At 35.5% G+C, this 251284-nt stretch overlaps 1 long non-coding RNA gene and 1 pseudogene across 3 annotated transcripts; one reads left to right on the top strand and one right to left on the bottom strand.

The window, feature by feature from the left end:
- The first annotated feature begins 16336 nt into the window (after nt 1-16336).
- LOC113254034 (uncharacterized) lies at nt 16337-221512 on the top strand. 3 transcript variants are annotated; one of them, XR_007189179.2, is made up of 8 exons: nt 16337-16422; nt 25980-26109; nt 42451-42557; nt 42958-43153; nt 45107-45231; nt 48795-48892; nt 114187-114238; nt 221047-221512. It is a non-coding gene; the product is annotated as an uncharacterized LOC113254034 (long non-coding RNA). The 3 variants fall into 3 exon arrangements; XR_003315630.4 differs by lacking the exon at nt 42958-43153; XR_006409329.3 differs by lacking the exon at nt 42958-43153 and having other exon boundaries at nt 48795-48896.
- A 26568-nt stretch (nt 221513-248080) lies between these two features.
- On the bottom strand, nt 248081-249524 carry LOC113253685 (tubulin alpha-1A chain-like; annotated as a pseudogene).
- Between the last annotated feature and the right edge of the window lie 1760 nt (nt 249525-251284).

Genomic DNA, 251284 nt, shown 5'->3' with positions numbered 1-251284 from the left:
GCAACCTGGCCGCATTCAAAGACCTATCACTTCTCTGAAGTAACTGTTTCCAAGGTAACACGTGACCCTCTGGTTTCCAAACCTAAAAATGCTTTGAAATTTACTCGTTTGACCTCTCTTGGCATTTGACTAGGTCAACAACTCCCTTGTTTCAAAACACTTTCCTTCTTTGACTTATTGGACCTTATGTCCTCCTGGTTTTGTTTTTTACATTTCTGGGGATTTCCTGTATTTACTTATCTTTTTTTTTTTAATAATAATTTTAATTTTGTTATATTTACTTATCTTTTAATTTTAGTGTTACCTATGCTCCATCCTATCCTTGATCTCTCTCTTCTTTTTCTCACCCTATACTGTCTCCCTGAACAATCTTATCCACACAGTGGTTTTAGTCTCTATCAACTCCACATCCACATTAGTTCATACCTCTCTTCTGGTCTTTAGATTTGTATAACAAATTTTATAAAAGTATATTGATCAGTCAGAAAGCTCTGATGTTCCATAAATTGTACACACACACCATCACCACCACCTCAATGAACAAATCAGATTTTCAACACAAAATCTCCATTATATGGTGCTCTATTGGCCAGTCTTCATGCTGGACATAAGACTTAGAATCCAGTAAAATACATGGGCGCCTGGGTGGCTCAGGGCGTGATCTGGGAGTCCTGGGATCGAGCCACACATCAGGCTCCTCTGCTGGGAGCCTGCTTCTTCCTTTCCCACTCCCCCTGCTTGTGTTCTGTCTCTCGCTGGCTGTCTCTCTCTCTGTCAAATAAATAAATAAAATCTTAAAAAAAAAAAAAAAATCCAGTAAAATACAAACATGGCCTCCAGGAGCTTAGGTCCAGAGACCCCCAAACTCTCTCTTGGGTTTACCTCTTAAGGGTTACTGTGCCATCTTGTCCTTCCACATCATGGCTTATACCACATTGTGCCATATCTGCGTGTTTCCTCACGTACATCTCTCACACATAGTGGCAAAAGGACAGGAACTCCTTCCATCCTGTCTATGTCTCTTTCTAATTTAATATAGATTTATTGACTTAAATGAATGGATTTTTCCAAGTGCTGTATATGCAACTAAGTATATAAATTTAATGTAAGAAGAAAATTCTTATTTGTCTTCCAGAGTTTCATTTTCATACTTGTGTAATTATTTTTCTAGCAGGTCAAAAACATTCTATTTTTTTTTTTTTATCAACCTTAAAAATAAAATAGTTATTTTACTAGCAAAAGGAGTTTACTTAGGAACAGCAGAAGAGTTGCTATTTGGAACAAGCAAGCTATGACAAACCATAGTCAAGTCCGAAGAGACAAAGGGAAAGACAGGTTTTATTAGATTTTAGGAGGAAATGGGGAGGGTTATTTTGAAGAAAAATTCAATGGAGAAGAACAAGAGTTTGAGGTTGTGGAGGTTTCTCATTGGCTGTAAGCGGTGGTTAATGCGTTGTTCCCGGGTCTGGGAGAGATCATTCTTTTTCTTAAAAGCGGGAGATAAAATTGCTGTGTGGAGAGTGTCCTTCCTTGTCAAGATACGGATCATCTTCCCTCTTGCTGGTTATGCAGGCTGCAACTAGTCATCTGTGCATGAGAGCGCCCCCTTCAGGCCTTCTCTGCTGCATTTTAAATGACGTTTCCTTTGCTCATTTTCCCACTTTCAAAGTATTCATTGATATTTATGAACAAAATGGACTCATGTAAAATACAGGTAACTTTTAGTGAATATATGGCCTCGGGGACCAAAGAAATATATTTAGAGAGATATAACCTCAGATGTTAAAGGACTACCGACTTAAGAAACCATCTAGAACTTTTTTTGTACCATTCCATGTATGAAAGAAGTCACAATTTTATTGAATCTGTAAAAAATTCTTACCATGTATTTTTATCGGGCCAGTTTTTGTAATGAAAAAACTTCTTTACTGATATTAGCCTATGCATTACAGTGAAAAATCTCGCTCATAATTTCTAAGATTTTTACTTGTATTAAGGCAACCGTATTCTGTAAAGCCTTTGACATTGTATACAAATGTTGGTATATGTACATAACTTAATTATATGGGGTAGGCTCTGTAGCTTTTGTTAGATTCTCAGAGAGGTCTGTTTTTCTCAAAATGTTAAGAACCGCAATGACATACTCTTTGTTCTATATTATAACTGGAAAATTATTAGTAGGAAAGAAGAATTTTTCAGAAAAAATATCAAATGAATACCTTAAGCCAAAAAAATCCATCTTTTTGTTTTTGAAATTTACACTACACAGAAATGCAAGCTCTCTTGATGCTGACCCTGCAAGGGCATTTCTATTTGTATCTGAATAGATTCATTTCCAAAATTGGAGAGTAGCCCATGTTCCATTACCATGTAGCCCACAACATGCTTGAGATTGCTAATTAGGGTGCAAATTGTGGTGGTATTTCTGGTGACCTGGACATGTGTTCAATAGAAACAGAAATGAGCCCCTCAACTCATTTCACATAGGCCAGAAAACATCTGCCAGATGGTTATAGCTTTCAGTAACTATTAAACTGGATCACATTTGAACAAATGACTTAGATATATAGTGTTTGAAAGCTTATTCTGAATTTTCTAACATACCCATGGAGATTAGTCTTAATGAAAAACTACATTAATCTACCTCATGTATTGTGATTAGCCTAAAATGGATAATTCCCTCTCATTTTTGCCAAAGTCAGCCCAAAAATGCCTTTATCCACTTTCATATAATGTTAACAAAACATCTGGGAGATTTATTGAGATAAGGATATCTATTAGGACATAAAAATTAATTTCAATTCCCTGAGGTATCTTATTTTAATTAACAAAACCATGATCCTGTTCTATTAATTAGCATGCTGAAGGAAGAAGTTTGAGATGAATTTAATTCTAGCAAAGCATTTATCTTATAAAATAATAAAAAGAGCATTAACCATCTCAATATAATTTGTTTTATACTTTTAATAACAGTCTTGAAATTCATCCAGAAGAGTAATATAACTAATATTCATTATTTTTAATTTAAAGCTTCATTTTGGGTGTGCATATTTCTTACAAGCCTTATTATTAGTGGTACCATAGTTCTAATATTGTATCATTTAAAGATTATTAATGTGAGCCCAAGTATATTTAATATGTTATATTATTAAACTCTCTGTTGAGTGTAAACCTCACATTTATTTCACTCCTAGTGTTTTTCCTCACTAACTTATGAAAGTATCTGAGTATGCCAGAGTACAGCTAGGAACAAGGCACATAGAATTTGTAAATAACTCCCTGTTCTGCCCAAACATATAATTTCTGTATAATCATATATTTTATTCTAGATTCCTATTATTGATATATCCTTGTATTTTAAATACAGCTAAAACATTTTAGGCAAAATTAAATTAATTCAGATTAGATTAATAGTGCATATGGTACCCTATTAAGATTACTAGTATGATGGAGCATGCTGAACAATTTAAACTTTGTCTCATGTCAAGCCACAAATGATGGCTTCAGGTGGTATGAGATTAGGGGGACTGAATTGTAGAACCCTAAATGGCATCCTTCTGAAACTCCTCCTAGAACTTTTTCACTTACATATCCATTTTGTTGCAAACAGGCTTGTGTTTGAAGGCATCATGGAATGGTTTTCAAATAGAACCCTGGGAAATAAAGTGTATGTACTTAATATCAGAATACAAGGAAAAAACCCCTAGTATTTTGTATATGGTTGCTGTTTTTCAATCTTTCATACTTATAACGTAAACCATAAAGAATCAGATAATAAATATTTTAGGCTGTGTGGGCCAAGAGATAAAATTGAGAATATTATGGAAGTCAGTATATAGCAAGCAAGGAAACAGAATCACACAAAGCTTGTTGATGACATTCACAACATAGTAATTGAAGACAGGTTTTGACAATACAAATCTACTAATGAGAAGAATGGAATTCTTCTTTAGAAATAGTACTTTGCTTAATTGGGATTCAAATTAGTGTTTCCTATCATTAAAATTAATTGCAAGTGTTTATCTGTCAATGCTGATCCGTAATGAGATATTATGTATTTCATCTTTGAAAATGTCTTTTCACAGAGATGGATCTGCCAAATATTGATATTAACCCATGAACATCTGGAAGACACTTCCAGAATCCTGTTAGATTCTTCTCTAAATATTTGCCTCTTAGCATGTTATTGCATTTCAGATTCTTCATTTCCAGTTGAAGGTTGAGGGGAAGCTCCTCACTTACACAGTTAAGTGAACTTTGAGATGTGGAAATTTCCTTTGAACTTGGACTATTGGAACTTAGTTTGAGCTTGAAATGTGTATCTCCTGCAAAACTGTGGTAATGAAGGTATTTCTTTTTATCTTAACTTCTGGCCATCTATGAAGTGTATAAAGCAGCTTGACTTTACTTATGATTCAAACAATATTAGTGGTCATCAAAATGACTTCCTTGCAGTATAGGTTCTAAATGTAAGTACTGTTATTAGTACTTATAATTCTGCCTTGTAATTTTAGGTCAATGAAGTATTATCAGGTCTATAGCAGAAAGTTATTTCCAGCTCCATTCAGCATTCAAAAGTAGTGGTTGAGGGTGGTTCTTCTTGTTTTAAAAGATTTTATTTACTTATTTATTTGAGAGAGAATGTGCAAGCAGAGGAAAGAGCAGAGGGGGAGGGAGAGGGGCAAGCAGACTCCACACTGAGCACAGAGTAGTCACGGGGTTCGATTTCTGCACCCTGAGATCATGACCTGAGCCAGAATCAAGAGTCGGATGCTTAACCAACTGAGCCATCCAGGCACTGTGAGGGTGGTTCCTCTTGATCACAAAAGTTTTAATCTTGGCTCTAAGCTCAAGAAAATCACGATAAAATTTCACTGCCAACCTACATAAGTGCCCTGTGGTAGAGCAAGTCAAGGTAGTCAGTTTCTATTTTTGACACACACTCACAGAACTGATGCTGATCACATCCATGAAAGCCAATGAAGATCACTGTTGACATTGCTGGTAGTGGCCTACCTAATATAACTTATTATTTTATTATCATTTATTCTTTATGTACTTATTCACAATGTCATTGTGTTAGTTTGGGTCCTCTAAAAGGCATCACCAACATGGGATTAGATGTGCAAGAAATGTACTGGAGAACACATCTGAGAGGCACAAATAGGAAGGGGCTGGCGAAGGTGGGGAGAGCCTTCAGACTCCTGTCAGGGAGGAAAGGAATGAAGGAGGTTTTAGACTGCATTTTGAAGAAAGTTTCAGCCAAACTCACCCATCCGAGGAGGAGTCCCTTCTGTGTTCCGTCTCTGGCTGGAAGCATCCTGCCACAGTCTACCACTGGTTTCACACAGATTTATTTCTTCATACTTATTTGGGAAGAATGTCTTCCATGGTTCCCCTGGGGTCCGTCTTCCTGAGGGGAAACTTGAAAGAGTGAAATTTGTGTGATGAACTACAGCCCCAGACACTGCAGATGGTCTTAGGCTGCAACTGGTACTCACTTACCCCTTTCCTCCTACACAATCCGTTCTAAATCTCCCTGCCCTTCCCTATCACTTTGGCATATTTTGATTACGTATATGGTGGTGTGACCCAAATCTTCATTCCTGAGAGTGTGAATGCTCAATGATCATACCTTCCTCAGGCTTGTGTTGCCGCATATATCTGGTCAACGGGGCAAGGGAGTATCAAGAAGTGCCCAACGGGAAAACTTGGGTTCCACATGTGTTCCTCTCTTCCCCATTGTGTAAAAGCAGCCCTACCTTCTTCTGCCACTCAGAGTCACTTACCCTGTTAGTATGGTAGCTTCCATTCTTCTCTGTTGGTCTCTAGACACAAGGGGTTCTGGTAGACAACGTGCCTTGGTGACAGACATAGCTTATGATATAATGGTATTGCCAATTCCACTGGTAAAAGTATATTAGTTTTGAGTTTCAGGATCTCCACTCCTGCACAGCCCAATTGCAGGATGGAACTCAAATTCCCATTGGATCCCTGGAAGTAAGAGTACATAGGGTCACTCTTGCTTTTGCCTTTTGGTTCTTGAGTCTATTTTTATTATTGAAAACACATGTTGAGACCTCTAATTTAATGCATATAATACATACAAAAGGATGGTGTTCTATTCTTTCAGAGAATTGCCTCTGAACTGTATTGAATTTAAACTTTTAAGAAACTGTTCCAGCATTCTGTGAGGTTGGCTGCTTCTAGATGGTTTGGTATATGATATGATTATTGGATTCTATGGTAATGGGCTCATCCCATATCTCTTTCACTGCAAAGTAGGTCCCCTGGTCTGATGTCATGCCATATGAAATCCATAAACCCCAAGATACTGTGCTTACTGAAACCATGCAGGTAAAAATGGCAAACCCATACCCAGAACACGCATCTCTCTCTCTAAGAGGGATGGACTGCTGGCCATCCAGCATGGAAGGACCAACGTATTCAACATGCTTGCAAGTGGTCCATTGGTCTCTTCAAGTAGGAGAGTTGTATTGTTGTCAAGAACTGTGAAGAATCTGAGATTTTACTCTATTTGCAAGCTAAGTTAGCCTGCTATAGTTTCATAGATGTTGGTAGAAGACATGAGACTCTTGGATTAGGGACAATGGATAGTTTAATATGTACAGCACTAGCAGTAGTCAGAGTATCATCATTTTTGTGTTGGCTTCCCCAGTCCTAATTCCAAAAGGGGTTTGAAAGAATTCACAGGCAGTGAGTTGAACTACAGGACAGAAACTCCAAACTTAGGGAGCTCAGATATTTTATAATGAGAAGCAAATGATAGATATATCACAGAGTTATTTTAAGAATAAAATATGATTATTGAAAGCTTTTTGAACAGTGATTTAATGGCACTTAGCATATGGTCAGGACTCGAAATAGAGACTATTAGTAGTAGTAGTATAAAAGTTTACTTCATATACCAAGAATCCCAGTAAGATTTATTATTTGTAGGGGCGCCTGGGTGGCACAGCGGTTAAGCGTCTGCCTTCGGCTCAGAGCGTGATCCCGGCGTTCTGGGATCGAGCCCCACATCAGGCTCCTCCGCTATGAGCCTGCTTCTTCCTCTCCCACTCCCCCTGCTTGTGTTCCCTCTCTCGCTGGCTGTCTCTATCTCTGTCGAAAAAATAAATAAAAATCTTAAAAAAAAAAAAAAAGATTTATTATTTGTAGCTAGAATATCAAAACGTAACTGTTACATTTTTTGGAGAAAGTGAATTTACACATTTTCACAAGGCAAAAGAAGGCAAACAAAAAAAAAAAAAACCAAAAAGAAAACAAAACGTCCTCTATAGATTATTCTTTATTATTCTAGATTAGTCAAGATTAAGCCACTTGAATAAAAAAAAGAAAGAAAAGAACCTGAGTTTTTGCTTAGAAACAGTATACATTTTCTTTTAAAATGTGTTAGAGCTTTTTATGTGAAGTTCGGTATTTGGTAACTGATGGTAAATCTGGCAAATATTTACTATGACAGAGAACCTGTATTTATTGATAGTTTTACTTTGGATGCTGTAATGTAAATCCATACAACTGCACAATGAAGATGACTATATAAGTCTAAAAAGAAGAACTTCTGAGGAAAAAATCACTGTTTAATTATGTAAGTTACAATTGCATAATTTGTTCTAATGTGTGGTACCATAGAAGAGCAAATGACATGGTTTCAAAAAAGCTTTATAGATTCTGAAAAAGTTAAATGACCTTCAGGATTCTCATTGACCACAAAACTGTTTCAGATTTCAGTCTTTGTTTACATATAGAAATTACTCTGCATTTTTCTTAAATAATTTATAATGTATATGGGATTTTTAAATATACTCTAAATATGATAAGTAAATATAAGCACTGGGGCCAGGCAATATAATATCAAAATTTTATTCTTGGAAACCTATTTTGAAGTATCTTGCAAAATTTAGTTTGCTACGTCAATCTGCTCTCCTAGGAAATAATCTCAAATTGTAGGCTTCAGGGTAAGCAAAGGCCATACTTCATAAATAGAAATGATTTCCTAACAGGGCATTACTTTTGCAATTCATGCAATAGTTATCTTTCTGGGCCCCTCTTCTTCAGTTCACGCAGTCCTAGGTAAAACAAAACCCATTTCATGCCAGTCTTCTGCTTGATACTTTTTATTAGCTTATGGACACCCTTAAAATAAACTCCAAAATTCTTACAAAGGTCTTCAAAGCCTTTCAAGTTCTGTTTTTTGCCAGAGGATCCTCTAAAACCCAGCTACTATTTGTGATGGAAAAAATAATGGCTGGAAATAACCAAATACCTGTCAATCAGAAATTGGTATATTCACATAAATACTATGGAGCTGTAGAATCTCTGTCCCTCTCTCTCTGCATGTGTATGTGTGTGTATTATTTATGCATATATCATGTATATCACGTAAATGTATGTGTACATCTATAGGTCTATTCATCTGTCTATCTATGTATCTAATCAGGATACAGCAGAGCAGAAGGGATAGGATGGCAACTAGACTTCACTGAGTATGCTTTGTTTACTATAGATCTGAATTTTCTACTACTTATATTATTTCAATAATTATCAAGCTAACTTAAATTGAAAAATTTAATCTCTAAAAAGTCAAATTCAAAAGCAATAAATGAATCTGTGTATTTTTTGGTAGCATAACCACAGAATAGAAAGGTCATCCTTTCCTGATGATTTAGATTCTCCTTTAACCTCTACATCCTAGAATAGTTCAAAGTTTTCTACTGGATCCTTTCGAAATCAGTTCATGTTCCACCCCCTGGATATCTCCCTGGGTCAGTGTGGCCTATAGGAACACACATGTGCTTGCTCATGCCCAAAATTCGTATGCTCAGATGACTCCTGCTTGATTTCTTACTTTCACTGATCTCCAGTTGAGAGCTGGGCACTGGCTCCAGGGCTGGGTGAACTCAGATCAAGTTCTCCAGGTGTTGGGGTCAATCCCTCCCACTTGTTCTGTGGGTAAGAAACATATTTTTCCCCTCCTCACAGGGCTGAGAGATTGCATAGTCCTCTGCCATTCTCCGCCAAAATCTATTCTCTCCCAGTCATTCTTGAATGTTCTCACCGTATCTTGTACACCCTTGTATGGGTGATGGGCTAAGGTGTCTGACTATTTTGGGGATGTTGCTTAGCAAGTTCAGCATAGCTTCTCTGATCCCTATTTTAAACATGGGCAGAATTATCCTCTTTTGTTGACCGTATTGGAGCTTCAACTGAAAGTAAAATTTTATTTTATTTTATTATTTTTAAAGATTTTATTTATTTATTTGACAGAGATAGAGACAGCCAGTGTGAGAGGGAACACAAGCAGGGGGAGTGGGAGAGGAAGAAGCAGGCTTCCAACGGAGGAGCCTGATGTGGGGCTCGATCCCATAACGCCGGGATCACGCCCTGAGCCGAAGGCAGACGCTTAACGACTGAGCCACCCAGGCGCCCCGAAAGTAAAATTTTAGATCATATAGGCATAATGCTTGAATGGCTCTGGACAAATTTCTGTAATAGTCACTGAGACTAGACCACAGAACTTTGACAAACTACCAGACTGCCAGCTTTGGGTTACTCAGCTACCCTTAAGTATAAATACTTAAGTATAAATACCTAATAAAGTACATATGTTCTTTTGGCAAAGTATCAGTGAAAGGTAAATATAAATTTTATCAGAATGGCATGAAGAATTTACTTATTGCTTGTGAAGTTCCCACACACCCTAGGGTCAAGAAAATAGGAAGAGGTAGAAAATGCCAGATCTTGAATTAAACTGTTATGAGAAATAAATAGATAATGTCTATAATGTTAACAAAAAGTCAAGAAATAGATGTAAAAGCATGCAAATTAAAGGTACAAGTAAATTACCAAAAAGAAAAAAAAGGAGGTAAAAAATTGGAATTGATTCTCATGGGATTAGGAAATGGTAATAGGAGAGTTCTCTGATAATATAGAGAAGAAAGTAATTTAACTGTTAGTATAAGTTTCCTCCTCTCTTTCTAATAATCTGTATAGTTTTTTTTCCATTATGAAATGCTAAGCATTAGCATCATCTTACTCTTAAATTTACATAATGAAATAAACTTAAAACAATTAGGAAAAATAAATTAGTCTATGAATCTGCTCTAAGTATAATCATGATTGTGTAATAGGTAAATATTTGGGTTAGAAACTCTAGTTAACTATTTATGAGCAAATATTATATGAAGAAATAGTAGATGCAATGGAAGAATAAAAAGGAGCTAAAAAAATATGACCAGTGTTCAGTACATTCAAATACCTGAACTAGCTGGACCTCAGAAACTTTATGGTCCCTTCTAAAACTCATGTTTACCACAAGTAGACTCTTTTTTTTTTCTTTAGAGAGAGAGAGTAAGCTCAAGCAGGGGCTAGGAATGGGGCAGGGCAGAGGGAGAGGGAGAGAGAGAATCATAAGCAGCCTCCACACCCAGAGCAGAGCCTAACACAGGGCTTCATTTCACAACCCTGAGATCATGACCTGAGCCAAAATCAAGAATCTGACGCTTAATCAACTGAGCTGCCCTGGCACCCCCAAGTAGACTATTATCTTCATATATCCTCTTAATTACTAACCTTGTTTGACACAATTTATAGTGATGCACAATTAAGTTTAACTAGAAAGGATAATTAATTTAACATCTAGGAGCGCCTGGGTGGCTCAGTCCGTTAAGTGTCTGGTATTGAGCCCTGCACTGGGCTCCTGAACAGGGAGCTTGCTTCTCCCTCTCTCTCTGCCACTCCTCCTGCTTGTGTGCTCTATCTCTTTCTTAAATAAATAAATAAATAAATAAATAAATAAATAAATAAAACCTTAACAAAAATCTTAAAAAAACATTTAAATTATTGGGAAAACACTTGCATACCAATAAATACATACATATGTGTATATAGAGTAAAATTAAATATATTTGCTACTTTGAAAGTTTAATATTTCCTTCATGTGTACTCATCAAATCGGGTGCATGTTTTTCTCTATTCTCTATTTCTATTTCTCTGTTTCTACGTTATAAAAGCATATGCTCAGGGGTCGAAGGCAACTTTTTATTGAGAAGAAAATCCTTCAAAGGGGAATCCTTTTCTAAACAAAAACATATTAAAAGGTATTAACTCAGAATTGATGAGATAGTAGATATTAGGTAATTTAAGCTAGATGGCGTATTTTTTTAATGGGGGAGTTGAAATTGCAGTCAACCTCCCAACATCTGTGCATCCCTCACACTCAGCTACTATGTAGTTTATCCAATGGTCTAAATTCAAGACGTCTAAGGCAATTATGAAAATCCAGCTTCTCTTGTCAGTGTTCAGGAACTTGGGCATATGCCAGCCAGTGCATTGCATTCCCTTGGTGACAGTGATTAGTTTAGGAACAGACTGTAACCTAAGTGGTCCAATGAGTCCAATACAATGGAATTTTGTTGTGCTGTTAGGGCAGTGGTGTTTTTCTTCCTCTTGAACTGGTCATGGAAAAGGAAACATTTGGCTTTGATGGGTAATGCTAACCATCCTAAAACCACAAGGTTAGAAGCTGCCTTAGGTTACGGCTGTTCATGGCAGAATGTAGAGACCAAAGAGTTGGTCCTTAATGACATAATAGAACAGACAGATTATGCAACCCTGGGCTGCTTGTCACGTAGGCCGATACATATCCTTTTTGTTTGGGCCACTATAAATTGACTTTTGGGATCTGTAATTAGGGTCAAAGTTTGGTTCTCTAATATAAAATAGCTGACACAGAACACTTAGCTAATATTGTTTTCCTGTTTCTTCCTTTCTGCTTTTTCATATAATACATTGAAAAGAATTATAAATATTCATAATTTAAAAATTAAGGGGGACCTTTCATAATAGAGCCACCTAGTGGTTAGAAGCATGTGTTATGGAGACAAAAATTATTACGGATTTTGAGATTTCACAGCAATTTTATGAAATAACATTGAAAAGAAAATTTTATTTTTAGGAGATATAAGTAATATAAAACACAAATTATAACTTGTATAATTAAAATTATTTCAAAGTGCATATGTAATACTAGAAAAATAATGATCAATAAGTACCAATATTTATGTGTGTATGCTTCTCACTCTCAAATGAACAAAATTCCCTGTACAAATTTTTTATGATCCTTTCCCCACCTTCTCCCTACAACAGACCATATAAAAACGGAACCTTAACTTCTTTACATCTTATTTATCCTGCATGTAGATTAGGGTTATTGATATTTCCACAGATCACTGATCTATGGAACAATGCTAGCCAAGCATCCTAAAATTCTTGGTTTGCCTATGAATTAAAAGAAAATTACTAATAACACAAATTTTCTTCATGAAATGTTTCTTTTTAGGAATATTTTGCAACATCAGTGGTAACTAGAAAATATACTATTATTTCACAAATATAAATATTGATGCTCTGTTATGTTTGAATCACTGTACCATATTTGTTCGATCGGTTTTTCTGGGAGTACAGATTTTGGGATCATGAGCATAAGTAGGCTCAGAGCACAAAAATTTTTATAAATAATTCAGCGTGTCTTTTATCTTTGCTCTATAATTTCAACTATGTGTGTGTGTGTATACGTATTACACATATATATTTATATATGTATATTTCACTGTGATGTTCACAGTAGCCTAAATTACTTGTTATGTGGCAAATCGTAACTATTTCATGTCTAATGACTTCCTTGAAATGCATTACTACACTCTTTAACAGTTATTAACTTGTTATATAAATTGTCACTTAATCTTAATTATACTTATTTTTTACATTCATTGTTTCCACTTCATGTTTGAGTGATAAAAAATATACGTTTTTAAGGTCGGTTTTGGTCAGTTTTGGGAATGTGGTGGTTGGACTGCTTTTCTCATAGAAATGTTAATTTTGTAAAAAGACATTGCTATTTTTTTGCCTCTTTCTAATGACTCAGGGGAGCCATCTGTGAGAGGATTGGGTTTCTACTCTCTGAGAACAGAGTACAAGAATGTTAGTTAATTTCTAAGAGTATTATATCTTTGATTTGGTTTATATGTTAGGGGACGGGGAAGTTAGCACCCATTATCATCTCATAGATCAGTGCATGAATGACTCGTATATATATTAGGGCACTTCAGAATATGGGTTAACTTCCCTTGCATATAAAAAGTTAAATGTGGGACTGGAAGGTATCTCCTTAGTAGAAAAGTATATTACTTCCTTTTATCCTTATCACAGTATTTAATAAAATATTACCTCATGGTTCTTTTAGATGTTGTGGACCTAATTATTTCTCAATAATATCATAGAAAATTGAAGATTCTCTTAGAAACCACTTTGGGCCCAGCTGTCAGGAGAACTGGAACGTCTTATTTCCCCCACTCTAGGTGTTTCCACTAAAGCATAATCAGATTCCCTCCAACCCTAGGGCTATTTGCAGTCTGGATGCTAGGAACAGCTGTGGAGTCCAGAAGGCTTTTGTAGGATTCTCCCACCAGGGAGGGGTTTCAGGGAGTAGTGGAGCATGGATACAGATTTGGAATAGATTAGGGAGATAGGGCTGCTCTAAAATAGTCTTCTATAATATGTAACTTTTTCAAGGGAAAAAAAATCAACAAATCCTTCGAACATTGAAATTTTAAATTTAATAGAATATTTTAAAAGTTTGAAATAAAGTATGCATTGCATATAAACTAGATTATATGTGGGAATTGACACACTCTGCCACAAAATAAAATTAGTATCTCCATACTGAAATGGAGATAGTGGGTAGGATTTTAGATAATATTTCCTTTACTACAGAGACAGTAAAGTAGTACTAGAAAAGTAATAAAGTGCTATAGAGGAAGCAGGCCTTTATTTACTCCCTATTTTAAGCACTTTCTTTAAATCAAGGGGATTTCCACTGTCAAAGGCTGGCTTATTTGCATTTATATGGTGAAATGTTGCCATCATGTGGCCAGTCCATCTATCACATCTTTCTCTTTCGTCTGGGTTAGCCTGAATTTTTGGCTATTTTTATACGATGCTTGAGTATTTGGAGGTAGGTATGGTGTCTGTTAGGTTCATTATTATAATTAAACGACAAGTATTTAAGCATATTAATTTAAAATAGACATTAAAAGAAGTTTACTGTTATTCTCACATGATGGGATTTTAATGTGTATCTTCTGAAGCTCTTAGAACTCCCCCTTTGGTGGGCAGATTATTCAAGTTATGAATCTTAAACTGTTTGGAAGTTCTCTCTTAAGAGTCCAGGTGACTTTTTCCCCCATGTTTGTAGTTGCTCTGAATGTCAACACAAGTTACCAAAATGTCCATTTATTTGTATATAATTTGGGAACTATTTCTAATGCATATCCCATTTTAAACAATAGGGGGCATTATGATGTCATGTTTTTGGTTTTCTCTACAATGGCAAATATTTTATTTCACAGTAAAAATTCTGGATTTTCTTCTTGATAAGAATACTTTTCCAAATCCAAAAGCGTATTTGTTTTATTTTGACAGTACTGGCAATGAATATGAGCCTCATTATATATCCCTAGGGGACCTAATTTCTTAAAAGAAAATACTATACCAATTTATCACCATTTTAGTAAATGCATACATTTCTAAATTGATATAAAAATCCAAACCAACTTACATTTAATCCAGATGGAATAGTTTTTAAAACATAAGTTTGCTTGCTTCCTTATTAAATTGAGAAATGTTGGCATTTTCAAGTGTTCCTAAATCAATCTGTTTCATTACATATTACCATAAATGCAAACTTTTCTTTAGTTAAGCTCTAAGTTTAAAAATCATGAAACTGTGGGGGCGCCTGGTTGGTTCAGTCGGTTAAGTGTCTGCTTTTGGCTCAAGTCGTGATTCCAGGACCCTGGGATTGAGCCCCAAGTCCGCTCCCTGCTCAGCAAGGAATCTGCTTCTCCCTCTCCCACTGCCCCTTCCCTCTGCTCGTGCTCTCTTTCTTTCTCAAATAAATAAATAAATAAAATCTTTTAAAAAAATTCATGAAACTATGTTCTTAGCATTATAGAAGTTTGAAATCCTTAGACAACTAGCGTGAAAATTGTTAAAACACAAATATTTTCAAAATTATTAAGTTTATGAAGTTAATTAAGGAGTTCTTTAAATGTATAGCACTTCGGTATTTTATCTTTTCAAGCTTTACATGGATTTAAGTTTCAGATAGGATATAGAGAAAACCAGGACTTAGTAAATTAAATATTTAAGCTTAAAACTGAAAGTTTTAGATGGAAGAAAATATATTTCTCAATGGGAAGCATCTCTTTCATGTTTCATGAAGCAGAGAGAAGAAAACTGAAGATAAGACAACTTCAAAGATCATTTCTGTCTTCATCCCAAATTGTATAACAGTTGTCAATGCTTTTTTAAAAGTTTTATTGAAATTATATATATGCATATATATTTGTGTGTGTATATGTATATACATCTACACATACAAGTATTGCATTACTACATTCTCTTTATCTCTTTATAAAGACTTAAAACATTAAATAATAGTCTAATGTCAACTTTTAATTTGCTTTCCCAATCTCAGTCTACTACATCAGATAAATGTAATCATCATTATGAATTTGCTGTATATACTGAATTTTAAATTATTCTGGTAAAGGTCACTATGATACATTTATTTTTGCATATTTCTAGGCATTAGAACCCATATTCAACAAAATCTTTATAACTCTTTTTTTTTATCACATTCTCATAACTTGAATTTAGCAATTGTGGGAGTATTTACTCCATGGAAATCAGCAAATTCAACAAATTCCTGCCCCTCAAAGAGCCTGTCACCAGTACACCAATGAGTGTTTCTTACTTGGGACCACTATCTGTAACTATTGATTAGAATACTATTCTTCTGCAGGGTTTTTCAACCCATTGCAGAATGTTTAGCATCCTTGGGCCTGGCCTATTAAACACTGTAATAGAAAACCCTAGTCACTGAAACCACTAAAAATGCCCCCACATGTTTCCAAATGTTCCCTAGAACATTTAACCCCTTGCAAATGACACCCACCCCTGCGGGGATGACGAAGCAATATGTGGCAGTAGGTAATGAAAACTCTTAGGCTGGGGAAACTTAGACACAGAAACAATGTAACAAGTTAGGTTTAGAAAAAAATAATAAATTGGGACTGATCTATATGCAGATTTAAATTATAGTCTACATTGTTTCACTTCTCTGTCATCTTGTTGGTCTGCTTATTGATAGTACCAGAATGTGGGGAGACCAAAACCAAGAAAACTAATTAAGGAAGCTATAGTATATATCTGTTGCTTTACCAACCAATGGCATTCATTTTTATTTTGATAACAGAATTTCAAGTGCCCTCTAGACTTCAGAGGGATGGTGCACAATATGGTGGTCACTGGCCGTGTATGACATTGAACACTCAAACTGAGGTTAGTGCAAAGGAGGAAATGAATTTTTAATTGAATTATGTTGGAAGTGTAAAATATGCACTGGATTTTGAAAATGTACTCTAAATTTAAAAAAGAATGGAAAATATTTTAGTAATATTTAAATTTTGGTAAGGTGGTGAAATAATGTTTTGGATATATTGGATTAAAGTATTTTATATCTTATAATTAGTATATTAACTTCATCTATTTCTTTTTACTTTTTTAAATGTGGCTACTAGAAGATTTATAATTATATATGTAGTTTACATTATATTCCTGTTAGTGCTGTTCCACATTGTGGGCCCATGCAATTTTGACATTTTTTTTAAAAGTTTATTTATTTTTAGTAATCTCTACACCCAAGTGGGGCTCAAACTCACCACCCCAGAAATTAATAGTTGCATGCTCTTCCAACTGAACCAGCCAAGCACCATAGTTCTGACATTTTTGATTCCTTCGCAGCTTTGGAGGTAGGTTATGATTTAGCCCTGGCCAATCAAAAGACACTGTGTCTTCTTTCATTGGGGATGGTTACATGACCTAATTTTAACCAAAGAGAATGATTTTACAGGATTTAAGCTCAAACTTCTGGGAAAGAAGAGTTCTCTTTTTATGAACTTGGAACTGTTTATTTGAAGCCTAGAGTTGGTAGAGGCCATATTACCACCTTGAAAAAACTGCCAGGTTGGACATGAAGCCAACATTGGAGTGCAGAGCCAAGAAGTAGAGAGAGAAGGACTCCTAAAATGAGATCTACCTCAGGACTTTTTAGTTACTTTGGGCAGGAGAGACCTTTTCGGCTCAAGCCTGTTTGGATTTTCTGCTACTTAAAAAAAAAAAATATTTATTTGAGAAAGAGAGAGAGAGTGCGTGTGTGGGGGCAGTGGGGGCAGAAGGAGAGGGAGAGAGAGTGGGGGCAGAAGGAGAGGGAGAGAGAGAGAATCTCAAGCAGATTCTACTCTGAGCTCGAGGCCAACATGGGGCTCAATCTCATGATCTGGAGCCAAAACCAAGAGTTGGGTGCTTAACCAATTGAGCCACACAGGTGTTCCAGGTTTTCTGCTACTTTAAAAACAAAAATTCCTTATGAGTAAGAGGCAGAAGATATTTAAGGGCTAGTGCTTAGGCAGTGGCAGCAGGAATGGAGAACAGTAAATCTATGACACATTGCAGTGAATGTGGCCCTGATTTGACTTAAAGAATTCAAGGAGTAGAGATAGCGAAGAGTTAAGAACATCATAACCAGCCTCATCAACTGATTGTATCAAGTGGTAAATGCAAGTTTTATTAGCATGTGATATTGAGCTTACTTTGAAACTTAGTCTTATTTGGTGGTATACTAAATTCAAATCCTCACTAACCTGGTTGGCAGCATTGAGAAATGACTTAGTTCACTATGTAAACTTCTATTTGGTCTTTATTTAAAATGTTAGTGTTTAATTAGTGAGATTAGGAATTATAAAATCTGTATTTTTAGGCTCCAACATAGAAATAGATGGATAGCAATTAATACACATGCAAGTGTTACAGCTTTATATAATCAACCAACCACCCAATTCTGCTTCTCTTGTAAAAGAGACTCATAAATTCATAGCTTAGTCACTGTGTACAACTACTACTGATTAGCTCTGAGTCAAGTGAAAACATTTCTCTTTTTAGTCAAGTGCCTTCTGAGATTCAAAAACTTTTAGAAAGTGGTGTACTTTTATTTTTGGTAAATCATAATTTTTTTGATATTCTAAGTTTCAATTAAATCTCCATTCCTCAGTAACTTTGAAATATTTCAGATCTTAAAGGTTTATTAAACTCTAGATTTTTAAAATCTAATTTTTTAGATCATAAATGTGACATGAAAAAAATACTGAATGATTGTGCTTTAGTTTTTACTTCTGTCCTCCAATTTACTTGTGATACTGAAAGACTTTTCCAAAGGGTTTGATTCCCTACCTGCCACCTTGATAGGCTGTAATAGAGCTGATCACTGGAAAAAAGGTAGAAAAAGCTGACAAATTTTTTATTTAATGAAAGTTAACTAGAATAAAATAAGCTTTCTTACTAGATAGAAATTTCTCAGAGGGCCCCCCCCCCCACCAAAAAAAAGTTCCCAGTGATATATTGGTTATATTCAATTCGGAGGTAAGTGATTGAACAAGTAAAGATAGTTCAGTGCTCTTGACACCAACAAAAACATTACCTTGTGGGAGAGAGATGGGTCTTTCTAATTGTAAAATAGTGGAAAGATAGTTGCATAATTACAGGGCTACAGTGACAGCTGCTTACCACGTCTGCTATCATGCACTGCAGGTGGTAATTTACCCATGTGCTTTCCATTCATTTGAATGGAAAACAGTAGGGGGTGGCCCTTGTGAATCCCATATAATTGTAGACATTTTAAGCAACTATCATTGAAGTTTTTTTCATTTTAATATTGTGTAAAAATATGACTTATTACTTTTAACTAGACTTTCCTATTCAACAGTCTTTTAAATACTATGCCTACAATTTTTGTCTCCTTACTTTTTCTCTGAAACTGTTACTTTATTATTTTCATATACCAAGACATAAGTGAAAGGTAACAACAACAGGAACAAAATCTTGGTTAAGATATGGGTCTAATGAAAATGTTGGATAAAATCTTGCCTTTTCATTAACATTCCTAAACGTAGTAATTACGGTAGCATAAAAAAACTACCTATCAAATATACTCTGAGTTCAGAGGGCTTGATTTTATGAAATTGCCTTTAATAATCTTTTTATTTGCAATCTTTTTCAAAAGCCATTTAATAATATCCAGGTACATAGAAGTTCCTGGCTCTAATCTCCACCAGCTAGAAGAGACCAGGATCAGGAAATAAAAGAAACGGTTCCTGTACAACTATAGTTGCTGGCTTAAGACTTCAAGGTCAGACTCACACACGGTCTTCAGGAGAGGTCCTTCACTTTATTTTATTTATTTATTTATTTTTAAGATTTTACTTTTTTGAGGGGCGCCTGGGTGGCTCAATTGTTAAGCGTCTGCCTTTGGCTCAAGGCATGATCCCAGGGTCCTGGCATCGATCCCCACATCTGGCTCCCTGCTCTGCTGGGAGCCTGCTTCTTCCTCTTCCACACCCCCTGCTTGTGTTCCCTTTCTTGCTGGCTGTCTCTCTCTCTCTGTCAAATAAATAAATAAAATCTTAAAAAAAAAAAGATTTTACTGATTTGAGAGAGAGAGATGTGCACTTGTGCATGTGAGGTGGGCGGGTGGGACACGGAGAAGAGGGGGAGGGAGAAGCACGAGCAGACACACCACTGAGCCCGGAGCCTCACTGGGGCTGCATTCCAGGACCCCGAGACTATGACCTGAGCCGAAGCCCAGAGGCGGACACTCAACAAACCCAGCCACCCAGGTGCCCCCAGGTCCTTCACTTTTGATCAAAGGTTCATTCTTATTTAGCACAACGTTCTTACAAACAAACATAAGCAAACAAATGATACCGCTTTATTTCCTAATACAGAGGCACTTAAAAACATGAAAGGAGAAAATATTAGATAGGAGAAGGAAGGTATATTTTGGTCACTTACAGACTCAAATTACATTTCAACTGCTTTCTTTTGGCTTCCTTAAATTGCCAGGTTTGGAGTTAATCACCTTATTCTCTCATCTCCCAGACACCTTTTTTTATTACAGAGAGAAAGCGCAACTGTGCGCCCGTGCGTGGGGGTGGGGAGGGGCAGAGGAAGAGGGAGAGAGAGAATCTCAAGCATGGACTCTAACAGAGGTCTCTACTCCAGGACCTGTGATCATGACCTGAGCAGAAATCCAGAGTCAGCCACTTAGTCAGAGACTGAGCCACCCAGGCGGCCTGCTCCCAGAACACTTTTAAAAGTAAATTGACGTCATGATCAGGGTTGATAGTAAAAATATTTAATGACTGGTACAGAGAAGGGGTTCCTCTCCCTTTGCCCCACCCTGCTCACACTGTCTAAAATAAATAAATCTTTAAAAACAAACAAACATGCTGGCCAAGTGCTGAAGTCTGGAGCTTATCTATGCTGGCCATTAATCTTTTAGCTCTTGGACCCTGTAGAATTCCAAGGTATCCCAGAGCCCTGGTGCTGAGGTGACTGGGAACCACTCAGGAGCAATGGCAGTGGTTATTTGCCAAGCGATATGGAATTATATATAACTTGAAAAACCAAAGGCCGAATGGGTGCAGAGCCTGTTTCTAATTCATTTTAACAACCAACTGGCAGAGAACAGCACAAGATGTTAGTAACTCAAATAAGTAGCCATTGGATTCAATGTGTTTTAAAACATTTTATAAGAAAATTCAATAACAATTTAGATTCATATCGGTGTGTATTTTACTAAAGTTCTGCCTCTGTAATTCCCTTAAAGTAGGAGACAATGAGTGTTGCCAACATCCATAGAGTGGAGAGACAAGAACATTGTATATGCCAGAGAACTTGGCACAGCCAAGCAAACTTTGGATTACCAGTTCCACTGACTAGGCACTTGTTCTTGCAGATAAACAGAGATGACAAAGAGATGGAAGTGTGCTGATTAAAGTAAAAAACAACATCAGAATTTTAACAGATGTGGTGTCCTGTTAGGAATTAAATAAAACAAAGACATTTTGGAATTTGGGGGGTTTTATTCTTTGCTCTTTGGATAATGCTTATATTTTCTTTTTGTCAAAATTCAGTTTTCTTTTCATTTACCTCTTGTCTTCCTTCCTGTTTGTGTCCTATTCAGCAGAAGAGATGAATGAAAGTATTTGAAAGAAATTAAGATGTGAGTGAAGGAAAAAACCCAGTTACATGAAAGCCTACAGAATACCCAAATTATGGGTTTATTTTTACCTATTATTTATGATCAGTATGGATAGTAGCATCCAAATAGTAACAGGACACAAGTAATATCATGCAATGAGTTAGAATTATTTTGCATAATTTTGCAAGAAACTGAATTGTACCATGAGACATGTTTTTAGGTACTTAGAATTGGGTGTGAGATGGATATACTGAACATTTAAACTTTAATTATAATCATGGTAGGTAAGGTCCTTTTCATTGTCTATTACTTTAAGTTAATGAACTCGGTGAGCAGAACTTGAACAAATCATCAGTTTCACTCCAATTCATTATAAAAGGTAGGTTTCATTAATGCGATTTCCATTTTCCTTTATTTAAAGGAAGAGCAAAAAAGTTTACTTCTATCAGCTCAACTTTTTTCTTTACCACATTAGCAGTATTCTCTAAGTTACCAACCACAGTAAGCATGCAGTTTGGCATTTTATTATTTCCATTTCTGATCTAATTCAGACCTGATTGCCCTTTAGGAAATTATGAGAAGTTTCGGTCTGTCTTTTTCTCTCTTTCCCTGTTTCTTTCTCTTTGCTTCTTTCCTTACATAGTCTTATTGGGGTATAATTGATATTTAACGTGCACAACTTGATGTTTTGACATACACACATACATGCGTGTGCACACACACGTATATACACACCTCCAGGAAACTATCAGCAAAATCAAGACAGTGAACATATGCATCACCCAATAAAATTTTCTTGTATCCCTTTGTCACCCTTCCCTCACACCCTTCCCCAACTCCCATCCCCAAGCAACCACTGATCTACTATGAAATTGTTCTTTATCCTGAGAGTTTAGTGTTGTGGATTCTGATTTTTATAAAGAAATCTGAATGTTGAGTTTAACATGTTTAGTGTACAGGTGGATTGACTTTATACAGTAAGCAGAACAGCATGAGTACATTTCAACCAAGTGCACATAAGCTAAACAAATCCAAAATAAAATAAATATACTCCTTTCGTATTGATAGTAGCCATTCTACAATGGAAAACTAATGTTTTACATTGACTGTTTTTAAGTACTCAAAAACAGATTCTGGCACTTTGTATTCCCCAAAGTAAATAGTCCAGTAAGTAAACCAAAATTCCCACCCTTACATGAAGACATATATTTGTGGATCAGTGCATAATGGATATAAAAGCTAAAGTAAATATTTAGCCTCTGAAATCTGGGTGTGAAATTTGTTGTTATTAAATGCTAAGGAATTTCCATTAGGTGGTATGAACTAGTCTTTATTTCTTAACTTTTTTTTTTCTTTTCTTCTCCTTACTCTGATTTTGGCCAGGAGGTGAAAAACCAGTACTTTATGGTGATATTATAGTCACTGCATGCTTTCTAGTGAAGAGACAAAGGGCTGAGCAGCCTGTTTCTGTCCTAGGTATGAGAGTGAGGAATAAAGGTTTGTGTGGGTCTCTGTGTGTGTGTTTCTGAAGAAATATAATTAGTATAGAAATACAATTCCGTTGTTGGTGGTCTTATGTTTCTATATCAGTAGAATAGTGATAATAGTTACAAAGTTGTGTGGAGGCCGGAAGGACGTGCATAGAAGAATCCTGGCTCATAATATGTAGTACTCAAAGTATGTTAGATCTCATAATTAGTTAAAAACCTTTATATTTTAAGGCTATATGAATCAAAATGTATACGTATCTCCCATCCCCAACCTACTTGCCCTTTAGAAAATGGTTATTGATTTTTGAACTCTGGAAGCCACGGCTGGATCTGGTCAAGAAAATCTCCTGGATTGGCAGGCTATTGAGTGAGCTGCCTGGAAACAGCCATGAGAGGGTCACTTCTGATTAGAACTGACATCTAAGACTTTAAAAATGAGTTCCTTCCCAGCCTGCTCATGTACTCCACTTTATTGTTTATAGAATAGCAAGCCCTGTTGCTTAAAATAGCACAGACACTACATTTACTTTCTGCTGACAATTAATACAATTAAGAATAATTAAAAGTTCAGGCACTTCTAATTCCCTTATAAAGTGTCCTCAGTGTCCTGATACATCTATGAGGATTTAAAATGATGCCAATCCCACACGATGTGGTGGCAGTGACCTGTCCTTGAATTGTTTGTCCTTCACGAGGAGGTAAGGACAGAAATTAAGAGTGCTAAGACAGGCAAGTACATGATTTAGGATTTGACAAAAGTACGTTCTGGTGGGGACGGGGAGGGGGAGCCTCTGGTCCTTCACTACAGTAATTCACAAAGCACTGATTTAAGATGAAATCTTTGTGTATAACCAGGTAACAGCTTACGTGGTCTGACTTGTGGAGACGGAGGCTGCCCCCAAATCTGTCTCCAAGTACCTGTCATGAAATCCTATTTTATAATGAGAATTTTATCTCTTAGAATCATCAGATTTAAAGATCAGAGTTTAAGATTCTTTGTAATAGTACAGATATTTCCGAGAAGAGATAGGAACTCACATTTATTAAACAACTACTATCTGAGTATTCTTATACATTCATTATTGCAATTCTGCAAATGCTAGCTCAATGCCCTAAAAGAGTTTAGTTACCATGAAGGCTGACTTAGTGTCATGGTGAGCAAATGTCAGCAGAGGATAGTAATGTCCTGTGTGTGTATGTGTGTGTGTGTGTGTGTGTGTGTGTGTGTGTGTGGCAGGGGGCCCTTAGAGAATTCAAAATCAAACTCAGAGTGGCTTTCTGTTTTTGCCCTGGATGTAACTCCTCAGAGGTTCTGTTTATTTGACCACTTTGAGGTCACATGGGGTAGCATAACTTTGGACATAATCTTGCTGATATGGACATGTCCACCAGCCTGATGGAGAAGGTGAGAATTGAGGGGAGGCTGTGTATTTAATCTAATGTTTGTGCAGAGTTTGCCTCGCCCTCCACTAACGTTCACCGGTCTTCATTCGGTAAAACTTCACATCATGGCTTACTCTGTGATCCTCTCATTTCCTGTATGTTTTAGGGAGAGAAGTCTGTGTGGAAACGTCCTGATATCAGACTAAAAGGAAATCATGTATTCTGAACTAACTATTTTAGATCAAATATTACATATTTCCTATTTTCTCTTGAGAATGTTTTCTTGACTTTCTGGCAGAATTTCAAGATGAATAGAGAAAACAAACAAACCCTCAGGATTCTCTAAACAAGGGTTTCTCCTACTAGGATTTTAAAATATTTTCAAATTTCTTCTCATCTAATTTATGAACTTAGATGTTCTAGCCAGGTCAGAACATGCTATTAAATTTTCTTTTCCATTAACTTGTGATTACAGTATTCACTATTATGTTGGCTTGGTGGGAATATTTTAATAAATTAATATTGAATCTTAATAGAATTTCTGGTACAAAGGTCATGGCATCTGACCCTAAATCAGAATGAAGGTAACCTGGTCATAAGTGTTTACATTGACCGTAGGAGCCGCTCATGTATCCTCTGTTACTGAGATGTTCAGTGACTGGCACAGGCCAAGTGGCATATTCTTAGTATGATGACTGAATATTCTATTTATTCCCTTCTAATCCATGCAAAGTTAAAATTCATTCCAGAAATCTGTTCAGAAAAGTGTCCTTTAATGAAAGATTCTGCTCTGGAATAAAAATATTTATTAAGGAGAGTAAATCACTGAATTACATAAAGCACAACAGCTTTTTAAAACAGCTTTCTTGTGAAAGTAAGTTGGATTTTTAAAAATTTTTTATTATGTTCAGTCAGCCAGCATATAAGGTTTCTTGCATGGCACCTGGCTGACTCAGTTGGTAAAACATGCAACTATTGATCTCTGGGTTGTGAGTTTGAGCCCCACGTTGGGTATAGAGATTACTTGAGGAAATTTTTTTTAAAAGTTATTAAAGTGGGTTTTTTGCAAACAAACAAACAAACAAACAAAAAACAAAAAGAGAGTAGGTTGGACCAGTACTGATATTTGGGTCAGTGCATCCTAAGTTCACTCCCATTTGGAAATAAAGAAGCACTCTTTGAGGTACAGGCCTTTTGGTCATGAACTCATGGGCTCTAAAGCCATATATAACTTCTAAACTAGAGAAATTAAAACTGCACTAAGTTGGAATGGAATTTTCTCTAATTAAAAGACTAATTAGCTCTAATGGTATAGAATGACTTAAGAAAGAAAAGCTTACGAGAGCTCATAATTACAATGATTATCTAAAAAATTCTGATAAATATTAAAATCTCCAACCTTGTTTTTTGCTTTCAGTTCTTGAACTCAGACACTATTTGCTTTCCTTACGCGACCTCCAGGACTGTTTTTCCAGATATGTTCATGTATGAAGTGTGTTGACCTCTTATTATGGAGATAGTAGGCTAAAATAAAATAACAGGCATTCTCATTTAATCCTGATGGTGTTCCTATAATGTATGAGAGGGCTTTGCTCCTTATTTTATTGGATGAAGACTTGTGAGCAGATTTACCTCCGCAAATGAGGAACAAAAAATTCAAATTGTTCAAATTGTCATGTCTAAATTTATCAATTTTGCATCACCTATGTGATGGTACATCTGGCATCAGGCAAGTGAATGTAGCATGGCTGCCTGTAGTGAGTGCACAGCTAAGCTGTATAGTCCAGTCTCTCTGTAGTCAGGTGTGACCAGATGACCGAGTTCTGCTGGAGGAAGTATGAGAGGACAGATGGTGTGCCATTTTTAGGCCAAGGCTTTTAGGAAGTGGGTAATGTACAATCCATGTTCTTTTCTACTTTTTCCAACAGGGTGAGGATTACAACAAAGCCTTTCAAGATACTGGAACCACAAGGTAGAAGAGAAGCGTTTGTTGCCAAAGAGAAAATCTGCCCACAGACCATGGAGCTCCTGCAACGCTTCCTCTCATGTGTGACTCTGGTACCGTTTGAGTTTATTTGTTAAAGCCGTAATAGTATAGTAATGCATGCTAATTTTTATTGTTTCCTTGCTTCCTTTCCTCAAACTTTATAACATATTCTGTTAGGGCCACTTAAGTCTCTTCCTTTTGATGTAACAGGTTTGTATTTGTTATTAGAGTAGATGCTGCTCTTATTATCTTCCTTCCACAAACCTTTCCATAAGTTTTGACACATGCTAATTATACTGATTATGAAATAACGCTAATTTATGGTTTTCACTCCCCTGAGAAAAAGGATGAAAAGCTTACTATGTCTTAACCACTTTGGTGAAAGTTTGCTGATAGCTTTTTCAGTACAAATCATTAAAAATGCAAAATGAAGGTTCAGACTAAGACACATATTTTGTAAAGATACTGTATGTGTAAATGGTTAGTTTACTACTTGGTCATTTAGAGAAAATGTGGTGATTTTCACCAGTTCCAAGGTATGAAATAAACACTATGTCTGAGTAGAGAAAATTGGGATTTTATTCCTTAAGTGACACTAGCTGTATGACCTTGACCAAGTCACTTACTTTCAGTAGAATTTAGCTTCAAAAATACAGAAACAATTGATAACATTTATTGAGTGTTATCTCTGTATCCAAAAATGGCCTAGGTGCTCTCCATGTATTAATTCACTTAATCTTTACTACAACACTATGAGATAATACTACTTTGGCCCCATTTTACAAGAGGGAAACAGAACAATGTATTAGAATTATTTGACAATAATCACTCAGCTAATTGGTAGCAAATTGGAGATTTGAACTGTCAGCCTGTCTCCAGAGTAAATACTATTAATCAGTTTACTAGTGCTTCTCAAGCGGGAGTGCATCAGAATCATCTGGAAAGCTGTTATAAAACACACATTTCGGGGTCTCACCCAGAGAGTTTCTGATGTGGTAGGTCTAGGGTAGTGCCTGAGAATTCACACTCTGACCAGTTCCCAAGTGATGCTGCTGCTGGGGCCCAGGTGCCACAGGGTGAGAATTTTATATTTCAAAAACATAACCTCAGGTTGGGGTTCCTGGGTGACTCAGTTAGTTAAGTATCCCACTCTTGATTTCGGCTCAGGTCATGATCTCAGGTCATGGGATCGAGCTCTGCATTGGGCTCTGCGCTGGGTATGGAGTCTGCTTAAGATTCTCTCTCTCCCTCTCCCTCTATGGCCCCCCTTTCTCTTAAAAATCCCCAAAACATAGTTGAAGGTCTATCAAAATAATTTTTTGTCTTTTTCTTTAGAGTCTTGAAATACTAAATGAATTATAAATGAAAGAATTGTCTAATTTGAGCCAAAAGACACAATAATTATGTGATAATTCATTTTCTTAGCTGTCTGATTACCATTTGAATCACACTAGTACTTTTACATTTTATGTTCATCTTTGGAAACACTTTAATTCAAGTTTGTATGCTGATTTATGTGGTCAGGTTTTAATACTTGCCACCTTTTTCTATTTTTTAAAGTTTTCTTGGGGAAAAAAATCACTTTTTCCCCCACAGCTTATACTGTACAGCTATCTGACAAGAAATTCTATTTACAGTCTTTGAATTGCATTTTGAATATTATGTTTAGTTTTCCTTGGATGTTCATTATAAAATCAAAGATGAATTTTTGAATAGTTTAAAAGAAGAGGAAAGTAAAGATAGCAGTACCACAAAAGTGTGAGAAAAAACACGAAAAATAAATTAAGAAAATCTATAGAGTATAGAGGAACATATTTTAAGAATACAAATGCATCATAAATTTAAAAATCGGTCATATATACATGTAGTATATATATCTATATATACATATATACACACATATATAATGATTTAGTGCACAACATGCTTTCATGTATTGAAGCTGTCATATAAATTGTAGAACATTTTATATTGGGTATTTTTCATCAATTCCATTATAAATTTTAGTTTATTTTCAAATGAGAAACTTTAATCCATATTGCCTTAGGTTATAAATGAGTAACTCTGAATAGAAATTGATGAAATAGAGACATTAAAGCTTGTTGATTTTTCTGATGTTAAGAGTTTCTGTCTTAAGGATCCAAGAATGTCTTCCTTAGGATCGTTTGCCTTCCAAAGCATCTGTGGCTTTGGAATCATGCACAGGGAGAGAAATTCTGAAATAGGAGAAGGATGTGGGTTGGAATGGTCAAGAAAGAAAAAAGAATTAAAAAGTAAAATAAGTGAAAGGAACATGTCCTAATTAAAACCACTTTTCTATCTTTCAGAATCCCCCAAATGCACATAGATGAAAGCAGGGCTGCTTGTTTTATTAGTTGCCTAACCAATCAATACCATCCTGGAAGCAACAACTGTATAAACACAAAGCCTCCAGCAAAGGCTTTGTAGAGCCACCTGCACTCTGATCTAAACTGAACCGGAGTGACATTTCAAACATTCTCATGAGAAGTTTTCTACTTTCTCAGGATCTGACATTCCACATTGCCCATAAGATTATTGAAATATGTTCAGCAGCGTTTTCTTATTCTAGTATGTCCAGTACAGTATTTTCAAATCATAGCTGGAAAATATGTTCAGCCTTGGTACTGAACATATAAAGTTCAGATACAGTGCTGTACTGTTTCCAAAAAACATGTAAGGAATTGCATCTGCTCCTGATAATTACTACAGCATGTGTTCCTAATCAGTATCATTATTTCTTTAATTTGTTTCCACATTAGGATAGCGACTAACAAAGTTGTATTTTGTTATAAAGTTTATCTTCTTGTGTACTATCAGAGTCATGAAAAACCAAAATGTGCTTAAAATAATTAGTCCAAACTTCTAGAGTATTTTCTTTGAACAAATCAAAAGCAGTATCTACTTATTAATGCCAAATAGCTTAGTGTGATTGGAACTTCTGGTTAAAATTTATTTATAGCTTTAAAAATAAAAATAGCTAACAATAAACACTTTCTCTTTGCTAAATATTGTGGTAACATTTTATTCATTGACTTATTTAATGACTAACAGAGCAAAGTAAATATTGTCATGATTTTATGAGAAAAGTTAGAAAAATTAAGCAACTTTCCTCAAAACCTACAACCAGCAGGTGTCTGAGCTAGAACTTGAACCCAATTCTCACTGTACTATAGCACAAATTTGAATAGGATTTTTTTTACACTCAAGAAATTCTTTCAAATAACGGTACAGTGTACATTTTACTTCTTCCATCTTGTTTCTAATTCTCTTTACCTGTTTGCTGGTCACTGAACTTCTTTTTACTAGTGGCAAAGTTTTCCATTTCACTAATTGAAAGAAAGGCTCAAAAATGCCAATGCTGGAATGCTAATTCATAAAGTATTTTAGCTAGAGCTCATTTATCTTAATCAGAGATAGTTAATTCTTTCTGGATTGAATCAATCTAGAAAAATGTTTCAAGGAGAAGGACCAAACCTGGCTGACCCTGAAGCTTGAAGCAGGACAGGGACCAGAAAGATGAATGTGCTTCAATGAAATCTCACATTCCATGATGCACAAACATACCTGGAGTTTTTCATGTTAGTTTACACACTTGTGTACACAAACATGCTATGTGTAGATATTTTTGTCAAGCATGACAACAGATGTGAGTTGTTAGGTTGAAAATCTTGAGTCTCACGAATATAGGTAGGCTGCTACAAGTTCTTTATGGAGTCTTTCCTCTCTCCCCTCTTATTTTTATTTTTATTTATTTATCTTTAAAGATTTTATTTATTTATATGAGAGAGAGTGAGTGGGAGGGAGAGGGAGAGAAAATCTGAAGCAGATTTCATGCTGAGCACAGAGCCCGATGCAGGGCTCAATCCCACAACCACGAGATCATGACCTGAATGGAAATCCAGTGGGACACTTAATCGACTGAGCCACCCAGGCGCCTCCCTCTTCCCCCTTTTAAAGCAATCCATCATACTTAGATGAAACTTATCCCCAGGTGATATATTTGAAAAACAACCACCTTCATATTCAGGATGACCAGAAAATCTAATCCAAAATAAATAAAGATGAATCATATGTATTCACTTACATACATGCTAGTAAATTGAAACACCAAAGAAAATGGGAAGATTATAAAAAAAATCCCTGGGAGAAAAGAGAACTCACCTACAAAAGAATAACAATTAGAATGAAGGATGACTTATCAACAGCAACTTTGGAAGCTGAATACAGAAGAATAATATTTTCAAAGAGCTGAGAGAAAATAACTATCAACCTAGATTTCCAGCAAAAACATCTTTCAAGATATTTTCAGAAAAATCAAAGATATTTTCAGAAAATCAAGATTTTTCAGAAAATATCAAGATATTTTCAGAAAAAAACCAAACCATTTACTACCCAAGACTCTCATTTAAAAAAAATTTCTAAGAGATATTTTTAGGAAGAAGAGATTGAGTTTACATGCAAAAAGAAATAGTGAGTGAGGATAACTAAGATTGGCTGACAAAATATAATGATTTCTACATATAGAAATACATATATATTTTTATATATAATTATAATATAAATTAATGCCCTGACTCCAAAAAGTTTTTCAATCTATTAGGACCTCCAGTCTATTGATCCTGATACTTTTTCACTGCCCTCTTCTCCTTACTTCCACAGCTTAAATATTACAAATACTACTATACACATACCCCTGTCTTTTGACTTCACTTATTTCTTTTCACTGTCATGGCAAAGTCAATACATTATTTCAGTCTAACTCACCACCAACTCAATAACTGGATCTCTGCAGCTGAATTGTAGAAGAAAGTCAAGCTACCATGCTGATTAATTTTGCTTTAAATTAATGACAACAAAATTTAAGTGAGATTTAAATATTGCCCGGCAATCATACTTTATTTCTATATTCTATTCCTCCACCACTGTCTTAGCTATTAATTATTTTTCTCTATCTCTTTAAATCTTTGTCACCTCCTAACTAGTCTCATTCTCTGTTGTTGACATTGCTTCCAATTTCACCAGGAAAATCAAAGTATTTTATTTTTTAAAATTAATTAATTATTTTAAAGATTTATTTATTTATTTGAGAGAGAGAGAAGAAGAGAGTGAGTGAGTGGGGGGGGGAGGGAAAGAGAGAGAGAATCTTAAGCAGACTCCACACTGAGTGCAGAGCCTGATGCGGAGCTCGATCTCATGACCCTGAGATCATGGCCTGAGCTGGAACCAAGAGTAGGATGCTTAACCAACTGTGCCACACAGGAACCCCGAAAATCAAAGTATTTTTAAAGAAAAATCTGTGCACATCTGTTTCATCCACAAACTGCCTTCTCACTTAGTCCCATCAATGGACTTTCTATACTCCTATCTGAAACACGCTCTCTTGTGTGTTAGGTCCCGGCTGCTCTTAACCTACACAGGGACATCACTCCAACCAATTCTTTTCTGTCTCTCCTACGTGATCAGTTTCTCTCTTCTTAACTGTATTATCCTGGTTGTGTAGAAACATTCTCTCTCTCACAAACAGAAAGGAAAGGAAAAGGAAACAACAAAAAAACAAATCTGGACTTTGTTTCATCTACCAACAACCACCTCCTTTCTTTGCTTCCATTCACAGCCAGTTTTTCTAAAGAGCTTTCTGTATTTCAATCTCCAGTTCTTGTGCACACCTTGTTTTTTTGGTTTTAAAACAGAAACATGCTCTTATTACATTTGTATAGCTTGATTATTTTTCACAAATTGAACACACTCATGAAAACAGCACCCAGAACATAATAATGCCAGCACCCCAAAGGTCTACTTTATGCTCTCTTTGAGAAACAATTGCCCTAAACTGTCAATTTTCCTGACTTCTAACACCATAGAGTTACTGCATTTACTTTCATTTTTATTTTTTAATTTTTTCCCAAGCCCAACTGTATCCAGCTTTATTAAAGATCCTTTTCATAAATAATCGTGGTATTTCACATAAAACATGAGCAGACAGTCGTTAACAGCATACAACATCTTTCAACCTCCCTTCTTCAATGGGCTATCAAAATCAGAAAGCCACTCTAAAACCCAATGAAGTCTTCAGGTGATACTCTAAACCGGGAAAGTTTAGACTGAGGTTTGACAGTTAACATTTGGCATATTGTTTAACAGCTTTTCGCAAGCTGACCTTGACTTTCAGGAAATGAAATGAAAATGGCAGAATTGTCAATCTGAAGATCCACAAGCTACAAAAGGAGCTCTTTTGAGAGATGCCATCTCCATGGTGATATTGCAAAGTCCAGACTGCCTGACATAGTGGAAACCATTTTGGGGGGTCAAGTTCCAACAGGTCTCTGGGCTTAAGGGAGTCAAGTCTATGTTGAAGGCAGAGAGGGAGAAGAGGTTATAAAAAATGAATTTTAGCTTATCCACACCATAAGTCATCTGTGCCAAGGGGGCTGATGTGTGTCAACATCAAGGAATCCCTCCTCCTGGGAACCAAGAGGAAGTGTCTCAAAACTAGAAGAGAAAGGTGTTCCTCGCCGCCCCCCCCCAATCAATCTAGCTTCAGAGATACTCTATTAGTCACATCTGTCCTTCCCCCAAAACAACAATGAGGTGTCCTGTGTGCTAATGTCATAGCTTTTTTAAAAAATTAAAACAAAATTCTTAAAAAAGATTTTATTTACTTATGAGAGAGAGAGAGAAAGAGATAGAGAACAAGGGGAGGAGCAGAGGGAGAGGGACAAGAAGACTCTGCGCTGAGCTTGGAGCCCAAGGTGGGGCTCATCTCAGGACCCTGAGATCACGACCTGAGCCAAAACCCGGAGTCTGGTGCTTAACTGACTGAGCCACCCTGCCACCCCCCAAATTCTGCATTTTTATTAAGCTTGATAAAAAACAGCATTTCAAACTGTACAATCACCAGAAGTACAGTTAACAAAAATGCATACATTTCACTTGGCATCTCCTACTTTTGTTTTTATAAATGGAGTTATTCTTTTGTATTTGCCTTTGCTTGCTTAAATTATGTTTGTGAGATATATACATTTCAAAATCCACCAAGTCTCATTTATTTTTTTATTTTTATTTTTTTAATATAATTTTTATTTTGTTATATTAGTCCACCAAGTCTCATTTAAATAAGATGCAATGCGGCCCTTGTCGCTAGTGTTTCACCAACAGTGTTCTTGTCAAGTCATACATAATCCCACATTGCTCAATTCGCTAGTCAAATACCACCCTATCTAACCCACTGATCTTTCTTTTATTTCATACATATTCTTAATTTTCCTGCCAGAATACTTCTGTCTTGCAGTTTTCCTCCTTCCTTCTGCCTCTCTCTGTCTTTTCTGCTGGTCCCTTCTCTTCTCAATTTTCTCTCAATGTCGATGTGTCCCAGGTTTCATTTCTTGGTCTTCTTTTTCCTCTAACATCACTCATTTCCTTGTTGATTTCATGGTTCTAAAAAACATCAGAGTGATATTGACTCCCAAATTTATATCTCAGGCCCGGATTTTTTCCCTGAAATCCAGATTTGTATATGCAATGATATACTCAACAGCACTACTTAGATGCCCAATAGATATACTAAACCCAATAGCTACAAAATTGAGTTCGAATTTTATTCCCCATAGCCTGATCCACCTAAAACCTTTTCCATCTTAGCACCGTCATTCTTCCAGGCATTTAAAGTCGAATACATGGAATTATCCTTGAATCTTTCCTTAGTCTCACAGCACATCCAATCTATCAGCAAATTTGTTCACTTTTTAAAAAGCATACGGAGGAACACACACGATTTCTTTTATTATTGTTTTTTTAATTCCAATATAATTAACATCAAGTGTATATTAATTTCAGGTATACAATATAGTGATTCAACAATTCTATACGTTATGCAGTACTCATCACAATATTAAATCTCCTTCACCAATTTCACTCATCCCCTCAACCACCTCCCCTCTTGTAACCATTGTTTGTTATTTATAGGTTTGTTCTCTATAGTGAAGCGTCTGTTTTTTGGTTTGTTTCTTTTTTTCTTTGTTCATTTGTTTTGTTTCTTAAATTCCACATATGAGTGAAATCATATGTTTTTTGTCTTTCTCTGATTTATTTCATTTAGTGTTACACCCTCTAGGTCCATCCATGTTGTCACAAATGCAAGATTTCATTTTTTATGACTAATATTCCATTGTATATATATACACACCACATTTTCTTTATCCATTCACTTATCAATGGGTACTTAGGCTGTTTCCATAATTTGGCTATTGTAAATAATGTTACAATAAACATAGAGGTGCATTTATTCTTTTGAATTAGTGTTTTGTCTTCTTTGGGTAAATACTCAGTAGCAGAACTACTGGATCATAAGTAATTCTATTTTTAATTTTTTGAGGAAACTCCACTTGTTTTCCACAGTGGCTGCACCAGTTTGCATTCCCACCAATAGTGAACAAGGGTTTCTCTTTCTCCACATCTTCTCCAACACTTGTTGCTCTTTGTGTTTTAGATTTTAGTCTTTCTGACAAGTGTGAAGTGACATTTCACTGTAGTTTTGATTTGTATTTCCCTGATGATCAGTGATGATGAACATCCTTTCATGTGTCTGGGCTATCTATGTCTTCTTTGGAGAAATGTCTGTTCATATCTTCTGCCCATTTTTTAACTGGGTTATTTGTTTATTCGGTATTGGGTTATAGAAGTTTCTTATATATTTTGGGTATTAACCCTTTATAAGATATGTCATTTGCCAATATCTTCTCCCATTCAGTAGGTTGTCTTTTAGTTTTGTTGATTGTTTCTTTTGCTGTGCAGAAGCTTTTTATTTTGATGCAGTCCCAGTATTTTTGCTTTTGTTTTCCTTGCTTCAGGAGGCATATTTAGAAAAACATTGCTATAGCCAATATCAGAAAAATTACTGCCTGTTCTTTCTTCTAGGATTTTCATGGATTCAGTTCTCACTTTTAGGTCTTTAAACAATTTCGGGTTTATTTTTGTGTGTGGTGTGAGAAACTAGTCCAGTTTAAGTTTTTTTTGCATGTAGCTGTTTGGTTTTCCCGACACCATTTGTTGAAGAGACTGTCTTTTCCCCATTGCATATTCTTGCCTCTTTTTTCAAAAGATTAATTGACCATATAAGTTTGGGTTTATTTCTGGGCTCTCTATTCTGCTCATTGATCTAGGTGTCTATTTTTGTGCTAGTACCATACTATTTTGATTTCTACAGCTTTGTAGTAGATCTTGAAATTTGGAATTGTGCTGCCTCCAGTTTTGTTCTTCTTTTTAAATATTCCTTGGCTCTTTGGGGTATTTTATGATTTCATATATTTTTAAGATTATTTGTTCTAGTTCTGTGAAAAATGCGATTAGTTTTTTGATAGATATTGCATTAAATCTGTGGAATGCTTTAGGTAGTATGGACATTTTAACAATATTTGTTCTCCCAATCCATGAGCATGGAATATCTTTCCATTTGTTTGTGTTGTCTTCAATTCCCTTCATCAGTGTTTTATAGATTTCAGAGTACAGGTCTTTCACATCTTTGATTAAGTTTATTCCTAAATATTTTATTATTTCTGTTATAGTTGTTAATAGGATTGTTTCCTTAATTTCTCTTTCTGCTGGCTACTTCAGTATTAGTATATAGAAATGCAAGGGATTTCTGTATATTGATTTTGTAGCTTACAACATTTTTAGATTACTGATTCAATTTTGTTGCTGGTAATTAGTGTGTTCAGATTTCCTATGTTTTCTTGATTCAGTTTTAGGAGATTGTATGTTTTTAGGAATGTATCCATTTCAATTGGGTTGTCCAATTTGTTGACATATGATTTTTCATAATTTTCTCTTATAATCTTTTCTATTTCTGTGGTGTTGGTTCTTCTCCTTTATTTCTGATTTTGTTTGAGCTCCCCCCCCCTTTGTCAATCTGGCTAAAGTTTTATCAATTTTGTTGATCTTTTTAAAAAACCAGATCCTGGTTTCATTAATTTGTTCTATTGATTTTTTTAGTTTCTATTTTTTTTTAATTTTTTGCTCTAATCTTTATTATGGTTTTGAGTTTTTAGTCTGTTGTTCTTTTTCTAGCTCCATTATGTTGTTTATATGAGATTTTTCTTGCTTCTTGAGGTAGGCCTATTTTGCTATAAATTTCCCTCTTTGAACCATTTTTGTTATATCTAAAGATTTTGGACCATTGTGTTTTTGTTTTCATTTTTCTTGAAGTATATTTTATTTCCTCTTTGATTTCTTGGTTGACCCCTTCATTTTAGTAGCAAGTTATTAGGTGTTTACAAACTTGGGATTTTATATCTTTCTATTGAATTGACTCTTAAGATTATAAAATGTCCCTTTTAATCTCCAATAATAGTCTTTGTCTGAAAGTCTTTTTCTGACATTTCGTAGGCTTTTTTTGGGGGGGGGGATGTGGTCGGTGCATATATGGTATGTATTTTAAAAATCCTTTACACTTACCATTTCTGTGATTTTATTTTTAAAGTGTATCTCTTTTAAGAAAAACATGTATTTTTCTTTTATAGGCCTGACAATTATAGACTTTTGTTATGGGTATCTCCTCCACTTGCATTTTATGTAATTTCTTTTCTAATTGGGTTTAAATCTACTACTTACTATTTGTTTTTATTGTTTTTTTCCTCCTTCCTGTCTCATTTTAAATAAAGCATGTTTTTAAAAAACTATGTCATTTTTCCCCTCCATGAGATTCTTAAGCCTATAATCTTTTATTCTTTTTTTTTGTGATTTTTCTAGAGCTGCACTGTTCAATATAGTACGTACTAGCCACGTGTGGCAATTTAAATTAAATAATGTTAAACTTTCAGTTCCTCCATCACACTTGGCACAATTCATGTGCTCAATAAGTCACAGGAGGCTAAAGACTATAAAATAGGACAGCACAGATTATGAAACACATCTATTATTGCAGAAACTTCTATTCAGTAGCTTTGCACTAGGGATTTCAGCATGCATTCTAGACTTATTACCATTTGCCTTAAATTAGTACTATTTCCATTTCTTGGAGAATACAGGAACACTACAAAACTTTAACTCTACTTAACCCTTTCCTGCTTTTGAGATGTTATTCCATAAAATTGAATTATTTCAATATTTTATGCCCATGTGGCATTGTTAATATACTTTTAAACAGTCAATGTTTATTTAGAGTTTCTCAAATATCTTTTCTGGTGTTCTTTATTCCTTCCTATATGATTGTGCTTTTTTCTGGGATAATATCTTTTCTACCTGAGGAATTCCCATTAGTATTTATTTTATTTCAGAAGTCCTGGTAATAACCATTTTTAGTTTATTTTTGACTGAAAATATCCTTATGTCACTTTTCTCTGAGTGTTGGTGAAATATAACTTCTAATTTGGCTATTATTTTCTTATAGCACCTAGAGATACTGCTATATTGTCTTCTGGTTTCCATTTTTTTCTATCGAAAAAATGGTTGTCATTATTTTGCTTTTCAAAAATCTGTTTTTATAGCTTTTTGCTCCCTTACCTTTAATTTTCAGCACTTTTACTATAATACTCATTGGTGGCATTTTTTTGTAGATTTTTTTCTTGGTGTTTACAGATATCTTGAATCTCAGGCATGATGTCTATTTTCCCAATTGGGAAGTTCTCAGTCATAGTTTTTCAAATATAACTTTGCCCCATTCTCCCTTTCCTCTTCGTTTCTGACTTCAATTAAATATAATTCTATTTCCCATTTCCCATATATGCTTTCTTCTTTTTCTCTTTCTAAATTTCCATCCTCTTTTCTTTCCATGCTTCATTCTACATATTTTCTATTGATATATCCCTAACATGACTAATCTGTTACTAAGTTCATTCATGGAAATTTTACTATTGATCTTTTTCTTTCAGTTTTATAATTTCAATGTAATATTTTTAATAGAAGTCTCTGTTGTGATGAAATTGGGCCTACGGCCCAAAGGTGGGAAGCAAGTCAAGAAAAGGGGAAGGAGTTATTGTGCCTAACAGAACTGCATTTTCTACCACTTTTTCTTTTCCATTGAAGATGATAATCTCTATGTCTGGTGAAATGTGTTAACTAATATATTGAAGTGTTGCTTGATGCTACATGAGGGAGACATTAAAATAGCAATGAGTATTTTTAATCTACTCTCAGTCTTCTAACATTCAACATTGGGAGCTGTATCACTACGGGCAATTACAAAAACTGCTTCTAATTCCCCAATTCTAAGGACATGACTGTCATTTCTGCTACTTTGCCCAGACTAAATGACCTCAATTCAGAATATTCTGGTGTTCTCCAGACATTTCTAAGACTAGAGTTGTTCATTTTTTAGAGTATGATTTATTGAGGTGTAATTTACATACAGTATAATTCACTCGTTTTAGTGTACAGTTCTATGAGTTTTGACAAATGCACATCACTGTGTACCTGCCACTAAAATCAAGATATAGAATAGCTCCACCACATATAAAAATTCCAGCTCCACCAAAACATTGACCTATTTTTTTGTCCCTATAGTTTTACCTTTCCAATAATGTTATAAAAATGGAAACATACATTATATAGCCTTTTGAGTCTGCTTCTTTCATTTAGCATAATGCATTTGATATTCACCTATGTTGCTGGGGTATTAGTAGTTTGTTCCTTTTAGCCTAGAGTTTAAATGATGTAATCAGCAACTGTCTCTTATTCAAACTCTTTTAAAGTTGATTTATAAGTTGAGGGTATATAAATACCTACTTTCAAATCCCTGAGCATTAACATCTGTCTGTTTCACTGGAAATTCACAAGGAGAATAAAAATTTAGGAAAAGCAGTAAATTAAACTAATTAAGCAATCCAAATTTGAAGAATCTAAATATGTTCATTCTATACCTTTTCAAATTAAAATTAATGCCTTTATAGGTTTAGACTGGTGAGTATACAGTCTATAACAAGCATCTGAATCATCCAGGAATGTTTGTATTCTCTGCATGCTTTCAGGAAAAGTTTAGGTTAGATGATTGAAAATTAAACATTTATCTGACTAATTGTTGCTGTAATGAATATCAAAGGAATTAATCATTCACTATTCTTTACGAAGTATTGCTGTCATTTTATTCTTCAATCTCATGTTGTCTAGTTATAAGAATATACAACCTCAGTCATATGATAATATTTTATTAAAATTAAATTTGACCTTACCTTTTAGTGTAACAAATAGACAGTAGAGTTTCAACTGTAAAAGCATGCATGTATCTTTTTTCCAATTGTGTTTTATTTTTATTGATCCAAACACATCAAGTATATGCTATTGAGGTATATTTCATCCCTACTAATTGTAATGAGGCTATTCGAATGCATCAACCAGACCGTTTCTGCACATTATATCTGAACTGAAAAGATGCATTGTCTTATGTTTTAATGGAATTTCAGAATTTCTTTATGCTTTCTGTGTTGTGGAATTAATTATGGGATTATAAAGTTTTTTTTTTTCTCCTCAGAAGCAAGATTTTATCATTTAAGTGAAGAACTCAAAGAACTCAAGTAGAGAACTATAGGATATTTTAAAAAGAAATCTATATATAAGAATTTTTCTACCACAATGAGATAGACTGAAAAACAAAACCCTTTGAGTGGTCCCATCCCACAGTAGTTATCACACCATTTTGCAAAAGCATCTTACCCGTTTTGTCCGCTGGCTGACAAGCCTTGTGTATTTTATTTGTATGCAAGTGAATGGCAGTTTATTGTGTCCCAGAGGACAGGGTATTAATGATCATTTGCTTCCTGCTGTGGGGTCTGTCATAATTTTGTAGGCAGAAGAGTGACAGAAGTAACGGCCAATCAGTATGCTAATACTGCCTGAGAATGGGTAGTTAGTCCATTTTAACCAAGGGTTTTTTTGCCAAATCCTTAGGTAATTTTCATTAAAAAATGCAATTTTTGATAGCATTGCAAATTGCTACATGGAGCCAGTTGAAGAAACCATATATTTCTTTTGTGTGGCAGTCAGACTTCTGTCTCAGCAGGTGCCTTCCAGGAAAAAAAAAAAGAAAGACTTCTAATGTGAAAGCCCATTTTGGTCAGCAAGAATCAATCATTAAAACATTCAGCAATTTGTTATATCAATATCTTAACATGGAGAATTCTATGCAGCATACAAAAATTAAATCTAGTCTCTGACAAGTAAATAGAAGGCAGAATCTTTAAAAAAAATTAGCTGAAAGCCAAATGTAAAAAATCCTGCCGATTTATACAGTGTGATGTCATTCATTTTTCTCCTTATTGTTCTATTTGTTTCTTCAATTTTCATGACATTTGTTTTTTTAAAGGAAAAGATATGCCTAAAGATGATTGCTTTCAATGATAGCATATAAATATTCAAATATTTTAGTAGCCATTTTATAACATACAACCTATAGTGAATGTACTCTTGACTAGGAAAAAAAGGAGTTTCTTTGAATGATTTCTGAGTGTTGGCACAGCACGTGAACACATGATTACAGAGGGGATTAGTGGATAAAGGTATAGACAGTTGGTGGCCTTAAGGCTACAGATAAAAAGAGCTCCACTTTCTCTCCATGAAATCACATTTTATTCTTACCCACATACAAACAATGCCAGCTATGTAAACTAATAAACAGAATTATTTTGAGAACACTATTTTCACTTAAATATGTTCATCATAGAAAACAAAACAATAATAAAAAACAATAACAATTTCACATATGCATATATCTGCATGAAATACAAGGTAATATCATTTAACATCACAAATATGTTTGAGAAGCTTTGATTTACCCCTGGGGCTGGAGAAAGAGTTCTTTTCTGTATATTAAGATTTGAGCTTAGTTATTTCAAAATACCAACTTATTAGACTACAGTGATGATCAATGCTATTGCCAAAAAAATATATTTAATATATTTTAATAAAAATTAAGTAGATATTTTATCAAATGCAATTTTACTTTTTGGAAAACATAGAAACCTTGTTTGCTGCCTGCTGGTTTTTTTTATATATGCAAATCTTTATACATTACAGAACAACCTAGCTGCCTTCTACAATCCCATAAATGTTTTGCTGTTTTATGAGATGTTTGTAATAAATGTGATTGATGATTTTTTTCACAATTGCCTATTAGAAATACACTATTTTGTGATTAAATACTTAGAGATAACTCAATACCAAGTCATGAAATTACAGGCTATGAATTGACATGGATGCCAAAATACATGTTTAATCTACTATTTAAATTTACTTGTATATTTATTTTAGATAGTATTTTTCCTAGTTCACAGAGATTTTGCATTTCAATCAATTGCAAACCTATCTAAAAAATAGTGTGGCTTGGGGCAGGGAAATAGCTTTAAGCTGCACACACATATAGTCACAAGGGTGAACAGCTATAATTATATTGGAGTGCATCCAAGAAATCAGCTATTCTGTTTACACTTACTGCCTCTTCAAATTTATGTGCACCTCAAGCAAACATACTGTAAATTGATTTTAATACTAAAAATTGTTGACCTTGATATTACAGTTTATTGACTATTTTTCATGTTGTTGTTATCTTCCAGACGAGATCGGGCGCGTTCAGGGTGGTATGGCCGTAGACTGTTGTTATCTTCCAAAAATCTAAAATTTAAATAAACATTGATAATAATTTATTATAATTTCAAACTATAGCTTTCCTCTTTAAGATTTAAAAAGCCCATTGGCTTAATGTGGTAAAAGTCAACTTATGAAAATATAAAAATGAAGTCTTGTTCTGAGGTCCTTTAAAATTAGGGGCGCCTGGGTGGCGCAGTCGTTGAGCATCTGCCTTCAGCTCAGGGCGTGATCCCAGCATTCTGGGATCGAGCCCCGCATCAGGCTCCTCCACTGGGAGCCTGCTTCTTCCTCTCCCACTCCCCCTGCTTGTGTGCTTGTGTTCCCTCTCTCGCTGGCTGTCTCTCTCTCTCTGTCAAATAAATAAATAAAATCTTTAAAAAATAAAAAATAAAGTCCTTTAAAATTAGAATGCTCTACTGCAGGCCACAATAAGAACAGACTGCTGAGGAGATCTGTTGAGTTAGCCTGGAAACAGAGTTGGGCCCCTGCCCAAGCATCCACTCTAGGTTGGACTTACAAGAAAATGAATAAAGGTGAAATTTGAACTATTCTTGTTTTAGGTGATGAAGAAAGAAATGTCATAATTATTCAAATATTTGACAAAGTCTAATTTTACCATTTAGGCCTACGAAGTATTTCAAAGGTCTTTTTCTCCCTTTAATTTACCTTGAAAAAGAGACATTATTCTGGACCCAGAACGGTTAAACCCAACACCAACTTCTGATTTTTCCTTTGTGTGACACTCATTTGAATTTCATATACCTGGCATAATATGGCAGACCTAAAAATGCCTTCTGTCTTTGGTTTGTGATCCAACCCAGAAACCAAACTGGAAGCCTGAGGAAAGAAAGAACGGGGCAAGAAACAAGCCAGATGATGGTCTACGCAGAAAGACTTCTGTGACTCATCATGATTCATCTTTCAACAGGTGTGGACGCTGGGTTTGGACACCATAGCCATAATTAGTAATATTTTTTTCCAGCTTTATTGAGATATAATTGATACATGACATAGTATAAGTTTAAGGTGTACAATATGATGCCTTAATATACATATATAGAAATGTTTACCACTAAAGGTTAGTTAACACAACCTCTACCTCACATAATTACCATTTTGTTATTGTCGTTGTTATGGTGAGAACATGAAATCTTTACCCTCATAGCAACTTTCACACATACAATTCAGTATGGCAGTAATAAATTTTACTTCCCCATGGATTCAGCTGTTTTGCAAAAATCTTCTTTTGAGTTACTAAGCAGGAATGCCAGCAGCAGCCGATATTTGCAAAAGATTTCATGTTATATACCTTTCCATTTCTTTTTAAGTAACAGAAGATTATGCCCTTTGTTTCTGTATTTACTAAGAGGATGCCCTTATACACTATCATGGAAGAAGAGCTATCAGTCAGTTAATATGTCCTTTGCTCAGCATAATCATTTATTCAAGATAATGTGATGTTAAGGGCATCAACTCTGCTTGGATTTGAAGACTGTTCAGCCATTAACCAGCTGAGTAACTAGGGTAAGTTACTTAACCTCTCTAGGCATCAGTATCTTCATACGCAATTCAGTTAAATAGTAGAATCTACATTACAGGATTATTTTGAAGGTTAAAGTAGCAATGCATATCTAGAATTTAAAACAACATCTCTTACATATTATGTGCTATGTAAGCATTTGCTATTAATAGTACTAAAATCCATTTATTCAGTCACTCATTTAGTCACTGAACCTATCCAACTTTCTACTGTATTATTAATTCATCCTGGCACTAAGCTAAGCACTGCAGAGGATTCAGCAATATATATACAGGATGGTTTATGTCACTGAAGAATCAATTGTCTGGTAGGACAGTTAATACAGATGCCAATCTGTAATACATGATTAAAAGTGGTAGGCACTTAGACAATATTGTGAGTGTTCAGAGGAAGAAAAATAAACTACAATGTGAGGCTCTATGCTAGGCATTTACATATATTACCTCATTAATCTAGATCCTAGATGGGATGAAAAAGATTTTGTGCAGTAAATGATGATTAATGAGTCTAAAAGAACTGGTTGGATTTGAATTTAAAGAGAAAGGAGAAAATCATTCCATTCGGAGAAGGGTGGATACACTGTAACACAGAGATGGGGACAGGGAAAAGACCAAACAGCTCTGTTCGGTGAGAACAGAATTTGTAAGGAAAGGAATAGCTGCTGTGCCATCACCCAGGGGGCTATCGAATAATGTAAAAGAGACATTCCACTGTATCAGCAGAGTAAATTAGATTAGTATAATAGAAAATGTGACAGCAAATACCCAAAATATAATAATATAGATATTTTTATATAATATGTTTGATTGTGTTTTCTGCCAAACTAGGTGTTGGGAAGGCAGTTAATAACTTTGTCATTTTTATAAAAGTCTGATTTTTTAAAAAGTTTTGTTTGGTTCTTGTTAGAAGACAATTATCAATGAATATTTCATATTTCTGCATTGTTTGAGCCCTCTGAGCAAAAGCATTTATGGCTAGTTTAAGAATAGTTGAACAAGAGGGGCGCCTGGGTGGCACAGCGGTTAAGCGTCTGCCTTTGGCTTAGGGGGTGATCCCGGTGTTATGGGATCGAGCCCCATATCAGGCTCCTCCACTATGAGCCTGCTTCTTCCTCTCCCATTCCCCCTGCTTGTGTTCCCTCTCTCGCTGGCTGTCTCTATCTCTGTCAAATAAATAAATAAAATCTTTAAAAAAAAAAAAGAGTAGTTGAACAAGATGTTCCAGGATAGTAAAGTTTAGAGATACCTGTCTTCCCAGACATGGTCCAGGGCAGTAAAGGTAGAGACATCTCCTCCTCATCTCCAGAAAACATTAGATAAGATTCTTCTTTCTCTTGGGGGAGAGGGAGTTGGGAAAATTATTATCAGCCCAATGAATGATCACTTTATTAATTTTAGGGTTCCTCTTCTATAATGCTCCCCATTGCATGTGCTAGTAACCTCTGGCCCCAAATACATTGTCCTTTGGGGATTGCACCTTGGGAATAAGACACAGAATGTTGCTCTGGCTGCTGCTTTTGCTTTCAATAATAAACTGTTTTTTTCTCTGGCCCATAGGTTTAATGTTTTCTGTATATAAACTATGTTAGCTTGCCATACATTTATAATATATCCACAAACATATACACACAGATATATATATATATATATATATATATATAACCTGTTAGCATAAAAGTAGGGTACATTTTCAGACTCTACAGTTTCTGACCCTAACAGTTCTTGTGACAGAGACTATGTTACATATCGTCTCAATCCATCTCTGTCCCACCCCAGAACTCAGCTAATCTGTGTTTTCTCTCCCTTTGCATATAGATGTGGCCTCGTAATGAAGTATTACTAGTGGGCGATCCAGCAGAAATGCTATACCATTTGTGGGCTAAGAAAGTTAAGAACAGACAAGTCTTATCTATTCACTTTCTATTTTCCTTCCTGCAGACTCTGAAAACTTTGTTGAAGATGGAAGTATCTCAAGATGAAAGGAAAATCTGTGTCCTGACTGACCGCGTGGAGCAGACCATATCCCCTCTGACAACAATACTGGACTGCGATATGATCAAGCAGTAAGTGTCAAGCTGCTAAAATCTTCGAGTTGTTTTTTATAGAAGTTAATCTCCTCTGACTTTAAAGATCTGATTTTTAAAAATCTCATTGGCCTCCTTTTCAGAATACTAGAGAAAAATTCATTATTCTGTCAACTGATAAGTAAAGAGAAAGGGCCACACATATACATTACTTTCATGTACCAAGTGTACCTTAGGGTAACTAAATAGTTAATGAAGAAAAGTTCCTTGTTTTAGCTGCAATTTACTAATGATAGATTTAGAACAGTTAATGATATTAATGAATTATAGTTAATTTTTTAGAGATACTGTAATATATTTAAAAATGGTCCTAATGTGGGACGCTTGGGTGGCTCAGTTGGTTAAGCGTCTGCCTTCTGCTCAGGTCATGATCCCAGGGTCCTGGGATCAATCCCCGCATCCTTGGGCTCCCTGCTCAGTGAGGAGTCTGCTTCTCCCTCTCCCTCTGCTCCTACCCCCACTCGTGCTCTCTTTCTCTCTAACAGATCTTTTAAAAAAATAGTCCTAATGTTTAGCCATTAATATTGAAATATTTGTGGATGGAAAAAACAGCTTCTTTTAGTGAGCTAATTTTTCTATAAACTATAAATAAATACAAAACAAGAGTTCTCCAACTGGATATTAAAGTGCTATATTAAACAAATTTTCTTTCTAAAGGTATATAAAAAGCAAAACTGAAGAATTTCTTAAAATGAAATTTAGGAAACCATGACAAATAAGAATTTGAGTTAAATCAGAAAGACTACATTAATAAAAAATTTTAAAAATTAAAGTAAATGCTTTGAACACAAAATGAAAAATGTAGAGAAAGAAAAACAAATACAAAATGAAGCAGAAGGAAGGTATTAATAAAGGTAAAAGCAAAAGTTTTAAAATTTGAAAACAAGTAAAATGTAGAACAAATAAATTCAAACTAGTTATTTGAAGTAACTGAAAAAATAACTACTTGTTCACCCAAATAAAGATACAAACGAGTGGAAAAGCACAATTAAATAAAATTAGAAGAGAAGGCTAATAGCCATGAAAACAGGCAACCAAACAAAACCCATGAGACCATGTTTCCCCTTGTTTATAAATACATCTACAAAAACTTATACACACAAACAGCATAGGTTATATAAACATATATTTGTTTCAGGAATGCAAGGTATTTCAATATTAAGAAACGGTTGTTAAAAAAGAAAATCCAAATTATCAAAACTTATGTAGGGAGAAAATAAAACTTGGTTAGAGAAATTACCTATGAAAAGTTTGGTAAAGCAATTAAAGATTCTCAATTTAAAAAATTAAAATTACCAAGACCATATGTTATCAGATATGATGAAAATCTCCCCAACTCATTTAATAAAGCCATTATTACCTTTATACTGATGCTTGAGTACCTAGTAAAAACAAAACAAAACAAACCAACAGAAAAACTAAAGACCAATCTCATTAATGTAGACACAAAAATTCTAAATAAACTTCTGGGAAATCAAGACTAAGCATGACAAAACAAATATACATTGCACACATTAGTATTTATATCAGGGAATGCAAAAATCTGTAAATATTAGTCAGCCGTAGAAAAGAATGAAGTTTTGCCATTTGCAACATTGTGAATGGAGCTAGAGAGTATTATGCTCAGCGAAATAAGTCAGTCAGAGAAAGACAAATACCATATGATTTCACTCATATATGGAATTTAAGAAATAAAACAAATGAACATGGAGGGGGAAGAAAAGAGACAAACCAAGAAACAGACTCTTAACTACAGAGAACAAACTGATGGTTACTCTAGGGAGGTGGGTAGTGTGGTGGGGTGGGTTAAATAGGTGATGGGTATTAGGAGGGCATTTGTTGTGATAAGCACCAGGTGTTGTATGGAAGTGATGAATCACTGAATTCTACACCTGAAACAAATATTACACTGTATGCTAACTGGAATTTAAATAAAAACTTGAAAAAGAAATAAACATATGTGTAGAAGTATCAAAAAAATCTTTAAATATCAAGAAATCTTTCAACCTAATCTGTAATATCATTCAATCAATGAAGAAAAACCATATGATCACTATTTATATGTGCTAAAAAATCATTTCATAAACTCAGAGGCCATTCCAAATTAAAGTTGCTCTTCTAATAGGCAAAAGAGGGTAACTACCAAAATATCATAGAGACCCCTAAAGTCACCAAGAAACATCATTTTAAATAGTAGAACATTAAGCCTATTCCTACTAAAACCAGGAACAACACACAAATGACTGCTTTCACAGATCTTGTTTAGAGGTTTTAGTAAATACAATGAAATAGTAAAATAACATAACCATTGTAAATATTGGATCTAGAAATAAATACCAGTGTACATAGATCCTTTATATATGATAAAACAGATATTTCAGTTTGGTGTAATACAGATGATTTATTCACTAAATTGCAATCACAACTGACTATCCATCTGGGATGAGAAACAAATCTAGACAGACTCAAATGTAAATACATAAAATAAGAATTTTAGAAAAAATTTAGAAGACATCAAATAGGAACATGAAATGATTCTCTACGTCTCTAGGTAGCAAAAAAAAAATCTAAATTATAGTACTAAAGTCATACCACTTTATGCACTTCATATTGGGAAAATTAAATCAAGATAACACCTGCTGCTCACAGGGATGTAGTATTCTCACACCTTGCTGATGGAAATGTGAATTGTTACAGCCCTCTTGAAAAATAAACAGATCTTTGTACTAAGCAATATGACTCTGGAGACTGTATACCAAACAAATTAAAGTACACCATAAAAGTATTTTTTTACAAGCATGTCTATTGTAACATTTTTCTGGTAAAAAGTAGAAACAAGTGACTATTCATGAAGGCAGTTGAGAATGACTAAATAAAAGTTACTATAATAATGGCATGATATTCTTACCATGGTGTATCTACAATCTGTATTACAGAGCATTTAAAAGAAAGAGGTGATTTCCATATTAAATGAGAAAAATATAAAATTGAGCAGTGGAAAAAATGTGATCCTGTTATTAGAGCATAAATGACAAAAATGTATATTTTAAATATATATATATATATATATGCATCTACCTACTGATTGCCTATCATCTATCTATCTCTATTATGTACCTATGTAACTTGATTTCATTATATAACACCACATAAAGTATGAAAAGGTACACAGTAGGTTTTTAAAACTGGTTACCTAGACTCTAATAGTCTTGGAAAATGAAGGGTAGAGGAGAGGGTAAAGGAACAGAGTAAGAATGAGAATAAGAATGAGGGGGAGAGGGAGGAGGAGATCTGATATATATGGTGCTTAAAAAGATGCATTAATCAGTCATTACAATGTTAATAATGATTATCTTGAAGTAGTGGGTGTTCAAATGATTTTTACTTCTTTAAATCTTTAGCTTCAGATTTTTTATAATGTGGTTGTGTTTTTTCATAATCAGGGGAATTCAGTGATTTTATTTATGGGGAAAGGGAAACACAATAAGACTTAGCAAAAAGTCTTATTTGAGAAATGTTTATGAACAAAAACTTTATTCTAGGATAGAGAACTGAAACTGAAAGCCCGAAGAACCAGGAGTGGGTAAGCCTCTCTAAACAGTAACGGAAGAAAATGCCAAGGTCCAGACTCCTGGGACAGGTAGGTAGGTATTTTCAGGAGAAAGGCATAAGATTATCAGATCTTGATGCCATTGTACTTTACATAACTAAGATCTCATTATCATTAAGCATGCTAAATGTCCCATGTACATCATTCTGCAGTGAAAAAATACACTGTGGGGTGCCTGGGTGGCTCAGTTGGTTAAACCTCCAACTCTTGGTTTCAGCTCAGGTCATGATCTCAGGGTTGTGAGATGGAGCCCCCTGTCAGGCTTAGTGGGGAGTCTGCTTGAAGATTCTCTCTGTGCCCCTCCCCCCACTTGTGTGCGGTCTCTCTCTCTCTCTCAAATAAATAAATCGTAAAAAAATTTTGCTGCTTATGTTCACATATAGCTACCTTCAATAGAAGTTGTCTTTCTCCTTGTATTTCTTTCTGGCATTTTAGTAGTAGTTAACTGTCTTGTGGTCTAGACCAAGGAGAAAGTGAAAAAAAAAATCTGTTTCTTAGATCATAGAGAGGAAATTCGAATCCTGATGTGATGCTGAAGTCATGAAGAGAAATAATATACTTGAGGCTGCTAGCTGTGCAGTCCAGTAATATTTTTACCTCTGAATTTGCCTTCCACACTACAACATACCCATTCCATCCTTCTGGTCTTTGTTCATTCTTCCGTTGAACTTTAGAGAAGGCTGATCAATGTCTTTAATTACATCTCTAGTCCAGATTTCTCCTTTGAGCTCCATAAATCTTTATCCAAAACTTTACATGACATCTATTCTTGGGTGCTTCAAACTCCAATACACCAAAAACACAAACAATGACCTCCCAGCCCACGATCCTCTCCCAAATCTTGGCTTTTTTCTAGGATTCCCACTTTCAGTAAGTAGTATTACTAGTTGAATTAGCTGGAAAGCTAGGAGTTATCCTTGACACAATTTTTGTCACCCTCTCACACATTCAATTCATCAACAGATTTTTTATTTCTTCACTTAAACATCTCTCAAATTAATCTATTTCTACCCCATCTGCACTTCCAGCACAGCAAATTTACCATCTTGGATACTTAATCCTAGTCCCATTCACTTTGATAATTTTGTTGCCCGTGCCCCCCAACACCAGTATTTATACTATGATCTTTGATTATACATTCTCTGCTTTGTGGTTTTATGATTTTGTGCTACTACATTTTAAGATTCTAAATGTAAGGCTCTTTCTTTTAAATAAACATGTGTTATATTTAAGTTTTCTGTAAATGTGGTTTGTATACAGTCTCTATCCTGAAATAGATATGAAAGTTAGGCAAATGTGACGTCATATATAGGAACCATGAAATAATAAGAAATGATATTGAAGAAATATGTACAAATGAATAGAAGCTATCTTCATTGGCTTGAAGTTTCTGGAGAAAGTTTTATATATTAACTATGGCTGCATATTTTGCAAAACCTAGGACAGGGGCTTGTACTCAGTGGGCACTCAGTTGTACATAATGAATTGAATGTGAAATCTTAAGAAACCTTTGCAAAAAGTTAGCATTTGCTATACAAACATTACATATTGAGCTAACTACTTTTGTCTCTTTTTAAATCAGCAAAGGAATGAAATCAAATAAGGACCCTCCTATATGAAGACTATAAATAACATATTTTCTTCAAGATTAATTTAAATGTGAAAAAATTTGTTTCTATAAAAAATTAGTCAATTTAGGCTTAACATATTAACTTGAGAAGACACCAAATCAAATTTACTAGGTTCATTAAGCTTAGGGAATTAAATTTCAGAAATCTGTATTTCTTCCTAATAGATTCCAAGAGTAATATTTAGCAGCCTGTCAAATATGTGCTTATTTATTATGTAAATTGACATTAGATATTAGAACAAGCAACTAGTTTTAAATAGTTCTTTTTTTTTTCAGACTCACCAAGTGTTTATAATCTAAAATTTTAATAAAGTAGTACACTACCAAGCATGGGTCCTCTTTAGCTTTGACTATAACAAAAATTCAGACTATCACTGAGTTACTCTATTACCATTCTTGATTCACCAGCTGTCTTGAGTGGGTGGATTGCTACTGAATGGTATTAATTACAATGAAGCTACAGATATTTATATAATATTGTTTCTCACATAAGAACACACAGTGAGTTTTTCTTTAGTTGCCTGGATTTTGTGACATATGTAATGAATGCAGAGGAAATTGTGTTTATTGGTATATTTTCAAGGAGTATCTTGATACATATAAAAGCAACTCTGAGATTGCAAGTAATTAAAGTAGCATACAGATGGAAATTTTATTTATGTTTAAAAATAAAGAGACATAGGTAATAAAGTTACAAAGGCTCTCCTGTCTGTCATAATAACTGGAGAGCATAGGTAGATAATAGATTCAATTACAACACTCAGATTTTTAGCCCTTTCAGCTCTCACTTCCTTTATAGGTAGCTATGGTCTATACTGTGAAATGTTGAGTCTGCAATGAGTTTCCTAACTTGATAAGAAGCAGATTGACATTAATTGACATTGTCTCCTTTTCACTCACTTTCTCTGTCTCTGGTTAGACATTGCCTCTATCTCAAGTAATTAGAATTTACTACCTATTAAATATAGACATATTGTCATCTACAACACCTGAGTCAATGCATTTCAAGCAACAATCAATCTGAAGACAACATAATTTTAAAAACAGTAACAGATTTCATGAAAATCTGGCCAGTCAGGCTATGTCATTTGGGACTGTTAAAATACAACTGTAGCTCAAAATAATAAACAAAACTTTTAGTCATTAGTGTTTTCAAGCACATCCATTCTCATCCAAGATTTTGTGGTTCCAGAGAGAATCTAATTATTAATTTTTGTTACTCACCATTTAGGTGAAATAATCAACATGGTGAAGTGAATTGCTGTACAAAGTTTAGAAATGAAATGCATATGAAATGAAATATAATGAAACCCTCTCAGTGTTTAAAGCATTTTAGCCACATGGTAAGATTTTATCGCTTCTTGAAATCATTGCTTAGAAATTACTTTCCCTTTAAGGATGAGATTAAACATTGTCAGACTTTAAAGACAAAGAATGAGACTCAGTGGAAAATGTCAAATCAGCGGATGTGTGGGTTGTCAATGGTCAACCATGCCTTTTCTTGTGGCCTTGATAGGTGCCCTAGATTGCCATAGATTGGCTATTCCCAACCTTTGGTAGGTACCAAGGAGTCTGTGTGTGTGTGTGTGTGTGTGTGTGTGTGTGTGTGTGTGTGTAGGGAGTAGTTTTGAAAGTTTGGGAATATACACTTTATGATTTCTATGTAATAAGTCATATTATCTTGCTCAGTGGAAATTTCATACAGTAGGAAAAAATCAGAATTTAGGTACTACCTAAATTGTTATTCATGTTGGATCGTTCCTGGCAGTTATCAGAATATTCTAGGACATGCTTTATCTCTGCTCTTGGTCAGAAACATGCATAGGTACCCTTTTGTGAAACAGTTTTGTACACAGAGTCACCACTGGAAAACTCAAATTACATCACATATTTTTTTGGAGATAATGTAGCATAGTGGAAAAAGCACAATGTTGTACTAAGAAGACCTGAGTTTGGATCCAAGCTCTACCTTTTAATACTTGTGTGAATTTAGATTTGTCATTTATCTCCTTGAATCAAAGTTGCAATCTGAAGGGGGAGAAATCAGAGAAGGACACGAACCGTGAGAGACTATGGACCCCAGGAAATAGACTGGGGGTTTTGGGGGGGAGGGGGTAACAGAGTGATGAGTATTAAGGAGGGCACATGTTGTGATGAGCACTGGGTGTTATACGTAACTAATGAATCATTGAACACTACATGCAAAACTAATGATGTACTATACAGTGGCCAACTGAACATAATAAAAAAAAAAGTTTGCCTCCTCTATAACATGGAGATTGATGATAGTTTACTTCAGTCTTATAATAATATTTAGTAATAATATATATAAGAACCAAGCATATAGTGAAGAATCAATTATTTATCTGTTATATTTATTACCTGGAAAAGAAAGACCAATTTTTTGTGTTGTCACAAATGGTTGTCACACTGGTTACAGGAATACTCATATAACATCCTCCTCTTGGGATATTAGGAATCTTTTCTGATTCGTGCCCACCTACCACTTTGGATTTCATTTATTATCTCTATGTACGTGAGTATGAGTATATATTTGTGTTTAACAACCATCAATCTTTTATTTTTTACTTAACTAGAGAAAAAAAGATACTGCTTCTTTCAATAGTATAAAATATCTGATCATATATTGATATAACAGTTAAGGAGTCTATCGCAGATCTCAATATTTAAACTTTGAGAATATTTGCAAATCAAATGCATTTTTATATCACTTCAAATACATCTATTAAATCAATTATTCTCAAATATTTTCTTGTTTGGATCCAACGTACTATTCTTACTCCCCTAAAATTACCTCAAAATATTATTTTTGAGGGAAAAATGAGTAACAAATTTCAGCCAATTCTAGTCCCATGTGTGTGAATTACTCCCAGGAAAGATTAGTGTTTTTGATTCTTTTAAAAAATTTTATTTATTTATTTGAGAGAGAGTGAGTGAGAGAGAGAGAGCACAACCAAGTGCACAAGCTGGGGGAGAGGCAGAGAGAGAGGGAAAGGCAGACTTCCCCTGAACAGGGAGCCTGATATGGGGCTTGATCCCAAGACCCTGAGATCATGACCTGAGCTGAAGGCAGACACTTAACCAACTGAGCCACCCAGGCGCCCCTCATCTTTTTTATTTTATTAGAGTTTCATGGACTTACAGCCCAGTCTTGAAATTTGTGATATTTGAAAACTAAGTAAACTTCCTCTCTCTTCCTTAGTACAGAACATGCATCTTCTACTTCTTCCCAATGCTTTATGCCACATTTCATTTAGAAAACCTGATAAGATTTAGGAAATCTTATAGGAACAACTTGATGAAACAAACTTCCATCAAAATATTTTTCCAACAACCTGCATGTAACCAACATTCTGTGTTCTCTCATATTATAATGGAACATATGCCCTTCCAACCCCACCTCTTCACTGAACCTGCTTTTGTTAAGACAACCAATAACTACCAGATCGCTAAATCCAATGGTTATTTCCTTCTGTCCTCATGTTATTTGACCTTTCATAATCTTTGACATACTTCCTTCCTTTAATGTCTTTCTTTTTTAAGTTGTCCTCCTCTATTCAGTCTCTAAATAAATATTGAAGTACCCTAATATTCCATCCTGGGCGGTCCTCTTAAAAAAACATCCATTTTCTTAAGGAAATCTCATAAAGTTCTGTGACTTTAAAGATTATCCATACTCTGATCATTCCAAATATGTATTCCCAGCATGATATAACTCCTGACCTCCAGACTTATATATACAACAGTCCATTTGACATCTTTCACTGAGATGTCAGATGGGCAGCCTAAACCTAGCAGGTCCACAGAAGAACTTTGGATTCAGATTTTTCACCTAATCTCCCTTCCTGATAGCTGCTGAAGGAACCACATCCACTAGTAATTCATGCAAAATTCCAAGTCAATGTTCATTTCTCTTTCTTTCCCTGTACAAACAACAGTATAGCAGGACACCTGGTACTGCTGTCTCCAAATATTTCATGATCTTCACCTTACTTTATATTTCCAATGATATAATCAATTACTATCCCGTGTTTCTGGCTTCCACTCTTTTCTACCCCCAATTCATTATTTACAGAGCAGTCAGAGTAACCTTTTAAAAACATGAAGCAAATAATATAAATGTACTACATAACACCTTCCAGTGGCTTCCAATTGCACTTAAAAAATGAAAACCTTTTACTGTGTCCTACTTTTCTAAGCTCATTTATCCTCTCCTGTCTTATAGATAGGCCAAGTATCTTTTTTGTTGTTGTTACTATTGTTGTTTCTAGAAAAAGATAAATGAATTCTAATGTCAGATCGCTTGGCCTGGTGAGTCTCTTTCTAATCTTTGCATGACTGATTCATCTCATCATTGAAGATTCAACTCAACGATCACCTCCTTTCCGTAGAGATGATGTCGATGAATATCCACTTAAAATATATTCCCCCTACGTATAAACATCCCTATCTATCCCATAGTACTTGTTTATTTTTTTTAGTGGAATTTAGTAAAAGCTGGAATTAATCTGTTAATTTATTTGTGAGAAATACACTGAGGGATATGGTGGAAGACATGGCCTAAGGAAGGTGTAGGCCTCCACAAAAGACACAGGGAGCTATTTCATAAATCACAGAATTTCTCAGGTAGCCCATAAAGCTCATGAAGAACCAAAATGGCCTTCCGTGACAATTCTTTTATCCTGTTTAAAGACACACAGACTTCCTGATACTTCAGTCAATCAACTGTCCAAGGGTGTGAAAAGCAAACAAAACTAATTAAGACTATTCTATACACTGTTGTTTTTCTTTTATAGATGCTGTCTTTTCATTTGTTAAGAGAGAAGATCTATAACTTTGAATTCAGATTTCTCACCTAATCTTCCTTCCTGATAGCTGTTGATGGAACCACATCCATCAGTAGTTCATGCAAAATCCCAAGTCAATGTTCATTTCCCTCTTTCTTTCCCTGTACAAACAACAGTCTAGTGGGACACCTGGTACTGCTATCTCCAAATATTTCATGATCTTCACTTCTACTTTGTATTTCCAATGATATAATCAATTACTATCCCCTGTGTTTTGATTGATCTTCCTCAGATATAAGTGTCAACTCTAGCTAAATGTTTCCGAGTTATTCTTTGACACCTTTTTGGAGAAGTCCTATCAAAACTTGCATCCCTAAGTCTGTTCTCTAGGGCTGACCAAACCACACACTTTGGCAATCTTCTGATGAGTCTCATGTACAGTACCAAACTTTTTGGATCTTATGCACAGAATATGGGTCTTGAGCAAATCTGACTAATTGTTTTTGACACAGCCCTTTTACACCTTCTGTTAGAAGCAGTAACCTTGGGAAATTTAATGTGTGTCCTCTGACCATCAGGTTACTGTCATTAAGGGAATCTAGTCTTGTATGAGACAACTTTCTGTTGTCTGTATTTGCTGACACCTATGAAGATAGAAGGAAAGAAATGAGGTTTGGTTGGAGGATGCTCAGACAGCAGTGCAATTCCAGGAACGCTTTATCATGCTGGAGGCCAAAGTCATCAGTTAGAAGAGTCATGCATCCAGTAGTAATGGACCAGCACCAATAGCCCTGCTGTGCTCAGACAAGCTGGAAGCAGCCTGTGGGAAGTATGACCTCTATAAGTGCTGCAGGAGATCCAAAGGAGCACCTAGATGGTAGTGAAAAATTCTCAGTCATCTGGGTTTCTACCTATGGAATTCTTTTATTGTCTGCTTCCTATGTAAGTAATAAAAATTAAGAGATACATTACTTTCTTTTTCTAACAAAAGTTAATTTTTTGACCATTTAACAAAGCTGTTCAAAATTCAAGTGTTTCCCATCCTGACCTGACTGATATTTCCCTGGACACCCCTGATATGGTATTATTTGTTAATATATCTAGGAGTAGACTTGCTGGGTCATAAAAGGTATATGTTTAGCTCTCATAGATAATGTTAAATGGTTTTCTTAAGTAGTTTAACCAATTTCCACTCTCATCAGCAATGTATGAAACTTCCATTTTAATTTACATCTTTAACAAGACTTGGTGCATTCTGTCTTTGAAATATAAGGTATTCTAGTAGATATGCAAAGATATTTCATTGGCCTTTTAACAATTGTCCATTCCCCTACTATTTCGGGAATTTTTAATTCAGTTGTCTTTCCTGTTGATTTGTATGAGTTCTTTCTATATATTCCAGATATGACTTCTTGGCTATATGTATTGAGAATATCCTTCATTCTTTTTTATGTAAGACTTTTTTTAGAGAAGTTTTAGATTCACAGTAAAATTGAGGGAATGTACAATGATCTCCTATATACCCCCAATTCCCACACATGCACAGCCTCTCCTATTATCAGTGTTCCCCACCAGAGTGGAACATTTGTTACAATTGATGTACCTACGTTGACACATCATAATTACTCAAAGTTCATAGTTTACATTACTGTTCACTCTTAGTGCTATAAATTCTGAGTCTGAACAAATGTATAATGATATGTTCCCATCACTAAAGTATCATGCAGAGTATTGTCACTGCCCTAAAGTAATCCGCTGTGCACCACCTATTTATCCCTTCCCTCCCCCAATTCCTGGAAACCGCTGATCTTTTTACTGTTTTCATAGATTTGCCTTTTCCAGAATATCATATAGTTGAAATCATACAGTATGTAACCTTCTCATGTTATTTCCTTTCATTTAGTGATATGCATTTTGGATTCTTCCATGTCTTATCATGAATTGATTTTTCATTTCTTTTTACCCCTTAATAATATTCCATTGTCTGGATGTACCACACTTTATTTATCCATTGCCTACTGAAGGACATCTTGGTTGCTTCCAAGTTTTGGCAATTATGAATAAAGCCGTGATAAACATTCATGTACAGATTTTTGTAAGGACCTACATTTTCAACTCCTTTGGGTAAATATCAAGAAGTATGATTGCTGGATTGTATGCTAAGAGTATATTTAGTTTTATAAGAAAACTGCCAAACCATCTTCCAAGGTGGCTGTACTATTTTGCATTCCCACCAATGATGAATAGGATTCTTGTTGCCCCCTAATCTCACAGGCATTTGGTGCTGTCAGTGTTCTAGATTTTGGCCATTCTATGGGTATATAGTGTTATCTCATTGTTTTAATTTGCATTTCCCTAATGACATATGATATAGAACATCTTTTCATATACTTATTTGCTATCTGTATATCTTCTTTGGTGAGATTTTAAAAATTGGATTGTGTGTGTTCTTATTATTGAGTTTTAAGAGTTCTTTGTATATTTTGGATAGCAGTGCTTTATCAGATATGTTTTTGGCAAATATTTTTTCCCAGTCTGTGGCTTGTCTTATTCTCTTCACATTGTCTTTCACGGAGTGGAAGTTTTTAGTTTTTTTCGTTTTGTTTGTTTTTTAAAAATTTATTGATTTATTTGAGAGAGAGAGAGAGAGAATCTGAAGCGGACTCCACGCTGAGCATGGAGCCTGAAGCAGGGTTCGATCTCATGACTCTGAGATCACCGCCTGAGCCAAAACCAACATTTCCACGCTTAACTGACTGCCCCACCCAGGCACCTCCAGAAGTTTTAGGTTTTAATGAAGTCCAATTTATCAAGTATCTCTTTCATGCACTTTGTTTTTGGCATTATATCTTAAAAGCCATCACTATCCCCAAGGTCATCTAGGTTTTCTCCTGTGTTATTTTCTAGGAGTTTTATAGTTTTGTGTTTTACATTAGGTCTATGATCCATTTTGACTTAATTTTGAAAGGTGTTAAGTCGTGTCTAGATTCATTTTTTTTCCTTGTGTCTAGTTGTTCTAGAGCCATTTGTTGAAAACAGTTTTCTTGCTCAATTGTAATGTTTTTTCTCCTTTGTCAAAGAGCAGTTTGACTATTAATGTGGGTCAGTTTCTGGGCTCTTGATTCTAATTAATTCATCTATTTGTGTATTTTTTGCCAACACCACACTACCTTGATTACTGTAGCTTTACTGTAAGTCTTGAAGTCGAGCAGCATCAGTCCTCCAACTTTGTTCTTCTCCTTTAATATTGTGTTAGCTATTCTAGGTCTTTGCTTTTACATATAGACTTTTTGTCTATATCCACAAAGTAAAGTGCTGGATTTTGATTGGGATTGCACTGAACATATAGACAGGTTAGGAAGAACTGACATCTTGATGACATTGAGTTTTCCTATCCATAAACATGGAGAACATCTCCATTTATTTAGATCTTAGATTTTGTTCATCAAATTTTTGTAGTTTTCCTCATATAGATGTTGTACATATTTTTAAGGCTTACATCTGTTTTATTTTTGGGGGTGCTAATGTAAATGGTATTGTTTTACATTTTAAATTCTACTTACTCATTGCCGGTATGTAGGAAAGTGCTTTGCTTTTGTATGTTAACCTTGTATTCTGTAACCTTGGTAGAATCCCTGATTAGTTTCAGGATCAGTTCTTTCAGATTTTCTACATAGATGATGATGTTTATATTATAAGGCCTTCTCAATCTGTACACCTTTTATTTCCTTTTGTTGTCTTATTACATTAGCTAGAACTTCCAGTATGATGTTGAAAAGAAGTGGTAAAAGGGGACACCCTTGCCTTGTACCTAATCTTAGTAGAAAAGCTTTGAGTTTCTCATCATTAAGAATGTGTGGATGTTAGCTATAGGATTTTGTAGATATTCTTTATCAAATTGGGGAAGTTCCCCTCTATTCCTAGTATACTGAGAATTTTTATTATTAATGGCTTTTGGGATTTTGTCAAATGCTGTTCCTGCATCTATTGATATGATCATGTGATTTTTTTTAGCTTGTTGATTTAATGGATTATAATAATTGATTTTTACATGTTGAGACATCTTTGAATACTTGGGATAAACTCCACTTGGTTATGGTGTACAATTCTTTTATACATTGTTGGATTCAATTTGCTAACATTTTGTTGAGGATGTTAGCATCTGTGTTCACAAGAGATTGGTCTATAGTTTTCTTATAATGTCTTTGTCTGGTTTTGTTATTAGGGTAATAATGATGGCCTCATCAAATGAGTTAGGAATATTCCCTCTACTTTTACTTTTATTATTGCTTTTTAACACAATTCTGTTGTTCAACTTTTGAGGGCAAAAGGATTTTGTGTATTCATATCTTCTTGTTCGTTTGACTTGTTAGGTTATTATTAAGAAGTGTCCCTCTTTATCTCTAATAAACAAGATCAATATCTGACTTTTAAATTTACTTTGATATATAATAACTATATTTGTAGGTATGCATGTATTACAATAGCTACACATTTGGCTCTGTTGTGTTTTGGGGGGCATCCCTTTAATTTTAAATTTTTTTGTTTCATTATATTTAGTGTGTCTCTTATAATAGCATGTAGATTTTTTTTTAAAGCTTAATCTGAAAACCTTTGTCTTTTACTTGGAGTGTTTACATTTAATGTAATTCGTTTTATAGTTGGGCTTAATTGTATCTACTGTCTGATTATTTTTTGTTCGGCCTATATGTTCAATTTCTTTTTTTGCTTGCCTTCTTCATAGTTAATGAAATATACATATATTATCATTTCATTTTTATCTTCCATTAAATTATCAGTTACATATCATCTTTCTACTCTTTTTGTAATCTATCCTAAGCTACAGCATGTGTCCTTCTCTCATGAGCATATAAAACAAATTAGTATTTTTACTATTTCCTGATATTGCTAGAATTTAACAACCTTTTAGCACATTTTCTCCTCTTCCTATCTTTTGTGTTATTGTGTCATACATGTTTATTATATAGTTTTACAGACCAGATCTCTATCTTCTAGTGCTATGTAGTGTCAGAATTTGGGAAATATATTTAAATGGAGACTGATCCCTACACTTCCTTCCCTGAAATGTCTTTATTTTCTTCATTTTAAAAAAAGATTTATTTATTTATTTGAGAGAGAGAGAGAGTGGGAGTAAGGCAGAGGGAAAGAATCTCAAGCAGACTCCATCTGAGCATAGAGCCAGATGTGGGGCTCAACGTGGGGCTTGATCTCACAACCCTGAGATCATGACCTGAGCCAAAATCAAGTCAGCCACCCAACTGACTGAGCCACTCAGGCATCCTGAAATGTCTTTATTTTCCAGCACACAAGGTTGTAGGGTTTTGTTGTGACTTCCCAGGCTCTTGCCCATGACCAGAAGTCAGTAAATGACTCAAAGAGAAAATCCGTCTTGTGCTAAATTTCCAATTTATCACACCAGTGCCTTGAAATTACAAACGCTTTGCTATTTTTTTCCCTTTAGATTATTTTACTACATCACAATACATTCCCACTAGAAATTTAATTCTGAAATTCATTATAAGGCCTACAGAACCAGACAACCTTTGGGTGTAGACAGCTACCCAAGAACCTATTGATAAACAAGATGACATCAGTGCCAAACAGCTACTTAGCTTTTTCCCAAGACCTTCAGATCAAGATCCCTGTTCAGAATACTCTAACTTTTCTTGTTCATATATTTTTCTCCCACCTCTTGATATAATCTTTCTTTTGTAATAAAACAGTTTAATTGACTAACCTGGTCCCTTTTGGCCTACATTTGGGTGAATATGAAATAGTCCAATGTTTCTTCAGATGTGTGTAATTATCCTCACAATTCTTGCTTTCTTCTACTGTTTAATACCTAGATGCTTTGATGTTATTACACAGCCATTATCCCTGACAAACATCCAGTTGATATTACTTCAAAATGAAAACAAAATCTCATATCACAGTTCTTCTTGGAGTTGAGGTTGAAGAAAATAGTTACAAAATAATTCTATTGTGGGAAATGGTACAAATCTGGGCTGAATAAAACAGAAGCATGTTGGGAGGGTTATAGCAACCATCAGACTGAAAAGAGGTATTTCTTCCATCTCAGAGGCAAAACTGCAAGGTTTATTGGAAAACTCATCAATAACTATAAGTGCCTTGTCTGATAATTCAGCTTCTTTAAAGACAAAGTGTTCTTCCCAATAGTTTTCAGTCAATCAGCATATCCAAGAAAGAAAAAGACTATGGAATATAGTGTATAGAGTATCTGTAGATTTAGCTTTTATAAACATTGTTTTTTTTTTGTTTGTTTAGAGAGATAATCTTTATATGATTAATCTTCTTCAGGTATGAGTAAATAAATATTGGTCATGTTCTAACTAATGTCTTGAAATTAGTCTTTGAAATTTATTTAATTTTTAGCCTTTCTTTATGGAATATAAACCGAGAGAATAGGAAACAAGACTGTCTTGTTGACTGTTATACCCCTAGTATGTAGAATAATTCCTAATACATGATATATGCTCAGTAAATATTTGTCAAATAAATGAATGCAGATATGAATTAACAATCAATATGATCTCAGAAAACTCACTTAAATTTTTCTGATATGAACAATCAGACAGAGAACTGACTTGGTACTTTTAATTGCTTTTCCACTGATGAAAAGCATATATTTTATGAGCTACAGCCAGGAAATTTCAGTTTTTTAAAGATCTGCAGACCCAAGCTTTTCAACACTCATACAAATATCTTTTTTCCCTACTGTACCTTCAGGATTTAACTTACAAAAAATTGATTTAAAGTAAATTTATAGCGACTCCTGGCTGGCTCAGTTGGTAGAGATGTGACTCTTGATCTTGGTGTTGTGAGATTGAGCCCCACATTTGGCTGAGAGATTACTTAAAAATAAAATCTTAGAAAAAAAATAAAGATAATTTACATATAATAATATTTAGTTACAAGCAATATTTAATTACAAGCACATTACTACAAGCACATAACTGACTATTGTAGTTCTTGACATATTGGAGATGCTAATGTGAATTAGTTACATTTTTGTTGGTAAAAATTAACCACCACTTCCCCACTCCACCATGAGCCTTTGATACTCAAGGGCCAAAACTTACCATTTTTCTCCAAACAAAATAATTCATAAAGTCAAATGCACAAATTTTGGATAAAACAAATACCTATAAGAGCTTGCTTTTATAATTATTATAATATATATTATAATAAGGAAATATGTAGCACCCAGAATATATTGGCTGTTCTAACACAAAATTAGTAAAATCCATATTTATTCATCTGTATGATAGGGTAGATTGATAGAATTGGTTGAACATAACTAGTTCAGAAAGAAAATCTACTATTAGTTGGTAACTTTTTAAACATAAATGCTTGCAGTTAAAGAGCTGAAACCACTGTGTACTGGGATAGAGCACAAATGTCAGACCTGAAAGATTTCTAGTATTCCACAATGGATATACACAACAATCAATAATGTAAACACAGCTTCACTGAAGAGAACAAAAGAAACCCAAACCCTCTAGGTTGGGCTGAGTAGAGATTATACTTATACTTCTAATTTAATGCTGATGAGAATTAGAATACAAAGTCATCAAAATAGGCTGGCATGTCTTCTGGGTTTTTTTTAATGTGTTGTGAAAAAATAGTTCTGAAACAATATAAATTCACATTAACCATTTAATTAAACTCAGCAATGCATTCCCCAATCTTATGCAGCTAAGAGATTTAGACTTCATGCAGAGGATGATCTATTAGTGTAAGCCTAGGTTTATAGAACTATGTTAAAAATATTAATAACCAACTCATTTTTTCCTATGTATTTGAGACTATTAACTAGGAAAATATATGTATGAAACCAGAATCAAATATAGCTTACATTTCCTGTTTTGTATAATTTTTGCTTAATTAAGAAAATTCAGGTGGATATATTTATGGTAACATTCTCAGATTTTAAATTAGTGTCCTCACAATCAACATTTATAATAACAGCTTCCACATGAATGACAGTCTAACCCTTATGCTACCTTCATTTTTTTTTTCTTAATAAGAGACCAGAATATCTTTCTCTCTATAAAAATCTTTATCTGGCCTATGTTGGTCACAAAATAGCTCCTCCTTTTTCTCTTTGGCTCATGCTTCATTACAAAATTTTGAATTTATAGAATGAAAATCATTAATAAATGTGCAGGAATGAAATTTGGGGGAAGACTGGCTCTATCAAATAACTATTCAGGAAATAGTAAATGATACAGTTTGGCATATAAAAAGTATCCACTCATTTTCATCCCTGTGGAAATTCATAATGCCTATGATGACGGTCTAACTAACAGAATCTGCTTCTTAGAGCAAATAATAGCTAAAGCAAGGGGTTTAGGTGCAGTTGATGCCACTGGGGTATTGCATGGACCATTCTGACCACTCAAAGGGATTTCCACACTAATATTACATTAACTAGCCACTTGATAATTTTTATTGACTACAAATCTGATGCCTTTTTTTAAGCAAGGTACTTTTTGGGTATAGAGTGTAATAATGTGCCACTCTTATGCATGAGGACATAATAGGCATGAGCGAACACTAACTTTAGTAGATATAATCTCTGCAGAGTTCAGGCAGTGTTTAGAGTTCTCTTAAAGTGGTCTGCACATAAGAAATTGACAAAACAAAAGAATCCCTTGCTTGGAATTAGGTTGCTGGCTTAAATAACTGGATGAATGATGGTGCCAGTTACCGAAGTAAGAAAATAAGATGACAAGATTTGAAGAATAATATTGTGAGTACATTTTTGGACATGTAGTGTACAAAGTGCATGTGAAGCTTTCATGAGATGTCAAGGACGAAAGTGAATACATGTGTCTGAAACACAGGGGTGAGATGTATATTGAAGATAACACTTTAACTGCAGTATAGATCGTATTTGAATTCATGGACATGGTTAAAATTGCTCAGGGAATGATGATAAAGAGAAAAAGCAAAGAGAAAATTGAGGAATTCCATCATTTAAAGAATCATTAAAGACATGGTAGAGAAAGATGATGTAAGGAGACAGAAAAAGCCACCATAGAGATGTAGAGAAAACTAGGAGTATATAGAGACACAAAAAGTAAGAACAGAGAGTGTTTCAAGTAGAAAAGAGAAGTTAATTGTGTATAATGATGATGAGAGTTCAAACAAGATAAATAATGAACTATGTCCATTGGATATAAAATGACAGTCTTAGCTAAGATTGTTTCAGTAGATTTGTAGGAGTAGAAGCAAAACTTGACAGCATTGAGAAGTCAATGCTGAGGACACTGAGGCAATAAATGTAGGGAGACTTTTAAAGTTTTTTGATAGGGATGTTTTGAGTTGGGCCTGGAATAATATGAGGAGTTTAATGAGTAATTTTCAAACTTGGGATCTCAAGCAATAAATGCAGATGAGTAGTGTCCATATGAGAGGAAGAATTTTTAGTACACTCAAGAGACAGGTTGTCAGAAGTATATGTTTACTTTAAAAAGGAAAAGAGGATGGAACAAAGAAGAAATAGAGGAATTGCCTTTCGGACAAGAAATCTTTGTTCTTTAGTAACTAAAGAAGAGAATTTAGATACATAAAGAACAGTAGTTCTCAAGTTTTCCTGCAATATTTTCCCTCCCAAATAATTATAAAATCCAGGTAAAAAATGAGCAAGTCCTAAACTAAAAGAATTAGTCTGGGAGCATAGAAGAGGGAATAGACTACTGAGATAGGAAGAGGTAGAATTTGATGAACAAGTATATGAGTGTCAGAAATAGTAAATGAGCAGGGAGAGTTTGTTTTGGCAAACACTATAGTCTGGCCTGGAAGACCCTAAGTCTTCAAACAAATGCTAATGTTTAAACTCAGTGGTATGAAAAGCAAGGTCATTTGTAAAATGCTCCCTCTCCACTTTCCCTCTTATCCTCCTTTATGCCTAGGTTCTATGTTCCAGTTAGTTATACAGAAGCTTTTGCTATCGGTTGGATATACCATGCTTTACCATGGTTTATTGTCTTCTTTTAAATTACCTATGATTCATCACCCTTATTCAACCAGAGTTAAGAGCTCTCACTTTCTAGTAGCCAATCACCTTTAGTACCTTATTTTTTAATTGTTATAATTTCTTATAAGATGTATTTATAATTTCTTTTTTCTTACATTCCTGCTTGTAGATATGCTCTGCTAATTTATTAAATTTGGGCATCTATCCCCAGTACTTAACAAAAAATAGCCACTCAGTAAAATTGTTTCTTAAGCAAGTGAATAAATAGAAGAAGTCTGGATCCATAGATATGTAAGAAGCACAGTTTCATACAATGTAAGGAAGGGCAAAGCCCTTCATCTTGTCTAAGTCAAAATCCTTAATGAAAAATGGAAGCCAAAATAGATGAAATACATTCTTCAAGTCATACAGTAAATTTGTGGTGAAGCAAGAAAACAAACTCAGTTCTCCTGCTTTCTAGGTTGGTTCTCAAACTAGGATATCATACTACTTTTTATGTGCCCTCTCTCACTGTAGTTGACAACCGATTGAAATATCTTCTCATATATTATCAGGTTCTTGGATATTCCCAGAAGAATAGTATATCTCTGAGGATGCTTTGGATCTCTGAGCCCAGTCCAAGTTCAGCAAGAAACTTTTGCCATATTGATAGACATAAAACAATTTTCTTGGATATAGCTGTGTTTGTACTTATATCCCAAGTTCCCAGAAAACACAGTCCTATTCATGACATTATGACCCTATTGAGCTTTTGCTATGTGCTAAGCACTAGAATTACCCCTTTAAAAAGATTTCATTTTTGTACTCTGCAATAGGCTACCCAGGAAAAGCAGTTAGAAGTTTATTTTGTTGCAGCTATTTGATTTTTATAATAGAACAAACCTCACGTTAAGATCAATCCCACTATTTTGGAAATATTAATTTCACCTATTTCATTTTGGTCACACAACGAAATTAATCTAGACATAGGCAAAAAAAGGACTGGCTATTGACACAGACTGATAGATGATAATCCATCAACATAGATTTTTTTTAAAGATTTTATTTATTTATTTATTTGACAGAGAGAGAGAGAGAGAGCGAGAGAGGGAACACAAGCAGGGGGAGTGGGAGAGGAAGAAGGCTCCCAGCAGAGGAGCCTGATGCGGGGCTCGATCCCAGAATGCCAGGATCACGCCCTGAGCTGAAGGCAGACGCTTAACAACTGAGCCACTCAGGCGCCCCCATCAACATAGATTTTAAACAAAAATTTTTAATTATTGAATCAGTCAGTGTTCTTTGGTTTAAATTAAGAGAATCCAACTCCAGTCACTTAAGAAAAAAGATAATGTCATTGTAAGGTTTGCTGTTTTTCATAGAAAAAATGGTAAGTCAAAGAAGAATGTCTGAAAGGTTAGCAACCATGATGACTCCAGGGTTGGAGCGGTGGGTGGCAGGGTGGTAATAATTGGCTCCTGAGTCAATTGCCACCGGAATAAATCATGTCTGGCCATTCTCTATCCTGGAATCACTTTGCTCATTATTCCTATTCCTGGAAAAAATTGGCTTAGTTTGGACCACATGCCCAAAGGAGGGCAAGGGTCTTCAACTGATAGTCTCAACAGCCCTCCTTGAAATAAGATTCCAGTAATTCCTCAGAGTAAATATTAAGGTGAACCAAGGGATGTGAATGTTGGCCAGTCACAAACAACTGTGGTGATAATGATACTGATAATGGCATTTCTTGATAAACTTTCACAGTAACAGGTAACCATTCCTCCTGATATTGAAACCCCATTTATGTGGTTTATTAAGGAAAAGAATAGCTTTATTATAGAGTTCACTCATTCTATCCAAACATTTTGGGCAGTCAACCAATATCTTCTAATAATTACTTAACTTCTTATTACAGAGATATGTTAAACCTTGGCTTCACAGGAAATTCATACATTGTGTGTGTTAGAAGGAACAAATGTTCAACAAAGATGACACCAAAGTGAGGAAATTTCAAATTCCCCAAAGATAATGTTATTACATTATCTATCTACAGAACATATAATCTGTAATTCCAGACAAGGGGAAAATACTCTGTAAAGTAACATCATAGGCAAGTGGTAGGAAATATTCATTGCTGTGGACAAAAAATTTTTCAGAAAATAAGTAGCCTATTAACCCAAATTTTCAAGAGAAAAAAAATCAAATAGTTATTATTTAGAAATAGATAGACTAGGCTTAATTGTAGGAGCCCTAGGGTTAGACTACCTGAGCCTGAAACCCACATCTACCCAGTTCCATCATTTTGACTCCTGGCAGGTTACTGAGTCTCTCCACGTCTTTATTTATAAAACAAAACAACTTCCTTTATAAAGATTTCTGATGATTGAATGATAGTATATGCAGAATATTTTTGGAAGAGAAATTATCACAAAGTGCTCAGTAAATGAGAGTTTTTAGCTATATTTTAAACATCTGACTTAAGTTTACCAAAGTCAGTAGTCCTGATCTTAGAGCATGGTTAGCACAATATACATACTCTACTACAGAAAGTGATCGCTCACTGAACGGGACACGTTTTCAGCTCTCACACCCCAGTGCCCAGTAGGTTTTCATGAATCTTAATCTCTCTCTCTCATCTCTCTGTTTATATCTCCATCTATCTCTCTATAAAGCTGACAGATGTATCCACAACTTTATTATTGAAAGTCTAATAATAGTCATGTTGCTTTGATGTTTCTGTAAGCATTTCTCTTTCCATTTTCAAGGTAGACCTATGGCCTGAGAAGTAGGAAATTAGAAAGACTGTAACATTAAACTTCACTTAGAAAGTCATGTTTACTGCACTCATTAAGTCAATATTCTGAAACTTTAAAAGGTGTTTTCCAAAAAAGCTCTTCTTACTTTATACCTGGAAATTCTCACTTCTGAGCGTATACATTCATATGTCTATAAGGCTTTCTCCCTCTGTTCCAGCCTTCCCCATTTATCCCAGTCCGATACTCTCTGAATAGCCGCTTTCTACCTGGTCCCACAATGTTAGACGCTTTTTACTTATCTTTTAATAGACCCATGACGTTGTTTTATAACAAGTTTTACAGACCTTTCTCCTTTGCTGGACTAAACTGCTTGGAGATTGATATGACATACCCAGTTTCTTATCTCACCTCCTCACATCAAGCCTGGCACATGGTAGAAACTCAACAGAGGTTTGTTACGTTAACGCATAAATGAAAACTTTGGCAAAATAAGCAGCATTTTGAGACAAAATCCCTACTCTATTTTCAACCAGGAACTGTGGAAGCAGTGTTTATTCTTCATTCTTCCAGTCTTTCTTTGCTCCTTAAATTATATTCTTACTTTTGGAATGACAATGTACCTTTCAAAGCAATGTATCTCATTCTTCGTTAAAGGAATTGGCTCAGGTTCTGTGAAAATTTCATTGCCCTATATAAATGTTTTAGGGACTTAGAAACAAAAAGATCCAGGCCTATGAAAAGTGTAATGAGTCCCAGTTTGGCCATTTGTGATGGGGATTTAACTGCTTTGTTTGTGAGCTTCAGCTAAGGAAACAGATTACCTTCATCATGCGCTAATACCCCAGAGTCGATCTAAACTCTGCTCCACTATGGAAAGGCATCCTGGGGATGCTAGCAAACACTCTAAAGCTTAATCCTGTAAACCTGTCAGCTGGGGACCAAAAAAAAATTATTGCTGGTGCCAAACTTCCACTCAGCACTCTCCTTCCTTATACAGGACTTAAAACTAGTCAATAAATCTTCATGGATGCATTTCAAAATGGAAATCCCATTTCCATAATAAATGAAATACTTGCATAGAAAATATTGCCTACCAAATGTCTGAGAATCTAGGGAATAGCTGAGATATAATTAAAGAAAATATTTTTAAAAGACATAACTCCTTAGATTAAATTGTTCTAGTGTTACAAATGTCAGAACATTATTTAATTAATGTTACTTTATCACCAAAACTTTCAGTGTATCTTTGTGTCTCCCATAAATTTTCACTTTGCTTTTTTTTGAAATCTGTCACTGTTAACTGGTTCTATTCCTCTATAACCTTTAAAAATTGTGAGAGCTCTATTTAAATGTTTGGTAAATATATTTCTCTCCTCTCTCCAACCACCACAATACTAATACATTATAAAGACAATTATCAGTGTATATTAAGAATTAAAGAAAATGCATATGATTTTCATATGTAAAATATAAGCCAAATATTAACTATGAAAGAAAACATTAAAAATTTTTCTTTCATGTTTTTTCAACAAATGTTTCCTAAAAGATTTTCCTTGAAGCAAAGCAATTTAATTTTCTTTTTTGTATTATTCTCAGTGGTTATAAACCTAATTGGCTTTATATGCTTCACATTTATTTGCATTTGAAATAAATTTAATCTTTTCTTAGCATAACTTTTTGAAATCAAAATATAAACTAAAAAGGTGTGAGTTTGATTAGTGGAACAAGAACAATAAAAGGTAATCATAGTGATGAGATGTTAATTGGTATCTGGGTGGTTCTATTCATAGTAACAATGGGAAATGATATCTCTGTGTCCTTTACTGTTCACCAACACTTTGCCATGTAATTTATTATAATGCCAATTAAATTGCACATGTATTTTGTAATAGCATAACTATACATGAACAGAATAAAAAGTCTGCTTTTTTTCTCAACAGGGAGGTAGCGTTTATTTTGCCAGAACTTTCTCATCTTAAATTTTGAAGAAATGAGAAAGTTTTGAGGATTTTTATTTCTCAAAAATCCTGGTTAGGATCTATTTGGATTTAGAGATTGACCACTTTTCTGAACAAGGTACACATAAATCCAAACGCACATAAAATTTTCTTGTCATAGAAATTGTTTAAATGTTAATAGCATAGAGCAGTATTTTAGATATGGGTGTTGAGAAGGAATCTTGATTTGTCACTTTGTGTGTCAATATAGCTAGTGGGTACTTTTAACTATATCAAATTTATCCAAAAGTAAAACAGATGGCCATTATCTAGTGTTTTGTATTTTTACGTAGCAAGTTTAGGCAATTTCACCGTGGATGGAGAATGAAAACATTTCCAGTCAGAATTATTCGATTTAACTGCCTGTATAATTTCAATTCCCCAGGTAACACTCAATTTTAAACACTTTTTATGATTTTATAAACTCTGCCTTAAATCTATTAAGAATACATAGAGAAATCCATTAGAAATAAATAAACTTATCTAAGAAGCTATTCAGTAAAAGATGCTGTTTATTTTGTCTAAATAGTAACTGCAGTTATAATTTGGGTCCCTCTGTTCATGTATTTATTTGTAACAATAAATAACAGGATGTTGCTAACTTTACATTTTATAGCAGTATTATGGAATTGATAATAATGCGATATAATAGCTACCATTTTATGTTTCAGGCAGTAGGATAAGCACTGAAGTACATTATCACATTTTACCCTCCTCCAAAATCCAAAAAAGCAGTCATTATCCCCAATTTACAGATGACAAATCTGAAGCTTCAAGCTAAGTAACTTGTCCAAGGTTTCATAGTTGATCTGTGTAGGAAGTGAGATTTCAGTAAAGGCCGTTGTGTTGCCAAAGCTTATATTCTTTATAAAAATAATTTAAAAGAATTTTAAAGTTGATGTTACATTCAATTTTTATGAATAAACATAAAAGAAAATATGGGCCTGAATAAAGGTAACCACTGTTTAAAATTTAGTGCTTTTCTTCATGCACATAAATACATATAAACATATTTTTACTAAAATGGATCATGTGACACTTGGGCTTTTGTCTTATTTTTACTTAAGAATTATTTTAATTACCTTTTATTGAAAGTACTTATAAATTACGTTGTTCTTTCTCTTGGCAACCTAATAAAATATTGCACAGATGGATCATGATTTAACTAGTACCTGGTTCATTGACAGGTTCCTTTATGTTTTCCCTTCTACAAATAATAATTGTGTGTGTGTGTATGCCTATTTGAGTATATCTGCCAGAAATTTTTATTAGTGGTAAAGCTGGATCGAAGAGTTATACATGCATTTAAAATCTTGATAAACACTTCAAACTTGCCCTCCAAAAGGATTAAACAAATTAACATGCTCTGCAGAAGTTTTTAAAAATTTCTAGTTTGTACATGCTTTCTAATATTGTCTCTCTTTAGTCTTGCCCAAGGTGAAGAATAATTGTTTGGAATCTGTTATTGTAAATTACTAATAATTCCTAATGTAGTTATTGTTTATTTTAGTTTCTGTATTTCCTTTCTGTATTATTTAAGCTAGGTTATTTAGATTTGCAATTTTAACAGATTTTGATTTGTAAATGTTATTTCTGTTTGGATATTAGTCCTTTGCTTTTCATGTGCATTGCAAACATTCAACAAATTTTTGTCTCCCTTTGTAGGTAGTATTTTTTTTCTCTATGTAGAAATTTTGGGTAGTCAACTTATATTTATACGCTTATGTTTTCTGTTACAGCTTCTGTAGTCTGTGATAAAACTTAGAATGGCCGTATCTGGTCTAAGATTGTAAGTAAGATTTACCCGTCTTTTCCTCTGATACTTTTATGGTTTCATTTTTTTTTTTTTTTACATTATAAACATTATTCATCTGGATTTTAGCAAGCTGTAAGCAGTGAAGTTGTTCCTCAGTTTTATTTAAAAAAAAAGTCTAGTCAGATTCCATAGTTCATCTAGTCATACTGATTTAAAATATCACTTTTACCTTTTCAAAATCCCTGTATAAACTTTGAATTATTTTTATTTTTTATTGAGATAAACTTGGCATATAACATTATATTAGTTTCAGGTGTACGGCATAATGATTTAAAATTTCTTTATGTTGTAAAGTGATCGCCACAATGTCTAGTTAATATCCATCCCCAGAGTTACAATTTTTTCTTTTGTAATGAGAACTTTTAAGATTTACTCTATTAGCAACTTCCAAATGTGCAAAAGAATATCACTAACTATAGTCTTCATGCTGTACATTACATATTTTGACTTACTTATTTTATAACTGAAAGTTTGTATCTTTTGACCCCCTTTACCTATTTCACTCATCCTCCACCCTCTGCCTCTGGCAATCATTCTATTCTTTAAGCTTTGTTGATCTGCCTAAATATCTCTATGCAAAGACAACTTTAAAAATAGTTACATAATTAAATGATTTGATATGGGTACTGAGTACTCCGGGCTGGGCATGAACAATTAGAAAAGATACCAGCCTGCATTCCCACCAACAGTGTCAGAGGGTTCCCCTTTCTCCACACCCTCGTCAACATCTGTTGTTTCCCATGTTAAGTTTAGCCATTCTGACCCTATCCTACAATCTAGCAATTGAACTACTAGATATTTACACAAAGTATACAAAAGTATGTGCGCCCTGATGTTTAAAGCAGCATTATCAACAATAGCCAAACTATGGGAAAGAGCCCAAGTGTCCATCAACTGATAAATGGATAAAGAAGATGTAATATAGATAAGTGTACACACATACAATGGAATATTACTCAGCCGTCAAAAAGAATGAAATCTTGCCATTTGCAACAATGTGGATGAAGCTAGAGTGTATTATACTAAGTGAAGTAAGTCAGTCAGAGAAAGACAAATACCGTATGATTTTACTCATATGTGGAATTTGGGAAACAAAACAGATGAACATGTTGGAAGGGGAAAAAAGAGAGAGAGAGAGAGGGAAGCAAGCCATAAGAGACTCTTAATGATAGAGAACAAACTGAGTTATTGATGGAGGGAGGTATGTGGGGGGTGGGCTAAATGGGTGGTGGATATTAAGGAGAGCACTTGTTATGATGAGCACTGGCTGTTATAAGTAAGAGATCAATCACTGAATTCTCCTTCTGAAACCAATATTATACTATAGGTTAACTAAGTGGAATTTAAATAAAAATTTGGAAGAAAAAAAAATCTAATCTGATAAAAAAAATGCCAGCCATCTCTAACTGCTAAAGATACATGGATGCATCCTTCTTGAATCATTGCTTATTGATAAAACACTACTTTTGAGGATAATTGCTTTAAACACAATGCAAAATAAATGTATCATTTGTTAAAAATATAATCTCAGTGTAATGATATGTGTGTTGCACTAATAAATGATAGAGGGCTGTGGTTCTCAGTGAGGATTGGAAAGAAGCTCCTCCTGCCCATGCCCTATGCATTCTTGTCCCCATGTCCACCCCCCCGCCCCGGGAAGGAGCTCTAAGCCAACCTTGAGTGCATGCTTAGTTTTAAAAAGTAATTCAACTTAACAGGAGATATTTCTTTACATCGAGATCACTTAAAAATTGGCAGCATAATAGAAGTCAATGAAGATAAGGCTCCATTATTCAGAGTTTATAGAAGTGATATACTTCTGTCAGGCAAACCGTATGAACTGTCCACATTCAAATTAAAAGTAACAATGTGCCTTGTTACCTTTGAAAATTATCTTTGCATTGATTTTGGTACTGATTTGTGAAACGTCCAGATAACAGTGATTGAGGCTATGAGATTTTTACTTTTATACAAAGACAATCTGAATTTAAAAATTTAAGAATTTCTGATTTAAATTAATATTTCTTCTCACCAAGGAGCAGAACAACTCCTTAGCTATAAAGCTTACAAGAAAAAGTCTGTCTGCTCTTCCATCTGCTGATGGGCCTTTTGTCAGTTCTCCAAGTTCTCTGAGTCCATTTCATACTCTACCTTCAAAGAAGCACTGTATTTTCAAACAGGACAGGAAAAAATTAAGCGGCATTTCTAAAGATGCAGCTTTGGTAAGACAAGGAGAAGTAACTTATCTTTAGGCAAATATCTTTTATTTCTCCTTGTGATGTGCTCCACCATGGGTTTGTCTGCCCTTGCCTTTTATAGCCAACTGTGTGGTAATAGTATTGTGTGAGCCTCTGGGAAAAAGGCCAAGGTCCCGCAGCTTGCATTAGGCCCAGGATCTAGAGTCAACCCAAATGAAAGGAGCCCTTGCCACACATCTAGTGCCTAATTCTCCTTAACTCCACATAGGGATGTGAGGCTAAAGTCCACGTGGAGTGAGATGTAGAATTTATCTGGTATATCCTTTTGTCTCTCTCCCTCCAGAACTGGTGGAGGGCAGCAAGGGCCAACTTGAGGGCTTGGAGATCTACTAAACTCAACTATGTATCTAATACATTACCCCTTCTTTGACTGTAGGATCCAGTTTTTTGTTTTTTGTTTTTGGGATTTTGGGGGGGGGGGGGACTGTCCCTTCCCAAGATCAACTTTTGTGTTTTGGGTGACCTGCACTTCACCTTGGACCACATGCATAAGCATGTAGTTCAGGCTTGGAAGAAAGACTCTGCCTCCTATATTGATGGATGAATGTACAGAATGTGGGGGAAGCATGAGTTTGGAATTACCTACAACCACCTCATGGAGCCTAGATATGAAGCCAGAGGAATAAGCCAAGAAATCAAGACAAACCAGGTCTAGTAGTTTAACTGAATTCGGGAATCAACCCATACATAAAACCACCTAGAGTTAAACTTTTCTAATGGATAAAAGTTTCTTTTTAAATTCCTAGTTTGAATGGGAATTCAAGTGCCTTTAAAGACTCCCAACTAACATAGGAGGTACAAGATTATTGCCAAATATATTGCCATTTCAACATAACTAGACGGTTCATTTTTTCTTTTTGTCAACCTAGTATTTTCATAGATCGGAGATACTTCAGCTATTTCTCATCCCATGCTCTTTTATGATGAATTCAGTGTGTTTTGGGACCAGATCACACTGTTAATTTTGTGGAGTTTTAGAGTGCAACTATGACTATTTACTCTAAGGCATTTCTAGACTTGATGAACATATTTATTATTTTGTGCAAATGATGTATTAATTATTGCTCTATCAAATGTCCATTTCCTGTTATCTGGGAATGACTTTCTCTTCTCCTTAGAGCCACTGTCTCTGTTCTTTCTCTTCTTACTTTGTAGACATTTTCAATCTCTGTGCCTCCATGGCAGGAGAATCTGGTGACTTTCCTAGGTTACTATCTCAACTTCATTCTAGGAGAAAAACTCCCTCCCTTGAAGTTAGAGGTCTAGATGCAAATTAAACTCTGGTCATTATTTGACCTTGGATGAGAGATGGAAGATGGAAATAAAATGGAGGCCACACGATACTGCTCTGACAGTTGGCAAGCAACATAGTGCAAATATGAGTAGTTAGAAAGGGAGGCAGTAGCCCAACTGTGTTCTGCATCTACGGTTCAGTGTGATATGCAGGGGAGAAGCTCAGCAGTGTCTTCAGTAGCGACAGCAGTGGCTGTTTGGCAGCTCGAATGCCACGACTTACCCTGCTTTCTGATCCTCCAGTCCCCCCGACAAATTGATAAACAGCCAGTTCTCTGTATGGAACAGTTTTTGGCTGAAAATACCTGCAGTGGTTTTTATTTTCTACCGTCTTATGTAAATAATATAGGGCAGTATAGATGCTGGCCTTTTAGAAGAGATTTTGGGAGATAAGGAAAAAATACATTGTATGTTAAATGTAATCTGAAAAATAAACTGCCATACTGTGGAGTTACTGACAGGTTTGTGTGTCCTAAATTGACCTTCCCCAGTATTTCTGTAAACATATGTAAGCTTTCTAAGCATATAACACAAAAATGTACACAGACTATATCTATCTGGGGATACTATAATTATGTGATATTATTATACAACAAACAGTGGTTTTATTTTCCAGGCAAAATTCTGAATCACTTATTGAGATAGAGTCTTAATTATAAGTGACTATTATTATTGGAATTCAACCAAATAAGTTATCCTATTATTCTTAAATTCATTTGTTCATGGAATCTATTTAACCTGGAAAATGGATTAAGTCAAAAGTACCAATGTTTTTGGCAAGGAACGGCTTTGTGATATGGAAAACTTGCCTCTCTCAAGCTGCACTTTAATTTTCTCTTGAATTTACCATAGTAGATTTCTAGAATCCATAAAAGTTCCTGCAAATAATGATACTTGGATCTTTGTACGATGAATAGCACTGAATCTTGAGAGAAGGGAATATGTTTTATTTAACCTATATCTGCCAATGTATAAACTGGTTTGACAATAAGCATGCTGTGGTAGGCTGAATAATAATCCTCCATAGATATTCACTCCTTAATCCCTGTAATTTATGAATGCCACCTTATATACAAAAGAGAGTTTGCAAATGTGATTTAGTTAAGGATCTTGAAGTAGGAATTATCCTTGAATTAGTTTGCTAAGGCTGCTGTAACAAAGTACAACAAACTGGGTGGCTTAAACAACAATTTATTGTCTCACAGTTCTGGGGCCTGAAAGTCCAAGATCAAGTTACTGCTGTTTTCCTGTGAGGGCTGTGGGGGAGAATCTGTCCCATGCCTCTCCTCTCGCTTGTTTGCTGGCAGTCTTAGGTCTTCCTTGACCAATGGAATTGGCACCCTGATCACTGCCCCCATCTTCACTTGTGTTCTCCCTGTCTGCCTGGTGTTTGTCTCTACATCCAAATTTCTCCTTTCTATAAGGACATCAGTCATACCAAATTAGGGCTCCCTAATGATCTCATCTGTATTAATTGCATATGTAGTGAATTGGTTTCCAAATAAAGTCACATTCTGAGGTCCTGGTGGTTAGGACTCACCTGATATTTGAATTTGGGGGTGCATAATTCAGTCCACAACCATCCTGGACAATCCTAACAGGCTTGTCATAAATATCATCATAAGGGTCCTTAGAAGACAGAGGTAAGGTTGGAAGTAGGAAGTGGGTAATGTGATGATGTGAGGAGGACGTCACCAACCAAATAATGCTGGTGGTGTCCAGAAGCTAGAAAGGGTAAAGAAACAGACCGACTGCCTAGAGCCTCTGGAAGGAAAGGCAGCTTTGTCAACACCTTGACTTTTGTCCAGTGAAACCAATTTCAGACTTCCGACCCCAGAACTGTAACAGAAAAAAAAGTGGTAATTTGTTATGGTAGCAATATGAAACTAATATGCCTAATGAATTTTTGTTTCAAATATTTTATCAATAATTTATAATTTAAAAAATTTATATTAATTGCTCAGATAAATGGGCATTAATGAAGCTATCTTAGGACAACTTTACTTCCTAGGTGATATATCTGGTAAATTGTGTTCTTCTCAAAGAAAGTGTTTACATTCCTGGTATGATTTTTTCCTGTCTGTTTTTCCCAAGACTACAATCAGTTACTCTATTCTAATATGAATGTGCTATTTTATAGTAATTCAAAGACCTTCTCTACAGCAGCACCATGTGTCTTGGATTTAATACTCATCTTTGACATTGTATATTTATTTAATAAAACCAATTGTCTTTTGATTAGAGCTTTACATTTATCAAGAAACATGTTGCATTATGTCTGTTCCTGTTGTTAACACTTGATCTTAGCCAAAAGGCAAGAAGTGACCTCTCTTTCTGTTATTTAAAATATATATCTTGAAAGAATTTATAATTTAGAAGTAAATATAGATAGAATTATGGGTCCAAGTTACCTGAAAAATAGATTATTTGTATTTATTTTATATCTAAGAGTTGTGAGCTTCAGAAACATTTCTATGTCATTGATGGCACAGTCGATTATTACTTAGCTCTGGAAATTATATAAAAAGACTTCTGCTTTTTAATATTTTTTTCATAAGTGCAATTTCGTTTTCTTATAACTGGTAACATTATGTTCCTGTGCCTTCTCTACTATAATTTACATTAGCAAAATATGTACTAGAACTTCTGCTTTTTGGTATTTTTTTGGTAAGATATCATTTTATTTGCTTATAACTAATAAAAGTCTTCCCTCTAGTCATTTCTTAAAATGCCTTATTATAGCAAAATGTAGTAGTGAAAAGATTGTGTTTGGGTTCTAAATTTAGAGGGATCAGTATTCAGGTTTTTTTTAAAGATTTTATTTATTCATTTGAGAGAGCGTGTGCACGAGCAGGGGGGAGGGGCAATGGGAGAGGGAGTAGCAGATTCCCCCTAGAGCAGGGAGCCTGAAACAGAGCTCAATTCCAATTTTTATAGTTTTATCAAAATAATTAAAGTAATAAAGTACATATATTTAAATTGTACAATTTGATAAATTTTGACATACGTATACGTTCGTTAAACCATCAGCACAAAGATAATGAACATATGCAGCAACACCCCCTAAAGTTTCATCATGCCCCACCACTGTCCTTTCGCCTCACTCTTTCTTACCCCCCTCATCACTAAATAAATCAACTAAACCACTAAAAAAATCTGTTTCCTAGAATGTTATATGAATGGAACCATACAATATGTACTCTTTTGTCCCACTTCTTTCACTTAGCGTAATTATTTTGAGATTTATCCATGTTATTGTATCATTAATCAATTTCTTTTTGTTGTTGAGCATATCCCATTGTATTGATATACCAACTTTTTTTTATCTATTCATTGTTGATGGACATTTGGATTGTTTCCACTTTTTAGCTATTACAAATAAGGCTGTTATGACTATTTCTTTGCAAATTTTTGAGTAGACACAAGCTTTCATTTCTGCTGAAATAACTAAAAGTGGAATAGCTGTGTCACATGGTTGGTGTGTGTTTAACTTTTTAAGAAACTGCCAAACTGATTTGCAAAGTGATCGTATCACATTCCAACCAGCAGTACCTGAGAGTTCCAGGTGTTGAATACCCACACCAAAACTGGGTATGGTCGGTGATTGATTTTTTTTGTTGTTGTTGTTGAGAGAAAGAGCACGCATGTGCGCTCACGTGCACTAGGGCAGGGAGAGAAGCAAGGCAGAGGGGCAGAGAGAGGATCTTTTTTTTTTTTTTTTTGAGAGAGAGAGAGGGAGCGAGGGAGCAAGCGAAAGGAAGCACAAGCAGGGAGAGGGGCAGAGGAAGAGGGAAAAGCAGGCTCCCCACTTAGCAGGGAGCCCCATTCCAATGCTGCCAGGCTAGATCCCAAGAACCTGGACTCACCACCTGAGCCGAACACAGCGGCTTAACTGACTGAGCCGCCCAGGGGCCGGAAGAGAGAGAATCTTTTTTTTTTCTTTTTAAGATTTATTTATTTATTTATGTGACAGAGAGACAGCCAGCGAGAGAGGGAACACAAGCAGGGGGAGTGGGAGAGGAAGAAGCAGGCTCCCAGTGGAGGAGCCTGATGTGGGGCTAGATCGCTGGACGCCAGTATCACGCCCTGAGCCGAAGGCAGACGCTTAACGACTGCGCTACCCAGGCGCCCCCGGAAGAGAGAGAATCTTAAGCACACTACACACCCAGCACGGAGCCGCTGAGGGGCTCCATCTCAGGACCTTGAGATCGTGACCTGAGCTGAAACCAAAGGTCCAAGGCTTGACTGACAGAGCCACCCAGTCTTCCTGGTCAGTGATTTTAATTCTACCCATTCTAGTGGTTGTGGAATAGTATTTAATTGTGGTTTTAATTTACCTTTCCCTAATGATTAACAATGCCAAATACCTTCTCATACGGTTATGTTTTTCCTTCAATATATTATCTTTGGTGAAGTGTCTATTCATGTCTTTTGCCCTTTTTAAAATTAGTTTGATTTTCTGATTTTGATTATCATTAATGCTGACTTCATACAACAAATTGGAAAGTATTCCATCTTCCTTAACTTTCTGGGAGAGTATGTATAATTTTGGTATTTCTTCTTTAAATACTTGGTAGAATTTACCGGTGAAACCATGTGGGCCTACAGTTTCCTTTGCAAGAATTTTTTTTAAACTACAAATTCAAATTAATTACTGGATGCAGTTCAATTCATGTTATCTATTTCTTCTTTAGGGAGCACTAGTACTCTGTGTTTTTCAGGGAATTTAACCATTTCATATCAGCTGTCAAGTTTGGCACACTTTTTAAAATAATTTCCACATTGTATTTTAAGTATCTGTAGCATCTGTAGTGATATTCTCTCATCTATGATATTGGTAATTTGTGTTTCTTTCCCCTTTTTTCCAGTTATCTGGCTAGAAGTTTATCAGTTTTATTGATATTCTCAATCAGCTTTTAATTTTACTGAATTTTCTCTGTTGATTTTTGTTTTCTTTCCTTGTTTTGTGGCCTTACTAATTAATCCTTTCTACTTACTTGAATTTCATTTCCTCATTTTTTCCCCCTAGTTTTTAAAGGTAGATTGTGAGGTCATTGATTTGAGACTTTTCCTTTTGTAGTGAAGATATTTAATCCTGTAAATTTTCATTTAAATATTGTTGTATTCCTGGAATAAAGCCTACTTGGTCATAATGTATAATCCTTTATATAATTGCTGAATTTGTTGAGTTAGTGTTTTACTAAGGATTTTGCATCTCATAAGAGATATTGATCTTTTATTTTCTTACAATGTCTTTCAATTTGGCATCAGGGTAACGCGAGCATCTTAAAATGAGTTGGGAAGTGTGCCCTCCTTTTCTATTTTCTGGAAAATTTTGTGTAGAATTAGTATTCCTTCCATAAATTCACAAAGCAGACATGAGGGCATAGACTTTTGTCTGTGGGAAGATTTTTCACTCCACGCTCAGTTTCATGAACTGACATAGGGTTATTCAATTTATCTATTTCTTGAGTGAGCTTTGCCAGATTGTGTCTTTCAGAGAATTTATTTGCATACAGCTGTGTCTAATATTCTCATATTATCCTTTAATGTCTGTAGGATTTGCAGCGACCCTCCCCTGCTTTTACTCCTGCAAATAGTAATTTTGTCCTCTCTCCTTTTTTCTTGGTTAGTCTGGCTAGAGATTTATCAATTTTATTGATCTCTTCAAAGAGCCAACTTTGAATTTCATTGAGTTTTCTCTGTTTTTCACTTGTTTACTATTTCATTGATTTCTGCTTGTATCTTTAATATTTCTCCTTTCCTTTTACGTTGGGCTTAATTTGCCCTTCTTTCTCTAGTTGTGCGTGTGTGTGTTTTAGGAGGAAGCTGAATTCATTGACTTATGACCCTTCTTATTTTCTAATATAAACACTGTTCTCTAAATTTCCCTCTAAGCCTGCTTGAGAGATCTCCCTGGCCTCCCTTGGTGATAGCACACGTGTGCTTTGTATCAGGGCAGTGCACCATTCCCACCCATTCCGTGCTCAATCAGGTTTCCTGCCCTACCTCCCGGGACAGGTGGTTCTGCTTTACTGCTCTCTCAGCAACAAAGAGCTTTGCCCGGGAATGGTGGTGAGAGGGATTGCTGTTTGTTTCTCTGTGCAGGGTGTGGACAGATGGGCATTCTCATTTCCCACTTAAGTGCAGGCAGCTTTTACTTCTCGGCTTCCTTTCAGCAGTGATTTCCCTCTACCCCAAACAAGGGCGAAAATCTTGCCTTTCCATCCCAACGGGGCAGATAGCTTTTGCTTCTAACCCTCCATTAGATTTCAGTAGATCTTTTCTTGAACCGTAGTGGTGAGAGCGTTTCTTGCTTTTCCCTGCACAGCTGAAGGCTTTTGCTTTCTAAGAGGGCGGGTTCCAGGAAGTGGGCGGTGTTTTGTGTTGGCCAGGAGAGAGGGATCATGAGGTCTCCCGCTCTGCACCAAGAGCACAACATTTAGAGCCAGGGAAAAGTGATTTGACTGAATGCAGGGCTCCGTTTTTGTTTGTGTTTCCCATGAATTCTCAAGTGTCACACTCTTCCAGATTTTAGGGATTTGTGAAATTGTTACTTTTCTTTTTTACTCCCTTATGGTGGCCGCTTCTTCCTCCAGTGCTGTGAAAAAGGTAAAACAGTTCGTATCTCTACCTCCTCAGGAATACACACCTTTTGAAATTCAGCTCATCTGGTTGCCTTTTGACTTCAGCCCTCTGACTGGCTTTAAAAGGTTATGATTTAGGGAACTATTTGTATTTTTCTGTTTGTGTGGTGTAATGTTCTCTTGCGGTTTTCTGCATTTAAGCAGAAATAGATGATATATTTGGTGCATCTATTAGGAAAAAAAGGCTGAAAATCAATTTCTAATACATATTTCAAGAAATTAGAAGAAAAACAAATGTAATCCAAATAGACAAAATAAGGTAATAAAACAAGAAAAAGTAATAAAATAGAAATAAACGTACAATTGAGATAATCAAGACAAAGGGGCATTGTTGAAATAACTAAAAAAAAAAGTATCAAACCTCTGTTCAGAGAAGGAAAAAATAAAATATACCAATGAAAAAGGAAACAGTAGTACAGTTTCTGCAGGAATTTTAAAAGATAATAAAAGATATTATGAACAGATACTTGCTGCTGAATTTCACAATATAAATTAAATGGACAATTTCCTTTAAAGCAAAAGTCACCAAAACCAATACAGAGGAAATAGAAAATCTGAATAGTCTTATATGTATCAAATATATTGGATCCATAATTAAAATCTTCACATATATATACCTTCCCCTGCATAAAAAAAATAGGTCTAAATGATTTACAGTTGGACTTATGAAACTTTTGTAAAATAGATAATGTTAAAGAGAATGGTGAATAAAAAGGAAATTTTCCTACCTTGGTTTGTGTATAGTCATAATAACAAAACCAGGACAGAAATTTTAAAAAGTCTATAAACCAGTGACTCTCATGAACAAGGATGTGATGATTCAAAGCAAAACATTATCAAATTCATCAAAGGGTGTATAAAAAGATGAGACTTCAGGAATAAGTTGGGGTTATCCAGGAAATCTGAGGTTGGTTTAACATTTTAAAATCAGCCAGTATAACTTCCCACAGTAACAAAATAAGGGAGAAAACCGTGTAATTTTTTCAATAGATGCAGAAATAGCATTTGGTAAAATATAACGCCTCTTTATGATAAAATAAGTTATTTATAAGCTAAGAGTCAGCTTCAAATTACTTTAAAGATATCTACAAAAAATATAGTATATAGCATACTAATTGGTTATAAATATTAAAAATTTTCCCCTGGAAGAGGGGAACCCTCTTACACTGTTGGTAGGAATGCAAACTGGTCAACCACTCTGGAAAACAATATGGAGGTTCCTCAAAAAGTTGAAAATAGAGCTACCCTATGACCCAGCAACTGCACTACTGGGTATTTATCCAAAGGATACAAACAAACATAGTGATCTGAAGGGGCACATGCAACCCAATGTTTATAGCAGCAATGTCCACAACAGCCAAACTATAGAAAGAGCCCAGATGTCTATTAACAGATGAGTGGATAAAGAAGATGTGGTGTGTATATATATACAATGAAATATTACTCAGCCATCAAAAAAATGTAATCTTGCCATTTACAATGATGTGGATGGAACTAGAGGGTATTATGCTAAGCGAAATAAGTCAGAGAGAGACAAATATCATATGATCTCACTCATATGTGGAATTTAAGAAACAAAACAGATGAATATAAAGGAAGGAAAGGAAAAATTACATAAGATGAAAACAGAGAGGGAGAGAAACCATAAGAGACTCTTAAACTATAGGAAACAAACTAAGGGTTGCTGGAGGGGAGGGGGGTCAAAGGATGGGGTAACTGCGTGATGGGCATTGAGGGCACGTGATATAATGAGCACTGGGTGTTATATGCAACTGATGAATCATTCTTCCTCTGAAACTAATAATACACTATATGTTAATTAAATCGAATTTAAATTAAAAAAATATTCCCTCAGAGTGTAACATTAAGGCAAGGACTATCAAACTTACCATGTTTATTCATCATTGTCTTAGATGTCATATCATAGCCATTACAGCGAAGCCAGAAGAAAGATGAAAAGCTTAGAATAGAAGAAGTAAAGCTTTTATTCACATACAGCATGATGTAAAGAATAGAAAAAAATTTAAAAAATATATAAACATAAACCCTACTAGAGTTAGGCAGTGAATTTAACCAAGAAATGAAATCAATTAAAAAACAAACTGGGATGTGGAAGTTTAGAAAAATAATACATTGACAATAGCATCCATCCAAACAAGCATGAGAATAAATCTAAGATAATAAAGAAGTAAAGGACTATGTAGCCTGAATGAATTGGAAATCTCAGTAGTCATTTTTTCCCAAATTGTTTTACAGACCTCACATGTAGATGCAAAGTAACTATGAAGTTGGATGTCCATTTTATTTATGTACTTTATAACTTTATACTTTCATAAATTTACTTATGTTACCCTACATAATTTTATAGATCAAATATTTAATATAACTAACAAAAAATGAGGGACACAGTATACATGTGTCCCATAGAAACAACAAAGAATTTTAATATTAAAAAATTTAATTTTATAAAATAAATTTACACAAATCAAAAAATAAGAGATGAATAGAACAATATTTCTTAAAACCTTAAAAGAGAGAGGCGTCTTACTGGGAAAATATACAAATGGATTATACACATACAAAAAAAGTTGTCAATCTCACATTTAATTGAAAAACATACAAATAAAAAGTTCATGCAATAACCCATTTTCCCTTAAAAGACTGGCCGAAATTTTATATCTAGTAGTTGTGTCTATAGATACTCCCATAAAATAGTATGGTGGTGGAACTTTCTTGAGAGTAATAGGACAGTATCTTTCATAATTTAAAAGATAAATGTACTTTGGGCCTAGAAATTTATTGGCCAGAATGTTACTCTAACACCTAGAAACAATGTGAAATAATTTGTGAAGTATCTATTTTTTGATAATAATTTTCAGACGGCTGGAGATACAATTCCTTTATAATTGCATCTACAAAGCCAAGTCAGTGTTGTGCTAAATGGTGACATAGTGGAAGATTTCCCACTAAAATTAGGAACAAGTCAAAAATCTATCAATTTAACCAAAGTAGATACCTGTGTATGTGTGAATATGGAATGGTCTCTAGGACATGTTAGTACGTCTTAGTGTTGATACAAGTTGATACAGATTTTGTGGCAGGAAGTTAAGAGATCTTCTCTTTGAAAATTCATATTTTAATGGTGAGATACACAAGTCATTTGCTAATAGGAGATGTTGCACTATTAGACGTATGAGGAAACTAGGGAAGATATACAATGGCTTCTTGAGGAATGAGAGAGGAAGCTGAGTAGTGAAACATAGAAGAATGTCTGAGTAGTATTTAAGTGTATGTTCATTCAACAAATATTAATTGAGGACCTGATGTGCCAGGCACAAGGCTATACCATGGGTGAACAACACAAAATCCCTTTCCTCATGGAACTTCCATGGTATGAAATCATGTGTATTCTCACTTGATTTCAGAGACAGAGAATTTCTTTTGTTATGTTGGTATTAAGACATGAAGTATTGTTGCAAAGAAATGTTTTCAAGAGAGTATCATCTGCAGAAGGATCACGGTCTGTCCCCCACAAGAAAATACCACATTTGTGAATACACCATTTTTTGTGCATTGATGGTTTGACTCTCAGTTGTTTTAGGCTCAGAATCCCGAGTTTTACAGCATTCTGTCAGTGGCAGATTCATATTGGCTAGTCTCTCCATACAAATGTTTAAGATCAGATTGCTGGGTCTCCTGGGTGGCTCAGTTAGTTAAATGTCTGCCTTTGGCTCAGGTTATGATCCCAGGGTCCTGGGATTGAACCCCTCATCAGGCTCCCTGCTAGCCTGCTTCTCTCTCTCCTTCCTGCTCATGCTCTCTCTCAAATAAATAAATAGATAAACAAATAAAATCTTTAAAAAAATCAGGTTGCTAATTTAATTTAGAAGGGAAAGTAGCTTTCCTAGTGATTCGAATACTCATGCCAGCATAATCTTTGCAGTTTCTCTTTGTAGTCAGAACTTCTTGGAAAGTCAAGTCAGTCAGAGGGTTGCTTACTGATATTAAACCAGGGAAAGAGGAATTATATGGATGGATTGCCCAAATGACAAGCCAGGTTGCAGGATACAGGTAGGTCACATGAAGTTATTCATCTCAGATATGTCTTGGAGGTTATGGGTGGAAGTCTTTGCTTTCATATTCATTTAAGGGAAAAACTTATTAGTGATTCTGGAAATCATATTTAGTGCCAAATCTCTTGCTCTCTGCTGCTGTGCTTAGATGTTGTATTAGCTATCTATAGCTGCACAAAATTACCCCCAAAACATGGCAGCTTAAAGCAATGAACGTTTATTATCTTGTACACTTTCTGAGGATCAAGAAATATGGGATTGGTTTTGCTAAGTGGTCCTGACTTACAGTCTCAGGAGTCAAGCTGCAGCCAGGGCTGCATTCTGCGAGGACGTGAATGGGGCTGGAGGATCTATTTCTAAGTTCACTTAAATGGCTGAAAGAGGCTGCAGTTCCTCACCACCTGGTAGAGCTGTTTATGACATGAATTCCTCAGACCCAGGAAATAGAGAGAGAGAGGTAGAAACCAAGACAAAAGCCTCAGTCTTTTTTGGATTAATCTTGGAGATGACGTATTATCATTTCTGCCATTTTCTATCAGTCATTCTGACCACTGCTGCTACAATATGGGAGGGACCGTATAAGGGTTTGAATACCAGGGTACCGGAGTTATTGGAGACTGTATTGGAGACTATCCACCATAGATGGACACAGCTTCTGTTTTTCTCTTTGCTTCAAGATTTACCAATCTGCTGTTCACACATTCTTCCTTCTGCTATACTAAAAGTATCTGTTAGATTATTATAAAGTCATGTATCCTTTGCCTGAGAATCATTATATCCCTTTGAGAAGATTTGTTGTGTATTATTCTTGAAGTTTAATTCTTTTTTTTTTTTTTTAAAGATTTTATTTATTTATTTGACAGAGAGAGAGACAGCCAGTGAGAGAGGGAACACAAGCAGGGGGAGTGGGAGAGGAAGAAGCAGGCTCATAGTGGAGGAGCCTGATGTGGGGCTCGATCCCACAACACCGGGATCACGCCCTGAGCCGAAGGCAGACGTTTAACCGCTGTGCCACCCAGGCGCCCCTTGAAGTTTAATTCTTGATGAAAATCTTACTTCTTTCCAAGTTCTTGGGGGACCAATATTTTTTGTTAGCTAATTACGAAAATGTAGCCATACATGTACCTTAATGACTAAACTAAAGAGATTCTAATCAATATGTCACATTTAATTTGGGTATTTTCTTCACACTTGGTTTTATTCATTTATCTTGTTGTGCCTACTTAACATTAGTGATAAATGCTAACTCCCCCTTTTTCCCATTGATTTTTTGTGGAAAGAAGAACAAAATAGGGGAAAAAACGTAATTTTAAACTGGCCTCTGAATCTTTATGTAATATTTAAAAATATGTAACTTCAAATTGACATTAGGATGAAAGTTATATAACATGGAAATAAAAAGATCACACGTTTAGATTTCATATATTTTATTTGGAAATATATACATATGTACAAATACATGTAGTCACTCAATGGAAATCTTTAGCTTGGTTAATATATATTCTGTTCACTTTACATTAAAGGGCACTACTCACAAATACTAATAGCAAAGGGATGCCTTGATAAACAACTCTAGTGATCTGTTGGTAAACTTTGGTTTTAAGGGAGGCCTGTGGAGCATGAAAGAGAAAACAAAACATCCCCTGAGAAAGTAAGTGCACTAAATATTAACCTGAACTTAAAAAAAAAAAAGAACCCAACAAATTAATGATTTAAGAAATATAACTTCTTAATTACAATATTGTATATTATTCACATAGCCACAATATGATAAAATATTTTTCTATTTATTTTCTATAAATAATTTTATATTTCTTACTGTATTGAATATACAAGAAGAAATTATATGTGAACACTCTATGGTATTAAATAATTCAGTGCCGCACAGAATTCTCTGTTTTGATTATATATATAAATGACCTCTGCTCATAGTATGGTGGAAGTATATGTAATTTCTAAAATCATGAGATAGTAAAGAGAAGCTGAAATAGAAGAAAAGTAGCCCTTAAACTTAAGGAAAACTTAGGTAACAATTTGCATGGTGACAAGTTTGTTAAGAAATGTCAGGTTTTTTTTAAAGACTTATTTATTAGAGAGAGCGTATGCATACACTCACACAGGGGAGGGACAGAGGGAGAGGAGAGAGAGAATCTCAAGCCACCTCTGCACTGAGTCTAGAGCCCAACTTGGGGCTCGATGTCATGACACTGAGCTGAAATCAAGAGTTGAATACTGACTAAGCCTCCCAGGTGCCCCAAAATATCAAGCTTTTTAACACCATCTCTTGAGAATGAGAGGACCACCAAGTGAGACTCCTAGAAATGGAGCAAGTAAATGACTCTGAATCTTCTCTAGTTAAATCAGGAGTTTGCCACATAATCCTCCTAAATTTAGTTTTAATTTTCTGAAAGAATAGAATTACTGTTCTTAAAGATTACTTCAATAAACACAGTGATTGCTGCATCAAAATATATACAAACACTTTTTAGAGAAAAAAATCTTTATAGTGTTCAAAATAATATGACTTATTGACAACAACATGAGTGCACAAAGTAAATGTTTATTGCATAATGATATACTCTTTGCATATTTGCTTATTGATAATGATTTTATTTTTTAGCAGCCGGATATTTAGAGCAGTCTTTGCCTCCTTGATTACAAGCCAGTTTTTAAAAAATTCCAGGTCTATTGAAGTATAATTGACATAAAACATTATGTAAGTTTAAAGTGTGTATTGTGATGATCTGATATACACTGCAAAATGAGTACCACAGTAGTGTTCGTTAACACCTCACGTAATTACTGTTTTTGTGGTAAGAATGTTTAAGACCTATTCTTTTAGAATCTTTCATGTATATAATTCAGTATTTCAACTATAGTACATCTATAGTTGTACATTAGATCCCCAGAACTTGTATAACTGGAAGTTTGGACCATTTGATGGATGTCTCCCTATTTCCTCTAGCCCCTGGCAATCACCATTCTACTCTCTGTTTTCATTAGTTCATCTTTTTAAGATTCCACTTATAAAAGATATCATACAGTATTTGTCTTTCTTTGTGTGATCTTTGTCACTTAGCATAATGCCCTCAAGGTCTATCCATGTTGTAAAATGGGAGGATTTCCTTCTGTCTCATGGTTGAATAATATTCCAGTGTATGTTGTATGGATGGATGTATACAAATAATGCTACAAGAATGCAGGAGTGCAGAGACCTCTTTGTAATCCTGATTTCATTTCCTTTGGGTATATCCCTAGAAGTGAAATTAGTAGATCATACAGCAATTCTGCTTTAATTTTTAAAAGAAATATCCACACTATTTTTTATGCTGGCTGTACTGATACACACTCCTACAAACAGTGCACAGAGATTTCCCTTTCTTCATGTATTTGTTATCTTTCTTTCTCTCACTCTCTCTTTTTGATAAAAGCCATTCTGATAGGTGTGAGATTATATATTTATTGTGGTTTTGATATTCATTTCCCTGGTGATTAGTGACATTGAACATCTTTTCATGTACTTGTTGGCTATTTGCCTTCTTTGGAAAAATTCTTCAGTTTCTTTGCTCATTTCTTAATCATATTTTTGCTTTTTTAACTATTCAGTAAATATCATATGAATTCTTTATATATTTTGAATATAACCCTTTATCAAATATATAATTTGCAAATATTTTCTTCTGTTAACTAGGATGCCTTTTCATTTTGTTACTTGTTTCTTTTGTTATGCAGAAGGTTTTTAGTTTGATGTAGTCTGTTTGTTTATTTTTGCTTTTGTTACCTGTGCTTTTAGTGTCATATCCAAAAAATTATTGCCAAGACAATGTCAGAGAGATTTCCTTATGTTTTCTTCTAGGAGCTTCAGGTCTTATGTTTAAGTCTTTAATCCATTTTGAATTAATTTTTGTGAATGGTATAAGATAGGGGCCCAGTTTCATACTTCTGTATGTGATTACCTAATTTTCTCAACACTATATATTGAAGAAAGAATCTTTTTTCCATTGAATATTCTTAGTTCCTTTTGTCAGATGTTAGTTATTTGTACATGTGAAGGTCTATTTCTGGGCTCTTGATTCTGTTCCATTGATCTTTGTATCTATTTTTTGCCAGTATTGTACTGTTTGGATTGCTATAGCTTTATAATACAATTTGAAATCAGAAAGTGTGATGCTACCAGCTCCATTAATCATTCTTAGGATTGCTTTGGCTATCTGGAGCCCTTAGTGGTTCCATAAAAATTTTAGCATTGGTTTTTCTATTTCTGTGAAAAATGCTGCTGGAATTTTGATAGGAATTGCATTGAACTTACAGATGGCTTTGAGTAGTATGGACATATTAACAATAATTATTCTTCTAAACCATAGCATGGGATATCTTCCTATTCATTTGTGTCTTCATTTTCTTTCATCAGAGTCTTCTTGTTTTTAGTTTACAGGTCGTTCCCCTCCTTGGCTAAATTTTTAAATATTTTATTGTTTTAGATGCTATTGTGAATGGGATCAATTTATTTATTTCTTTTTCAAACATTTTGTTGTTAATGTATAGAAATGCAACTGATCTGTGCGTGTTGATTTTGTACCTGCAATTCTACTGAATTTGTTCATTAGTTCTAACAATTTTTTTATGGGAAGTTTAGGATATTTTATACATAATATAGTATCATCTGCATCAGAGACAACTTTACTTCTTTTCAGTTTGGATGACCTTTATTTCCTTTTCTTACCTGATTAGTGTGCTCATGATTTTCAGTACCATGTTGAATAGTAGTAACAGTGATCACCCTTGTTTTTGTTTTGATGTTGGAGGAAAAGCTTTCAACTTTTTACCATTGAGCAAGATGTTGGCTGTGGGCTTATTATATATGGCCTTTACTATGTTGAAGTATGTTTCTTCTATATCCAATTTGTTGAGAGTTTTTACCATGAAAGGATGTTGGATTTTGTCAAATGCTTTTTCTGCATCTACTGAAATGATCATGACTTTTTCTTTTATTCTATTAATGTGATTCTATTACACTTATTGATTTGTATATAATGAACCATCTTTGCATCCCAGGGATGAATCCACTTGATCATGGTATATGATCCTTTTAAAGTACTGTTGAATTTAGTTTGCTAATATTTTTATGAAACTTTTTGCATGTATACTAACCAGGGATATTGGCTTATATTTGTTTGTTTTTTAGTGTCTTTATCTAACTTTGGTATCAGGGTAAACTGATCTTGTAAAATAAGTTTGGGAGTCTTCCCCTCTCTTCAATTTTTTGGAAGAGTTTGAGGAATTAGTGTTAATTATTTAAATGTTTGGTAGGACTTTACCAGGGAAGCCACCTGGTCCAGGGCTTTTTTCTTTTGGGACATTTTTGGTTATTGATTCAATATCAATATTGGTTTGTTCTAGTTCTCCATGATTCAGTCTTGGTAGGTTCTGTGTTTCCAGAATTTTGCACATTTCTTCTAGGTTATCCAATTTGTTGGCATATAATTGTTCATAGTAGTCTCCTATAATCCCTTTTTTCAGCTGTGGTGTCAGTTATAATGTCTCCTCTTTCATTTCTGCTTTATTTATTTTAGTCTTCTCTTTTTTTCTTAGTCAATCAACAGAAAGTTTGTGTTTGTTAATTTTATCTTTTCAAAGAGCTAGCTTTTGATTTCCTTGATTTTTCTATTGTTTTATGGTCTCCATTTATTTCTGCTGCGATCTTTGTCATTTCCTTCCTTCTACTAAATTTGGGCTTTGTTTGATCTTCTTTTTCTTGTTCCTTGAGGTATAAAGTTAGATCGCTTATTTGAGATTTTTCTTTTTCCTTAATGTAGACATTTATTGCTATAAGCTTCTCTGTTAGAATTGCTTTTGCTGAATTATATAAGTTTTGGTATTGTGTTTCCATTTTCATTTGTTTCAGTCAATTTTTTAAGACTTCCCCTTTGATCTCTTCTTGACCCATTGGTTGTTCATCAGGGCTGTTTTGTTTAATTTCCTCATATTTGTTAATTTTTCAGTTTTCTTCTTGCTACTGATTTCTGGTCTCATACCACTGTGTTCAGAAAAGATACATGGTATGATTTCAATCTTATTAAATTTATTAAGACTTGCTTTGTAACCCATCATGTGATCTATCTCTGAGAATGTTTCTTGGACACTCGAGAAGAACGTGTATGTTGCTGTTCTTGGATACAATGTTCTGTACATAACTGTTAGGTCCACTTGGCCTAAAGTATAGTTCAAGTCCAATGTTTTCTTATTTACTGTCTGGATGATCCATTGTTAGGAGTAAGGAATTAAAGTCTCCTACTACTATTGTTGTCAATTTCTCCCTTCCGATCTATTAGTATTTGCTTAATATATTTAGGTATGTTAATGTCGGGTGTATATATATTTATGATTGTTATATCATCTTGATGAGTTGACACTTTTAATGTTATATAATAACCTTCTTTGTTTACCATTTCTCTCTTAAAGCCTATTTTTTTCTGACATTAGTTAACCCTGCTCTCTTTTGGTTTCCACTTGCTGGAACATCTTTTTCCATCACTTTATTTTGAGACTATGTGTGTTCTTAAATCTGAAGTGAGTTTCTTATAGGCAGTGTTTATTTGGGTCTCATTTTTGTTAAATCCATCCAGCCATTCAATGACTTTTGATTGGATAATTTAATTTATTTCCATTTAGAGTAATTGCTTATCGATAAGGACTTACTAGCCATTTTATTAATTATTCTGGCTATTTTGTAGTTCCTTTGTTCCATTCTTTCTCTCTAGGTGTCCTCCCTTGATAATTAATGATTTTTCATAATGGTATGCTTTAATTTTCTTCTCTTTATCTTTTGCATATTTAGTGTGGGTTTTTGCTATGTGGTTGCTATGAAATTACATAAAGCACAATGTATAAAAAATGGCCTACTTAAAGCTGATAACTTTGATCACATACAAAAACTCACCTTTCAGTCCCCGCTTTTATGTTTTTGATGTTTATCTCTTTCATGTTTTGTATTATTAGCAAATAATTTTAGCTACAGTTATTTTTAAATCTTTTGTCCTTTAACCTTTATTCTACAGTTAAGTGACTAATACACTACCATATTATGGTATTAGAATATTCTGAATTTGACTATGTTCTTTCCTCTATCAATGTGTTGTATATTTTCATATGTTTTCATATTAATAATTACTGTCCTTTCAGCTCAAAAAAAATCCTTTCAGAAATTTTTCCAAGGTAGATCTAGTGGTAATGAACTCTTCCTCAGTGTTGTTTGTATGGTATCCTCTTTTTCTCTCTTTCATTTCTGAAAGACAAGTTTTTCAGAGAGTATTCTTGGTCGACAGTTTTATTTTTATTTTTTTTCCTTTCAGTACTTTGAATATATCATATTAACACTGTACTGGTCTATAAGATTTCCTGAGAAATCTTATAGTCTAATGGGGGTTCCATTGTAAGTTACAAACTTTTTTTCCCTTGCTGTTTTTAAGATTTTTTCTTTGATTTTTAAATAGTTTTAATATGATGTGACTTGGACAAGAGTTCTTTAAGTTGAATTTGTTTGGTGATCTAAGTTTCATGAACTTGGATGTCGAAATCTCTCCCCATATTTGGGAAGTTCTAGGTCATTATTCCTTTAAATAAGCTTTCTGCCCCCTCTCCCCTCTCTTTTGCTTCTGGGACCCAAATAATCAGCAGATTGTTGCTCTTGCTGTAGATCAAGTAGGCTTTCTTCATTCATTTTCATTATTTTTTCTTTGTTCTCCTTTGACTGAATAATTTCAAAGATCTTGTCTTCTAATTCATAGGATCTTTCTTCTGCTTGATCCATTCTTCTGTGGATCTCTCTATTGTATTTTTCATTTCATTCACTTGTATTCTTCAGCTTCATAATTTTTGCTTGGTTCTTATTTATCTACTATTTCTAACTCTTCATTAAACTTCTCATTCTGTTCATGTGTTATTTTTTCTGATTTTTCTGAATAGTCTTCTTGGGTTTTTTTTGTTTTGTTTTGTTTTGTTTGTAGCTCACGGAGCTTCCGTGAAACAGTTATTTTGAATCTTTATGGGATAAACTGCAGATATTCATGTTTTTGCAATTGCTTACTGAAAGAGTGCTGTGATCCTTGGTGGTGTCATGTTTCTTTGATTTTTCATGTTTCTCGAAGTCTTGTGTTGCTACTTCTGCATTTGAAGTAGTAGTCACTTCCTCCATTCTTTACTGACTGGAGAGAAATGTCTTCTGTCAGCCCTCATAGTTACTCTGCAGCAATCTCAGACCTTCCCTGGATACACCTGATCCACGTTTCTTGCTCCCTCTTGTGGTAGAATTTTAAAACTGGCATTAAAAAAAAAATCAATTCTGCAATGCACCCAGGTGGGTGCTGACAATCTCTCTCTCACTTTCCTAAGGGTGGAGCTAAAGTTCAAGTGTGTGTGCTGTCTTCCTGTCCTGGAGATTAAGGGCCATCTTTTTGAATGTGCCCACTAGCCATCTTCCAAAGCTCATTGTCATTGGGAATACATTGAAGGTATCAGCCACAGGGTTGGAGTATTTGAGTTGGGCAGAGTGCTAGTGGTGCCTATGAGACAACTGGGAAAATTTGCTAGCGAAGTGTCCCTAGAGATTGTGGGTAGGCTTTTTGATGGAGTCTGTGACACAGTTAATAAGATTCATGTCCCTTTAATGCCCTGTAAGGGTCCTATTTGCTGCTTTCAGCTTCTTCCTATCCCAAAATTATGCAGCTCATGACTCAGTACTTTGGATAGGACAAGAGAGAAATGGGCCACTTGGACAGTTTCCTACACATCCGAGGAGATGGGCATTCACTCATACGCTCTTACTCTCTCTTTCAGGAGTAATCATTGGCCAAGAAGGTCTCTCTTGGCACTAAGCTGTGCTGCCTTGGGAGAGGGGTGATGTAATGTTGAACTTTTTCTCTTCCCTAGTGCATCCAAACTTTTATATTTTTGCTTCAGTGGTATTCTAGAACTTCTCTACTAGAAACCTGGACTTCCACAAAGGCACTCTAGTTTTTGGGTGGTTGTCTAAGGCAGTATTCCCCAGATGCCCCCGATTGCAACCAAGAAGAGCCAGGACTGAGGTTGATAAACCTATTACTCAATGCAGTGTAGGCAAGACTTCTCCTGGGTATTTTGGCATATGGCATTGGATCTCACAAGGCACATTTGTCTGTGGATGAATGCCAAATTATTGTTGAAGGAGGATATGAACAAGGGACATCTTATTTAGCCATTTTATTGACATCACTCCTAAAGCCAGTTTTAATTAGCTAAATATTTGCTGAATATTTACTTTATCTCCACCAGGTTGACATTCTGTGATGGGGTAAAGATTAAATAGGCTTCAATGTCACAGAGGCTGCAGTTTGCAGTCATAACAGAAGCAGAGAGCATTTATTCTTAATTTCAGTACATGATAAAAATGTGGACCTCCAAAAGGGTATTTGTAAATATCTGCAATGCCAGCATTTTTTAAAAAAGATTTTATTCATTTATTTGTCAGAGAGAGAGCACAAAAAGGGGAATGGCAGGCAGAGGGAAAAGCAGGCTCCCTGCTGAGCAAGGAGCTTGATGTGGGACTTGATCCCAGGACCCTGGGATCATGAGCTGAGCTGAAGGGAGAGGCTTAACCCACTGAGCCATCCAGGCATCCCTATGCCAGCATTTTTTTTGTGTGTATGTACAGAATTGGTTCCATGTACATTAAAATATTTGGATCACTTCAAGTATAAAGGCATATTATCTCAGTATCCTTTCTTTCTATGCTCATTGCAAGAAGGAGTAAACTGTAAAATTGGTGATACAGGCAATTAATAAGGCTTCTAAAAGTTAATTCTTGATGTAGTAAAAGTTAATTCTTGATGTACCCATCCATACCAGCCAATTGGTATCACAAGCAATGACAAAATCTGTATCTATCTATCTATCTATCTATCTATCTATCTATGCACATCTTCTCAGGTTTACTATGCAAGGTTATTTCTAGTATATATAATAATGGCAGAATACTAGAATGAAGGATATGAACATCTTCAGCTTACTAGGGTTCGCCAAATTGCTCTCAAAAGTTGTACCAATTTACACACACCGTAAATGTAAGAGTTATCCTTTTCTTTGTAAATGTTTGATATTATCCTGTCTCTGTCAATCTGAAAATGCGAAATGGTATCTCACTGTTATAATTTGTATTTATTGGATACAAATGAGGCTAAACATCTTTTGTTTTCTATTGGCAGTTTTGGGCATGTCTCGTATCTCCTGATCAATTTTCTTTAAAAGTTATTACTCAGGTATAATTGACATATAGTGTTGTATTAGTTTCAGGAGTACAACATATTGATTTGACAATTTAATACATTACTCATGCTCACTACAATAAGTGTAGTTACCATACATTATTACAATATTTTTTACTATATACTCTATGCTGTACTTTTTTTTTCCTCTGTGACTTTTTTAATTTTATAAACAGAAATCTGTGTCTCTTACCTTCCTTCATCTATTTTGCCCATCCCCCCCCACCTGCCCTCTGGCAACAACAAGTTTTTTCTCTATATCTAAGAGTCTGTTTTTTGGTTTGTTTGTGTACCTTGTTTTTAGATTCCACATATAAGTGAAATCATGTAGTATTTGTTTTACTCTGACTTATTTCACTTAGCCAAATACCCTCTAGGTCCATCCAGGTTTTCACAAACGGCAAGATTTCGTTTTTTTATGGCTGAGTAATATTCCATTGTATATGTATACTATATTTTCTTTATCCATTCATCTATCAATAGACACTTGATGGACATCTATCAATAGACATCTATCAATATGTCAATAGACATATCTTGGCTATTGTAAATAAAGCTGCCATGAAAATAGGAGTAGGTATATCTTTTTGAATGTGTTTTCATTTTGGGGGGAGGGGTGAATACCCAGTAGTGACATTACTGGATCATATGATGTTTCTATTTTTAATTTTTTGAGGAAATTCCATACTGTTTTCCACAGTGATTGTACCAATGTACATTCCCACCAACAGGGCACAAGGGTTTCCTTTTCCTCACATCTTCACCAATACTTGTTATTTCTTAGGGGTTTTTTATTTTTTATTTTTTTATACTAGCCATTCTGACTGGTATGAGATGATGTCCAAACATAGTTTTGATTTTCATTTCCCTGATGATTAATGATGTTGAGCATCTTTTCATTTATCTCTTGGCATTTATGTATCTTCTTTGGAAAAATGTCTATTCAGGTCCTTTGTCCATTTTTTAAATTATTATTTTGATGTTGAGTTGTATAAGTTCTTGGTATATATTGGATAGTAACACCAAATCATATGTATCGTTTGCAAATATCTTCTCCATTCAGTAGGTAGCCTTTTTGTATTGTTGATGTTTCCTTTGATTTTTAATTTGGAGTGGTCCCAATAGTTTGTTTTTGCTTTTGTTTCTCTTGCCAGAGGAGACATATCCATAAACATGTTGCTAAGGCCCTTATCCAATTGATCACTGCCTTTGTTTTCTTTTAGGAGTTTTATGTTCTCAAGTCCCATATTTAGGTTTTTAATCCATTGTGAGTTTATTCTTGTGTATGTTGTAAGAAAGTGATCCAGTTTCATTCTTTTGGATGTAGCTGTCCAGTTTTCCCAACACCATTTATTGAAGAGACTGCCTTTTCCCCGTTGTATATACTTGCCTCCTTTTTCATGGATTGATTGACCACATAGGTGCGAGCTTATTTCTGGGCTTTCTGTCATGTTCCATTGATCTACATGTCTGTTTTTGTGCCAGTACCATACGTTTTGATTACTACAGCTTTCTCGAAATCTGGGATTGTGATGCCTCCAGCTTTGCTTTTCTTTCTCAAGATTGCTTTGCTATTTGAGGTCTTTTGTGGCTCCATAAAAATTTTAGTATTATTTGTTCTAGTTCTATGATAGATGCTATTGGTATTTTGATAAGGATTTCAATGAATCTATAGATTGCTTTGGGTAGTATGGACATTTAACAGTACCAATTCTTCCAATACATGAGCATAGTATGTTTTCTATTTGTTTATGTTGTCTTCAATTTCTTTCATCAAAGTCTTATAGTTACAAGAGTATAGGTCTTTCACCCCTTTGGTTAAATTTATTCCTAGGTATTTTATTCTTTTTTATACTATTATAAATGGGATTATTTTCTTAATTTCACTTTCTGATAGTTCATTATTAACATATAGAAACACAACAGATTTCTGTATATTAATTTTGTATCCTTCAACCTTACTGATTTCATTTATTCTAATTGTTTTTTGGTGGGTTTTTTTTTTTTTTTAAATATATATAGTATCGTGTCATCTACAGATAGATGCCAATTTGGCTGCTTTTTTTTTTCCCCCATTTTCTTGTCTGATTGCTGTGGCTAGGACTTCCAGTACTACGTTGAATAAAAGTGGTGGATACCCTTGTCTTATTCCTGACCTAGAAAAAAGCTTTCAGTTTTTCACCACTGAGTATGATGTTAGCTGTAAATTTTTCACATGTGGCCTTTTGTAAGTTGAGATGTTTCCTCTAAACACACTTTGTTGAGAAAGTTTATCATGAATGGATGTTGTATTTTGTTAAATGCTTTTTCTGCATCTATTGAGATTATCAAAGAGTTCTTGTCCTTTCTCTTGTTAATGTGATGTACCACATTAATTGATTTCAAAATATTGAACTACCCTTACATCCATGGAATAAATCACACTTGATTATGGTGAGTGAAACTTTTAACGTATTTTTTTATAATAATTTTTTATTATATTATGTTAGTCACCATACAGTACATCCCTAGTTTTTGATGTAAGTTCCATGATACATTACTTGCATATAACACCCAGTGCACCATGCAATATGTGCCCTCCTTAATACCCATCACCAGCCTATCCCACCCCCCACCCCCCGAAGCTCTCAATTTGTTTCCCAGAGTCCATGGTCTCTCATGGTTCATTTCCCCCTTTTTTTTAACCCCCCCTTCTTCCCTTTCTTCTCCTACCGATCTTCCTACTTCTTATGTTCCATAAATGAGTGAAACCATATGATAATTGTCTTTCTCTGCTTGACTTATTTCGCTCAGCATTATCTCCTCCAGTCCCGTCCATGTTGCAGCAAATGTAGGGAAATCGTTCTTTTTGATGGCTGAGTAATATTCCATTGTATATATGGATCACATCTTCTTAATCCAGTCATGTGTTGAAGGACATCTCAGCTCCTTCCATGATTTAGCTATTGTGGACAATGCTGCTATGAACATTGGGGTGCATATGGCCCTTCTCTTCACTACGTCTGTATCTTTGGGGTAAATACCCAGTAGTGCAATGGCTGGGTCATAGTGTAGCTCAATTTTTAACTTTTTAAGGGACCTCCACACTGTTTTCCAGAGTGGCTGTACCAACTTGCATTCCCACCAACAATGTAAGAGGGATCCCCTTTCTCCACATTCTCTCCAACATTTGTTGTTTCCTGCCTTGTCAATTTTTGCCATTCTAACTGGCATAAGGTGGTATCTCAGTGTGGTTTTGACTTGAATTTCCCTGATGGCTAATGATTTTGAACATTTTTTCATGTGTCTGTTAGCCATTTGTATGTCTTCATTGGAAAAGTGTCTGTTCATATCTTCTGCCCATTTTTTTGATTTGATTATTTGTTTCATGTGTATTGAGTTTGAGAAGTTCTTTGTAGATCTTGGATACTAATCTTTTATCTGTAGTGTCATTTGCAAATATCTTCTCCCATTCCGTGGGCTGCCTCTTAGTTTTTTTGACTGTTTCCTTGACTGTGCAGTAGCTTTTTATCTTGATGAAGTTCCACAAGTTCATTTTTTTCTTTTGTTTCTCTTGCCTTTGGAGATGTGTCATGAAAAAAGTTGCTGTGGCCAATGTCAAAAAGGTAGCTGCCTATGTTCTCCTCTAGGATTTTGATGGATTCCTGTGTCACATCGAGGTCTTTGATCCATATGGAGTTTGTCTTTGTGTATGGTGTGAGAGAGTGGTCAAGTTTCATTCTTTTGCATATAGCTGTCCAATTTTCCCAGCACCATTTATTGAAGAGACTTTTTTCCACTGGATGTTTTTTCCTGCTTTATCAAAGATTAGTCGCCCAAAGAGCCGAGGGTCCATTTCTGGGTTCTCTATTCTGTTCCATTAGTCTATGTGTCTGTTTTTGTGCCAGTGCCATGCTGTCTTTGTGATCACAGCTTTGTAGTATACCTTGAAATCCGGCAACATGATGCCCCAGCTTTGTTTTTCCTTTTCAATAATTCCTTGGCGATTCGGGGCCTTTTCTGGTTCCACACAAATTTAAGGGCTGTTTTAACGTATTCTTGAATTGGGTTAGCTCATATTTTGTTGAGAATTTTTGTGTCTGTGTTCATCAGAGATATTGGACTGTAGTTTTCTTTTTCTTGTAGGGTCTTTATCTTGTTTTGGTATCAGGGTAATGCTGATTTCCTCAAATGAAGTCGGAAGTTTTCCCCTCTTTTCTATTTTTTGGAATAGTTTGAGAAAAATAGGTATTAGCTCTTAATTTTTTTTAAGATTTATTTATTTATTAGAGGGAGAGAGAGAGTGCAGGGGAGAGGTGCAGATGGAGAGGGACAGGGAATCTTAGGCAGACTCTGAGCTGAGCATGCAGCTTGACATGGGGCTTTGTCCCACCATTCTGAGATCAAGACCTGAGATGAAACCAAGAGATGGACGCTTAACTGACTGTGCCACCAGGTACCCCTTAACTGTTCTTTAATGTTTGGTAGAATTCACCTGTGATCCACCTCATCCTAGACTTTTGTTTGTTGGGAAATTTTTGATTATTAATTCAGTTTCACTACTAGTAATTGGTCTGTTCAAACTTTTTATCTTTTTCTGATTCAGTTTTGGAAGATTGTTTGTTTCTAGGGATTTGTCCATTTCTTCTAAGTTTGCCAATTTATTGGCATATAATTGTTTGTAGTAGTCTCATAATCCTTTGTATTTCTGTGGTGTAGATGCTTATTTCTCCTTCATTTTTGATTTTATTTGAGTCCTTTTTTTTTTATAAGTCTGGCTAAAGGTTTAAAAATTTTGCTTTTCTTTTCAAAGAACCAGCTCTTGATTTCATTGATTGTTTTTTAAATTAGCCTCCATTTCATTTATTTCCATTTTAATCTTTATTTTTTTCTCCTACTAGATTTGGGCTTTGCTTATTCTAGATTTTTCTTATTCCTTCGGGTAGGCTTGTATCACTGTAACCTTCCCTTTTAAGACTGTTTTTGCTGTACCTATAGATTTTAGACCATTGTATGTTCATTTTCATTTGTTTCCATGTATCTTTTATTTCCTCTTTGATTTCTTTATTCACTCATGGGTTTATTTATAGCATGTTGTTTGGCCGCCATGTGTTTTTATTTTTTTCCAGTTTTTTTTTTCTTGTAATTGATTTCTAGTTTGATACAGTTATGATCAGAAAAGATGCTTGATATGATTTCAGTCTTCTTCAATTTGTTGAGACCTGTTTTGTGACCTAAAATGTGATCTCTCCTGGAGAATGTTCTATGTGTACTTGAAAACAATGAATACTTCCGTTTTCAGATGGAAAGTTTTGTATAGATCTATTAGATCCATCTGGTCTTATTTTTTTGCTTAAAGTCAACGTTTCTTTTTTGATTATCTGCCTGGATAATCTATCCTTTGATGTAAGTGGGATGTTAAAATCTCCTACTGTTATTGTATTTACTGTTACTTTTTGGCTTTATGTCTGTTAGTATTTGCTGTATGTGTTTAGGTGCTCTTATGTTTGGCACATAGATATTTACAATGCTGTATCCTTTTGTTGGATTGATCCCTATATCATTATGTAACGCCCTTCTTTGTCTCTTGATACAGTCTTTGTTTTAATGTTGCTTTGTCTGATATAAATATTGCTACCCTGGCTTTTTTTTTCCCCTCGCTTTTATTTGTGTGGATTATCTTTTTCTGTTATTTCACTTTCAGTCTGTGTGTATCTTTAGGTCTCAAGTAAGTTCCTTGTAGGCAGCATATAGATGGATCTCTTTTTTTTTTATCCATTCAGTCATCTTATGTCTTTTGATTGGAACATTTAGTCCATTTATATTTAAAGTAATTATTGATAGGAATGTACTTACTATTTGGTAATTGTTTTCGGGTTGTCGTGGTTTTTCTTTCTTTCTTTTTTCTTCCTTTGCTCTCTTACCTAATGGCTTGGTGGATTTTTTTAGCATTATGTTTAGATTCTTCCTCTTTATTATTTCTTTTTAAAGATTTTATTTATTTATTTGACAGAGAGATAGCCAGTGAGAGAGGGAACACAGCAGGGGAGTGGGAGAGGAAGAAGTAGGCTCCCAGCGGAGGAGCCCAATGTGGGACTCGATCCCGGAACGCCGGGATCACGCCCTGAGCTGAAGGCAGATGCTTAACGACTGCGCTACCCAGGCACCCAAGATTCTTCCTCTTTATTTTTGTGTATCTATTACAGGTTTCTGATTTGTGGTTATCATTGGATTCATATATAACATACTATGTGAATAGTGGGCAGATCACTTAAGTTTTACACATTTTAAGAGCACTTGATTTTTATTCCCCTCTCCACATTTTATGTATATGATTGTCATTTTACATCTTTTTGTGTGTCTCTTGTCTAGTTTTTGTAGATATAATTGATTTTGCTTCTTTTGTGTTTTAATCTTCATATTGGCTTTGCAAATGATTAATCTATTATCTTTACTGTGTGTTAGCTTTTACCTGTGAATTTTTCCTTTTGTAATTTTTCTCTGGTGATGGCCTTTCCTTCCACTTAAAGAATTCCCTTTTTTTTTTTTTTTGTAAGGATGGGTTAATGGTAATGAATTCCTTTAATTTTTGTTTGTCTGGGGAACTTTTTATCTCTCCTTCAATTCTGAATTATAATCTTGCCAGGTACAGTGTTCATGGTTTAGGTTTTTTCCTTTCAGCACTTTGAATATGTCCTGTCACTCTCCTCTGGCCTGCAAAGTTTCTGTTGAAAAGTCAGCTGATAGCCTTCTGGGGTTTCCTTTGTATGTAACTGTTTTCTCTTGCTGCTTTTAAATTCTTTGTCATTACTTTCTGCCATTTTAATTATTTTGTGTCCTGATGTGGACCTCTTTGGCTTCCTCTTATTATCTTTCTGTGCTTCCTGGGCCTGGATGCTTATTTCCTTTTTCAGATTAGGGAAGTTGTCAGCTATTATTCCTTCAAATAAATGTTCTCCTCTTTCTCTCTTCACCTGGCATCCATATAATGTGAATGTTATTACAATTGATGTCACAGAATTCCTTTAACCTATTTTTGCTTTTTGTTATTCTTTTTTCTTTTTGTTATTCAGTCTGATTGCTTTCATAATCCTATTTTCCAGACTGCTGATCCATTCTTCTGCATCCTGTAATCTGTTGTTGTTTCCTTCCAGTACATTCTTTATTTTAGTTATTGAATTCTAAAGCTTTGACAGGTTCTCCTTTATATTTTTTATTTATTTTTTTGTTGGCATTTTCACTGAATTCATCCACTTTTTCATTCAAGTCCGGTGAGTTGTTTTTTTTTTGTTTTTTTTTTTTTTTACTATTACTTTGAATTTTTTGTTAGGCATATTGCTTATGTCCATTTCATTCAGCTCTTTCACTGTGATTTTGTTTTGTTCTTTCATTTCTGACAATTCCTTTGTCTCCTCATTTTCTTTAACTCTCTCTGTTTGTTTCTATGTATCAGGTAGGCTAGCTATATCTCCTGGTCTTTAGAGTAGTGGCCTTGTGTAGAAGAGGCCCTGTGGTTCACTGTGGCATAATCCCCCTTGGTCACCAGAGCCATGTGGGGTTCTGCATGCACCCTTCCCTTATAGCTGAACCAAGATTGCCTTTAACCCAGGTGGTTGCAATGACCTACTTTGCCTGCTGTAGATGCACTGGCAAGGTTTGCTCTTGCCACTGTTGAGAGGCCCAGCTGTGTACACCATATTCTCATTGGTGGTCAGGACCAATACTCAGTTTAGCTCTCTGCAGTTAGGCTGCCGAAAAGCTGCAGGCACACGAAAGGGCAGGGCTTGATCCTTGAACAATTATCTAAGATCTGGCTCCAGGAATTGTTGGCACATTGCTGTTTGGTAGTATCTCCCCCTTCCCTAAGGCAGGTGTCACTTTGGAGTGGCATAGGTCCTGTCAGAGGCTGTGTGCTGGGTGTGGCCGGGCAGGAGCTGCCTTGTAGGGATGACTGCTGAGGCAGGCTGTTTGGGTGGGATGGGTCCACAAGGGAATTTTGAGGTGGGGCACACAGTGATAGCAAGGAAGATAGTGTTAGCCCTGGCTCCTGGCTATCTAGGATGGGGGAAGGGAAGATAAATGGTGCCTTCTAGTACTTTTGTTCCCAGAAAAATCTCCTGCAGATCCCTGCCCCTCCAGAGAATGATCTAAGATTAGTTAATAAATCTTCTTCCTGTATACCCAAGGCACTTTTCAAATTGCTGCTTCTGTGCTGTCTCCTGCCAAGTTGTTTAATATGGTGGCTCATTAAGGGTGGAGTCTTAGTTTCCTATCACCCTCAGGCACTTATGGAATTAAGCCTGCTAATTTTTAAAGCTCCTGGAGTTAAGCCCCACTGTTTTTCACAGCCATACTTTATGGGGACTTGTCTTCCCAGTGTGGGTGCCCAGGGCTAGGGATGCCCAGAGCGGGGGTGTGATCTTCTTGCTTCTCCTTTTTTATGATGTCCCTCCTATTTGTGGTTAGTCACTCTAGAGGTTCAGTTCCCAACACACATCTCTACTCCTCCTACCTTTCTCAGTGTGTTCTTTTCACCAGGACTAGCTGTGGAAGATCTGTTCTGCTAGTTTTCAGGTCATTTTCAGATTTAGTCACATAGATGTATCTGTTGCCTTGATGTGTCTGTGGGATAAGGTGAGCTCAGGTTCCTCCTACTCTGCCATCTTCCAAGAGGCTCTCTCTTGGTCATTTTTCTATTACGATATCTGTCTTTTTGTTATTGATTAGTATAATTCTTTATGAGTTAAATTTCTGTAAAAAAATTACATCAGCTCTGTTATAAGACCATATGAAGATTGGGAGCATCTATGGAGAAAACATTCTTCTTTTTCACCATAGCAGATACTGTTGATTGATAACCTGATATCTACTACCCTCTTGTATAGACAGTGATATATTATCTACTAGTTGCCTTCTCATTATTCATTCTATCTTTCTTTCTTACTAGCAAACCTGATTTAAGTAGAGGTGCAAATGAATTCCTCTAAAAAGCTGCTTCCGGGTCTCTGTACTATGGACAATTTTGAAACACAATGCTCCCCAATGGGATAAGAATTGCTGTGTAAAATTCTGGAAAAGCTCCTTTAGAGGGGTCAGACTTAACTTGGATCTATGTTTGACCTTCATCCTACTTACACTTCCTGCCTGCAACATGGCCTCAATGATGGGGGATGGCAGAGAAGGTACTACTATGACCCTGAGGGTGAAAGACATACCCCGAAGATGGAGGAGATCAAAAGTAAAGGAAATAAAGTAATAAAGGTTTTGTGGAGGGGATGCATTTTTTCTGTCAACTTTAACAATTCTTGCTGCGGAAAAATTTCTTAATGGATTAAAAACCCATTCCATAATGTTGCTGTTACATTGCACCTAACATAATTCCTAACTGATAAAGGGGCTATAGGAACTTTGATTTTTGTTTGGGACAGCAATAAATTCCTAAACCACCATAAATTACTTCCTAAGAATTTTTAAAATATTTTACACCATATATTTAAGTAAGATTTCTTCAGAAGAGAATACATTACTCTAAAATATCTTAATATTGATGAAATGTGGGGCTATGTTCCTTCCAGTAAATGTTGCCCATTTTTTGTGGGGGGTATATTTGGTATATTTGATGGGAGGGGTAAACTCAAGGACAAATCTACACAAGGGGGCCAATGGTGGATTAGGTCACAAGTGACAACCCAGAATTGTCAGAGGTGGGGATGTTACAGAAAAGAAAACAGGTAAAATTCCTGCTTTCTTGAAACTTAGGTTGCAGTTTTGTGAGACAGACTATAAATAGACCTCTGATAAATATGTAAAATAGGGAATGGTAAATTAAATGAAGAAAAATTAGGCAGAATAAGGGGACTGTGAGTCCAGAGTGTTTGGGAGTTTTCAGAGAGGTGGTTCCATCTTAGGGAGACCTGTCAGTAAGTCTTCCCTGGTAAGAGGATGGTTGAACATCTGCATGAAGTGAGGAAATAAACCACAGGACAGGTATGTGGAAGAAGTGTTCCAGGTAGAGGGTTTAGCAAGTGCAAAGATCTGTAGGAACAGTGAGGAGCAAAGGAGGCATAAAGGAGAATGGGAGCAGATGAGGGGAGAGAACAAGCTTGGGGACCACACCATGTTGGCCTGTTAAAGTCCTTTCATTATTTTGAAGGTGAAATACATATATTTAAATATAAATACAAATATATAAATCTATGTATGTATATAATGTCTATAATATATAAAGTGCATGGCAGACATCTTGCCTTTTACAGGAAAAAGTAAGTATTCAATAAAGTTTTTATGTCTGACATACCAATATTCTTTGAGCTACATGTAGGTCAGCATTTGCTTATGACAGTGTGTGAGTTTTAAAAAAGTATCTCCTTTCTTTCTGTGAGCTTAAAAGAAATCTATTCCCTGTTCCATCTCCACTGGGCAGATACCACATTGTGAGCTTATGACTTGGTGAGCAGAGCATGGCCATATTACAGTACCACTTCTGTCCTCAGTATTCACAATTGGCATGATCACATGGTGGCTTTGGCAAGAACTCTGCCTTAATCGTTTTATTTCTAGTCCTTACTATACTTGCAGTTCTAAAATAATGGACATAGACTGAATTTATAGATGTCTCAAGGTATTATGTGAATCTACTTATTTGAAGATCCATCAACTATGTGTCATCATTCTTGCTCTTACTTTTCCTGAGAGTATTTTTAAGAATGATGTGTGAACATCAGCAGAACAGTCATATAATTTTTTTTCCATTCAAGTGTTTTTTTTTTCCTCAAGAATGTGAATGAGGTTTTACACATCTTCCTGACTTCTTTGTCAGTGAAATAAAAAAAAGGGGGGGGGGGAAACCAGGTAACAAAGCATTCTTTCTTTTCTCCTGTTTCTTCTCTTTAGTTCCGGGATCTCTTTCTTTTTCTTACATCAGGTAGTTATTATCAGACACTGGTAATAGTTCCACTAGCCCCTTCTTGAAAGATCATTTAAATTTTAGTGCCACTTTTGAATTATACAAGCATTTTAAAGTCGAGGAAGATGTAGAGATTGTAAATTCCCATGATGTGAGGTTCTTCCTTTCACCATGATTAATACTTGCTGGAGGAAGGATGGAATAAAGAATATTGTGCATGCTGGAATTTTACAGTCACTCTGTATACCCTGGGGGGTGGAAGTTGCAAAGAAACTCAGATTCCTGTTCTCTTTATATATACATCAATTTTTTTTTGAAAAAAAAAAAAAAGTTCAATAGGTCCAGGAAAGAGATTACTGAGTCTGCTCGGTCCTGCTGGTGTATACCTGCTGAGATGGGGTAGAGGGTCACACAGCTATCCTTGCCATGCTCCAAGGAGGAGGCCTGCTGTGGCTGAAGTATATGTTCTTATTAAATATATATCATAATATACCTCTGTTGATATTGCTAAACTTCTACCATAAAAAAAGTTGCATATAAACAACACAGCTAAATTAATGTTTCCATAGGAACCTTTGCATTAAAACTTGCTTAATATAACATTAACCTAACAGGTAGTTTTTTTGTGTGTGTTTTTTCCCCCCAGGCACAAGTACATAGTATATATACATGTGCAATTTTAAGTATTTGTAAAATCATGATAAACTACATTGAGAGCATAGAATTTTATGTTGTCAGTTGCATTGGTCAAATGTTGGTTTCCCTATTAAGATCAGTATAACCAAAATTTCACAGCTTTCTTCCAGTTTGTAGGAATGATCTTTTTTCCTGTACAAATATTCAATTTTCTTGGAAGGAGAAACAATAAGAACAACCTAACTGGTTATATGCTGCATATGTAACAAGCTCAGAAAGTACATTGTGAACTCTGTTGACTCAAATCTAACTTGAGTAAGATTATCTGTTTATAGTGGTTTTCAGTGAGTGGTTGTTCCTAATATAGGTAGATGAAAGTGGTAGGGTTAAATCTAAAATTTTTTAATGGAATTACTATGTAACACAAAGTGTGACATTGACTCACTACAGCAAATATTTCTGATTCTTTTTTTTTTTTTTTAAGATTTTATTTATTTATTTGACAGAGATAGAGACAGCCAGCGAGAGAGGGAACACAAGCAGGGGGAGTGGGAGAGGAAGAAGCAGGCTCACAGTGGAGGAGCCTGATGTGGGGCTCGATCCCGTAACGCCGGGATCACGCCCTGAGCCGAAGGCAGACGCTTAACCGCTGTGCCACCCAGGCGCCCCAATATTTCTGATTCTTGATTCAAGAGTCAGTATATTCTGATGTAACTGCAAAGCTATAAGGAACTGATATGCCAATCATTGATCTATAAAGGGATGATATTCACCTATAAATTCATATCTAAATTTTAGGGTCTTCAGAGAAAAGTATTGAGACCATAAAAAGTCAAAATTATCAGTAGCATAATGTGAATGAATTAATATTATCTCCAGGTTCTATGACTTGTTTATAATGCTGATATTTAGGTCAGTCTTTTAAAAAGACTACCATTTAGAATGACCATCGTTAAGTTTAAATCTTGCTTAGATGATGGGTTTTCCCTTCTTAGCACATTAGCCATTTACTTCTAAGATGAAGCTATTTTATTCCTTGTCATCACATAGCCATAAAGATTGCAGGCAGTCAGAAGTTAGCAATGGCTGCTTCACAGACCCACAGCAATACTTAGTAACAGATTTTCAAAGCAGTTCAAAGAGTCCAGTTTCCATCTGTGTTTGGTGAAGGGTGCACAAACCTTGAGGCCATCTGAAAACTCAGCTTCATCTCTAACACTTGGAATAACAAAGGTGTTATTTTTCAAAGCTGCATTCTTCCCTCCTGGGGTGGCTGTGCAGATTCAGTTCAGGGAAGGTGGGAAACTTCAGAGCAGGTATTCTCCTTCTAGACTTTGCCTCCTTCAGGGAGTTCCTTTGAGGGTGTCACAATGGTGGCCTCCTGAATATGGGTTATTGCCAATAGAGGCCAAGAGTTAATGAACCTTATAGACAAATCCCTTCTGATTTTCTGAGCAAAATATCCGTATAGAACCAGCATCTCCTTTCTTCCAGACTAGGAGTGCTATTTAATCAGAAGAAAGTAGAGGGTGCTCTCTGCCCACGTTACACTGAGGAATGCAGCATGAACATCAAAACTCCATTTCATTCAGCTACATTTCTAAAACCAAGGCTGCAGATTGTTGGGAAAGAGATGTTTCAAAGTCCTTGTCTTTGGTTTGCTACGAATGAGTGTAAGATTACAATGGAATATTTTTTCTGCTTTTGTTTAATATCTCAGGTGTTAATCATCTGGCACACTTTTTGACATAGTGTCTTTATAGAAGACTAACATCAATTAATATAAATACACAATGGGGCAATAATGGAAATATAGATATTTGCTATTTGATATCTCTTGCGATACATTTCTATCATCCTCATTAAGATGGAAAAGTCAAGAAAATGTGAGGAGTTCACTCTGATGTGCTTTTTAACTTTTTTGACTTTCTGAGTTATTCTGAAGTCTTAAAGCTTATCCAGAATTATATTCTAAATTCCTTTTAGATAGTCGATAATTCAAATATCAAATTATTTTTCCATTTACTCCAAATTCCAATAGCTTTATGGGTAGTTTTATTTGAGAATATATTATCTGAAAAATATATACCTTTCATAAAAATCACTGATCGATGTAACGGAAAACATGCTTATAGAACCAAAATTTTTATTTTAAAGGGTTGATAAAAAACACAGTTTAATGGGAGAAAAATGATATTCAGTGATGGAGATAATAGAGCTTATATGTCATGATATCAAGGTTTTCATATTTTTAAAGATCCTTCATAAATAAAAACCCTTAGTAAATAAAATTTACTTATTTAGTGATTGAAATTTATTTTACTTGGTAAAGTTAAATAAATAATAAAAATCCTTAATAAGTAAAAAAAAAAAAAAAGTACTTCTGACCTTATAATGAAAAAAATTATCTTGATATGATAAAGCATTCTGTCTGAAGTTAAAAAACAGATTTTCCATGATCAGTTTTCAAGAATAATTAAGATAGATAAAAACAAATGTATTAGCATCAAACAGTGAGTGACTTTTGGGGAGGGTAGGGTAAAAAGGATTCAGCAAGACTGTACTGCTCTTGTTTCCAGTCAAGTTTCCCCACTCATCCTGAAGGCAGGGTAGAAGCAGCAGTAGTCCTAAGCTTGGAATGGCACAGAATAAGACTGTGACATGTGCAGAAGCAACATGAAAGAGGATATTTGACCAATACACTGCTGCTGCTTTTGCATGTAAAACTTGCTTTCCTGTCTGAGTAATTCTTCACTATCAGTGCCTGAACTGAGAATACTAAAATGAAGTGGAAAGCAAGGGCATAAGAGGAAGTCACAGATTATACGTAAAAAGTAGCCACAATACAACAGTGCAAGGTAAAGTACCTAAGAGCTGTTGGGATACTGAGTATATAATCATGTTCAAAGCAGATCTGTGTCTCGTAGCACTCACAGTTTATTGAGGGAGCAAAAATATATTTAAAAAATAGTAGTGTTGAATATAGTAATAGTAGAAATACTAAGGATGCATATGGTAAGGGCACTGATCAAAAGACATCTGGGGCAATGTAACTATAGAAAATGGGTTGTTGTTTGAGACTCTGGTTTTTGAAGTTCAGTTTATGCTAAGCCAATTTATTTGAATGGATTATGATTTACCTATCTCCTAGATCTTTGTTTTCCTCCCACATCTCTGAGTCTTGTTTTCTTGTAATTATGATCTTTGCTCATAAGTCTTTCTTTATGCAGTCATTCTGATATTAAATACAAAAAGGCAGTTAAGAACTTGCTTTATTAACCCTCTTAAATAACCGAAATCCATAACCTTTTACTGGATGTGACCTTGATGAGAGTACAAGTTGTGGCTTATTTTGTCTCTGTATGGGTAGCTCTTAGTAAAAAATTATGAATATATTCATGAATGAGCCTATAAATCAATTATATTGGAATTTTAGAGCTAGAATTTTTATTAGCCTCATTTCAAAAAGATTCAGAAAAGTAAAGTGATGCCAGGAGAATGAAGCAAAGTGACACCCAAGTCATGGTGGGAGTTTTGGGAAGTGACTTACCTAAAACTTACGGCTCAGCACTAACTGAGATTTAGGGTATTAGGCATGCAGAAATTTTCTTGGAATAATGCTTTAACCCAAGGACACTGAACGTAAGAAAGATCAGTTGGGAGTTATTTTTGATCTTTGGCACCTTCTATCATGTTATGTAGGCAGCTCACAGGCAAGCCCATTCATAAATATGGCAAGTTGATTTTCTTTCATCGATACAGTCATCTTTTAGCCCTGCTTCTGAACCCTTGAGCATTTAGAAATAATGAGGGCATTTTATTTATCTCCATGACTGGAGTAGGCTGCTGGCATTTAGTGAATGGGAGGCAGGATTGCTGCCTGTCCTGAAATTCCTAGGATAGTACAGCCCCTGGAAGAATCATCCCACCCCCAAGTGCCAATAGTGTTATTCTTAAGAAATATTTTTAAAAGACTTTCTCACTTTTCTAGAATAGTTTAATAATTTTTATTTTAGTTGGTATATTTTTTACATTGTAATGCATATCTTATGGCATAGCTCTATAAACATTGTATCAATGCTAAATCTATAGTATATTTTTTGTAAAGTTCCATTTTTATGCTTATGAGTTTTTTTTTTCCAATTACAAATATGCTGCATATTCATAATAGAAGTGTATAAAAAGCAAAATTAAAAGCAAAGGTAATTTTTCCTTCACAGATTCACACTATTAACATTTTTTAAAAGATTTATTTATTTATTTTTAGAGAGAGCATGAGCAGGATGAGGGGCAGAGGGAGAGAATCTTTCAAGCAGACTCCCTGCTGCTCAAGGAGCCTAACACAGGGTTTGGTCCCAGGACCCATGAGATCACGACCTGAGTCAAAACTAAGAGTCGGTCGCTTAACCAACTAAGCCACCCAGGCACCCCCACACTATTAACATTTTGATGTTTCTCTTTTCAATCTTGTATATCTGTGTATATACATACTGAAAAATGTCAAATTGCATGTATTGCTTATAATGTTTTTGCTAACTATAAAGTAAATCAGAGACATTTTTCTAAGCCACAAGATATTTTTAATGAAATTATTTTAGATGGCTGCATAGCATTCTATAACATCAATATACATTTTTCCATATTATAAATAATGTTGAGAAGTACCTCATTGTATCTAAGTCATAGAGCTTGACCCATGTTATATCCTGACGATAAATTCTAGAAGTAAAATTTTCTAATTCAAGTGATATTTCACAATGAGTTAATGGCAATCCTGAATTGTTTTGCTTTCTCCTGGACTTACACTAATTCAATCCAGAAACTTGCATTAGCACACTTGATGTCAGTAATAAACTACGACCAAAGCAAAATGATGAACAAATGACAGAAAGACAGACAAAGAAAGAGAGGGGAGGGAGACCAAAGGGGGTAAGGGAGAAGGAAAAGGAGAGAAAGAAGGGAGGAGAATAGACAGAGATTGAGAGACAGAGGGCTCTTAGGATATTTCGATGTTTATTTTTTCTTTGTAGAAGATCAATAGAAGCAAAAGTGTTCTGTTTTTATTTCTATTTGTGTCAATAATCTCTGATTTGTAATGTATTACATTTATTCAAGTTAACTCAAGTAAAAATGAAGTGGTGTTTAAATGTGTAGAAGAATGTCAGGACTAAGAATTGAAAATGGGAGCTGGAGATTTAGGAACTGAGGCCGTAAGTTCAGGCTCATGGACGCCAGGTCCACTCATCTTTCCTCCTGTGGAGGAATCCAACTCAAGACAGATCAAAAAATTTGATAAAAGATTAGTTACAGAAGCAGAATTACTATTGGCTCCTTGACTCATCATCATAAGGCAAAATTCTTGGTGACCAGCTGCTGACTACTCATTCTTAATTTTCAGGGATTAAGACATTAAACACACACACACATGCACACAAATAATTACTGCATAAATAAGTAAATGCATAAATAAATAGGTAAATATATTATGTAAGAGGAAGCATTTAGAGATCAGATGTGCATATTTAATACATGAATGATATTTACTGAGCTGTCAAATTTGATCACGTGCATGTAAGAGTAATTGGGTCATTCTTTGATTCTTCTTCATAGCTGTTTTAGAAAATGACCATGAATGTCAACTATAGCAATAATGATAGAAAAAGGCAAATTTTTATGCGTGGTGATTCCAGATAGTCTTGGAAATAATTCCAACTAGTGTTAGAATCTTATGTATTTATAGTTAGAGAATGAATGACTCTTCTAAAGTGATACTGTGTGGTAAAAAAAGATCACTGGATTAAAAATCTTTACCACTAACTTACTTTGTGACACAGGATTAATTCTTTACTCTTTTTCTGGATTTAAATTTTCTCAATAATTAAATAAGCAGATTATTAAAAAAATCCTTCCAATTCTAAAAATCCCATAGATCTACCTTTAAAAAATGATCTATCATTAGAAATGATAACATGTGAACAAGTTGGATTCCCTACTCTTCTCTTAAAAAACTTATCACCTGATACTCTTCAAAAAGTATCTCTACCAGAAGACACTGAATCTCCGGTAACTAAAGAGTATAGATTTCTACTATCATCTAGCTTCTGTAAGAGGCAATTAAAAGATTATTGAAATACTCTACACTGGGTTCACCTCTCTGTAATTGTCTCTATTGACAGAGACAAATAACTCTTGTTAAATACCACTTTTCCTTGTTCTATATTTTCCAGCATCTGTGGCAGTTGGGTATGACCATGTGATCGTGTTCTGGCAAAAAAGAAGGTAAGTGGAAGTGATGAGTTACTTTTGTACCTGTTAGAGACTGTGTTTCTCCTTGATCTTTCTTTTCCCTGCCAAGGAAACACAGGAAGCCACATGTTAGGATGGCAGATTTCAGATTACCATGGGAGCTGGCCTGGATCTTTGTGTCCTCAGAGGGAGAACAATCTCTGTTTACCCAAAATGAACTTTGGTTGAGTGACAAAAAACTAGGTGATAAACAACTGAGATTTAATAGTCTATTTTACCACAGTGTAGTTTAGCTTATCTCGACTCATATATCCTTTATATTATGGCTTTCCTGTCATATAACTTTGTAGAAAATTGACAAAAATTTATCAAGGACATAAAATGTATATAGCTAGACCTATATTGAAAATGTTCATGATTTTTTATAGTTGCTTAGTGTTATTCTATTAATCGTACATTTAGGGAAAACTGATAGAAGTTTTGGGACTTTTCCTTGACTCAAAACAGCTAGTCTCCTAATTGCTTACTAACTGCCCAGAGCACTCAGAAAGTTACCACTGATCTATGGAATAGGACTGTAGAAAATACAATGTTGTTTTAAGAAAAGAGCAACTGTAGTTAAGTATAAACTTTTCAGATATTTTTCTGGTTGAAATACTAAGGCAACAGTTTGTTATGAGTAACTTAGACATGTTGATTTATTGAGAGTATTTTCAATAGAAAGCATAAGTGAGTATTTAAATTCCAGCTCAGTATTTTGTAATATTACATTAAAAATAGCCCTATGAGATCATTCCAACTGTGTTCTTGATATATCTTCATGGGGATATCTTGAAGTTGAAGTTTTTGGAAATCTCCCACTTCATCTTACCTCTTTCCTTTCCTCCATGCCCAAACTTGTTCTCGTCCTTTATTAAGTAGTAAAAGTATTATTTACGGAATCTACCTAGCTAGAAACCTTTGAGTCTTCTTAAATTAATTTCTTTCCTTCGTTCCATAAATAAAATTGGTCCCAAAGTTCTGTTGATCCTACTCCATAATCTCTTGACTAATTACTTGAGTTAAAGTGGTTAATATTTCTTACTTGGTTTATAGAAACAGGTCATTTTGTTTCTCCTACTGGATCCATTCTGTGCATTTCTGCCAGAATGCTCACATCATCACATTTTTTTCTCTGCTTAAAACCCTCCCAGATATTGCCTTTTGGACAAGGACTCTATAGTCTTAGAATGATCAATGTCTTATGATCTATGTAGTTAGCCTTGATTCCTGCCACTTTTTCTTCTCATACTCAGGTGTCAGTCCCACCCTGCTTTGGCTGTGCTCATCTCCTGATAATGTATGCTTGTTCATGCCTTTATGCTTTGCCCATCTCCTCTGCATAGATACTGTTCACTCTTCTGTTTGGCAAAAGTTATCCCCTTCCTTCAGGTTCCTGCTCACTATAACTCTGCTGTGTTACCACAAATTCCTTTTGATGCCATAGGTTCCCTTCTTTTCTAAACTCCAGGGATATGTTTCCCATAAACCATAATATCACTTAAACTTTTTAAATTAACTTTTATAATCTATTTTGCTCTTTTTTATTGTGACTTCTGAAGAGGAGGTTATAAGTATCATTCATCCTTGCACCCTTTGGACCAATCAATAAGAAGCCTTCTAAAAGAAACAAAGTAAAATGTATTCTGTTACACACATTTTTAATAAAGAGTTGTTGCTGGTTGCTTCAGCAGGAGATAATAACTAGGAATCTCAGCAGAGGGAGGAGAGACTCACTTTTGGGGATAGGTACTTTCATGTGATTTTGACTAGAAATTGTGGTAAGAAGGAGTCTGAAAAATCTGTTGGGATTTAAGGATGCAATAGTTATGGGTTGGATATAAGTTCAAATAATTTCCAGTGATACAGACGTCATGTGGAGTTTGGGACTTAGCTCATATATTTTATGCAGGGATACATTGTGCACTGCAAAAATGAGCTTCTTAATATTAGCTTCTTGAGCAAGTAGGGAAATCCTAAAGCCATAACATTTCTAACAACAATCAAAAGGGTATAGATGGAATGGGGAAATTCTGACTAAGAAAATACTAGAGGCACCAAACAGCCATGATTCCCCTTGTGAACTAATTTAGAATGGGGCATAAAATAGTGAAAACTCCAGAAACATATGACAGTGCTAAAGTTCACTGTGATAAGACTGATGTGGAGGGGACAATGAAATTCATATTTAAATTATGTCAGCTGTAGTGGTAGTTCATCTGTGGAATATTTGCGTTTTAGATCTTCAGGGTAATTGAAGATCGCTATAATCAAAACTACCCTTGAAAATGCCTTATAAAGATGTTACTTTGGAGCTCAACATAAAATCTCTCAGTATTTCCAACCTTAGGATATATTGCTGTTTCTTTATGTGACCACGCAATAAAGAATTTGATCTTCACTAGGGATCATTTTGTATTAAAATATGTACACTAAACCATGAGAGCAACATTAGAATTAATATAGAACAAGAGAAGAGCTGAGTTATGTGAATTTTACATTCACAATGGTGTAAGTACTTACTGAGTAAAATTGTGGGCTGAATTTCCTTCACATTTAATTGTTTTTCTTTCAGCAAAATATACATCTTATGACATCCACTATGTATAAAATTCAGTGACTTTATTTTTCTGCCCATACTGTAATCTCTTTGCTGATGTGGCAAAAGCCCTGATGTCAAACCCTTGTAAGATGCGTTCTGCCCCTTAATAAGAATTTGTTGTTTCAAAAATTCTTGTTCATGAGGAACCAGGGCAGGAGACATGTCCTCTAATTCAAGCCAAGAGGTGATCTGAGAACACTAGTTCAAAAACATCATGTTGGAATAGAAAAAGGATACTGTAATTATTTAAACATTTTTAATGAGTACTTTTTTTGCTATCTGGAAATCACAATTTTTTTTATATCAAATTAACCAATAGCATTCAATTTTTTAAAAGAAATAAACCTGCTACTTCAAAGAAAAGCACAGCTGACATTTGATAATAATCTTTATGTAATATGATCCATGCTTGAGGCCAATTTATTACCCACTTTTCTCCAATTTAATTTTAATTCACATTCAGGGGATTTTTACTTAATGCCATTTTTAGTAAATTATTTAATTCTTCTTATCTACACTGGACAATTATTTTTTTCTTTTAATAATACACTCATTAGGAGAGAAGTGGAAGAAAAACAGAGAGTCCTTATTGTTTTAATACTTTGTAATTTTAAAGCATGAAGATATTCCTAATTTATGGAATTAAATGTGAAAAGCTAGGTAATAACCTTGATAAGATATAATATGATTAATATATTTTTTTAAAGATTTTATTTATTTGACAGAGAGAGACACAGTGAGAGAGGGAACACAAGCAGGGGGAGTGGGAGAGGAAGAAGCAGCCTTCCCGCTGAGCAGGGAGCCCAATGTGGGGCTCTATCCCAGGACCCTGGGATCATGACCTGAGCCAAAGGCAGACACTTAATGACTGAGCCACCCAGGCATCCCTAATATGATTAATATTAATCAAACTTTTTTTTTTGAGGGGAAAGAGGAGGGGAGGGACAGAGGGAGAGGGAGAGAGAGAATCTTAAGCAGGCTTCATACCCAGTGCTGAGCCCAACCCGTGGTTTGATCTCACAACCCTGAACTCATGACCTGAGGCAAAATCAAGAGTTGGATGCTTAACTGACCGAGCCACCCAGATACCCTAATATTAATCTAACTTTTGTTTAAAATATTAATTTTTCGAATTTAGTGGGGTTTCTTTTGTTGATAATATGCCAATGATGTGACTGATGGATTTGCAAAAAAAATTCGTGTAAATGAATCAAATCATCCTTGAAAATTGATGGCACATATGAAATCATCAGAAGGAGATAGGTGATTATTCTAGCCCAATCCTAATGGCTATTTCAAAGAGCTAAAGTCTAAGCTTATTTCCATTCCTGCAATAGTATGAGATCATGTAAATTACAATGAGATAGAAGGAAATGACCATGATTTATCCTGGACAGTTGTTGACAGGGATCTCTCAGAAAATTTTGAGAAAATGATAATATTAGGAGCTCTGTGAAATCAACACATTTTGAAGAAATTTAGGGTAGAAAATAGAACTTGCTTTACTTATTTATTTTTAAAGATTTTGTTTATTTGTCAGAGAGAGAGAGCATGAGAGAGCGCACAAGCAGGGGGAGTGGCAGGCAGAGGGGGAAGCAGGCTCCCCACTGAGCAAGGAGCCCAATGCAGGACTGAGATCATGACCTGAGCTGAAGGCAGGCGCTCAACCAACAGAGCCACCCAGGCGTCCCTGGAACTTGTTTTAGATGTGTTATCTAATGCAGATATGATGCAGTTACTACTTAAAGAAAGTGTAATTGCATATATTTGCTCCTTGAAGTCTTAAATCTTAAGTAGATTTTAGAGATTGTTTTGGATTCTTGTGTTCATTGTTACCTATGCCAGCAAAGTCTATGTCAGGTAAAGGAGAAAGGACAAGGGAATGGGTGGGGATAGATAGAGGGAAGGAGAAGAGGGGAAGATCCACAGTATACTTGTTTGCCCCCATGTGATTTCAATGTGATGTCTTATATGTCTAATCAAATAATGGAATTTATTGATAATTTTACATAGATGGCACTAACCTGGCCCCCATAAAATTTATAAATGGCTTAAAACAACTCTTGTAAAGAAAGTAACACAAATAATACAAATACAAACAACCAAGAAAATGGTGGAGGGCAGTACTTTCATTTCCTGTACAAGTTTTCCAGCTATGATATATGCTGAAACAATGATGGTGTTGGAAAGTGAGCAAACAAAAGCTGATATCTTTATCAAGACTTTTTGAAATGTGGATTCATACTGACTATTATAAACACTGAACCTCATGTCTTGTATATATATTATGTTGTACATAATGTGTAATGATACATATATCGTTTTCATCTATTACCATTAATTACCAAACATAGAAATAAACTAAATTTAGAACCTGACATCAAAAGTTATTTATCCACAAATATTAAATGATGTTTTTGAAAAACATGGAGCATATATAATTAAACAGCTCATAAGAAACTATACAGTTAGGGGGCGCCTGGGTGGCACAGAGGTTAAGCGTCTGCCTTCGGCTCAGGGCGTGATCCTGGTGTTATGGGATCGAGCCCCACATCAGGCTTTTCCGCTATGAGCCTGCTTCTTCCTCTCCCACTCCCCCTGCTTGTGTTCCCTCTCTCACTGGCTGTCTCTCTCTGTCTAATAAATAAATAAATAAATCTTAAAAAAAAAAAAAAGAAACTATACAGTTAAAGCTCATGCAATATTTATTTAAAAAAAGATTTTGTGCTGTTAATTAGCAAATAAAAATAAGATAATATATTAACAATGATAATATATTAATATTGTAATTATTATATTATTATGCAATAATAACTTATAATAATTATATGAATATATATCATATTAATATATACTATTATAAATGAATTCAGTAAACTCACAGGAAACAAAATTATATACAGAAATCTGTTGCATTTTTATACACTAATAATGAAGTAATAGAGAAATTAAGAAAGTAAACCCATGTACAGTTGTACCAAAATTAATAAAATACCTAAGAATAAACTAAACCAAGGATGTGAAAGACCTTTACTTCAAGAAATATAAAACATTGATAAAAGAAATTCAAGATGACACAAAAATGGAAAGATATCCCATGTTAATGGGTTGGAAGAACCAAGGTCATTAAACTGTCCAAACACCCAAAGAAATCTACAAATTTAATACAATCCCTATTAAAACACCAACAACATTTTTCATAGAACTTGAACAAATAATACTAAAATTTCTATAGAACCGCAAAAGACCCCAAATAGCTAAAGCAGTCTTGAGAAAGAACAAAACTGAATGTATTACAATTCCAGATTTCAAGATATACTACAAAGCTGTAGCAATCAAAACAGTATGGTATTGGCACCAAAATAGACACATAGATCAACAGAACAAAAAAGAAAGTCCAGAAATAAATTCAAGCTTAAATGATCAATTAATCTACAACAAAGGAGGCAAAAATAAACAATGGGGAAAAGACAGTCTCTTCAACAAATGGTTTTGGGAAAACTGGATAGCTACATGCAAAAAAGTGAAACTTTCTTATGCTGTCACAAAAATACTCAAAATGGATTAAATACCCAAACGTGAAACCTGAAACCTTAAAATTCCTAAAAGAAAACAGGCAGTAATTTCTTTGACATTGGCCATAGACATTTTTCTGGATATGTCCCCTTAGGCAAGGGGAACAAAAGCAAAAATAAACTACATCAAAATAAAAAGCTTTACCACGGTGAAGGAGACTGTGAACAACATAAAAAGACAACCAACTGAATGGAAGAAAATATTTGCAAATGATGTCTCTGACAAAGGGTTAATATTCAAAGAATTTATACAACTCAACACCAAAAAACCAAAAATAATTCAATTAAAAAATAGGCATAGGGCATAAATAGACATTTTTTCAAAGAAAATATACAAATGGCCAAAAGACACATGAAAAGATGCTCAACATCACTCACCATCAGGGAAATGTAAATTAAAGCCACCACAGGAATCACTTTATACCTGTCAGAATGGCTACAATCAAAAACGCAAGAAACAACAAGTGTTGACGAGGATATGGATAAAAAGAAATGCTTGTGCACTGTTGGTGGGAATGCAAATTGGTGCAGCTACTGTGGAAAACAGTGTGGAAGTTCTTCAGAAAATTAAAGAAAGAATTACCGTATGATCTAGTAATTGCATTACTGGTATTTACCTAAAGAATACAAAAAATTAATTCAAAAAGTTGTATGTACCCCATGTTTACTGCATCATTATTTACGATAGCCAAGATATGGAAGCAGTCCAAGTGTCCATCTATAGATAAATGGATGAAGGTATCGTATGTATATATACAATGGACTATTGCTCAGCTATAAAGAAAGAATGAAATCTTGTCATTTGCAACAACATGGATGGAGCTAGAGAATATAATGCTAAGCAAAATAAGTCAGAGAAAGACAAATACCATCTGATTTCAGTCATGTGTAATTTAAGAAACAAAACAAATTACAAAAAACAAAACAAAACAACAGAAACAGACTCTTAAATACAGAAAACAAGCTGGTGGTTGCCAGAGGGAATGTGGATAGAAGGATGGGTGAAATAGGTGAAGGAGATTAAAAGCACATTAATTGTGATGAGTACTGAGAAATGTATAGAATTGTTGAATCATTTATATTGTATATCTGTAAGTTATATGACACTGTATATTATACTTCATAAAGATATATATACTAATATATACGTTAATAACAATATATTAAGAAATATTTTGTTGTCAGGTTATCTTACATTTTTGTGTATTTTTATAATATATGTAATATTTTCATGAAGTAATATGTAATAGGTGAATAAAATAACAAATTATGTATGTTGAGCTAGTGTTCAAAGTCTTTTATTGCTAAGGATTCAAATATATTTGGATTTTTTTTTTTTTAGTTTTTATTTAAACTCCAGATAGTTAACATACAGTGTAATATTGGTTTCAGGTGTACAATACAGTGATTCAACACTTCTATACATCACCTGGTGGTCAGCACAAGTGCACTCCTTAATCCGCATCACCTATTTGACCCATCCCTCCACCCACCTCCCTTCTGGTAACCATCAGTTTGTTCTCTTCAGTTAAGAGTCTGTTTCTTGCTTTGCCTCTCTTTTCTCTTTGCTCATTTGTTTTATATACATACCACAATGTCTTTATCCATTCGTCAGTTGATGCACACTTGTGCTGTTTCTATAATTTGGCTATTGTGGATAATACTGCTGTACGCATGTATCCCTTTCAGTTAGTGTTTTTGTATCCTTTGGGTAAATACCTAGTAGTCCAATTGCTGGATCATTGAGTAGCTCTATTTTTAACTTTTTGAGGAACCTCCATACTGTAGTCCACCGTGGCTATGCCGGTTTGTATTCCCACCAACAGTGCAAGAAGATTCCTCTTTCTCCACATGCTCACCAACACTTGTTTCTCGTGTTGTTGATTTTAGCCATTTGGAAATGTGTGGGGTGATATCTTATTGTATTTTTTATTTGCATTTCCCTGATAATAAGTGATGGGCATCTTTTTATCTGTCTGTTGGCCATCTGGATGTCTTCTTTGGAAAAATGTCTTTTCATGTCTTCTGCCCATTTTTAAATTGGATTAGTCGTTCTTTTGGTGTTGAGTTTTATAAGTTCTTCTTATGTTTTGGATACTAACTCTTTTATCAGATGTCCATTTGCAAATATCTTTCCCATTCTGTAGGTTTTTTTAGTTTTGTGGATTGTTTCCTTCACTATGCAGAAGCTTTTTATTTTGACGTAATCCCAATAGTTTATTTTTGTTTTTGTTTCCCTTGCCTTAGGAGACCTATCTAATAAGAAGTTACTAAAGCTGATGTCAAAGAAATTACTGGCTGTGTTCTTTTCTAGAATTTTTATGGTTTTAGTTCTTACACTTTGGTCTTTAACCCATTTCAAATTTGTTTTTATGTATGGTATAAGAAAGTGGTCTGGTTTCATTCTTTTGTCTATTGCTGCCCAGTTTTCCCAATACCATTTGTTGAAGAGACAGTCTTTTGTCCTTTGGATATTGTTTCCTACTTTGTCAAAAATTAATTGACCATATACTTGAGTTTCTTTCTATGTGTTCTCTTCTACTGATCTATGTGTCTATTTTTGTGCCAATGCCATAGTGTTTTGATTACTGTAGCTTTGTAACATAACTTGAAGTCTGGAATTGTGATGCCTCCAGCTTTGCTTTTCTTTTTCAAGATTGCTTTGACTTTGGGGTCTTTTGTGGTTCCATACAAATTTTAGGATTGTTTGTTCTAACTCTGCAAAAAATGTTGGTGGTATTTTGATAGGGATTGCATTAAATGTGTGATTGCTGGGTAATATTGACATTTTAACAATATTCTTCCCATCCATGAGGATGGAATATCTTCCCATTTCTTTCTGTTGTCCTCAATTTCTTTCATCAGTGTTTTAAAATCTTTAGAGTACAGGTCTTTCACCACTTTGAATAGGTTTATTCCTAAGTATCTTATGGTTTTTGGTGCAATTATATATGGGATTGGTTCCTTAATTTCTCTTTCTGATGCTTCATTCTTGATGTATAGAGTGCAGCAGATTTCTGTATGTTGATTTTGTATCCTGGACTTCATTGAATTAATTTTCCAGTTCTAGTAGTTTTTTTGGTGGAATCTTTTGAGTTTTCTATTTATAGTATAATATCATCTGCACATAGTGAAAGTTTTACTTCTTCCTTGGCAATTTGGATGCGTTTTATTCCTTTTTGTTATCTGATTGCTGTAGCTAGGACTTCTACTACTATGTGGAATAAAAGTGGTGACAGTGGACATCCCTGTTTTGTTCCTGACTATAGAGGAAACACTTTCAGTTTTTCCCCATTTAGGATGATACTAGCTGGGTTTTTTATACATGGTCTTTGTTATGTTGAGATATGTTCCCTCTAAACCTGCTTTGTTGACGGTTTTTATCATGAATGATTGTTGTACTTGGTCAGTGCTTTTTCTGCATATATTGAAATGATCATAGGTTCTTACCCTTCTATTAATGTGTTGTATCACATTGATTGATTTGTGAATATTGAACCACCCTTGAAATCCAGGAATAAATCCCATCCTATCATGGTGAATGATTTTTTTAAATGTATTGTTGAATTTGGTTTGCTAATATTTTGTTGAGAATTTTTTTCATCTAGGATCATGAGAGATATTACTCTACAGTTCTCTTTTATTGTGGTGTCTGACTGGATTTTGTATTAGGGTAATGCTGGCCTTATGGAACAAATTTGGAAGTTTTCCTTCTTTGTCCATTTTTTTAATATTTTGACAAGAATAGAAATTAACTCTTTAAATGCTTGGTAGACTTTACCTGTGAAGCAATTTGATCTGACGTTTGTTTGTTGGGAGTTTTTAAATTATTGATTAACTTCTTTGCTGGTTAATAGTTTGTTCAAGTTTTCTGTTTCTTCCTGTTTCAGTTTTGATAATTTATATGCTCCAAGGAATTTATCTATTTTTTCTAGGTTGTCCAATTTGTTGGCATATAGTTTTTCATAATATTCTTTTATAATTGTATTTCTCTGGTGTTTATTGTTATTTCTCCTTTCTCATATGTGGTTTTATTTATTTGGATCCTTCCTCCTTACTTTTTGGTAAGTCTGGACAGGGGTTTACCAATTTTATTATTATTATTATTTTCAAAGAACTAGCTCCTGGTTTCATTGATCTGTTCTGTTGTTGTTGTTGTTTAATTCTATATCATGTCTTTCTGCTGTAATCTTTATTATTTCCTTCCCCTTGCTGATTTTAGGTTTCATTTGTTGTTTTTTTTTCTCTAGCTCATTTAGGTATAAGGTTAGGTTGTTTATTTGATTTTTCTTACTTCTTGAGGTAGGCCTGTATTGCTGTATACTTCCCTCTTAGGACTGCTATTGCTGCATCCCCGAGGTTTTGGACCATTGTGTTTTCATTTTCATTTGTTTCCATGTGTTTTTTTTTTTAAATTTCTTCTTTGATTTCCTGGTTGACCCATTCATTGTTTAATAGCATGTTATTTAACCTTCATGTATTTGTGTTCTTTCCAGATTTTTTCTCTGGTTGACCTCTAGTTTCATAGTGTTGTGGTCAGAAAAGGTGCATGGTATGACTTCAATCTTCTTGTATATCTTGAGGCCTGTTTTGTGGCCTAATATGTTATTTCTTCTGGAGAATGTTCCATGTGCACTTGAAAAGAATATGTATTCTGCTGTTTTAAGATGCAGTGTTCTGAATATTTCTGTTAACTCCATCTGGTCCAGTGTGTCACTCAAAGGCACTGTTTCCTTGTTGATTTTCTGTTTAGATGATCTGTCCATTGGTGTAAGTGGGGTGTTAATATCCCCTATTGTTATTATGTTATTATTGATTAGATCTGTTAAGTTTGTTATTAATTGTTTTATGTATTTGAGTGGTCCTGTGTTGGATACATAGATATTTACGCTTGTTACATCTTCTTGTTGGATTTTCCCTTTTATTATTGTATAGTGCCCTTCTTTGTCTCTTATTAGTCTGTTTTAAAGTCTAGTTTTGTCTGATATAAGTATTACTACTCTGGCTTTCTTTTGATGACCATTTGCATGATAAATACTTCTCCATCCCCTCACTTTCAATCTGCATGTGTCTAGATCTGAAATGAGTCTCTTGCAGGCAGCATATAGATGGGTCTTGTTTTTTTAATCCATTCTGACATCCTATGTCTTTTGATTGAAGTGGTTAGTCCATTTATTTTCCAAGTAATTATTGATAGGTATGTATTGATTGCCATTTTATTACATGCTTCATGGTTGTTTCTGGATATTTTCTCTGATTTTTTCTCTCTTTCATGTTTTACTGATTTTCTTTAGTGATATATTTGGATTTCTTTCTCTTTATTCTTTGCATGTTTATTAGTGGTTTTGTATATATGGTTAGGTTTATATATAAACTCATGCATATAGCAGTCTATATTACATTTGATGGTTGTTTAAATTTGAGCCCATTCTTTACTCCTCTCCTCCCCATCTTTTAGGTATATATTATTATATTTTATATCCTTTTTTGGTGAGTTCCTTGACTAATGTTTTACAGAAATATTCATTTTTACTGCTTTTGTGTTTCCTGCCTTTATACTGTCAGTTTGGGTCTCTCCTTTCCACTCAGAGTCTCCTTTAATATTTCTTGCTGGACTGGTTTGTGTTCATGAACTCCTCTAGTTTTTGATTGTCTAGGAAACTCTATCTCTCCTTCTATTCTGAATGATAGCCTTGCAGGATAAAGTATTCTTGGCTGCAGATTTTTCCCATTCAGCATATTGAATATATCATTCCACTCCCTTCCAGCTTGCCAAGTTTCTGTGGAGAGATCTGAAGCTAGCCTTATGGGTCTTCCCTTATAAGTTAGGGACTTCTTTTGTCTTGCTGCTTTCAGGATTTTTTCTTTATCAGTATATTTTGCAAATTTAACTACAGTATGTCTTGGTGTGGGCCTGCTTTTGTTAAATTTATTGGGAGTTCTCTGCGCCTGCTGGATCTGAATATCTGTTTCCTTCCCCAGATTAGGAGTTTTCAGCTATAATTTCCTCCAATAAATTTTCTGCCCCCTTTTCTCTTTATTCTTCTTCTGGGACTCACATAATATAAATGTGATTATGTTTGATGGAATCACTGAGTTCCCTAAGTCATTCTCATGTTGAATAATTCTTCTTTCTTTCTTTTGTTCAGCTTCATTCTTTCTATTACTTTGTCTTCTAGATCATTAATTAATTCCTCTGCTTCCTCCAGCCTACTGTTCATAGCATCAAGCATGTTTCTAATCTTGTTTATTGCACTATTCATCTCTGATCAATTCTTTTTCAATACTTTTATCTCTGTGGTAAAGGGTCTCACTGTTGTCTTTCATTCTGTTCTCAAGTCCAGTGAGTATCCTTATGAATGTTGCTTTAAATTCTCCATCAGGCATGTTACTTATAGCTGTTTTGTTTAGGTCTCTGACTGTGACCTTATCTTTTTCTTTCATTTGAGATAAATTCCTCTGTTCTCTCATTTTGTCTAAGTCTCTAGCTGCTACTTTGTGTTAGAAAAGTCAGTTGTGTCTTTCATTCCTGAAAGTAATGACCTTATGAAGAAGAGGTCATGGAGTGCCCAGGGGCTGACACTTCAGGGGATGCCTCCAGTATGTGCTACATGTGTTCTGCTGTCTCCTGGCTGCACCTACCCTTCAGGCCAGTCATTGGCAGAGGCTCTCCTTGCCTGCTATGGACAGTGTTTTGTTCCTGGTGTGTGGTGTGGTGAGTTTTAACTAGGTGTGTTTTGGTCTGGTTGTGAAATGAGACCTGCCACCACCTCCACTGGAACTGAGGCACTGCAAAACTTTCTGTTCAGGAGACATAGTATGGGGAGGGATCTGTGCTGGTCTTCTGGGGTAGGGGTCTGCCACAATGCAACTGATTCAAGCATGACTGGGAAGGTCTCAGTACCACAAGAGCATGATGGGGTGGAGCTTAGTGTAAGCAAGTTAGGCAGCCAGTGTCCATGTTGTGCTGCTTCCTGCAGCTGACTCTGTTTTTATGCTGAGGGATTGTCAAGGGACATGGTGTCAGCCAGTTCCTTTGTTCCTGGAAAGGTGTCTCCCTGAAGGCTGCCTCTCAGGTATGTGCTCCAAGAAGAGCAAATAATCTTCCCAGTGCCCCAGGATCTTTTCAGATCAATATTTCCACACTGTGTGCCCCTGAGTTGTTTGCCTGCCTTCTCTCCAAGAAGAGCTCAGTGCCTTCTAGGCTCCATCCCAGCCAAGGCTGCTGACTTTTAAAACTCCAGGTTTTAAGCCCCACTGCTCATAAGAACTCACGAAATTCAGCCCCTCTCATTTTTCAAGCCAATGGCTATGGGGAAGCATTCTCCTTGTGCATTCCCTTGTGTGCTCCTCTCTCTCTCTCACCCTTCTCCATGACAATGGCTTCCTCCCCTCTGCAGCAGCCAGGATCCCATTTTCCCTCAAACCAGGTTCTGTATTGCCTACCTTTAGTCATGAAGTTCTGTCAGACTTCAGGTCAATTTCTGGGGTATTTAGGATGACTGATAGTTACCTAGTTGTATTTGTGGGATGAGATGAGCCTAGGGTCCTCCTACTCTACCTCCATCTTTCTATCTCTTCCCTGGAATCTTTTATTAAAATATAAATAACAGAATTTATGGGTCCATTTAGAAGGACCTAAAATGCTGGAGAAAATATGTAACAATGCCTAGATAAATGGCAAAGCCAGAGTTCAAATTTAGGTCTCTGAGTTCTGAGGCTAGACCATGAGTCATTTAAAATCAATGTCATCTAAAGTCCAAACTGTTAGGTTGCTTTCAGGACCATGCATATGTTCTTACCAGCCTCTACAGCCCTTCTTGTGAGGCCAGAAACTGTATTCAGCTGTCCAGCCACATAGAACTTCAGAGTATCATATTTTCATTTGTGGACTTCAACATGCCATTACTTGTGCCTGAAACTCTTGTCATACCTCATCTTCCATCCCCTTGTCTTCTGGGCAATTCTTTATACATTGTTCAGGACTCAACTTCAATGTGATTTTTTTTTTTTTTTTTTTTTTTTTTGTATTTCAACCCAAGTTTCACTTTATCAAAGCAAACTTAAACTTGTGTCTCTCTAACACCCTTACAAAAACATACCCCCTAGTTGAGATTGAGTACAACTTCTGTAATCCCTGGGCCTGGTTATTTTTCATATTGTATAGAAAGTACAGAACTATATGGAGGCCATCCAATTTTCTTTTTAGCTATACTCCCAGTGCTCTGGAATTGTATGTCTTTTTCATTATGCCATTTGTGTGATATAGTATAGTGTCTGTATATAGTATATTTTTAATGAATTCATATGGAATGGGGGAAGCAGGAGAAAATATGAGACTATTCTGGTGGATTTCCACATGCCCACTAGATCTCTGTCACCATCCACTACTTCAGCTTACCTGAGGGTGTGTTAATTTATGTGGAAATAGACCATCACTGATGACCACTGAAAGCAAAGGCAGTGACTGACTCTAAATAATCAAAAAGTATACTGTTACTGGTATAAGATCTTACACATAAATGAGATTTCTTCCCGGCCCAAATTAGATAGGAAACAGTGCTAGGAAATAGCAGAACTTGGAAGGAAACAGAATCTAGTTAGAGGAAATGTAATGTTTAGGCAATTTCTCTGTTGCCTTCTCTAAGCCAGGAAAAGTGGGATGAGAAACAGGGGCTGTGGAGTCTGAAAATCATGTCTTCTGTTTTCCTTATACACTTCTGATGTCAGGGCATCAGATGTAGTTCAGTTGTATTTTTGTGTTTGCTATGAATTTGGAAGAAGTGTTAATGTCCCCTCAAATCCAGGGCGGATAGAGGTGACTTGGAGATAAGAGCTACTTAGTAGGGCAAGGAGGCATGCAACAGGTAGATGATAAGAACAATCATTTATATGGAATTCCTGTATCAGCTGGCTTTGGGACTGTTCCACCTACTGATTAGGAGCTTGACAGGAAAGAGGTAAAGAAAACACCTCCAAGTGGAAGAAGTATGAATCTTGAAAGAGAGTGACTAATTAAAGAACTTTTACCTTGAATCCAGAAACAACTGAATTGAACTGAGTACTTGTTATACACCATATTACATGTTTTTTTAATAATAATTTTTTATTATATTATGTTAGTCACCATACAGTACATCCCTAGTTTTTGTTGTAAAGTTCCATGATTCATTACTTGCGTATAACACCCAGTGCAATACGTGCCCTCCTTACTGCCCATCACCAGCCTATCCCATTCCCCCATCCCCCTCCCCTCTGAAGCCCTCAGTTTGTTTCCCAGAGTCCATAGTCTCTCATGGTTCATTCCCCCTTCTGTTTATCCCCCCTTCCTTCTTCCCTTTCTTTTTCTACCTATCTTCCTACTTCTAATGTTCCATAAATGAGTGAAACCGTATTACATGTTTAAAACCAAGGTGAAATGGAGGCCTGTGAATATACACTGCATACGACTTTTGTAAATTTACTTGTCAATTTTAATATGAATCTTTTGTCAGTGAGACAACCCAGCTAGCTCTGATATGGAGCCATTATCGCCACATCATTTAAAACAACAACGATAACAACAACAACAAGTCATTATTAAAAAACTTGATTTTCAAGTCCTTGGATTTGTAAACAGCTGATACCTTAGAATTTCCCAGTGCTCATAAACACATAAATTACTCCAGCTTTTTAAGATACTGCCATATAGTGATAATATACTTTCTGGGAAAATTTTTGTGACTTCAAATAATGTTGCATTTAATGTTTTTGGTGATGGAGTGGGGGATTGCTTCTCAATCTACATATAATTCTACTCATACCAAAAAATATTTGAAACAGAAAAATTCTTTTTAACCTAAAAGTAGGTTACCCACAGGTTAAAATAGTATAAAAATTGAAATGGTTGGTCTATTTCCATCTTCAACCAAATGTTTCTTTAGACGCAACATGGAAATAATTAAAATGTACCTTAAAAGTATGCAATGAGCTTCATAAAGGTTTTACTTCATTTTGATTTTCAAACTTAGAGGTCTAATATTGATCCTTTTGAAGCCTGTAAGTGAAGATTAAAGCATTCTAACATGCTATCTACAGGTGTGCCATAGTGAGTTATGATCTTTGCATAATCCATAGAATGAAAAAGCTACAGTAAGTAACAAACTGTTAATCAGTGCAGTGGCACAGAAGATCAATCTTTGATTCTTATATTCACAAACCCTGTTTATTTGGTCACATTAGAGAACAGGCCGGGTGTTGGAATGGATTCTTAGAAATGATGGATGCAATTGTCAAAACTGCCAAGGTCAATGTATAATGTTCATAAAAGAGCCAACCCAATTCAAGTACCTTCCATTTATCATTCATGCAATTTGACCCCCAGTTCTCTTTATAATAACATACAAAGGAGGAACAACTGCTGTGTTCATTCCAATGGAATCTTGTGCACTTTTCACTATCATTCAGATCACAGCCTTTCTCAGACTGGGATCATTTGTACATAACTTTCCTTTCTCTGAGGATGTTGGAAATATTCGTTGAAATATGGATTTAATAAAGAAAAAGCTGATTAATGAATCTGTATGTGATTTCTGTGTTGCTAGTAGAATGTTTTGAAATTCAGAATCTTTCTGATTTATCATCTACTTACTCTTAGAATACATTCTCAACTTTGATATTGACAGTATTTTGTTGAACATATTCCAATTCCAGTATTTTACAGATGGGGTTTTCTTATGAAATTTGCAAGTGTTAAGGTGTTGGGTGTATATAAATTGAGAAGAATACTCTAGCATATATTACAGATATTGTCAATTGAGAAAAAAATGTAAGGGATTTTCACTTATTTTGCTTGAACAACCAGTCTATTATAATGAATGAGTTCATGAACATTCTGTCATAGATGCTTTCATTTAAAATTATACTTATTATTAATTTTATGATTTTATCAAACTAGCTGTTTGAAATTCCTGACTCTTCCTTGGTCTTTAGATTTGTGTATTTGTAACATTTTCATAAAAGTGGCTTCGTACTTGTTTTTAGCACTAGAATATAAGCTCCAGGAGGGTAAGGTTTATTCTCCACTACATCTGAGATTCCTGAAAGAATGAGTACATTGTAGAGGCTCAGTAATTGTTTATTGGGGAAAAACAAAAGAAGAAAGAAAAAGAGAAAAAAAAAGGAACAAAGAAAAGTAAAATGTATTTATTTTAAAATATTTAAAGTAAAAAGTATATTTATTTAAAAATATTTGTGTATTAAAGTGATTCGGGGGATTATCAAAGTTACAAATAATTTATTATGAGATTTTTACCAGTGAGACTACATTACTTAGTATTTCTAAAAATAAAGCTTTATTGCCTAAATTAGAATAGATACTTATCACTAAAAAGAAAAAATAAAATATCAAGGAAAATGCAGCTAACGTGTAAAAAAGAAGCAATAACAACTAAAACGATATAACATTGAAAAATATCTTAATGGTTCTCTTTTTTCACTGAGGATAAATATATTCTTAAAGTATACTTTGAAAAAATGCTAATAAGAAAAAGAGCTCTCCAAACCCAAATACTAAATAAAATTATTATTAAGTGATCTAGAATGTATACCCACATGGAAACATTACAAACATTCAACAGATAGTCTAAATGTTAAGATGGGCCTGACACTGAGATACTCAGAAAAACATGGCCCTTGTCCTTACTGAGCATATGCAGTTCTAGCATGCAAAAAGATAAATGAGAAATAACAATTGTGTGACAACTGCTCTCATAGGCCAATATAGGCAACATATAATTGAAGACAAGAGCAACAAGTTCATAAATTTAGCATTAATATACAATTGAAATGGGGGGGGGAAGGATTCATGGTTTTAATGGATTTTTCTTTCTTCCCTCCTCCAGAAAAGAACAAATGCCATGCTTTATTGACTGAGATGATCATAAGATGTAACAGCTCTCATTTGTTTTGCTGACTCTTAGTTTCCTCATTTATGAAATAGAGTTTAAAATCTTTTTGAAGGCCAAATGAGAATATTTGATATCTCAGTGTGTACTGTTGAGTGCTACACAAATGTTAGTCATCACTCTTAAAATTATCTCTAGCATGTGCATATCACATGGTTAATGAAGTCTCACAATAGAAACCTAAAAAATATCTGTTCAGCTCATTTTTATTTCACAACTGGTTTTAGTCATTATTATTGATACAATGTTTTTGAGTGACATTTACACAATAAAAAAGACTGGAAAGTATACAATTATGAGACTGTAATCCCAATAATTTCCTTGAAGTAATTTAATTATTAAAAAGGCTAAATTATATTAATCCCAAAAGATATTCTTAGAACTTTTAAAATGCTGCATTTCTATTTGAAATGGGTATGTAATTACTGCTTGAGTTACAATTAACTTTTGTTGTAAAGTCTGAAGATAACAGTGATGTTTCCATATGAAAAAATAACAAAAATAGGATTTTTAGTGCGATTTACACTTATCAGAAATAATCATAAATTTTTAAAGTATATTTTATGTGAAATTATTTTTTATCACTTAATGTTAGGGATGAGGTATTTACTTATCTATATAGTTACTTATTCTCATGTTCCTTTTGCTCCTCTAGGATACATCACTGACTTACATTCATAGCACAGTTATCTTTCAGTTTTATTTTGTCTGTTCCAAAAGAATCAGAAAATAGAGTCATATTTGTGCTTGTATTTTTCACCAACCTTATCTCATATAATGACGCATATATTACTGTAGAAGTCAGACATATAAATCCAAAGAGAGATGGAGAATAGGAAGAAGAAAGCAAGCTTTAAAGTCTATCTGTTCCCTGACACTGCATTAAGAACTCATCACTCATGTGAAATCAAAGAGAGATCACACTCAATTCCATGTCAGACCCCTACTGCAATATGAGACTTTAAGAAAAGAAAGTTAAGATAACCACTTCAAGCAAATAAAAATGTTTCAATATAATTAACTTCACGATGACTTTGACTACTAAGAAATATAAACAAAATTCAAGTTTCATATATATATATAAAAATATTTGTGTTTATATTAATAACAACATCTGAACAACAAAGAAACAAAAAGCACCATAAAATTAAATACAAGAATTTCTCAGTCTCAAGAAATAATACCATGGAGACTATTAATTTTATGAAAACCATAAATAATTCTTTATGTAACTCTTCAGTAATTTTAATATTTTACATTTGCCATGATTCACAAACCAAAGGTCATCCTTAAATATTGATTTTGCCCGTAGTGTCATTCTACTTGAAATCTCTTTAGATTACATTTTTTTTAGGTTACATATTTTTAATAAAACTTTAGAAATATATTTCATGGACTAATTTGTTCTCTGTGTGAAATTATACTTCTGTATCCATAATGGTATCTACTTTAGAGTTCTCCTCACAACATAGAGCTGCTACAACACAAGTGTTACCCTTTTTCTTACCACAAACAGTATGATGTAGTTTTGCTACATCCGTAGATTATGTGCCTTCAAACAGCAAAGTTCAAATAGATGGGTAAAGAGTATGTTTGACAAAATTTTAGGGAAAAGAATGGTAAAGTAGAAGAACGATTTCTTACTTTTCTAACATTAGGCCAATAGATTTGGATGCATTTAAATATATATACATTGTTGCAGACTGTAAATTTGCAAATGTGTATATATTTATATGGTGTTACCCAAATTGTATATATTGTATCATCTTTTTATTCACAATTTTACATTTATGAAATCTGATGAGGGACTGCCTTATCTGTGCTCAACTTGATATAAAGCCAACAAAATCTCTGTCAATTTTCCTTTTAATTACTCCAATAATATTAACCGCTGATGGCTTTATTCTCTACATCTCCGTTGGCAACCTGAAAGGCAATTCTCACTCTAACTCAGCTCCCGGGGTGCCATCCACAAGAGATTGTCACCTTGCTGTGGATTGTGACCTCTGACCCCACCACTTTCTTCCTGTAACAGTACTACCTTTGCACATTTAATGAACTTTGTACACAGTTAAAAAGATGTCAGCACAGAGAAATGTTGGGTCCTGCTGTGAAAAATTCCATTGTTTCTATACATCTAATTGACCTTTCACGTTATAGAAGATAAGAAAAAAAAAATCAATAAGGTTATTTAGTAGCCACTCCAGTGCAATCTTTATTATTAATATGCTAAACATGTTGCTTTCAAGCCATTGACACCTAAACACTGCAAGAAGTATCAAAATTACTTCTCATTAATAACCATTGTATTAATCACTGTTGCCCAGAACTAGAATCTGACTGCGAAATCCCCTGGTGGAAATTGCTATAATCGTTCAAACTACAGGAATGAATATTTTTCAGCATAATTACTGCTGTCGTCTTATTGAAAAATATCCCATTAGATGGCAGCTTTTAGTTACGTAAATCGTGTTGATTAATTTTTAATTTCCATCATTTATATGACATTGCACAAGTAAAGATCTTTGATAATTTAAATGGTTAGCTGAGCAATTATTAAAATAACTTACAGCAATTCAAACATTCATTTACTTACTACAAGTGCCATACATCATTAACTCCTGATTAAAATAAAGTTTGGGAAATTGCAAGTGCTGAATTGATCACTAAGATATGTATTTCAGAGTGTTTTATAAAAATATTCATGCCATGTAGCATGCCTCAGCTGTAATGATAAAGCTCTAGCATAAATGTTTTAAAGCAAGGGAATCTGAATTACACTGGCAATATGGCATCCCAGCCGTGTGCTCAAATACATATTTATGCCTCTAGGCAGACAATTTAAATGGTCTTTAACATTACAATTTTTAGTCACCCCAGTACCTCTTTTATTTAAAACAAACAAAAAGTTTCAGTACTTATGAGTCTTAGTTGTGTATTTTATTTTTATTGACTTGTTTGAATCTTAATATTAACTGTGAATTCTTAGATAACTTCTTTAGGTGTAATTGGGAAAGTAACTGTACTTAGCTTGTAAAGCTGTGCTATGGGTAACATGACTCAAGAAATGTAGTGTGTATTGATAGTATATGGGATATAGTAAGTAATAAATAATGATCATAATATTTCATGGTATAATCCTTCAAATATATGGCCAGTATACAAAGATAAATGTTTTTATGTACAGAAATAAATGTCCTTTTGATCCTTAATATCTCCCTAAATTAGTGTACATAAATTAAAAACAAAGACAAAAACATCCATGTTCTTAGATTTCAGCTGAGTTGCCTGCCAATTCTTATGGTTTAAGTAAACAGAATAAAGATTGTAAAGTAGGTGAGTAGATAGAAGAAACCCCATGTCGTCACAGTTAGTAAGTGATTACACCCAAGTCCCATTGGAACTAAAAGAAAGCCGAAGGAAAAATTAAGTCTAATATATTGCAAAATTACAAAATCTAAAATTTGTACTTTGAGGTGTTTTCTGGAACATAGTTGACCAGTTTAGGGGAAATTGGCAGGGAGCACAATTTTTACCACATTTTATTTTCCAAAAATCAGGATAAATTTGTTTAAAAAATTAAATTTTATATATAAATATTTATATACAAATATTCAAAAAGCTTCTGTAACATAAACTCTGACAAAGGTCAAGAAGTTGTTTTCATAGTTTTTCATCTCAAAATATTCATAGTTCAGTTGGAAAATACAATTTAGACTAATATTTGCAGTGTACAATGACAATGCTAAAATATATCCAAGGCTCATAAGTGGATAGGAAAGAAATTCTTAACTGGATTTAGAGGGGTTTTAGAAACCTTCTTAAGGTAGGGATGGTTGACTGGGTCTTGGAGGTTAAGAATTTGCTAGAACATTGTTTAGGAGAAAAGTGTTCCAGGAAAAAGAAACATGGTGTATAAATGAGTACTAAGAGTGCATATGATCCTATGTGCCTAGTCCCTGGAAGATTCTAGTGTTCAATAAGAATTTGTTGAATGAATCAGTGAATGAACATATCAAAGAATGAAAGAAGGTGATAGAAAGGTCCTGGAAGAGATTTTTTTAAAAGTATTCTAAAAAGAGAAGGTAGACCTTTGTCTTTATAATTTTGCCTCTTCCTCTACATTTTTGTGCCCCCCCCCAATTTCTCAAGCCCTGTTTTAATCTTTTGATTCTTTCACAAATGTTCTACACAAGTGCTTCCTGAGTTCATTCTTCTTTTAATCCCCTGATGTTAAATTCATTTTTGATATTTCTTTGTGTGTGGTCCTGGACCTATGTGCCCAGATGTATCCTTCAACTCTCGCCGCCCTGCTCTGTATTTCAGAGCTGTGAGATGTAGTTCCTAGGCTCCCATATAAATGGCTTCCTGGTGGAGTTCAGCCAAGGGGTGACATTGGGGCAGATTAGAGGGCAGGAAGATGAGAGAAGCGAGCGTGACTCCACTCTGTCTTTTGCAGGGGTTATGCCTCCACGTGGTTCCATATCCTGCCAGATAAGTTCACCATACTTCTATCTTCCATGTGTTGACCCTAACCCAGGCTCCAATAATACTATTTCCTCCAGTTGTCTCCTTTGAAGGATTCTGAGATTATTTTTAGAGATTTAAATATAAAATACTTTTTATTGAGTTCAATTACTATGTATAAGATGAAACTGAAGATAAGAAATATTAAATTACTTCCCCAAAGTTTTATATATTAATAGATATTAAAACAGAGTAAAAAGAGCTCTTTGACTTCTCATGCAGTATTCTTTCCACAGTGCTACAGTGTCACTTCATTGAATATATTTGACAAAGAAATTACACATTACAACTAATGTGAGAAGATTAAAAAATAAAGTTGGGAAAGAAGGAACAAAAGAAACATTGTGTCAGAAAGAAACTTTTGACTTCACATAACTAGAAAACTAACCATAGATTAAACAAACAGATTTCCTTTTCTTAAATATGAACCAATTAGAGGTAGGCAGTTACTGCCTTTGGCTCGTTGGTCCACTATATGGTGGTAACATCTCAGGGATTCTATTGCCGTTTTCTCCATGGAACATGAGGTCCCAGGTATTATGTCCATACTTAATGAAGAAAGAAAATAAGGGCTTGCCAAGGTACATATATCCCTTTTTAGCTTGAAAGCAAGTTTTTCTAATGTTCTAAGGGGACTTCATTTAGATCTTATTAGCTAGACATGTGACACAGGACCACAGTTACAGTGAAGGCTGAGGAAATCAATTATTTAGATTTTTTTAGTTGTCTTAATAAAGGCTGGAACTGAAAAGAAAGCTGAGAGTGAGTTACGAGTTAGCCAGGCAACAGAGAAAAGAAAAAGGGAGCCATTTTAACCACAGATAAATGAGCAAACACCAGCTTTGAGAGAAGTAAATTGTGTAGTTGAGAAAACTTTGTATTAAGAAATAACTTGGCCTGGGGCGCCTGGGTGGCTCAGTTGTTAAGCATCTGCCTTAGGCTCAGGGTGTGATCCTGGTGTTATGGGATGGAGCCCCACATCAGGCTCCTCCACTGGGAGCCTGCTTCTTCCTCTCCCATTCCCCCTGTTTGTGTTCCCTCTCTCTCTGGCTGTCTCTGTCTCTGTCAAATAAATAAATAAAATCTTAAAAAAAATAATAATAACTTGGCTAATGTCCTGGTATGGAACAAATGAAGTTGAAAGTGTTGGACAAAACACAGGTTAGCAGAGATATTTTCATTTGTGGAGACTGAGGCTCAGAGAAGGTGGAAGAATCATCCCAAGTTAATATACCTGGTAACTGACAATGCCAATTTTCAGGACTAATTTTGTTTTAACTCTAGTGCATTCAAACTTTCTACTATCCTATGTAGTCATGATATGGTTTGTTAGCTGCTACCAAAGAATTCCATAAGTTTATTATGTATACAACCAATTCATACACTTTTTATTATCCTCCTCACACCTACAGGCTCCCAATGACTTTTATACTTCGAAGCTGAACTTCACCTTAAAAAATAAAGCTTTCATTTCTATTATACGTTTATAGAAAGCAAAATAATGATAGTTTAGTTTTCCCTAAAACCCAGATCTTTTAGGAATGATAGTGAGTTGTGCACAACACAGAAAATAGATTTTAATAACAGGACAAATCTCAAGATAATTTAATAATAAGAGAGTCTGTGTTCACACTTTGGTTCATTTTTGCCCTCAAGAGATATTTTTGGACTAAATTGGTATAGTTTATGCCTTCTAAGTGTATTATACATAATTAATTCTGTTGATTCCTAATAAGATCTGCAATGAAACATCATAGTAGTTGTAACTAATATTTTGTTCATTCTGCCTAGTTGAATGTTACATAAATATCCCCTTTTTACTCAACTTTATATTCCCTACAGTATTCAGTCTGGTATCTAACACAGAAGAGAGGCTCACTTATCATTCTTTAATGGATTCTTTACTAATCCAGGTTGATATTTTGCCTGTTCACTACATTATTATGGAAAGTTGACTCTTCCATTCCTGCTTAAAAGCCTGAAGTGAGAAGTACATTGACTTCTCTGTAGGTTTTCAGTTTTGGACATTTTCCTGAGGAAACCTCCTCACTCAACTTCCTTCTGTTGGAGTTGGTTCTATACTTGGCTAGACTTTCTTCTATAAGACACTGTGGCTTAAAGACAAGTGAGTCTGTTTCTTCACATGTTTAATATTAAATGAAGACATTGGGCTGTATGTTTTCTGAAGCTAATGCAATTTTAGCATTTGGTATTTACATGATTTTTTTGTGGACCATTAGCTATCTCTTTTAACTATTTCCTACGTGATTAGTTTCCAGATTCTTTATTTTGGTTATCCTTCAAAAAAACCTATTTCAGTTTAGAGAAGTGTTTTAAAGTAGGGTACTCCAAATGAAGAGCTACAATAATAATAAATCACGCAAATAATAATAGCTAATATTTACTAATGTCTCACATACCAGAGTTTTGTATGCGTCCTTTTGTTTATCTTTACAATGACTTTTTGAAGTAACTATTCTTATTGTCTTCATTTTATGATGAGAAACTGACTCTTGAAGACCTTGAAGTTACCATAAGCTGTCCAAAGCTCAGGATCAATGAATCCTCTTCTTTATGGGTTGACTTTTATTATCTTTCCTATATAGTTTTATTTAAAAAGTTGTTAACACAAGCTTCCTACCTCTGTGTTAATGGCTTCATTCTTCTCTAATGACCAAACATTTAAGCAAGATTTTAAAACTTTGCATTTTTAAAACATTGCATTTAAAAAACTTATCTATTAACATTATTTCAATGAAATTTTATTTTACTGACTTATAATCTAATTTCTGAAAACAAAATATATGTCAATAGTACCATCTAATAACCTTAAGAGAGTTTTTTTTTACAGATAACAATCTATATGTTAATAGGCTATAATAATATAATAGGGCTATATTAAGCACTTTTTTTACTAAATGTTGAGCATCTTTATAGGATTTAATGTTAGATTTTCAATATCTATCCAATAATTCAATATTCTCGTATTTTTATCATATTCCCAGAATTAAATGAAGCAAATAAACAGTCCTCTATCTGTGAAAGTAAATGTTTATTCAGTCCACTTCCAGTGCTCAAAACATTTGTCACAGTACTTAGATGAGAAAGCAGGAGACACATTTTTGCACAGTTGTTTTATTTGAAAAGTTACACATATTGCATAAATCACCTGATTTAGTTTTATAGTGAGCAAGAAATAAAACACATGAGATTTCTCCCAAAGGTAGATGGCTGAGATTGAATTGGCAATTTTGTCAGAACTGTAACATCACTTTTTAAGTTAACTTTAGGTTATTTGTTCTTGGTTTAAAATTAAGTTACTTTTCAGGCAATCTTATAATCAGTATTTCAAAATTTTGAACTCATAGTGTGACAAGGGAGGGGGGTATTCCAGAGTCACTCACATTAACACTAATCTTTCTGAAGCGTTAATATTATTATTATTATTTTTAAAGATTTTATTTATTTATTCGACAGAGATAGAGACAGCCAGCGAGAGAGGGAACACAAGCAGGGGGAGTGGGAGAGGAAGAAGCAGGCTCATAGCGGAAGAGCCCGATGTGGGGCTCGATCCCATAACGCCGGGATCACGCCCTGAGCCGAAGGCAGACGCCCAACCACTGTGCCACCCAGGCGCCCCTGAAGCGTTAATATTATTAAGAGAGAAAATATTCCTGTCAGAAACAAAATAAGTGATATATTTGACTCCGTCATCTTTTGGAACAGTCATGTGTTCACCTAGATTTCCAGTATTGTGATCATTTCCCCATTTTTCATTTGAGTAACCTTCCTACAAAGCATCTCATATTCCCTCTTAAGAATCAGTCAGTAGTGTTAAATTTCTAAGATCCACCATCCACTCTGCCTAATCTTTATGTTCTTCATAGCTACATTTTAACAATAAACAACCAGGAAAATTATGTCACTGTGTATATTTATACGCAAATAAATTTTTGAGATATATCTTTTAAAAATTATTTTACCTGTGATTTCTTGTCAATGCCAAGACAGTGAACTAGCCAAGGCTGGTGGCTTTCTGCCTCCAAAATCACCTGCAATAATTATAGATTTGAAAGGCAGGTAAGGATTCCAGGAACTAACAACCACCACCACAAAATAGGTCCTTGGGGAAACCCTTTCTTAGAAAGAATAAAGGGTGCCTTTATCTGGACATGTGGTTATAACCTGGAGAACAGAATTGCTAGGAAAATCCTTTTGAACTCTGCCCCCCACACATACCAGATGCTGGTGTCCTTCAGTTAATAATAGGCCCTGAATAGGTAAATAATTTATACAAAGAAGTGTGGACTGATCAAATTCTACATTCACTCCTACAAATCGTCTAGGCTGATAGATTTTAACCAGGCACAAGGCTCCCACTAATGTTGTTTCACCATAAAGAGTTAAAAGATACACCCCTGATATTAGCTATTACCTGGTAGAGTAGTTTCAAAGGGGAGATCAACATTGAGTCCTGTTCTGGTCCCTTCTCCCCATACTGCAGAGAGAGTAGTGGAGCCCAAGAGAAAAAATGAACTCATACTTGAAAATAACTAAACCCTTATGGGGAATATCTCTTCGAAAGAAAGATATCAAACTGAAAAACTTATGTTACGTGCTGCAGAATTATTGGAACAGTTTGGACAAGGATTTCAATTCAGCCTAGTATCTTCAGGCATTAAGGGATGATAATGGTGATATAAACAAGATTATTGTCACCATTCACCCAATGGAGATTGATTTCTATAGCCTTGAGTTTGCCCAAACCAAAGAAACTGCAAAATTATTTGCCACTAAACCTGGAGGCAGTCTATAGTAATCACCAAAACAGAAAATGAAAATTTGTGTCCTTGTTTGTTCCTTTGATGAACAAACAAAAAACTCTTGTTTTTGACCATGTGGTGCAGCCACTAAGTAAGCCAGAGCAATATTTCCTCCCAGGGAACCGGTAAAATAACAGTAAGACAGGGTCAAGCACCAAACAGGCAACTCCATAGGTTGTCCTCTGTGATATAAACACAAACTTATTTACATATATTTTTCCATATAATAGACACACATAATTTAAAAAGAAAATTCTATAGGAGGATTAAAGTTTAATGCAGCTGTTTCCTGCATGGTTCTTCCTTTCTTCCTGTTCCCTTCCTATAGAAATAACCTGTAAATATTCAGCAGTTACTTTTGATTCTTCTAAAATATAGGTTCCATAAGGGCAGAGCTTTTCTGTGTCTTGATTTATCATGTTGGAAGTTTCCTCCAAATGTCTGGTTATCCTGTTTGTTTTTCATTTTTAAGAATGATATAATAAAACACTGAAATCTAGCATGGGATGGGGCTTAATAAAGACTGTAGAATTTTGGGGGTGCCTGGGTGGTTTAGTCAGTTAAGCAGCTGCCTTCGTCTTGGGCCATGGTCCTAGCGTCCTGGGATCGAGCCCTACATCAAGCCCGCATTGAGCCCACATGGAGCCCCGTGTTGGGCTACCTGCTCAGTGGGGAGTCTGCTTCTCTCTCCCCCTGCTCTTGTGCTCTTGCTTGCTTGCTCTCTCTCCCTCTCAAAAAAAAAAAAAAAAAAAGACTAGAATTTTAACCTTCAGTGTTTGAGAGTCAAATCAAGTGTTTTAATTTTTTTCCAGTTTTATTGAGATACAATTGACAGATAATGTATTAATTTAAGGTGTATGCCATAATTTTATATATGTATATTTAGCAAAATGATTGTCATAGTTAGTTAACATCCACCAGTTCACATAGTTAACAGTATTTTTTTTCATGAGAACGTTTAAGATTTATTCGCTTCGTAACTTTTGAATATACAATATAGTATTGTTAACTATAGTCACCATGCTGTCTATTATATCATCAGAACTTATAACTGTAAGTGTGTACCTTTTGACCACCTTCACTTATTTCTCTCAACTCTTATCCTCCACTTCTGGCAACCACCAATCTGTTTTGTGTTTCTAGGAGTTTGTTTTGTTTTGTTTTTTAAAGGTTCCACATACAGGTAAGATGATATGGTATTGAGGCACCTGGGTGGCACAGTCGGTGAAGCATCTGACTCTCCGTGTCAGCTCAGGTCGTGATCTCAGGGCTGTGATATTGAGCCCTGTGTCAGGCTCTGCACTCAGTGTGGAGTCTGCTTGAGATTCTCTCTCCCTCTGCCCCTCCCACTCGTGCTCTTTCTAATAAATGAATAAATTTTTTAAAAAAGATCATATCTGTCTGATTTATTTCATTTCACATAATGCCCTCAGGGTCCATCCATGTTGCCACAAATGGCAAGATTTTATTCGTTTGTGGCTGAATAATATTCCATCATATATATATGGTTTCCATGTCCTGGCTATTGCAAATAATGCTGTAATGCACATATGGGTAGAGATATCTCTTTTAGATAGTGATTTCATTTCCTTCAGATATATACCCAGGAGTGGGATTGCTGACAGTGTACATTGGTGTAGCCACTATGGAAAGCAGTATGGAGGTTCCTCAAAAATTTACAGTTGGAACTATCATAGATCAAATCAACTTTTAAGCTGAAATTCTCCTTAATAAAAGAGGTATAGGATTTATCTTATAGAAGGGGGTGGAGTTGCATATATGTGCAAGGCATTTAATTGACTAGAATAGAACCATTCTATTATTTGCTTTGGTGGAAGGTGAGGAAGATACACGCTTGACTGCAGATGTTCTCTGAGTATAGGAAAAGGTGAACAGCTCAATCATGTCCTATAGCCCTATGCCTCATTCCTGTTCTCAGGGAGATCTGTATCCCAGTCTGGAGGCTTTTGGGGATTCTGCAGGTTTTAGCTTCCTCCTTGGCTGGATTCCCTTCAGACATTTTCTAGGCCATGGTTTAGGCTGTCCTATTAGGTGGTTTCATCATTCATTTTATGACGCCCGATTGTTTGTCGTTTGGAGTATATGTGTTTTCTTATTACTGCTAACTATCCTTTACGGTATTAATGTAGATCTCAGAAGAGGAAGTGGAGAGAAAAACGTGGAGTGGGTCTGTCACTTTCATATGTAGTTTTCATGAAAATTTTCTAGAATGGCTCAATGTTCTGGTTTTTACATCCCTGGGAGCTGCCATTTTAAGAGACCGTACTCTCCAACCATCAGTTTAGGTTACTTCAATGCCTAATAAGCAAGGAGGGGAATTAACGGTTCTTTATAAGACTATCTCAAACAATGTAAAATAAAATATTCTCAACAAGTAGCAGGTGTGTTTACCAGGGCTGAAAGTTCAAGGCTGAGAACCTGGAAAGGAGCAGAATCGTGAAGGATCATGTCCTGCTCAAGGTTCTGATGCTTTATGTGTTAGCCTCTGGGCATCACTGAAGATTTTAACATAGAGCTGACCATTTGAGCACGGTCCTATTTTACCATTCTACTACATGGACAAACCAAAACAAAAAAAACAATGAAAAATAAAATGGGAATGTGAAAATGAGGTCTCAGATGACAGAGATGTAATTGATTATACAGTGTATTTCTTTTCATTTCCTAGCTGATTGAAAAAGAAAAAGGACTTGAGCTGCTTCCAAAAAAAAAAAAAAAAAAGTGATACATAATAAAGCTACAGAGAGAGAAAGCAAAGGGCATGGAATGGAGCAAAGAAATGTGCAATTCACTGTGGTCATTTTTGGGTAGAGAGTTGGTGGGATTCTGAGCAGTTGGTAAACAAAAGAAGGCACAGTAAACTTTGTAACCTTTGCAATGAGCAAGAAAGTAGTTTGTTATGCCAGGACTAGTAAGAATGCTAGTTACTTAGGGAATCTATAGTTTTATTTCTTTCTAAACCTTAATTTTAAATTTATCTGATGTCAGCAAATTTCACATCTGTAAATCAATAATTCTGTATGAAATATAGTAGGGTTTGGAGGAAAGAAAACAGATTTGGGAGTGAGATAAATTTGGTCTTGGCACTGCCGCTTGTTTACTATCCTAATTTTCATCTCTACCTTGAAGGGGTTATTTAATTGTATGTTGTGCATCTGAGGCACGGGGTTCAGTAAAGGGGGGCTAAGTTTTCAAAAGCTGAAATACACTAACTGAAATATAAAAATATATGAAAACATATCATAGCTCAGCAATACTATTAAAATTAGCAAGAGATTTTGTTATACACTTTATAACATTTTGCTGTATTATCTACTATAAGGGACCATCCCTTCCCTACCACCCTCCACAACTACACACACACACACACACACACACGTAGTTTTTCTGTTTTGAGCAAAATATGTATTCTTTTTCCTTAAGTTTGATTGTAGAAGACGATTTTAGACTGGTGGGTTAAAGATACACAGAAGGATTCTTTGAGTCTTCTTGCTGAGAAGTCGGGTAGCCCCGATTTTTGTGTTCACAAATATTAGCAATGCAGCATACCATTTCTATGCGTCATATTTAACAATCTTGTTACAAATTAAAACAATTGGAAAATAGAAAGAAATGCAAATGTCAGTAGAAACTGCTCACTTTTATGAATACAGGTGATCTGAACACGGCTTGATTTATATGTGCAGGTATTGCTTCTACAGAATACAGAAAGGACTAACGACTGTTTCAAGGCACCCTTGAAAATAATTATTCCCATGTCCTCTTTCTGCCCTTTTTCTCCTTGGTGGTCCTCAGACATTCTTTTTCTTTAATAGCACCAGAAGTAGTAGGGGGTAAGAAGAAGGGGTAGACAAGGCGATTTTGTGTACAGTTATAGATATGGCCTTTTGTAGTTTAATTTTTGAAACTGCAGCCTTTAGTTCTTTGAATCTATTTACACAGATGTTGGGGAAGGCGGCTTGTAACCATCTACCACTGGCCTTGTGGTCACCTTTGCCTTAAAGCAATCTCTGGGAGGTACATTAAAAATGATTGTATTAGACACCCATTTCTAAGATACCATGTTTTTATTCTACGTTGTCCTTTTGGAATGTAATCTAACCCATATTCTTTAGACGAGGCATGTTTACTTAGTATTATATGATTAGTACATTTGGAGACCTATGGTTTTCTCATGCTAATATGAGTAGTCCATACAATATATATGGGGCAAGCTAACACATATCTCTCATGTTACTTAAATGAATATCTCAGAAATGTTGGAAGTGAATTTTGATGTGTAATGTCAATGATTAACACTAAAGAGATAATAAATCTTAACCTGATTTTTAGGTTTCAAACCTTGATATTAAGGAAAATATTTTCAGAAGGTCATATTGAACAAAACACTAACTGAAATATAAAAATATATGAAAACATAACTCTGCAATATTATTAAAATTAGAAAGAGATTTTGTTATACCTTTCTCAACATTTTGCTATATTAGCTAGTATAAGGGACATTATAAGGATGCAATGAAACACACTTTAATCTTGTTTATAAAATCTTGCTTTCTCATTTGTTGTTGTTGTTGTTGTTAATATGCCATTAAATAGGTAGTAAGTCCTTCCTGGTTCTTCCTTTTAGGGATGATTTCTATTCCTTCAGATTTTGCAGGTGCACATGTCCTGCTGCTATGCCAAATGCCTTATCCCAGCGGGAGTTTTTACCTGGCCAGGTGTCATGGCTGCCAAGCTGAGAGAAGAACACTAAGTTGAACAGTCAGGGAGATGTGTACAGCATGGTTTCCACCCACCACGTCAGAGATGTTACATATATGATGGTACGAAAGAGCCTGCAATAATGACTAGGCAGTTTCTCTACTTTAGTAAACTCTGATCTTGCTCACTAACTGGTCATATGGACCTCCTGCTGCTAAGCCTAATAACTGCAGCTCGGTTGCCTACATCTTTTCTCACCTTTTTACCAGGAAGGAAGCATTGTCTTTGATTGTCCATCAGGACTAATCCTTTCTCAGCATGATACTTGTTAGCATAATTGCAGAGAAAGAACCAAAAAAGTGCATTAGGAGTTGATCCTTTTTAAAAGATATATGTAATTTGGATGGAAAAGGCACTGCATATATTTCACTAATTCTAATAGTTAAGGTTTCTTTCATTATCATATTTTTCAACCTTTATATTTTCTTTATTTGTATGTAATTAGAAACTCTACTCAACTCCAAGAAAACTTTGCAATCATCTCTATTAGCATTGTTATAATCTAGAGAAGTTTCTGGCTAATATTTTTAAAGACTCTTAGCTCCAGGAGAACATGAATTATGAAAAATTGTGGTTACTTTTGGATCACTTTTGGTGATACAATTGAGTTGTTCATGACTTGTAGAAAAATAGAATGAAAGAAATTAGTTTTGATATCTCTTTCCGAAAATTATGAAATCACTAAAATCCTTTTTATTCAATCTTCAGAGAATAAACTGAGAAACCACACCTGTCCATTAAGGTAATATGCTGCCAGCACAGAGAGTAAGATTAAATGAATAGCAAATATGTGCTTGCATGAGTGTAAGTTGTACTTACTAGAATAATTATATATTTGAATTTTTATTTTTATTGTAAAAAAATGAAAGTTTATTAAATAATCTCTACACCCAATGTGGGACTCAAACTCATGACCCTGAGATCTTCAACTGAGCCAGCCAGGTACCCCAATACTTGAAATTTTAAAAAACAGAAAAGACTTCAAAATGTATTACTAATAAATATAGTATCCCTGTTTAAAGAAACTGTAACTTAAAATTTAATGTCAGTGTTCAAGATATACAAATATTGATGAAGAAGATTGTAGGAATGGGAGAATCAAATTATATTATACATTTGTCCGTGTATTTTATTATTTCTTTTGTCAACCTATGATGCCATTTAGTTTTTGTGTTTCTGCACAAGGCTCAGAAACAGACCCAATGTCAGGAAAATTGTTGAAGTTATCTGGGGCTTTGTTTGACCCAACTTGTAAGTAAAGAAAAAAAAAAGATTAAAAAAAAGATTTTAAAGGCTGAAATTAGGCGCTAGGACGCATCTTGACAAGTGTCTAAAATATAATGAAGATTCCCAGAACGTTACTGAAGTGAGAAGTTTCTACTTCCTTTTCACATTCTAATAAAAATGTGGCAATATATTTAGGTAATGTTATTCCTGCCAGTTTTCTTGCTGTTATTTTTTAATGGTATTGTTTGGCTCTTGATGTTTGAAGACACCGTTTATGGTAATAGTTTAAAACAACTCTTGTTCTGAAGAGAAGAAATCTTGATGCACACATTATTTTGTTAGTTTTGCACAGTGTTTATCATTTAACACGGTGGCCCTGACACCAGGCAGAGTAAAAATTCCAGGCAGGTTCCCATTTAATCATATTATTTTAACATTAAAATAAAAAAAATTCACATTATCCCAAGTAAGTGTTATTGAAATTGAAATATACAATTTAAGGTTAGATTTCATAGTTTTCATTTCCATTAAAGATAGAAAACAATTAGAAATTGCGTAGTTTTTATTTACCTTATTTCAAACATGTTTTATGATGTTAACATTGATTTGGATATTGGGGGATTTACCCAATAGCCCAGATTGAATTGCTATCTGCAGTCTCTCTTTCCTGCTCAGTGTACTGTGGTCTGTGATATCCTTTTGCTTCATTTTATGAGTTAACCAGTTCCATTTCCCCAGATTCTTTCAGGGATCCCTGATAGGCTTATCCATGCCTTCACTGGGAAATCTGGTGCTGGACCACTGCCTACTTGCCTGCATGTCATTTATTTCTATGCTTAGATTTGCTCCCTCTGGGTGGCTACTGCATGGATCCTCCCTACCTAAGTACACATGACCAGGATCTAATGTTTAAGACATTTAAATAGAGATCTTTGAGATAGCATAACGGGTTGCAGGATAGCAACCGATCAGACATTGAAGAATGAGTCCTTCTTTGTTTAGCTCTTCCTTGTAATTATTTTGTAGCTTGCCTTATTGAAACTGAGAAGAAAGTGGCCCCTTTGACTCTAGATGAAACCATCTCACAAGACCCAAGTTCCTATCTCATTACTGACCTTGCATAAGTTTTCCATGTTTGACCTTCCATAAACAAATGTTGCAAAACTCATACATGGCTTACAGTCACAAAAAACAATAGTAATTTTTAGAGATAAATCCACACTCAAAAATGAAACATTTCAGGGGCACCTGGGTGGCTCAGTTGGTTAAGCATTTAACTCTTGATTTTGGCTCAGGTCATGATCTCAGGGTTGTGAGATTGAGGGGTCAGGCTCTGTTGCTCAGCAGGGAGTCTGCTTGAGATTCTCTCCCTCCCTCTCCCTCTGCCACTGCCCCCCTCATGCTCTCTCTCGCTCTAAAATAAATAATCTTTTTAAAAACTGAAGCATTTCAAATTTATCAAAATGCTGCATTGGTCTTAATCAGACAAAATTTGATGTTGTTATGCTGAGTGCTTTTCCTTGAGGCCCATTGTCCTGGATATCTGCAGTCTAGATTTTTTTTTTTAACCATCTTATAACCCAATATACCACTAGATTAGATTTTCCAGGATATAATATTTCACTGAAGGGACAATTCTTGTAAAAGAGAACCCCTCCTTAGGCTTTGAAATTAGTTTGACTAAGGATAAATAGCCCAAGGCCAATCATTAGGGTTCAAGTTCCAATTCTGGTACTATTTCCAGAACAGGGGCTCTATTTAGGCAGACTTTTTCAAGTTTGTGATCTGTTGGTATAGAAACTGGTCCTAAAGTATTAGTGGTAGATGTGTTTCTCTTTTCTATGACAATCATGGCACTGAGTTAGGGGGTCCGGTCCTGACCTTGTCTTTATTGTGAGAATAAATGTTTCTTCTTCTTTCCTTGCCTGATTATACCCAGATGAAATCAGACTGAATATATAAAGGATATTTTAATACATTAGATTTTACAAAATTTCCTTCCCTGCTTTAATAATTTTACATGTCAACTTGGCTAAGTCACGATGTTCAAATATTTGGCTGAACATTATTCTAGATGTTTCTGTGAAAGCACATTTTAGATGAAGCTAACATTTAAATCATGAAATTTTGAGTTAAGCAGACTACCTTTCATTATGTTGGGTGGGCCTTATCCAATCAGTTGAAGGTCTCAGAACAGGCTGATCTCCCCCGGAGAAGAGGGAATTCTGACAGCAGACTACTTTTGGACTCAAACTGCAGCACTTCCCTAGGTTTCCAGCCTTCTGACCTAGCCTGAAGATTTAGGACTTGGCAAACCACCACAATAGTGTGAGCCAGTTTCTTAAGCTCTCTTTCTATGTGTATATACACAGATACACAAGTATATAAATATATACATACATACATATATGCACATGTGTACATATATACACACATTCTGTTGGTTCTGATTCTCTAGGGAACCCTGATTAATACAACTGCCAAACCTTTTATTATTTCTACTCTTAAAGATTCCTTGATATTCTCCCCTACCCCAGTTTTATTGAGATATAATTGACACAAAATACTGTGTAAGTTTAAGGTGTACAATATGATGATTTGATACATGCATATATTATAAAATAATCACCAAAATAAAGTTAGTTAACATATCAATCACCTCATAACTACCGCTATTTTGGGGGGGTGGAGTGAGAACATTTAAGATCTGATTCTCAGCAACTTTCAAGTAAGTAATACAGTATTGTTAACTATAGTCACTATCCTGTACTTTAGATCCTCAGAACTTATCTAAAAACTGGAAGTTTATATCCTTTGTTCCAATATCCTCATTTTCCCCCACCCCCAGCCTCTGAAAATCCCCATTCTACTCTGTTTCTATGAGTTCAACTGTTTTTTTAGATTCCACATGTGAGAAAAGACAGCATTTATCTTTCTCTGACTTATTTCACTTAGCAAAATATCCCTAAGATCCATCTATATTGTCACAAACGTCAGCATTTCCTAATTTTTATGGCTGAATAGTATTCCAGCGTGTGTATCCGTGTGCGTGCATGCACATCATGTGTGTACGTGTGGATGCACATACCACATTTTCTTTATCAGGAAATTACCTGTGATAGATATTTGGGTTGTCCACTTGCTGGACACTTACACTGTTTCCATGTCTTTGCTATTATAAATAATGCTGCAATGACCATTGGGGTGAAAATATCTCTTTAAGATAGTGATTTCATTTCCTTCAGATATATACCAGACATACAATTCTGGACGATACTACTTTTAATTTTTTGAGGACCCTCCATACTCTTTTTCCATTGTGGCTGCACAGTTTACATTCGCATATCATCTCTATTCTTCATTGGAGATCTTAGTCTTCTGTGGAATATCTTTGTAACTCTTTGAATAAGCAAACTCTCTCTGTTCTATGTTCCAATCCTACCTTTTTACATCTATATTAAGATAAAGGAGAGAAAAAAAGGAGAAAGGAAGGACAAATTTAATTATAATTGGTAAGAACCTAGGCTTAGTGTTTGTAAAACTCTCATTTGTTTTAAGGTAGATCCACGCAAAGCCCTTATTTCCTCTTTCTAATGAATTAAGTCTTATTTTATCTAAAGTCTCAAAAAGTATATCAATATGGCATAATTAGCTCTTTAACTTGTCTCATGTAATTTATTAAAGAAAAAATGAAATGATTCTATGTATTATTTATACTAAAGAAATCAAATATTTTCAGCTTCCCTTTTCTCATTCTATTTTAATGCTTTACAGTCTATTTTAGGTCAACTTAATTGGACAAATATTTAGAACTTGAAAATAATAAGAATATTTTTAAAAAATTAAAGTTTAGCCAATATCTGTCTTTGACAACAAAGCTGACCATTTTAACTACATAAATTTAATTACAAAGAAAGTATATGCATATAAAATCATGTTGCTCACATTGTACATCCATACTCCAGTGGTATCCTAGGGACGTTAGTAAAAATAGATCATCCATTGAACGATAGCTACAACCTTAATGCAAATAGTACACTGGAGAATTTTTATAACTGAGCACACATACACATTGAATGGTCTTCCGATTGTGCTATTTCTTTTGCATGTGAGTATGTCTATGTGATTTTTAGATTTTTTTATAGAGATTAGGTAAGGGCCAAGCAATTGAAGGTAAGCAGAATTTCTTTGAAATGAAAAAGGAAAGAATTTTTAAAGAATTTTTCCGTTAAACAGGATAACTAGATAAAGATTTCCCCTATTTCTGCGAAAAGATGTAGAACACGTTTCAGGCAGAAAGTGCTCTCTCCTGAGTGACCCAGTGTTGGCCTTTACTGCAGGAATAGATTTGTTTTGGTAGACTGCTATAGCCAGCTACCTGCAGAGAGAAGGGAATCCTAGTAGAGAGAATTCTTAATAGAGTAGTTAAATATTCTTTCATTTGGGTGAAGCTTTCCCATATGGTATTCTCTTATTTTCAGCATAATTTATAGACTTTTAATTTTAAAACACTTTATTTCACAATAAATACAAATAATTTTGAAATCAACTAGAGAATTGTATATCCTTCGTGAAAAAGTTTTAACCTATTCAAATCTAACAAGTCCACTCCGGAATGGCTGAGAACAAGATGTAAAATGAATGAGAAAAGAAAATAGAGCAGAGTGTACCAGATGTTTTTCACGTGTTGGCCGTACATATATCTTTCTTTTTAGCTTTCAGTTGCAGATTGAGTGCAATGTACATCATTTTATTCACAATAGATGGCTATGTATCATCTATTCACATATGGATATCATCTCTCTCAAGATTTATTGAAATAGAAAGATAGGAAAACACAACATGGTATATATGCTGAATTCTGTATCAGCAAATGCGAATTATGTAGTTAGATGCTCTCTTCAAGGGATTTCTTATCACTGTCTCACTGGGTAGTGTAAGGATTAATTAGTTAAAGTTTGAAGGCTCTTTGAAGCTAGAAAACACTATGCAAGTGCTAAGCATTATCGTGGTAACTCGAGAGTGAGGCACAAGTGATTTGCAACCTCATCAGCTCTTTGAAATGTGTGTCTAGTCTGATTCACAGTTTTCTCTTACAGTGTTTTATGGATTGGAAAGTTCTTATCAGATTTTGAAGATGAAACATGTTCTATTGAAATATGCTAATCTGCACAATCTTTTTTTTTCTGTGTCTTTAGTAATGTTTCTCAAAATAAAAGGAAATGAGATGATTCTAAAGATAGTTTTATAAAGCATGATTTTGACATCCATTACAACTCATGTATTATCATTGGTTGACTAAGCTGTAGTTCTCTTAATTAGTGCAACCAAAGTCTAGTTCATTTGCATGAGGGTAGCTATTCCCATCTTTTATGGGAAAGACTTTAAAAGAGTCAGGCAAGTATCCACTGTTTCCAAAATGCTTATAAAGATTTTATTGGCATATTTCAGTCATTTCTCACTGTAATAATGCCAATTCTGAAGTGTTATTTATTATGTCTCTTAAGAAGATACTTTAAATAGTTAAACACAATAATTATTTCCTTTATTCATAAGTCAAATTCTGCATACATCTTTCCCTCTCCTTCTACTCTGTGATTGTATACGGTAATATGTCAAGAACAGTGATATGCTGATTATACATTGTATTTCATATTTCATATTTATAAAAAGTTTTTCTTTGATAAAGTACCACATTTTCCAATTTTCCTTTTTTGAACCCCTTGGAGATGGCAGTGAGGATATGGAATTTTTTAAAGCAAAGTAGATGTGTAACAAGCTGATTCCAAGTTAAACTAGATATTGCTCTTTATGAAATTATTTTGTTTTTGAGTGAAATTTTAAAACATAAAATACAAATAGTATAATAAATATGTATTTAACTCCACCCAGAAATAGCTGTTGATGCGTACCTTGTCCCATTTGCGTTACATTCAGTTATAGTTGTAGTATTATCGTCTGAGATCAGTTCCCTTTTCCCCTGTCCAGTGGTGCCATTATTATGAACCTGAGTTTTATCTTTACCTTCATGCTTTCATAGTTTCACTGGGATATATAGGTTTAGGAATAATACTTCTTTGTGTTTTATGAGTTTTTAATGTTTATGTGAATATTATCATAAAGCATGTATCATTGCATTATTTTTTCCATGTAATATTCTTGTTGAGAGCTATGCATATTGATACCACAGGTCCCAGTCTGCTATATTCTGTCTTGTTCCATAATGTGTTTATCTAAGTGCTGTAATGAAAAACCTTCTTCATGCTTCCAGGTACGCATGTATAAGAATTTCTGAAGAATATATAGAAAAGGAAGAGCTAGGGAGCGCCTGGGTGGCATAGCGGTTAAGCGTCTGCCTTCGGCTCAGGGCGTGATCCCGGCGTTATGGGATCGAGCCCCACATCAGGCTCCTCCGCTATGAGCCTGCTTCTTCCTCTCCCACTCCCCCTGCTTGTGTTCCCTCTCTCACTGGCTGTCTCTATCTCTGTCGAATAAATAAATAGAATCTTAAAAAAAAAAGGAAGAGCTAGATTGCAGGGTGTATACAATATCAGTTTGGGGGAGATCAATCATCCTCACTTGTTCCCAGGAGTGGTATTTAGCTACTCTTGTCCACACCTCCTGATTGGCTTAGCCTCTGTCCTGGATTTTTCTTTTTCAAATGAAGTATTATCACACATTGCATCAATAAAAACTAGTGTGGGTTTGTTAAATGTCCATGTTGTGCAATTCTTGCAGCTTTTGTCACAGCTCTATTAGAATACTAGGCAAAGAACATGTTAACAGAGTTCTAAGCTTAACAGGGGATTAAATGTGGAAATTGGCTCTATTTTTCCTGACCCATTTCAACTAAAACATGGCGAATGCCTCATTTTCAAGGACAACATGCAGAATGCTGGATGATAAAACAGTGTATACTGGGTCAGTATACATTGTCAGTAGTGGTGGCTAGGGACAACTAACTCCTTCCAATCTTGTATGATGGTGGTGGAAGTATTGGACAGAGTTTTTCATGCTATCTACTTAACTGAAATTATCAGGCAACCATATATATGGTGGGGTTTAGGGAAAATAAATGTTAAGTCTATGGGAATAAGTTGCAGGGAATGGAAGCTGAGCACACAGAGAGTGGTTAATTGATCTGACTGCAGTGGTTTTTGTCATCCTTCAAACACCTACAACTACTTGTTTATTGGGTTGTTTGATAATGATTACTTATTTTGAAATAATGTCTCACCAGTCAGTTAAAACAATAAAAGTGCATGATTAGTTGAACACTGAGTACTGAATATCCCTTTCAAGAAAGTGTATGGCAACCATAAACCTTGTACAATGTATCTGTTGGTCTTTTCTAGCCATTCTTGGCACCTGGGGCTGTAAATTGAGTGGTCTCATGAAATTCAGAAGAAAAAATCTAAGGACAAGAATTACTTGTTATTTCAAAAGTTAATAGTTACATTAAGAAAACTGCCTGAAGATGCCATTTCCACAGGCTTAATACGTGAACCCGGAGAAAGCGTGTATCACTCTGAGAAGCATGGCTTTTCATTTAGATCAAATTGCTATTTTCTGAGACACATTGCGTTCACTTTTCTTCCAAATCTTTACTTCAGTTACGAAATATGCAGCAATGGCTGTTAATACGTTGCATCCATTAGCAGTAGAGGAGATTCACGAACAGTTGAATATTGCCATTCAGGTATTTCACACAGAAAATCAGATCTAAAAATGCTTCAACTGAACATCCAATTTATGGATCCAAAATAAAGCCTTGGAATTTTTTTCTGCTAGAAATGAAACATCTGACGGTATTTTGAATGCTTTCTAAAATTCGTTCAAAAAAAGTAAACATGGGTGATAACTCTTGGTGAGGACACGAATCATCTTTGGAGAAGATTGTGGATAATTTTATTAAAAAAATCAATAATAAACTGCATTAAAAGAAATACAATTTTCCAGAAAAGAACCAAGGATAATTATAGCTAACAAACCACTTTAAGTATACAAATATGTTCCGGAATAATTACTCTACTTGCTATTTTTAATGTTTAAATAAAGAAGTTATTTTTGTTTTGCTCCAAGGTATACGATTATGGTTTCAAATTTTTGAAAAATTTTAGTTTCAAAAACAATTTTGAAGATAGTTACTTATAAGTCCAACAATGTAATAAAAACAATTTGTCCATAAATATAAAAACAAATGTTAAATATCACAAAATTTTATGTATCTTAGCATACTGTTTTATTCTAAAATCCTGACAGTTTGACAATACATTTTTATAGTCACCCTAGCTTCACTGGACATCATTAAATTACTCTTAGGATTGATGCAACAAATTTATTCCTTATTAACAGTTGGTATTACTCTAAAAGTTGCCAAAATAATGAAGGAAAGGTGGAACTTAGTGTGGTTTTGAGTCATATCTTCCGAATTCTTAACAAGCTTGAACATCTTGTCATTTTTTAACTGATCATTAGAGTTTTCTCTTTTTATTTATCTGTCTCCTTTTTTTCTATTAGGTTAAATTCTCTTATTTTCTTGTTCATTTTTAAGAGTTATTTTGATATTTGGGGGATACTATTACTTTTTCCTGATATATTTTTAATAATGCTTACCTAGAATTTCATGGGCACCCAAGGTAAATCTTGGAATGTGTGATCTGAAGGCTTCCAAAAAGCCAACTCAGAAGTTTTTCTGGGGCTATAATGATAACTTCAAATGAATTAAAGTATTTTGCCATTTCAGCAAAATGTATTTAAAGATATTCATTAAAAAGCTATAAAGCACTTAATGCTATCATATAAAAAGCTGTTTCAACAAAATCCCCTGCCTTATAGAAAGAACCTACTTATTAAATGTTGATTACCTAGCTCCTGGATGGTCTAAATATTTTACAATTGTCTTTTTGGTAATAAATAACCACTTAGCGTATTTGTTAAAAATGCAGGTTCTCCAAGGCCTATTTCACATCACTGAGTCAGAATTTCCAAAGAAAATTCCTCAAACTCTGGATTTTTGAAAAGACTCAAGTTGTTTTTATCTTTGGGAAAGTTTGGGAAACTATACTCTGACACAAATAGCAAAAACAATGGAAAGGAAATTAGAGTCAGAAAGAAATGTCTTATCCTCTTGCCACCCTGCTCCTTCCCTAATCATCTGCCTTCATTTTCTTTCTCAATCTCGGTAAATAATGCTCCAGGCATCCAGCATTTCATAAGAGTCAGAAATCTGTTGGTTTGCAATTTAGCAAAGAGTAAGAAACCTATTTCTGAGCGTTTTCCTTGAGAACATAAAATCTCTGGCTACACACTCATGTCAGTTAATGCTTATTTCTTGCTATAAAATAGCAGTATTTAACAAAAATGTTTTGTCACTGTGGCCAAATAACCTCTGTAAATATTCCACTGCAACTAAGATGATATTGAAAATTTGGAGAATGACATTTTGAATCCCAGATATTCATGGGCTGTAAAAAAGCAGCTTGAGATATCAGAAGCTGTAATGAGAAGGGTTCTTATTCTTATTAACTTCTAAATTGTTTTGTGCTGAAGTAGATGTGCGGGTATTGGACGAACAGGTAGGTCACCGAAGGATAACTGTAGTTAGAGTTGTGAAAGCTTTGGGGAGATTGCACATGGTAAGAGCTCCACAGGAAATTCAGACCTTGGCTCCGCTGGGAGATTTTGAAGACAAGGATATTTCCGGATCGTCATTGATTCTCGAGTAGCCTCTTTGGGGGAGAGAGCACAATATTGTGGAAAAAGACCAATTTTATAGTCAGATAACAGACTTTGAGAAGTTAGCTCACTGTTTTAAGTCTCAAATTTCAGGTTTGGGAAATGGGTTAAAAATATCTACTACCAGAGAGGATTGTTATAAAAATTATATAATAAAATAATGGCAGTTGATTATATTTGCCCTGTACTTGTCCTTAAAACAAAGACCCCATTTAACTTAGTTACTCTGTATAGCTTGGTATGGGTATCTTTAAGAAACACCTTCCTGGTGATGAAGAAAAGAATAGTTATTCTGGCAAAATAGGGTACTTAGTCCAACATTGACTTTGCAGGGCTCCAGCTGTTCTGTAAGGAAATTGACATGACTTGAAAAAAAAGTGGATAATTGTGGGTTATTTAGGAGACGGTCATTATTTACTATGCCTGTACAATTCTCAGAGTGGACATACAGCTTGCACTGAAGCGTGAGATGAGAAAGAGGGAGAGTCATTGGGAAAACCTTGCCTCGAGGATGAATCCTCTAAATTTCTAGTTTGAAATACCGGATGTCTGGTGCTGCTAACTTCTAAGCTAGAGGAGTACCATAAGAAGACCCATGTTTTGTGGGCAAGGTAAAAGGACGTGTTTTGATATGTAGACATGTGAAGTAGAAAGTTGTACATGTGCCATCTGGCAATCAAAGCAAAGATCCAGCCTAGAATGTAACTTTGTTAGTGGTCAGCATAGAAACAGTGTTTAAAGCCCCAAGAACCCATACACCTAGGAAGCAAAACAAAGACGATCCATCATTAAGACCTAGCAATTCCAACATCTAGAGATTTGGTAGAGGAGCGAACAAAATACAAATAAAGTTCATGTGAAAATTAACGGCAAAAAAGATATTACTTAATAAGAGATATTGAGACAGCCAGCTGTTAGCTAGCTAATTGAGAGCATAATATCAATTATAGATTGTCTTTGATCAGATCCAAATGTAAAACAATGAAACGTATGCTAGAAGTAAATATATAAAATTAAATTATTTTTAATGTCAATATTTTATAAGCCAAAGTTAAATAATTATCATAAATTCTGTTAGCAGATGTGTTCTATTATTCCCTTCCTTTCCTTCTTTATTTGTATGTCCTATAAACTCACTGCACAGGGAATTCTCTTAACCCAATTAAAGTTTTATTTAATACCCCTCTCTGCTTTTAATATGTGCAACATCCCATTCCTCAGCAGAGAAGAAATGCAGAATTTGAGATGTTAAATTTAAAACACCTTTGCTTTTTAGAGTTGGGCTCCTGAAATGTGGTTTATTTAGGGATTCTCATCAGACCTTGATTTTTCAGGTTTCTGTGATTGCTTCTCTAAAATAATCAGTGCCTGAAGGTGATGACTACAATAAAATTAAAATTATGCAGGCTTTTAAGAAAATTATGTGTAAGAGAATTCCAAGCTCTTAAATTTGAGTCCTAATAGCATTGCTTTCATCTAAGTGAGTTCTCCACTCACTTTCCCCAGAATTTCAATCTTTTTCTCCCCCTCAGACCAGATAGTACAGCTAAGAACACTGTTAAGCTTGAGATTCTTATCTCTAAAATTAAAGACTGCAGAAAAACTTTAAAAATTCAAATCATTCCGTGAATTCTCCACATGGAATTTTGTCAGAATGAAACTGTGAAGTGGATAAATGTTACCTGAGTGTCCTTGCCCCCCCTTCTTCCTCGTGTACCTTTTTCTTTCCCTGGGCACCTAGTGCCTGAGTGTGGTCCACCATCAATGTATAGATTAACTTAGGGAGAGATGTTGTTTCTCATATATAAAAATTCCTTAGTCATTACATGGTATCTCTGTCCATATTTATTTAGGCTGCCTTTTATTTCTTCTAATAAAGTCTCATGATTTTCCTTGAAAGACATGTATACTTTTTCCTAGGTTTATTCCAACGTATCTGATCGTTTTGTTCTTGTTAATAGTATCAATTAAAATTTACACTATTTCTTGCTGTAAACAATTACAATTCATATTTATTAATCTTGTTCAACTTCACTGAACTCTTACTCATGCTAGTAACTTACCTTCACTTCCTCCTGTTTTTTTCTGTGTAAATAATCCTATCTCCTGCAAATAATTTGTTTCTTCCTTTCCTTTCATAAAACTTTTTGCAAAATCTTTTTTTTTATGTTATATTTACTAGGAATTCCAAAACAGTGTTGAATAGAAATGCTGATACTGGGAATCTTTGTTTTGTTTTGCTTTTTAAAATAAAAAGTTCTTAAAGCTTCATCATTAAGTGTGGTGTTTTATGTGAGATCATAGTAGAAATATCATATGGTAAAGAAATCCTCATGTAGTTCTAACTTGCTAAGATTATTTACTTGATTTGATTTTAACATAAAGGGGTGTTGAATTTTATTAAAGGCTTTTTTCCTGCATCGACTGAAATGGCAACATAACTTTTTCTCTATTTAATGTAGTAAAAGTACATGATTAAATTTTGTAAAGTTTGCTTATCTTGAAACTGTTCCTCTCTTGGCTGTGGAGAGAGGCACCTTATAAAAGAATTATGTGTATTTTGTTTATTGCTGCATTTAGTTTGGCACTGATAGGTTTTAGATAGCGACGCCAAGTCTTTAATTGTTCTAAGTTTGATTTTCCCATTTCTTATGGAGTTACTTTTGACAAGTAATTTTTTAATTGTTCATTTCAGTGTTTACAATTGACCAGTCTTGATTGTTCATAGCATAGTTTTTAAGATATATAAAAATATTTCTTGATTGTCTCTTCTGTCATTCATTCCTAAATTTGCTTTGTCTTTTATTTTCCTTTTTCTTCTATACATTCGCCTGAGAAGCATCTCTTTTATTAGCCTTTTCAAAGAAGCAGCTCTGATTCTCCTGATTCTATTCTTTGTTTTCCATTTTTGTAATTTTAGTTCCTCTATGTACTATTTCCTTCCTTCTGCTTTCTTTGGGCTCACCCTGTTATTATTTTTATACATTTTTAAATGGGGAGAGAGATAGTTCATGAATTTTCAGTCCATGTTTTTCCTTCTAATATATTCCCTTAAAGCCTCAACATGAACTCTATTCTGGCTCACCCAAATTGTGTAAGTTGAGCCAAAGAGTGTTTGTTTGTCCTTTGTCCCTAAATATTTTCCAGTGTTCTTGTTAGTTCTAGGTTTAGTTTGGCATTCTGTTTAGTTACAGTTTGGTGTTAGTTTGGTGTTAATAGCTTATCGCTTATTGTGCTTTTGAGATTGAATATTAATATATTGTATCCATTCTCATTTCTCAGTGGTTGCTTCCTTGAGCATCGCCTCTCACCTCTTTTCTCTATTTACCTCTTCTGGAATCCCCGTTTAACTGATGTCGGACTTGTCATTCTCTCCTACATGGCCCCTTAATCTCCTGTTTTTATTTTCTGTCTCTGCACACTCTGTGGCATTCTAAAGAATTTTCCCTGGCTTATTTTCTAGTTTTTTATTGCTGTCTTCATCTTTGCCTAATTTTATCTTTAACCTGTCCATCCACTTGTTTTTAATGTTATTTAGGTGATTTTTAAATCTGCCTGTTCTTTTTTTTTTTAATGTCTTATTCTTTTCCTACTCTACCAATTACTTAAAAAAATCATTTTAATCCTAATTTCTTACTGTCTTTCAGTTTATCATTCTATCATCCAGATACCTGCTCTTGTAGTAGGCCGTCCACCGTTTGTTTGACTTTCCTCATCATGGATTTGCATGTATCATGAAACCTAAACTATCGTCAATTGTAAGATGCAACCTTTCTCCTTATATTCTTAAGAAAAATAAAACCAGCTACTGATTATAATTTTAATACCCCATTGTTTCCAGATATCCAAAAATATGAAAAATGCCTCCAACTATGAGTAAATATGACAAGGACACATCCTTTGGTGTTTTGCACATCCTAACAGTGAATTCGCCTTTAGCGAGGATTTGTGCGCATGTGTGTGTGTGTGTTCATGACCATCATCTGTGGCTACGTTGTGGGAGCATCTTTCCAGAGTGATTTTCACGCTCTTATACCAAAATACCTTGGAACAGTGCTGACTAGAGACTAATTTTTACATGAATTTCTATACTTGAAAGTTCCTGAATCATGTAAGTGATATAAATTTGATCCTAAAATCATGAGCCCAGACCTACTATTTGGAATTCTCAGGTACTATTTCTTTTCTGAGTTTTGTTTTTAGTTCTTTGTTTCCCATCTTCTTACCTTGGAGCCGTTGCTACTGGTCTTTCACTTTTGTTTCAGAGAGGCCATACTTTCTTTAATGTTTTGGATTTTAATGTGAAATATTTGCTCTTTTTTAAAATCCGCTTCATAATGTAATTCTTCTTTTGTGCATTTTTCATGTTGTTTGTTTATATTATTTATTTTCTTCCCTTTTCCCCCTCTCCTAGCCTGACAGAGCTTCTTTCTTGGTTACTTTCTGTTAAGTACTAATCTTGCATGGGTTCATTCTTCTGGTGTGATCTATGCTGTGGAAAATGGTGTAGGGAAGTGGCTTGGAGAATGAACTGGGAGAGAACATTTCCTCTTCTATACTTTAAGCTTGGAGTTGTTTTTTTTTTTTTTTTAGGTTATGAGAATGTTTGCAGGACTATCAATGAAGTCCCAGGTCTTACGTCTTGCTGTGGACTAGGTTCTCTCCAGGTGTCTTACATCAGTAGTTGTATGGCTTACTTCTCCCCAGTATTTCTTGATTTCCCTAAAAAATGACAACTGGTGCCTGCAAACATGGCAGCTCTGCACTATTCCTCATGCAGTCCCACATCCTGTGCTCCTCTGCTAAATCCCACAAGGCTTAGAAATGTCATGAATTCCACCTGGCATACCAAGACCTGGATGTTCTGGGGAAGGGGATGTTCTTTATATAACTCAAAGAATGGTGCTTTCTTGAGCAGTAATTTGTACTCCATTTGATGTCTGCAAGTATATAACTGAACACTGGTCTGAATGTTCTACGTTATACCTGGCGTCTTTTCTGCCACCCCTGGTAGTCTTACCTCCTAGCCTATGGTACAGGATCAGTGCAGGCGCAAGCAGTGGCTTATCTAGCACTCCTCACCTAATGTAACACTTACAAACTGAGTAATACCAGGGCTGACTATGCAAATGCAGCTTCATGACATGCTCCTTAGTATCTTATAGTAAGGTTTAGCCCTTACAGATTTCCTAGCGGCACTGGTAAGACATTTTTTTACTTCTGTTGAAACATAAGTTTGTTTTCTTTTGGTGGTTCTTATTCTGTATATGTTTGTTTTTTCTAGACAAAAGAACAAGATTGAGATATTTTTACAAATCCTTACATGGAAATAAACCTCTAAATCACTTAAAAATACAAATATAAGGTCATATGTCGGTTCCTTTTTATTATAAGCATAACTTGTTTTGTTGCATTTTGCTTTATTACACTTTGCAGATATTGCATTTTTATAAATTGAAAAACAACTTGTGGTATCCTGCATCAAAAAGTCTATTGATGCATTTTTCCAATGCCATTTACTCATTTTGTGTACATTTTGGTAATTCTCATAATACTTCAACTTTTTCTTTATTATTATATTTGTTATGGTGATCTGTGATCAGTGATCTTTGATGTTACTATTGTAACTGTTCGGGGGCATCACTAACAGTGCCCATGTAGGGTGGTGGACTTAATCCACAGATGTGTGTGTTCTGACTGCTCCACCCACTGGCCTCCTCCCTGTCTCTCATCCTATCCTTGGGCCTCCCTATTCCCTGAGACACAAAAGTATTCCATTTAGGCCAATTAATTAATAATCCTACAATGGCCTCCAAGTGTTCATGTGAAAGGAATGTCTCTCATTTTAAATCAGAAGCTAGAAATGATTAATCTTAGTGAGGAAGGCATGTTGAAAGCTGAGATAGGCTGAAAGGTAGGCCTCTTATGCCAAACAGTTAGCCCAGTTGTGAATACAAAGGAAAAATTCTCGAAGGAAATTAAAGGTGCTACTCCAGTGAACACATGAAGGATAAGAAAACAAAACAGCCTTATTGCTGAAATGGAGAAAGTTTTAGTGGTCTGGATAGAAGATCAAACCAGTTACAACGTGCCCTTATGCCAAAGCCTACTCCGGAGCAAGGCCCTAACTCTCTTCAATTCTACGATGGCTGAGCGAGGTGAGGAAGCAGAAGAAGAAAAGTTTGAAGCTCGCAGATGTCAGTTCATGAGGTTTAAGGAACGCAGCCACCTCCATAATAAAAAAGTGCAACATGAAGCAGTAAGCACTGATGTAGAAGCTGCAGCAAGTTATCCAGAAGATCCAGCTACGGTGATTAATAAAGGTAGCTACACGAACAATATACTTTCGATGTCCAGGAAACAGCCTTCTTGTGGAAGATGCTGCTATCTAGGACTTTCATAGTTAGAGAGAAGTCATTACCTGGATGGCAAAAGACAATAGTCATAGGACTGACTTTCTTGTTAGGGGCTAAGGAAGTTGGTGACTTTAAGTGGAAGCCAATTGTCGTTAACTATTCGGAAAATCCTGGGGCCCTTAAGAATAACGCAAAATCTACTCTGTGCTCTAGAGTGGAACAACAAAGTCTGGATGACAGCATATTTGTTTATATAATGGTTTACTCAATATTTTTTTTTAAAGATTTTATTTATTTATTAAACAGAGATAGAGACAGCCAGCGAGAGAGGGAACACAAGCAGGGGGAGTGGGAGAGGAAGAAGCAGGCTCATAGCAGAGGAGCCTGATGTGGGGCTCGAACCCAGAGCGCCGGGATCACGCCCTGAGCCGAAGGCAGACGCTTAACCGCTGTGCCACCCAGGCGCCCCGGTTTACTCAATATTTTAAGCCTCTATTGAGATTTACTGCTCAGAAAAAAAAAAAAAAAAGATTCATTTCAAAGTGTTACTGTTCACCAACAATGTGCCTGGTCCCCCAAGAACTCTGATGAAGATGTACGATGAGATCAATTGTGTTTTCATACCTGCTAACACAACATCCATTCTGCAGCCCTTGGGTCAAGGAATAATTTTCACTTTTAAGTCTTATTATTTAAGAAATACATTTCATAGTTGTCATAGATAGTGAGCGATTCCTCTTGGGGATCTGGACAAAGGAAATTGAAAACCTTCTGGAAAGGATTCACCATTCTAGATGCCATTAAGAATATTTGTGATTCATGGGAAGAGGTAAAAATATTAACATGAACAGGAGTTTGGAAGAAGTTGATTTCAACCCTCATGGAGGACTTTGAGGGGTTCATGGCTTCACTGGTGGAAGTAGCTGCAGATGTGGTGGAAATAGCAAGAGAACTGCAATTAGAAGTGGAGCCTGAGTTGCCATCTTATGATAAAATATTAAGGGGTGTGGAGTTCCTTCTTCTTTTTTTTTTTTTCTTTTTTAAAGATTTTATTTATTTATTTGACAGAGATAGAGACAGCCAGCGGGAGAGGAAACACAAGCAGGGGGAGTGGGAGAGGAAGAAGCAGGCTCCCAGCGGAGGAGCCTGATGTGGGGCTCGATCCTGGAACACCGGGATCACGCCCTGAGCCGAAGGCAGACGCTTAACCGCTGTGCCACCCAGGTGCCCCTGGAGTTCCTTCTTCTGAATGAACAAAGAAATGATTTCTTGAGATGGGATCTACTCCTGGTGAAGATACTGTGAAAATTGTTAAAATGACAATGAAGGATTTAGAATTTTACATAAATTTAGTTGATTAAGCAGTGGCAGGGTTTCAGAGGACTGACTCCAATTTTGAAAGAAATGCTACTGTAGGTAAAATGCTATCAAACGGCATCACATGTTGTAGAGAAGTCATTCACGGGAGGAAGAGTCAATCGATGTAGTAAGCTTCACTGTTGTCTTATTTTAAGAAAAGCCACAGCCACCCCAGCCTTCACCAGCCAGCACAATGATCAGTCAACCAGCAAGAACCTCCACAAGCAAAAATATTATAACTCTTTGAAAACTCAGATGATGATTAGCATTTTTTATCAATAAAGTATTCTTTAACTAAGGCATATACAGTATTTTTATACGTAATGGTATTGCATATTTTATAGATTACAGTTCAGTGTAAACATAACATTTATATGCACTTGGAAATCAAAAAATTCATTTGACTCACTTTATTGTGATATTTGCTTTACTGCAGTGGTCTGGAACCAAACCTACAATATCTTTGAGGTATGCCTGTATTTTGCTATTAAATTAATAGATAGCACTTGTGTTTTTTCACATTTCATGTGTGGGCATGGAATGTGATGCTAAAAATTAAAACAAACTACTTTCTTTAGAAAACTATCCATTTATTGACAAGCAGACTTGTTTATTTATTTTGTGAAGCTAAAGATAGTTTCAGAGTACCTTTAAACCAATGTTACCTCCTTTTTAATTCAGCTAAGCAGCAGTTTCTTGCTTGATGGTCCTTAATCCTACACTCTGTCATTTTCTCAGAGAAAATTAGTAATAGAATATCAGCTTTAGCAACTCAGAATTTCTAATACGCTACATCTGCTTGATCTCAAAGTCTTATTAGCTCATTTTATTGGTAGACTTTACCGTCTTCATTTCAGCTAAGTTCTTCAAAATTTCAAAACAGAGTGGTTAACCTCTGGTTTCCAGTGCAGCGCGTAAGGAGTTTAGACGTTGCCACCCCATCCTAACAATAAGTAAAAAGCTGTACAAACTGAAAAATCAACAACCCTTCTTAGACCCATCAGTGAAGTGAGGTCACAGGGCAAGCCACCGCCCCGGTCCTAAACATTGGAGTGGCAGATGGGTACAGACAGAGAAGCACAATCTACCAGAGCAGCAGTCCATGAGCAGAAACTTCAGGAGTCACTGGTGCCTGGACAGGAAAAGCCGAGGTGGTAATTGACAAACTGCCGAAGGCTCAGTGTGAACCAGTCTGAGAGCTAAAAACTCCAGGGGGACGAAGTCAAGGGGGAATCCTCATGCTTTTGTGAGTTTTGACTCTCAAGGCTTGACCAGATCCTCAGAGTGAAGATCAGAGAATAATCCCCTCATGCTTCCAGCAGGGAGAGGAGAAAAGGAAACATTTTAAAATACACTAGAGCAGCCTGTTTTTTTTAGGAAGGCCTGCCCACAAAGGGAAACCATCTGACTAAACCTAACCTGCTGCTGGACTTTTTCCACCACCTCATCTGCCTAGGGGAAGGGAAACACCTAATTCCAGCTGTCTCTCCCCTTCCTTCCCACCTTGGGCTTGGGCTGAGAAGTACTGGTGAACTTTTGGTCCAGGAATATAGGCTTATCAAAAGACTGAGACCCAACTGTAGGACTATAGAATATTGCCCTCCCCCACACCTTACCACTGCATTACTAAAGGTCTATTTACTGCCGTTACTTTTATCCTGTACAACATGTCTACCTTTAACAAAAAAATTACAGTGTAGAGTGAAAAGACAAAACACAAAACAAAACCAGTTTGATGGGACTAAACAAGGACTGGAATCAGATATGGCAGGAATGTTGGAATAATCGGACCAGGAATTAAGTAAAAGCAAAACAAAGCTATCATCAATATGCTAAGGGCTTTAGTGGAAAGAGTGGACAACATGCAAGAACAGATAGATAATATAAGCAGGAGACAGAAATTCTAAAAAAGAATTAAAAGGGAATGCGAGACAATCAGCAGTGTTACAGAAATGAAGAATGCTTTTGATGGGCTCAGCAGTAGATTGAGCTTGGCTGAAGGCACAACCACTGAGCTTGATGATATGACAATAGAAACTTACAAAACTAGAAAGCAAAGATTAAAAAAAAAAGCAAAAAATGCCAGAATATCCAAGAACTGTGGGGCAATTGCAAAAGGTGTGACATACATATAAGGGGAATATCAGAAAGAGAGAAAAAAAAGTCAAAGACGCAGAAACAATATTTCAAGCAATAATGATGGAGAATTTCCCCCAAACTAATGTCGGACACTAGCCCACAGGTCCAGGAAGCTCAGAGAACACCAACCAGGATAAATGCAAAAATGAACAAACAAAAAACGTAACCAACCAAACAAAAAACCATACTAGGAAAATCATATTCAAATGTTAGAAAATCAAAGATTAAAAAATTGGGGCAGCTCAGTTGGTTAAGCATCCAACTCTTGGTTTTGACTCGGGTCATGATCTCAGGGTCATGAGATCCAGCCCTGCATCTGGCTTGTGATCAGCATGGAGTCTGCTTGAGATTCTCTGTCTCCCTCTGCCCCACCCCTGCTCATGTGCTCACTCTCTCTCTCAAATAAATAAATAAATAGATCTTAAAAAACAAAACAAAAACAAAATCATCAAAACCCCAAAAAACTGAAAAATCCCAGAGGAATAAAGCACCTTACCTATTGAGGTGAAAAAGACAAGAATTACATCTCACTTCTCATCAGCAGCCTTGCAAACAAGAAGAATATAAAGTGAAATGTTTAAATTGTTGAGAATTTTGTATGCTGCAGAATTATCCTTCAAAAGTGAAAGAAAAATACTTTTTCAGACAAACAAAAGCTGAGGGAATCTGTTGCCCATAGACAGTGCCTTGTCAGAAGTGTTTTAAAAGAAGTTCTTTAGAAAGAATGGAAATAATATAGGTTGGAAACTGGGATCTACGTAAAGAAAGGAAGGCCATTAGAGAATCACTAGGTGAAGAAGAAATGAAAGTTCTTATTTTTCTTGCTCTTAATTAACTTAGTAAATAACCCCTTGTTGGAAATAATAATAGCAACAGTGTATTTGATTATATGTATAATATATATAATATAGGTTACATGTATATTATTTATAATCAAATACATTTTGTGTTTGTGTCCACACCCCCCCCCACATGTGTATAAATGAAATGAATGATAGCAGTAATAGAAGGAATGGGTTCCTTGATATTTACCCAAATGAATTTAAAACTTATGACCACACAAAAAATAGCAGCTTTATTCATAATTGCTTAAACTTGGAAGCAACCAAGATATCCCTGCAAGGGAATGCACAAACTGTGATACATCCAGATGATGGACTATTACTCAGCACTAAAGAGAAATGAGCTATCAAGCCATGAAAAGACATGGAGGAAACTGAAATGCATATTACTAAGTGAAAGAAGCCAATCTTCAAGGGTTATATACCATACAATTTCAACTATATGACATTCCTGTAAAGGCAAAACTTATAGAGACGGTAAAAAGATCCATAATTGCCAGGAAATAGGGCAAGAGAGGGATGAATGGGTAGAATACAGAGGATTTTTAAGGCAGTGAAACTATTCTGCATGGTACTATAGATTTATGTCAGTACACGTTTTTAAAATATGCATAGAATGTACAACACCAAAAGTGAACCCTAATGGGAACTATGGACTTTGGGTGATAATGATGTGTCATTGTAGGTTCATAAATTATAATAAGTGTACCACTATGGTAAGGGGTGTTGATAGTGGAGGAGGTTGTGTGGGTGTGGGGATGAGGGTGTATGGAAGCTGTCTATACTTTCTGCTCACTTTTGCTGTGAACCTAAAACTCTAGAAACCAAAAATCTATTAATAAAAGACCAAAGTGATTTAATATACTAATTATCATTTGGGTCTTCAGCAGAACTTCTCCCACTCGGGGTGCTATAGATGATCTCATTTCAGTGCTTTAAGTTTTAAATCAAGGAGAAACTTAAACTAGACTGAATCCATAACTGCTTCCTCTTGACCACTTGACACACAGTCCAATCAGGAACATTGAAGCCCTTACTTTGTGTCAGAATAAGCACCAAGGCATAGGACAATTGGGCTGCTATTTTAAACCGAAAGGAAGAGCCAAGTGCCTACAAAAATCCAAGATAACTGAAAGTTTGCCATAAGCATGAACTCTGTTCTTATATTACTCCATTAAACTGGAAAGCTCATCCTTGTGCCAGGAGGGAAGCATAAAATAGGAGTGGACCTCTGTTATCCATGCACTGTCCAGTTTCTGACTTCAGTGGATACACCCAGACCCAGTGGACCCATTCCAGACAGTCTGGAATAATTGACCATGTTCCTGAAGCTTCTGAAATATGGTTGACTTTTCTGTTTATGGTTTTATTTCTTCAGTGACCTGTAGAGAGTCTTATAATTTGTTCTCAGCCTTTTAATTCACTATTTTTAGAATCCATTCTTTTTTCTGAAACTCTGTGTTAGGAGAGACCACTGGCTGGCATCTCCATTTGTTTTTGTCTGGCACCAAGGTTGATGCTGGACCATCAATCTTCCGTCTTTATAGTCATATGTAACCTATGATTTGAAACCAGTTATTGATGAAAAACTTGCAAACAATCCCATATATTTTCATTCACCTCTTCTTCCCATTCTGTTAGCTTACATCCTCATCCTCTAAGTGTTTTTCTAATTGGACCTTGCCAGCCACCTCCCCACTCCTGATGGGAAGCTTCTCCTTCAACAAAGTAGGTGAGACTTTTTATTTAACTGCAGTGATAGATCTAATCAGAACTTCCTAAAAGCTTTGGTAAATACAACTCAATGCATTACCTAGGTACCTTTAAAACAACTTCAGTTATAAGCCAGAATAAATCCTAGGAAGAGGTAAGAGGAGGAGTGCTGCTCTAAAGGCACCATTACTTTGCTTCATTTTTAGAAAAAAAATTTTTTTGAGGGGTGGGGTATAGTGGAAGGGAATACCTAGGTCTTCAGTTACAGTTGGAATAAAACAAATGAATGCCATTTCAACCTATAGTTATAAGAAGTCTTGAAGACCATGTACACTGACTTTAAACCACTGTGTCTATTGTGCCACTCTTCCCTTAGATAACTTAGTCTTTTAACCCACAGAACACTCCTCTGTGAGATGGGTCCCTGTACTCTGTGAGTGGCTTTAGAAAGATTGGTGGTTTTACATCAGCAGTTACAGTAACTAGAGAAGAATTATTGCTTCCTTAACTTTGTGGCTCTGTCTGTCGATAGAAAAAAATAGCTAAAAAAATCAAAGCCAGATGGCTCTGGAGGAAATGCCTCTAATGCTTCGGCTGTTGTTAAGACACCCTGGGAGGAGCTCTTTTATGGCTGGTCACCATGGTCCTGCTTTACTGGCCCATCTGTTCCCTAGATCTTGTGTAAGAGCACTTGTGCCCTCGGTTAAGTTTAACTGAGTAGCAAAGTACCTTGTTCTGACTCCACAGTGCCTAATAAAAAAGTAACTGTTGGGACATAAATGAGGAAAGAACAGACAAGGCAATATGTTGAATATGCTCATAGACTAATAAGACCTCAGCTAAAACAGAAGGGAAACATTTAAGACAAATTGATACATCATTTTTAAATCAGCAGAGCTTTCTCCTATCTCTTTGCAGTAAGTGACCTGGTGGCAATTGGGAAACCTAGAAATGCTCTGAAGATTCATTTTCTTCCCTGGTAATCTGCAGGAAGTCCTTTATAATTTTACTCAACCTTTTGCATGAGGGTGACAATCTGTATATGATCCACAAGTTACTTAGTTTCGATGAGGAATTATTGAAAGAGATAGCACTGTTCAGAATGGGTCACATCTGGCAAAACCAGCTCTACAGCGGGGTAAAACATTTGTGGGCTCTGTAGAGTTTCATGATGTGGCCACAGGTCATGTGTAAACTACCAATGTATGATGGGCAAACTACCAATGATTTAAATATAGGTTTGCAAAATTCTTGAATATTTAAAATTCAGCTCTCCAAGCCTCAATTTAGCAAGCTCCAGCTCACCTCCGGACATGGTGCAAATAACCGGCAAAGTCATGGTTTATAGCAGGTGTGTTCTGAGATGGAATGAGTTTCTTGCAAAGTCATGATGCTAAGGAACCCTAATACAAACAATAAGCATGACATTCCTTGGAATGGTCTTGCACACACACACACACACACACACACACACACACACACAAAGGAGTTTGGTTCAAAGGGTTTTTATTGCTTTTTGCAAACTAGTGAGAACATTGTTAGATTATGTTGCATAGGAATTTTCCTTTACAATTTCAGTATTTAGGAGAGTTTAAAAGACTTGTGACAGAATTGGAGCATGGGGTGGTAGTCAGTTTCAGTCAACAACATAAGGCAAAAAGACACTGAGTATTCCTAATATATAGTGATAACAATTATAAGAGGAAACTAGGTAAACTCACCAGTTAAACAGTTCTATGTTTCTCTGAATTCAGCTGCTGGTCTCACTGGCAATGTTTCTACTTGCAATGAAATTTAAGAGTAATGAGCAGATACTTATGCACACTTGAGTGGTTGACATCTGAATGCCAAAAAGAATGTAAGAATTGACAAAAGTAGCAATCTATAAAGTATGTGAAAGTTTTCAGATTCTTTAGAATGAAGCAGAAGGGTCTGATTACAGAGGTTATTGGTAAATTAAAAACAAAACAGTATTTTTAGTACTACTGTCATGTTGTCTTGACCAATCCAGTACCTGTTTTCCAAGAATGTAACTCTTATATTAAAAATGACTAAAAAGATATATTTGTTGTTTTCATAATCAGTAGGTAGATTTGAATTGCTCATGTCATTTCTCATCTTTTTGGGTTTTAGGAAGAAGGGTTTATTTTATTATTTGAAGGGATCGCATTTAATCAGACACATTCCAGAAAACGATAACTGGAGTAGTTTGAGGATTTTGATTTGAAGTCAGTGTAAAGCAACAGAACTACATTTTGGCATAAATCAGTTTGAGAAATTTTTGAAGTGAGTTTTTATAAATTGAATATTGAAATATTTTGCATTTTGATAAATTTATTATATATGTATATATATTATTTTTTCTTTTCATGAACTCAGTGAAATTACTCTTTTTCTAAAACAGTGAGTGGTTTGATTAGGAATATTATACTCTGGTACCAGACTGCCTGGGTTGAAATCCTAGTTCCTCAGACAGTTTTGTTTTGTTTTATTTTTTAACTTCTTTGTATTTCATTTGCCACATCTGTAAACACACAATAAATACTATTAGAATAATAGCACCTACTCCCTATGGTTGTTATGAAGATTAAATGAGTTGATGTATATATTTTAACAAAAATAATGTCATACTAAAAATCCTCTTCTAAAATTTGCTCTTCTGACTTAGTAATATAGTTCATTCATTTTACCTGTCAGCCTGAATCTTTGTAAAAACTTCCCAATAATATGTTCTTGACATAAATTTTTTCAAACAGTGTCTGGTAAAACAATGCTGAAATGATGACTCTTAGTTTAAATATTTTGTACTTCAAGTTCTGATATTACTTATATAGGTAGAACCAATAGTCAATTTATACACTTTTTGAAACTATCAAAAAAGAGGGCATTTACTTAATGGTTAATAGTATAATTGCATTTTAATTAGAAGTGTAAGGTTTAAAATATATTTTCTATTACCAGGAAGTGGGTAACTACTATTTCAATGGTATTTATTTGGATGTGTTTGGGAGAGTCAAATACACTGTGTTTGGAATGCAGTATGCTGTCAGGTTTTCCCTGTTGCATGTAAAGATGATCTATACCATTTAATCTATGGCATTTGACCCATGGGTATATAAATGGAATAAGTGAAACTGGCACGCATCTCAAATAGCCTTTACCCTTGCTCGAGGCAATGCCAAGAGGGCAGTACTCCCCTCTCCCACAATCTTACTGATCTACTTTGTTCCCAACAAACTATGCCAGAGCTTTAGAACTACTATGACTCTTGGAAGGACCTCTAATTTAGGATTCTTTGAGCCCTCGTTTTTGTCTTTCCTATGAATTACTGAGTCAATTATCTGGTGAGAAGTCCTCTATTTAGTGGCAATATGTGCTGAATGGTTCTATAAAGTAAAACTAATAAACCTTCTCAGATAAAAAGTATTAGGAAAAAGAAGATTGCCAAAAGGGTCCATTTTTAACAAGGGGAAGAGAAACTAACATGTGCATATGTTGAAGGCATACATACAGAACCTCTTTGTGGTTTCACAGGAAAAGGTGGCAACCCAACCTCAGCATGATAGCAATTATGTATAAAGAATAATGCATTCTCAACTTCAGTGTGATAGTGTTTATATTTTTAGGTACAGTGTGATTTTTAACTTTGTTGGGTTGGTAATTAAAATTAAGATAGGAGCATGAATAATTCATGATGAATGAAAATGGCTTATATAAAAAATGATACTACGAGTCAGGTATTTAGGAATTAAAAAAAATGTTCTTTCCTTTCTGTAATTCATTACCTCCTATGAAAAATGTCGAAGAGTACACTTTTTAAAGCAAAAGTAAATCTGTCTCCTGAATCATTTCAGTGTGGTTGAAATTTATTGATTCATTTATTCCTAGGGTCTCTTAATGGGGAAATCATTATTGAGGCACAAATCAAAATGAAATCCTAAAATAATTTTATTCATGTCAACCTTAAGAAGAATTTTAGAAGTGTTTGTCATTATTTCTATGTCCATTAATCAATTTTAACTTAGGATAACTTTATATTTCTTCATAAGGTTAAAGAATCTTTTGATCAAAGTTTAAATCTTGAATAACAGTAGATTTAACCATTTAGAGTAAGAACAGCTAAATTTAAAGGACTATTTTTTAGTTGAAAAATCAAATTTAAAGCAGAAGATATGCTGTCTGGACTCATCATTTTATAGTTAACCTTGCGAAAGATCATAGAACATTACAGGCAAATTCAGGATTGTTCCCTTCTGTTCTGATTCTACTTGTCAGGTTTTCCTTCAAAACCTCAGTGCCTTACTGAAATTCACATTTGAATGGGGCACATTTCTCACTACAAGAAACAAGAGCCTACCTGCAGCCACGAGAAAACATTAATCACAAAATTTTATTCAGTGCCCTTGTACCACATTATGCTACTAATCCTGCTAAGCATAGTTTAGTGTCTGAAATCCTCTTGAATGAGGCCTTTGTTAATAATTTTCCATGGTAACTTACTTGATCTCGGATCTGGGAAACATATTCCTCTCATTTGGGATATTTAATTCTTTAAATCTATGATGCGTTGATTAATTCCTGGCCCTTTAGCTACAATGAACTATGTATAACATCTAAACAAAATTAGTAAAGGCTCAAGAAGGTTCTCTGGCCTGCATATCATGTGTCATTATTTAAAGGGCACTAAGCCTACTTATAAAAACGAGACTATAATAATAACACTATTAAATATATACATTTTATTCAATTTTCTGGGCCATTATTAAAAGGAGTTCTAAAAAGGCACTTGGACAGATTAGATTGCCATGTGTATCTTATTAAAAGAGGAAGAATTTTAGAATCAGAAGACAAATTAATGTCAAAGTTTGTCATATGGTATTAGTATAATATATTATAGATTGATTCTTTTGACAACTGTTTTTGGTCATTAAAAGATGAAGTTCTCCATAAGTAGATAATAAATTAATTTTACAATAAGAAGAAAATCTTAAGTTAACAGATCAAATTACCTTGCATTTAACCAAAAAACCTTAACTTCTTATGCCGATCACCTTCTCCAGTATTTTACAGTTTATTTGAATTATAATACTGGATAACAAATTAACCCTAGATAGTATTTATTTAAATAAATCACATATCATATATAATGTATATTCTCACATGTAAAAGAGGTTGTGTTACAAAATTATTTGCAAAGTAGTTATTTGGAAACAACTATATTTTCCCATAAAAATAATGTCACAAGTAGTACTAATATACAGAGCAGTCTTTATACTTACATAATTGCAGAATATAAGACCAATAAACCTTTATAGCCAAAGTATGATTCCCTTTGACCCTGAAATAAGTAAAGAGAGTGTGGGAGGAGGGCAGGAGAGCAGTCATTGGAGGTGAGAACTGGCAATTGAACACCTTTAAAGTCAGAACCAAGGAAAAGCTCTCAGGGTTTGGATTCCTGGAGGAAAGGAAATGTGTGCAAGTCATTTACAATCTGAGTGTTCCCCCAAATAAAGGCTGCTTGACTATGGGAACATAAAATTAGTGATATTTCTATTTTTTAGTAAATACTCACCATTTCCATGGCAGAACTATGTTTCCCAGCTCCTTGACTCTGGTCCGGATCCAATGGGATTTTAGCACATGGGGCACAGACAGGGACTTGAAATGGACTTGGCAGTTAGATGTGCCCTCTTGCCTTCTTGTCTTTCTTCATGAGATAAAAGATAACTTGGATAGCTGTTGGCTTAAAGAAGATACAACGGAGCAGACTGAGGGAAAACCGAGTCCAGCTTCAAGGAGCCAAACCACAGCTGATCTGCAGATGCAAGAGCAAGAAATACATAATGCATATTTGCTTATAATTTGGGCCTTGCATTTCCCACTCAGACCAGTTTAGCCAACTCTTTATTATGGTTGAGCTGCTCCCACTGTAGGCACGGGAGTAAATCCTGTCTATGTATGAAAAAAATTGGTTTCCTGGATGAAATAGAAGTGACAACAGACAGATCTTGTCATCGATGCTTTATCCCTCTGCCTTTGTGACTCTCTTATCAATGTTTATTACTTTGGTTGGGTAGTCCTTAGTCCTTAACTCTGTGAACAGGCAAAGGACCTTGGGGAATATATTGCTTCATCTTTTCACTAGCATATAATGTGATTTGTTTAAGTATTATAGGAAGATAGAGGTTTCATGTATTCACTACTGAGAGGAAAGGAGAGACAGGTAGAGGGATAGAGGGAGATAAAAAGAGAAGAAACAGACACAGGAAAATAAATGATTAGAGTTAAGGAATTTTCAAAAACAAGGGATTGTTTCTGCATCTTAAAGCCGTTAAAATGTAATGATGTGGAGGAGAGACAAGTTTAGTGACATCCTAAGCAAGGGAAAAAGAATGCTGAGAGCAATGGAATCCTGGTGCCCACTGGAGAACAGAGGAAAAGATAGAGTAGGAAATAGACTAGAGCATGTGTGGACTAAGCCAGGGGCCAAGTGCTGTGGAGGCAAGGAGTTGAGGGAGATACTGGTGGTGGAAATTTAACACAGAAACGTAGACAAGGCGTTTGAAATTAGGCACTTATTCGATCCATGTGCAGGTTTTAGAGAGGGAAGTGAAATTTGATTTTATCTCTTTTTAGAAACAAACTCTGATGGTAATGTGGAAAAGAGAGAGCAGTGGGGAGAACCTCAACACAGATCAGTTAGGGAGAGAAGAGATTATTGCACTACTGCAGGCGACACATGGCACTTTTGAACCCTAGTAGAGGTTTTGAGGATGGGAAAGAGGGATGAATTTGAGACACCCCAGAAAGCAGCACAAATGTCACCTGATTATCCAGCCCCCTTTCTGTGGTCCCCACTCCAGTATTGATACCCAGGCCCAGATTCCTTCCCTGTCTTTGTGATCCTTTACTACATGGAATGGACAGGAAAAATGTGGTAATCAAATCTGAGCAAAACTAAAGTTAGCTTTTAATTTTATAATCAAATGTAGTACTGATTCCACTAGACCTTATTTAACTGACAAACTATTTTTAAGACTGTTAGCACTTTAATTTTTGATGAACAAATAGATGTCAATTATCCATGAATTGGATCCATATATTGGTTAAGTGTGGAAAGAGGTCTTACTTGAAAATACTATTAGTTAATTCATAATGAATATATTTGAGAGAAAAACAAATTGCCTCTTTAAAAAATGTAAAATTGACTTAATGCACACACACCATTTTCTATTTTCATCCAGACTGCTTTTTAAACTAATTTTTCAATATTGAAGCTAATTTAATGTACAAAGTTATATTATCATTCACCAATAAATAGGTGTGGAAGATATATCTCAGAAGAAGCAAAAGGCTACATCCCACCAAGTAGAGTTCTGAGAGTGTTTTATTTTTAAATTGTTAATCATATGCAAATAGGTATTAGAACTGTTGATACATTCATCTTCATAATGTCTTTTCAGCTTGTTAAAATGAAGTTTAAGAAGCTCCTGGAGGAGTAATAGGCTGCATATAATGGACTAGGGAGTGAAAAGTTTGGTTCTATATGCTTAATTAGTTTCTAATTTCTCTGTAATCTCATCATGAGTCTCTAACAGAAAATAATATTGACCATACATATGGTACAAGTGGGTGCTGGCATTTTAGATCATTCTCAAGGGGGCTCACTACTCACTATTATTTACTAAGCCTAATGTATTACTGATTGAAATTAAATTTCACCTCCAGTGTAATTTTAAATATGATGAGTAAATAGTACCCAATGAACATCATAGGCTTTTGTAAGACGTAAGTGAAATAAGGTGCCCAGCATAATGTGTGTGAAGAAATAAGCTGATACTTTGCCCTGTCTCTTTTTCTTTTTCTTTTTTTTTTTAGATTTTATTTATTTATTTGACAAAGAGAGACAGCCAGCGAGAGAGAGGGAATACAAGCAGGGGGAGTGGGAGAGGAAGAAGCAGGCTCCTAGTGGAGGAGCCTGATGTGGGGCTCGGTCCCAGAGCACCGGGATCACGCCCTGAGTCGAAGGCAGACACTTAACGCCTGCACCACCCAGGTGCCCCTGCCCTGTTTCATTTAAAGAATAAGGGTTCATATCATATTCTATATCAGGGAAAGAGAAAAAAAAAAACACTAAACTACTTTTCACCCTTAGGTAAATAAAAACATAGCAAGTAGACAATGACAACAACAACAAAAAGAATCATTCTTTCTAGCTCTAGTCCCCAAATTAAACCAAATCTTGAGCTTTCTTGTAAGCTACTGACACTGTAACAAAAATAATTTTATCCCGACCTTTGTGAAGTGATGCTGCAAATCTTTATTCAGATGATAAGCTTGTCAGAAAGTTACTGACTTCCACTCAAAAAAAATACTGATTTTCTACTGTGAACACTCACTACAAATTTGATAAATGCCTCATCTATTTTCTAAGCATTTTAACTAGCTTTGCTAAAATCTGTATTCCAATGAAAGCTTTTCTGCAAGTGAACTTATTTTCTTTTCTAAATACTTTGGTCTCTAAGTCTGCCTTTGACATCTGATTTCTAGTAAGGGCTTAGTAAATTGTTGTTATTATGTTGTTACTGTTATGGCAGATCTTTTCATAGACATAAATAGATCCACATATGCACTCTCCATGACAAACTTTTACACTGCAAGTGTTCTGGTGGCCTTGGCAAAACTATGAGACATTCAATTACCCTTGCTATGTGAAGCAGTGATGTAGGTTTCCCTAATGTTTCAGTGACCATAGTTTTCTTATGGGGATACTGTGATCATATAAAACCATACCCAGCTGATAATTTGAGGAAACATTCCTGAGAGTTCTGTATATTCGGCTATCAGTTAATACATTTTTACTCCACCCAGTACTATGTATAAATAAAATGTACAGTTTATGTCCACTGGTCTTAGTGGATTGCACCTGTAGGGGACTGTGTAGACCACTCGCAATAGAAAGGCCCTCTGGCCTGGGCATATTGTTTCTTGTACACTGACCACTTTAAACGTTTTGAAGATTCTAGACATATGTGGTCAGATGATCCATACTGACTTTTCCAAATAAGACACAATGACTGACACATATAAGTGACCCTAGAAACTGACAGTTCTAAAAAATGAGCTGATCTGGACATAAAGACTGTATCCCTAGCAACCTAGGGGAGCCTGGGTTGCTCCACACCCTTGCAGGGATAAATGTGACCAAGTTGAGATATCAAAAAATCCCTAGGGCCATCTTCCATCTTCTATGTATATAAAATGCTTATGTATATTTTCCTTAAAATTCAACTGGCCACAGTTTCACATAATTAGTCCCGACAAACACTCAAACGTCTTGTGACCTGGTGAAAATTCTTCCAGTATCTCTGGCTAATGAAGGATAGGTCATACTTGTTTTTAAAATTGTAATGTATTTCTTACTGCTCTTAATTTTTTTTTAAAGATTTATTCATTTATTTGAGAGAGAGAGTGAGAGCGAGTACAAGCGGGGAAATGGGCAGAGGAAGAGGAAGAAGGAGAGAGCAAATCTCCAGCAGACTCTCCGCTGAGTGTGGAGCCCTAGGGAGGGCTTGATCTCATGACCCTGAGATCATGACCCGAGCCAAAATCAAGAGTCAGACTTTTAACCGCCTAAGCCACCCAGGCACCCCATTAGTGCTCTTAATCTTTTAAAAATTCAATCAGCAAATATTTATGATGCATAATATTGAAGTGTCTCCTCTTCAGAATTTCATGGAGAGCAAGCTATGTGTAAGAAATGCATTTGTTACTAAGTGTCTCACAGAGACAAGCTCAGACGGCACCTATCTATACTTTCTATAACTTTATTTAGTAACAAAGAATATACACTACCCTGTTAATAATTTTATCAATGAACTAATTGTGTCTGAGATGAATGAAATTGTTTGCAATGAATTATTTGAATAAATAAAATTCATTACTATTTTAATATTAACAATTAAGATTTGTGAGAATGATGTATGTTACACTGAATACTGCTAATTTACTAAATATTACAGTTAGTCTTATTTATTATTCTATTGAAGAATAGTTGGTTGAACATGTACTGCACATTTGGAATGTGAAAATCAATCTGTTGATGCAAAATACATGTAGATTGTCATCTCTGATGTGGAATATATAATCCATTTGGAAAACGAAGCCACACCAAAGTGTGAAATAGTTCATCTACCTTACAACAATACTGTATTACAGTGATTTGCACCATATCAAAGCGTACTTTTAATGGCTCTTTAAAGTCTAAACTCACCTGAAGCTGTCATTCAATTCTCTTAGTAATTGAGCACTCACATAATTTTTTATCCTGTGTTCTATTATTTTCTAAATTTCTTTGCAACTCAGTATTTTATTTCATAGCCTACTCACTAATTTATACTCCTCCACATGATTTTATTCATGTCCGATGAAGTAAAGTTATATAAGGAAAAGATGGAGAAGATCACAGAGGAAACAGGACATGAGCTGTGTCCCGAAAGGAGACTAGAACTCTAACCAATTGCAAAAAGGTCTTGACTGTCAGGCAAAGGAGCTTAGAATTGATTTGATGGACACTTCAGAGCCTCTGTATTTTCTCTTTCAATCTTTTTTTTTTTTTTTTCTGTGAGAGCTCATTCTCTGTTTTCAAGGCTCAGGACCTTGGTTATCTTGTTACTTTGGTTCAGAGGCCATCCTGAGATTGAAAAAGAGGTTTAGTCCAGCAGTTAGTGGATGGACTATGAATAAGAAAACAACAAGGGCTGTTTCTTATTGTCCACTTTCATGAAACTAATTGAGACTTTCATTTAAGAAATTCTCTTCTTTCCTTAGGCCAAAATTAAGCTTTAAGGTTTAGAGGTAAGCAGAAAAACCAAGCATCACCTCTCCTCTTGCTACAAACAAAAGAAAACAAACTTTGTAGCCAGGACAGCAGGAACCTGGCTTTGTAAAATTGCAGTCAAAGCTGGTCTGTTGATCAGCCAATAATAGATCTCAAGTGGTAATCTGGGAGCATGCCACCACCATGATGCTTTCAATTCTAGTTAGCAAATACCCCCTTCTAAGATGAAATCTGTCTCCTATGAGTAGCCATGAGGGCCATAAGGTCGATAAACCCAAACGAAAGTGTATTTTCTTGCCCAAATCCTGTTATAAATTAGGCACATTTTAGAAATGAATATTGTTTAATTTTACTTATTTTTGGATCAAATACAGAAAGTTACAGATTCATGACCATATGCATTCTGGGATATATGTACCAATATAAAATGTATCATAATATGCTGTTCATTTTTTTTCAAAGAGAAAATGAATATGCAATTACAAAACCATACAATTAAATCTTCAGAGGTATACGGATACACAGAGGCATACAACTAAACCTGGCAAGGATATAAAAAAATGACAAAAAATGTGAAGAAAAATCACAGATTGTAACAGTATAATAAGGTTTACATTCTTTTATCCTTGTTAAAAAAAATCAGTTAGTTACTTATGAGTATCTGAAACTGTGATACTAATTCCCTCAATACATGATATTTTAAATTTTCTCCTCAGGTTTTCATAGAAACTTAGTTTAGTTAGAATTAAACTTAGCTGAGGCAAACTTTGTTTTAGGTGAAAATTTATTTAGCAAATACTACTTCGGAATTTTAGGGAAAGATTTTTTAAAAATTATAATCTGTTTATTTGTTCAGAATAAAAAATTAGTCAAAATTTTGAGTAATGGCTTAATTCCTGTGAAAAAGCAAACATCTCAGCACATATCACGTCTAAAATATCTTTCTCTTCCTTCTCAAATAAACTGAGATCATGACAATCAAAGAATTATAAAATGTACTCTTGAGAAATATATAAAATTTAGGGAAAATAGCTAGATTTCTATATGAAGAGAAAGTTATTAGTTTTATAGTCTATATTATATATCAGAAACTCGGTGAAAAAGTGGTCTTTAGGATTTTTACCTTTCCTTTTATGTGATAGAGTTTAAAAGATGAAAGGCAAGCTTTTGTGTTTACATCTGGAGTATAAAAGCAGCTCAGTATGAGAAAAGGACATTCCATGAAATACTATGTCAGAAACATTCTCAGTCAGAATTCCAGAAATAGCAAGATGTTAAATAGATAATTAAAATGTCTTCAAGGTTTAAACCATAGGGACTTAGGGTTTTAATCATGTAGTGTATATTCATCAGAAGTTTTTGCTTTTATCTTGATCAGATTTTGATGCTGTCTTTGGAGGAAGAAAGACCAAGCTCTGTGCTTCTGAAATTCTTTGGTTTGATCGGATCTGATATTAGCATGCTTACCTCAAAATAGCTATCATTTTATTAGATGGCTGGCAGCCATCAGCAATGCTGTCTTGCAGAAACATAATGGGCTTTTCCATTTCTGATGAAATTGGAAAGCTGTGGGAACTTCTGTGTCATGGCATAGGAATTGTGTTACCCACAGTGTAAGATTTTTATTTTCAGGGAAGGAAGCAAACAGAATGTTGGAACTAATCATAGCTTTAAAAATGTAAATAGGTTTTATTCCAAATAATTTTTTTAAAATGTAATACAAATATAAGAGCATTGGGTTTGGCAGCAAGATGCTTTTTGGATAAAAAAGTAAATATCTAAGTATGTCTTAGAACATTTACATCATCAAAGATGTACAGCTTAGAAATTTACCCATTCCTGTCTCTCTGTAACATTTTTTTTTTCTATTTCACTCTCTGCTTCTGAAAAAGGCAGTATAAGTATACTTGATAACCGTGGGCATAAAAATTAATATACAGGAAAGTTTATACATTGACATCTATTAATTTAACATTAAAATATATCTCCATAAATATTTAAGACCTAGTATGAAATACAATAGTGTGTACCATTGATAGTTAAAAAGATCGCAAGCTCATTAAATATTTTTCCATACCAATTCTCACATCAGTCCTTTTATCACATTAAACAAAAGACATAGATGTGAGTTGATTATTGTATCCCTGACTATAGTAGATTAAAAACAAAGCAAAAATGTCTTCAATTGTAGTGAATGAACACATTGTAAGTAATATTTATTTATTTACTTTTGGGTAAATAATAGTAGAATAGTCCTTTGCATCCTTGTTGATGAAAAGGAGATTAAAATTATTATTAAACAAGGTGGGGTTTTTTTTAAAGATTTTATTTATTTATTTGACATGACAGAGACAGCCAGCGAGAGAGGGAACACAGGCAGGGGGAGTGGGAGAGGAAGAAGCAGGCTCCCAGCGGAGGAGCCTGACGTGGGGCTCGATCCCAGAACGCTGGGATCCGCCCGGAGCCAAAAGCAGACACTTAACGACTGTGCCACCCAGGTGCCCCTAAACAAGGTGTTTTAAATAATTGAAACTTTCAAAACTCTCTGTATTTTACATAGAATAAAGAAATTAACTTGACTCGTTTGTTGCCTTGGCTGAGAAAATGATAGGGGTAGATTTAGAAATCATATCAATGGAAATGTTCTTATTCACAAATGAGTTTTAAAGTAGTAAAACTGCAGATGCTGTTTATACTTTAGTTTAATTGCTTGAAAACACATGCAGGTGGAGAAAATGCTAACTTGTACGTATTAGACAGGGTGATTATTTGGTGTTGAAGCAAAATGCCCTTCCCTGATAAAGAGAACTTGTAGAGTAATATCAATTAAGTGAAAAAATATCATTGGTACCTTTAAAACATCATTCACAAATGGAAACTGATTTCTAAATTTTAATAATAGGGGATCAAATATAAAACTTTCTAGAAGTGATAGTTGATGATATAGATATGTATTTATGTATATATTATATAAATTATACTATAAAATATGTAGTATATAAAATATAGCATAGGTAGAATGGAACTTTTGATGAGAATTAGTTTAAATTTTTTTTCAAACATCTTACAATGTCTAAATACACTAAGCAACCGAGTTTTCTATTGGCAATATTATCTTTGAGGTTTTGTTTTTAATCTTGTAAATAACATAGCTGAGCCAGAGTGAACTTTTGATCTTCTTTACAGATATTATTAAAACTAAGATTTTCAGTGGTCACACCAAAACATCAGGCTAGAAAGAAGGATTTAAATGGTGGTATAATTATTAAATGTATAAAATAAGAATAAAATAAAGTGTAGGGAAATAAGAAATTAGAAAAAGCCATCAGACAAAAAGAATAATTCTTTTCAGTATTTACTGGCTTGATATTTCCAGGATTAAATGTATAATTTCATTGTTGGGATATGTCAAAGTCATGAAGTTTTCCTCAGGTTCGTGATTTCTTAGCTCCTTTACCCAAACCAGATACTGTAGTGCTGCGGTTCCCAGCACGCACACAGGTACCTTGCCTTTATTCTGCAAGCACCAAGTCTTTAAATTTCATCTACTATTGGAAAATGCCCATCAGTCTATCTGTTTCCGTCCAAAATTCCTAGAATTGTTTTAAGTGCCTTACAAAATCTCTCTCAGCATGAAGTCAGCCTGAATTTTTCTAAAAAATATTTTGGACTTAATTTGGAAATCTTAGAAAAACAATAACGTGAGATTTTATCTGAAAGAAATATTGGAATTAAATATTCTAATGCAAAAGCAGTTAAAATAAATATGTTATTGTGTTTCAATTCCATTGAATTATTGGTCTCAGATGTTCAAGAGTACCAAAACATATTTAAAGCCTGAGGCTGTTTTTATACACACACACACACCCACACCCACACACTTCTAAAACATTCAGTTGAATAAAATAACATTGGCGATACTTTTAAAATTACAGGCCAGATATTTATCTGAATTTGCCTTTTATTTAAAATAATTACTGAACTAAACTTTTTATATTGTAGCAAAGTGTCATTCATATATAAATAAACCATACAATATGCTTTTGTGAAGTTTTATTCCAATAATATCACAGGTAATAGCAATTTACCTGTAATATTAAACATATTATATTTTAGTTAATGTTAATGAAAAAGAAAATTGGTTTATTACCCATCAACTCTTCTCCCCCAAATTGGGAATTTTAAATAACTAAGCTTGAATATTTAAAGCACAAACTCATTCATATCAATCAGACATAATTTTTATTTTGCCTTTTTGAGAAATGATCTAAATACTCAATCATTTAGGAATGAAGATTATAATTAAAACAGTATGCGATTTGATGTTAATCAGAAATTATATGATATACAGTAGAAGCTAAAAAGATTCAAATGACTTCCAAATAACAGAAGTAAAACTGAGAACAGTCTTTTAATAAAGGCCATTTTGCCTGGTAGGAAAAGATTGTTAGTTGTAAAAAGAAACCTTTTAAACTAATATGATGAGGTGCATGTAAAAATTAATATTATGCTCTAATGTTCTCTCTAGTGAGTAGCCTAGGTTGATTTATTCATTTAGGTAATTATGTTCAGCAATATTAGTAATTCACTGTTAAATTGAATTTGAAGAACGCACAATAAATTGAAACTGTAGTCATATTTCTTTCTCACTGTGTAACAAACAGAGATGTATTGATGTAAGTTCTGAGTGTACTACATAAGTTAAATTCCCTAGACTGCAATTTGATCAAAAAGCTTTAGACATTTACTTGAGCTATATTAGGCAGCTGCCATTGGATGGCAGTAAAATTCTACATCAATCACTTTAAGCAAAGTGAAGCTGGGAAAATAATGGGACTTTTCTTTTATTATTTAACAGCAGAATGCTGATTTAAAAGGCGAAGCTCAGGGGGTTGTGTATATTGTAGCAATACCAACTAATTTTTTTTAACTGTTTTCTTTTCTTCGCCTCTCCATTTAAAGGGAGATGCAATTCTAGGAGAATCACTTATGGTATTTTATCACTCCAAGAGATCATTTTCTTCCTTGTCTTTTAAATAATAAAAAATTCATGTTCTACTTTTAAAAGAAGCCAATAAAAAGGAAATTAACAAATGTATATGATTTGAAACTTTTGTACATTCTCAATGCCTAAGTCCACTTTTTTTTTCTGATTATAAAGCATGCTTGCATTTTCATTTCATTCAGGCCTTGAAAGGCTAACTTACTTACAGAGCTGTAAACAACATAATGCTTACAATTTACTTCTAAACATTTTAAACAGGACAAAATTTCAAATCATATAATAAACATTGCTAAAGGTGGTATTACAGAAGAGATTTTTTCTCCCAAGGAGGGTTCAAATGCTGTGTTTACAGACTACTGAAATTAGTCAATATTTTCCCCCTGGAGATTTTAAAAACAGTGTTGAATATTTCTGGCTTCATATTCATGTATGGTTATCCAAGAAAGATTGACAGAGAGGACAAATCTAAAAAGAAAAACTTTGTCATCTTAAACCTGTTGTGTTTATCACGTGAAATTAACAGGAATGAATATGGCAGAAGAAATAAAATGAGACATATCCTGGGTGTTAAAGCACATGAAGAAACGGGTGTTCTTCTGTCCCTTCTCTTCAGTTAGATTTTTATTTGGTTAGAAGTTGGTAAGTTCAATTACAATTTATTTGGCAATAAAATGAACCAATTGTTTTCAGAAAATATTCAGGGTGGTCTGACACAATCAGAAGGCTATTAATCAGGATTTCCTGGGACAAACCACAGACTTCCTTGCTATTTATCCTCTCCCTTACTTTATGTTTAAAGTCTATTAAAAGTTTATAGTCTTCCAAAGATCATATTAGGCATTAAAATTCAGGCATCTCATTCTTGCTGCAAAGATTGTTAGAAGAAAAGAAAATAAATGGGTTATCACAAATCCATTCTCATCATGAGGAGTGTAAAAAGCATGCACAGTGGAACAATATTCATTTATTTTTACGACAGCGCTTGAGAAGAGAAAAAAAGGAAGTGAAATAAAACTAGGGATATGTAGTATTATTACTTCCATGCACAGGGAGTTAGGAAGGCTGGAATGAAATACCTTAGCCTGGAGAGAAGGGTATATTTAACTTTGTGTGTGAGTGTGTGTTGTAGGGCGTGATTTTTGCAGGTCTTGGTTTATTGAATTAATGAGTTTATATTTCTGATGCAAAAAAACACCCCTCATTTAACGTGTATTTAAATTGATATTTGGCAATATTTTAAAACTTTATCCAATAGAATTTTTGTCAGACTAGAGAAGATATTTACATATTTTTCTACATGTGTCACTCTCAAAAAGACATTGTTGACAAGATACGTACAAATGAATCACAAATATACATAGCTTTTAAAAAGATCAATTTTCAAGATTTAGATATTTTGCATTTATATACAGCGTTAAAAGTATTTTTTCCAAGCATGTACAAGACTGATTGATGCTTGAATCTTAATCTCTGTTTGGTTATGTATGGGTATTCACTCAAAGAATAAGCTGATTTTACCTTAAAATTTAGGAAAGCATTTGCAAGCGCATAAACTGAATTTCTTTCTCTTGAAATACTACCTATCCAAATCTGTTTGATTATTTACATTCATTTAGAAAGATAGTGATATGGTCAAATGGATTCTCAATAACCAGGGCATGTTGCAAACACTTTCTTACAATTAATGGTTAAATTATTGAAAACATCTGTTAATAGTCCATAGCTATTATAGGAAAATTGGTGCAAATTTTTGAAGAAATTATGTGATTTTATCTTGTTCACTTTTAGAAATACAGCTTTTTATATTAAATGTTGGAATGGATATACAAAAAGAGGTAGCTTAGAATCTATGTTGTCTACTTGAGAATTCACAGTGTGCTTTTTACTCTTCTGATGCATATGCATTGAGTCAGTGTTATCAAGTCCGTGCTTAAGCATAGTATTACACTCTGGAGACGAACTGAATTCAATATTGGTTCTGATACTGACTAGCTGTGTTACCTTGGGGAGTTTACTTGATCTCTCTGTGCCTTCATTTTTCTTTCTCTTTAAAATGTATAGGGTAATATTACCTATCTCTCAGATTTGTTGCAATCAGTAGATGAAGAAAAAATAGATATAATTATTACTTAGAAGAGTGATGGCATGGTATAAATATTGCAATTATCACTATTATGTGCCATGAGAAAAAGAGAAAAGACCCAGAGTATCTGCTCTCAAGGAGCTCATAAACTAGCTTAGGAGATAAATGAATGTTTTTGAGGTTTAGCAGGTACTGGGCACTAGAGATAAAGAGATGTGCAATTCAAGGTGCTCAGAGAAACAGGTGGGAGAATTCCCGTGCAATGCAGTACATGAAGTGATAGATCTATGCTCTGGCTAGCAAACAGCACACAGAATGGGACACCAATCTAGCCTACAGGTTGCTCAGGTTATGAAGGCTGGGCTATAGGGGACCAGTTCCATAAGAAGCCAGGCATTCAACTGGGTCTCGAAGACTGAATAGTCAGTCAAGAGGGGAGGAGTTTGCGAACTAAGCAGAGGATCATCTTAGGTAAAGGCATCAAACGGAGGAAAATGTTAACTGTTTGATATACTCTAAGTAACTCAACCATGATATAGAGAGTAGATGCATATGAAACATTAGAAGTGATTTTCCCTCAACAGATTTAGCAAGAAAGAATGAAGTAACACCTTTCATATATATGATCTTACACCAGAGCAGAATTTCACTCCTGTCATTTAATTTGACATGCAGATTATCAAATGAGGAACTTAGGGTTGGGCTTCTATCATAGATTATATCTATATTTTAAATCTGGAAAGGCAAACAACATAATGTTAAATGATATCCCAATTCTTTCAGCTAAAAAAAAAACGCATCTGGATTAAAAATCACCTCCCAATGCAAATAATACTTCAACAATTCTCCCCATAGATCACCAAATTACCAATATAGATGTGTAATTTTTAAGAAAATCATAATTAGTTATGATATCATATAATAAATATTGATTTGGTTTTCATCCCCATTCCTGGCACAGAGCTCCTAAAATCCTTGGGATCTTCAAATCAGTGAGAGCAGTAAAGGTATCTTTTGTTATGTCAATGAAGTAAATTTGGGGAAGCACCTGAGGATTGGTTGCCTAGAGAATGAACCCTGAGGCCTGAAGTTTGGACCTTTCAGTCCCATGTCCCCCCCAGCTGCAGAGAGCAGGGAGGGCTTGGAGATTGAGTTCACCAAGGGCCAAAGATTTAATCAGTCATGCCTAAGTGACAAATCCTCTATGAAAACCCCGAAGGACAGGTTCAGAGAACATCTGGGTTTGTAAACACGTGGAGGTTTGGGGAGAATGGTGTGATTGGGAAGAGTGTGGAAGCTCTACCCTTCCCCCATACCTTGCCCTATGCGTTTCTTCCATCTGGCTGTTCTGAGTTATATCCTTTTATAATGAACCAATGATCAAGTAAATAAAACGTTTCAGTGTTCTGTGAGCCACTTTAACGAATTAATCAAACCCAAGGAGGGGTTGTTAAAACCTCCAGTAGCTGGTTGATCAAAAGCTCAGGAGACTGGGGTGCCTGGGTGGCTCAGTCAGTGAAGCGTCTGCCTTCAGCTTAGTTCATGATCCCAGGATGCTGGGAGCCCGTCATCAAGCTCCTTGCTCAGCGGGGAGCCTGCTTCTCCCCTTGACTGTCGCTCCCCCTGCTCGTGCTCTCTCTCTCTCTCTCCCTGATAAATAAATAAATAAAATCTTTAAAAAAAAATGCTCAGGTGACAACTGGATCTTATGATTGGCCTCTGAAGTGGAAGAGGCGGGCAGTCTTATAGGACTGAGCCCTTAACTTGTGGGATCTGATGCTTTCTTAAGGTAGTATCAGAATTGAGTTGAATTGTAAGGACACCTGTTGGTTGGAGAATTGTTGGTGGTGTGGGGGGGAAAACCCCCACACATGGGAATTTGGTGTCAGAGTTCTATATCAGTAAAATGAAAAGAAGTAAAATTTATATTAACAACTCTACTAACAGGTTGCAAAGTAGGTGGAAATTGGGCTAAAATGGCAGATTGCATATAAATTCATGTACAATTAAAAATATTACAATTAAAAGTATGTACTTAATAAAAATGTTTTAAAGAATTATAAAGCTAAAGCAAATATATACTTAGTTTCTTTCTCTCTCATTCATGTATATATATCTTAAGTAAACCAGAAATTATGAGAAATTCCTATAACAAATAGGTAAAATTGAATTAATAGAAAAACCAGATCCAAATAAACCACAGCAAAGAATATATGCAAGAAAAAGTTTCTAAAAAGGCAAAATAAAATTCCTATTTTGTTTGAAGTAATGCACTATTTAAATTAGAACTTCAACAGAAAGAAAGAACAGATCATCTAAAAACGCCTACCTTTTGAGAAAAAAATACCATGAAGGGGACCAAATGAGTAAAATTGGAAATAGCTCCCAATGAACAGAGTTTTTAGGAAAAATAGAAAACTTTAAAACAAATATAAGCAATAACCTTTGAGGTAGGGAGGAAGGCAGTAAAATAAAACATTCATTTAACAACAATAAGAAGAATATGCTATAAAACAAAAGAAGAAACTGATCATCAAAATGTAAAATTTTAATTATGGAAAAAAATAACCAAATTGTCAAACCAGAAAATTAAACTAGTGAGCAGAAAGATTTGTGCTAAGATATTAGAACCATACAGGACAAAATGTCTCTCTGATATCCAAACTTCATAGAACTTACCATTTTGTCTGGTGTTTATATAGTAAAAATGTGTATTTACTAATCCCAAACTAAATACAACTTTTCAACAAAGCAATGTGGGGAAGATTTTGAGTTATTATTTGGCAGCTTGTCAGAATCATGTGTAGACATTTTTAAAGCATATATATAATGTCACAAAGGGGATGAGTGCTTAAAGAGGTTACTAAAAATTAATTTTAACCTCTGGGTCTGCATTTTTATGCAGAACAATTTTTAAAGGAATAGAATCTGGGGTGCCTGGGTGGCTCAGTCGTTAAGCATCTGCCTTCGGCTCAGGTCATGATTCCAGCATTCTGGGATCCAGCCCCGCATAGGGCTCCCTGCTCAGTGGGGAGCTTGCTTCTCCCTCTCCCATTCCACCTGCTTGTGTTCCCTCTCTAAATGCCTCTCCCTCTGTCAAATAAATAAATAAAATCTTAAAAAAAAAATAAAGGAATAGAATCTGGATATTAAGATGGAAAATATACCCCAACATGTAAAAAAAATCACAACAAGATGGATGAAGACATGTTGACAGATTTAGAAGTCCAGTGTTGACAGAGTTGTATTCTAAAAGGCAGGAATAGTAAGTGAGAGAAGAAAAATGCTGTAGAGTTGAAGGAAGACATGTCTTCACATTGAAAGCTGCCACCAAGATACAATAAAAAAAGCAGATCTTAACTCTAGGAAACAAACCGAGGGATGCTGGAGGGGAGATGGGGTAATTGGGTGATGGGCATTAAGGAGGCAGGTGATATGATGAGCACTGGGTGTTATATGCAACTGATCAATTATTGAACTCTACATCTGAAACTAATGATGTACTCTATGTTGGCTAATTGAATTTAAATAAAAAACAAAGTAAAACAAAACAAAACCAGATAAGTAGATTCAATGTGGTGAATTTTCAGAACAAAGAAAATAATGGTAAAAGTATAAAAAATAATTCTGCAGAAGAAAACAAGAAAGTAAACGTGCATTTGCACATGTGCACGCAAGTGTGCACGCACACGCATACACAGCACAGCTTCTCTACAAAGGAGCAGGAATCAAAGTAGCATCAGATTTTCCCTCAGCAAAACTGGGTTGAGGAAGCAATGAAGCAATATCATCAATGTTTTGAGGGAAAATTATTTTAAACTTACGTTCTCTTCAACTAACTAATTACATCCATCTATTTATTTCTGTCTGTCTACCTATCTACCTATACATGAGAAGCAGTTTTTCAAATGTATCCTGTGGCAAACTGTATTTTCAAAAACAGTCCAGAGCAATATTTCTGGTCCAGTATTTTGTTGCAGGACCTCAACATTCCCCATTGAGAAGTGGAGTCTATCCCCCATGACCCTGAACCTGGAAAGTACATTTCAACTGTCATGATACAATGAAGCAGAGCTGACAGTAACATTGATTATATAAAACTTTTAAAATGCTATAGGATAAAAGACACCATCAACAAAAAGCAACAAATTTGGAAAAAATACTTGAAACATATATAAGACAAATATTTGCCATACATAATTTGTCTAAAAGCTTTTAAAAATTAATAGAAAAATTACAACTACATTTTAAATATTAGTCAAAATTCAAGTATGACCAAGTCACATAAGAAGAAATACACATGGGTAATAAAATTTTTAAAAAAATGCTTATCTCACTAAATGTCAAGAATATGCGAACTAACATGGCAGTGAAGTGTCACTTTTCAGACTTCTGACCTCTAGAACTGTGAAGAAGTGAAATTTAATCTAACACCTGAAGAGTGAGAAATTGCCAGTATGAACAGTGAAGGGAAAAGACTTCCAGGAAGGGGAAACGGTGAGGGAGAGGCCTTGAATCAAGAAAGAAACTGACACACCAGAAGAACTTAAGTAAAACCATGTAACTTCAGACTAGTGGGTGGATTTGAGAGATGACACCAGCATGAGGCAGGAACCAGATGGAGAAAGGCTTGGAGATCATGATAATGCATGTAATTTCTTCTGAGATGTATGTTCCGTGAAGGTGTTTAAAATGGAGGATTGACTTGATGTGATGTACATTTTAAAAGTAGAGAGTATTACAAAGAATAAATTGAAAAGGGCAAGAGGGAAAAGAGATTAAACTTTTGGGAGTCATGTCAGTGGATGAATCAGAACATAATGGTAACTTGATTTACAGTGAAGATAAAGGGCATACACTGATTGGAGATACCCTGGAAGTCAAATTAGCAGGACTTGATGGATTTGATGTTAGTGAAGGTAGAAATTGAGGATAAACCTTAGAGTTTTCGTCTTGAATGGTTGAGAGTGGTGGGAGGTTTGGAAATGTTCAGTAGTGAACGTTACTTTGTTAATAGATGACTTAGTTGGGAATTGATGTTAGATCTTCTTGACTTTAAAGTACTTGATCTTAACCACTGCGCCATGCTGAAAAATTGTCCCTCCTGTGTCCCAGGTTTTCTTGACTGAAAAGGAAAGACATTAAACCACTAAGATTCTGCTTAGCTTTGTGATTCTCTGAGATACCTAAGACTTTCACCCTATTTTTGGATCTACACATCTAAGAAACACGAAATAGATCACTTGTATAGCCAATTTAAATTACCCAATTGTGAAAGACTCAGCACACACAGAGTCAAGAGACAATAGGGTGAATTAGAAAGTACCTGGATTTGGAGACACAAATACCTGTTTTTGAGTCTTGGCACTATTACTTTCTAGTATGTGTCATTGGGTAAGTCATTGAACTTTTCTAAAACTCAGATTTTTCATAGGTAAAATGTAAATGTTAATACTTACCCATATCGTTGTTGTAAATATGATAACCACAGTATTTTGACTATTTATGAAATTAAAAAGTGGAAATGTTTGCCTTTTTTCTCAGGAGTCTATCAAACCAATCACTGTAACATTTGAAAATAAATAGATGTATTTATACATACATTTATACAAACTTATAGTTTTATTTTTTTCTGTCAAATATAACCGGTAATAGCAATTAGATTGTTATTCATATATTTCATTTTGCTTATAAAATATTTCCAAACAGTATGGTCACATTTTATAGATGTGAGATAGCTACACACACACTCACACACATACACACAAAATACATGTACATTCTATAGCTTACTTTGGGGACCTAACAATATATTTTAGATATCCTTCCAAGGCAATACATATGTCAACTTCATTTGTGTTCACAGATGCATAATAATCAATGTGGCATATGTACTAAGGTAGCAATGGATGTACCATTTAACTATTCCAGTTTGGGAGAAAATTCAGATTGTTTCAAGTCTTTGCTCTTACTAACAATGCTATAATAAATACCATAGTACGTTTATCTTTGGATCCTGGTAATTATATTTCTATTTGATAAATGCTAAGAAACGAGACAAGTGGGTCAAATGCTATATACATTTTAAGTACTAATTATTTAAAGTATTTAAATACTAAGTTGAATGCTAAAATAAAATTAAATATTCAGTCATAATTATTTAAATACTACTTTCCAAAATAATTTGTAATAATTCATATTCAAAATAGTACCCACAAATCTAGCAACCTTAGATATATCTATCATTTAAAAAAATTGTGCCAACCCAGTGAATTTTAATTTCCTTTTACTGAGAACTAATAATAATCTTTTCTTATATTTCTAATATATATTTCAGTGGAATACCTTTATTTCCTTTGCCTTTAAAAACAAAACAAATTGCATTACCTGCCTTTCTTAGTAATTGGTAGAAGCATGTACATTAGAGAGGTTAACTCTTTATTTAATATTTGTTTGCAGTCATTTTCTCCTGATCTACCAATCATCTTCTGATGTTGCTATGACTTTTTGCCAAATACGTTTTTTATATTTATATAGTTAAATATGTATATTTTTCCTTTTGTGGTTTCTGGGTTGTTAGTGTGAATTAATAATCTCCTCATTATTTAAGATTTTTCTATTTTCTTCTAGTATCTTGACTTGTTTTCACATTTATGTTTTAATTCATGAAGAATTCTATATGTAATATAGTAGAGTCTGATCTAATTTTTCCCAATGTAAATTGTATTTAGCACAATTTATTGAATAATGTGTCTATACCTTATGGACATTTTCAAGTTCCTATATAAACTTTAATCTCTTTCTAGATTTAATTCTGTTCCATTGATAAATATTTCTATCCCAGTGCCAATCACATACTAGGGTTTTTTTTTACTAAGTTTTAATATCTGCTCTGCCATCTTTGCCTGTTATTCTTGTTTACCAATATCTTCTTGAAAATTCTCACACTTTTATTGTTCTATAAACTTTAAGATAATTTTATTGATTTAATAATACTTTTATTTCAATTTGAATTTGCTATACGAAGATATGTCTTATCTCCCTCCATAACTAACTGTAACATTTTTATTGGAAATATTGGTACTTAAAAACTGAAAATATGGACACTTAAATTATTTGATGGAACCAAACCAAAATCAAACAGAACAACAGAAATAAAGGCATTTTGTGCTTGAGGTTGTTCCAGGAAATTAGTATAAACCAAGAAACTTTTTTTTAAATTGGAATGTAGAATTGTCTTAAAGAAGACACTAGCCAGACTAAAAGTAGTAACAGCTACGTTTTATTAAACGTTTACGTAAAGCCTGTGCTGTGCAACATGGATTATTGCCTAAATTCTTGTAAGAACACTGCAAAATACCTATTAACAGGGAAGACTGGTCAGGTATATTTGTGGTCAAGGGAACTTGAGTTGCATGTGTTTGGAGAAATGAGATCAGTTCTGACTCGAACTAAGGGGCTGAGCTGTGATAAAATTCCTCCAGAAAAACATTTGGGTATCTGGAAGAAATATCATCTAGTTGTCCGGGGAGCATGGATGCCGGAATGGAGTCGGAGGAAAGTAGACTATCAGCAGTTGCTTATATGACAAGATGCCTTGAACAGTAATGTGCATACCACAGAAAGGCTGAGTAGAACTGTGTGGGGTAGGGGCGCCTAGGTGGCACAGCGGTTGAGTGTCTGCCTTCGGCTCAGGGCGTGATCCCGGCGTTGTGGGATCGAGCCCCACGTCAGGCTCCTCCACTATGAGCCTGCTTCTTCCTCTTCCACTCCCCCTGCTTGTGTTCCCTCTCTCGCTGGCTGTCTCTATCTCTGTCAAATAAATAAATAAATAAAATCTTTAAAAAAAAAAAAAAAAAAAGAACTGTGTGGGGTAGCTCACTTCAGCAACTCTCAAGTTTTCATTTTTCATGGAAAGACCTTGTTCTGTGAATGGTGGTAGAAGAACTACGTCAGGGCAGTTAGAGAAGGGAACATTTTTGCCCTAGTCCATGTGCCTGGCAATTGACCAGCCGCAAATGAAGACTTGCCTATGGGGGAATCCCTGGTCATTTTACTTATCCATTGGAAGCCAAACATAAGAAAATCAGACTAAGTCACAAAAAGAAAGTCCAGTTTCCAAAAAAAGATATATTTAGGCGGGAAGACTTGAAAAATACTGAACAGATTTACAAGAAAGGCTCTGAGATACTTTCCAGATAGACAGCTAGGTTAGAAGACAGGTGTCTCGCTCGAAGGTATGGAGAAAAAAATAAATAGAAAATTTCAAACATCACCACAATAAAACTTCTTTTTGATCTGATATTTTTATTGTTTTTCCTCGTATGGCTCTTTACTCATGATCCAGTATATTGTGTAATTCCTAAGTTTTGGATGCTGCTTCTTCTAAACTGCTCCTGCCAATATTTCTAACTGTGAAATGTCTGGTCTAGTACTGATTTTGAGACTCTTAAAGTGTAAATGATTTATGTAAAATTCAGTAGTATTGAGATTTTGTTTGATTATCAGCACTTGTTTGGAAACAGAAAAAAAAAAAAACCACGAGACACAGTATTTATGCAGCTATCTTAATGTAAAAAATGTATGCAATTGACTTTGAACTTTGTTGCTTCTGAGCCCAGGGTAAAAGTGAATGGTATTCAAGACCTTTGATCATTTACAATATCTACCTCATATAAAGAATATAGATTTTAATTGAAGCGTATCCCCATAATGCGTACTACTGAGAAAAATTTGGAGAAACATGGGTGAGAAAATAATAGGATGAAATCTAAGGTTTTATTTTTAAAAAGTTAGGTGAATTAGCTGCCATATATCACTGTCTATCTAGGGGATAGCGGATATCAATGGCTGGACATTATCCTCATTCTAGCTTCCTTTGTGGATCTCTAAAAGATATGTTTATGGAAAAATGGGACTATTCAAAATATTATCTAAACTTAAGTAGTATGTCATTTTAGAAATGAAAAAAAACACAAGAATGGGTTTTGTAATAATCAAAAATACACATCAAAAGTTATGTCCAGTGTCTGTAAGGCCTAGGAGTAATAGGAATCCTATCTGAGCCAACTTGTACCATATCCACCATTTTTTTTACTGATCTGTAATTCTCAGTTTCTTGATTTCCTTCTTGACTACATATTTCTTGCTCTTGGAATTTGTCCCATGTTTATGTTCAACCAACCACTGGCAACCTCCATAAAGTTTAGACTCGTGTCTTACTATTCCAAATCCAGAATAGTGTTTATGTGTCTTGAAGACTCCTCTCGCTCATTCTCTGGACCCTCTTGTTGCTAGGGCTACCTGCTATAGGCACTCTCCCCAGGACCTTGAATTTACGTTCCCTTCCTGCCCCACCTCAGTTCTACTAGGGGATTCACAAATGCATTTGAGAGTAGTGTCAATAACATCTTCTTTAAAGAAAATGAATTTTTACATTCAAAATGAGGAAAATTTCATGGGGTTTTTATAATGTAAAGCCATAAAAATAATTTTTGAATGTCTATATAATAATACATAGCAGATAGCAAAGTGAGTGCTATTTTCTGATAAAAAATACCAAAAAGTTTTCATAAATTAGCTTTCACCTTCAGTAAACATTGAATATATAACAATATATAATATAAATATGTAACTAATATATAATATTACACATATTATATAATTTTGTTATTCAAGCTTTTCCGCATTGTCTTCAGATTATGTTTAGGAAGTTATTAATTAATATAATTTGATTAAAAGCATTCTGGTACACTTATTTATATCATAACAACAAAATGTTTTTAAGAGTGTTTTTGTAGGATTTTGTGCCAATAATGGATCTCAAGAAGTTGCCACTGGATGTGTAATAAATTAGTGGCATACTATCTTGGGTCTCAATATATTTTCATACTTTTGAAAAGTTCTGAACCATCCCAAATGGCAAGTTCATTTTCCTTTCTAAAAATTTTTCTACCAAAATAATTGATTTCAGATCTTTTCTATGTGTATTGTAAAGGTGAAATTTGATCCTGAACTTTTGAGGAGGTTTTAACTATTTTCCTCCACTGATGAAGCTTCTATTAAAATAGAAATAATCCTTTTCCTTGTACAATGTCATAATATAGAATGTAATGAGAAGATTCCTTTGCTATTTTTAGATCAAAATTTTGATAATGAGTATAAATTTTGTCAGATATGCACATAAGCCTTATATCTCAGTTCATCTAGTTTATTTTCAGTTTTATTTTATAAAAATCTCTGAATCATGGAAAAAATTAAGAATATGCTTGATATCAGAAATGTTTGCTGTCTATCCAGTACAGTTGTTATTTGAGATGAAGTCTTGACACATTAAAACTTTTGGGAGTTAGAAATTTTCAGAGAAAACACAATATATAGAACAGTAAATGGTAACATGCTCCCAAGTTTTAAGTCAAATGAGAGATTGTACTAATAAGGAACAGGTGAACATCTCTCTTATTGGAAAAATATCTAATGAAATGCCAAAAGAGGTCTTTTCTGCATGATCTCTGAGAGGAAAGCAAGTGATTACTGCCTTCTATGTTGATGTAGAAATCAAGAATAGCAGAACTAAGAGTAAAAATGATTCACCTTTTTATTAAAAAACAAACAAACAAAACCCCAAACAAACATCAAAACCCAAAACCCTGACTACATTGGGTTTTTCATCTGCAGAAGTGGGCTGAGATGTCCAGATGGTAGGACTAGACTAAATGTTACACAAAAGATACTGATTCTTCATGACAGCACTGCCTGGATGGTGCTGAAATGTGACGATATAAACAGAAGGAATACCTCTTCCCAGTCTGCTCTTCCTCTCCTCTCCTCCAACCTCATCTAGCCTGACATTTGACAGTTGGCAGATGCCTCATCCAAAGAAGCAGAGCCAAATATTTAATTTGAATAGTCACATAGAAACTGTCTCACTTTAATGATCATGACCGACTTGTTTGCATTTTCTATTTCATGGATTATGTGTTGGGTTATGTGAAAACATTTATTAACAACAATCAGAACTTTAGATGAGTTATTAGGTTCTGAACGAAGGGAATCAGGAATTCCTTTTTGGGGCTTTCTCAGAGATGTAGATCGTAACAGCTTGTTTCCGTTAAAAGAAAAGTGCCTGGTTGGAGAGAATTGAACTTTGAGAGTTGTTGTCCTGTTTGTGGTTTAATCTTTTGGACAATCTCTAAAAATTTACAGAGATGTCAGTTTGAAGAAGCTCGACAGTCCGTATACAAGGCTGTAATTTTTATGAAGCTACTGTGCATTACACTCTTGTGTGTTTAGTATTGGACATAGTAGATTCAGGATTTATGGTGAAATAATTTAACGCTATGCGTTTGGGTCAAATCATATCGATTTTAGGAAGACAGGAAGCTGTTGCTAGGTACTTACTGATTAAAACCAGAAGAAGGGGCACCAGCAAAACCCAGGAGTGAGCACCCTGACTGTATCAGTATCTGTGCTCCTGCAAAATTTTCACTTATTTATTTACAATCATTTTGTGACTCAGAGAAGACAAAAATAAACAAAAATAGAACAAGAGTTTTACATCAATTAATAGTAATCATGTACTCTGTTCTTTAGATAAAGATATGTAAATATAGCATAAATTATTGCATAGTTGGAGGGAGTCCACTGCTCCTGAAAACCTGAGAAACATCAGAGGGGGAAAAATGTCCCTGGGGTTTGACACCATGGACTTCTTTAATGACCTCAACAAGAACAATTTCAGTAGAGGAGTAGGGGCCTAAGTCAGAGTAGATGGTCATCAAGGGTAAACAAGAAGTGAAAAAGTGGTAACATATGCAGAATCTTCCATATGTATATCAAGTTGTAGGGAAATTCCCTGGGAGGCTCACGGGTGATATGAAGAATGTCTCAAATATGTACGACCCCAGACTCCTTACCCCAGGGCTAATGTTCCAAAAAACCTATATTTTGGAAAATGTGAAATTGATTGAATTCAATTTCAGACATGAAGGGCCAGATAAATATGACCTTTCCCAAATTTCATTACAGAAATTACTACTTAAACCTACATATATTTAATCCTCTGATTTGTTTTCATAAACTGAGATCTTGGACAGAAAAAAATTGAAAAAAAATAGCTTTTCACTGCTTGATGAAATGTATGACTTCAAGCACATTTTGGGGAAGTTTTTGAGAGGGAAATAAATAATAATTACAAAAAGGAGTCATGGACTCTGTGTTAGTTTCCTACTACTGCTTTAACAAGTTATCACAAATTAAATATATTAAATAATACAAATTTATTGTCTTACAGTCCTAGAGATCAGAAGTCCTGAAATCAAGGTGTTGCACCTTGAGCTGCACTCCTGGAAAATCTAGGGGAAGATCCATTTTCTTACCTTTTCCAGCATCTAGATGCCATCTGCATTCTTGCCGATGACCCCTTGCTTTCTCCATCTTCAAAGCCAGAAGTATACCATCTTCTAATCTTTCTCCCTCCCTCCTTCTCTTTCTCATTTCCTTTTTCTCTCCCTCCTTTTTTCTCTCCCTTTCTCTCTCTCATTTCTGCTTCCACTGTTATCTTGCCTTTACTAATTCTGACTTCGCTGCCTTCCTTTCACAAGGCCCCTTGTGCTTACGTTGTTCTTGCCCCCACCGATATTCCCAGAAAAATCTTCTTATTTTAAAAAGATCCTTAATGTAGTCATAGCTTAATGTTTCTTTTACCATGTAAGGTAACATATTTATAAAGTTCAAGGATTAAAATGTAGACATCTTGTAGTCCACTATTCTACCAATCACAGATTCTAAAACTCTCTTTTCTCTATTGATTTTTATTTTCGCCTCTTTCAGACTCAGTTCACTTATCCATTAAATGAATTGCATTCTTTATTTATGAGTTAAAATAATATAAAAATTATTTTGAGAGAATGTGTTTTTCACTCAGGAGAGTAGAGAAAATGTTCTTATTTCCCTGTCTTACCTACTGATAAATAGAGCTATCTGTGGTTATAAAAAGAACACAAGATTTTAAAATGTCTTATTTTCTTTTAATGTTGTTTATCTTTTCTTTCCTATTACCATGTTCCCACAAGTTAATAACAAATGAAATGCTAACAACTTAATATTTTAGCTAATTAGTTGGACAGGACCAAAGAAGAAAGACAAAAGGAAGAGAGAGGAGAGTTCGGGAGCAAGAATGCACTGAGAACTTACTGGCACTATTGTTCCAGGCATACCATAGCCACAGCCTAATTTCATTTAATTCTCACAGTAATTGAACACTGCCATTTCCATTTTACAGTTTAGAAAACAGGCTTGGGAAAGTCACATAACTTGCCTATGATCATAAATAATAAATAGTTGGGTTAAAAGCTCAATCTTTCTAACTCCGAAGCCCATTATCTTTCTATGCCACAGCAGTACATGCTTTGTGTTAAACATGTTGTATTAGTTTCCTAGGGTGCCCATAATATATTACTGCAAACTTTGTGGCTTAAAACAATAGAAACATTTTCTCACGGTTCTGGAGGCCAGAAGTCTAAAGACCAATGTGTTGGCAGCACCATGCTCCCTCTGGACATATCCTCTAGGATAAAGTCCTTCCTTACCTCTTCCTGCTCCTGGTAGCTCCTGAAGTTACTTAGCTTAGGATTACAGAACTCCTGTCTTTGTACCCATCTTCACATGGCCTTCTCCTCTGTGTCTCTGTTCTCTCTCTCTCTCTGCTTTAAACCACTTCACCGAGTCATGATTCACATGTAAAGAACTGTACATATTTAATGTATACAACTCAGTTTGGGGATAAGTATTAAAACCATCACCAACATCAAAGCTGTAGACATATCCATTACCTCCCATTACCTCTTGCCCCCTTGATGATGATAATGGTGATGATGATGATGATGATAATGATGAAAGTGGTGACTGATGATGATGATGAATGTGTAGTAAAAACATTTAACATAAGATCTACCCTCTTAGAAAATTTTAAGTATACAATACAGTATTGTTAGCTATAGGCACAATACCACAGTAGAGTAGATCTCTAGAACTTCTTTGTCTTACATACCTGAAACTGTATCTTTTCACCATCACCTCTCCACTTCCCTGCCTACCAGCCCCAATCAATAACCTTTTTACTCTCTATCTCTATGAGTTTGATGGTTTTGGATTCCACATTAAGTGAAATTGTATAGTATTTGTCTTTCTGTACCTGGCATAATATTTGTGTCTTTTCTTATAAGGGCTCAATATCTTTTTATAAGACTCTATGTCTTCTCTTATAAGAAGATGTCATTGGATTTAGGGCCCACCATAATCTAGGACAATCTCATATTAAAATCCTTCATCTTCAAAGACTCTTTTTTTCTAAATAAGGTCACATTCACAGGTTTCAAGACATGGACATATATTTTGGGGGGAGAGCATCACCATTCTACCCACTACATGTATGTTTATGAATTAAGCACATTTAAATCGAGGTCATCATATATAGAAACAGTTCAACATCACTAATCATCAGGGAAGCAAAACTCAAAACCATAATAAGATATCACCTTACACCTGTCAGAATGGCTAGAACCAAAAACACAAGAAACAACAATGTTGGAGAGGAGCGGTAAAAAAAGGAACCTGTATGTACCATTGGTGGGAATGCAAATTGGTGCAGGCATTGTGGAATACAGTATGGAGGTTCCTCAAAAAAATTAAGAATAGAATTACCATTTAATCCAGTAATTCCAACCGGATATTTACCCAAAGAAAATGAAAACACGAATTTGAAAAGATATATGCACCCCTATGTTTACTGCAGCATTATTTATAACAGCCAAGATAGGGAAGCAACCCAAGTGTCCATCCATAGACAAATGGACAAAGAAGATGTAGTACGTGATAAGCACTGAGTAATGTACGGGACTGTTGAATCATTATATTGTACACTTGAAACTAATATAACAATGTCCTTTAACTATACTTCGAAGAAATTTAAAAATGAATTGAGGTCATATTGAGAGCAAAGACTCCTCTTTGTCTTTGTGGCATTGTGTATTTGCAGCATGTCTGCACACAATAGATATTTAATAATTATTGCAAGAATGAGAATAGCATTTGTAACCAATAATTAAAGTTTTGTGGAATTTTGTTAAATAGTGAAGTTAAGGGGCGCCTGGGTGGCACAGCGGTTAAGCGTCTGCCTTCAGCTCAGGGCGTGATCCAGGCGATCTGGGATCGAGCCCCACATCAGGCTCTTCTGCTATGAGCCTGCTTCTTCCTCTCCCACTCCCCCTGCTTGTGTTCCCTCTCTCGCTGGCTGTCTCTATCTCTGTCGAATAAATAAATAAAAATCTTTAAAAAAAAAATAGTGAAGTTAAACTAATGTTTTAAAGTTAACAAATCAGTAGAACACCACAGTTTCTCAATATTTAAAATGTGAATCTGGAGTCCGCTTACATAATAAGTAATTGTCCCTGTTCGCAAAATTCTAATTGTATGAAAAAGAAATGGGCCTCTGTAAGATGTGAAATATGTGAATATGGTAAAAAATTTTCTCTAACTATTGGGAATCACAGATAAATATTGCTTTACAAAGCCCATTTTAAAATTAGCTCAATTTACCACCATGGTCAATTACATAGCCAAATACATTCTTGATGGGACTTGTGTAATGGGCCATCATTCTTTCAAGAACAAAATTGTTTCCTATTCCTGTGATTTGATAATAAGTAATAAACATGTAATATATCAATTTACAAAGTCAATTACATAATCAAGAAGAGTGCCAACAGCAATAACCAAAATACTCTGTACTGTATTTACTTTCATATTCTCCACCTTCCCCAGGGCACCAGGCCTGGCATTTTTCCTACTTTCCCAATTTTCTTTGCATAATTTTCCACTTGGTGGACTGCCATTGTCAACAGCAACACTCTTCAACTTCTGGAGGTTTGGTAAGAGCAGTTGAAGAGATGAGAACTGTATTTAATTAAATTCTGGTTGCCGAATGTAAATGCAAAAGTGCCTAATTATTCAACATTGCTAGTGAGGAAAGTCACACAAGAGGATCCAGCAGAAATTTGGTATCTCATGAGCTTTGAGTTGTAATCCTGAAAAAATATCAATTTCCTCTTTATCCTCTTTCAGTTAAAAAATGCTTTAAAAATAATGCAGATGAAAGTATGCATAACTCATAAAAATACCTTGTTAATTCCAGCTGCTGAAAAAGATACATGTAGAGATAGATAATGTGATCTCATGTAGGAAATGCTTCATGAAAACATCTATAGGCTTTGTGATTCATGTATACTTAAGGTAAATCCTTAAGTAAAAGAAAAAAGGGGAGACTAATTTGAATTCCAGGGCAAGAGACTACTTCACTTTAAAATTTGATTTTATGTTTCTTTCAAACTTGTTTTAGTTTTTAGGACCTCACTTAAATATTATAGATTTCGAAGCATTTTAACTTAATTAGTTGTATAAATTTAATGTGATTTGAATTACTTCCCTAATTCCTAAAGTGTTTATGAGTAAATACGAGTCTAACATTCCTCAGAAAGAATTACTACCAAGTTATTTGTTAAATGTAAGCACAGATATATTAAGCATCTACTACAGCCTCACAGTTCTATTCTTTAAATATGCATATCAGTATTGAGGGGATAGAATTCTTTGGGTAAATTTCACATTTTACACAGTATTGTATATGAACTCTTTGTTTCTTTTGTTGATTATTTAGTTTTTACTGACAACATTACTGATAACATTTGGATAAGGTGACATTTTAAATTTTACTAGAATAGCTAACCAGAAATAGGTTAACTTTTATACAGATGTGGATATCCCCAGATGTGAATATAGGAAAAACTTAGTTTTGTCTCCGGGTATTTATTCACCATATAAATCTACTAGCACATTCTTATCTGTTATGTAAATAAGATGTGGAATTCCAATAGTGTATCAGTGTTCTACAGCAGATGGTGCACTGAGATTTACCACACCATTACATTTAATGGGTTTGAATTCATCTGGATTTCTTGATGTTCTCTCTGTCCTTCTCATAGCAGCAATGTTGCCAATGTTCCCGATTATATATGATTTGAGAGAGTGCTTAAAGAAGAAAAACTCCGTTATCTTAGAAATATGAGTATTTTATGTCAAAGTTTAAAGTGTATACGTATTGCATTTCAGAGGATTTATATGCCCTGTGAGAAAAGGATGCTTAATGAATATTCAACAAAGTACTTGCAGTCATTACACTCAAAGATATTTTATGAAATGGAAATACTCAATTAACTATTGTAATGCTAGTAGGGAGTATTCGTTTGAAAAACAAAAAGAAATTTTCATCCTAGATCATTGTGGATGAAGTAAAAAAAAAAAAGTTTAATGTAAGAGAACACAAAGATTCTGGAAGACATGCATCTTAGTCGTATTAAGTAAAGATTCTCATGACTGTTTCTGTTAACAAAAATTTATATAGTTCTTGGCTCACTAATTACTGTAGATTAATAAATAATATCCCTAAAAGTGTTTGATCTGTGAAGGGTCAGACCTCAGTGATAATTGAAAATGGCAGCATGAGCCATATGGGCTTTTTGTCTCTGAACTCGCTCTATTTAGGAGCAGAATGAGTGCTGGTGTAGCTTTAATCAGTTGGTTACAGAATTTACTGTGGATGAACATAAAATGGAACAAGAATAAAGAATCCCGTATTATGACTATAACCTGGCATTTCCAAATCAGTATGTCTCAAAGGATGGCCAATAAAATAGCAGCACCAAAATCCCTATAAAATCTTATTAAAATTGGAGATGCCTGGTCCCAGTCCCAGACTCACTAAATCAAAATCTGGGCTGGGAAGGTGGGCACGGGTGGATCTGGATACCAAAGCATTTTTACAAACTCTGCGCTGATTCTCACCGAATACATGCGTACATACTGTATATCTTGCAGGTCAACCCTCGAATCCGGTACTCTAAAGCGGACTCTCTGGGTTCAGCCCGGGGCCCGCTCCAGCACTCACTTAGTTCTGTGACCTGGGTTCATTACTTCGCTCTGTGTTTCGGCTTCCTTACCTGCCAATGGGGCTGATGTACCTAAGTCGCAGGATTTTTATGAGGATGGAATGAGTTAATATTTGTAAAGTAATTATTCCTTCCACATAAGTATTAGTAACATAGGAGTTTGTAAAAGGATAATGAAAATAGTGCACGTTCATTGGAGCTGCCAGATCGTAGTTAGCACACAAGTTTCTATTAGAAAAAGAAAAACAAAAGTCCCCAGAAATTATCCAAGTATGGAACATTGCACTGTTATTACATGTTTGAAATTAATAGAAACCAAAGTTGCACTCTATATTCTTTTCACTTTCTCTGTTATTACAACTTTGTAATGAATATTTTTCATATTGTCAGAATCAGCCAGTAGTCAGACACTGAATAAAACATCCTTTCCATCTTTTTTCGGTCCTGCTGAATACTAACTCTGGTGACATACAAACCCTCATGAATGGTGAACATGTTTTTCATTAGAATAAGATGAGGCTTAAATACAGTATCTCGGTAGAGATATGTGCCGTGCTATTTCCAGCAAATCACTGCAGTCATCTTCAAGTGACGCTGCAGATACAATATCCCCGGCACTTTGTTTTCAGTTCATTTGTGGGACGTTAGACTCATTTGGCAGCAGTACTGAAGTCACGTTCATTTATAGGCACTTCAGAGGCATCCACACAATATCCCCTAATTGCATTACAATGGCCTGCCATTGCCATGTGTTTATGGATTTTTAGTTCTTAGAAGCCTTGTCTATTGTCATCTGTAAACTCCTTAGATTTACAGTCATTTGTCTACATTTAGAACAAGAAAAGCTGAGTGCTAAAGACAATAGGAGGATGGCATGATTATACTTCAGTTGACTAATAGCTGGCTTTTTACCTAATGAGAACTAGTTCCAGAGATGAGTCACAATTTTTAAGATACCATCACATAACCATCATTTTACTCATTCTAATATCAAGATCTCGACTTTTACGTATAACCCATCAGAATCAGTAGTCAGGGTCTTCTATACTGAAAGCAGCATGCCTGGGCATTCATAATTGTACATGCAGCATTATTCACACAAGCTTCCAGTAAGTCTAATTACTTCTTCAAATTGGCCTGAAAAGCACTTAGACAGTAGGGCTTTCCATTGGCCCAGAAGTCATTTGATCTCTTTATGACTTCCCTGAGCTAGCATCAGCCATTTCAGATTGGCTCTGGCTGTGAAACAGGCAATGGTGCATCTGTTTTGTGGTTTGTTTTTTAATGGGAAAAACACTTTCTAAGAAGGCAAACTTCATATCCTTACTTATGTAAGACTTATGTGTAACCTTCTAAAATATATAAATGGGAGCACCTCTGAAAGAAAATAGTTCATCTGAATCTAATGTGGAAGCTAGAAAATATACCCAGGTCAATTTTAATATATAGTCTGTTTATTTTGGTGGGTGTATGCACTCACGTGTGTGTGTAAAGGAAATACTTCCAATTTCATTCAGGCTGGTTTTAATACTCTATAAATTTTAACAATAATTTGTAACGTTTTCAAATTATGTGTTTTAAGTAGTGGTAAAACTGAAATTTATGCTGTGTGACATGATCTTTGCCTTCCTGGAGTTTAGTAAATATACACATCCATATTTTTTTTTAAATTAATAGATCAACATCTTAATATCCTTATGAAATGTGAAACTTCTCACCTACAGTTACTGGGAAAAGTCCTCAAAAAATCATTATTGTATTTAAGTTTCAGACCAAGTAAAAACTAACACATTCTTATGAAATTGGAAATGGTACAGTAGTATAATCTTAGAGTCATTTACAAAAATTATTTTTACCACTCAGTCTCTTTCCATTATCATTATTTAAAAAGTGCCAATTTATCATAAAATTTGGGGAAGATAATCAAAGAAGGGTTTTTATCAGCTGTCAAATCTATCTTAATTGGGATTTCATATAATAATTTGAATATCTTTTCAAGTATTTTGAAGTTATCACTGAATTAATTAGTAATAATAAATCAATTCTATTACTGCATACCATCATTTTTCTTTATTTTTGATAATATAAAAATTAGCAAAAGCAGAAAATTTTAGATTATATTTTTTAGTATTATATGGAATCTGAGATTGATCATGCATTTATTTATGTCATAACATTTGAAGTTCCTCTAGATATTTAAATATTCACAACCCGGCTACTTATATGTGTGTGCATACACACACATAACTCATGAAAGTGCTTAATTTCCATTTTAATGGCTTAAAGTTCATGATAAACCTCAAAATATCTTACATAATGTCAATTATAACTCAGTAAAGATCAGCATAAAAATATTTTCTCCAATATTTATGACTGGGGAAGCAAAATATTTAATTTAATATTTGACATAGGAACATCACACAAGCCTTCTATCACTTGCAACCATCTTTGACTTTTTCATATTGTTTATATTCCACATCCAATAAAATTCAAAATCATGTCAATACCACTTAATTTATTTAACAAATAGTTGTTAAACACCCATTATATCTAAAACGCTAAGACTAATAAAAATATAGTAATAAATACAATAACAAATCTCCAAACAGGTATGATCCTTACCATTATAGAACTAACAGTATATCAGCTGTCAAAGATATAAATTACCTAATGTGCTGTGAAAAAGAGTTATAATGATCTATAATAAGGGGACTTCATCTAGTCCAACAAATTCAAGAAAGGCTTCCTTGAAGAAACTGTATTTGAGCTCAGATCTGAAGAATGAATTAGAGTTAATCAGGAATGAAGGAAATCATTCGATATGGGTCAAAAGTCATTATGGGTCTGCACGGAGAGTGAGGAGAGAAATAGTATGAGGTGAGACAGGAATTAGGCAAGGAGAGCCTCACAGAGCAGGAGGTTGTTCAAGAGCACTCTAGTTGCAAAATATGACTCATGGCAGACAAACGTAGTTGCCAGAAATGGCAAAATTTCATTCTTTTAATGGCTGAGTAATATTCCATTGTATATTTGTGACAACACAGGTGGACCTAGAATGTATTATGTTGAGTGATAGAAGTCAGAGAAGGCAAATACTATACGACTTCACTTAAATGTGGAATCTACAAAACAAAACAAATGAATAAATAAACAAAAACCAGAAACAGACTTATAAATACGAAGAAAAGACTGATGGTTGCCAAAAGAAAGGAGGAGGAGGATGGGCAAAATGGGTGAGGGGAGTGGGAGGTACAGACTTCTAGTTATGGAATGAATAAGTCATGGAGATAAAAGGTACACTATAGGGCATATAGCCAATGGTATTGTAAAGCATGTGGCAACAGATGGTAGTTACACTTGTGGTGAGCATAGCGTAAGTATAGAGTTGTCAAATAACTATGTTGTCCACCTGAAACGAATATAGCATTGTGTGTCAACTATACTTTCAAAAAAAAGTAGTTGCAGGAAGAACAAGTAGGAGACTACTGTAATAGTACAGGCAGAAGATGATGATTATTACTCGAAGTCAGATATTGAGGGCAGTAAAAATGGAGGTGTGAATAAAGCTCAGAGAGTCTTACAAATATCAGTCAAAATTACTTGGTAGAATTAGATGTAGGGAATGAAGAAAAAAGAAATGATTCCTAGATTTCTAGCATGCCTACTGGATTGATACTGCTGCAATTCATTGATATTGGGAGGAAAATGGTATGAGAATATGGCACAAAACTTATGAAAAGAGATTCTTGCTCCTTTTAGTAATAAAAATAGTTATTGGAATAGGAAGAATAAGAGAGGCAAAAGAGGGAGAGGATGAGGCAAGCAGATCAGATTTTCCTTTCTTTTGGAGTTTTAGTCTAGAGAAGGGAGGTATATTAAAAAGAAGATGAGGGGGTGGGGATGCCTAGGTGGCCCAGTCAGGTAAACATTCGGCTCTTGGTTTCGGCTCAGGTCTGATCTTGGGGCTGTGAGATCGAGCCGCGAGTTCAGCTCCCTGCTCAGCACAGAGTCTGCTTGGGTTTCTGTTTTTCTCTGCCCCTCCCCACCCCAGTCTCTCTCTCAAGTAAATAAACCTTTAAAAAAAAGAAAAAAAGAAAATGCAGGGGAAAGAGAAGGATACTTTGCTCCATGTAAGATTTAGAATTTGGAGACACTTCCTTTAATGTTAGTTTCTCCTTTCTCCAGTTCTTACCCCTAAATCCCACCCCTCCATGACCTTGGAGAATAGCTCCATGTCAAGCAAGCTTGGAATCTCAGTGTTGTTAAGGAAAGGTAAGATTAATGCTTAACTGTCTTACACTGCACCTAGTTCCTGTCTTGTACGGAGGGACTCCAGTCTGTCATGGGGGACACGGTGTACAGGGAGCAGTCAGAGCCTTCCAAGGGCCCTGGAGAGGCTGAAGAGAAGACATCTTGGCCATGGTCTAGACAGAAGATGTGGGGGAGCATTAGAGAGATTTCTGTTACCTATGAATGTGGAGAAGATTGGGTTACCTGGGGATAGAGACCGGGTACTGACAAAGCCCAGATGGGCACGCTGAAACAGACATTACACTGGAGCCAAAAATAGCAACAAGGTGAACACTCAGTAGTGTATTCAGCCTGAGGAAAGTCAGAAAATGCCGCATGATTAACACCAACCGCAGAAACTTTTCTCTGCTAGTGCAGAGTCTCTCTCATGTATCAGAAGCCATCCTGGGTAGGAAAAAGGAAAAGAGAAGTGAAACGAGAAAATTGAGCATTTTGCTTAAGGTGACTATTTCCATTATTGTACTGAGCTGATTATTTGATTTCCTGAGGTTCAGGAGGCTCAAGAGAAAGGTCAAGTAACTTAGAGACATAATAAAGGAGCTACATTATTTTCTTCATCTGAACATAGTGCAAGTACATTTAAACCTTTGTATTTAAATATGGAATAATATTGAATTAAAGATGATGACAGGTAGATGCCATGGGCACATCTCATATCTCTTAATGTGTCTCACTTTAATTGGACTCAGTCTCCAAGAGTAAAGCTAGAGGTACTATATGATGTGTGACAGTTGCCACGTCAGAGACAGAATTCTGAGTTGACTTAGCATTAGTTTGGCATAAACTGGTGTCCCATTTAGTGTGTCTTCACGTGAAGTGCTCAGAACTGAAGATACAAAGAATTAATAAGGTTATAATTTAGTCCATGGATCCCTTCTTTAACATGGTCGATTTTACCATGGACCTAGGTCTAATCCCCAGCCCTTAATGGCTATAGCCAGACACTACATCATTAGAATTACATATATTTTATGAGTAAGTTTATAATTATTTTTTTAATTAGAATAGTATTTAAAAGTGCAAGAGAACATTTTTGCTCATAATGTCACTTCCAAGAGACATGTTGATGACTTCTTTCCATTGTTTCCACATCTAACTGTATGTATGTACGTACTATCTGATTGAGTGCATGATTTCTAGGTCCAGAAGTACAATCAGAAGCAGATTCTTCTCAAAATTCCTGAGGCTTTACAATGAACTCACAGATTATCATTGAAATATGCAAGCTTTATTGACAGCTCTCATTTTTCTGATGCATATAAGGGAAAAAGAAAAAAGATCCCCAGTGTTATGCACTGAACGTTTGTGTCCTCTCAAAATTTATATGTTGAAGCTCTAACTCCTAATGGGATAATATTTGGAGGTTGGGTTTGGGGGAGGTAATCAGGTTAAGATGAGGTTATGAGGGTGGGATCCGCATGATGGGGTTAGTGTCCTTATAAGAGAGGAAGAGACTTGAACTTTGTGTGTCTCACCACCAAGTGAGGACACAGTGAGAAGGTGGCTGTCTGCAAGTCAAGAAGAGAGCCTTCACTAAGAACTTTCCAGCCTACAGAACTCTAAGAAATTTTTTATTGCTTAAGATTAAAATTTAAGAAATGTCTATTGTTTGAAACCCCTCAGTCTGTGATATTTGTTATAATAGCTTGGACTGACTCATCCTGGCCATTTTACTAATGGTACTGAGAGGCGATCAGAGGGAGCCACACATTGTTCTTATTTGATCAAAGGAGGAGCTGCTTTTATATCAGCAGGTCTAGGCATAAAGGTGGTGTCTTGAGCCCAGGAGCCAGTGCAGACCCTTTTGCTTTTGATTATTGTAGAAAGATGATCCTAAGGCCTTCCATTTGATGGGGACAGCTGGCTTTAGTTCTTACACTGGTCAAGAGTGGCAAGGCAACATGAAATGGACTGCTTGATCACATCCAAGGTGGTCCAGGAGCTGTGCTTTCCAGAGCAAGAGCAATCCCTTGGGCCTCCTAAAACAAGGCTAAAAGCCTATCAGCACTTTTACGTTTCTAAATTTGTGCTGGTCTTTAAATTTAACTGGTTATATAGTAACCAAATTGCTAAATCAATTTAATATTGAAATCTCCTGGGCTTGAAATTCTGTAGTTGACTGTCTAGTGACTAAAAACTTTGCATTATAATGTTACATTTGCTTGAGGAGTCCTGGGCCCCAGAGAAAAAGATTTGTTATAGCTAACCATAACTGAGAAAATATGCAGATAAAAATATATGAATGTTATAAATTGAAATAGGAAACAGAGTTTTGTTTTTCCTTTTTACTTTATACTGTGAATAATTTCATAAGCCAGAGAAATTTCTTCAAATAAACTGTTATTGAGTGGTTGCTAAATATTTCATCTTCCTGTCATGCTATAAAGTCCCTATCTTGGGGTATACAGTTGGCCCTTGAACAACACAGGTTTGAACTATATGAGTTCACTTATTTGTGGATTTTTTTTTCAATAAATACAGTACAGTACTATAATGTATTTTCTCTTCCTTATGATTGCCTTAATGATGTTTTCTCTAGTTTTATTGTAAGAGTACAGTCTATAATACATGGAGCATAAAATATGTATTAATTGACTGTTTATGTCATCAGTAGGCCTCCAGTCAACAGTAGGCTATTAGCAGCTAAATTTGGGGGGAGTCATAGTTTATGTGGATCTTTGTGCAGGGGGTTGGCGCTCCAACCCCCACGTTGTTTGAGTCAACTGTATAAGCTAATTTCAACTTTTAAATGTTATAGATATTTATATGTGAGTATATTTAAAGCATATTTATTATAAATATATAAAATATTCTTTTTCATATTAGAATTTCTAGGCAGTTTTGAACATATATCATTGTCATTGTCTCTATTTTTATAATACAGATTCCCAAACATAGAGGTCCCCCCCCTTTTTTTTTAAGATTTTACTTATTTATTTGAGAGAGAGAGAGAGAGTGCATGAGCACGGGGAGGGGCAGCAGGAGAGAGAGAGAAGCATGCTCAACACTGAGCAGGGAGCCCTATATGGGGAGGATCCCTGGACCCCAGGATCATGACCTGAGCCTAAGGCAGATGCTTCACTGACTGAGCCACCCAGGCACCCTGAGGTCTTGTTTTTTTAATGAGCCTTTTTTAAGTTCTTAAAACCTAAATATAAACTGCTTGTAGAAAGTTGAATTATTTTTATTCCCTTTATTTCTTCTTCTTTTTTTTTTTTTTAAGATTTTATTTATTTATTCGACAGAGATAGAGACAGCCAGCGAGAGAGGGAACACAAGCAGGGGGAGTGGGAGAGGAAAAAGCAGGCTCATAGCAGAGGAGCCTGATGTGGGGCTCGATCCCATAACGCCAGGATCACGCCCTGAGCCAAAGGCAGACGCCTAACCATTGTGCCACCCAGGCGCCCCCCCTTTATTTCTAATAGTAGTGTCCACTTATTCTTTATTCTCAGTATTCCTGTTGTAAAATTTTATTAAGTATAATTTGGAACTTGAAACACTACAATTGTATCATATATTCTGTGGTATCATGTATTCTTTTCAGATGTAATATCATTAGATAAAAAGAACACTGCATAAACAAATTCATTTAATATGCTATTTTAGTTGTTTAAATTTACCAAACTAGAGTAAAACTGATGATGTTTAAGAGAGAGTCTTAAACTAGAAAGAGAAAAGTTTGACCTATCCATGAAAACATTTGTTAAGGTTTTAATCCCTGTTCGTTTGAGATGTAAGCAAGTTCCACTCTTATCAATGCAAAGTATAAATAAAGGCACTGAATCTAATAGTACACAGTGCCGTATCTCCTCCGGGCATCCTCGGCTTTATTTAGCCCACTTCATAAACTATGATTTCACAATAATGCTTAAATATATTTATTAAAGGATGACTCTACATTATTAAGCAGCTATATGAACACAGAGGTTCATTTTAAATAAAACAATCCATGGTATCACCATTTTCTATGTTCTAATTCATTGCTCCTCTGGACTTGGATAAAAGAAAAGTTCAAATATAAAATATTTCGAAGCTAATTAACTGCAGTAGCTTCCTAGAGATGAGACATTTTATTCCTTTTGTTTAGCAGGTGTGTGCAGTCTTAGGCAAGTGTGAGACAATTTAGCTATCGTTGTATTTGACTAGATTTATTTAATATGCATTTTTACTCTATAAAGACAAATTTTATGTATATTAATTGGATACCTATTTCTAAACACTTCTGAGTCTTTCTTCATTTTGTGCCCTCTGCACATTAACAGTCATGGTTTTGAATAGGGAAACAGGCTGTTGTCCTGAAAATGTGAATATATCATTCATTTCAAAAGATGTGTTCCCTACCCCACCTATGCTAAATAAGGTTTTGCACCAATGAAGTCAATGCATTTTCCATTTCATTGTGAGTAGAAAATTATTTCTATGTCTACTTTTTTGGCTGGAAAATACCAATTTGATGACTATATATTTGTATTTGTTCATAAAGGGGAAAAATAGATTCTTTTGAAATAATGATAATTGCAGGTAACACTCAGGGCTGGCCATTTTTAAAAGACTTTACTTATGATGCATTTGATATTCACAGAAAATCTGTGAGGCTCTTCTTAGTATCTGGATTCTATAGCTAAGGAAATGAGACCACAAAGAGGCTGAGTTGCTTGGTTAAGGTCCCATAACTATGAGAGTCAAGTAGGAGATTTTTTTTTTTTTAAGATTTTATTTATTTATTTGACAGAGAGAGACAGCCAGCGAGAGAGGGAACACAAGCAGGGGGAGTGGGAGAGGAAGAAGCAGGCTCCTAGCAGAGGAGCCTGATGTGGGGCTCGATCCCGGAACGCTGGGATCACGCCCTGAGCCGAAGGCAGACGCTTAACAACTGCGCCACCCAGGCGCCCCTCAAGTAGGAGATTTTAACCCAGCCTCTTCGTAACCATGTTCTACTATGTTTACCACCCTCAGGTACCTAGGGAGGCATTTCACCCTGCCAACTCAGTCACCAGTACTTAGCATTTGTATCTCTTCAATATCCCTTTCCTCTATAGCTGTGCTATATTTTGTGCTCTAATTTAGATCATCATCCCCTTTGCCTTGATTTTTGCATAATATCTTCAATATCTTCAATTTCCAGTCCCTTGCATATACAGATATCCGAAGAACCTTCATAATAAAAATACTCTAAAAACTAAGAAGAGAAGAGAACTTCCTCAACCTAATAAATAGCATCTATGGAAAAACAAACAACTAACATCAAGCTTCATGGTGAAAAAAAGGATCAGCAAATTTACAAGTTTATTCTTGCTGCTTCTATTCAACCTTTTACTGAAAGTTTAGCTGGAGAAATTGGCAAGAAAAAGAAAGAAAGGAAATCCATACTGGAAAGGAAAAAATAAAAATATCTCTATTTGCAGATGACATGATCTGGTCTGTAGAAAATGCTAAGGAAAGCACTAAAAAAACTATTCACTAACAAATGAGTTCAGCAGGGTTTCAAGATCCGAGATGAATGCACAAAATCCATTGAGTTTTTTTCCCTTGTGATAAAATCTTTTAAGATCTATTCCCTTAGCAACTTTTCAAATATGTCATACGTTATTAACCCCAGTCACCATGCTGTATGTATATCCCCACTGCTTGTTTATTTTCTGCTGGAAGTTTAACTTCCTTCACCTATTTTGCCCCCCTGACCCCTATCCACCTCCCTCCAATCTTCGGCAGCCGCCAGTCTCTTCTCTGTATCTATGAGTTCAGTCTTTGTTGTTGTTGTTGTTTTTAGACTACACAGAAGTAAGATCATACAGTATTTGTCTTTCTCTGTTTCACTTATTTCACTTAGCTTAATGCCCTCAAGGTCCATCCATGTTGTCGTAAATGGTAAAATTTTCTCCCTCCCTGGGTGGCTCAGTTGGTTAAGTATCCGGCTCTTGTTTTTGGCTCAGGTCATGATCTCATGGATCATGAGATCTAGTCCACGTCAGGCTCTGTATTCAGTGCGGGGTCTGCTTGAGCTTCTCTTTCTATCCATCTGCCCCCCCCAATCAATCAATCAATAAATAAAATAAATGAAATCTTAAAAAAAAATACATTATCTCACAGGGTCTTCCAAAGGGCCCGCAAGCCACATTCTTTAGCTTTCTTGTCATTGATGTCATTCTGTGTCATCAAGCACAGTGCAGAATTGGATGTAGAGAAAACATCCCTGTCCCCAGTTGCTCAGCACTTATGAGAGTCAAGATTGGATTGCAAAACTATTAATATCACCCCCTGAAAAAGTGGACTCAAGTCTGAGCTACAGTTTACAAAATTAATATGTATACTTTTCTAGCACCCACTGTGAATATTCCTCCTTTCAGAATCTATTGCTTGTGAAAAACCAAGTATGTTTAGCAAGGCATGAAACAACTACCGTCATTCATCAGTGGTCAGAACACATTCAAGCATAACTTTAAAGGTGTCATAGACCTTATATTTATTGTTCCGAATAAACATTAGTCTCATGAAGAGTGAAGTACTGGAGGTTGAAGGCCTGCAATTACCCACCAGCTAGGTACACTGTCATTAGCCATGATGAACCGTCTCTGGGTTTCCATGTCAGTGCACATTGCCCACCTTACAAGGTAATACTCCACAGAAATGAGAATTCAACCTCCATGTCTTTATGGACTCCAACATTCACTCAACCAGACAGACAACATGCCAAAGTATCCTTGTGTTTCGATACTGATTTCACAAAGGAGTGGACTAGGATGAATGACAATTCAAATTAAAGATGAGTGCAGTCAGTGGACTTCAAGCAATATCACTTGTCAGTCATTGGATGAGGACAAAAGTAGTGTGACAAGGATGACCTTCAGGAGAAGGAACCAAAGTGTTTGATTTTAATATCATCGGTCTTAGAAAATATCATCAGTCTTAGCACTATTTAGTTACGACATACTATGTAGTTACTATGTTACTACGTAATTCACTACAGTAAACCAATTCAGATGGATATTCTAGTCTTTTATTCAAAAGCGTAAAAGAACAAGAATGCCAAAAGCTTAAAATAGCAAAGCCTGAGCATGGTGAAAGTGACATTGTGGAGGGGTCTGGGTGACTCAGTCGGTCAGGCATCTGCCTTCAGCTCAGGTCATGATCCAGGCATCCTGGGGATCATCGGAGCCTTGCATTGAGCTCCCTGCTCAGCAGGGAGTCTGCTTCTCTCTCCCCCTGCTCTTGCGCTCCTGTGCTCGCTCGCTCTCCCCACCTCTCAAATAAGTAAATAAAATCTTTTTTTTTTTTTTTAAGAAAGTGACATTTTGGATAAATCATCTGACTTCTCTTGAGCCTCGGTTTCCTCAAATCTGAAATAGAGAAACTATGAAATGAACCATTTCATTTGGTTGTTTTGGAGACTAAATTAAATAAGATATATTTAAAGGATCTAAGAGAGTGCCTAGTTCATAGTAGGCAATATAGCCCAATTATTTACTTTAAGCATAACATCCATCAGATTACTTAATATTTGTAATTGTCTTTATTTTTTATGAAGTAGTTTTCTATGCCTTTCTCCAGAAATAGCACACATTGTGCTCAGCATTTAACAGGTGGAAAAACTCAGATGAAAGAAGTTAAGTGATTTAACCAAGAGGAGTAGGAAAGGCAGGCAATTCTGTTAACGCTTTTTCTACTAATGGTAGTGGGGGAATGGTGGCATACACAAACGATGAAAACAGTCAGATTATAATTGACATAAGAGATAAATTGCCAGGATGAAAGAGAATAAGCTAATTTTTAATCCAAGAATCTCTTACGCACATCATTTTTCTTTATAAAATCAGAGATTTCATAAATATTAAAGTATCCATCTCCAGCTACCCATGGTCTCCCTTATCAAATGAGATAAAGCATTACCAAATCTTTTTAAACTGTTCATGTCAATGTCAATATGTGAAAGAAATAATAGTTGCCCCTCATATCCCCTCAATTCATTTTTTTATGCAATACAATTTTTTTGCTAAACACACAGAAATACTTTGTAGCCTATCTTTGCCTGAAGTTAGGTATAACCAGGTGATAAAGGTCTGGCTAATGGAATAGATTAGAAGTGTGTGCCACTTCTGGACAATGCTTTTAAAGGGTGTGAGACAGCATCCCATTTCCCATCTTATTCATCTGGCTGGCTAGAATGTAGCCATGACAGCGGGAGCTGGAACAGCCTTTTTGGACCATGAGATGAAAGCTACTGCTCGGGTTGGCAGAACACCGAAATAGAAGGAGCCTAGATCTCTGACAACTTTGAGGATTAAGCTACCACACAGCTTAGATCTGTATATGAAAGAAAAATAAAGTTCTATCTTATTCAGAATACAGCTAATTTGGGTAAAATTAGTTAAAATGATATTTTAATAAACACAATACAATTTACTTATTCCACTATTATTATCATCATTACTATTATTGTGTGTGTAACCTTTATTACAGAATTATAAAGTGCCATCATTACAGACTATCAGACATCAACCAGACCTATGTCTCCTCACCTCATACTGTATTTATCAAATGAAGAAACTAAGCCCAAAAAGTAGCAAATTCTGGGATTTCAAATAAATCTCCTATGCAACTTAATGTGATTTCACCTGACCCATGCTTAGGTTTTATTTTGCTTTGCTCCTCCATTTTGTAAAGATAAAAAGCATATAATGTCAATAATATGAATCTCATATCTATATCACTTATTATACCTATAGTACTGTCTAAGCATTTTATTTTAAAATAATTAAAAAATACAGATATCCATGAAAAATTATTCATTTAAAAATGTTTTTAAAACAGTCTGTATTTTATGATCCAGTTTTTGCTTAAAAATATATTTATGTGTTGGGGCACCTGGGTGGCTCAGTCAGTTAAGCGTCTGACTCTTGGTCTCAGCTCAGGTCTTGATCTCAGGGTCCTGAGTTTGAGCCCTGTGTTGGGCTCCACGCTAGGTGTGGATCCTACTTTAAAAAAGAAATTGCTAAAATAAAAAATATATATATATACATATGCATATATATATATTTATGTGTTTATATTTGTATGGATGTGTTTATATATATTTTAAAAATTTATTATAGAAGCATACACTTACCAGTAATGCCTTCTATGTGAATAATTAAAGATGATGAGGGAAGAAATTTGGCTTTTTTCTTTATATACTTCTGTATTAATTAAATTTTTCAATGAAAATTTGAAACTTTTATAAACTATCTTTATAAAACTTGCCTTAACAATTTTATATGACTCCCTCAAAAATAGAAATAAATCTCGAAAATTTAGGGACATAAATACAATTAAATACATTTTAATTATTAAAATCTGCTATTAACTTTTATCTAGTTAAAATACAGCTGTATGAACAAACAAACAAACTCTTTATACAGAGTACTAAAGCAGTAATGATAACCCAGTAGGGATTACTCCATACTCAAGAAACCAAGAGTGAAGATAGTACAGGTGTTTTTCAAGGTGTATGGACAAACATTAAAAGAGTACAGAGGTGTTGTCTTCTTCACTGTAAATGGTACAAAGAAAAAGTTGTGGGGGGACAAAGGGAAAGGAGGAGGAGGAAGAAGGAAAGAAGAGGAGAAGGCAAAAAATTAGTGACAAAGAATAAAATATAATCAGATTTTTACTAATTTCATATAGAGATTGAGAGTAAAAAGGTAAATCTAGCCTCACTAGTCAATGTCTCAATTATTTAGTTAGGGAACAAAATGACTACATGTGCTATAATTAGAGAGTTAATTAATCATATGAAAACTTTTATAAAGTATGGAACATTTCTAACATGATAGCATTTTCGCATTAGAGCTAGAATATATTCAGCAATTTTAATTTCCTTTAAAGAAAATCTTTCAAGTACAAAACAACCTATTAGAAGTTTTGACTAGTTTCCAGTTATCTGTCGATATTTTATGAGAATTAAAGAAATCATGATGCAAAAACTATTAAAAACTAATTTTTTACAATGTACAAAATTTACAATGTACTGTCCAAAAGATATGGATGAAACAAAAACCTAGAAAATTAATCCATAAATACCATAGTTTGTACATTCATTGAGGGCAGGTAATATGACTCATCTTTCAGTTAAATTGGCCATGGGAGGCTGTGAAGAAATTAACAATCCATGTATTATTCATAAAATAAATATGTTTATACATTTTGAAAGGAAAAAAGAACAAAGTTTTTAATCAATATGGAAAGAAAATAAAATTTAAATTACCAGTTATGTTTATAATTAAAAAATTAATACCTGCATATTCTGCTTTTCAATTAAGATTGTGGCAAATGAATATGGCAAATGAATGAACACTTAGAAATGAAAGGCAGAGGTGTGATGCATTTTTAAATGAATAAATATTGTTAGAAAATAGGGAGAGCCTCTGTCTCAGTATGATTTTTTTATTGTTTAAATTTCAGTTCTGTTGAATCATTCAGGGACCAAAGATAAAATTAGGATGTGATTTTTATTTTTTAGGAGTGGGGAGAGGATACAGGAGCAGAAAAACGCTGGTATAAAACACCATAGAACCTTGCACTGAGGAAGCCAAATTATAACCGAGCAATTAAAATCATTAACCTCCAATCCAACCCAACACATATAAAATCTATTGTTTCAAGATTCAAACTATAAATCTAGAACCCATATGAAGCAATGGTTAATTAAGAGAAAAAAATATATAGAAATGAATAGTTTTTGCCATACAACAAAATGACTTTCTAAGTAGGTAATTGAGCTATAGGAGAAAAACAGAGGTTTAATTCTGAATAACAGACAATTAAATGAAAATTACAAGGCAAGCCTAGTTACAAAATTCTATTAAATCTTGTTCCTTGTGAGTTTATCTTTATGTATATTCCAGTTGAGTAATATAATTGGTATTTTAATAACATGTTTTCCATTTTGTCCTAGAAGAAGAGGAAAAAGGAAATAATGAAGAAACGTCCATTGCTCATTTTCTACCAGCTTTAACTGAAAAAACCGCTTTGATGGGATTCATTACAAGGTACCAACAACATCAGGTGACGATTACCCTTTATTATAGCTTCAATATCCCCAGATAGAGTAATCAATCCTTATACTGTTTTAGTGTAAATTTAGTTCTTAGTAAAAATTCCATAAATGTGCATCTGCATGTGTTTACAATAGATGAGAAACAGACATTTGGTTGTAGTTGACCCTTGAACAATGTAGCGGTTAGGGGTGCCAACCCCCACATAGTGAAAAGTTCTTGCATTTCTTGACTTCCCCCAAAACTCAACTACAAGTAGCCTACTGTTGAGGAGAAGCCTTACCAATAACATAAATAAACAGTTGATTAGCACATACTTTGTATGGTATGTGTATTATAGACTATATTCTAAAAATCAAGTAGACTAGAGAAAAGAACATGTAAGTAAGAAAATTCTAAGGAAGAGAAAATACATTTATAATGCTGTGCTCTATTCATCGAAAAAGATCTGCATTTAAGTGGGTCTGCACAGTTCAGACCCCTGTTGCTCAAGGGTCAACTGTAACTGTCATTTATTGAGAGGATGTTCAAGTTTGTGCAACAGAGATTACAGATGTTTTATATAAAAGAAGGCACAATGGAGAAAGGAAATATTGCAAAATAAGCAATAAAATAGATTAAGTAATTAGATAATAAGATATCAGTTTGAAATATCGTCAAATTCTAAGGTTTTTCTTTTTTTAATAAATGTCATTTAGTCTTTTTTTGAAAACAATATCCTTAGGTAAAAACATCACAGGATTTTGAGGTTTTGTGCCATAATTCTGTATGATGGACTTTATGATATTCTCAAAAGTATAAATAATCTAGGTACATAAGGAAATGTCAGCTTTATGATGATTCCTAGCTCATCTATAGATAGATAGATAGATAGATAGATAGATAGATAGATAGATAGATAGATAAATTCATTAATCCCTTCCTTATTGAGTATCTACTAAGTTCCAGACACTGTTTCGTTCTAGGGATAAAATGGTGAGCAAGGAAAGTGTACACCCTCTGGTATCGTGCATTTTCTAGTCTATTGAGAAATGATAAAACAAACATACTAGTGAGCAAAATAGTTTGAAATTGTCTTAAGTGCTGTGAGGGATATAACCAAGGTGCTGTGCTAGAAACAAATGTCTTGAAGCAATGAGTACTTACTTCCAAAAGTTTCCTTAAGAAGCTCAGAGAATTCCCTTTGGAGAGGTGATTTTTAAGCCGAGACCTAAAACATAAGAAGCTAGGTCTGTAAAGATTCAGAAAAGAGAATGAGGAAAAAAAGACTTTGAGTGGGGCATCTGCTTCCTTGATACGATATATGTGTTTGGGGTGAGTGACCAAGAAGGAGAGGATTGAAATGAGGTTGGAAAGTGGAGGGGAGGGGGGTTACTAGGCCCTCAAGTTACAGTAGAAAGTCTGTATTTTATTCCAAGTGAAAAGAAAAATCTCTGAGGGGTTTTAAGCAATTTTTGACACAAATACTGGTATTATTTGTCCTAATTAAACACTAGTCCTAGATTCCTGAGATTCCAGTTTCGAGATCTTAGCCTATCCAACTCAAATCAATAGGTATTTAATATCCAAAGTGCAGAGAATGCACAGGAAATTATGTCAGAAGAAGAGTTTGAAGTAGACTGAAGGGAAAGGGTCATGAGAGTTCCTTATGATCCAATGAAGTCTGGGAAGAAAGACAGACACCAAGGTGGAGAAAAAAGCAGAGTGTGACAAAAGGGTCATAGCTTTCACCAGCTATTGTGAAATCCCAGTCAGAGGTGTGGAGTTAATTGAGGGGAAAGACAAATCAGAAGGGGTTTTGCCCACTTCTATTTTGAACTCTGAAAAGACAACCTCCACACTGTGGTATTTATAGTAACATGGGTCAGACATGGCACAGAAAAAAATGAAGACATGGCAGCATTAAGCAGACAGCGTATCTGAGAAAATGGCAGAATTAAGCAGAGAGGGTATTTGAAAAAATGCTCAGAGCTGCCCTTGTTTTGTGGGGCATGGATAGGACTCAGAAGTGCCCACGAGCGCCATGGAGGAGGTGGAGGGTAGCTGAGCCCAGAGTTTGGAGGCCGACCTAGGGCTTCCCTTACAAGAGACAGGGGATCATGGTGCAGAAGCCACAGCACAAATAACCTAACCGGGCACCATATGGGGGCCGGGGCGGGGGGATGGGGAGCGGTGCAGGGGCAAGGAATGTTTTGAAAATAAGAGGAGAGGACTATCGAGACCTGAAGTGTCTAAGAGAACAAGTCACAAGTTTACGCCATCCCTCCGAACATAGTACAAGAATCCGGGGATAGACCAGCCATCTTACAGCTGACACGTGGGAGGATCTAGAGAACCCAGAGGTCAGCCTAGGAGTCCCAGGTCTCTCCTCCACTTCTGCAAAGGCAGGGGGCCCCCTTGTGTCCCCTCTCCACATTCCCATTTGCCATTTTGAGACTTGTGTGTGTCAGTCTGGAGCACAAAACACTTTTCCGAAAATACATTTAATCCAGAGTCTGAGATACTATTAACTTGCCAGTTAAAATTTCTACCATGAACTCTGTCCCTATTGGCAGGGTCAGGGCTTGTGATAAAGATTAGATTTGTTAGACAGTCAAGACCCCTCAATTACTTAGCACGTTGGCACGTCCTGAGTGTAAATGCGCAGCACTAGCTCGGTACTCCAATTCAATAATTATGCCATTTATTTCGGTTCACTGACAATATATAATTAGTATACATATAAAAACGCGTGTTTATTAAGATATGTGTACTGCTATTAAAGAAATTCTCTGAAATGAAAAGTATTCTGAACCTGAGTAAGAAATCGTATGTTCTGTGGCTGACACTGTCACTGCCACCAACTGGCTCTATAACCTGGGGCTAGTCATTTAATTTCTCTGGGCATTAATTTTCTCTGAAAAATGAGGAGACTGGACTAAATCATTGCTAAGGTCAGTTTTGATTTCTGATGTCCGTCATGTGAGTGCTAAAATGAGGCCTGCTGAGATGATGGTGGTTAGATTTGCATTAATCAAGAAACAATGATAATAAGTGTAGAACCATTTAATGAGTCCAGGCCATTTGCCTGGCACAAAGTAAGTCATTTTACATGGGTTATTTCTAGTCGTCTAAATAAACCCATGAGGAAATAGAGGTTCAGAGAGGCTGTAATTTGCTCCATACTACAGAGCTGGTAAGTGGCAGAGCCAGGCTAGTAACCCGTGTTTTCTCTGAAATTTTTGAATTAGATCCTGTGGTACTTATAATTCATCTCCTCGTATGGTAGGTTTTGAAGATTCCACCTTTTAGGCATTGTTAAAATTCTATCCTTCAGGGGCGCCTGGGTGGCACAGTGGTTAAGCATCTGCCTTCGGCTCAGGGCGTGATCCTGGCGTTGTGGGATCGAGCCCCACATCAGGCTCCTCTGCTAGGAGCCTGCTTCTTCCTCTCCCACTCCCCCTGCTTGTGTTCCCTCTCTCGCTGGCTGTCTCTATCTCTGTCAAATAAATAAATAAATAAAATCTTTAAAAAAAAAAATTCTATCCTTCAAGCTCCTCGTGTTAGGAAGCTATTTCTATAGCATTAAGGCAGAGCAGACTTTCCCCTCAACTCCTGACGAACTCACTTATTCATTTAGCCCTTATTTTCAAGGTATATATAAATGCTTTTAATCTCCTGTAAGTATCTCCTGTGTACCCACAACCAAACTATATATGTTCTGAGGGAATGTCAAGGACCTGGTCTAAGGAATGCTCAGGAAATGTGTGGTACCAGCAGGGCTGGAATTCAGCCGAGGAGTGTGAAATGCCAAAGGTGCAAAAGCCCAGGAGGCACCCACACCCAGGGTCATGCCAGTGCAGGGTCACCTCGCCCCAGTCTTGGCTCTGGGAGCCACAGAGCAGCTGGTGGACAGGCAGCTGAAGTTCAGCAAGATGAGAGAAGTAGTGATGCCTACTGGAGTTTGGCTGCCCAGGGAGACCCAAGGCAGTGTCTGGTGAATCAAACTGGTGGAAACAGAACTGGTGTCTAGAAAGAGCAGAGGTAAGCCAGGGTAGGCGGATCTTCCCTGATGGCCTATCCTTATACTAGAACAGTGGGTCACCAGGAGAGCTGAAACAGGAGTAGCTGAGCAGGTATCTCTTGGTGCAGTCATTCCTTGCATCTAGATCTTGACAATGCCATGTTATAAATGGACGGGTTTCTGAAGCAACTCCTGTGAGTTGCCTGTATGTATTAGTCTTCTAGGGCTGTCGTAGCAAAAACAATGCGGCAGACTATGGGGCTTATACAACAGAAACTTACTTTCTCACAGTCCTGGAGCCTGGAGGTCCAAGGTCAAGGTGTCAACAGGTTTGGTTTCTTGTGAGGCCTCTGTCCTTGGCTTGTAAATGGCCACCTTCTTGCTGTGTCCTCAGTCTTTTCTCTGTGCATATGCACCCCTGGTATCCCATTGCATGCCCAAATTTCTTCTTCTTGTAAGGACACCAAACTGGATTAGGACCCACCCAGGAGCCTCATTTTAACTTAGTCACTTCTTAAGTGGTTCTATCTCCAAATACAGTCATATTCTGAGGTACTAGGGGTTGTGGAGGATACACTCAGCCCATAATACCATGGGTCTAGAGAATTGTAAGCTCTCACAAAAACAAGCATTCCGTAATGGTTAGCAAAATGCCATGCACATTAATAGATAATAAATATTTATTTCTTCATCCTTCAAAATTCAATTCTGACATCTAGGCAAACAATAAACTTTTTTTGAATCAATATAATTGATAGAATAAATGAATTAAAGTTTAATATCTTGGATGGTCACCATCACTCTGTCTAAAAAGCAAAATTTAAGAGAAATGTTGAGATGCAAATTGATAAATTACCCATTCTTTATAACGTAAAAGTTAATATTTTAAACAAATAAACTGAAGCAATGCTACAATTAAGGAAACAATTCTATATAGAAATGTCTGTCTCTTTTTCATAAATATATACAATTGAATATTTTTCTCACTTCTTTATTATTACCTTTAATCTGACCTACTTCATACAGCCAGATATAAATTGGGTATTTATTACCCTTAATCCTATATTAACACTGAATCATCTTGGACTGGCTTTGTAGTTTCTGATTATCTTGAAATAAAAATAGCACATGTAGTTTGGTTGCCAAAAAGGACTTTACATCATGCATACATACTTTATTTATTTAAGCCGTTGTGCTAATATTGATAGTTTTCATTGTATTTTTATGTATTTGTTGTATTTTTCACATTATGTTGGGGTTAATGTAGATCATGAAATACCTGGCTTGTTAAAATCTAACACAAAGGCTACTGAGGGCAGGGAAGGTTTTCGGAGAAGGGCGTGTAGGCCTCTGGAAGGCCGAGGCCTGCTGACCACTTCGCCTGAGTTCCCCCAGGGAGTTGCCTTCTCAAAACTTTCTTAGCCGGAACAGTCCCCTGTGACCTAAGAGATGTAGTCATTGTCCCTTAGGCTAAGTTTAGCAGAACTCGTTGAACATGCAAATTAGCATATCGTATCTCTCCCATAAACAGATCCTCCCAGTTTCAGTAAGACCCCTTGTCACACATCAGGTGCTTGAGAAACAGTGATGAGGGTTTGTGATTATCCTGAAGGACCAATAAAAGCGGGAGCAAAGACGAGCAGAGTGTCTTCGCCTCTGAGCGTTGATCCCCTTGCCTTCTCACAGCAAAGTTTGGAGTAATCTTTCATCTGTCGGTACAGGGAGTGCTGGCCATTCCTGGCAACGTTATACATCTTCAATCAAAGATCAGCACCTTTTCTCTTATCACTTCTGCTGTAAGATCTTCTGATTTTCTCTTCTTTACATAGCAGAAAAAGGAAAAGAAAAAATAATTGTGTAGATTTTATTTTACACATTACGGCGTACACCAACATTCTTGTCAAGATTCTGTCTAATCAGATGATTAATTTCCACTTGACTCTTTAAAAATAAAGTAGCTCAGCACTCATGAGTTATTACTAGCAAAAATCACTGACTTGTTTTAACTTGAAATTTAAATTGAATAGTTCACTCTCAGCAATATGCCAGCAGCAGTTGAGCTCAGAGTGTAAGCAAAAGCTCTCAAAACATCTGTTTTTGGTGAAGTCATATTTTTACTTACTAAATTTATTTTCATATTCTTTTTTACTTGTGAAACTTGGGGCAGATTATGAATTAGGAGGTGAAGCAGTACATTCTTATATCAAATAGAATTTTTTCCTGCAATTTCATATGATTAATTTAAAATAGCACTTAGCAAATAGAGCTTGTGCCAAGTCTAAAAGGCCACAAAAGACATAAATTCATGGATTATAATAATTATTCCAACCATTCATTTTACAGATAAAGAAACTGAAGCTGAGATAGTGTAGGCAAGTTGTATACAGAAGAATGATTTGAAAGGGCTTTGATTTTTAGGTTCAGAAGTTGTTTGAGAAAAGTGATCCAAACAGGACCTTTGAGGAACAAATAACTTTGCTTGCGGGTAAACATGCATGCTCCAAAAATTACTCACGAGGGGCAGTGTTGAGTTACTAATGGTAGGTTTGAAAGCCAATAGGAAATTGAGTTAAGTGTATTAGGAGAAGAGAGTCAGTTGAGAAATGGCATGGTGAAAGTTCAATATGATTTATTTGCATAGTTTGTGATCATGGTGGCTGATAAAATGGACTAATGATGGGGGAAGTCCGGCCAAGGCCACCTGTGAGAACATAACTACATTGGATGCATCTGTGAATTAAGCGGAATCTGGGCAGAGACTAGGGTGATGAAAATGTGGTGAAGAAAAACAATAGGAATCACATCAGGTATTTGCATGTTCTAAAGATAGCCTCACAACATTGGAATCAGTCATGTCAAAATTTCAAAAAGAAAAAGAAGTCAATAAGAAAAAAAAAGTAGGAAAAGGTTGTCATCAAAGAGAACAAAGACAAAGATGAAAAATCTAAGATTGGTTCTTAATTATTTTTTGTAGAATAGATGAACTATCTCCACGTTCATATTTCCCCAGGAATTACTGTTCACAGTAGCTTAAAAAATAATGAAAGATTGTAACTTCTTTAAAAAAAACACACACAAAAAAAACTAATATGTATTTTAGTTGGCCATATGAAAAGACTTTAAATGCACCTTGCCCTTTGTACTTTCTGTGTATAGCTGCCATATTCAGAGGTCTTATATTTTATAGACCCGAGAGCCAGTCTACAGGGCAGCACATATTTGCAATGATGAGGCCAGGGGAAAAAACCTCTTTGCTTTCATACGTCCTTTGTGACCAAAGTCATTTGACAACATGGAAAAAACACCCTTTTCTTTCGTCCCAGTGGTGTTTATGGGAAGGAGGCTGCATATTGTTTCACAGTATGCATTTTCACGTTGTTTGGATGCTAAGCATTCCACCCCAGAGAACCCTGAGCTGGTGGGAAAGCTTCGAGTCAAGTCACTTGAAGTGGGAAAACAACTCTGATGTATTGCCCCTCTTCTCTCTGTTTTCCTCAATTGCTCAGCCCCCTACAGTGTTTTCAACCCCAGAAGTGTGAAGAGCAAAGCACCGCAAAAATATCACCAAGGCTAAGGATATGTCTAATCTAAATTCGTTCATATGCATTTAGTCATTAATTGTATAACACTTTCTGAAGAGGGAGTATATCACAATTAAGGGCTGAGCAACTTCATGAAAAAGAACAAACTTAACTGAGGTTGAGGAAATAACTTCTTTTCAGTTGCTTCTCTAAGGTTGTGAGATTTAACTGAGTAAGAAAATCCAAGGTTCATTACTTCACCCTTCTTTTAGTACATAAATTGCCTTATGGAAATTGGAGTTGAAAATCCAAGAATTATTTGATAATTATCTATAGTGGGTTGAATTATGTTCCCTCAACAGGCTATTTTAAAGTCCTAACCCCTGGTCCCTGTAAGTGTGACCTTGTTTAGCAATAGGGTCTTGAAGATATAATCGAGTTAAAATAAGGTCAGACTGGGCCCTAAATCAGATGGCTGGAAACTTTATAAGGGAAGGAGGGTTTGGAGACAGAAAGACACACACAAAGGAAAGAGAACATGTGAAGGCAGAGGTAGATACTGGAGTGATGAAACTACAAGCCAAGGAATTGCCAGCAACCGCCAGAAGCTAGGGAGAGGCCAGGAAGAATTCTTCTCTAGAACTTTCAGAGAGAGCATGGGCCTGGCAACACCTTGATTTTAGACTTCCAGCATCCAGAACAGTGAGAGAATACATTCCTGTTGTTTTAAGCCATCCAGTTTGTAGAAAATTTTTACAGCAGCTCTAGGAAACTAATACATGCTCCGAACTATAATTTTCCCCTGATTATAAATTACCCACTCATTGTTATAATTTTTTAAATTTCTTGCTGTTAAAAAAATTCAGCTCCTGATTTTGTATATAGAGAATATTGAGATATCTTAAAAGACTTCTAGTAACCTTGGGGACTTCTGAACAGAATATGCAAATTTAAAGGAAAAGAAACGTTCATAACTTTAATGAATCAATGTCAGTTGTGTGAAAATAAACATCTTCATTCCCACCTGCAGGCTGGCCTTGGCCTCCTTTTGCAGGCGTTCCACAATTAAATCATATGGTCTGTTACCATTCTGTGAGTCTCAGGGGGAGAGACTGATGATGCTGGTGGTGGTGGTGGTAATTACTAAAAACACGATAATTCATATCTTAGATTTTTTAGTTTGATGAGAATTTGTTAACACGTACCACTATGTAGTATAATGTATATATATTTGTCTTTTAGATAAAAATATTGTAAATTTCCCCTTCCTTTTGTTTTGGCTTGGGTTCCCTAGAAAACAATGCCTGAGGTAAAAGAGTGCGTGTGAGACTTTTCGGTGGGGGCGGGAGGCCTGTGGGTGGGGGGATACAAGATATAGGGAAAAGCATGGATGGAGGAACATTTACTATAGCTTTTTTTTTTTTTTTTTTTTAAATCAAGTTGACCACTTGTTTAGGCAATTCGGTAGTTCATACTTTATGATAAAGACACGCCTCTCTACCCACAACAGCTGCAATGATATGGCCTTCCACCTCCTTGACTAGAATAACCTGGGCCTCCCTAGAGGTCACCACTTCTCCCGGAAGTGTACCCAAGCGGAGAGCTTAATCTCTTACACTCCATGTAATCGATGTCCCCAGTGAGATCAGGGACTTCCCTGGCTTCCCATGTCGCATTGTTACCCTATCTGAAATTTGTGAACCCTACCCTTTGATTTTCATGATTTTCTGTGCACTCCAACTCCTGTCAACAATTGTAATGACTTCAACATTCACATGAAAGATGCACTAGACATATGGACTCTCAGTTCCTGGACCTTCTAGTTTCCAAGACCTTGGACACTTGAGGTTAGCTACGACCTTCCACTGTTTTTATCTTAACCATTTATTTTACCAATACTTGAAACTACCTGGCCTCTAAATCTCACAAGTGAGGGCCTAAATCTAGAAGACACTCACGTTCAAGCTTTTCTCAGAAAGCTGTCATATTTGGGCTGTGATATAAAGAGATATGGCAATGAATTGAGGGCAGCCTCTAGCCAATAGCCAACAAGGAACTGAGGCTCTCAGTCTAACAGCCTGCAAAGAAATAAATCCTGCCCACGACCACCGTGGGAGTATGCTGGGAAGCAGATCCTTCCTTGGTTGAACCTTGAAATGACTAAAGCCCTGGATAACACCTTGACTGCAATCTTGTAAGAAGCCATGAACCAGAGGGACCCAGCTATGTGTGCCCAGATTCCTGACCCACAGAAACTGTGAGATAATAAAAGTTGCTTTTTAAGCCATTAAGCTTTGGTACAATTTGTTATTCGGCAATGGATAAAAAAATTCCATTATCTATGGCCAAAAAAGAAAGTTTCTCTGGAAACTGATGTGAATGTTAGGAACCCAATATTTTGCAATTAGGTGGGAAGTAATAATAGCGTGTCTAAGAAAAAGAGAGAAAATAGCTGAAAGGAGGAACATACACCCCATGATACAACCCATAAAGGCATCCAAATTTCTGCCTTCCCCCTAAAAGTGCTGTCGTTGCCATTGCTACTTATGATCAGCTCCTAAGGGCTTGCTGTTCTAGTCAGAAAGTGGATGGAATGACTCTATAATGTATTCTTTGAGTCCGCCTTCCAGATTATGTGAACAATTTAATAATACGTTATTTCTTCCTGTTCCCAGCCTTCCCTTGCTCGGACAATTTTATTTGGTAACATTTCCATCTTATCATCCTACTCCTACTAATGGAATATGGGGGATATGATTTCCAAATTCTCCTTCACCACCCTTTTTTCCTGCTGTTGTTTCTGTGGACTATGAAAATAACACTAACAAAGTGATTATGACATAAAAGTCCAATCTTATGCCATCATGGGCCATTCAAGAGCAGGTCACTATCATTAATCTTTGTCCTTCTATGGCTGGACTCCACTGTTTTCATACAAACAATTCAGACATTTGGAGTCTCTGTTCTAACTTCACCCTGAGATTGGCTGGTATTGTATTTCGAGGATTTATATCTCACAATGGTATAGTTAAACCACTTCAGACTCCAGTCTACTTGTCTCATAGGGTAAGTATTATATGAGTTAAGTCAGTGGCATCCATAAAACTTCGATCTAATGTAAGGATAAAACAACACGGATGAGTTACTTCGTCTCTTAGTGTCTCAGTTTACCGATCTGTCAAATAGGGACAATAATCATCTCTACTTCATGGTTGTGAAGATTAAGTGTGTTAAATACTTAGGTCTCTTAGAACTGCATCTGGCACATAGGAAGTTCTAGATGTCAGCTATATATACCAAATATAAACCTTCCAGAAATAGGAAAATCTCATTTTTGTAACCAACCTTGAGAAGGTTCTCACACCCAGTATTTCACCTTACTGTGGCAAAAGGCATTGAGGAGGAAACGGCAGAGGGTATTTCATAGTATTTTCATTTTACAGATGAAAAAGCAAAGGTTTAAAAAAAATTAAATTACCAGCATCAAATCTTATAAGTGTCAGGAGTAAGATTAAAATCTAGGTTTTCTCGTGAAAATTTTTCTGAAGCTTCGTCTGCCTGTTCTAGAGAGGTGAGTAGTTGCCAACATATGGTCTCATCACATTGGATGAGGATTCAGTGGGCTGTGATTTTCCCGCCTCTCTCCAGCACAGAGCGAGCCTCAGGCTTTCACTGAAGAACAATGTGGAGGGTGTGACGGGAAGTTAGCAATGAGTTGGGGCGAATATATGTAAAAGTCTTGCCGCAATATATGGACACCCTTTGGACAATCATTATCTAGTAGCTCAAGCTTGGGATGAGGACATACTTCCTTTTTTTCCACCTCTCTCATTTGTTTTGCTGCTCTTGTTATTTTTGTTTTTTTTCAACATCAGACAGTAACATAGTAATTTGTGTCCAAGGTTCAAGAATGTTGGGATGATTATGTTCCTCAGGACAGAGTGCAGTTTTGTTTTGTGTTTAAGAGTAAGAAACTGTCTAATCTCACCATTTGATAGAATGAAATAAAACCAGATCATAAAGCATGATGTACACCTCATATTCTATGGTATTTGAATGGTGTTTTTTGCTTTCACACAAGCCAATAGATTGTTTTTAGCTGTACAAAAATACAATAACACAAAAGAAAGCGGGACTGCTACTAGAAGGGAGCAGACCATGTACTAACCAGGGAGTTAAATCCCTCTTTTTTTTTTCCACCTCACTCCCATTTAATGCATCATTGCCAAGAGTTCTGGATATCACACTTATAAAATACCAAAAGAATATAATGAAAAAATATCCAGAAGCCTGTTTTTATGTCTGGATTTAGTGTCTTTTTATAGTTTACTTTTTTATTTTTATAGGAATTCACTGTCAGCGGAGAGCTATCAGGTCCTAGTGTTTATCTATAGTCCTGGTGAAAGCCCCGCCTGTCTACTTCTGGCTTGTGAGAGTTTCTTTCCTTTGGGGTGGTGGCTGGTGCCAGAATGAGAGGAAATATCATGCCCTCCGAGAGTCAAGAGCAGCTGGCACAATTGCCCTGGTGTTTATGGGATGTTATAGGCATAAAGGCACATTTGGAACTGGTTGGGGAAAGAACTTAATGCTTCTTTCTTTTATCTTTATAATCCACTTTCCTAGCAAGGATTATCCTACCGTTCCTACTAAATTTAGCAAATGCAGATTAAAAAAAAAAAAAAAAAAAAAAAGCTAGGCTGCCACAAGGTACTGTGAGAAGAGCAACGTATGTGCTGAGTAGATAAACTGGCTTTTATCAAATGAAACAATAAAGACACAAAGGAACTTGTTCAAATTGTTGTGGGTTTTTTTTTTTTTTTTTTTTTGAACAATGAAAGCCATTTTTGTAAGAATTAACCAGAGGGAGTTGTACATCTGGAAAGCGGTGAACACAGAGTTTCTGTTTGGGAGAAAACTGGCATTATTGCCAAAAAAATTTACACATCCACAGTATGATCCAAATTTGTCAAGCTGGGGATGTCATGGAGAGGAATTTGCTACCAGAAATTTGCATTAGATGGCATTTTCACTGTTTATTTTCAATGACATCTTCCTTCATTTTTGGCAGAATTTTTCTAGTGTTTATTTTGTGAAGAGCTACAGAAGGAAGCTTAATATAATAAAATAAGTGAAGTATCAACATGGCAAAATTAGGGTCCTAGGGTCATAATGATGACTTCTGTTTTATGTCCCTATAGAAGTCAGGTCTGGGGCCAAATTTTGCAAATCACTGAAGTTATTCCTTAGTGCTTTGTTGTCTGCTTTTTTATACTGCATATCTCCCATTTTTTCTTCTAATTATTTTCTTTTTCCTGATCATATAAGGTAGGCCATTTGGGGTGCTTATTCTCCACCCTTCTAACAAACATCAGTACTTCAGGTGTTCACAGCTGCTTTATTCACTTATAAATAATTAACACAACAAACATTTGAGGAACTGTGGTCCACATTTGAGAAGGCACCGGAAATACAAAGGTGAATGCATGTCAAGTCAGTATGGCAGAGTGAACTTCTGCTTCAAATACATAAAAATGCTGTAGAGATAAAAACTATAAAATATCATATGTTTGAGCTCAAATAATGAAAATGAAAAGAAAGTTGTCCGTTTCTATGAATGAGGCAGGAGCACAGTCAATGCAGAACTGAAGTCAAGGTGCGCCTAGGGTTTTTCCAACATAGATTTAAACTTGATGAGGCTGGATCATGGGTTTTGATGCCCAGTAAGGGTGCAAGATGAGGCAGGGAGCCTCCAAATACACTTAGGAGCAAAAGGCATACTCTGCTGTGTATCCTGGAATGTGGCATGGAAGTTTTCCATGTGTCCACAGCTCTGGGGGAAGAAAGCCACCTGGGAGAAATGGAAACCTAAGCCTACCCACAGGTAGCTAGGAGATTCAAATTTTTCTCAGTGCTTTGAAAGTGAATTTTGCCCCTCTCAGGGGCAAACTGAAAGATCACGTGTATGCTTCTATCTGTAAAACAGGTTTTTCCTAGGAAAGGCAGTGCCTACTAGAAATAATCAAACCACCAAAAATTTCCAACCACACCATAAAGTAAACATCTTTGGAAGAGTCAATAGATGGAACAAAGATAAAGCAGCTGGAATTCAGTCTTAATAGTTGATAGCCAATGTGTTATAAGGAACAATATCTTCGTATTTGTTGCCACATTTTAATTTTTCCCTCAAAATATCTTTAAAAATATAAAGACATTGAATTCTCATTCCTACTTATATCTATCCATTGCCTTGTCCTGCACTTCAGTTGAAAAAAATTTTGTTGAATACTGGAATTTGAAGGGAGATTTAATTTGCTTGCTTACTCATTCTCTCAACAAAAATGTATTGAGAGCTATGTTGTACCAAGTACTGTGCAGCATGCTACAGTTACAGGTTGAAGATGAAACTGTCAGTGTGGCTAAGAAGGCAATGTCTCGGGGACAGAGAGACTAGAAAGGAGGAACTTATAATTCAGCGTGATAGACAGATGACATAAATAAAAACAGCCCAGTACACACAGCTCTGGAGTCAACTTTCTACAATCCTGGAAAGTGTTGGGTTTATCCTGGTTAAATTTTTAAATTTAATGTATTTTTTTAAAATTCCTATAGGCATCTGAATAAAATAATCATTGCCTTAATAGAAATTGCAAATCAGATTTACCTCAAATGTCTACTCTATAACCAAAACTCCAGAAGATGTCTACAGAATTCTTGGTGAGGAAATTGGCTTGACCCCAAATTCCATACATCTAAGTTTTTGATCACGTGAAAAATTAATTGGAAGACAAACATACATATATAGGAGCTCAGAAGCTATGCCGCTATGTTACCCAATAAGAACAGTTAATGAAGAGCACGTGGCAGTTAAAGCAGAGATAAACAACAATAAGGAAAAGGAAGTTTGGGTTATAAAAGGTTGTAACTCTGGGGCACCTGGTGGCTCAGTTGGTTGAGCGGCAGACTCTTGATCTCAGTTCAGGTCTTGATCTCAGAATTGTGCGTTCAAGCCCTGAATTGTTCTCCACACTTGGAATAGAGCCTACAAAAAAAAAAAAAAAAAAAAGTAACTCCAAAGCAGGATAATTCCAAAATAAAAGCAAGTGTTAAAAAGTATTCTTGAAGAGGAAAATACATTCTTTAAAATAATTTAACAATAATAATCAAAGATCTCTGGCTGTTAGGGTAGCACCATAATGGTCAGTAAGATGAAGTACCTTATGAAAGCTGACAAAGTGGTTGTCTTTTCTTAACTAAGATTGGTATAATGTGAATCTGTGTTCAACATAAGAAATATTCTGGGGCGCCTGGGTGGCTCTGTCTGTTAAGCATCTGCCTTCAGCTCACGTCATGATCTCAGGGTCCTGGGATCCAGCCCCGTACAGGGCTCCACTCAGCAGGGAGTCTGTTTCTCCTTCTCCCTCTGTGTGCACTTGCTCTCATTCTCTCTCTCTCCAAAAAAAAAAAAAAAAAAAAAAAAACTTTTAAAAAAAGCATAAGAAATTATTGTGGCAGCATTAGTGACAGGGGTCACAGAACTAGAACTGCACTGAATAGTCTTAAATTCACATTTTTTTAGCGAGCCTTGCAAATTTGCAAATGAGGATATTGCAGCTACACATTTCAGATTTAATTTAATTATTGAGGTTGTATAAGACAAAAACTGCCTGACCAACTTCCCTGAAATTGAGCTCTTCCATGATAAAATGCATATTATTTTTAAAAGGTAGTCTGTGATTTAAATTATTGTTCACATCAAAACCATCAAAGATCATTCATTCCTTTTCCTATCTTTTCTGTGTGCTTTACTAAAAAGCACCAAAGACCTCTACAAGCAGTATTAAAAGGTTCATGAAATGCAGAATAAGATAATGGGAAGCATGAATGATCTAAAAGATAGAGACAAATGAGTCAAAATAAGTGGTCAGTTTTTTCACCATATAACACTGGGAAAGATTAGAAAACACTTGCCAGAGTATGTACACAGTATCTATGATCTTTATGTTTTGTTTATTAGAAAAGTTGAAAGGCTGAAAAAAGTCAAGTTTATAAGAGAATTCTAATACAACTCTATGATAACATGGTTCTGGGAAAAAAATCTCAACAGTAGAAAATATACTCTGGGTCAAAATATCAGCTAATATGAACTCAAATTCAGAAAGGTAGAAGTTAAAAAATAATAAAATTTCAAGGGACGCCGGGGTGGCTCAGCACCCGACTCTTGATCTTGGCTCAGGTTTTGGTCTCAGGGCTGTGAGTTCAAGCCCTGTGCTGGGCTCCATGCTGGGCATGGAACCTACTTAAAAAGGAAAAAATTAATAAAATTTCCTCATCTTATAGAAAAGGGAATTCAACGATAACTGTGACTTGTGATAATATAATTAGAGAATGATCTGTGTTTTAAAATTATAAATAAAAACTCTAGGAGAATTAAAGCAGGCCATTTACTCTTCAAATCACCAAAGAATTAAAAATAAATATGAAAAGGGAAGAACATAAGGTCAAAAATATTAGCAAAATAAAAGTGAATGGAAAATCTGAAAACAAAAAGAATGAATACTACACTCTTTAATATGACAGTGAAACACATAAAAATAATTTCTCATCCACAATCTACCAAATTTATCCTAAATATATATTTTTATCATAAGTGGTTTTGGAGTTCATAGAGTAGGATACTTTTCTGGCCCTTATAAGTGCTATTATATAGAGGTTTTAAGAAGGTAATTAGCTCACTATATTAAAAAGAAAGAAAAAAAATGTGAAGATGTAATGGGTTATTACATTCAAATTAAACTCAAATTATTTCATTATGATTTAACTTGCATTGTACAGTGATTCAATCAGTTTTCATATTTTGTAGTTGGATTCATTATATTATTTGTCATAATCAAATGATATTTATTCAATTTTTAAAAAGCTGTCGTTATAAAAACGTTGAATAAACACCCTGTGTAGACGTTTAGACAGCTAATACAAAATATCTTTTTTGTCAATGAGTGCAGATTTCCCTTTCCAGCTCAAAATAAAAATGAGATATGATACAAAGGAAAGACATTAACTCCCAAACTGGGATGAGAGTTCTGGAAATTGAATATACTTTCAATATGTGTAAGGGAAGAGTTTACTTTCAATTTATAGGAAGCTAAATCTTGGAAATTGGTTGTAATAGGGTTGTGATATGACCACTCTTTTCTTATTGATACCTTTTTGAGTGCCATGTTCCCTCTTGCTGTGGGATCTTTGCACATGCTGTTCCTTCTGCCTAGGACACTCTTCTCCCCCACCTCTTCAACCTCTGCCCTTTCTTCAGATCTCACCTCAAAAATTAATTCCTCGGGGTTTTCTTTGAGCTTCTTAAGAAGGTCTATTTCCTCTTTTATGCTTTCATCACATTATTTCATTTATTTAAGGAATACTTACTGTATTCATTGAAACTAAGACACTGGTGATGGTAAGATATACCTTATTTTACGTGTTACCTCTTGGAAAGACAATGTGATGCCAATTAAACTATGACACAATGTTTCATAGGATTCGGAATTTTTATTTTACTCTTATTGAAAGAGCTCTTTCAGAAATAGTTAGACCTACTTTTACCATATATCCCTCTTGAGCATACATAAAAAAAGAACTCTAGAATGAAATAAATAAAGATATTCCTAAAATGTTCACATTCAGAATTCAACCTTCAGTTCCTTTTCAAGTCAGAAAGATCAATACCCATGTGTTTCCACATGCTGTTGTCTTTTAAGCCATCAGAAGCATTGTTGGTTCAATGCTTCCTAAAAGTTTGCTCCAAGCTTTAAGTCACTGGCTTTTAAAGGTTTGCTCCAAGTTTCTACTTCACTGGAAGACTTGCATAGGTAATTTATTGATTTTACCTGAAGGTTTCAAATTAAGTTTTTCTGATATCATCAGGACTCATTCCTTCCTCAAATGGACCTGAAAAAACGTCTAATTAAGCAACCAAAAATAAACACATCTAACCACGTGTAGATTATCACAACCGTCACACCCTCAGTTAGTGGATATGACATTATTGATGATAAGGATAGCCCAATTTCCAAAACGCTTAAATTACATAATTTACATTGATGAAATGTGCTATGTATGCTAATGTTCCAAGACTTGTTTTAAGCACTCTGTGAATATTAATTTGTCTCATCTTCATGACAGTCCTATGTGTGTACAATTAATAGTCCCTTTTCAATAAAGAGAAACAAGCACAGAGGTTAAGTAACTTGCTCAACAGTCAGAAAGTGACAGAACTGCATAAACTTGTGTATCTCCTATAAGTTGAAACAAAGTTGTAACTTACATTCGCCGTTTGAAAAAGAAATTCTTTTACTACCAGATTGTAAACTCTGGGAGGGCCTATTGTTCTGTCTACTGAAACCCCAGGGCACATCACAGTGTTTGATACAAACTAAAAGCTCAAGAGAGACTCTTGTTGCAGATTGAGGGTGGATACCCTTCTCTGCACTTTCTCTAACCTCAGCGTCATTCCTCCCCTTCTTGTTAACTTTGACTTTTGTGATCTAGCATTATGCGAAAAGAGAATACATTTCCTTATATAGTATGATTTGAGGAAAGTCAAGAGATTTTTCACTTGATCTTCTTAAGTGATTATTGAAAGTCACCTATTAGTGATCTACACCTTTCTGTTTGGCATTTTTCTCTCTTAGAAGTTCTCTTTTTAAGATGTAAATATGTGTGGTAGGTGTGATAGGTTATATGATATTGTGTGAATTTGCTAGGCTTGTCTCTCCTATAGATAAGCAGACAAAGATGGGTTTAATATGAGGACTCAAGATGCCTGCTATGGGAATTAGAGTGAATTCAGGGAATCTGGAAGGATTAAACTCATATCTAAAATACACACACACACCCCACAACAAAACAAAACAAAAAACAACCCCCAAACCCCTCAAGTCTCACCAAACCCAGATGGTTTTAACTTCTATTGAACGATATAATATACACACAGAAAAATGTACCATTCATAAGTGGATAGCCTATGGGTTTTTACAAAGTAAGCACATTAACAAAACAGAACATTACCAACATCCTAAGATGCCTAGTCACTACACCTTCAAGAACGAAATTTTCTGACTTCTTTCATCATTGATTACTTTTGCCCATTTTTACACCTTATATACACAGAATCCTAAAGTATGTACTCTTTTATATATGACTTTTTTCACTCAATTTGTGTTTGTGAGATTCGCTCATATTTTTATGTGTCATCATAGTCCATTTATTCTCATTGCATATCGCATTCCACTGGATAAACACAGCATGATTTATTTACCCATTTCATTATTGATAGGTGTTTGAATATTTTCCAGTTTGGAATTACTATAAATAATACTGTTGTGAACCTTGTATATGCCTTTGGTAAAAATAGATATTAATAAATATCTATTAGATAATAAATATCTAATAGATATTAAAATAGATATTCTGGGTATACACCTAGTAGAATTTTGGGGCCATGTGGTATATGAAATGTCGGCTTCAGTAGATAAGCCAAATGTTTTTTGAAGAGGTTACACTGGGACGCCTGGGTGGCTCAGTCAGTTGAGCGTCCAACTCAGTTTGGCTCTAGAGGATCATAATCTCCGGGTTGTGAGATCGAGCCCCACAGTGGGAGCACCACAGTGGGCTCCCCGCTCCCTGCTCAGCAGGGAGTCTGCCTGAGATTCTCTCTCTCCCTCTCCTTCTGCCCCTCTCCCTGCTCTCTCTCTCTCTCTCTCAAGTAAATAAATAAATAAAATCTTTAACACAGTTATGAAGAGGTTGCACTATTCACCTTTTCTTTTTTCCTCCTCCTTCTTTTTCTTGTTTTTGGTGGTAGGGAGGGCCGATCCTGTTTGTCTTGCCTTATCTAGAGGGGTTTCATGGCACATCGAGTCCTTCATGCAATATGTACATACTGAGAACATGCCAGGTACCAGGAAATATCAATAGCCAATTTTAGGCTTCTGAATTGAAAATATGCTCGCATATCCATCTCCCATTCAGTCACCATAGAATCACTGTAAATTAGATGGTAGAAGCATTATCATTCTTTTATATTTGGATTATGAAGCTCGGGAAGATTAAACGGCTTAGTTTTCACAGCTGGTAAAGGCAGTGCTTGAACTTGAACTCAAGAGTTCCGACGACACATTCTATGATTATTCTAGTTTGTCGTGTCACCTCATCTAAAGGATATGACATATTTTCTTCTCTCAATCTACTTCTCATTCGTGAGAGAGTTGAGAGCAGGATACTTTGGAAATTATTTTAGTAATCAAATGTACTCCATTGGTGACATCGGAGAAGTAGTTCTACTTATGGCCTTCTACCATCTGACCATGGAGTAGCTGGGTGCAGGCATAGTTTGGGGGTAAGGATGCCAGTTGTCCTTCAGCATGTCCTGAAGTAACGCAGAGGTGAAAGGAAGCCTGACATTTCTAGTGCAGCAGGTGAAAGCATCCCCTTTGAGACCAAGGAGACAGACAGGGAGACTAAGCCGGCATTGTCCAGCCTGCTCAGCTCTGCTGTTTCTGACAACTCCTTATTTCACAGACTCTACTTTTTCCCTCCCTAACTTAATTTTATGAATCAGTAACTATTTTATCATCCAAAACAAAAGAAACTTTGACTAACAAAATTTAGTCTTGATGGAAAGATAGTCTACTAAGGTGGATTGTAAGAGGGAAAAGATAGAAAATAAATAGGAATAAAACTTACTTTTGCTGATATGTTGATACAGGATAGAAATAGGATATCAACTATTACTGCACAGATGAAAAATCCCCAGTTACAAAGCATTTTTCCTAAAGACAAAAATCAAGCCAAATTGCACCTTTTATGATATCTGTACATTTATGTCAGTGGTCCTAGATTCATTCAGGGTACTGAATGACGTGCTTTAATTGCACACAAAAGTCCTGGAACAATCTTTTGTTTCTTTATTTACCTCTATTATAAAATGCCTTGGCAGACTTAGCCATTAACGTTTTCTGCTTTCTCAAGGAAAAGATAATTTACCCGCTTAAAGATATTAGGCTCCTGTGTATTGTTTTTCTCCATTTGGTATCCCTGATTCCCCCTCTGAACACTTGAGTGTTTGCAATCAGGGCACAATGACACTCGCTAGTAACAAGTGAACCACTGCACCCGTCATAATGCCGTGCGGCTCCCACATTCACGAGCTCGGAGCCCCAGCTCTGTGGCACAGCGTCCCAGAGCGGAGGCCAGCTCCCCTCCCCAGCTGTGTCTGCCTCCCTTCTCTCCCTGGAGCATTGCTGTGAAGCGTAACTCCTGCTGAGCACATGGAGACCCAAACTTGAGCACTTTTCTCCGGATAGTCTCAGATCCTAAAATTCTCCTTAAACTCAAATACTCAGACTCCAACAGCCATTGGAAATAATACTGGTGTTCAGAAGTGGTGCTCTTGTTTTCATTAAGGGTCTTTTTCCACTGACAGAAATAGTTAAAGAGGTTAGTGTGACTTTTCTGGGCAGAAAAATCTACTTTGATTTTTCTAATAGGTGGTATCTTTAAAGAAAAAAATAAAGATCATATGAATGCAAAGATTGTCCATATTGAAGGAGTTTTGACATTTTGTCAGTTGTTTTATTTTATAGTGCCCTGTCTTCATCCTCAAGGTAAAGCATGTCAAGCTTTATTTTTATTGCATATGAATTAGAAGTATTTGGCCATCGAAGATCAAGAGATGGCACGGTCCTCTTGAAATAATGAAGATAACCTAGTAAATCACAAATCAGAATTTTTTAACTGAATTAAATCACAAGATAGGATGGAATTTCCTCTGAGAAACAACAGAACCATCAGATTTCTCCTGGCTGTTTTGAGTCTTTGGGGGAAGATCGTATTCGGCATTCATGAGACTGTATTGTGGCCGGGCTGTCTCTCCACTATAATCTTAGTCCTTTTAAAATTGCAACAATATAAAGAGAAGATGGGGGGAGGAGGGAGGGATACATCTTATTGTTTTTTAAAAAGAAATCCACCCTTGTTCTCTCCCGTCAGTACTTCCAGTGCTTCATTAGCCTAACAACATTCGCATCTGCTTATAGTGTCCCATTTTTCTCAAGCATTATCTGACCAAGTCGATCATCTAGTCTATAAACCCTCTGAAAACAGTGATCATCACGTGTGCCCCCCAGCAGCGACCGATGCCGCAGCAAATCTTGCAGTAACTATCTATTGAATAAATGAATGATTAACACCATGAATTATAGGATTTTCCACATGCTTACACTAGACATTTACCTTAGGAATGCCTCTTATTTTAATGCCAAAATGTAGTTGATGTATAATTTCAGTCATTTTTAAAAGTGGGAGTTTCCTCTTGTTCTCTGGCTGTGACCAGTACCCTGTAAAGATTGACAGATGGGTACACTGAGGTGAGAATAATGCCTGATTTACCTCTGGTCTTCCGCTCACCTCCTCTTTCGCTAACCAGACAGGTGAGCTATGAACGCGGCTCTGTTGCTCACCACGCCAGGCTGAACTAGGGCCGAGCTGCTGTTGGCAGGGTTTTGTTCTGTAAGAGGTATTAGTCCAGGGATGAAACAGAAGTAAAATATCGCAGACCCTTCCTATGCTCTCTCTTTGAGCCCTTTCAACTTCCTTTTACTCCAGGCTCCTCGTGATACCTGCCAGCACGACCAGACCTACTGGAAACAACCCCTTCAGCCTCACACACACGTGTTCAGGAGTCCCTGCCCTCTGGGTTGCCTACCCAGTCTCACTGAGTTTTTCTCAGGCATTACCGACCCGCTTTATGCAATTTTTTGCCTCCCTCCCTTCTAACAGTAGAAATTAGATAGAAAGCTCAGTGTTTATATGAACTTCATCATTACCTCTCAGAGGGCTTGGAGGACCCGCCAGCCAGCATATAAAGGGAGCAGGCATGTCTTTGGGGACAAGACGTAATATTCATGACCGGCATGTACTTCCCGTCTCCCGTGTAACCCCATCTCTGCTGCCTGACAAGCACCTCCACAAGAGCCCGCAGAGCTCTCGTTCCGCCAGCCGGATTCGGCCGAAATTACCAGCCAGACTCAGGAAAGCCTTTCAGCCACAGAGGGGTCTTTGTATGTGCAGAGTCTCCTGCATGTGCCTGGTTGGCACGGCCAGCCAGCTGTGGGTTATCGGTGGGCACCCGCCAGGTGAGGCCACAGACCCACGAGGAGACCTGAGTTCCCATACCACCTCCGCGGATGGGTGCAGCGGGGATCTGAGACACAGGGGGTTTGAAGCGTTTGGGGTAAGGCAGCGTCAGTGAAGATAATGGTGCCTCACAGATAACCCAGCCAGGCAGCTCAAGCCAACAGCGCGTTTTATATCTTTCATTTTTACAAGGCACTGGTGAGATCACACACGCGGGCGCGCGCGCGCACACACACACACACACACACACACACCATGCTGGCAGAAGAGAGAAGTGACTACGCGAAGCTACAAAACAGCAACTGTTTTTTTCTCAGAAATAGGAAAGCAAAGGTTTAAATCACTGCAAGCAAGCCTGCTACTTCCTCTTTTTTGTTTGTTTGTTTTCTGTTCAAATTTGGCCCAAATATCCATGGCAGAGGGAAGTGAGATGGAGAGCGCCAGTCAGGCTCCCTCTCCTTAGCTGCTTCTAAATCCTCTCAGCCCTACAGGAACCCTGATCTGTGTATTCTGAAAATGGCAAGAGATACGTATTGTATATTCAAATAATATAGCCGTAAAACCAAGATTCAAGGGTTGTTAATCTCAAACATATTATGGGATTGCAGAGCAACTAAGGTACTGAGTGTCTCCATTTTAATTACCAGGATTGGCAGAGGAATCCAATTATGTTGCTGTGTCCCCAACATAACCCTTTCTGTCTGTGTTTGCTGCTCAGCTGTTCTGAGCATGTTTTGATCACCTTTATTTGTTTGCTGTGTGTTGTTTTCTAGTATGCAAGCCTCCTGCTCTAATTTGAGAGATATTTTTGGAGGTTTTATTCTCATCGAAAGAGCTGCTCATCTTCCTCTTGCAAGCAAGAAATGTTTCACATTAAGAATATTTTTTTTCTTTTATCATTCCCTAGTGGAATTGAGGCAATGAGGATGACTGGCTTCCCATATGTGCCAGACCATTGTTTGAATCTGATGGTTACAGGCACAAATTAGTGTAACTCTGAGCTTCTGACATCACTGGAAATTTCAGGCTAGGAGTACGTTTTTATTCCATATGATTTCTTAGTGCAGTGCAAAGAAAGGATCCTTAGACTTTCTGCTTCTAAACATATTTTCACACCCTAGGATCTGTAAGATCCCAGGACTGAATAAAAATAAAATGAAATGTTTAATTCAAATGATCACTCTCGTTGATAGTTGGGCCAAAACATTATCTGCATGGATAACGGACAGCAGTTTTATGATATTAAATTAGTCACCAAGTTCTTTCCATCCTACCCTCTGTTATCACTGGAATCTAACCTTTCATTTCCATTCCTGTTGCCACTATCTGCTTTAGCCGTCATTGTGCTTCCACAAATATTTCAATAATTTTCTAACTAATCTCTCTGCTTCCAATCTGTCCTTGCTCTCTCCCTCCCTCCCATTTATTCCTCCAAAGCACAGGCATGACCAGCTCATTTTCCTGCTCAATTATTTTACAAGGTACCCTGCTGTCTATAAAATATCACTCACTCCCCTCATCTGACATTCAAAATCTTCCCTGACATGGCACCGATCTAACCTTTCTATCTGCGCTCTGTTTCCTCCTGCTCAACACTGCCAGCAAACTCCATTATCAACTCTATCTCAACAGGCAACATATTTGCCTAACACTGCCTTATTTTTTTTTCGTGTTTTATTAGCCAAAAATTGTTTTACCTCCATTTTCTTATATTCAAATCTCATTCTTCAGCATTAAGCATAATTATTACTGTGGTCCCACTCAAATTCAAAGAAGTCTTTACCATACTACTTTTTTGTAACCTATTTTGGGCTTGTTTTATCTTCATTATGTTCACAGTGATCACCTCCAACATAGTGTGAACTCCTTGATTATAAAGGTTATGTTTTATACATTGTTGTATAGCCCCCATTGCCCTGGTACTCTGCCATTCATATAGGTACTCATTCATTCATCCAACAAGTATTCGTTGAGCTCCTATTTAGCGTCCAGTGCTGTGCTACATGCTAGGGATGTAACAATGAACATGATGCACAAAACTTCCTGTGCTCATGGAATATATATTCCATTGGAGGAGAACAGATAATAAATAAAGGAAGTTGGTAAATCCATAGAACTGGGGAAGAAAATAAAACTGTGAAAAGGGTGGGGGAAATGTCATTGTACGTAGGGTGACATAGGGGAAGGTGACATTTGAAAAAGTAAGAAAGCTGAAGAAAGTATAAGAAAAGGTCATGGTACCTTTGGGGAGAAGAGCTTTGCAGGCTGATGCAATAGCAGGTGCAAAGGCCCTGTGGAGGAGTTGCCGAAGGTGAAAGAGAAAGGGGAAGAGTAGTAGCAGATGAAGTGGAATTATAGGGTGGGTGGAATGGACAGTGGGAAACAGTCATACAGTATCTTGGAGTTAGTTGTAAGGACCCTGGTTTTAATCTGAATATTATGGCAGATTATTATCAGATTTAGGAAAATGGTGTGAATTATAATTTAAAGTATCACATCAGTTTCTGAAATTGTAATGGATTGAAGGGGGCCAAAGGTGGAAGCAGAGGGAACAGTTACAATATTATGAACACTTGAGCTTGAGTAAGGGGGTGTGGGACATTCTGGATATAACTGTATAGGTTCTCTATTAACTCCTCTTTCTAACCAATAGCATAAATGCAAAAGAAAGAAAGAAAGAAAGAAAGAAAGAAAGAAAGAAAGAAAGAAAGAAAGAAAGAAAGAAAGAAAGAGCTAGATGCACACTCTGTGGTCTTGGAAAAGGATGAGAGGCTCTGCTCTTCATCTTTGTCTATTAAAATGATGCTCTGAATGACAAAGTTAACTAAACATTATATATTGTGACCTAATCAAAATGAGATGAAGAAGGAGGAGGAGAGCAGGGGGAAGGAGAAAAGCAAAAAGATCCTCTCCAACTCTTGTTGCCTTGACCCATGACTGCCACTTGCCCAATTGATCATAGTTGATAACAGAAAATATGTCCTAGCAAGTTGTTACAGCTTCTTTGATGAATTGTTTTCCTGATATCTTTTTTCCCCATGTATATGCTTCCTAAAAGAAAAAAGTAAATTATTTTAATTCTATAATTTTTTTTTTTTTCCTTTTAAGACAGGGAATACTTTATTCAAACTCATCAGTGATATGGTCAGCTTGAGTCTATAACAAAACATCATGTTTTGTTTTTTGGGGGTTTTTTGGTCTGTTTTTCTTTTTTCTTTATTTAAATTCAATTTAGTTAACATATTCTGTATTATTAGTTTCAGAAGTAGAGTTCAGTGATTCGTCAGTTGTATATAATACCCAGTGCTCATTACATCAAATGCCCTCCTTAATACACATCACCCAATCACCCAATTACCCCATGTCCCCATCCACCTCCCCTCCAGCTGAGGGATGGGGTTACTGGGTGATGTAACAAAGCATCATATTTTAAAGCATAGGTCAGTAATTGTATATGAAAGTATACACACAAATTAGCTGATCAGAGCACAACTTTTCAATGTTTGAAACAGAATAAACTTCCCTGTGAAAGCAACACCTTTGTGCCTTTTTTTTTTTTTTTTTTTGGATGCAGTTTGACACTTTTATTTTTATTTATTTATTTAAAAAAATTTTTTTTAAAGATTTTATTTATTATTGGACAGAGATAGATACAGCCAGTGAGAGAGGGAACACAAGCAGGGGGAGTGGGAGAGGAAGAAGCAGGCTCACATCAGAGGAGCCTGATGTGGGGCTCAATCCCATAACACCGGGATCACGCCCTGAGCCGAAGGCAGACGCTTAACCGATGTGCCACCCAGGTGCCCCTAAAAAAATTTTTTTTTAATTATGTTCAGTTAGCCAACATATAGTACATCATTAGTTTTTTGTGTAGTGTTCAATGATTCATTAGTTGTGATAAAGAAGATGTGATTGAGATATATATATATATATATGTATATATATATATGTATACATATATATATATATATGTATACATATATATATAAAATGGAATATTACCCAGCCATCAGAAAGGATGAATACCTACCATTTGCACTGACATGGATGGAACTGGAGGGTGTTATGCTAAGTGAAATAAGTCAAGCAGAGAAAGACAGTTATCATACGGTTTCACTCATATGTGGAGTATAAGGAATAACGCAGAGGAACACAGGGGAAGGGAGGGAAAACTGAATGGGAAGAAATCAGAGAGGGAGCCAAACCTTTGTGACATTTTTAACTTTAGTATTCCTCTCCTTCTTCACCCTCTCCTTCAACAGAAACCACACCAACCTCCTCATAATCCTTCTCAAGGGCAGCCATGTCCTCACAGGCCTCAGAAAACTCTCCTTCCTCCATGCCCTCACCCACATACTAGTGAACAAAGGCATGCTTGGCATATATCAGGTCAAACTTGTGGTCCAGGCGAGCCCCGGCCTCCGCGATGGCCGTGGTGCTGCTCAGCATACACGCAGCTCGCTGGACTTTGGCCCAGGTCTCCGCCAGGTACCACAGTGGGAGGCTGGTAATCAGTGCCAACTTTGAAGCCAGTGGGGCACCAGTCCACAGAATGGATGGTACACTTGGTCCTGATGGTGGCAATGGTAGTGTTGACATCTTTGGGAACCATGTCACCATGGCACCACAGGCGGCAAGCCATGTATTTACCATGGCGAGGGGCACATATCGCCATCTGGTTGACTGGCTCAAAGCACACATTGGTGACCTCTGCTACAGAAAGCTGTTCATGGAGATGACAGGAGCATATAAGACCAGAGGGAAGTGGATGTGGGGTAGGTGGTAGTGGATAGGGCTTCAGGTTGGTGTGGAATTCTGTCAGATCAACATTCAGGGCTCCATCAAATCTTAGGGAAGCGAGGACACAATGTGACCGACCAACCTATTCCGGTTAGTGTAAGTTGGGCGTTCAATATCAAGGTTTCTACGATGGATGTCGTAGATGGCCTCGTTATCTACCATGAGGGCACAATTTGAGTGCTCCAGGGTGGTGTGAGTAGGGAGGATGGAGTTGTAGGGCTCAGCTACAGCTGTGGAAAGCTGGGGCGCTGGATAAATGGAGGACTTCACCTTGGACTTCTTTCCGTAATCGACAGAGAGAGGTGATGGAAAGGTCAGTTATCTCCTTGCCAATGGTGTAGTGTCCTCGGGCATAGTTATTGGCAGCATCTTCCTTGCCTATGATGAGCTGCTCAGTAAGCAGGAAGCAGGAAAAGTCATCAGTAGGTGCCATTGTAAACTTCATCAATGACTATGGGTTCCAGGTCTACAAATACTGCCCTGGGCATATGCTGGCCAGCACCCATCTCACTGAAGAAGGTGTTGAAGGACTCATCTCCTCCCCCAGTGGTCTTGTCACCTGGCATCTGACCATCGGGCTGGATGCCATGTTCCAGGCAATAGAGCTCCCAGCAGGCACTGTCAATCTGGACACCAGGCTGGCCATGGTCACTGTTTTGTGGCTGCCAAGCAGATGGCAGAGAAGAAGAGGAAAGGTTGTTGCCTCTTAATTCTATTCTGAAAATTCAGCTATTTTGTTTAGTCTGTAGATATAGAAATTCTCTTTCCTTGGATGCTCATCAATTCTCTCATATGTGAATCGATAAAAATATAAGATTTAATAAGCACCTTCAAGGCACAGTTCTATGCACGTAAGGCAAAGTCTCATAGATTACAGTGCAGTTGGGAAGACAAATTACTACATGTGTTCTGATTAGGGTAGTGGCTCAAAACTAGTGACTGAAGAAAAAAAATTAAAAAAAATAAGTAATATATAGCCAACTGATTGTGTCTCATAAGCAGAAAAAATAAAAACATAGTGCAGTTCTGCGCAAGGACTGTCCTTCCATTCTGTGTGGATGTATTAGAGAGATTTTATTGAAGAATGAATAGAGATAAGGTAGAATGAAAAGGAGGAGAATTCCAGGAGGAGGATTTTTAGGAAGTATAAAAGGGAAAGGAAAATTTGAAATTATAAAAACTTCATTTAATAAAGATCAACCAGGAAGCCAGGTGCAAAAAAGAGAAAGAGTTCTGAGCCCCCATGTAACTTAAACACTGATAATTTTGAGACATCTCTAAAAGCCCATCTCTCATCTTAAATAATACGTGTTGGGGTTAATGTAGAGCATGAAATCAGCCCTAATACCTGGCACGCTAAAATGTAACACGGAGGCCGCTGAGGGCAGGCAAAGTTTCGGAGAAGGGCGAAGGCCTTTGGAATGCCGAGGCCTGCGTGACCACTGTGCCGGAATGCCCCTGGGAAGTTGCCTTCCTGAAACTTTTCTAGCCCAAACAGTCGCCCTGTGACCTAAGAGATGTAGTCATTGTCCCTTAGGCTAAGTTTAGCAGAACTGGTTGAACACGCAAATTAGCATATCGTATCTTTCCAGTAAACAGATCCTCCCAGTTTCAGTAAGACCCCTTGTCACACATCACGTGCTTGAGAAACAGTGATAAGGGTTTGTGATTATCCTGAAGGACCAATAAAAGTGGGAGCAAAAGAGCAAATGGTCTTCACCTCTGAGCTGTGACCCCCTTGCCTTCTCTCTTTCACAGCAAAGTTTGGAGTAATCTTTCATCGGTCCAGGGATTGCTGGCCATTCCCGGCAAATATGTTCGCATTTCTTTGCAAACCTTTACACTGGCATTGCATAAACCGTAAAGGAACAGAATTCTGGCTGAATCACTTTTCTGTTTCCAGGTCACAAAACCAGTATTTAATTTAGGCTTAATAAAGGCTCGGTCACTTCACAGCCAGAAAGGAAAAGTACAGCAACATTTAGGAGGGGCCTTTTCCTGTTGTAATCTTGGCTAAAGCCACATTGCTTATGCTATTGGTTGCTAATCCAAATGCCACAGTCCAAGGAGAGGTACTACAGAGATCATAATGGGACTGATGAAAAGAAAGCCAAACTAAGCCAGCCACCATCACTCACCTGAAAGCTATATAGAGTAAGGCTAAGGGTATATCAGTGAGGACAGGATTTCTTTAGACGAAGGAATGTGTAAGAATAAAGGTAACTGTCAGGGTTTCCCTCTCCTCCTTGTAGGTACCCCTTAAATTAGAAAGCTCTAAAAATCCTTGAAGAGTGTAGGAGAAGTTGGGGTCAAGGAGGAGAAATTAACTTCTTACTCCGTGATTGCATGGTCCCGAGCTCAGAAGCCCGGGGTGTTGCTGCCAGGGTGGAGACTACTGACATTTTAGGAGAGCTTGACCTGTTGCCCCCTAGAGTTTTGGCAGCCAAGAAACTGCAGCTTGACTCTCGCATTGAAAGTTTTGAAGCTGGGAGGGTGCCTGAAGCACCCCCCCCTACACGAATGAGGTAAAGGATAAATAAGCCATAGTAGAAGCAAGCTGAAATTCTGCAATTTGACAAACAAGGGGGTTTACATTGCTTTGAGTCAAGCGCGTACTGTAGAAGAAAG

This window comes from Ursus arctos, unplaced genomic scaffold (genome assembly GCF_023065955.2).
Source record: "Ursus arctos isolate Adak ecotype North America unplaced genomic scaffold, UrsArc2.0 scaffold_20, whole genome shotgun sequence".
NCBI lineage: Eukaryota > Metazoa > Chordata > Mammalia > Carnivora > Ursidae > Ursus > Ursus arctos.
Note: the sequence above shows the minus strand (reverse complement) of the source record. Positions and strands in the feature narration are given on the sequence as shown.